Here is a 283,983-nt window from a genome sequence, read left to right as displayed (position 1 = left end):
GTCTATGGAAGAATAAAAATGATAGAAACTAGTGCGTAAAATTCGCTAAAATATCAATAAAAATACTGTCCTTTAATATTCTTGTAATTTCCATTTCCTTAAATACATTTTCATTACTCTTGTAAAATCCTGAAATTCTAAAACTAATGTAAGCAAAATCATTGCCTTTGATGCACCCTGTGGTTATTTCTGGAATCTGCGCGACGCTAAAATTACCAATTTGCTAATTAGTACTAGGCAAACATAAACTGCAGTATGTAAATGCTTATTATGTTAAACGAGCACTGTAACTAACATAGCTGCATGCTGTTAAGTAACATAACAGCAGTGATTCATTCACAGAGGGTGTCGCTGTGTTACTAATGTTTGCATAGTGTGCATTGTTGTAGCCTACGCAAATGTTATGTGCGCCTAGTCATTCGGCTCATTTACTCATACATTTCGTTCAGCCGACGCACCCAAACAAACTAGCATATAGAGACAATTCATTTGCACCAGGCGCGCAAAATTAACGCAAGATTAGCATTAAATATAGGGTCTCCAAAAATTTACATAAGCTGAGAATTAAATATAGGGTGTCCCAAAATTAATGCAAGATTTATATTTGTCGCGATTTATGTAGTAAAGTGTAGCAAAATATGATCGGAATAGCATTTTAAATTCGTCAACTGTGAAGAGATTTTATTTAGCAAAAATTTAAATCTTGCGTTCATTTTGATATACCCTGTATATAAGATAGAGACAACCAAAAGAAAATAAAAAGTCGATTTATTGTTGACAGAAGTTAAGGAGTGCGAGAACAGTTAGTTTTAGTAAAAATTTACAGAAGTTATGTTATTGTTGTGTTGAAGATTCATATGGCACCAGCGTCAACGCTGCTGTTGTTAATTTTGCTAAAATTGTTGCTCTTTGTATAGTGTGTAAATTTCGCATGCCATTTTTATGTTCGCCTTGTAGCTAAAAAAAAAAAAATCATAGTAGAATGTTAATTTTAATTTTGGCTTTTCATGGTATTTGGTATTTGTTCCAGGCGATCATATAATGTGAGTCGGTCGATTGCAGAATTTCTAAAGTTGCACTGTCTTCACTATCAGACGATATTTATGATCGTATCAAATTTTATATTGTTGGCTTCAGATCTCTGTTGTTGTTTGTTTTACTTCTGTGGTATGCTTTTCGTCACAGAAATTTCTACGTTGCTGAAATGATAAGGAATAGCCATGTACTAAATTATAAGCTGATTTGCCATCTGTTTTTGTTGTACACAAATGATTATTACATGTGCGCAGCGACTCCTCTTCATTCTTCTTCCTTCATCTTCCTTCATCTGGGTTTCCTGATCGTATGATAATAAATAGGTCTGAAAAAATTGAATAAATTGAGTAAAATTATCATGTGAATTTATAGCATATATACATATATGTACAAAGAACAGCAACTTTAACAAAACAAACAACACTACTCCCTGCGCTGGCGACACTCCCACAGCACAATATATTACTTTATTGCACTTTACTGTCTCTCAATTCGTACTAAAACTAACAGTTCTTGCATTCCTTAGCTTGTGACAACAATAAATCACATTTTCATTTTTGCTTTATCTCTTCCTTATTTGTATAGTAAAATCAGCGTAGGTTACAACAATGCACAAAATGAATCACGGCTGTTAAGTATGTTGCTTAACAGCACGAAATGTTAATGAGTAGCAATAACATTTACATATTCTGGCAGTTACCTACTGCTTTTTATATTCACCTGGTACAGTGGTCATCCGACAGAGTATAATTGGATACATTTATACTAAAGAAGAAGAAGACCCAAATCCGAAATTGTTTAATGCCAATATGTATGTATGCGAGTCTCTCTATAGACTAGTTGCCGGTCACAGGGTCAGCTAAAACACTATTATCGCAGTCAGCGCGACGTTTTGGTGACTCATATAAATTCGTCCAAGTTCATTATTCAAATTTTTAGCTTTAACGAAAAGGTTTTTCATACTTTTGCGCCATCCTCTCTTGCTGGAAATATCTCCGTTAATAGCTTTTCAAAAAAATTACGACATTAGGCGACACAAAAATTTCCCTCTAACACTATCAGAGAATGCATTTTCTGTTCCGCTATAAATTGGCCGATTTTCAATTTCCTGATGTCTCAGTTCTTCTTTTGATGTAGCTCCTAGATCCATTTCAGTAAATATGCAGAAAATTGATCGAAAATCTAAAGTTTTCTTCCCCAGCTATGATTCTTTCTTACAAAATTACCCGAAAATAAAGGTCTCTATAAAGATTCTTCAGTCGATACGATTCTCAATCAGAGGAAAATAGTTTGCGAAAGCTCTAGCCAAAGTAAAAAATACATAAATGCCGGGTCAAAGCGTTGGCAGAAACTTAGAAGAGAAGACAAAACGAAATTTAGCGCTGTAAGACTTAGTAATTGAGTCAAACATGCCAGGTAATGACATAGGCGATTCCAGCTGTCACGACGCACTGCTTCATATGCAATGTAACGTATATACTCGTGTCTGCACATATCACGTTTCAATGGCGGACAAGGCTCAACTCTCTGACTATTTCGTTTGTGGAAGATAAACGCCGTTTCCACAATCAAGTCATCACAGCTCAAACGGGCTAAAGTAACAACAGTGAGGGGTCAAAGGAAAAGTTAAGCGAAAAGCGGTTAAATCAAATGTGCACTTGATTCGATCGTTGTTGTTGTGAACAACCTCAAAGAGTTGAAACAGCGAACTAGAAATTGGAAACTAGGAAAGCAAAGCATTGAATTGCAAGCATACATTTCAACAGACAAACTTTAGCGGAAACATTTCACAAGCATGTAAAGATACAGATATAGTTTCGTCCGCGATGGGGTCGAAGCGCACGGAAAAAGGCCACGCGGGCGACAGCACGTGATAATTAAAATTGTGATGAACTCACGCCTCGCATTCCCACCAGCAACACCGTCAACAATCCGACACATAACGGTGTATCTTCAGCAGGTGAAGTCACGACAATTACGAATCCATCAGCGACAAATTAACAAGCAGGCAACAGCCAGCAGCACAGGCCAGTGTGGGAAACGCGCTCCTAACCACTACGGCGGCATGATGAAAGCGTCGAAGCGTTGAGGCGTGAAGTCAAAAGTAGCTAAGCGCATAAAAACGCATTAGCGTAGCATACTTTCGAGCGCGGGCATGCATTGGCGGTTGTGAAATTAGCTATGTGCTCGCCAGCGCGCGGAGTGCATATGCCCCGCAAGCATAAAGCATTCAACGGCGCACACACACATACACACTCGCACGTTGGGAACTCGGCTTTGTGGTCTGGCGTTCACCGCACAAGGGCGACACTGTCAATTGTGGCACCCATCCAGCATTGGTAATGATGAGCATACGAGCGCGCTTACACAGGCATCTCTATGGCAACGCTAAAGGCAAAAAGCACATACTCTGATGATGAAACTAGGTCACAAACGAATTTTCCAACGGAGCTGAAGCTACATGAAAGTTGACAGTTTGATTTGAAGTGTTTGTCTGAGCGAAAGCGTTCCTTCTATTGACACAAACAGTGCGACACTTATGTGGACGATTTCGTATTGGCCGAATTCGATCTTCTCTCTCGTTTTTTTACTCTAAAAAAACGGATGAATCACATTTTATTCGGAAGAATTATGAGAGTTGTTGATCGCTTAAAATTTACGTTGAATTGACCACGTTGAACCCTCTGAGCAGCGATAGCAATGCAAATACAAAAGACCCGCTAAAGAGAGAAAAATATAGGAAAAAATTCATAAGCATTACGCTCAAATGTGAGAAGAATCTTTAAGTTCATAAGTTCCACCAGAGCTAAAAGAAGATCAATCGATTTGAGATATTCGAGCTCAATGTAAAAATGCTCTGAATATTTGTCTGTGAAGAAAAGTCAAAAAGCGGCGGTCTTCAAAACTGAGCCCAAAGCCTTCTCTTATTGGGCATAGATATTTTATGAATTCGCTTTATTTTTACAATAAATTGATAAAGCTGGCTAAACATTATCTAAAATATTAGAAATATTAAGCTAAAGCTTTATTCTTTAAGTGAGGTATAGATCTGAAGGTAGCTCAAAAAAGTATAGGTCCTCAAGAGCACCTAAGGAGATTCTCGAAGGATTTTTTTTTTGCCAGCGAACAGATGTCTTTCTCCGCGCTTCGCTCAACTTATGGTCATGGTCAACATAATCGGCCTACTGAGTGTACTGTTCGCCACACCATCACCCATCTTAAGACTAGGTATTTATTATTGGATAATATTCAACCGAATGGACTATGTAGGTGCAGTGTGCAGTGAGGAAAATATAGCAGCCGTAGCTGAGAGTACACTAAGGCCGTGGAGAGTCGATTCGGCATCGTTCGTCGCAACTTGGACTGACGTATGGAACTTTGCATTTTACGTCGAGATCTTGAATTAAAAACGTACAAAATACAGCTTGTGGAAGAACTGAGGCCCCTCGACCTTCCCAAACGACATCACATCGCCCCTTGGCCTCTTAAAAAGTGCAGGAAGATCCGACGTTTTTGAGCCAAATTTTGTTCACCGGTGAGGATCGTTCTAGGCTCAATGGCCATGTAAACAAACCAAATTATCGCATTTGGAACGAACAGCATCTGAATAGATTCAAGAGCTGACATTTCACTTAGAATAAACCACGGTTTGGTATGGTTTTTGGGCCGGTGGTTTCAGCAAGACAGTGCCACTGCCAACAAATCGCATCAGTCAATGGATTTATTGAGAGAACACTTCGGTGAATAGATAATTTCAAATTTGGGGTCGGTCGATTGGACACCAAAATCGTGTGATATCAACCGTTAGACTTTTTCTTGTGGGAATATGTAAAGTCAAAAGTCTATGCGGAGAACCCCGCTTCGATTTAGGCCTTGGAGCAAAACATCACGCGTGTTATTCACCAGTTACCAGTCAAAATGCTCGAACCAGTCATAGAAAATTGGACTCAACAGATGGACCATCTGAGACGTAGCGGCGGCCAATACTTGAAGGAGATAATTAAAAAAATAAGTGCCAAAGAATGATCTTTGAAGTGATAATAAACATTATCCATTAAATTTGATGTTTCTGTGTTTTTTCTTAAAAAAGTAGGGAAGCTAAATAGATCACCCTTTATAATTGGTAGTAGTTTATAAAGTAGTATAGAAGAGATTAAAGTGTTGACCCCTTCATCTATATTATATGTTAATAATTTATCTAATATACCATATATAACAAAAGTTATTAATAAATATAATATAAAGCCAATACATACCAATGTGTGTTTAATTATTAACTCCATTAGAATGTTTGAGTGAAGCGAATTCCATGTTCAAATGAATGTCTTCAGAAGTGTTATATAAGAACCAGCTGTGCTGACGATCTAAAAATTGATAAAAATGGAAAATCATATCAATATTTAACATAATTAAAATTAAAAAAAAAACTTTTGTTTGTATTACTTACCGAACGAAAAGCTGGCAGCGATGGCGTAAAAAACGGCACCTGTATGGTTTTCGCCTTCTGTGCGCGACAGATCATCAGCAACAACATGCGACGCGTGCGCACATCACACTTATACCAGTCAGTGTCATATATGACCTCAGCAACTTTCAGGCTCTGAAAAAAATATAGAAATATGAGGGTATTTTCAGTTTTACTACTTGCAGGTCCAGGCTTACGCTTTCGCTGACATATGTGCCGCCAATGCAGTAGAGAACCAGTTGAGTTAAAGCGGCGATGCTGTAGAATATGTAAGTCAACACGCCTACAGAAGAGGAGTTCTGGAATGGAAAACATTATGTGCCAAAAAGAGAAAATATTTTCTAACTTATGTATCTTCATTTCGAAATTAATATTTTTTCAATACATAAAACAATAATGATTTTAATTATAAAGGAATAGTGATTCTATAGGAGGTAATGTTAAAAGTAATTGAAACCGGTATTTGTTAATAAAGTAAAAGATGAGTAATCTTAAAAAAATGCTTATGATAATTATGGTAATTTTTTTTTATAATTTAATGTACTGGTAATGGTATTTATACTTATTGCATTGTTTAGTCTAATTTAAATATTATTTAATAACAATTCAAGGAAATTTTTGTAATGCAAATACCATTATTAATTATTTTAAAGTTAATAATAATGTAATGTAATTGAGAAAATTTAAGTAATGAAAATGGTAATGATTATGTAATTTAAATGTATTGGTAATGGTAATTATGTATAATGTAATGATTCGACTAATGTAATTACCAATATTAATAAAAATTAATTTTAACAAATACTAACTAAATTATAACAAAGTAATTATCATTTCAATGTACTGGTAATGGTAATTATGCATACTGTATTCATTTAGCAAATTAAATTACTAATTAATATTAATGGAAAGATGTTTTAGCAATGAAAATACTAACTAAATTACAGCAAAGTATTTATGAAAGTAATTTTATTGCCACTAACTGGAATTAGCGACGACTATAGCACTAGTAGTTATTTTAATGTAATTGTTAATACAGTTAGTAATTTTGGGAGTATGGTAATTATGACGTAATGCTAACATTTCATGATTGGTAATGGTAGTTATATATGGTAATGGTAAGTTATTTCAGTAATGATAATATTAACATCATTAAATCCTATCTAAGTATTTTTCAAGGTAATTAGAATAACATTGGTAATGCTGATGTAATCAAAATTAATTTCATTAGTAATAGGAATGAGAAGTGATTCAGAAATAATGGCCATTGTTTTATTGTTAAGCCTCAAGGCACACAATTCTAGTTGGAAGGGAATTACAGTAGAAATAAGGTTAAAACCAAAGGGTAAGTATAAATTTATTTTTTAAATTTATAGCAGAAAATACTCTCATCTATAAATTTGCAGATTTAGACAGGATAATGTTTCACCATCTACATTTTGGTCTTCCTTTCCTATGTCGGTACATATTGCGGTTGGTCTCTCCTATAAAAAACTGGGTAAAGAATCATTTTCAGGGTTTGTAGTTTTAATAATAAATTAGTTCTGAGATGGCTTTGTTAGTATAGAGATAAACTTGTCCAAAATCGGTACTTTGTCACAAATAAAAACTAAAACAATACCGAAGAGCAAAAACAATTTTATGAGAAGCTCTTTCAGAGTCGGAATATGCTTGCAGCGTTGACATTGCTTGTCCGGTAACGACCGCAATTGAAAACAATTTTTTGCTGTTAATCGCAACAGAACTCGTGAACCAGTATTGGGTGTTTTATAACCACTAAGAATGAGATCATTTCTTACAGCCTTAACAATTTTCTACCAAGGTTGAACAGTCCGATATTTTCTTGAGGTATCTAACAACAATAGATCAGACAACTTCGATCCGTTCTAGAAATATTTTCCATTTCTCCCAACTCTTGAAATGCGAAAGAACGGAAGTTTCATGAAACTGTTTGTCAATTTCATCATCCTCAAAAAAATTCAAATAATTGCCTTTCTCGAGAGCTCCTCACCAGCGGCATATGCATCTATAAGAGTGAATGCAAAATGCAGCAACATTGAAAATAATTATAGAATATTGATGCACTGGTAAAAGTTATACAAAAGGAAGTTACTTTCTTGATAACAAAAGTTATGACGGTACTCCAACAACAACAACAAAGCACCAATGGAAAGCATAATTCACAACACTTGAAAAGCACGTCAGCAACCAAGTGGCTGCCACACATGCAAACTCACCAACAGCAAATCCAAAATGCTGAAGCACAACACCAGCGATGCCGAAAGGAAATGCATCAGGATGATGAGTGAAAATTCCGAAGCGAAATCGCTGCACAGATCGATGATTTTGTTGTGGCGCTCAACGAGCACCGTCAATCGATGCTGTATCCGCATATTTTGCGCCAACGTTGAGTGCTCCACTGGCAGCAGCAGCAACATCAAAAACAACACGAGGCACACGGCCAACGACCGAGGATACAACGAGGACATGCAAGTAAGAAAGGCAAAAGTTATAAGTGAGATGTGAGATGGGAGAAGAGTGGATAATAGGTGGTGAGTGGGGTGTGTGAGGTGTGTGGCGGCAGGGCAGTTTGTATAAATTTTGTAAATTGAATCAATCACTATTTGGCGTTGACTTAGATGAGTGCAAGTCCAGTTAGTAAATTGTAAATTGTAGCACGCTTTGGACAACATATGCTGTGGTGCTGCATATATGTGTGCCGGTGTTTGCGTATGTATATCGGTATGTAGGGGAATATGTGGCTTAGAGATCGTGTATGTGTGAAGCATATATCACAGATATATTTATGTTCACATATCTTTTGAATGTATATTAGGGTGGTCTTATTGGAAACTAATAAAAAAATTAAAAAAATATTGTATCAACAATTTTTCTAGTCTTTCTCATAGATCATGAAAACACGAGTTTAAAACTCTTCTGGACATGACAATGAAAGCTAAAAGAAGACGTCCGGCCTTTCAAGTCAGGTCTGATTGACTAATTTTATTTGCAAGTTGTCGATAGTACGAGATATGTATGTACTAACCATAGAAATAATTCAGTTGAAGAAATGTTAAACAAATAAAATCAGGTTATGCCGAGGCTTAAAAATCTTACCCTACAGTGCTCAATACAGGGTTCGTCCGAAAAGTAATAGAACTGATTTTCTTCCGCCGCGTCTGTTCTTTGGAGCGTGCGCGCACCGACCTTTCCTATGACACTCGAATCTCCAAAGATCCTGAGACCAACCACAAAATGAACTAGACCGAGCTGTTTTAGCCATAATTTACTTCGTCTTCCAAGCCAATATGAGACCGTAATACAAATTTGAAGTAGTCTTAGATGACAGCAAATAGTTGGAACGGACTCAAGGCATTAATTTCATTAATTTTAATAATGTTGGTTGATAGACACTGAAGCCATCAGAAGACCCATAGCCTTTCAATTAAAGGAGATTATAGGCATTCTGCAGACCTTGCAGAAGAAGTGATCATATTTTTTTGGAGGATCTTATCTGTCGGAAAGCATCACTGTGTGGACAGTTTCTTGATTTGATTGATGAAAATCGTTCGGAAAATCACACTAAAGTTCATTTGACATGGGTCGGGCATCACCAATTTCACTTTATATTTGGTGGTACGGTCGCTTTTCAGGTAAAGTCAGTCAAAACCATAGCGTTAGTAAAAAAGCTAAATTGTCGAGAAACCTACAGCTTTAGTCTTTTTGGTTTCCTTTCAATGTTCGATTTACAAGTTATAATGTTACGGTCTGTTCGGACGACCACAAAAAATTCGACAGCATGATATAGAAAATATTTTACGGTGATTTTAGTACTGAGAATGTACGAGAGTTGGTCATATCGTCCGCCTTTTCCCATTAATAATTTATTTGCACCAAAAACTAAAAAGTATCGAACCACCTTAATGTGTTTGCGGCTAAATATGTGCACTGCGGCGGATAAGCAATATTATCTGGGTGCATACTCATATGTGTGTCTGTATGTATATGTGAGCATTTTATTACACCGTTTGTTACTCACGTTCTTGCAATTCAGCGAATGCGTTACGTATGTCATGTTGCAACATGCGAAACAACGCACTCGTGTACACACAGGCGCAGAGGAAGAAACCATCGACTGCGCTGAAAGTGAAAACCGTCATGGCGCCGGAGAGCGTCAGCACCAGGTATGTAGCAGGGTAATATGGCCAATTGACGAACATTTCCGGCAAACTGCAAATACATATGTACATATTTGTGGCAAGCATGAAAAGCAAAAAAAAAACATAACGGTACAGAAAATACGCACAATCAAATAGCACGGAGCAAGCACAAATTTAGAGAATAGTTTGCATGTGTGTGTGTCGGTGAGTGTGAGCGGTTGTGGGTGTGTTCGCAAATGTTCACATGTGTGTGTGGAAAAAATCGTAACTTTATGGGAGATTTATTGCATTTGTTGTTGCAATAACAGCTGGTTGTCATAAGTGATGACTTTTCATTTTATAAATTACTGGAAGCAGATTGTGCACAAAATTATACAAAGAAGAAACGCTGCAATAAATACAAAAATTTAGAAAAATGTTGCTTTTTCAATGTTGCATTTCTTTTTTAAGTTTATTGGATATTGGAGGGGATATATTGGTAAGGCATTAAAGCTGAAATTTTATACATTTTTTAAATGGTTTTATGTATATGTAAATATGTAAAATTTCTCAAAACGAGCTTCCACAATATTCGTCTAGAGATCAAACAAACAGCGGTTAATATTCGGGATAGCTCGAATCCAATCAACTGTTGGAAGAGTCATAAATGAACGAGGGATCCAGGACTGGAGTTCTTTTCCTAGATGTTCACAAACTTATATATCAGCTTCGGTTAACAGTTTACTTGAAATAATGGAATCACGGCTACAGAATCGTTGAGAATATTGCAAACGTTTTTCGGGTAATCTACTTTATCGCGAACACAACTATTTGAGTGCCATAAAGCATTTAGTAAAGGTCGTGAAGTCATCGTAAATTTGGTTCGTGTGAGTCGTCCATCCAACTCTGGTAAAGCCGATAGCTTCGACAAATTTAAAAAAAAACGTTGCTTGAAAATGGTAGTGTTGGCATCATGGAGATAACAGAGGATCTCAACGCTTATTAAGGACCAACTCATCGTATTCTGGTTAATGTTTTGGGTATGAAGTGTGTCAAATCTGGATTCCTATCAAAATCCCTAAATCTCTTGAAAAATAAACAAAAATATGTGAAAATGTAGTTTCTGTTGAAAGTTTGGGTAAAATTTTATGGCATTTTCATATACTCTCAAGACAGCTAGCTAATCTTCTGAAACTAATTGCTACTAATCTAGCTTTTAATTAGTCATTGAGCCACAGGTATATTTTTCATAAACAAACTATGAAGTCTATAGCGGATCTAGAGTGATAAAGAAGGCTTTGAAGAGAACTCATGCTCTTGGTGCTCTTTCTATCAAGAACGGTCGAAATTCGGTGACTTCCTTCTGTCGGTAAAGTTCCTTCCATTTCTGAAGCGAATGGTAACAGGAGACGAAAAGTGGATCAAATCGATAATAATGTGCGAAAAAGATCACGGTTCAAGCTTGGTCAAGCTCAACGAATGGTCGCAAAGCCAGGATTGACGCCTCGAAAGGTTAAGCTGATTGTTTGATGGGATTGGAAAGAATAATCCACTATAAGCTGATCTACCTGGTCGAACGATTGATTATACAATTTACTGTCAACAACTGATGAGATTGAGGCAAACAATCGAAAAAAAATGGTCGTAACTGATCAACAGAAAGGACTTCGTCTTCCATCAGAGCAACGCTAGACTTCACACATCTTTGGTGACTCTTCAAACTGGCCGACCTGGACTGGGAAGTTTTGATGCATCCACCATATAGTCCTGACCTTGCACCAACGGACTAACATTTGTGTCGGTCAATGCAGAACTCCCTTAATGGAGTAAAGTTGGCTTCAAAAGAAGTCTGTGAAAATTACTTGTCGCAGTTTTTCGCCGATAAATCAGAAAAGTTTTACACTGATGGAATAATGTCTCTAGCGGAAAAATGGCAAAAAGTGGTCGACCAAAATGGTACATATGTCGTTCATTAAAGTTCATTATAAATATAAAAAAAAAAAATAAAAAGTTTGATTTGAAATACGAAAAGACTTTTTCGACTACCCAATACTTTCAGGCGATGTATTTCGCTTAAAGATCATTAAATTTATTTATCTTTATGGTTTTTAGCAAATGAGTTCGTCGAAGGTGTGAAGAGTATAACGATAATAGAACTCGATATCTGTCTCGTTAATATTTAAATTAAAAAAGAGCTTCTTACTAGCTGTGAATCCTCAGCGGATATCATGTATTGAATACCGAGCTTACGTCCTTGAACAAAATAGGCACTTCAACTGGGCAGAACGCCTCAAAATTACTTTGCGATGTTTACGACAGCAGTAATTATAAGTGCGGTGTAGTGCAATAATGAAAAACCTGCTAAGGACTCCTCTCCATGGACAGCGTTTCATGGAAATGTGTATCTTTTTTGTGATTGTAAAATAAACTAAATTCCAGAATTCATTATTTTCTGTAGTTTTCACAGAATCAAAAATTATTCCGAACCCGCGATCGGCACTACCAACTTAAACCTCTGCTGGCATGGTCATTCCAAGTCACTAATTGGTCAGCCCAACATTTTTCTATAACAAGCAAGTAGTGATATTTCCATCTGTAGTATAAAAAATTTACGCTAATGCCACAACTTCTCAACTCTTCGCACTATGCGGCCCGCATTGTACTGGCTGCGGTCAAGGATAAGCCCTTAAGCTAAAAGAACTCTCACTTTTCTATATTCCTACAGCTTTATAAGCCTGAAAATAACTTTGCAATTAAGATTTAATGCTCAGCGCGAGTTGCAACAGAAACGGAGTGCGAAAAATACTACCAAAATAATGCATAAGCTCACTTACATAACATTGAAGGGCAATAACAGCTCGACTTCCAGCGACTGCCACTTGTAGTAGCCCATTTTCAGCAGCGGCAAAATGTTGAAAAATGTATTCGTTAGCGAACCAGATAAGAGCAGCACAAAGGACAACGCGGAACCAAACGAGGCCAGTGGCTCCACGATGCGGCGCTTTTCGGCGCTGGTGTCTGCGGTAGTGCGAAGTAACAAATGTGGAATAGAAAAGTTACACAAAAACAACAATTGCTGCGGAGGCACTACGCCAAAATTAGGGCACATATGCACACGAATATTTGGATTTTACGACAAAACTTGCAGGCTGCGATGTGCATATGTAAAGGGTGGTTCATAAGGTGAGTTTTATCATTTCGGAACTCAAGCGAAAGAATTGGTCGCTCTTGGTATCCCTCAAATAAAAATCTTCAGCCGAATCAGTGGTATAACACCATATTTTACTGAAATTTAAGATGGTCCGAGTCCATGTTTTCGATTTCCGACCAAGAAACATATATTAAGCCTCTATCAACCATGGAACTGAACCTAACCTATAGGTTATTAAATTTTGGCCGAGGATACCACGACTCCAATCCTTTTCATTCAGAGTCCACGTTTTCGATTTCCATCAAATAAACATATATCAAACGTCTATGAGCCATGGAACTCAACCTCACTTAAGGGTTAGGCTCAGGTCAAAGGCTAAGCTACGGCAGAAACATTCGCACAAAGACGGAGACCGAAAATGTGCTTGACTCACTTAACAGTCTCGCTAACTTACTGCCCAAACCAGCACCCACAGTCGGAACCTCGTTTCGACAAAAAAACTCACTTTAATGGAAGCACATTCCTTATGAATCTTTTAAAAAGTTGTTCAGCTTCGCCGTTGAATTTTTATCAATATTCTCAGAGCCCGTAAAAATCAAATGATTAAAACACACATTAAGAACCACCCTTTACGCGTTAGGGCATTACGGCCCGCAGCACTTACCTAGCAACAACAATTGGTGCATACTATTAATCACATATTGCCAACGCTTGTGGCGCCCAAAAAATATGGTCATCTTCAATAGTGAAATGACCTTGGTAATTCCCGGACAGAAAGCCTCGAGCGCGCTAAAAAGATCGTACAAATAAACGAAACCGTAGGAAACCTCACCGAAACCGCCGACGGCCACGGCAAAGGTATTCACGTAGAAACGCAACGCAGTTAGCCATGAACGATGCCGATTAGTTGATTGTGGCCAAAAACCGGCGACGCGAGCCGAAAAGCGCGGAATGCGAAAGAAGCTGCGTTCGATGGGCACCTGTGGACCCAACAGACGGCGCATCTTATGACAGCTGAACAGCTAACGGCGGCGTACAAAGTGGTATGCTAATTTCAAGGCAACAACGAGTGTGTGTCAGCAGCAATGCGTAGCTTTTAACGCTCGAAATGCGTGGACACGAATGTTGCTAACCGAATTGGCGCCATTTATTTTATAGCATCGTACCGTAATTAGGTGAAAGCAGCATTAGCTGATGTTACATGCATGGGTTACGCCCACAGGCTATAATTACTAAACACATCTACATGCTATTTATAACTATATAACTACGCACATGCGCGTGTGTTTATGTGGCTAATAATCATAGTGCATGCCAGAAAGTTGTGTAACTTCTAATGTAGTTGGCCACCCGAATTTTAAATTCATAACAATGCATTCAAAATCATAAAAATATTTAATTCAAAATTCGTAATTTCCATTTAGCGGTGAAACTTTTAATTACAAAAACTGAGAAAAAGTTCATAAACATTTACAGGGTTCAGAGGGGGCAGCTTTTAGGTTGTATGTGATAGTCGTGTGTGGTGGTCGCGAAGGCTACGATTAGGAGGGCTACTTATAACCCTAAAAGAAGTGAGAGAAACTCACAGCGCTACACCAACTGAACAGTTTAGAGCTTAACTAAATACGAGTTGCTCTAATTGAATACACATTTTCATAGGAGATCTGATTTAGTAGACGGATTCTAGCGTCCACGAACATTTTATTTCGTTAGAAGACGAAAAACTCAATAAAGTTAAGAAACTTTTCATGAGAACATATTGATGGCCGATATTGTAGAAAATCCGGAATTCTAAGTATGCCGGACTTTCCTGTGTTTTTGAATAAAATGTAATAGGCTTCTACGAGTATAGTTTTTCAGTCTTAGATCAAATTTTCATACGCATTCTGTAACTCTGTACATAAAGAAGAATGCTGCATTCAAGCAAAATTTTAATTTTTGAAAATTTTTTTTTGCTTTCGGTAATATTTTCCCTTCATGCCCGTTTTCGATCCTTTGGAGAATGTATATCGCGCGTTTTGCTCAACTCAAGGCCAACATAATCGGTATACTCGGTATACTGAGCGAACTATTCAACCGAATATACCACAGTGAAGAAAATATAGTAATCATAGTTGAGAGTGTACACGAAGACTGTGGAGAATTGGTTTGGTGCCGTTCTTACCAGATCGTACTAACGTTATTCACGGTTGTGGCCAATCGATTGGTCCCCAAGATCATAAGATACCACACCGTTAGACTTTTTCTTATGGGGATTTGTAAAATCGAAATCCTATGCAGACAATCCCGCTTCGATTCAGGCTTTGGAATTGAATCGAAAATTGGGCTCAACGGATGGACCATCTGAGACGTAGCCGCGGCCAATATTTGAAAAAGATTATCTTCAAAAAATAAATGCTAAAGAATGTTCTTTCGAATTATGATAAGCATTCTCCATTAAATTTGAAGTCTCTGTGTTGTTCCTTTAAAAAAGTAAGGAACCTCGAAAAGTATTTCCTTTATAAAATCAAGTAGAAAGAAGTCCAATAAATGGCTTTAGTAATAGGTATCTGGCGCGAGCAGGCAAATATTTCGTATTTGAACTTCACAGACAGTTTTGAAATGCTTGACCCAGTTTTGTTGGGGCAGATGTCAAAGATGAACACCAGCAAATTATAGTTTTTTTTTCGAAAACGCAACAGACGGCTAAAAATATAGTGTTTATGGTCCTGAGACAGCAGGCCAATTGTCGAATATATCGATAAAATAATGGAAATCGTCTGACCGTCATTTAAATCTTACTGGTGATAAGAAGTAGATCACTTACGACAAATTCAAGCGAAAACTGTCGAAAACGTTGGCCGAGTCAGGATTGACGACCAGGAAGGTTTTCTTATGTTTTTGGTGCAATTGGTAAGGAATCGTCTATTATGAGCAGCTCTCGTAGGCTCAAAATCGTAATTTGGACCTATGTTTGTATACTGTCGATTATTCGACCGTCTGTCAAAAGCTCCGTCAGGATCAATAAGGATCTCTTCGTGGCGTTCGATACCAAACTAGGTTTCAAACAAGGCAACTCTCTTTCAAGCGACTTCTTCAATCTACTCTTGGAGAAAATAATTCCAGCTGCAGAACTAAATAGAGAAGGTACAATCTTCTATAAGAACAAATCAATCCTCCAGAAGCGCCCAGCTTCAGCCAACAGGAAAGGAATTGTTTTTCATTGTTACAGTGATTCGCCAACAGCTCCGAGAGTTTTGTATAAACACATATGTACAAGTATGTCACCAAGTGATTACTGTCCATTCTTGTCTATGGCATATGATTGTGGTGGTAAAAAATTCGTCTCAAGAGAAGCTTGAGAGAAATCGACTGTCCCAATTTTGTTAGTGGTAGAGTATCTATGAGTGTAGGATTAGGAAATTATCCTCAAAATGGGAACAAGCTCTCGAGCAAAAAAGTGCATATTTCGGCTAAATTGGACCTTTCTAACTAAGCTATATAAAATCTGCAGTTTAATACAAAAATAATGGATTTATTTTGTCGGACTATATAGACCATATAGTATATCTAGGTAAAAATATTAAATAATATAGGAAATGTGGTATGAGATCTAAAGTTATAAAATAATCGTTGGCTAGGTGACGTCACGATCCAATTAATACAAAAAAAAAATATTGGTCAATGATCCGATTTTCCTTATATTAAATTTGATAATTGATGTATTGAATAAGCACAAAAATAGTTAGAAATTGAGTGTAGGAAATCATCAGATCTCAATTCAATATCGTCAATAATTTTTTTACTAATATACCTTATATTTTTGTGAATTCTCGAGTGCGATAAAATGCATACAATATAATATGAATGCGCATTTATATAACATATATATATATATGACAGAAGACAGCTTTGTAAAAACACCACACGCCCACCTTTTCCATTATTTGTTGCCACAACAATGCTAAATTGAATTGAAAATGTTAAACTATAAATTTTTCTTGTGACTTGTACATTTTAATTATTGTTTTCACAAAATAATTGTTTACTTGTGTAATTTGTTCTTTGTTTGCCTATAAACTTATTAAATATTTAATTATTGTGTGCGTGTGTGTTGCTGTCTATGCGCTTATGTCATAAGTACAAATGTGTGCATGTAGGTGTAAGTGTGTGGTAAATATGGTTGGCTTAATTAAATTTTCCTTTGTACTAATGCAAACACAAAGACAGGCGTGTTTGTGTGGGCAAAGTTTTCTCAAGTGCGCCCACTATTTGTACTTACTATTTAACTACCGAGGTTTGTCTGCAAAGTATGTGCTGTAGTTGGGAAAAGCTACTTTAGTTGAGAAAGAGCTCACATGTGGATGCCGACATGTGTGAGTATGTGGGAAAAGTATGACAACAGACGAATGTATTTTCCTTTTAAACTAACAATTTGTTATATAATTATATAATACTTTGAAAGAAAAGTTATTTTTGGTACGAGGTATGCCTCGAAAGTTTCCAGATTAAAGTTCGGGAAGTAGGGATCATCAAAGCAATGGTTATTGTTTCTTCTCATGTGATGAATATTCAAAGAAATCGTGTTAGCTAAATATCCTGACTGAAATGTGAAATTTCATATCAGCAGCTGGTAAATTCCCGAAGTCTATCAGAAGGAAGAAAAGAAAATCGGAAAACATATTGTACCGCTTGTCCGTCAGTAAAACAAATTTATCATTATTCTATTAGAGCTACTTTGCCAAGTCCGTCAGACAACATCGGCATTTTCTTTGTTTTTAGAAACTTCAAAGGGACATGATTTCAACTTCTTCCTTTCGACAAGAGAGTAATAACAAATAAGTTTTACATCGAAATCTTCAATTGAAAGTGTACAAAATAAAGCTTGCGCAAGAACTGAAGCCTGCTCGACCCTCCCAAGAAACATCGCTTCGATCTATGAGCTCTGTAAAAATTCGAGCCAAATTTGGGAATTGGAGAACCATTTCTGGCTCAATGGGGATGTAAACAAGAAAATTGCTACATTTGGCATTAAGAGCAACCTGAAGAGATTCAAGAGCGGCCATATAATTCAGATAAAACACCGGTTTGTTGTGGTTTGTGGGTCAGTGGAACTACCAGTCCATATTTCTTCAAAAATCATGCCGGTGAGAACATAACCGTCAATGTTGACCGTTATCGCGCCATGATAACCGACTATCTGAAATTGAAGCTCGTGATCTCGGCGACATTTGGTTTCAACATGACCGTCCTCCTTCTCACACATAGCATCAATCAATTTGGGCTGGTTGATTGGCCACCAAGATCATATGATATCACTTTTTCCTGTGGAGATATATAAAGTCTAAAGCCTTGGAGCAAAACATCACGTGTGTCATTCGACAGTTACCAGTTAAAATGCTCGAACGAGTCATCGAAAATTGGACTCAACGGATGAACCATCTGAGATGTAGCCGCCGCCGAGATATTTTTAAAAAAATAAATTCCAAAAAAAGTTCTTTCGAATGATAATAAACATTCCCCATTTGATTTGAATTTCCTCTGTTTTTATCTTTAAAAAAGTAGGGAACCTTAAAATGGATTACCTTATATAAGTTTATAAATTTTTAGCGATTAAACTATCATTTATTCTTTGTTTTCTTTGACAAAGTTGTTTGTCACAGAGCTAGAGTTATATCAGCATCGTTACCATGAAAAGTTAAAATGGACTTGGAAATAAGGTAAACCACAGTAGAAGAGTGAGAACAACACCTCAGGTCTCGGAACACCCCGAACGGCGGGTGTTAGAAAATTATTTTTGTGATAGTGTGGATCTCATATATACACATATGTATGCATGTATTTGAAAGACTTCTACTTCCAACAATAATAGAACTCATGTCTATTGTAAAAGTTAAATCATTTGCCACTGACCACAAGAAACTAAATAGAGATATCGATTCGAATCGAGATATCTCTGAATAACACGAAACTGCCAAAAACTCTCGGAGCTCACGGTAATGACACACAACATTCGTATAAAACTGTCATCCATGCTATTTCGAAAATGTTTTATGTTCTTACAAATCTAACACCGAATGAATGTCGACTCGTTGCAACCAAAAAGCATAAACTGTCAATAGCACCCTAGTATTTCAATATTTCCAGTGGAACACATTATTAATTTGCATGCAATTAAAATTTGATGCGCACAAGATAAGTCGAAAAGAGATTAAACATAAATGTAGTCACATTTAATTGGCTTATTGACTTAATATTGACATAATTGAATCAAACTAAAGAAAGTACGATATTTAAATACTTTTTTTTATGCATTACGCAACAGTGTATCTGCATTTGTTGCTGTGTTTGTGAGTAAAGTAACGGTGATTATGCATTAATTTAAATAAATAATCCTGTAATCAGATAAAAGTCACTTCGTTTTTCTCATTAAATATTTGGCTAAACGATGTACTCAACTTTATATAATAGTTACATAAGGCGGATTATTTCTATATTTAGTTATGTTTATGGGAGTTTTGTGTGTTTGAGAAAGTAGGCTAACGATGGAGGCTTTCAACGGGCCTTCAAAAACATATTTATTAAACATTTTTGCTTTAATATTCAAGTGAAGTAAGAGCTTAAGATGCGGCTTAGGCAATCAAGTGAAGAATTCTGGCACATCAGCGCATTTATCTTTTGCTGTTTACTTTTGAGGTTAACGCATTGATTGGAATAAGTTTTCAGCGAATTTTAGCCATGATTCTATCTGTAAATACAGCGTAAATCAGTGTTTCAGAAAAGTGTGCTGCGAAATGTAAAAATTTTCAATTACGTGTATATTAAGAAATTCGTATCAGTTTTACTAACTCTAAATTAACCACAAGTAGAAATATTTAAATGAAATTCCTTTGAATAAAAAATTTCGATTTCGAATTTAGAGTCACTGTAAAATTTTAATACGAATAGCAAAATGCAAGCCTTCGGCAAAAGGAGAGAGAGAGAGAGTTTCAAGTAGCATTGCTCTGTAAATTGGTCGAATTTGACAAGAGAAGAGAGGTCGACAGATTCACATAACGGCCGAATTCCTCAGACAGTCTCTCACACCACGTTCTTAAACGTTGGACATCTCTGTGACGTCATTGTGGCGAATTTTGCGAAAAGAGCTTGGCCTACATCCTTACAAGATCAAATTGCCTCAAGAACTGAAGCCGCTTCACCACCAGAATCGTCATATGTTCGTGAATTGGTCTGAGCAACAACTTGAAAATGTTCCGAATTTTCATGGAAAAATCATCTTCAGCGATATAGCTCATTGGTTCTTGAGGCTGAATGGCTTCATCAAAAAGCAAAATATGTTATTGGTCAGGCAGCAATCCACACATACTCCATGAGTCATCATTGCATCCACAAAATAATTACGGTTTGGTGCGGTTTATTGGCTTGCGGCATCATTGTGCCGTACTTCTTCCGCGATGTTCAAGACCGGAACCTCTACAGCTCAATGATAACCAAATACATTTGGTCCAAATTAGATGATACGAACTTGAACAGTATGTGATTCCAACAGGTCGATGCCACAAGCCACACAGCGAATGTCACAATCGATTTATTGAAAACCAAGTTTGGTGAACGTGTTATCTCACGAAATGGCCCAGTCAATTGGCCGCCTTGGTCGTGCGATTTGACGCCGTTAGACTATTTCCTGTGGGGCTACGTCAAGTCTATGGTCTATGCCAACAAGCCAGCGACGATTGATGAGCTTCGTACGAATATCGAACGTGAAATTGCAGCAGTATCGGCCGATTTATGCTTGAAAACCGTCGAAAATTGGGTTCAGCGTATGAACTTCTGCAAGCGTGTCCATTCAAAAAAAATGGTGTTACCAAGTCTCAAGTTAAGGAAAAAATAATAATAATTATTCATACTGTTCATATGAGCGGCAAATGCGAAGAGCCAAGTGGGCGTTCAAAGGACCGTAAAATCAAGTTGATAGCGATGTTTCACATAGTCAAAGATAGCATAAAGATATAATGGACATATCGTTCATGAATATTAGCAAAATGGGTGCCAGATGAGCTCATAACAGTTCTGGTCACGGGGATCTAAACCAATGAAGTTGATGACAAATTTGCCTGATTCGAGTTCCATTTTGATTCGGCACCTGAAAGTTGGCCACAGTGATTGTTTACATACAGTCGTCAAGAGAAGACTTGGAAAGAAATTTAGCATCATTAAAAAGGCGAAGCCCGAGACTGAGGACTGTTTGGAAGCAAGAGACAAGTCTTACTCCACAGTGTTATCGACAAATTGGAAGACCGCTGTAAACGACGTGTCAATGAAAATAAATGTACTGAACGGGAATGTAGACGCAGTTTGCTATAAAAGTTTAAAATAGATCAAAAATGTGTAACAGTGCAAGTATCTTTCCATCATCTCCCTAAATTTCCATTGAAGGAGCACTCTATATATAACCTCCACTAAGACCATAAGCAGCTCAATAGATACCAATAAGTGCGCACTGAATAGGTATAAGATCACATTCAATTCAAATGAATGCTGCACTTGTTGCATACAACTCGACTATAACAACTGCCCCCACCATACTAAATGTTGCAATCATAACGGCATTTTCTCTGAGATTATCGGCCACCTAAGAATTTTGGCAAAAGCTATGCCAAAGCAATTTAGAAAGCAATGAAATCTCCGTTTCCCAAACAGCCGGAAGACAACAATTTCATAGCTTTCTCCCCAACAATCGGCTACGAAAAAGAGTCTAAGGATATAAAGTATCTGTGCCAAGCCGGCTCTTATGCATACTTCATAGGAAAATTGACAAAATTAGCTAGTCAAAGGAATGGCCTGACACACAACGCTAGCAGCCGGTTGACCGATTAAACGTTGCCACACGCAAGCTCGTGCTTGTGTTTGTGTGCGTGCATTGGTGAAAGTGCCTTCGAAAACAAGTACTTCGAACAATTTTGACCCCAAAAATCATGCATTGATGTCAAGTGAAATTTAATGGGGAATTGGTGTCAAATGGAATGACATGGCCTGAAAAGTGCCTTTGGAGAGCTTTAAAATGCCCTGTGTGTGTGTGTGTGCACAGAGACGCGTGCTGTCTTTCACAAATCAAAGACCAAAATATCGAATGCTGCACCCTCGCCCTCTCGGTCACTCTGGCATTCAGTCACTTTCATCAAGTTATCGCCAAGACGTAGGAGAACAATATTGATGCACAGCAGATTGCGGGTAGCCAAACGAGTCGGCTGTAAACAAAACATGCCGTTATGCATGAGAATCAAACCTATAGGTATATTATGCTCGTGTATGTGAGTATGTGTGTGGTATGGGTAATAATCATGGCAGACCGTTAACAACACATCATTGTAGGGCGACACTTTTTTAGTTTTCCTATACACTCGCAGCACGCTGCACAGAGATTATGCCGTCATAGGGCTATTCATGTCGAACTAGTTAGTTTCTTAAGACCCAATGAATTAATGAGGCCTAAAACCCATAAAACTCGTTAACTATAGAAGCTAAGTTAGCAAAGCTCCATAAATAGGCGAACATGGCTAAATCAACTCAGCTCTGATCAATTATATATTTGTATATATACTTTATAGGGCCTCCGATGTACGCTTCTGAGCATTACAAACTTCGTAAATACACACTGTTCAAGGTATAAAAATGGTTGAAATTGGGGATTGATTGCTTATATGCTTTCAAGAGGTACCGACCGAACTTTGTCTTTCCTTTATGGTTTCTTCAACTGAGAAAAAGTAAACAATATCCCAGCAAGCCATAATGTTTGCATTCGTGAGGTATTTATAAGGCATGATATCTGATTCACTGTATTCTGTGAGAATTGATCGCAACGAGATGGTAGAAACATAAAGAGTTATGAACCATGATATAAAATTTCTCATAGGTAGAGGTCCTCTATGGCCACAGGCTTTCATACAATCCTGCTTAAACAAAAATCAACCTTAACAGCTCGGTTTTTAAAAAAAAATTCCTCACAGTAATGCTGAACAAGTATGTGATAGTAAGACTATTAATGTTAGTTGGGCAGCACCATGGTCTATATTCATTACCTACCCTAAAAATAGGCTCAATGCATACAGCTCATCATCAATACGCAATATGGCCACAAGCTATTAATACAGTCAACCTGATAGTGTTGCCGCAATAAGAAAGGCAGAAACGAAATGAGGGTATAGAGTATACTTATCTGCGTTAGTAAAAGGGGTGAGCTAGTTGTGGTCACTAAGCAAAAGCAGTGCGAGTAACAAGAATTTTCATATTTATGAGTAGGAGTTGGTCTTCGTTGGGGAAAGTCCAGTAAAACTGAGTTTTTCATGAACGAATACGGGTAAAGTGGGATTGTGCAAAGATTGACTGACCTTCAGTGAACATTTTAACACTAAAAATTAAAGAAAGATTCTCAAGTACTCGTTGTTAGTGAAGCTGTACTGGATATGGTTCTTTCTGCGTTATGATCCTAGATGACTCGAAAGTGAAGAAAGAAAAATACTAAAAGCTCTGAAAAAATTCAAATATTTCTAATAAAAAGTTTAGAAAGTAATGCCGGAAGCAAAAGGTTCGGACGGTTAAAGGCTGGGCATTCGCCAAGATGGTGTTCCAGCGCCTTGTCATTGTTCGCATTTGCTCTGAGTTCCGTTGAATCCACTTTTACAATTTTTTGAAAGTGAGGTCTTAAAGGTAGGTGCCCTGGGAAAGTCCTTAGAATGTTAAAAGTTTCCTTTTGCCTAGAAGCAGAAACTTTTTGTTAACTGTGGACTATAAAACTACTCCAAAGTAATTTTGTGTTATGTCCTGTGCTGCTAGTTTTCTAGTCCGAGATGTTTCTCCTGGGTATAATGAAGGGGCTGAATGGTCTAGGGGAGCTTAGGAGAATTGTGTTTCTCACTACTCCTTACAGGCCAACTCGTACTCTTTTTCGTTTTCTATAAGACTGCAGGAAATGTCCAGAGCAAGGGTGAATAGAAACGTTGGAGCATCTCTTGTGCACTTGTCCGCATTGACAAGACTATGCTCTAAGCATCATAGTATGATACACTGGAGGATACACTGGAGGATACACTGGAGAACGTATCGATAGAGTCTGTTAAGATTCGCGTCAAGCGCAGGCATCCTAAAGCATGACTACTCCTCTTGGTCTTAGCAACTGAGCTCCATCTGATAACGCAAAGGACCAAAACTAGTCTATGCGTGGTAATCTAACCTAACCTATAGTATAATATATGGCTGGGTATCCAGAGGAAATTAAAGTCATCCTTTGATCCGTAGGTGAATATGTAGATTTTTGACAGCAAATAAGCCCGTTGTATCGGTTAACGAACCTTATGTTAGTATGGGGCCGATGACACTTGTGTAGAACCAATACCAAATGTGGAGTCGTAAACCACATCTTGGAGCAATAGCTCTTCTGCAGGCGTTCATGACTCGAAGAGCCCTGAAGTCCAACTCCCAATGTGTTCTCCTCGACTTAGTTTTTTGTTTTGGATAATCTCGAAATATTTGGTAGAGCTCGATAATGCAATAGCTCTGTCCTTAAAAAAAGGGGATTTAATTGTGAAATGTTTGTTTTTTCTTGTGAAAAAACAGATTTCTGTTTTCTCCGAATTAACAGTAAGGCCGTGCCCCACCGTTCAGTTGGCGAAAAGCACCAATAAAGCATTGTATGATGTCTTAAAAATGGAAATTTCCAAAGTGAAGAGTCTCCATTGCATCGGGAGCAATTCTGATAACATTAACAGAGAAAACAGCATCTTTGAACGATCGTGCATGAAAGAAGAGTTGCCGAAAACATTCTCGAAACTACGCTGATAGATGGTGCTACCGATTCAAGATAAGCTTTCTACCAACAAAAGTTGTCAAATAAGTTTTCGCATAACAAAACAAAATCAACAACAACAAAAGTAAGTATTTTCAGAAATTGCACATTATGGTCACAAAACTTTTGATGAAAATTCTAGCCCATAATTTCGAGAAGAGTATCCTAAATGCCAACTTTCACAAATTGAATCAAATGAGTTGCGAATGCCAGTGCAACTCTGTTGCATGCTTACGTACTACAAATTTCAACGAAAAGAATTTTCAACCAAAAACATGTCTGCTTTTCATTCACTGTCGGTTACAAGTGGCAAATGGAGGCATGCGTTGTTGTTGTTGCTGTGTTTGTTGCCACTTATTTGTTACTTGTTAGTGGTGTCACAACAACACGCACCATTCAAGTAGCTGTAGCTGTAGCTGTTGGTGTATATTTTCGAAATTGCCGCTGCTGCAGCAGCAATTGCCACTCTTGTCGATGGCGCTCGTTAATGGCGGGGTCAGTTGGGGGCGGCTGGCTGGCTTGGTGGGAGTGGAGTCGGCAGGCAAACAGCAAAAACATACAATTTGCATATTACATAATTTCGCCATTGGCACACGACAATGTTGTCCTCAAAAGGACAACACGCACTGTGCGCAATTTCAAATTCACTCTTCCTCACAACCACCCACCTCCGCTGCACACGCACACTTCTAGCACTCTTTCGGCATTTCCAGCCAAAAGTGCCACATACATATACATACACAAGCGCACGTGTGTATGTGTTTGCGTGCAAATGAATGTGAAAATGCTTTATGTCCACTTGATGGGGTTAAGAGGTGTTTACTCGCTTTTGCCGCAACTTCCGTAGCCACGTCACCACTGCCCTGCTGGCAAAGATGTTACAAATATACACGCGTACATTCACACACACGCTTGTTTTTTACTTTTCACATAGTTTGCCGGCCATATTGGCATTTGCACGCACCAAAAATTGCGAAAAAATGCGTTTCACGGTTGTCTGTTGCCTGCAGCAGAGAAATGTTGCGTATACGGCATGTGCACCCGCCATTCAGGCTGAGGAAATGGTGCAGTGCAATATACGCGTATGAACAATATATAAAACTCATTAATTAATTGCCTAAGTGAAATAAAAGGAAATTAAATTAAATTTTTTAATAATATTTAATTCAAGTAATTTAATTTAAACCAAATTAAGGGACAAAAAAAATCCATTTTTTTTCATTTTTTGGACAGCAGATTACTATGGAAGAACAATGTGGAAGAAAGGTGAGAAAAGCTAGAAACTATCTTCCTCTGTCATGTACTGGTATTACTCAGCTATTGTAAGACCAATTCTGCTCTACGTTGCAGTAGTATGGTGTACAGGGGTACGGAAATCCACCTACCGGAATGGAACGTGTTCAGTGACTCATCGCGCTATAAATAACAGGAGATTTAAGAACAACTCCAAGGGCGGCTCTTGAACTGGTGCTAAATCTGCCACCTATAGACCTCTTCGCTGAAAACTGCGGAGCAAAATCGGTGGGACGGCTGCAGGATAATTTACTTATAGAACCTTCAGGCATAGCTCGGTGGGTAATGGTGGCAAGCACCGACTAAGTACAAGACCGAAATTTTAAACTGGGAAATAATGTTCAAAGTAAACATAATAAAAGATGGCTGGCGTAAAGGTATGTTAGCTACACGCATCACTCTAAATATCTATATTGTTGGCTCAAAAATGGACGATGAAGTTGGTGTTGAAATAGACTGTCCAGAGTTAGGCAAAAGGCAATCTTTTAAGTTGCCGGACCACTGCAGTATATTTCAAGATGAGGTCTTTGCTATCGAGAAAGCCGCGGAGCTGGCTTCTAATGCACCTGCAGACAATTCCAGAGTCAACACCTATGTAGACAGCCAGGAAGTAATCAAGGCAGTAGGCTTGGGAAGCAGGGTAGCAGTGAAGTGTTGCCAGAAGCAAGCAACTTCACTTTTACTGGGTGCCACAAAGGCATCGAGAGCAATGAAAAAGTGGACGAGATTGCCAAGAATAGTTTAAGGCCAACATCCGAAAACGTGATCAACGTTGGGAAACATTGTCTATACGACGGTCTTGATAGGAGCATGGCAAAGAAAATTAAAACCCGATGGAACGAGCTATCTAATCGTTAAAAGTGTTCTACTTTAGCTAATGTCAATATATCCTCCTTCTCGTCAGCTTCCAAACTCTTTTCAACCTTTTTCTGTCTAAATCTTCTATAATAAATGTCATTAAGAGGAAAATAGAAAATAAATAAATAATATAGAAGGAAAATATACAATATAGTTAAAAAAAGTGGACATAAAAAAAAACCTAGCAAAATTATAGAAAACGCAACTTCCGTTAGGGAAAATAAAGTCTATATATTTAAACGTAGCGCTACAACAATTTTCCTAATTAAAAGAAGGAAATTTCCTTCACACCACAAAACCCACAACAAATTGCTTGCTGTCAAGCTAATAAATCAAATCTCAAAGCCAGCTGCCAATTCCCAAATCGACCTCCGCCAACTCCGAAACAATTGCCCCTGCACTTAACACACACACTGCCATATAAATTTTAACTGTGTCATAAGTTGTTTCACCACTTTATTCATTTGTGCTCTCACGACTTTTTAGTACATAAATTATGCTTATGGCCTTTGTCTTCGCCCCGAAAAGATCTATTGTAAATAAATTGAGTACTAAATTTGCATTTTAATCGGTTTTCATGTTTTATTTTTGCCAAAACTCACAAGCGTATGTAAATAAGCCAATACAGGCATATTTACGCAATACTTTCTACAAGCATACGCGTTACGTTCACATAAAGTGAGAGCAGCTCCTAAGAGACTCTTCACAATATTGAAAAACTCTCGAATTTCTTAAATAATTAACATATTTCAATTAAGTTGACAACTTTTAAAATTTATTTCAACTAAGATGATGAAGCTGTGTTGCAGCTAAAGCTAAGGAGTCAAAGCAATTTAAGCGCTACAAATTGCAATTGCATAAGAGTTTAAGTACAGTGTGTGATGAAAATATTCGAGGAGTTTAGAGAGCAAGGTCATTTCTGTTGAAATGGACAAAGAGTCAGTGGACTCGTCTTTTTCTCTATGAATCGAGAAGACTGCTGGAAATGTCTAAAGCAAGGCACCAAGGAAACAATGGTGCACTTGTCCTGCTTTGGCAAGACTACGCTGTAAGCATTTGGAGTCCTCACGGTAGGATACACTGGAGAAGGTATCGATAGTAATACCACAGACTCTGTTAAAATTCCCGTCATGCGCAGGCATCCCAAAGGATGACTACTCCTGTTGGTCCTAGCAACTGAACTCCATCTTTTATCGCAAAGGACCAAACTGGTATATGCGTGGCTTATTACCTACCTACCAGATTAGCCTAACCTAACCTAATATCGACTTTTTACGCCATTAAAGAAAAAAACATAAAAACTTAAAGTTAAGTAAATGTTTGGAAAACACACTTAGCTTAAGGAAAACTTACAATTGCAAAACCAAAGTTTAGAAGGGTTGCCACATGTTTCATTAAATAAAATAATACAAAAAATTACAATAAAATGGGTATTGAATTATAAAGTGTTATAAAAAACAAAAGTTAGAAACATTTATGTGTAATGTTGCCATATGTTTTAATAATTTGGACCAATAAATTTTAAAATAAAATTATTAATAATAGTATGAGTATTGAACTAAAAATCGGGTAGGAAAGCAAGACGATTAAAGTATTTTTTAGAAGAGTTGCCACCTGTTTCTTTTTTCAAAATTTAATTCAATTAATAGAATTATCCACAATATTATGATGTTGAACTAAAATGGGCTAAGAAAGTAAAAGGTTGAAAGTAATTTTTGAAAAGAGTTGCCACCTGTTTTTTTATCATTTAATTCACTTAATAGAATTATCAATAGCATGAGTATTGAACTAAAAATGGGCTAAGACAGCAAAAGTTTCAAAGAAATTTTTCAGAAGAGTTGCCACATGTTTTTTAAATTAATTAATTAAACTAATAGAATTACTGCTAATAGTAATATTAGTGAACTAAAAATGGGCTAAGAAAGCAAAAGTTTTAAAGTAATTTTTGGGAAGAGTTGTCACCTGTTTTTTTTAGTTTTTTCAATATAAATGAAATTTAAAAAATGTTCGAACTAAAATATACTGCAATAAAAAATACTATGTATGTAGTTGACTTCAAAAAACTAAAAGCTAGAAATTTGTTTTGTAAAAGGTTTGAAAATATTTTTGAAGGGAGCCAATAACTGTTTAAAAAAAATATTCAATAAAATTATTAAAATTAAAAGCTACCCAGCATTAATGATAGAAACTGAAATGGTTTAAAATAGTTAATAATGCAAAATATTTTGGAGTAGCATTGCCACCTGTTTCAGTTATTTTATGGCATGAAATTATATTATTACTTTGAAAGCCTGAAAATTTTCAATTCGCACTGTATGTAGACATACTCGCACATATGAAAGTGTATGAAAATCTGCTTATGTAGTTTTGCATTTGTATAACTGTACACCTACACCTTCACATGCAATATGTTAAAAGAACTGCTTAACTTAGAAGATGCTAAAATTCCATACGGTTTTCCTTCTCATATATTCCTTTGTAGCATTTCATAAGAAGCTAAGCAGCGTAGAGCCACTTTAACCAGAAAATCTCAACAAAACAAATAACCAGAAATTTATATTATTTTTGTCATGCAAATTGCTTGCGTGTATGTGTGTACGTTTATTTGTGTGTAGTTAGTTAATTAAAATAACGAGCATTTTTGTTGTTGTTGTTAGCTACGTTGAAGATGGACAGTTGACCTAAAGCGTAGTTAAGACACAAGTGACAAGACGAGCGCTTGACTGCTGATGCAACTATGTAATATTGTATTCATGTAGACTATATGTATGTATGTGTATATACAGGGTGGCAAATAATGCAATAAAAAATAATTTAATTAACAATTGAAATAATATTTTTTTTTTGCAAATCCGAAAATCTTTATTAAAAATAGTTTGCGAATATCTCATCCCAAATACCAGATTAAAAGGTTTAATTACCTAAATTTATGTAATGTTTTGAATTGAACATTAAGAAAATATTTTTAATGAAAAATTTTAATAAAAAATAACAAAAAAAATATTTCTCAAAAATCTTGAATTGAAAATTTCAACAATTAAATTAGAATTTTTCAATTCGAAAATCATACTTAAAAATTTTAAATCTAATTTTTCATCAAAAATTTTAGAGTTCAAGACTTCGCAGCCCTGTATGTGTACTACGTATAAAGATTTAAGTGTATTAATGAATTAAAAACAAGATTCAATCTTGTCTATGAGTAAACATATTTAGATAGATATAACAAATAGCACATAAGTTAAGGTTAGCATCTCAAGTATTTAAACAATTTCCAGACTTTGACTTTAAGCAACAACTATGCCATTCAAACTCAAATGCAGCCACACAATTTGGTGTGGAATCCTAGCTTTATTCATATATTCACCACAAATACGTGGATATATACTCATATATGTACATATGTATATGAAAATATTTATTCCGTTATGCAGCCTTTGAACACTTCGGCATGCTTGTAATGCTTTAAATATTTCCGAATATTAAAATATTAACATCAACTTGCTTAACGCCATCATTAATATCAACGGAAGTGCAGTGAAATTAAATTTACAGCTCATCTCTTAAATAAATAATAGTTTCATAGAAATAACTAAGCGTTAATAACCGCAAGTAACATGGCCAACTGTGCGACAAAGCGAGAAGCGCACTGATAATTGATGACCTTAGGCTGAGCGCAGAGTGAAGCGAAGCGCCAACAAACAAAGAGAGCAAAGGCAATACTTCAAAGCAAAATAGGTATAGAAAAGTTCTTTCTATTTATGAAAATCGTTTTGGATTTTAAAGTTAGCAAAGAAAAGCAAAAGCCAAGTTATCAAGCCTTTCCCAATTAATATCGTAAGACATAGTGAGATAAACCTCTTTTACCAACGTTGATGAAGCTCTGGGAAAAGCAAATAAGCACAATATTTTAATACCAAGCTCCAACCGAAAATTTTAAGTGATCAGGTTAAATTTAATCTACTTACTAATCTGTACTATACGTATTTCCTCACTATTGTTGTGCGCCAACTACCGTGGGATACGCTTTCTCAATATCGCATACAAGGTCACAACTGACCAGATATTCACCATGCGTCAAGTCTTGGAAAGGAAGCGTGAAAAAAGAAGTGAGACGTACCACCTCTTCGCCGATTTCCGCAAAACTAATACCCGTCAGGGTCGAGAATGGCCTCTCTGAGCCGTTCGATCACAAACGAGGTCAGGGCGACGCCGGTTTGTGGGACTTCTGCAATCTACTCATGGAGGATATAATTCGAGCTGCAGAACTGAATAGCGAAGGTACTATCTACTACAGGTATAAGAGTGTACAACTACTGGCATACGCCGGTGACATTAATATCATTGACATCAAGCAAACAGTCGTCGCACTCGCAACTTGGCTCTCACGTCACTGTTGACAGTCATAACTTTGAAGTTGTAGATAATTATGTCTATTTAAAAACCAGTATAAACACCACCAACAATGTCAGCCTGGAAATCCAACGCAGGATAACTCTTGCCACTGAGTAGGCAAAGTAAAGTCCTCTCTGGACGAAGAAAAACCAAACTCTATAAATCACACATTATTCCCGCCCTGCTATATGGTGCAGAGGCATGGATGATCAAAACATCTACTGAGTCGACGTTACGAAGATTTATGGACCTTTGCGCATTGGCCATGGCGAATATCAGATCCGATGGAACGATGAGCTATATGAGATATACGACGCATTGACAGCGGCTACGCTGGCTAGGTCATGCCGTCTGAACGGATAAAAACACTCCTGAAAGTACTCATCAACACAAATGAAGAGAAAGACCTCCACTCCGTTGAAAAGACCAGGTGGAGAAGGACCTAGCTTCGCTTGGAATCAAATTGCGAACAACTATAGCCGGATAAACGGTGTATATGCCAAAAAAAAGAAGAAGAAGTCGATTTCCAAATAAAATCAGATGCATTATTTATAGTATGTCGTTCGGAACATGGTGTAAGGGTATTTAAAGTTAGCTTCTCAAGAAATGATTAATAAGTGCTAAGTATTAAGTAGGACTAATCAATTGAAATAGTTAATTATGGATGTCTGTGATAAGCAAATGCCAACAAAGCAGGATTAGCATAAATGGGTTTAATGCCTATGCGTCCAGTTTCTATCGATATTTGATACTTATATACTTAACACACACTTTTTAGATGCGATGATAATCAAAAAAATGTCGAACTGCCTGGTATTATGTATTCGCTGGCCCAAATATTCGGAAAAATATACCAAGCCCTTCTAGATAATTTATTAATATTCATTATTCCTTCAATTTGTGTAACCTTGAGTTTCTTCTTTGGGTACTAGTTAACCCAACATTAAGAAAGAAATTGTATATTAGCTTATATATTATCTTAAAAAACAACTGAAGCATTTCTTAGCCATCAGTGGCCTTGAAAATGTCTCCTATAATGATTTTATGCTATAAAGAATTTTTTGTAAATTAATATTCCATGTACTCTTCCTTTGATATCCTTACAGTGGCAAAGTTTATCCACTCATCCATTTCACCACTAAATATTCAATTTTTTTTATTTTTATAAAGAATTTTTGAGGCGTGCAAAATCTTTTAGATTACTCACAGCATCGAATATTTAGTGAATGTAAATTTGAGTGAATTTGAGATTTCTCTCATTGTCATTGCAATTTTATTTTAATCAATCAGGAGAAATATTTTTTATCTTTTTCACATGTGTGCGTATGTGTATGTGTGAGTAAGTATGGCATTTGTATTTTTCTGATTTGAGAAAGCGTTTCATTTGAGCGTTGAGATATTTCTAAATAAATTTTTATGAATAAGATATTTTTGTATATATAGTATGTATTTATTAGGGTGGGTCGATTTGGTTAAAATTTTCATTCAGCTGTATAATGGAAAGGCAGTTAGGGACAGTGAAAAATCAGAATGATAAAAGAAGTAGCTGAAGCTAAAAGTATTATTGATGTATGTTGCTGCTAATAAATTTTTGAAGATTTTCGAGAGGCTTTACGAAGATAACCTAAAATAAATTTCAGGAACTTTTCTTTATCTGTCAAAAAAAGCGAGCTATATTAGGTGAAGTTCTCTTTTGGAGACTTACTATTAAATAAAAAATAACTCGAAATGATCCAGCAGAAAGTAAGCGATATGAGCCTCCAAAGGAATTGGAAATAAAAAACAAGAGGGGGTTACTTAGAAGATTTCTATACTTTCTAATACTTCAAAAACTGACGAAAAATTTTGCATAACTCCTTAAAAATTGCTGGTTCGGAACCCGTTTTGGACCAATAGTCTCTTAAGCAAAGTTGTTCAGAATAATGATAAAACTCTAAACGGAATGGCTAGAGGCACCTTTGGGCCAAAAATTTTGAAAAAGTATACATGGCCACGCCCTCTAATAGATTTCATGTACATATATCCTTGACCACTAAAGCCACAATAGCCGAATTCACTCAGGATAAATCCCTTAAGGACCCTTACCGACACTGTAAAAATAGTTGAAATCGGACGGTACTTTTAAAACCTACTAAAAGTACGATAAATCAATAAGTAAATACGACATAGAAATAAGATTTTATTTCCGAGATGGGCGTGGCAGAACCCACATTTAGGTAAAATTAAATATCTCAGCACACGACCAACCAAAATTTGGTAAATTTGGTACGCGACATTTTCCTCTTATTCTTAAGGCATAGTGCGAAAAAGAGCAAAATCGGACTACAACAACGCCTACTTCCCATATAACACAACTTCGAACTTCTTTAGATCCTTTCACTTTCCAGTAAACAAATCAAGAAGCAATTGCATTTGCTCTAATAACTCTTTAAAGTATACCATCTTATGACCGAAAAATGTTCAAATCGAACCAAAACTGTTCAAACGTCCAAATACCGGAAATGTGGACTCCAGTTTTTATAGTTGACTTTTGACCGAAAATGTCGCTCTGGGTATGATATATACAAATAATATTCAGAGAAAATTCTCTCCTGACAATAGTACCTCTGCATATTAAAAATGGGTCGAATCGGGTCAATACCTCCCAGAGTCCCCATATACGTAATATAAAGGTTTTCGAACTTCCGGGTGACTTTATACTGCATATATCGCCCAATATGTGAGTTATCTCAATGAAAGCGAGAGTACGGGTTTCACTCATAACGGTGTATCTCGTGCCTAAAATAGATAAAATTTGCGAATACTCGATTTTGGCACTTCCTGGCTTATTTAAATTTTTAATTTACGAAAAATCGAAGTTGGAATACGGAAAAGAAAAAGTTGGTTAACGTTTCGAGCTGAGCCAACTGAGCCAACTGAACCATGCCCATCTGTCTATCTCTCTGTATTTAGTATACGCGACTTGGTCCCGCAGTTTTTTTTAATATCGATCTCAAACAGACGTCTTTTCCTTCATAAGAAGTCGCTTACTTTCGAAACCGCCATTAACGGACCACTATGTGACATAGCTGAAATACTGACAGATAAAAATTAAGTTCTTGTGTTGTTTATTTTTATTTCAAAAGCCTATACCACAGTCTCCGAATATTTTGTTCTGTTCAGTCCCAGTATGGAAAACTCTTCCAATGGCTCAACTATTTTCAAAAAACTTGGCATAGACAATAGTCCAAGTTAAGACTACAATCTCCTAACAAATTCTTCAAAACGAACCGCAATAGCTTATTGCTGGCATACAAAACTGACCAATCCAAATTTCCGAAAAGACATCATGTTATAAAAGATACGATTTCATTTTAGCATATTGCCGATAAGTAATTTTTCTTTATTTACACCATAAATTTCCTCAACACTTCGCCGCACCTTAATGCCGCAACATTTGTGTACAAATATGTAGCCAGATGCCCTTCTATGCGTTTATTTGCATGTTTGAATATTATTTTATTTATTTACATATGAATTTATATTTTATTAACTCATTGGAGCGCGCACTGCTATCATTGGCATTGGCAGGAGTAAAAGCACAACAAAGCGCACAAACATGCATACAAGTGCAGGAGTGCATAAGAGATTGCGTATACGCCTCGCTGGTCCCACAAAATGCACTCTCAACTTGCATGTCGAAGTTCGTAGTGCGCAAAGACTCTTCTGCCTCAAATATGTTGCATGCATTGGGAATGAAAGATTTTGAGTATATATAGGTATGTATTTATATATATATATATGTATATTCATATTTATATTTGTGAATATGATAGCTCTAGAAACATGAAAGCAGCGGCACAACATCTGTGAATGCGTGTGTAAGGATATATCTATATGATATATGTATGTATATATTTTACTCGCTAACAAGCGTGTGCATCTTCAGCTGGTTGCTGTTCGACTTTGGCGAGCAAATCATATGCTCGTGCTTCATTGGAAATTTTCACGAACATCAAAGCGTTATCTATCGCTATGCATTTGCTGCATGTGTATTTGTGTGTTCAATGAATGGTGCACTGCGATTCGCATCTAATTTTCATTGTGGCACACCACAGGAATCATAGCGAGAAGACGCACATTTGTAATTTGCTTGTGTATGTGTATGTTGATGCGAGTTCAGTTAAGTGAGGCGCTCATTTGCCTGGCATGGGATGCGCTCAGCTAGAAAGTTTATATTGATTATGGCAGCGCAGCGCATTGAATTGCTTCCACCTGAATTTGTAGTGGTGATAGGCAATTATTACGCTGATAAGCTCAACTATTATTTTGGATTGCATATATTGCGAAATTTTCAACTATTCGCCAAGCTAAAGAGTGATTGCGCAGCTTTATCAAGCGATAGTTTGATAACGATGTTTTTTGGAGGGATAATTAACTTAATAAATGCACTTTATTACGAAACTCATCGATGAGTGAAATTCGATATTAATTACAGGGTGCAAACCGCTGAAAAAATAAAGGAGAAAGATGAAGAATGGAAATAAGAGCGAATAATATATACGATATTAGTTGAAAATGTGGCGAAATGTTCAGGAATAACCAATGCAGTATGAGATGGTGCATTATCGCACTTCTTATTTCGATAAATTCATAGTAAAAATCGAAATTCGCTTTTAGAGCCTCACAAAAGGACGCATATCTCAAATACTAATGAATATTTTGACGTGAAATTTACCATAGACGTCACTAGCAGTACTACAGGAAAAGAATTTACTGATACGAAAAACACGCGAAGTGTTCACCTTTCAATTTGATCAATGCATGGAAACCGCGGTAGAGATCTAGGGAACAACCAAAGCAAGAAGAACGCCACAGCGGACAAACTGGGGTCTAGATCCCGAAACTAATTATCACGAAACCACAACAACAACCTTGACATAATAATCGATTCCAAAGGTAAAGACCACCGCAAAATTTGAAGGCCAACGATAAGAGATTTTCGGTATGGAGTATAAGGACAATGTTACAAGCCGGAGAAATGATCCACCCAAGACAGTATTGCTAAGGAAGAAGAGGAAGAAAGAATATCTAGTTTGTGCGGACATCCCGTTATTCAGGCCTAAGGAAGCAAAACATCACGCAGCCAACATTTGAAAGAGGTAATCTTCAAAAAATAAATGCCAAGGAAGGTTCTTTCGAGTGATAATTAACATTCCCCGTTAAATTTGATCAATTTGGCTTGTAATTTGATACCTAATCTTTCAAATTACTTCATTGGCATCAATATATATCTAAATATCTGAACTCAAGTTTAAACTTAAACACCGGAAAATGGAAAGTAAGAAAAAACAATACCATAAGCCCAATACTTTGCCTTAAACTTTGTTTAAAAGCACATAAGTTAAAATTAAAAAATATGTGTGTTTCGACTTAGCCATTAAATATGACCGAGAACTCGACTTAAGCTTAGATTTTTATTAAAACAAAGCTTTCGGAATCTTTTGCTAACACAAGTCCCCTTTGCAACCGAAACAATAAGTATGATCATCCGATTAATACTTGTTTGTGAAAACATATCTAAGGAATAATACGCGTATTTTCTGTTCATTTGCGCAACAAAGCGCGAGCGCAACAATAACAACAATATTAAGGCCAACTTGGCGCATGCATACATACATGAGTATTAGTGAAAAACACGTAAATATGTGCTTTTGGGTGCGCTATGTGTGGTAATGGTGATAAGCTGCTAAACAGTCAACGCATTTTCACGTTGAATGCGCGCTGGCACACCTGGGCGTATACGCAACAGTGCAATTTAATGCCGCTCTATTATTTATGGGTTGAAAATTGCAAAACGGCCATACAAAAAACGCGCAGGCAACGGAAATTACGTAGCGCAGAAGCTGAAGCATTGGACGTGGCAACAGCAACAACAACAACAACACCAACGACAGCGACACCGGCGGAAAAAGGCAACTAAACGGTGTGTGTTGTTGATATTGTTTCGGCTTTTGTTACTCAATTTTTCTCTGTTTGTTGCTGTTGCAGCATTTTTACTTTTTTGTTAGGCTTAACCCTTGCGGCTTTGGCGCAGCCAACAGGGAGTTGCAGCAGTCGCGTGCTAAGCTTAAGCGTCACTTTTGTTGCGACCGCATTCGCAATTGTGGTGCATTGCTTTGTAATTATTTACACCTTTTGTTTGCGTGCATGTAACGGTTTGCATGCATACATATTTATAAGCATACATACATATTTTGTGAATAAGTAACCTGCATTGGAACTTACTGATTTAAAATTGTATAAGTTCTGGTGCAACAAACACTAGTGTCAGTTCGCTTTCACGCTTTTTTTATAAGTGTGAAAAATTCAGAACAACGGCCCAAGGTCCAGGAAATGTTCCGAAAATTTCGGAAAGTTTGAAATCAAAAATAAGAAAAATTCTTAACTTACCGTCAAAAATAAAAGAGTTTCAATACAAAAATTTGATAGTGATCGGCCAGTTTGTATGGCAGCTATATACGATAGTGGTCCGATGTAAGAAAATGTATTCGGAGATTGTACCATTGTATGTAAAAATAATCCATGCAAAATTACGTGAAGATATGTTGCCAAATAAAAAACTTTTCCAAACAAACACCGGATATAGATCGATCACTTTGTTGGCAGCTATATCTCAAAGAGGTGCGATATCGGTGGATCCGACAAATGAGCAGTTTTTCAGAGAGAAAAATACGTGTGCAATATTTGAGATCCATATCTCTAATATAGAGGGGGTAATTCGTATATATGGAGACGTGCCTAAATCAACTCAGCTCTTCACCCTGATATATTTATATGCATGCTTTATACTAAAAATCCGAGCACACGCCTCCGTAATTTCCTGCCAAACACATTAAATTATTAAATAAAAGAATAGTCGCTTAAAATAATCGTTATAAAAAAATTATTGCGTCCAGTGTCCCTCCTATTTGGCTAGCATACCATACTTGTTCGAACATTTCAGCACTACATGTGGTTGCAACAACAACAAAAACAAGTAATTATAGGCACATACACTTTCGTATTCTTACATGCATATACCGTTACATATGTATATACGAGCAAGCGGCCTCAAACTCATTAACGCGATACCAACTTGCTGTAACAAAACTGTCAATTTCATTTTCACACCATCATTTCGTCGCTATGGGAGTTTGCACCACAATTTTTGCAATCTTTTTTATTGTTGTTGTAATTTTTATTTTCATTTTCAGTTTCGTTTTGCCGGCCTGAGGCGGCCGCAGCTTGATTTTTCATATGAAATCGTTAATTATTGAGCGGGTGAGAGTGTGTGAAAGCATGTATGTGTTGGTGTTAGCGTTAGTGCATGTGTGTGTGGATGTATGTTTGGAAAATATAAATTTAATAGACATTTCAATATTAATCAACCACAGCATAATGTTAATTAAGTGCCAGGAAAGCGATTTAAAATACCATAAAATATCTGAATAATAGAACGAGCTGCGGCAGCTGAGCGTGTGTGTGCCACATGGCGTATGAGCGATATCGCATGTTGTAATATTGATGCGATGAAATGAATATTAACTTTGGGGAACGACGGCGATATTTTATTTGGTGCTCTCAATATATTATATATTGACGAATATGCATATGTCCGTACTTCATAGGTAGGGAAACTGAGATCGGGCGTGGACAAGGGCATTTAATATTTCGGAATATCCAGTAAAATGTTAGATATTTTGTGATGAAAGTTGAAAAATCGAAGCTACGTTTTCTTGTTTAAAGTATTGCAGATGGACGCAGAGTCGGACTGAAGTTCTATTACTGTTAGTCAAGGGTATAAAAAATATTATGATATATGAGTAAAAGCTCTGAAATTAATAAGTTTGATACAATAGGCTTAAATCAATGGAGAATATCAATATCAATGGAGAGTTTTGAGCGATTTAGATTTTTCTCAGCTGATTGCTCTCTCTCTCGCTTTCTTATTCCTCTAGCAGGGTTGCCAACTAATCAAGAGACCAAAGAGACCAGTTTACACTATTTTCTTTTTTTGTTTAACTAGCTTTATCCGGACGATTTGAGGAAGAACGGGGCACCTTTTCACAACGTCACAATGTATGAGAATGTGCTAAAACTACTTCTTCTTAGAAGGTTAGGTTGCTAAAGCTTTTTGAGTGAGCTATTTATATTAACCATATTAGAAGGAATCATTTTTCCAAAAGCTTTTAACCGCAGCGCTTCCCTCCACTCTGTTTCCTGTACCAAATTATAGATTTTAGGTTGATATGTGTCTTAGTTCTAGCTTTTTATAGCATTCGCTTAAGGGCAGTTTTGGGTACGACAATAGTCCAAATTAAACCATCTGTAATACCAGCTTCCAACTAACACTTGAACGGACTTTAAACTTTGTCATCAGCAATGTTAACACGCTCTCTCTTTTTCATAGAGATAACTCACTGGTTGGCCGATATATGGGATATAAAGTCACTTGAAATTTGAGAGTTGGAGATGTGATTAAAAAATCAAGTGAATGAGCGGCGACTTCAGTGGAAGCTGGCTGCCAGCTTGCTCTATATAAGAAACGCAAGCAACGTGCCTGGCCAGTGCTTAGGTGACTCTTGCGCCACGATGACTTAACGTTATGTTCAACTGTTCTGGCAGCAAACAGCTTGAACACATATTAAGTACTACTTATTCAAGAACGATTATTTATAAGCCGGTTGGTATGCTTGTATGCATGAATGTGTGATGCGCATCATTAAATTTCTAGCCTAACATTTTAATTAGCAAAATCTAAATAGAAATTGTTTCATTCAGTTATGTGCTTAAACTTGTATGTATGGATGTGCGTAAAACACCTAAATCACTGTAAATAAATAATAGATATTTATTGACACAATCAATTTGCCACTACAATTCCAACACAATCGACGCCGCAGCGCTAAAGCTCACAGATATGCAGATATTTGTATGCACAATGTTGTTCATATATGTGCTTATGGTATGTATATGTATATTGTATATAAATAAACATTTCAATTTTCAAATAATACATAATTTTACAAATAACAGTTTCAAACACTTAATTTGCCTCATAAGACACTTGTGGAGTGTGTCACCAGTTTAATTGAAAATGCTTATTTAAATGAAGGGACATATGTAGATGTATAGTATACTCATACTCATACTCATACATATGTATATATAAATTGGTTTAACAGTTGAGTTAATAAAATAAATAAATAATATACATATATTTTATAGGTTTGTAGAATCGAGATTTACTTCAGTTGTGGCTGGTGGAAAATATTATGTAGTCGAAAAAGTTCTTTCGTATTTTGGCAATAGATGTCGTTGACGTCGTATATCTTCAGTGTTACGAATCACATTGTGTCATTACATATAGTGTTGGAAAGGTAAGATTTTAAGCTTCATTTAACTTAAAAAATTAAATTCGGGGAGTTGAATAAAAGTTACAGCTGTTCAAAAATGAGTGAAAATAATGAAGAAATTCGCTATATTTTGAAATTTTTGTATAAAAAAGGGAGGAATGCCGCGCAAGCCACCAATAACATTTGTGAAGTTTACGGAGACGATGCTATATCAGTTCGTGTAGCACAACAATGGTTCGCTCGCTTCCGTTCTGGAAATTCCGATTTACACTGATGCAAGTTTTACACCGATGGAATAATATTTGATTCATTAAAGTTCATTATAAATAAAAAAAAAGTTGAAGTTTGATTAGAAATACGAAAAGACTTTTTCGACTATCCAATATATGAATTATGCAAGGTGGCGAAAACCTTATCTACTCTTTTATAAAGAAGCATAATAAAACATCTCCTTCATATAGTAGGAAAAAATGTTCTCTTTGAGGAAGAAACTGAGGAAGAATACAGAAGTGTAATCTCTTCCACACCGAAACTTCTGTGGAATGAACGGTAAAGATAGTGTGTTGGTGTTGTTGCTGTTTTTTTTTTTTGTGGAAATATACTGTAGTAGCTGAAGCCTACTTAAGCTAAAGAATGTACTTGGGTAGGTTTTAAAAACTTGGTTGGGATTTCTAGACATTTTTAAAGATATGTCATTTACACATAGTAATTGGTCAGAAGCATTCAAATTACTCTCATTAACTCAAGTTGAGTTAAGCTATTTTAATAAATCGCCACGGATATACTCATATAATGCTTTGCAACGTCATTGACTGCAGTGTACGCCTTGATCTAAACCCACAAATGTAGTTAGCGACTTTTATAACATTTTTTTTTTTATTTTACTTCAACCATTATTACAAAAAAACTCTCTCATTATAAGCAACCCACCAAGAAGTACAAAGACTGGATCAACCTTTTCTAATAATATAGTTCTTTATTCATTAATTTATAAATTTTAAATAGAATTTATTAAAAACAGCACGCTCTCTCGCTCTCTCTCATTGAAATGATTCGTAAATCATACACACTATTCTAGCTAACTCTTTCACGCTCTAATTCGTTATTTCTTCTCTCTGGCACACAACATGTGCCGTTAAGCATTAGCTGTTACTATTTAAATTTATATAATACAGTTATGTTTCATTGAACTAAATAAAAAAGCATTTTAAGTTAACATAAATTATTAGTTTGAAAATATTTTTGTATTATTCTTTTAATTTTCTATACTATGTATTATAAATATATATTTATGTAGTGAACGCAAATAACGGAAATTTTAAATTTTACTGTTATGTCTTCTTTGATTATATTTTTTTTTTTTAATTTTTTATATTTTCATTTTCGCACACACGCTACATATTTTTTTATATTTTATATGTACTTCGTTAAGTAGTTTTATTGTTGTTGTAACTAATAGTTTATACACATATAACTACATTTGTATACATATATTTCTATCCTTTATCGTTTATCTGTTTTTGCTATGCACTTTCAACAACACTACTACATACATATGTAGGTATTTATATATACATATCTAATCCCAAATATTCTCTATATATTATATATGCCTGTATGTATTTCTGCTATTTGCTACATTTACTCATTTTACTCTTAATTTTAGTTTTGCCGGTGTATCAATTTCCTCACGATCATGACATATGTATATGTGTATTAGGGTGGGTCAAAAAAAATTTAATATTTTGTTTAGCTTGATACTGGGAAAAAATAGTACTAGGAAATTTACTGCTCTACAAAATTCGGCTATTGGAATATTTTTAAATTTTTTACCCACCCTTATATGTACATATATCCTCTTTTTTGCCGTTTTTCTCTAACACAATTTGCTAAATTTCTTTGAAATGATTTGTGTGTCAATTGATATTTATTTATTTTAAATACATATTTTGCAGTTTAATGATATAAAATTGCTTTATTATTTATCGTCATTTCAGTAGCTTTAGGAGCATGGCATGCTCTCACTGGATGTGGTGTCTTTATATAGTATTTATTTTTGGGCACTAACTGTTGTTTCCGGATTGTCAAAATTATAACACGTTTTCCCGTTGGAACCAAGATAAAAATGTGTGGGTCAAAATGAAATAGAGATGGAAATTGATAACAATATAATTTTGAAAAATCAAATTTTCAACAGAAGTAAAATAATTTTCAAAAACAAATTAAGAAACAGTAAATTACAAAAAAAATGAAATATTTGAATGAAATAAAATATTAAAAAAATATATCCAGATAAAAATAATAAAAATAAATATAAATAAATAAAAAATTAAAAAATTAAAAAAAAATTGAAAAATATAAGAAATTGAAAAAAATATCTGAAAAAATATAAAATATTCAAAATAAAACATTTGAAAAAAAATTAAATATTAAAAAAGATTTAAAAAACTATTAAAACATACAAAAGTAAATATTTTATAATCCACAATCAACATAGCTACATACGTATGTATGTTTTTTCAAAATTTATTTACGTATTGGCAAGTAAAAAATAAATATAAAGGGGAAAAATTGTCACAAAATTGTCAAATTGTCAATATACCTTTCAACAAAATTTTAGTAACTGATTATTTTTTGTTTTAAAATAAAAAAAAAATACCAGATATAGTATGATTAAAATAAAATATTTAAAAAATTATAAAAATCTTAAAAAAAAATAATAAAAATATTAAAAAAATATATTTAAAAAAAATATTTAAAAAAAAACATATGTATTTGGAAAAAAAATTAATATAAAACATTTGATTTGATTAGTAACTCATAATTTTAAAAAAATATATGAATAGATTTCTGTAAAAATTAAAAAAATTAATTTAAATAAATTAGCAGAAAAAATCTGATTAGAATAAAATAATAAAAAAATTAAAAAAAATATATAAACAAAATATTTGAGGAAATATAAAAAAAATAAATTAATAAATATTTTATAAATCACAATAATAAGAAAAAAAATTTTAGTATTGAAAAATGTATAAAAAATACTATTTAAATTTTATTTATTAACTAAATATAATAAAAAATACTAAATAACTAAAACTACTAAGTGAAAACCATGAAAATTACAAAAACAAAAAAGGAAAATATTTTTCATAATTTAAAAAAATAAAAATATGAAAAATTAACTATAAATTAAATTAAATACAAAAAAAATAAATAAAAATATGAAAAATAAATTATAAATTAAATAAAATACAAATACAAGCAAGCAAAAAATAAAAAAAAAATAGTTATTATGACATTTCCTTCCCAAAATCTTAATTTAAAAACATGTGGAAAATTAAAAAAAACGAATACATAGTCAAAAAGTAGAATATAATAAAATCCGGGAAGTTCTCACAGAGATTGCGTATGGCAACTTGACAAAACATTCCAAGATTAAAAAAAAAACAAAAAAAAAGAATAAAAAATAAAGAAAAATATAAAAAATAAATAAAAATAAAAAAAAATTAAAATTAAAATTAAAAAAAAATTAAAATTAAAAAAAATTAAAAATTAAAAAAATAAAAATGCAAATGCAAATAAAAAATTAAAAACATTAAAAATTCAAAAAAATTAGAAAAGCAAAATTAAAAAAAAAAAAATAAAAATAAAAAATAAAATAGAAATAATAAATAAACGAAATATAAAATAAATAATAAAAATTAATAAATTAAAATAAATGAAAATGAATACATAAGAAAAAATAAGTTTGCAAAAACAAAAATATTAAAACATTAAAAAAAATATTTAAAAAAAGTATGTATTAAAAAAAAATATTAAAAAAATAAAAAAAAAATATTTAAAAAAATATTAAGAAAAAGTATTAAAAAAAAAAATATTAAAAAAAATAAAAAAAAATATATTAAAAAGAAAATTAAAAATAAACAATTTTTTTTTATTAAAATGATTTAAAGTGTAATAAAAAAATCTGTTTTTAAAATAAATATTTTATTACGTAGTTAAAATAGATATACTCAGTTAACGAGCGTAAAAATAGCTATATATAAATTATTAACCCAAAGTAAGACAATTTATACGAAAAAATACCTAAACAAGCCTACACCCGTTCCTATTTAATTATTAACAAACACAAAACATTTTCGGTAAAATATTTTAAAGGAAATAAAAATAATAAAACCAGTTAAGCATTTCGTATATTCAATTTAATATAAGCACTGCAGTAAACCATTATAACAACAATTTTATACACCCCAGAAACCAATACACACCCGTTTTTGTTTTTGTGATATATTTTTCATTATATTTTTAAAATAAATGTTCGTTAACGCAGATTGTTTTCGAATGTCTTTTGCCAATAATTATACATATGCATTTTTACTTAAGTAATTTCAACAGCTTAGCTTACATAACTTGCTAAGATGCCACCACATATACATACATACACGCATACACGCGTACACGTCTGTATGTATGCATAATAACAAACTATCAAATGTAAATTAACATTAATATATGCCATTAACGTGCGCTATATACAAATTTAAAATTAAATTATGCCAATTTAATAAAATATGCACAAATATATTAATATATAGTATGTATATGTATATATGTATGCTAAAAAATGATATTAAATTAAAGTTAGGTTAGGAAGGAGCATGTGCTTACTGTAAGACGGCAACGTTACTATGTGGTAGTTGAGACACACACACACACACACACAAGCACATGAAATATGCGCGGAAATATATTTTTTGACCGTATCTGTGTATATGTGTGTGTATGTGCAACTACATACACACAAATGTGTTTTACATTTCATACGGTAAATGTATAACTGATTAAAAACTCCCTACATTTGCATACATATGTATATACATATATAAGTATATAATGTTATATATTATAAATTCCTAAAAAATGAATAATAAGTCTAATATATTTCTAATACAATTAAACAAGCGCTTATAGTTTTTTGTTTGTTTGTTTCGTTTCAATTTTTTTATGTTTGTTTTCTGTTTCCCTTGCACAAAAACAACAACGAAATGATATGCGTTTGAAAATAAGCTTAGCAACAACAACTGCGCGCCAATAAGACAAATATATATATAAAGAATGCAAAACAAAAAATCACCACAGATTTGTTTATACACACAAGGAGCACATGTGTATGTGTGTATGTATGTACATGAAAAATGGAACTCATACTATCTAGTGTACATGAATATAATAATGACAGCGCGCGCATTTCGTTGCATAACAATTGTGATTATATAACGTTGCAAAAATATTGTTTGTTTTGATTACAACAACGCACCGGCGGCGTCGTTTGTCAAACCACATTCAGCCGCTTAGCCGTTTAGGCGCTCTACTCTTGGCAGAAGCCCTCAGTCTCTTCAATGGCAAATGTCAACTTCTCCACCAGCTGATCGTAGCTCTTGTAGGGCGGTAAGTCCAGCCGATTGAAGCAGGTATGCGAACGCGGCAGCCACGTCTCCTTGCCCACCTTCTCAATGCAGAAGCGCTGCGGTCCGTTGGAGCCCATAAGTTCCGCGAAGCCGCCGACTGGCACACGACACGTGCCCGTGACGAATTGCAGCAGGCGCGCACGTTTCTCATTGTCCGTATCGCGCACGAACTGTTTGTGTGGGAGCGAGAAAGAGAGATTTATGAAATACATAGTTACTTATACAAGAACAAATTGTCTACGTACCTGCCAGAACCACATGACTTGTTTGGAGCCGCGATTGTAATGCCGGTAAATTGTGTTGCGCTGCCAATCGTCCACGTCCACATCCTGCATGCCGCACAGTATGAGCTCTAGTTCGCGTTCATCGAAGTATTTGAGCCACTCTAACGGCACGACCTCATTGAAGCCTTCAAGGAACGTTTTCGTCTGCTGTTCGATACCTCTGAAAAGCGTTTATTTTTTGGTAAGTTTTTTTTGTTATGTCACATCGGCGGTGAGTCGTTTGTAGAGATTCATTCTCGCTCATTCGTGTCTCATTCTCTTGTTACACTTGTTGTATTTGAGTTGTGTTACTGTTGCTGTCTCACTCATACTATCACACATTTTCATTGCTTGCAATTGCAAATTTCATTAATTCTCAACCAGTTTATAACAAACAATAAAATTGAGTTCTTATAGACTTTAATTAGTGACTATGAACTCTTGTTGAGAGAACTCTGTTTTTACGGAAATTGAACATATTTTAAATCAACGGCACATATCTCAATCTGGATCAGTTAATTTAATAGAGGATTCCAAAAGTTTGTCGGATATTAAAATTGGTTCAAACTAAATTTAAACTCCAATTTATTATAAATAATATTTCCTTGTTTTGCGCTGAGGAGCTTGAGGAACTCGAAAGCAACCTTTAAAAGACCTCACACAGCTTGTTTTTCGAATTTAAAAATTTCAGGAAGGAGTCGCCATACGTCGTACTCGACGATTTGAGATCTCTATTAGGTGAATCTCAATTCATCAAATACTCAACGAATGAGCTCACGGCTTGATCTGCCGAAATTTATATAGAGACACTTACGTAGTTTCAATTTTGGGACAACATCAAATCGCACAAAGAGAGAGCGAAGCTAATGTCGTTCCCACGTCAGTCGGGTCTAAGTAACCGGAACGTAGCCGGCCAAGGACTGCCAACTCGGCACCATTCGTCGAAATTGCTTCAGAAATGTTTTCGACCGCTACAGCAACAACAACATAAGAGAAGCTGAATTCAGCCCTAATAAATTTGTGTAAGGGTTTCTTTTGCAATTTTGTGGAAGCTTCTTTGATCACCCAGAATTTGGTTTTAGGAACATATCATCTTCTGTTAGTTCTTAATACAGGAATCCAATCATTTTCATAGACTTAGTTAACAAGTGTGCGGTCTAAAACATTTTATGCCGCAGCAACCACCCTAGTGACTATGATTTCACTAAATAAACAATCAATACACTTTTCAATCCCCAACTACGCTCACCACATACAGGTTCATACAATTAGCGAAGGGCACTTACCTCGTCATGCGCCATTCCGTCATTAATGTTATATATTCCTCTTTATTCTCTTCGGTGACGCGCTCTTTCTCGCCATTCTCCTTCAATTCGTGGTGTATTATCTGGCCGAGCACCTCAAAGTCCACGCTGAACCACAACTCCAAACCACACTCGTCAATATTATTATCACGCACCCAAATTAATGAATTATAAAACTCCGGATCGATGGTCTCAATGTCTTTTATGGTTAGTTTCTTGTTCAGCATACGCTTGTAGAAAGGCATTGTAAAACCGGAGTAAATGAAGCGACCGTGATACAGCGCCATCGCAATGAAACGGCCGATAAATTTGAAATATTGCAAGTGATCGGGATTCACATACGAAGCCGGATTAATTTGTAGACTGTAGTTGTTTTTGTTTGCATACTCGAAGAGGCAATACATGGGGTTGAGCACTTCGTGTGATAGTAAAAAGAACCATTCACGCGACACGCCACCATAGTCGAGGCCCTCTTCGCCGCGGAATATAATATAGAGGCGACGGCGCAGTTCGTAGGCAGGCAAACGCATGATTTGGTGGTATGAATCCTCGAAGAGCGTTTGACGTGTCACCGTGATCTTAATGTGCGACGGCAATGCATTGCTCTGGCACAGGTAGCGGAATTGTGAGAGCTTCCAGCGAAAGGAGCGCTCATAAGCGCGCGGCACACCGTACACACCTTTAGCGCCCTTCGGTGCACCCGGTCGCGGATCATCGAATGTGGTGCGACGCGTATTGTGGTCGACAAAGAAACGTTCACCGGTTGTGGTGTAGCGTATCTCCCAACCGGGCGGTAATGGACCCTCATTCATCAGGCTGACTTCTTGGCCTATTTTTACAAGGGAGAGAATGTATAAAAAATTATTTGCAGCTATTTTAAGAACTCACCTTGCGTGCGCGGATCCTCCCACTGTGTGGTGCGGTTCTTGTGATTCACAAAGTACACGCGATTATCTGATTGCACCTTTTTCTCCCAGCCGTCGGGCAGCGGACCCAGCGCATCCTCATCATCTTGCGTCACAGCGGCTGTTACCGCTGTTGGTTGTTGTTGCTGCTGAGAGTAGAGGAAACGTTGATTGCCCTGTGCCACCACATGCGCACGCTGCCCCTGCCAGTGCTGGAAATGCATGAGCCTTTCGCTGTTCGGTCGCTGCCAGGTAGTTGTGCGCGTATTGTGATCCACATAGTAGACGCGCCCGCGTGGATCTTTGCGTATCTCCCAACCGGGCGGTAGAGGCGTCGGTTTTTCCCAATATGTAGAGCGTGTATTGTGATCTACGTAGTAACGGCGACCATATTGATCGAAGCGTATCTCCCAACCGGCTGGCAGCGGCTCATCGTCCGCTTGAGCAGCCTGCCGTTACAAAAAAGAAACAATATTAAAATTTTATAACTGTTTGTATGTAATAACTGTTTCTACTACACACCTGCAACTGCTGATCGGCCACATTGGACACAGGCATTGCACCTTGCGCCAGCAGCGCGCCCTGATCGCCCGCCGAGCTCAACAGCGCGCTATCCATCAGTTGCTGTTGCGTTTGCGGTGGTTGTGGTTGTGACGGCAGCGGTAAGGGCGCCAAGCTGCTAGCGCCACCACCGTTCGCATACATTTGCGACATGGGACGCACTTGCACACCGGCAGCGTTAACCGCCACGGCGCCGCCATTCATCGATGGCATGCGTTGTACTTGCATTTGTGATTGATGTGGCTGCTGCTGTGCCTGCAACTGTTGCTGTTGTAGTGCAACATGCTGTTGTTGTTGTTGCGTTTGTGGCATTGGCTGTTGCTGTTCCCAGACGGGCGGCGGCAGCGGTGGCGCGGCACGCCGCACGGCTCCACTCTGCACATTACCACCACTGCCGCAGCGCTCCAAATTGCCATTGGCAACAGGTGAGCGTGAGCCGCCGCCGACCGTCAAGTGCGCCATATTGCCACCACTGCCCGCCGCCGCTGACGTAGCCATAAGCGCGCCATTCTCAACATTGCGCATGCGTATGCGTCCACGTACGCCTGCGGCAGGCGTGAATATCGAGCCGTCACCGCTGATCGTGGGCGGCAGCATTTGCATGCCATTGCCGTTTTGCTGCTGTACGCCGTTGGGCATTTCCAGCTTAAGTCCATTTAGCACTGCGACGAGTTCGCCGATTTTCGTTTGCCGGTTATCGGATTTGGAAGTAGCCAGCAAATCCATAGTCAGCTCGAGGTACTCGAACCGACCGTTTAACTGTTGTAGCACATGCGCTAAATTGATGATGCGCTCGCCTAGTAGAGTGTCTTTCCGAAAGCTTGAGTGATCGAGTACTTTGATGTGTAACACGGAGTTCGGTGTTACCTGAAAAGAGGGAAGAATGCTTGGTTATTTGTATGTATATTTATCTATTTTGAATTTGGTTTTAGCGCTGTCGGTCCATCTGTCTTTTGTTTAGGTATAATAATATGGACTCGTGCCATCGAAGACTTTCCTGAGACCTAAAGCTCATGATATCCTACTTTACTCTCACGGCCTGATCGATAAAGTAGCAAAATGCTTCTGTTTAATGATATTTTGCATATTTATAAAGATATTCTGAACTTTAGAGACCACTAATACAGTTAAAACTTGTCGGGCTAAACGTTCATCGCGTTCATCTGGTTTCACTGAAGGAGTTTTTTGCTTCTGCTGAAGTCAAAACGGTTTCCATGTATTCCAGTTATTATGATTTCGATTCTAGTTTTAGCAGAGGAGAAGCAATGCTTCGGAGAGACCAATAGGATATTTTGAAGCTAAACCTAAGCACAAGCCGTTTCCACTATAGTGGGGTCCACATAGCTGGAACAGATTTCGACTTATATCCAACCAGGGCCTCTCAACTCGACAGCATTTTTCAATTCCTTCTAGGAAATATTTTCTGGCACTACAACAACTGTAATTATAGCCAAAAGAGTCACACTTCCAACCCAAGCCGATTCAAAACTCTAGTTCTAGTATAACCCAGAAACAATCCTGGTAGTTTACAATATAACCTCACTTACGCAGTTCAAGACCCTCTCTTTCTATGTGTTTTAAAAATAAACTTTATAAGCCACGATAATTATACAAAGGAGCTAAGTTGTGGATCGGCAAGGTAAGAACGGAGTAAGGAGCATTCGGACCAAAAAAATGATGTCTTTGTTACTTTTTTCTGTAACACACATACTTTTCGTACTTTTAAGTATAATATAGCATATACGCACGCACAACAAAAACAACAATGTGCAATCAGATCTTGGCATTCAAGCAATTATTGTCGCACTTCGCCGATAAAATTACAAAACAAACAACACAAGTGTATAATGGCATATCTTCAAAACAAATACATCAAAAAAAATAATAATAAAAAAACAAAAAAAATAAAAAGGAGAAACCATAAAACCAAGGTGTGGTGGGTCTGAAGTGTGCGCAGCTCGTTGAGAGAATAAGGAGTGGGCACGCGTTCATATTTACCTGCCCATCAAAAAGCACATAAAAATCAGAAGTTATCAAAAATATGATTTTTCTAAGAGCTACTCACTTTCAATAGATGCTCTAGTGAACAGACAATCAATGTGAAGTGAGTTGAATAGCAATTATTTTGAAATCAATAAAAAAAAGTTGAAGTAGCGGAAAATAGCTGAAATGACTGAATGTGTGTGTGTATGTGTAGAATATAAGTATTTGAGTTTATTTATGCGCTTACAAACATATATACATATGTACAAACGTACGCATATACTCGTATCTACAATGGCAACAACGGATAAAAGAGCGCCCTTTATACATTTTAATAATAACAAGCTATTTGTATGTAATTACAGCAATATCTACTTCTAATAACGGCACAGAATGACAGCTGTCGAAGTTGACTTTTAAAATTCTCAACAATTATCTAAAATTCAATGAGTAACTACAAATTATATGTACATATATGTGTACAAATGTATGTATATGTGGGTGATTTTGATTGGACAGTTCATTTGAAAGCTATATCCTATAGCAGTTCGATCTGAACAATTTGTTTAGAGATTATAGCGCTGCCTTGGATAGGAATCTGCTTTCTGAAATTTTCTCAAACAATTGGTTTATACCATCTAAAATATTTGTTTTAATATTTTCCATATTATCTGCATTGTTTTCCGTTTCCTGTTTGTCCGTCTCCCGTTAATAGGAATTACATTTTTTATTGCTAAACATACTACTCATCAACATACCAGCACTGTGAATTCCTCATTCCATTTCGGTAGATAAGTATTCTTTACCACATCAGTTTTACGTTTACTTTTATTATCGATTACTAGTTCCACGTAAGGATTAGGCTTTAGAAATCCATTATTGCGCAGTGAAGCTTCCTCAACTGAAACAAGTATACAAAAGAAAGTAGTCAATAAATTATTTAGTGCAAATATGTATCTGCGTATGTGTTGATATTTGGTTCTACTTTTAACTTACTAGTTACACTCAACTGGTGATAACCTTGATTGTTGGCAATGCTGCCACTGGCCGTTGTGCCCGCTGCCACCGCTGCAGCTGTCCCTGTCGCCATTGAGGGTGCATTCAAATTAATATTGCTACCACCCATATTGCCACCAATGCCACCGCTGCCATTGCCGCCACCAATACCAGCAATGCTACTACCACTGTTATTAATACTGCTGCCCACTGTTGAAACGGTAACGCCACTGCTGGTCTGCATGACGCCACCTACACCGGCATTCCCAGCCATGTTGGCTGCCTGTGTTGCTGTTGCTATTGCTGTTGGTATGGGTGTTGGTGTTGATGACACTGTCGCTGTTGCTGGTGCTACTGTATAGTAGTCAGCAGCTGCATGCCCTATGGAAGCTGCTGACATAACATTTCCATCGGCCATTAACGTCTGGCACTAACTCTATTTTAGCACTTTAGCACTTGTGCGTGCAGCAATTACTGCGTGCTAATACTCACTTCCACACCACCGTATGGTAGTAAGTGAATTGAGGCTTTTAACAGCAACAAAAATGAAATAATAACAACAAAACACGTTGAGTTGAAACACTGCCAAATTTTTGTCACAATTTACGTGCTAATTGCGCCAACTGCTATTATCGCTTTACTATTTTCTTTTTTATGTTGTTGTCGTTGTTGTTGTTTTTGCAATTACGTACTATTACCACGTTAAATTTATTGCGTATATTTATTATGCAGTTGACACAATTTTTTTTCTCACTCACTTATATTTATTTCTACACGTTTCGCTGAAGCAAAAAAAACACTCCACAATTCAGCTGTTGAGCACCGTCGTCTGGCCACCACCGCTGCCAGCAAACAGAAAACAACCTGTAAAGAAAAGTGAGCTGAGGTTAGTTCACATTCAGTGGAATTACTAGCATATAGTGCATCGTTATGTCTATGACGCCAGTAGGTAATAAATATTATCACGACATATTATTTGTTATTATAGTAAATGTACATACTAAAGAAAACAAAAAGCTTGAATAAAATAAGAAGATTCTTTACAGTGATATATGTATGTATAAAGCTTTTTTATGTTAATTTTTAAGCACTTTGGCGCACACCACTTTAACCGTTAGGAAAGAAAGAGTAAACATTTTATTAAGGGCGATTGCGTCTAAATAGGAAAGTTAGGATTATACATTTCTTATTCCCCGAAAAGCTTTTAAAATTTCAAGCGTCGAATATCGTATAGCCTACCTTCCTTCATATTGCTTTCTACCTTCATATTGCTAGTTAGAGGAGCCCTTATGCCCACCAATATTACAACCAACTAGCTTCGGTCGAAAACGTATTCTAACTGCAACTGCAATAAAAACACAACTATTTTCAGAAGGAAAACTTTACGGAACACTTGGCGACGAATATCACCACAGGAACGGAACAAACATATGTTTTTACTTAAAGTTCATTCCTATCGTTTAGGTTTAGTAAACCAATTTCAACTGGACTACCAACGACCGACAAAAGCACGATAAAGACCACAATAATTATCCAAGAACTTGGTTAATTTATGGTTTGTTATACTTTTGAAACACACTGTAAATAGTTGTTCGTTATTTCGGTTACCAAAATACATACTTTCGCCGGCATAAGTTCGTGCGTCATACTAGATAATTTGCAATATGAAAACAACAAAAAAATTTGCTTATTATTTATTAAAATATTAGTTGCTATTTTTTGATAAACACGTTAATTTTCGACTTTATGACAATTTAGTTATATGATAAGCCACGCGTTGGCGTTTAACATTACTTCATAATCATAATCGTGCGCTTAGATAAGCATAGCGAATGTGGCACATTTGATGAGAGCTTGGGAACAGAAAGTAATTATGTAGGCAAATTAAAGTCAAATTTTACTTATATGATGATGAAATAACACAAGGGGTAATAAAGTGGTATAACAAAGAGTTGAGTGCGTGAAAGTAAGAAATCTGATATGTAGAACTGCGGCCATGGAGAAACCTTTTAATATGAATAAAAATATTTATAGAAGCTTATCTGAGAGGTTTAAAATTTATAACACTGACCAAATAAGTTTTATATATAGGTATGTGTGTACATGCATACATATTTAAAAAAAATATATTTATTTTTAGACAGCTGCCTTACCAATAATTAATCTTAAATATATATATCAAGGAAATGTAGTAAGGTGTCTGCTATTTTGCGAAAAAACAAGAAAAAATTCGCGAATGCACTGAATTTGCTGGTTATGGGAGTTCTAATTTAAACGGAATCTTATCAATAAGTTTTCCAGAACAATCGCAACTGCATTTGCAATTTGATTTGTGATTATTGTGGTATCAGCTTTTGTAAAATCAGAATGGCAACCATTATATTTATTGTAAGATAATAGAAAATCAAACCGTCATTTGACTGACGAAACTGTTTTTTTGGACGATTAATCCACCTGTGCCTATAAACTTTAGCGCTTTTTTCCAGAAGCAGCTCGATTTCACCCAATTTTATCACATACAAGAACACATTAACAACTCTTATCAGGCCTTATCAATGGAAGAAAGCTAAACAATGCAAAAGTAGATTCTATTAAAGTCAGAAAGTAAAGAAAGTATAATCTATGAAAATGTAAAGTCCATGATAAAAATTAACGGATATTGATAAGTGCGCATAAATAAGTATTTATGTAAGTGCATGCAAGGATCATTATGCCAGCAACACGCAAATCGAGTGAACAACTCATCAAAGTCATAAAGTCGATAGTGTCGGTATTTTTTGTGAAATGGTTTCGTAAGCAGTTTATATACATATGATTATAAGCGTACATACATATATACAATTGTACTTATTTATATCAGTTTCATGCCGCCGAAAGCCTTTACAAACATTATAAATACATACATATAGACAAAGGCAAAGGCGGAGTCATGTAGGCGGCAGGAAGGCAAGTTATAAGTATATTACCGACGAGTCATTGATAGCGTACACTTTTTGTTGGCAAAACGAAAGCAATATAGTCACGCAGAAACAAAGTCCCCGCCACCCCGCCGCCATAGTCAATGCACTTTACTCAGCAGTATTTTTAAGCTCAGACAGGAGATAAGCTGCCGAAACAAAGTATGTGCAGGCAAATGAAGCGCTACAAAAGTAGCAAAAAGACAACCAGCAAGTAATCAAAATAGTGAATAGTACATATGTACGTTCCATTACAGCTACAAAGGAATCTTGGTTCCTAAAACAGTATAGTAGGTATATAAAATGTATAGGTATTTGTGTAGATTACATTTGTACATTGTCCAAAGAATTGCCTTAGAAAGCTGTCGTTAGTGCGTATGTTGTACATATTTTCAAGTAAATATTGCAAAGGCGTAACCACAAATGTTCTCTTGGCCAGTAAGGCTAACAAGTGAATAGCAACACCTGGCCACTTTCAACCCCAGCCAAACTTAAAGATTATATGTAACTATGAAACTTGGCTGCCAAACCATGCGAAACGTTTCCGACCAACTGACCAACTAAGTAAGACAACATCATGTCAAGCTAAATACCATACCACCTTAGCTGCATTTACATTCCAATGAGAGGGGTACCTCACCCTTTATTTTGTTTGCCAAGTCTATGCGCGACATTTATATACACTTTGCAATAAAATGAAGGCAAAGGTCATACCAAACCATCTAAATTGACCAATGTATACTGGCTAAACAACAATATGGTCCTAATAGAAAACTTTATGGTATTGTAGATGGAAAATTTATACGCTTAACAATCCAATTGCACGAATACTTACACATCAAATTTTCGTTGTATATTGTAACCAAGCAATTTCTACCACTTCGGGCGTTAATAAATTAAAGAGATTATTAGTTATTGCTGATTTATAGTTAAGGCTTTTTGGGGCCTTTTTTTTGTTTTTTCTTCGATTAACAATTAAAAATGTGAAAGGTTTTTTGCATTTATGATTTGATTACAAGCAAAAAGTTTTATAAGATTTCAAGTAGCACTTTTCACTAAACATAAACAAGTCACCACGTCACTAACTGTTTCCTATTTTAAATATGTAATATTAATATTATTTTTGTTTTTAAGCCCAAAAGTTATTATTTTTCACAAAAAATTTTCAGCTTTTCGACCCGTGAACACCACAAAAATTCTTTCATTTCAACGTCTGTTCTCTATCTGACATTCGCAGCCTTTTTATTTTCCTATTGTCATAGATTCGCTAAAGTCAACGAATATGACGATGACTCGTTCAAATTTAACATGGTTGCATTTTGAAAAAAATTTTAATTGCAGTATAAAAAATTAATAATTAGTATATTTTTATATAAATATTTAAAAAATAACCCACTTCATACATATGTTCTCATCCACTATCCAATTAGATATTAGTAATATGTAGAATACCAAGCACGAAATAAGTATATAAGATACTTAACCTAAAAACAGAAAAAGATAATATATAACATTTTCTTAAGCCAAGAGACAAATAAGATAAATATGTTTTGCAGCAAATAATTTTATTAACTATAATTTAAATTTTAAGATATATTCATACATTTTCTTATTATTTGTAAGATTTTGTCCACTTCTGCCCACCGTGCAAGCCTTGATCAGCCGTTCGGCCGAACATACTATGCTTTCAGTAGCGGTAGTATTTGTATATATATACTTTCATTGAAGAAATGCCGTGTTTTTGTTTACATTCAGTAAAATGACTGAATTGATAAATTTATTTAAGAAATTAAGTGAGTTTTTTGATCGTAAATTACTTTGGGAAAATATTGAAGAGGCTTACGAGGATGACGCTGAAAAAGAGCAAAACAAGAATAAATCGAATGCGGAAGAGCAGCCTTCAACTACTTCTCAGCAAGCTAAATCCACGGTACCTGAATTGCCATTTGTCCAGCGTGCACTCAACGATCCGCAGGTGTTGTCCACCCTACTAGAGCTGTGCTCTGCCATACGTATTTTGCGCAGTGAATCAAGTGCTAGCTATGATAATACCTATGATTGCTGGGATGAGGTGGTTAAAGTATCACCGCGTGACTCCTACCTCAGCTTCGTGTATGCTTTAGCGGGTCTACCAACATTGGATGCTGCTTGTGCCGCATATACAAAGCTTGCACTTGCTGCCGTGAATACATATTTTCTTTCGCTAACTATTCCCGGTGCAAAAGGATTTCATATCTTTGAGCCTGAAGTAATAGCGCATTGTCTTCAGGTATTCGGTTTGATAGAACGCATACAACATCCTGACATTCTACGTCGAATGTCGAAACAGCAACCTATCGAGATATGGGTACGGTTTTCAACATTCTGCGATGACTTCAAATTGCTGCTAAGGTATGTGCATTTCAATGATCACAAAGCCACACGAGACATCTTGCTGAAGAAACTAGTGAACATATTGTACATGAATCATGAGCGGGGTTATGCCAATATGTGTAAGTGAAATTTCGTCTTATTTTCCACAAATCGTATTAATTTCGTGTTTTATTTATAACCAAAGTAGCAGAACATTTCTATATATCTAAAATACAAAAACTGACATATCATTGTTATTGATATTTATACGAGTAATTTAATTGGTAAAACGATAAAGTGTTTAGCCAATAGCACGTTTCATAAACAAATTTTTTATGGGCGAAATAGTGTCTGTGAGCTGTAAACCTAGGCTGCGCAGTAAAACCACCGGTGTGAATGTAGTCGAGTAGAGTGTGTGCAAACCGTGCACACCCACCATTATAGGCACGTTCTTAGACAAGCTACGTTGTTCGTATTTAATAAGGTAGTGATTGTCACCGAGTTTTGCACCAGCGTACGCCGCCTCAGAAAGCACTTTAACAAGTTCACGCACATCACTGAACCCTAAATTCACACCTTGACCTGCGAGTGGATGTACTCGATGAGCGGCGTCTCCAATCAACGCCGCACCGGTGCATACATATGATGAGGCATGTAAAAAGCCTAAAGGAAATGATGCACGTGATTTTTCTATAACTCCATTTACGGCAGGCGGATATTGTCGCAGCATATCGGGATTACGTCCAATAATCGAATTTAATGTATTCATTGCATTGACAACAACCCCATTCTTGGGGTATTCCTTGAAAAAAGCTTCATTTAATGCTTTGGTGAAATCCGCATCAGACAATTCCAACAAATGTTTAGCATGTGGAATAGTTGTACTCCACACCACCGAACTGAGTGTGTCGCTTAATGGTAGTAAGGCTACCGGGCCGGTAGGTAAGAAACGTTGCCAGGCCACCGTATTATCACAAGCGTCTTCTAATTGCACGGTGGCTACCACTCCACGACGTTGATACTCCAAACTAAATACATCGATATTCATTTGTTTACGCACCAACGAATTGGCGCCATCAGCGCCTATCAGTAGTTCACATGTTAATGTTTTGCCGTCTTTAAGGTGCACTTGCGAGTATTTATCGCCAGTGTCTACAGAAAGTTGTACGCCTTCAATGCGCGCATTGTTACGCACCTCCACATTCTGCGCATTTGTGTTATCGGCCAGTTGTGCATACAGCGCATCCAACATCAGATCATTTTCAATAATGCAAGCCACATCAGCGGCGAAATGTTCGTCTTGAAATTTGATTAAGGCATCACTGCATGCATCCCACACTTGCATCTGTTTAACATGTTTTACTCTACGTTCTTCCATGTAATCCCAAGCGCCGATCGATTGGAATAGTTCTACACTATTATTATTAATAGCGGAGACACGGTTGCCATATTGCGCTTCGATATTGAAGCCTTTGAAAGGCGGTGCGCCCTCAAGCAATAGTATCCGTTTGTCATTTAAAACTTTATTTTTGCCCAAAGCAACTGCGAGTGCTGTGCCGACGAGTCCACCACCACCAATTATGATGTCATAGTGTTCTGCAGTGGATTTCGGTTTTTGTGCATGGTCATCTGCGTAGCACTTCGAACTGACGCAAATTGCACGCACAGCATGAAGTTGCTTGAAAAGCAGACGCAAATTACGTGTGCCAGGTGGTTTTATTAAAGCAGACATTGTTTTGATACCGCGGCTAAAATTTAAAAATATTTGAAATTGAATTGTGAAAGCTTTATTTTGATTTTCTACCTTTCCAAAATTATGCGGCACTATGATTATTTTCGGTCTCTTTTCGGTTCTCTTTTGATTTGTTTGAATGCTTTGATTTCTTAATTCTATGAAACAGCTGATGCGAAACACAGTGTTGCATTTTGTGCAGGAAATGATTTCTTTAATTATTTCTTACACTGTTTTTATTTCCAGTTTCCCTTTAACCATATCCGTTGTAGCAAAATTAATTATATTTTTCTTAACGCTTTTAAACAATTATGTTTTTAGATGCTGCCAATCTACACGCTAAATGCTTTGAAATATTTGACGAAGTAGTAAACGCCCATAACGGCGAACCGGAGGATACACTAAAGAAGCTAATGAATATGACAGTTTTCCTACACACTTACCCGCCAAAACCGAAAAGTACAAGCGGAACTGTCATTAGCGGTGATTGCGAACATATCTCCGATTGGTTTATCAAATGTATTTCAAAATATCCGCGTCTGCTTGTAAAAGCTCTAAATTTCTACATCGAATGCATAGTCACCAATCCAATAAAATCTTGGAAAACAGAGCAGACACAACGCGCGCTAGAATACGCCGCAAAGTATGATGCTGCACTTTATACCACCTGTAATGAGTCATCAGTGGAGTTCTTGTGCGAAGCCATCTATGCCGATGAGGTAATGATACGCGCACGTGCCATAGAATTAATTTCACGCATTTTGCAACTGGAGGCACATGTTAATTGGCAAATGTTTCGACACGAAGTATCGGACATACCACGCGAGGTATATCTTATTAATGAACTCATAAAGAGTTTGCAGGATTTTAACAACACTGTTAAACTGAAAGCAGTACAAGCGCTGCATCTTGCGCTCACCAAAGGGTCACCAAACACTGTGAAAATACTAAACGAAGGTATACGCTATACACGTTACCTCGATCTTGGTGTAAAGCTGCCAGATGAACCACGTGTACGTAAGAATGAAATACGCTACGAGAAGCCCTCTGCGTTGGAGCCGCAATACAGTTTCGAAGGACATGGTTTGGTGGAATTGTCATTCTTGCATTTGCCAGAATATGTTTATGAAAATCTCTTTCAAAGCCCCCAATCATATATTAGACGTGCGGGTGTAATGTTTATGGAGCAACTAATCAAACTAAATCCACTTATTATTTTCAATACAAATTTTGTAACAGAAACAACGCGTCTCGTTGATGAACCCACTGCCTTAGTGCGGAAACAAACGTTAATAAGCATTGATAGCATTCTCGGCTGCTATCCGAACTGTTATCCAGTCGTGTGGGTGTGGTGTAAGGTTGTGGCGCCTATGTTGCGCGATGGCGATCCAAAGAATATTGAATTGGCTATGGATGTAAGTGTGTAATATTGTGTGAATTCATTTAATTCAAATTTTGTTTGATGACAGTGTTTTCGCGCACGCGTATTAGCAAATATGCGCGGTATCGATCAATCGAATCAAGCGGAACACTTTATGCCCTGGGTTATTATACGCACAATGCTGTCCACGCAGCCGCGACTCTATCTGCAAGAATGCTTTCACATGGCTTTACAGCAACGCTTGCTAAAGTAAGTGTTTAGAATTAATAATTTATTCAAATTATATCAGAAAGTTAAATTTAAATCACTTAACCTCAACATGTATCTAATTTTTATAAAATCTTGCAGTCCACAAATACTCAGCATAATCGAATCACATTTACTCACCTCGAATTCCACAGAAGCTTGGATCGTGCTCAACTTCGTTTCTGGAAAGTTGAAGAGTAAAGAACCCGACGCACTTATACATCTTTTCATATCACTGAAATCGGTATTACACAATATGTTCCCAAAACTACACATACTTAACAAACATTTTACTCTTTCTTCTCCACAGTGGAACAAAGAACAAAATATGCTTATTGCTCTGGAAGTGCTCGCCAATTGCATACAAGACTTCTCGCATACAGCACTCAATCAAGCTTTCAATCACATACTCACGCAAATACGCGAAGGTCAAATCTTACCTGTACTCATTGGCAAAGCATTCGATCTGCTCATACACATCGATAATTGCTCGCAATCTCAGGCCGCGAAAGGCAAAAACCTCAAAAGCAATCCACTTGAATTAACCGAAAAAGCTTGGTTGCTCGAATTGCATGATTTGCTGGAACTTCGCATACTCACGGGCATAGCAGACTTTCCTGATAATCGCGCCACATTTATGTCTCACCTTTACTCCTACTCCGAAGTGAACTTGCAGACGCGTTTGCGCCCACATCACACTCTTGTCTCGTTTGTGCACAAATACATGAGCGTGTGCTTGAAATTGCCGGAGTCAGAGTTGGATTTGGAAAATGAGCGCCTCTTCAATTCGATGATATTGATTGCTGGTCGTCTATCTCTACGTGATGCCGTTACGGCCAGCACTACTTGTAAACTTTATGGTGCCATATTGAAAATGATCGATCGTCCACCGATCGTGAACACAATAATCGTTTCATTAACGGATCTTTGTAAGAAGCATACGCAAATTGTGGAACGTATCATTGAGCACGTGTTGGCGAAGTTGTCATCGCCTTATGTCATGAATCGTGTGGAGACATTTAAATGCTTCGAGAAATTGGTCTTGCAGGATCAGTTGAAATTGCGTGGTTCCTTGTTGTTGGCACTTATGTCTACTATTTTAGATGAGAATAGAGAATTGGCTACGCGTGCTTGTGATTTTTTTGGAGAATTTCTCAGTAAGAAGAATTCAACGCTGTTTCAGAAGTGTTTAATCGAATGTCCATTCGTCTTCAATGAATACGAGGTGTGTCCGGGCGCTTGTAACTGCTTTTGGAATATAATATTATCAAGTTTGTATTTTTTTCTTTTACAGAATTTCGACGGTTTGGATAGCTTTTCGGATACAAGCATTAAGTCGCCTTTGAAAGGAGAGGCAAAGCGTAAGAGTCGTCAATTGCTTTATAATCACATGCTGGCGACGGTGGATGAAGTGAATTTGGTGCTCTATTTTGGGCAACTCAAACTGATTTCAGGTAAGACGGAGTAGCAAAACTTTGAATTCAAGATGAAGTTCTTTTTATACACTTTTATGCTATAAGAAATGGCTATTATAGGTTCGGTGCAGATGAAGTTACAATTTTTCTTGCTTAATTTATTTTTTATAGAAAAATCACTACGTGACGCCTGCATGAAAAGTCCTGAAGGCATCGCTTTGCTCAAGGATGTACTATTCATTTTAAAACGCGTCTGCCAATTGACCAAGGAACAAAAGCCCAACACCGACAACAAAGAGGGCGACGGCGAGGATAATGCTATGGATGATGCAATAGCGCAAGCAAACGAAGCAGGTGCAACAGATGAGGCAGGCACAGCAAAAACTACAGCTGCTACCGCCGTTAGCAGTGCGGGCCGTGGACGCGGGCGAAGACGTGAAATAATAACAATGCCGGATGCTGTAAGAAAGAAAATACCAATTTTTTAACAAAATCTATAAAATTTGTTGCTATTTTTAGCTGAATCTACTCGAAAAGTCCTTGATATTTATACCGACCATTCACGGTTGCTTCACTGCACACCCCGATGACACGTTACAAAAAACTTTCGACGATTTGGGCTTTGCATTGGTAAAGCGCTTTCCAAATCTGGTGCAATATGCGCAGCCAGCAAAGTTTTGGTGCAAGTATCGTGAGAAAATAGTCACGGATTCGCCGTCGAAGCAAAAGAAAAAATCGAAACGAAAAGGCAAAGTTGCCAAAACACCCGAGAAGCCCAAAGCGAATTCAACGCAAGTCGAAGGAGATCTGGTTATGGCTGAGGAAATCGACGAGATCGACGAAAATTTAGAATGTGACTCAGCGGGTGAAAGTGATTTTTGTTCGGACGATGACATGCCACTGGCGAGCACGATGTGTGCCGGCGCTTCACCACAGAAACGTGTGCGTTTGAGCGATGCCGAAATACCGATGGAATATTTATTTAATCCGAATATTTGAAAGTTAGAGTGCTCCTCTAGCGCATGTGTTGACACGTAGAGGAGCAATTGGTAATAACACTTGCAATATAACTACTATGTTATATAAAATGATTTAAGGTTATGCAGAGTGGTTCGCTGCTGCTATATGATTGCCTTAGTTTAATGCATTTATTTTTTTTACTTTATTTTAAGTAATAGAAAATACTCGAATAGTTGGTATAAATATTTTTATATTTAATTAGTTATTTTAATTTTAAATACTGACATAGGAATGGAATGGAATAAATATTATGTATAATATAAAGAAAGTTAAGTTTCTTATAAAATGTATTATATAAATATTATATAATAAGAATTTATTTCAAAATAATACACTAATTCTCGAATTAGTACTTATATACTTGAGATACACTTACATATATATATGCATGCCATTATATAAATTATATATTGAATATTTATAGCTCAGTAATATATTGTACGCAGCATATTTCATATAATAAAATATTATATTAGGAAAATTTTAAGTTTCATGCATCTTTTTATAAGAAAAACTCGACGAATTTAAATAAAAATAATAAAAATTTATTAGAAATAGTATAATAAAAATAAAATATATATTTTCAGTTTAAAAAAAAGAACCCAAAATTCGAAAGTCTTCAAGAAACATTAACGCCGAAACAGTGATATGAATACAAGAAATTTAACACAAAAATATATTTGAAACCAAATACGGTTCTGGGATCAAGACCCTATGAAATAATAAGACCAAAATGGAATAACAAGGTAAGAATTCAACGTAAAACATTTATATACAGTTTATGGAGGTAATATTTTTATGGTGACCAGAAGAAGCTTAAATTTTTGTTATTGGAGAGCTTGCTGTGATGTTTGTGTATTAAATTCCACATCAAAATTGTGACGCTTCACCAAAAAGCTCAAGAGAAAGCCATGTCTATACCCAAATTTGTTGAGGCTGTTAATATAAATAACTTTTTTGTTGTTTTTGTATCCGCAAAAAGCATTCCTGAAGCAATTTAGTGGAGCCGAGTACAGTCTACTCGTAGTCCTTGTTCAAATTCCCAACTCTCAGTAGTCTCCAACCGGAAAAAAATGTTTCAATTTCACCAACTCCGCAGTCTCAACAGTAGAGTCCAGGTAACGTTTGCAAAAATTCACTGAATTAATATTATGTCAATATAGACATATTACTGAAACGAAATTCTGTAGAAAGAATATGTATTTGAAATAAAAAATGAGCTTTTTACGTACCTAATGACTTCGGAACCTGATTATTATATTCATTCATCTTATCTTGAACTCCTTTAAGACGCGAGGATAATCGCTCAACCATATACGAGTAGTTCTATACGCACCAAACGCTACACCCTATACGAGTTATTGTGGCGGTTGTTCTAACCTCTATGATTTCCAATCGAAAAGTGGTTCGCGCTTAATTTCACGTGACTCAATTCACCGACTTCGACACACTTCCAATTGACCAGTATTTACCTTTTCACAGCTCCTCTTTCCGCACAGATTCGTGCAAACACCCCGAGGTGATAGCCAGAAAACCGTTGCCGGCTTGTAATACAATACGAGTTGCAAGTAGCATGCTGCAATGGCGAAGGCGTACGAAAACAAAACTAGAAATACCAGACTAATTAGATTAAATGCTATTTTCATGTCAAGTTCTACAAAACAGAAATTATTTGAATGCATCGCAAAGCGAATTCGTTTCAGTACGAGATGGACTTTACTTAGCGACGCGCGCGTTCAAACTACACACACTGCTCAGACTAATTATTAATGAGCTCCAGTTAGTTGTTATATAAATATCCAATAAATTTGGAAAAACGCTAAATTATAATGAATAATAACGAATATTGCTTCGATGTGCAACGGAAATCCTACGAATACGAACAGAGTTACGAAAACGATGCGAAACTAAGTCCGGACACTTACGAAAGCGCGAGTGAAAATTTACTCACCGATTATGAAGTTGTGAGCAACGAGGAGGCGGACGACGACGACACCGTTGAGGTCGCATATCGAAAGTTACGACGCGAAAAGACGAAAAGTGCGGTTTTAACCAAAAACTCCCCGCGTCACGCTAGTGGCGAACGCGCTGAACTCTGTAAATTGCACCTGAGTTTGAGCGCAGAAAAAATATCGTTGAAATCACAGTCGGAGAAAATCGATAAATCGAACGCGTCGCTGGCAACGGAAATTGCGCAGCATAAAGAAAGCGCAAGCGGTCGCGAGCGTTGTGGACGTGTGGCGAAATCGACAAGCGCAAGTGGGTTCTGTCCGCGGCACAGACGCCAACAACCACAGACGCAGCAACAGTTGGAGAAGAATAAGCCCAAACAATATGCGCCTATTAATTTCACCATAGTGCCGATTAATGTGGCGACGCAGAGGCGTGTTAACGAGCGCAAGCAATACGAAAATGGGCGTGATTTGCCGGAAATTGTGCTGACATCCTTCGAGCAGCAACAGCAACAACCGCCAAAGCAGCAAAGCTTCACAACTGGTAAAGTGCCAACGTCACCCGGTTTCGAAGCGCCTGCTACGTCTAAGCGTGGCACCACGCCGAAAGCCGGCAATACAACGTATTTGCAACAAAAAGAGCCGCAACAACAATTCCCGCAATCACAACAATATCGTAGTGTAATGTTATCAAAAGCGGAAATAGCAACCCCACCACCATTACCGCCACCACCGCCATCGCCTGCACCCTCCCCAAAAACCTCCACAACAGCAACCAAAACAAAGAAAGTCACCAGATTTTCGCGTGCGCCCGAATTCGCCAACAATCACTTTGAGCTGCTACCAGCTGCAAAGGTCACCCCCACCGCCGACGCGGCGGCTGTTGCTCCCGCGTTGTCAGCGAAAAAGCTGCCGGATGCCGAGGATACGAGCATAAGCGAAATTAATTCGCAGCCTGGCAGCTCTACTTCACCGGAATCCCTAATGGATAATGTGCTAAGCGCTGCGTCATCGGTCTCCGTGCGCAGCAGTAGTCTGAGCAGCGCCGGCGGCGGCAGCGGTAGCGGAGGCAGTGAAATTCTAAAATTTCTCAATGTCACTCAAAGCGAAAGCTTAACGCGTAATGTGCCACATGTTGCTGTGGCAGCCGTGGCCATAGAACAACAGCAACAACCACAGTCACATCAGCAACATGTCGTTGCAGAGACAAAGGAATTGTACGATAATCGCTCATTGAACTTAAAATCGCCCGTTACGAGAGGCTTGTCGCCGTTAATGACAATAACGGCGGTAAAGCAAGCCACAACAGCGGCACTCACACCCGTGCCACCAACGCCAACCGCAACAACACCGTTACAACTGTTGTCGCCGGCGCGCACTCTGACACCCTCTCCCTCCACGGTGTTGGCATTGGGTGGAGGAGCGTCGTCAACGCGTTCAGGTGAGACGCGTGCGCTGCAGCCAACCGAACTAATCGAGGCATCAGCAAATCGTTCAAGGTGCGTTAGACCGTATACACTTCAGTGGGTTTTCGTATGCGTGCGGTCAGGGTCGCAAGGAAATAGGGAAATTAGAATTATACTACATAAGTATGTTAGACACGAGTATCATAGCATGAAACGGACGTAGAACAAATAGAAAATAAACAAAAGAGAACAGTGTTTTGCTTGGAAACACTAAAAGAATCTTTAGCGGCGATACTGAGCCGAAGATCCAGTTAGTCTCACTGCGCTTTTAATCGTACCAATACAGTTATTTTTAGTGCTATAAAAAATTAGTATCTTAAAGTCCTCCATTTCCTTTGTTCTATCCAGAAGTCCATCGCCAAGTTCCAGCATCTTGATCCGCGTTACCCCGGATGCCTCGTTATTTCCCGATGATTTGAAATGCCGCATCTGCAGTGAAATATTTCGTGATCCACGCACCTTGAATTGTTTGCATTCCTTTTGTTTCCAATGTTTGGTTGATGAAAATTTCAAACAAGACTCCAGCATACCATTTTGGTCGCAACCTGGCGCCGAGGACCATGATTGGAAGGGTAAGTGGAATATAATTTTGTTAGTTCTTGTCGGAGATACCACATAGAATCCCGCTAGACTTCTTAGCTAAATACTACCAGTGGACTCTTGAACTTGCACAGTAAATAACTCCAATCCAAGAGTTTAAATCCATCGTCACGTGTATTTCCTAGTTAAAACTATGATTCCATCGGTGCCTACACTTTCGGCCAGCTTAAAATTAAGACCTGCACAAATTTATAAACCGAGTTCCTTTGAAATGAACCGGATGTACCTCTCATGCCAAGCTCTTCAAATAGCCTGAGCGCAAGAACAATGTAGGGCTAAAGAAATTGGGTAATTTTTACTTCGAGATCTCCCTTATCCAGCACACCAATGATGTTGCGGTTTCGGGCCACATCAGCAAACGATTTATCGGGTGGTGACTTCGGCATTCTGACCGGCAGCTTAGCCTCTTCAGCTGGCTACTTGACTGCCAGTGCTGGAGCTTTAACCTTAAAATAGGGTAGTACCGCTTTTGCGCAATCAATAGAATCCTGAAGCTCCTTTGTAAACATCTCGTTGTTTGGCGGTTGCAGCCAAACCCTTCTTAGCAGGTAGGCAGCCCGACGTACGTGGCTTTTTCTTGATCATTGTCCTTAAAAGTAAGCCATTCTTTAGCAGATACACTACTAGTAGCTCCACCTTTGGCACCACCATCTCTTCCCGTCTTTGTAACCATACTTTGACTACGGGGTTTGGAGCTACACTTATTTTGAGCTCCAGTGTTAATCCCATCCCTTACACCTAAACCAAGCTCAGCTCCTGTCTTTGTAATGGCTACTTCCGAGCTCGTTAAGAACGCAGCTCTCTCCTAGAAACAACTAGTTTCCATCAGCACACCAGGTATCCGTAAGGTCCGTTCGAGTCTGAGCTAGGTAGACTAATCCTCCGCACGGGTCACATGAAAGCTTGATCCCGCTTTTTTTATGCCTACAACCGAAGTAAGATTTTTTATTTGAATGCTGTGCTATTGAGGAAGTAAGAAGTCAAACTTTGGCTAGATACATCTCAACTGCAACTGAGGCCAGTTCGGTCCCGCCATCGTCGAGATGTGGTATCTGTTACCAGACGGCGGCACTCTCGCGAAGGGTTCAGTGGAAATTTTTCGTCGACCACTAAATATTCTTTAAAAATTTCTGTTAGTTAGGAAAAATTTAATGAATAAAATTTTGAGACCTGATAATCGCGTCGTGCTTCTCTGGGCAGTAGGGCACTAACAGCTGTTTTTGTAACGTTATTGTAGTGAGTATTATTATTTTATCAATAACTATCCTCTCAAAGAATTTTCTTTTTCATAAGAAGGAAAGGATTCGAAATCAGATCCTTTCTCTTCTCTCTTCCTCCTTGGAGCCTCCCTGGAGCCAGCAAGAAACTCACTAAATTTTATAATTTTTTTTTGTTATTTTATTATTTAAATTTATTTATTTTTAGTCGCGCTACACTATTTAAAGCTATTGATATATGCTTGTATTTTCATGGTATATAGTAAAGTACTTATGTATGTATATGTATATAAGAGTATAAACGAAGTTATTAGTATTTAAGTTTATAGAGTAATAAAATTTGAAACTCTACGTTGTTTTTTATTTCTCGTAGATATAATGATAGTGCATGTTATATGCTTAACAGCAGAGTAGCTTAAGATTTCCTTAAATAATTGATTGAATTTGGAAAGGGTCCACTTTGTGGGACAAACTTTCTTATAACAAGTGATTTTACTAAACTAACAATTGCTTTTGAATGGTTTCTGACTTTTAAATATTATCTTAGTTGTATTGCGATTTTATTTAGAATATTAGAAGAATTTAGTTTTCATATATATGTAATATCTATTATGTAATATAAGAGTAAGAGCTAATACAATTGGCAATTATTGGAGTTATTTAACACATTTCATCTCATCTAAATTCATGAGTATTTAAGTGTAGTTGTAAAGTATGTTATAGCTTTATATATCTGTCTTCGAAACGCCAAAATATGGAGAGTGGCGAATCGAATAAACAGCTGACTTACTTATAGATTGTTTGAAAAATCCGCGTACCAACTTCATTTAATTACCAATATTTACCGTATCTTAACACGAGCGCATTATGAGCAGTGTAGTGGCGAATCGAAGATGGCTATCACAAGTGTGTGCTAGAGTAGGTGAATTGCAGAAAATTGTATTATGTAAAAATGTAAATGTCTAAATCCTTTCTAATGGTTTGTTCTCTTATGTGCCGACGTTTAGTAATATTTATATTCAACTATGGACCTCAACATAGTCGGAAATTTGGGAGAAACAAAATTGCTGGGTTGGTTTTATCACAATTTTTATATACTATATTACAAAGACAACTAACAAAAGTCCTCTTTGAAAACCCGGTTTAAATTGATGGACTCGGGAGAGCTGATCTTAAACTCTCTATAAACCTCTATATATCTGAATAAACATTCCAACTTTGTTTGGCTCACTTCTACTTCGGTTTTTTCTCTATATATAAGTAGAAGCTATCAAAAAGAGCTTAACATGATCAAATATAGTTCAAAGGTTAGTGGGAATTTCTGAGTTCAATCATATTTGACGGAAAATAAGGAATGTGAGAACCCAAGCTCGCTGTGGCTAAATTTGGCTTTAAGATGACAAGCAAGCTCATTTCAGTTACGAACAGTTTAGATCCCTACAATTTATATTTTTTTATATCGAGATTAAAAAAAAAATCGCGAGTACGTGTTGGAAAGTATAGCCTTTGTAGACGTGGACATATACCTAAGAATACGGTTAGTTCTACTATTACTTTCTACATAAAGATATAGATTTTTAAAGTAATAATAAAGCCTCATAGTTCATAAGGCTAAATGGTAGAAGATCTCATTATGAATGAAGTAGGTTTGTCATAAACCTTACTTAGAAGAAGCGGCTGTGTCGTTTTTAACGACTTAGTAAAGCGCGAGGGGACGATCATAATGGAAATAAAGAAATTCTTGCTTACAGGGTTCCTTGAGAAGTTTATTGTTACGCCACAGGACGTACTGGAGATTGGATGTTACGTGGAAGTCTCATATTTTCAAAAAGCATGATTTAAAAGAGCGATGTTCTGAGTGAAGTTAAGGAAGTTTTTCAGCAAATTATATTTTCATCCGACATTGCCCTCTCCTAAAGCATAAAGACTCATCGAGCCCCAGCATATTGATAAAGTCCAAAATACTGCTGGATGTTAGCGAAGCGATGTGATCCCTATTTTAAGAAATAGGGCCTTCTCAGCTGGCATTGAAAGAAGGTTGATACTATATATATTGATTCAATATACGTATGTATATACCAGTTATATGGAAAGGGGTCAGTAGAAAAGGAAGCATAATAATTTGTCACTGTCACTACAGTCTGTACAGTCACTCCTTCAAGAGCTTAAAATTGGAAAAAATATTATTAACACGTTTTCTAGGAAACCTCCTCCTTGAGGTCTACTTAAGGCTCCCTAGCACACTTACTCAAACTCCCTACTATTATTAATAATTTTTTTAAGTACATATGTAATGTAGAGTATATAAATGTTTAGTATACTAGTTATTAATATATTTAATATGCATATTTTAGTATAAATATAAAGTTTCTAATGCACAGCAAAATGTTTAATGGCGTCGGCCAATTTAATATGACTTCATTATATAAAGTTATTGTTTATATATATTTTATATATGTATATATCTCAATTAATTTCGAAGAAAGTAATATGATCATTGAACTTTTGTTGTTGTTGCCATAATTGCAGATAGTTTACAGAGCTCACTTTTAAGCAAAGTTTTAATTTTTGTAATTAATTTTAGATTTTTAAAATGTTTTAATTATTTTATTGTTATTTTTAAAACTTCTGATATTTTATTTTAATAATTTTATTACTTAAATTGATTTTAAATTTACTTGTATATTTAATTAAATTTTTTATTTAATTTTTTTACTTTTATTTTTTAATATTATTTAATAATTATTAATTAATTAGTTACTATGCTTTCAAACTTTTTTATCGTTTTTTTTTTATTTTTTCCACTTTCCGTTTTTTTTTAACCCAACTGGCATTCAACAAATCGTATTATTCAAGAATTCATAACAACTTGGCTGACCGAGAACAGCAACAGCGGCCGCCTCATGACGCGTCTTTAAGAAATTACCCACCCAATGTGTGGTCAAATCGATATACTTAGTTTTCGCCCCCGGATTATAGTCCAGAAATCCTGCTTTCGGTATGACCTCCTCGATTTGACTGCCATCCGGCCAATTATTGTAGCTGGCGATATTAATGAAACCCACGTGGTTGAGTATGGCCGTGCGCCATGCGACGCCATAGTACTGTAAGCATGATTAAGAGAAGCAGCGTTATTCAGTATTAATAATTTTTCTAGAATCTTTTTAATTATACCACATATATCCCTACTTACCCTGCCATTGCTGCGATGCCTTTGTATATCGCCGTGTCGTGGGAATTTATTGCGTTCCGCGAAGCCTGGTCCCACTGTTGGCACAAATAACATTTTGTATGTTAATGCGAAGGACTTCAAATACGACCAATTCTTCCAGGTGCTCGCAAATGTGGCGCCATTACTTGGTAATTTATTGTAGAAGCCCTCGAAGCAGAGGCGTCGCATGATATCCACATGGTTTTTGAGGCTGTCGGGGTAGGAAAAAATATTTGAACTTACTTATTGTTTTAACAGTTGAATGGTACAAGTAAGATGACCCTTAACTATACGTCGAGCTAGCCATTTAAAATTTTTATGCTGCCTTTGGAACCTAAATTATATTGGGTTGTCAAAAACTCTTTTCGTATTTTGTCAATAGATGTCGTTGCAGTCGCACATTTCCAGTGCTACCTCGTGGTCCAAGCGTGGTGAAGCTCAACAAATGGTCGCAAAGCCAGGTTTGACGCCTCGAAAGGTTATGTTGAGTGTTTGGTGGGATTGGAAAGGAATCCTACAATATGAGTTGCTGCATCCACCCTGGGCGAACGATTTATTCTACATTTTACTGTCAAAAACTGATGAGATTAAAGCAAGCAATTGGAAAAAAGCGACCAGAACTGATCAACAAAAAGAGTTTCGTTTTCCATCAGGACAACGCTGGACCACAACCATCTTTGAAGACTCGGCAAAAACTGGGAGAGCTTTGCTGGGAAGTTTTGATACATCCACCATAAGCCCTGACCTTGCACCATTTGTTTCGATTCATGCAGAGCTTCCTTAATAGAGTAAAATTATCTTCAATAGGAGCCTGTGAAAAATTACTTGTCGCAGCTTTCGCCGAGAAACCAGAAAAGTTTTACACTGATTGAATAATGTCTCTAGCGAAAAAATGTCAAAAAGTGGTCGACCAAAAAGGTGCATATTTGGTCCATATATCTCATTCAAAATATAAAAAAAAGTTGAAGTTTGATTAGAAATACGAAAAGACTTTTTCGACTACCCAATATATAGGTCAAACTTTGCCATTACCAAATAGTATTTAGTGCATAACTGAACCGAAATTCATGGGTTCTAAACTTACTCGGAAAAATTTAAAATTTATTAAGAAAGTGTCAATTTTCATCATAGTTAGACAAGAGCTACACGGCTATACCAAAAAATCTATATAGTCACTGATAAGGTCTTAAAATTTATGAGATCGAAAAACTTTTGTTAATGTTGGGAGTTACAAATATGAAAGAGATGCTCCCAAAATTCTAGCAGAGTTCGAAACCCTTATTAGTAATTTGACTGTCAAGAAGTGTCGTCTCTAACATTTTCTTATTGTCTCCAAATGACTTTTCGTTCAAAAATATCCCAAACTTACCGAATATGCCCAATAAAGTAGGCATCGAAAATGCGCCTCAACGTCTCCGGATGCGTTTGACACAAAGCACGACCAGCCGGCGTTTCACTCAACTTATAAGCGTTGCTTACGTAAATCACTGGCACCAAGCGTTTACGCGCCAACGAATAAACACGATAGAAACTCTCTGCAGTGGCGTAGCGACGCACCGCCTCCAATTGCTGCTGCAAAAACTCCACGCTCTGATTGCCCGCCACACTGATCTCAAAGGTAATGCTCAAATTGTAGCTGGGCGCCAGTTCCAACAGCTGACGATAGAGCTCCACCTCGCCCGCTTTGCCGCTGCAGCTGAGTATGAGCACACCAATGCCGCAATTGTGTATGTTATCGAAATGCTTCTGCAGCAAACTGGTTGTGGGCTTGTACAACCCCAAAGCCGGATAGAATGCGGTGTTAAGTATACGCACTGGTTTCACCGTCGTGGTCGTAGTTGTTGGCGATGTTATACCTGAAGTTGGTGATGATGATGCTGATGATAGGACGGCGTCGGAAACATCGTTCAGCAACTCTTTGGCGGCGCCACGCAGCTGCAACTGTGGTGCGACCAGCTGCGGCTTCTTCGTCTTGTACCAGGCGACAGGCGCGCTGTAGAAAATATGCACACCCGTCGTGACGGCATCCAGCTTCGTGCGTTCCTCACCCGCATCAACGGCGTTACGCTGCTGTTCCTGACGTAGTTGCTGCACACGCTCCTGTGCTATGCGTGCCTTCACTTTGTGCTCGTCATACTTCTCGGGCACAATAACGCCATTTTGGCGCGGCGATTTCAGTGGTGGCTGCTCCAAGCGGCCGTCTTGACTGCCCACAACACCGCCGCCACCGCCATAGATGCGCGCTATGAAGCGCTCGTCGAGCACGCGTTCAGTGGAGCTCACATTGGGCGAGATGTTCAGTATGACCACGGTAATCACAATCAGCGCTATGACCATGAGCAGAAAGAGTATTTTCAACTTTCGTCGATTTTTGACATATTTTTTCAGTAGCATTTTGTAGCTGCGTTTGCAATTGATGCAGCATTTTACAAACGTTTCAGTTGGTGGCAACAGCAGCGCTGGCCGTCCCGCGCGTGGACCGTGTGAGCGACTGACAAAGACTGCGTTTGTGCCGTCGCCGACGTCCTTGCGGAGGACTATAAAATCACTAGATTGCGACGTTGAGTGCGTCGCGTGTATGCGTGTGTGTGTGTGTATGTGTGCCCAAGTGCTTTTGTGTTCTTATCCGTGGAAGTGTGTGTGAAGCACTCGAGCGTTTTATTTTTAATGCACAGCGTTCTGTTTTGCCTTTCAACTTGTTTTTTACCTTTTTACCTTTTCGTACACATAATTATGCTTGCTTGCTTCCTCTTCTTTGTGTGCTACTTCTATTTTCGTATTTTAATGATTGCCTTTTTTTACTGCATTCCTTTTTAGCGCAAACACCCCTGCTAGGCTTAATATCTATAGCTCTGTGTGTATGTCTGTGTGCTTCTGTGGCTGTGTTGGTGTGTACCATGTGCTTCCTGTTTACGCTTTTGCCGTGAGTGAATGCTTCCATTCCACTGCCGGTGGACCATTGTTTACATGCAGTGCGCATGCGCGCTTCCAGTCATGAAAATAAGTTGAAGAGAACAGCATAAAGAGAGAAAATAATCACTTAACTGTCATAAGCATTTTAGAGGAAAATGACAAGCGGTAACTGTTATAAAATGCTGTTCAATAAGTTCCGGGTCCAAAAAAAATCTTCAGCCAACAACAACGGTATATTTGTTTGCTCAGACCATTTCAACCATCCAGTGAAGTTTCGTTCTTTAGACCCTAAAATGATATTTTCGTTAGATAGAGTTTTGGTAATTGTATATGGGAGTTATAGCTCAGATCCGCCCTGTTTCTAATTTTCATATATTCCGTTATAAAATCCTTTCCTCAGGTCATTATCCACTCTCTCACCGATAAAAATGTCTTTCTGACGAAATCTCACAAGAAAGAACAAGAATATGAGAGATTCATATATCGGTTCAACAACGTGAACGAAGTCTTATTCATTATTGTCACCGCAACAGTCTAAAGTCTAAAAGAAGTGGCTTTATAAAGGTGACATTGGTGTTTTGTCTTTCAAGCCGTCCTTGTTTTAGTCTAATCAACACTTTGCGACCGCGATCTAAGATCTATTGCGTCAGAGTAATACTAGGTTGGATATTAGAGCCATCAATTCGATCGATACTTAAACTGATTTTTCGACAGATGTCATTGCTTTCGAAGACTCAACGCATAAAGTCATCTCTCATCGTCGCCTCCATGAATATGATCATCAAAATATGCTTTGAACGCTGTTTTAAGATTAGAAACTGCTTGTTTCCAGATGGACGTTCTTTAAAGACGATACTGGGCCCTTGTTTCTGAATTTAGATTTCAGTGAAACCTTGTACAGAATAATTCTTCTTAATCTTCACTGGGGTGGAAACCGCTTACGCAGTTATAGCCGAGTTAACAACAGCGCGCCAGTCGTTTCTTCATTTTGCAATGTGGCGCCAAGGCTGTAGTTTAGTTTTCATGGGGGGGTTTTTTACATAGCAGGTCTCAAACCCAGCGCACAACTCGGGGAAGAGATGGGTCGCCTTCTCCCTTTATGTCGCCTTCAAACGGATGTTTTATGGTTACCCAGAGGATACTTGGTCTAAGACCGGAAGTCGTGAGTTGCTTGAGCCTCGTTTCGGGCCATTCCCAAGTGAATGGCGATCAGAGAACTTTCCTCACTTGCGTCAACTTCTACACATGACTACATCCTCCTATATACATCGTATTGGTTTCTCTAAAACTCTCTCTATTCCAGTCCTGATCTTTGGGTACCGACAAGTTGACAACCAAATCTTCTTATTGAGTTGAGACATTCTTCTTTCGAATAACCGAACTTTTCTATGACTATTTAATCATTCCTTATTGAGAACAGGCATCTGACATATACTGGCACGAGCTCTAACATATGTATATAGCAATCTCTAATTGTCTTTGTGGAGCTGTATTGTTACATATAGTGTAGAATATAATGACAGGAGTAAAAAATTGGGTCTGAATCCAAATTTTTAGTCGCTCACTGCTTTTTACAACTACGCAGGCAAAGGAAGCCATCAATACATCCATTGCTTTAATACCACCCGAACTAGCCTTAATTCATAAAATGGACACCCTTACATTTATCAGGTTTAAAAACTACTTCCTAATCCAACGTTCAGTTCCGAGTCCTTCGTTCAGTTTATGAAAGGACTACTAAAAAACTGTTACATTTATTGCCTTAATTACTACTTAATTCATATAACACTTTCTTAAAGCCACCACCAAGTCTAACTGTAGCGCGCAATCGTCTTCACCGGAGATGTCTGTGCGTAGCGGTTCCACTTCACCTTCGCGAACACGACAGTCGTCATTCAGCTTTCGGCGTAAAAAATCGCTCGAACGAATTTTGCTGAAAGTAAGGGTGGGTAAAGCAACAATAGCAATAAATTGAAAAAAATATAAAAATATCCACACCAACAGTCAAAATCGGATGGCAAGAGTTCGGAAAGCTCCACATCGCTGCGTTTGAGCGCTCCGCCCGAAGAGCGTCTACGCTACATCAGCTGTAAGATTTGCAAATATGCAACCGTAATACCGTTAGGTGGCATACGTCAATTACCACAGAATTTTCTGCTCGTACGCAAGATCGAGACCATACAACAGCAGCTGGGCGATGAGGTGATAACAAAGGTTTGGTGCAGTCTCTGCTTCGAGGAAACCAATGTGAGTGGAAGAGTGTGTATTAAACGGTATTTTTAGTTTTAGAAAAGTCCACTTGCAGGCGATCTACCACTGTGTAAGCTGCACGCTGAATCTCTGCTCGCTCTGCCGGGATTCACATGAACGGCAGCGCAACACAGCCAACCATAGTATACGGAATATAATGGAGTTGAGGCGCGCGCGTAAAAAGCAACAAGCTCTACTGGATGATAAAACGAAATTTACGCTGAAATGTGGCATGCATCCGGGTTTTGAGATGAAGGCCTTCTGCAACAGCTGTTTGCAGGTGAGTGTGAGAAGCTTAAATGCGCCTAGACTTTTTCTTATACACGCCCTTTCTTCCTCTGAAGATCGCTTGCGCCGATTGCCTGGTGCTCCTACACAAAGGTCACAAACATGAGCCGATACCAAAAGCTTTTGTAAATTACTCTAAATTGCTACACGACGCTGTGGATCATACGCGTCCGCTCTGCAGCTATGCCGAGCATTCGGCCGAGCGCATGAGCGATATATCCAAGCATATAAATAAGAAATGTGATGACATACAAGCGCAGATAGAGGTCTTCATGCGGCAATACCTCGAAGCGATCGAAGTGCATCGGAAGACTTTGTTACAGCAGGTGCATCGTGCACGCGAGACCAAAGTGGAAATGATACTCGAGCAGCAGTTGGATTTAGGTGAACGCTGAGAGCTATTTCTTTTCTTACTTAATGCTTTAATGGAGTTTTTTTGTTGTAGAAAAACGCAATAACGAGTCCAAGGAGGCTTTGCTCTTCGCTCAGGAACTCACTGAATGCGGTTCTCATGTTGAAGTGCTTTCTTTTCTCAATATTTTGCTTAAGCGTTTCGAATACTGTCAGCAATTCAAAATGCCCACAGAACCAAAGGTAAGGGATGTCTCATACATATTGACAAATACTATATTTATAACGAGGTAAGCAATGAGCTTCGATGTGTGCCTCTTTATTTTTCGACTATCACTGTTATTTAGTGAATCATAAGACTGGATCGTCTCGCCAGCGCAAATTGGACTATCTAAAGTTTGAAAAAAATATTTTCCGGACGAAAAGCTGGTTCGAATTTGATTGTCTTCTTGTAGCTTTCTGGATCGTCTCGGCAGCGCAGTTTCGACTGTTGAAATTTTGAGAAAAAGATTTTCCGTGGTGAAAGCTAGTGGAAATTCGCTTGTCTTCTTGTATCTGTCTGTTCAAAAGCTGAATTATGTCAGCTCAGCAATTGAATTATAGTTATTTTAGTAGCAGAAAATATTACAAAAATATTAAAAAAAAAACTCCCGAGTTTACGAACCGTCGTCCGTTATAAATCCGGGTCCATTCGGGTTCCGAAAATCCGGCCCTGGGCGGATTGAACTCAAATCTCAGTATCCTCCTATTCCGACGTGAAGAGTCGCTAGTTATGTATTAACTGAAAGATAGACTCGCTTTTGTGAGACAAACGTTAAAGCACAGAGTCTTGGACTTTCTTAACGACATTTTATCAATATATGAAGGATTACTCCGTCATCATGATACTGTCAACCGTAGTCACCCTTCCCTCATTTGCTGCGTTAGTCCTCGGCACCAAATATGATCTCGAAATCGCGATTTCGCTTTAGTATACAAGTAAGATTTTTTGACCTTCTCTCTTCCCATTACAGTTCACGGATACTCTACAATTTTTACCACATATCCGCGCACCTCCGATGAAGGCCCAAAACGACATACCACTCTTCGGCATTATTACAATGCAAACTGTTGAGCCTTCATTGTGCACGCTGCAATGGGAGGGTGAGCAAACGCGATATCAAAAACTTGTACTTCATAACCCTGTTACGACTTTCAGGCTTCACCCAATTACGTCTACATAAACGTGTAGAACTTCTGCTGCAGTCACGTGACACTGATGGTGCGGGTCTATGCCATGGTGGCTTACAAATACAGACTTTACTTAAGTACAAAGAAACGAGTTCAAAATTTTTACCAGTGGAGGTAAGAGCAAGTGAAAAAGTGACCTTGTGAATTTTTAATTACTTTTCTTTCACAGATCGCCGACAATCGCGACGGCACTTATGGCATCGGCTTTACACCCGACGCTGAAGGGACACTAGTGCTGCATATAACTATTAATGATAAGCCCATCAAGGTAATTATGTTTATGTGATTTTCAAAATCAAACTTTGAGTCTTCTAAACTTATTTAAGTACTTCCGCTAACTCAACTCTTTCGTTTTCAGGGCAGTCCCTTCACATTCCTTGCACGCAATGCACGCCCGCACAGTGGCATCTATCATTGCTGCACCTTCTGCTCCAGTAAGGGTAATAAGATGGTGAAATGTTCCTGTGAAGGGCGTATGCCTGGTTATAATGGCTGTGGGCATGGTCATGCCGGTCACCCAGGTAGTCGCCATTGGTCGTGTTGTGGTAACATTATAGAGATTTCCGAATGTAATATGGCAAATAAGTTGATGAATTCATGAGTCTATTTTAAAGTAAGCAAGTACCATAAACATTTAAAAGCGGCATTGAAATAAATTCAAGAAATGGATTCCAAAAAACTGCGTGGTAAAGTATATATTCAATAAAATTATTTCGCTTATACGATCTACGCAAAAAGTATCCGAAACCCCCAAAGGTACAAAATTAGGTATTACTAACTACAAATTTCCATGAGCTTCGTTTTCTACTAAATCGTAGCTGTGTTCTTAATACACTGAGTTTCGAAACGATGGTTTGAGCAGTGAAAATGTCCCCATGAAATTTCAACTAAAGGGAAGTATATAATGATTAAATTTGGGGTTAGTATAGTCGAGCAGTTCATAGAATGAATACCCATACATAGACGAACTAAAGAAACTTGGACTTTTGTATTTATTAAAACTCTCAAAGAATTTAGCACTTATTACTACACTAACAATATTATTCGCAATAAGAAACTTTAAATTAAGGTTAAGTTTATGGCTGAGATTGGACATGAAAACTTTATTCAAATATTTTTAAGGAATGCGGTCGAGTTCATAGTTCTTGATCGGATATAAAACCGACCTCTTATACATACCATAATGATTAATTAATCTACTGTTAACCTATATTATAGGCCTTATAACGACTGATTATTTCCTTGTTTTTATCAAATTTTTCTAAAATACGAGGAACGTTATATCTTCGTCTAAAATTTCTTTCAACGATTAACAGCAAAATAAGTAACTGACATACCTAAATAAAGCGTTGAGCGACGTGTTTTTTTTTGCCGCTCAGCGCTAATGCCGACGCGGCATCCCTAAATGGAAAATGATTTATATTATTAATAATTCTTATATCAATTTGTACAAACATTAAAAATCGCGCGACAAGAAATTTTTCAGTAAAATGACAATTTTTTGTTTTCTGCAGCCAACTTTTAGTTTTTAAGGCGCTGTCAAAATCGCATTTTCCAACACTCAGCTTTGCCGTCATTATCATTATTTAGGTATGAACCATAAAAAATCTATGGCCATAAGAAATATTTGTCAGTATTTTGCGGCTGCCGCGTTTATTAAAGGACGGCACACATATAAAACTTTCCTCGCTTTGCTTTGAGTGACGGTTCATATTGAAACAACGAAGCGCTGAAAACAAATGTTATGCAATAAACGCTTTGCTTTCAGTGAATTTCTCTATAAAAAAAATGGTAACTGTTGCTTGACAAGGCGTATAAAAATGGGAGTTGCTCAATATTTTGCTTACTTTTGAACTTTTCTGTCAAAACAAATGTCTGACGTAAAGTGAAGCAATAGTTCTATGTGCATTGGTCATAAGTGAGTATATTATTAATACTCTGAGAGTTGGATAATAAAAGAGAGAATATCATAGGTATCTTAAAATTGAGCGTATTTCGAAATGCAAATGAGGTACTCGTAATAAATATTCTCAATACCACACACTACCCAAAATAATTTTACCTACAAAACTATACTCGTACATGTGTATTTATGTACATTTGTAGGTAAATATTGTTTATACTCAAAACAAAAGAGGCAGGTACTGCTGTTAGTAGAGTACAAGCAGCGGAAGTGAGCGGTTGTGTGTAACGCGTAAGAGTGTGAGTTCACGTGCCTACCTACGGAAACTGTTTACGAAATACAAGAAAGCACTGCAGAATTATTCCTTTTATTGATTTTTAACTCGAAACTCATAAATTATAACAAATTAAGTGCAGAAAAATCTTCAATTTATGTGTTGGTGATTATGTAAACGTCAAGTAAGCGAACAAAACAAAGAAAAAGTGTGGAAAACCACTTTGAGTGGGAAAAACAGAAAAACAATTGTGTCAAAAGACGCCAAATTCTCTTTACATGCAAGCATATGTGTGTACACAGTTGTGTTCGAAGTGACAGCGCTGGTATTTTAGTAATGTGACAGTAACAATCACTACTATCAGTTCTCGAATTTAGCAATACCTTAAAAGAACCATAGATAGTTTTATCTTGAGGCGTGTTGATAATACTGTGTCTATTTAAATTCAATAGATTTTTGTTACAGTAAGCGCTTGATTTCTAAAAATAGTGAGCAAAAGTGGCGATTGGTTTCTTTCAGTGCTGTTTTTATTCTTTATGTGTCACTCACTTCATTAATTTTAACTCAAAGTGCTTAAGAAGTTTTTTTAAAGATGGATCTCTTACTTTCAATTTTGCTTGTATATTTAATGTTTTTCTTTTTGTGTTTGTTTTTGTTCGATTCCATTCTTGTCTATTTGTTTATTAGGGCAGTGATTCGTTCTAATGGTTTTGAAGACTATCTTTTATAGTGGTTTGCCTAACCTGCCAAGAATATGAAAAAAAACTAAAGTGTTATATATTTAAATATGAGAAATTACCAGGCGATTTTTAGAACTGCAGTTATGTAAACAAATCTCCGTATCCACTCACTTCCGTATCTGCTCACTTCCGTTTAGATAGATGACTATAGAATTTATAAAATTTCAAAAGATCGCAAATCTCCATAAAAGCCACTACTATAGTATATGTACTTTAGTTCTTCGTTCACATAATATTTATCTAAGGATTACATGGTCAAACTTTGGCTCGATAAATCGTCTGAGCTTTGCTTATTGCCCGATCGTTAGCGACATCTTGGTGTCCATTGCTAAATTTTAATGTTTGGCAGTGAAGCCTCTTAAGATCTGATATCTAGGATCTCTTATGTTTGATTGTGGGCTAAATCCGAGCACACACAGAAGAGGGAGCGGTATATAAGCCTTCCAATGCTCAAAAACATTATGGAACTCATAGAAACTATAATTAAATGCTTGTCAAAGGAGAGATAGGGTAATATTTTTCTCTTCAGCACTTATGTGTGTATCGCAGCTATAATCTATTTTTGATCCAACAGAAAACATTTAGAGGACGATCTCACCTACAGACCCTCATAGAGCATTTTTGGAACTAACGTAGGTTATTTGGTATCCCAAAATTGAGAGCAAAGTTGTTAGAAGAGAATGACCGTGTGTAGGACAAGTAACGTTTTTACAGAACGGACTCAAGCATCAAATCATGAATCTCTCTTTTCATACCGTGAACAGCGTGTATTAAGTTTCCCAAGATGTTTGTTAGACCCAAAAGCAAGCATCGAAAACCCTATAAAAAGGGATATATAGTACATAATATACCGAAGTTCAAAAAGTCGACCCATCAAAATACCGACAATTCAAAACACCGACAAACCAAAAATGCCGACATATCCAAAATATTTTATCGTGTCCGTATTTTAACTTTGTGTGGCGAGCCCTCATTTCTGCCGAAGCAAAGAAAGAGAATTATTCTGATTAAAGATTATGATCCTGAGCGTGTTCGACCGTTCAACGCCACCATTTATAAATTATAATTTTTTTGTTTTTAATTAGGTTAGGTTAGGTAAACTGGTAGGCAGTAAGCTCAGCATACACAAGTTTTGGTCCTTGCGATACCAGATGGAGTTCAGTTCCTAGGTTCAAGAGATGTAGTAATCCTTAAAGATTTTTTTTAATTACTCAACTAAAATCCAGATATTTAATATTCGGTTAATGGTATTTTCCTCTTTGGGATCTAAGAACCATATTAACCACTTTTTTCATAAGAGTAGTACCTTATTTTAAAATTTATTCTGTCCATATCGGGGTGTCTATCGGTCTGTGTATACCCGAACTAGTCTCTAAGTATTTAAAATATCGATCACCTCGCCAAGAAGCTGCTTATTTGTCGGAGTACCCAAAATCGGACAAGTATAACAGATAGCTGCCGTAAAAACTGACAGATCAACCTCAAGTCCTTGAATGGAAAATGTTCAAATGGACAAGAAATCAACACAAAATTTAATTTAAGAAAAAGCTAGATTCTCCGAACATATTGTTCAGCTCGGACCACAGTAGCATATAGCTGTCTTTTCAACCGACCGATCAAGATAAAGATGCTATAAAAATTCACCTGTGAAGGGTATTTTGTTTACTTATACTTTCACTTCAATTTGAAAGGTATGTCGACCGGCGTACCTTTAACACAAAGCCAATGAGCTGCCGCAAAGAATTTACGCATATCTGAGCTTAATCGCCACGAGAGCATCAGGGCTTGTTAAAATTTAATTAAAAAAAGCCCAATTAAAGAGAAAGCCTGTTGGCGATTACAGATCTGTCACGTTTCAATTAATTTAAAAGCACAGAGGCCTACAACAACAACACAAGTTATGTGTATTAAGTTGCAATTAATGTTTGCAGGCAAACCGCGAGCGCCACGCCATTCCCTAAAAGCACTAACAACAATTGGCAACGTGTTTAACATGTGTAATGTTGAAAACTGATCTGTAATCTCAATTAAACTGCGAAAAAAACTTAAAAAATGCGATAACAATTTAGACACGTTCGTTGCCTGCCCAGCAATTCAACAGCTTTGGCGACGCTGTAGCTTTTTTTCACGGTAGGCATATAGCACGTCCGTGCATTTGCTGTTTAAAGTCGCCAAATGTTGCTTTACACTTTACTCGTCATATTTCCCTTGCTTTCTGCTTTTATTTTTGATTTTTGTTTTGGTTTATAATCGAAAAGGTCTCGTCAAAATAGTTATCCACCATCAATCACAGCCACGAAAAAACTCTCACTTACGCATGCGCGCGCATTCCGCTTACGCTCGACTCATTTGAATGAATGCAATATGCCGCTAAACGCTTACCCACTGGCCATTTGCGTGCGTTGCGTACCGAAGTGGTAACGCGAATTTCACTCCCGCGCTTAAGCGAAGCTTCCGTTTTTGTTTTGTTTGGCCAATTGCATAAGAAAGAAGAATAAGACATAAAAAGTTGGAAATAGGATGACCATAGTCGCTAGTATTTGGATACCAAACTCCCCTGACGATTGTTCCAACCTACATTACATATTCGAAAAATGAATTTTTTAAACTTTATTTTTGGTATAAAAAAGAGTGTAAGTTAGTCCTTGGGAGCTTTTGATCACATGTCAGTCGTTGAATATTTACTTCCGCATATATGTATACCTTATACCCGTACACAAGAGATCCTTTCTTCTACTGTCACCACCAGCTGGGAAAAGTAAATCCCTGTCCACGTTCGCCGGCTATAGTAAACCACCATCAGAAGTCGGAGGAACTACTATTGCCTGCATTTATTGCAGATTATTCGATGAGTTGTAGTTCGTAAAAACGTATTTTCTTTGGAAGACTTCAAGAACCAGCTCGTCAAGTTAACCATTGTTCGAATTCCTAAACAATATATAGATATAAGGTAAGGATTTAAGAGACTTATCTTTAGAACTTCACTTTTGTTAGACGAGAAAAAATTGTAACTCGCAATTGCCAAGACCTTTACATTCAGACTCGTGAAGTTTTATCGAATTTAGTAAGACAAAATGTCATTCTTTTTTACGATCTTATAAAAGATTTACTTGTGCCATCTTGAACTTTTTTTAGAGGCTCGACACTTCTCATACATACAAAGAACCTTCCGAAAAATATCAACAACGCATTAAACCTCGCAACTATTGGTCTTTTTTGGTCGAATGCAAGCCTAACCTTCCATTCACTCTAAAAAAAAGAGAACTCAATCTTCCTTCAAACACTTTTTCACAACTCACTTTAAGACACGAAGGTATAATCATGCTTTAAGACACTTTTTTTCATTATCCACTCAAAGCAATCGAGATCACAATCTTCCATCAAACACTTTTCACTATCCAGTCTAAGAAATCGAGGTCCCAATCTTCCCTCAAGAAACTATTCACTCTAAAATATCGCGATCTTCATCTGATTGGGAATGCCAGAAATCGCGTAGGAATAATATAAACCTCAAATTGAGAAAACCTCGCATGCCTTCTTTTAGTAAATTATATCGAGGAAGGCCTGGTGTGTCAAAAGATGGATGCAATCTTATAGTATTCCGAAAATAAAGCATAGTTACATAGCTTTAAGTGAATCAATTGTGATAATAAAAAGATATTAAGTAGAATAGCATAAAATGTGTACAACAACGACGCAACAATATACAAGAGTCGTTCCAAGCTTCCTCAGGACCATTTCGATTATAGGTAAGCAACCAAGTCTGGCTAATATTGGACTTCCTCAAAACCAGAGTTTATGCTTTATTTCGTAGTTATATATTCACTAGTCAACTGCCATGCCAAATCATTTCTCAATCAACTTACGGCGGTGCCAACGACGACAACCCCAGCGCCGACCACCACACCCGCACCAACAATGCGCGATATAGTAATTGGACCCTGTCGTTGGGTGATCGGACGCAAGTGCCCCGATAAAGATGTGCGCTTCTACTTGTACACTCGGCGCAATCCACAGCAGCCACAATACTTGAACATCGACGAAACATTCGACAAGTCCAATTTGACCAACTCGAACTTTAATCCGCGTTATCAGACAAAGATCATCATACATGGCTATAATGCGGATATGTATATGAACACCTTGCAGCGCATGAAATATGGTGAGTGCGCCTTACTGGCAGAGTCTCAATACCTTACTTCGCTGGAATGCTTAACCGGCTTTGCCTCTGTTCTGTATTTTTTCAGAGTATTTAATGCGCGGTGAGTACAACATCATCTTTGTGGACTGGGCTGTGCTGGCGCCCGGTCCATGTTACGTCAACGTCGCACACAATATCAAGCATGTGGGTGCTTGTGTAGCCCAACTTGTGGAACGTATTTTGGAGACGGGCACCACCGATATGCATGTCATCGGCTTCTCGTTGGGCGCACAGTTGACGAATTATGTTGCGCGAAATTTGGGCTCATTTCAGTTGCCGAGAATAACAGGTGGGTACTAAACTCAAAGACTCATTGAACCTGAAGGTCGTCCCTGACCCATCTTCTGCTTCCTTAAATGTTCATTTCTCGAAACTTTCACATGTCAAGATACTTTTGAACAATGGCTGTAAAATTTTCAGGTCTTGATCCGGCCATGCCGTTTTTCATCACCTCCGGCATCGATGATAAATTGGACCCCACTGATGCTGCTTTCGTCGATGTAATACATACGAATGCCTTCGTACAGGGCAAAATAGAGCGTTGTGGACATGCGGACTTCTATATGAATGGTGGCATACTACAGCCCGGTTGCAATAAGGGAAACACAAGTGAGTACGCCGAGAAATTATTTTCAGACCATTACAATTACAAACCTATGCATTTTTCCACGCAGATCCATTTGCTTGCAGCCATCAGCGCGCTGTCGAATATTTTTCGGAATCGATACGTTCACGTAAAGGTTTCTGGGGTTGGGCTTGCAGCTCATATATCTCATATTTGCTCAACATGTGTCCGCCCACAAATTATCTACTCGAAGCAGGCGAAGATATAAAGCTCAGCACAAAGGGCATGTTTCTAGCCGAGACTAATGATACAGCGCCATACGCCTTAGGCAAATGGACCGACTTACCTACATTGGGTAAACAAAAGCCTACCATTAACAATGGGCGCATCACGATAACGCTACCACAACCGTCGGCCTTCCGTGATCCCTTGTTACAGCAGGTGGATCAATGGAATAAATTGGACTCACATTTTAATGGCATTGAACCCGAACCGACGCCGTTTTCACAAGATCCCAACGGCGATAATTGGACTTACTTTAGTGGCGTTGGCACTGGTGACATAACCGATACTTCGAAGACCGGTAACGAGCTTGCCGGCTCGGTGGAAGAGCAAAGTTTGGAGGATGCGCAGAAAGTGCATGAAACGCAAATTGACTGGCTGGAATATCGACGAAATCTGACCAATGGCCATATAGAAAATAGTATTTTTAAAGTGCCTCATATTGAAGGTGCAGAGTTGACTAGCAAGAAGCTAAGCAGGCAGCCACGTGGAAATGAAATAAACTGATAAGTTATAAAAGTGATTAAATGTTTAAAAATATAAATTATTCGAAAACACTATTGGATTTATGGAAGGTTTAATGTGTGAGGGTAGTAAGCCAGATCCAGCCGCTCTGGTTTTTTGGAAATTTTGAGAGGGGGTTGGGCAAGATTTTTCGAAGGCTTAGAGTTCCGTACGTGAATCTGAGATACTGTGGCATTCGTAAAGTTTGAACCACACATTGAAGAATACTTAGGTGTAACCAAGTTGGTACTGAACGAACTAATCAAACTTTGATTCTGATTGAGAACAGAACAGAAATACTCGACAGTGCTTTCGAATTTTGCTCGAAAGCGGCGGGTGTCTGAATACAATTCCCACTACAGCCGCTACCACGCTGCCGGAATGCACCCGGATTTCATCCGGCCAAGGACTGTAATCTGGATCTGATAACTACTTGATTTCATTTAGTTTATTTCAGTCCGACCATTTTGAACGAAAACAGAGTAGGGTGCTCCCATCTCCTCCGACAACTATATGGGGAATGTTTTCTACTGCTACAACTACAACAATAAAGATGTTTTCCAAATTACAATACTCTGACCATTTTTCACTTATAATTCCCACTCTTAAAACTTTCCAAAAATTAAAAAAAATTTCAAAAAATTAAAAAAAAAAATTAAAAAAAAATTAAAAAAAAAATTAAAAAAAAAATTTAAAAAAAAGATTTAAAAAAAAAAAAAAATTAAAAAAAAACATTAATAAAATTAACCAAAAAATTAAGAAAATTAAAAAAAAAAAATTAAGAAAATTAAAAAAAAAATTCAAAAATTAAAAAAAAAAATTAAAAAAATTTAAAAAAAATTAAAAAAACGAAAAAACTTAAAAAAAAAAATTAAAAAAAAAAATAAAAAAAAAATAAAAAAAAATTTAAAAAAAATTAAAAAAAAAAAATTAAAAAAAAAATAAAAAAAATTAAAAAAAAAAATATAAAAAAAATAAAAAAAAAATTTTAAAAATTAAAAAAAAAAAATTTTAAAATTAAAAAAAAAAATAAAAAAAAAATAAAAAAAAATTTAAAAAAAATTTAAAAAAAAAAATTTAAAAAAAAAATAACAAAAAAATTAAAAGAAATTACCAAAATAAATTTAAAAAAATTAACAAAAAAAATAAACAGAAAATTAAGAACAATTAAAAAAAAATTAACAAAAAAACATTAAATAATTTAAAAACAAATAAAAAATTTAAACAACAAAAATTAAAAAAAAATAAAAAGAAAAAAATTAAAAAAAAGAAAAAAAATTAAAAACAAACAATTAAAAATAAAAAAAAACCCAGGCGCTTTCGTTTTTGGAGTACTTTCTTTATTGGCGTTCCTTTTCTTAATTTCAAACGAATTTTTGTTCAGTAAATCAATTAAATATGAAATTACAGTTTTATGTGAAATGTCAATAAATGTAAACAAATAGTCAAATACGCTCCTGCAATATGGGTAAAATTCTTAATAGGTATACATACAGATATATTGTGAAATATTAAGCTTCCAATGACTTTGCTTCTTTTTAAAGGGTAATATAGCAGGAGGTTATTTTTGTTTTTAGTATACAATCAGTATATATATATATAAATAATGTGTAGATAAAACTATGCATAACGGCATGATGCACGCTAGAGAAACTTACACATATGTATGCATGTGTATCTTTGTGTTAGTTAAAAATAAGCAGTTTACTTTCTTATTGCGGCGGCAACGCCTCGCTTAGACTTTGCGGCGGCTTTGGGAGTTGCTGTGGGTGTGGGAACAGCAGGAGCAGGAGATTCGGAAGTCTCTTTTTTAATCGCCTTTTGTGCCGGCACGCTCTCTTCGTCATTCATCGAATCGACAGCAGTTACTTCGTCTTCAACCGGCTCCGGCTTCACATCTTCATTATCGACTAACATAGCTTCTCTGGAAGGTTCCGGTGACGGTGTGCTGCGTGCGGCGTCCGGATCATCATCCTCCATTGCATGCTCGGTCGATTTGTTTGTACTCTCTAATACGGCTAAATGATAGAGCGCCTTCTCTTCATCTGAAATGGGCACGGGCGCATTCGAGAGCGGATCACGTCCGTTCAACGATTTCGGGAATGCAATAACATCACGCATTGAACGCGCTCGACATATAATGGCAATTAGACGATCAAGCCCCAGTGCGATGCCACCATGTGGTGGACAACCAGACTCTAATGCGTTCAATAGATGATTCAAATGCTCATGTGGAATCTTAAGGATTTGTTCAAGTACGAAATGTTGCATATCACGATCGTGTATACGTATTGAACCGCCACCGATTTCCTGCCCATTCAGTACTAAATCGTACGCTTGCGAACGCACCTTCTCCAATTGATCATCTTTGGCATTCATGAAGACTTCCATATCGTCCGGGTGTGGTGCAGTGAACGGGTGATGTACACTCTCCAATTGATTCGTTTCTGGATTACGCTCAAACATTGGAAAATCTATTACCCAAAGGAATTTGTTCTCTTTACGCACACGCTTAACATTTTCGGCATTGAAATTGTGATAGTCGAGGCGTATGCGTCCCATTAGGGCTTGCTGTAAATAGAGAGGCGAATACAGAATCAAAATGAGTAACCAATTTATACTTAATTTCAATGCAAGACTCACAGTTTCACGCTTTTCACCGATACCGAGGAACAACAGATCATTTTCTTCCAAATCGAATTTCTCAATCAATTCGTGCGCCACTTCATCGCCCAATAATTTGTTCAAACGATCGAGCACGTCCTTATATTGCTGTTGGTAGAAAGCAAGAAGTTGATTTAGGAGAACGGAGTGGATAACGTCAGCGGCCTACTTACCAAAAATTTGCGTACAAATAATGTGCCGTTAAATTGTCTGCTGATGCTCTCGTAATGTTTGCGTGCCGTGGAGTTCCAAATGGCCTCAGAGCCACGTATAACGATGGCATAAGCACCCAAATTCGTAAATTTCTCAGCGAATTTCTCATTTTTCTCAATTATATCGGTGACATTTTGCAACTAGAATTTTGAGTACAGAAATTTTTTTTAAGCAAATTTTATGGGTAAAAAAGCACATTATGACACTCACTGTGAAGCCGAAGCGTATATCTGGCTTGTCGGTGCCATACTTCTCCATGGCCTCCTCATATGTGATGCGTCGGAAGGGCGTCTGAATGGCGTGGAATTGTTTCGGCCACGAATAACGCAATAATTCCTCAATCAATTTCATGACGTCCTCACGTGATGTGAATGACAACTCAATATCGAGCTGTGTGAACTCCGGCTGGCGATCCGGACGCGTGGCCTCGTCACGATAGCAACGTGCCACTTGGAAGTAACGATCAATTGCGCCGGCCATCAACATTTGCTTGAACTGTTGAGGACTCTGCACGAGTGAATAGAAGTGACCCGGCTTGCGGGTGGGCACAACGAACTCCTGTGCGCCGCCTGGAGTACGACGGAAGAGTGTGGGTGTCTCCACTTCGACGAAACCCAAAAAGTTAATCAGATACTCACGCATGCTCATTATGACGGCGGAACGCATGCGAAGATTTTGCTGCATATCAGTGAATCTACGAGAAAAAGTATATACATATATATAAATATACCAATTCCAAATAACACGTGCAACGCACCTCAAATCTATGTAGCGATGTGTTAAGCGTAAACGCTCACCAGCGCGATTATAACGCCGCACTTCAAATGGCAAATTCTTCTTAGCCGCATTGAGCACTTCCACATTTTCAGCCTCGACCTCAATGTGCCCGGTTCCCATATTTGCGTTTATAGTGGCGGCTGGTCGTGGTATAACCGTGCCTTCGACACGTATAATGGACTCCAGCGAGAAGCCATTTGGATAATTCTCTAAACCCTTAGCTTTGCTTGTAAGCAGCACTTGCGTTTCTCCGTAACCATCGCGCAATATGAAGAATTTGCCCATACGTTGAAACTCCAGCCAGCCACAAATTGTCACCTTCTCGTTGACATTATCTATTGTCAATTCACCGCATGTATGCGTACGTCCAGCAAATTTATTCAAATCGGCTACTTTCTTTTCACCAGCACCTCCTCGACTGCCGGCGCCGTTTTTAGCTGTATTGCCATTATTAGTTGCATCTTCAGCTTCTAAATCATCGATTGACATCTTTTGCACCTTCTCTTTGTTTTTAATGGGACCTTCATAAGGATCATCGGGGTTCAAGATCCTTATAGTATCCACCAATATCTCTACTTCGCCCGTGTCGTATTTCTAAATTGAAATAAAATAATGATATAAATTTTCGAAAAGTTAAAATATTGCACTTACCAAATTTATATTGGCACGCGGCCGTCCCAAAACTTTGCCTGAAACTAACACAACGGTGCCTTCGGGTGCGCTGAGACAAGTTTCTTGCAACTGTTATGAAAAAGAGTTAGCAAAATATATAAATTATTTTTTAAAAACATATCTTTAAAATGGTCTACCGTTTGGTCCTCTACTATGATTTGCGTCTGTCCATAGCCATCTTTCAACTGTAAAAATTTGGCTGTTTTGGATTGTGGTATCCATCCGACTAGCGTGGCATTCTTGCCTATATCTTCACGTCGCAAATCATTGCATGTAAAATCACGATTTTCAAAATACTTCAGTATATTTTCGCTCTCTGCAATTTAAAAAATCTATTTAGTACATACACGCGTATAAATTAATATTTTTCACTCACTGGCTATCTTATATTCTGTGCTGGTGATGCCACAGTTATTTTGTTTTGCCATTGTGCTGTAAGTGCGCTTATTGCCCATGCTTTTAACACCAGCAGGAAATTCAATATTTACAATTTCTTGAACTTCCACTTCGATTTCACCGGTCGGCATAGTTTGATTGCAAGAATTTTGTGGTCGTCGGTGTACTACGCCGGTTATGGTTAAAGTGGTATTTTCCGGCATATTCTGCATCCGACGTGCTATACGTGGATACTATAGAGTATAGAAATAACATTTGCATACAAAATGGTACTTCAATGTGTTTTTTACGCGAGTGTACCTTATCTTCCAAAATAACCAATTGCGATGCACCACCATGTCGATCACGTAATTCTACAAAGCGCGAAACACGCTTTTTAATAAGCCGTCCCGTTAACTCAACCAACATGCCCATATGGTTGGCGCGCAGCTCTCCGCATGACATGCGCGCTGGTGGTGGAGGTGGCGGATTCATATTGAAATTGTTCGCCATTGCACTCATCAATTGCATGAGATCGTTAGGTACTTGCCCTATGGAAAAATATAATTTCATGCAGAACATTTGAAGTAATTACATCATAATCATACTCACTATTGAAGGGATTGATATCGTTGGAGCCGCTATAATTGTTATAACCGTTATTGAAACCACCGTTTCCACCATAACTACCACCTCCATAACCGCCGCCACTATTTCCATAACCACCTCCACCGCCACCCCCTCCATAACCGCCGCCATAGCCACCACCTCCATATCGGCCACCGCCACTTCCAGTACCAGCACGATTTCGACCGCTCATTGACTGTAGTTAAATAGAGTGTCCAGTTTTCAATGTTAAAATGCGAATACTACCACCCTTAAATCGAAGCAAGTACTTACGTGATTTACCGGTACTGCTGCTGCTGCCGCTTCACAGGTTTTTATGAGCGCAGTCTGCCTTGCTGCTATTGTCTCGACTGTTTTAAGTCTGTTCAAGTAACTGAATTGCTGACTACGCCACAAACTCCTAGAAATTAAGAGCATTGTTCTTACATAAACAAAATTTATAACAAAATAATAGAAATATATTTAGTAATACGTTCCCCAATCACATGGGGAGTAACTAAATATCAGTTCAGCGATAAAAATGTATCCCCCTCGTAAGCGCTGCACAACGAAAAAGCGATACAAAAGGAAAATAAAAATTTAAGCAGAATAATACAAACGTTGACGTCGGCGTCGACGTACCTTTCTTAAAATTTAAACACTAATTTAGCGCAAGTTTATCTTCTTTTTATTATCACTAAACGTTTATTACGTTTGTAACTTCACTAATGTATGAAATTATTACTAAATTGCACAATAAAAGCAATTACTATCAGCAAATATCGAATAAATTAAGGGCACAAGAGCGGATACCGAAAAATCGCACAGACAGACCAAACGACGAATCACGAAACGAAACAGAAACAGAAACATAGTGAACGACGTTTACTTAAACAGAGTTGCTAAGTTCCCTTAAATTCATCATAATTTGCCCAGCAATAAACTAATCTATGAAATTATGAGGGTTATTTCGGTATCTTAATTGTTAAAACATATCCGTATAACTGTGGTGTTGTTCTTTAGGAGTGTATCCATCTCTTAAGAATTAGGGAGTTGTTTCTTTTGTACTTGTCCTTGTAAATATATATTTTCTATTCCATCACCAAACAGAAGTAAGGTATTTATTTCATGAAGCATCAGAAATATTGTCTCGTTAGCAAAGCTTTTTGAGACAAACAATATTTTATGGACTAGTTTTTCAGCTATGAAAGCATTAATTATGCAAAAAATGTAAATAAAACACCTAAAGCTTCATTGTAATTGTTTTACTGATGCCTTGAACAAAATTATCCAATTAGTCTTCCATGGTTCTGACAGAGGTTTTCACTTCGATTTTTTTTTTACATAGTAATCTTTAAAAAATGTCATCACTAGTACCGAAAATCGTTTTTTTCATCACTAACAACTGTCAAAAATCTGATCAGTCATTAAAGCTATACACTGTTTCCTGTTTTTATAATTGGATTAAATTTGTATGTATAATCATAAATCTATAAGTTATTCACTAAATATATGATATCGCAGCTTTGCAAAGTGTTAGAATATTCATTAAAAGTGGTTTTGAAAGACGTCTATTAATAATTTTGTACGTGAATCGACACATTTGTAGTTGTGTCATAAAACAGCCATTACGAAAAGCGATAGAATTGCTATAAAATGATAAAATGAAACAAAATGTTTTAATTATACATATATTTGTACGTGTATGTACGCTATATGCATATTTATCACTTTTCAATTTTATATTTTCTCTTTTAATGTGTGTGTGTTTTTTTTTTATTTACAAAACTTAATTCAACACTATTACATATGTATGTACTTTAGTTTAAAGCATGCAGTTTAACTTAACAATCAAAAATTTCTTTAAATGCAAAACAATTCATTTTATGTCTAAAAGTCTATCAAGTAACGCTAAAATGTGCTTCAAAGTCATTGCCATTATCAAATTTCTTACTTTCTTTGTTGAGTGGCAAAAATATAACAGCTTAAATTAACATGCATTATTTTTTTATAAAAACAGCAAATAATAATAACAATTTGCCGACAAATATTTTAGCCTTTTGCTTATTAAAGCAAAGTCTGTCATTCACATGTGCTACCGCTCTCACAAAGTTTACTTGCATTACATTCTAAGTACTCGTTTCTAATCGCTTTCCAATGTGGTATAAAACGTATTAAATTATAAAATCTAGCCTTCAGTGTAAACGGTGCTATTCAACGCATCGTGATAATGCGTCACAACGTAGTCATGGTAGTACATCATTATACATAACGGTTGTCCCAATATTATCGATGCCCAAACAATAATGTTGCCCATGCGTGGACCCATTTTACGTTCAATCGATTTTGAAATCGCCGATAAGGGTATCTGACCCATCATACCGAGGAAGGCCCATATTTTGTGAGTTTGCAATGGTATGGATACCTGAGGCAGGAGAAATAGGCAAATAAATATAAACATTAAATAAGAAAAAAATTCGCTAAAATATTTTCATACCAAGTATTCATGGAAGAAGGCGCTTATTAGGAAAACGATAGTAGACGCCTGAGCGGACGAGTATCCCATCTTCACAACTGGTACGTATAAATGTCTAACACACCATCTAAACGATATATACAAAAATTTTGAAATTATATACATATGTACATATGTAAACATGAATATGCGCTTGGAGTTACCTGTGGACTGGCATGTTCCATGTGCGCCAGAACGTATCAATATTGTTTGCATTCCACCAATCGCAATAGAAGTTGCGATCAGCGAAATGTAATAATTCACCAACGGCATTCAAAAATGAATGGAAGAGCAAGTAAAAGAAACACAACCAAACCAGGTGATTAGGTAGCTGTAAAACAACAAAATATTATAAGTAAATCGTATAAATATTTAAAAATATTCCAGCTTACCGCCAACTTAAGCAGCCTTTCAGTGGCCAACCCAATTTCCATGTTGGAGAAGGGTATAAGTGAATTGCGTACCGACGGTATAATCCATTGTTGAAATAGAGCCATAATAACATTGAAACCGAATAGCACTTCCAGTAGACGCTTCAACAGGAAACGCTTGCGTACACGTGTGGTTCTGGGGAAGTTTAGCTCATAACACAATGTGGGTGCAAGTAGAAAGTAGAATAAGTCTTTATAGCAGAGATTGTCAGGATACTGCACCAGTTTTGGTATATCCTCATCAATTTCATCGCCCAAGTAACCATTTCCTGCAACATTAAAAAAGAGAAATGAGTTAACTGACTTTCAAAGCGGTTCATGTATACAAATAGTGGGGACTTACGCAGTTCTGCCACTGTTATACTTGGTCGCCTCTCACGAGGATTGTACTGCTTAAGGTAGTAGGTCTGCCGACACCACATATTCGTCTGCACGTAACTCCATAGCTTCAGAAATAGTAAGGAATAAATAAAGCATACAGTAGAAGCGCCCACTAGGAATAAGATATACTTTTAGTGATTACTTTTAAAAAGTTTTACAATTATTTTATTACTTAAACTGAAAGCTTCACCCTTCAGGTGAATTATGATCACCGGGAAGAAAACGACCAATATTATATTGGTTACTTGCACGAACATTCCAAAGGTTTCTGAAAGGATTTCCTGCAAGAAGAATTTGTTTTGTATATTATTTAATAAGATTATATATTTTTATTATTACTACTATTGTAAATCTAGTGAAGTTGATTTTTAATTATTTAAAATATGTCCATATGATTTAACATCCATTTCCTGTAAACTGTTTTCTAGAGATGAGTTTATATTTGGAACGTATTCCATAATTGTTTGAATGTAGTGTAATTCCTCTACATATATACAATATACATTCTAGCGCAACTACGGCAGCTGCTTTTACTGTATAGAGATACCACATATATATTATAAAAAAAAATACCTATATATTGAAATAAAATGCATAATTATTAAAAAAATTAAAACTATTTCCAATACAAAGCACACTCTAATGCTAACGGCTGCCAGTTATCGCAGGCATCTGAATCGCAGCCAAGTTCATATGCGGTCGCGCACAAAGGCGAATATGCGTGTAAAGTAAAATCGCAGAGCAACGGTTTTCGCTACACATTTTATAGCGCGTTTCACATTTCTGATCATTCGTTTGCGATTCGTTTCTGATTGTGTGATTGGCAAATTTCGTCACTCGTATATTTTCTAATTGTGTGTAACTAAGTGAAATCATCTAAAGGAATTTATATAAAATATAAAGTTTAATAAGTATACTTATAGTTTTGTGCAGTGTATTCTGTAAATAATAAAGAAAAGATATGGAAATTAATGAGACGAATTTGCAACAGTTAGGCGGCTATTTGCAGCAGACGCTCAGTCCTGATCCCAATGTGCGGCGACCAGGTGCGGAAATTTTTAATAAAATAAAATTGAAATCGAAATATTTATTGCATATTTTCGGTTACAGCGGAAAAGTTATTGGAATCAATTGAAGTGCAGCGTAATTATGCCGTACTATTGTTGAATCTCATCGACAAGCAAGAGGTGGATATGACAATACGTATTGCCGGTGCCATTGCATTCAAGAACTACGTGAAACGTAATTGGGCAGCGCATGAAGTAAGTGCTGCAACACAAAATACGTTACGCATTTAAAATTTCAATTTTTTTCGTAATTTATTTTAGGATACAGATGGCCCCGACAAAATACATCAAGACGATCGTAACACGATTAAAACACTGATTGTTACGCTTATGTTACGCTCGCCTACGGCATTGCAGAAACAACTAAGCGATGCCGTGAGCATAATTGGCAAACATGATTTTCCAAAGAAATGGCCACAGCTTATCGACGAGATGGTGGAAAAATTTGCTACTGGCGATTTTAATGTGATTAACGGAGTTTTGCAAACAGCACATTCACTCTTTAAACGCTATCGTTACGAGTTCAAATCACAAAGTTTATGGGAAGAAATCAAATTGGTTTTGGACCGCATGGCCAAACCTTTGACTGATTTATTGCTTGCCACAATGCAATTGACTAAAGTGCACGAGAATAATACAGCAGCGCTGAAAGTTATTTATGGTTCTTTGGTGTTGGTTTGTAAAGTATTTTTCTCACTTAACTCCCAAGACTTACCAGAGTTCTTTGAGGATAATATGCAAACATGGATGAAATCATTCCATGAGTTGCTCACAGTCGATGTACCTTGTTTGCATACGGGTGATGATGAGGATGCAGGTGTTTTAGAACACTTGCGTTCACAAATCTGTGAGAATATTGGTTTATATGCACAGAAATACGATGAAGAGTTCGGTTCGTACATGGAGACCTTCGTGACAGCCGTTTGGGAATTGCTTGTAAAGACCGGCAATCAAACCAAATATGATGCGGTAGATACATAAAATAATACATACTTCGAATTGTAAACTTTGAATTACTCCAATTTCATTTTAGCTCGTTTCTAATGCATTGCAATTTTTATCGGTTGTGGCTGAGCGTAATCATTATCGCAAAATATTTGAGAACCCAGAAATACTCGCCAATATTTGTGAGAAAGTGGTCATACCAAATTTGGATTTCCGTCAATCCGACGAAGAGTTATTTGAGGACAGCCCTGAAGAGTATATACGCCGTGATATTGAAGGTTCCGATATCGATACACGCCGTCGTGCAGCCTGTGACCTCGTCAAGACTTTGAGTCAGAATTTTGAAGCGAAAATATTCGCCATCTTCGGCCAATATTTAGAAATACTCTTGGCTAAATATAAAGAGAATCCTTCAGCAAATTGGCGCGCCAAGGACACAGCCATTTACTTAGTCACTTCGTTGGCATCACGTGGCGGCACACAAAAACATGGCATTACACATATTTCCGAATTGGTGCCACTACCACAATTTTGCGCTCAACATATTGTGCCCGAACTGGAGCGTCCCAATAGTAAGTATAAAATTAGTTTTTAAAGTGAAAATGAGTCTAATATACATTCTAATTTTATTACAGTTAATGAGTTGCCGGTTTTAAAATCTGCCGCCATTAAATTCATCATGGTATTCCGCAGTATTTTAGGCCCGCAAACTCTACTAGCTTGCATTCCACACTTGATACGTCATCTGCCGGCAGAGAGCGTTGTAGTGCACAGTTATGCGGCCTGCGCTATAGAAAAAATACTGGTGATGCGCGACAGCAATCAGCAACCGTTGATTACGGCACAGCATTTAGCGCCATTTACAAATGATTTGCTTACCGGACTTTTCGGTACATTGTCGCTACCCGGTTCCAATGAAAATGAATATGTGATGAAAGGTTTGTATACGAGGCTATATTTTTGTGTGTCAACTAAGTGAGTTCTTGACATCTTTTGCAGCCATTATGCGCAGTTTTTCCACACTGCAGGAGGCCACTATGCCATATATGGCCGTTGCATTGCCGCGCCTAACGGAGATTCTCACTTTGGTTGCGAAGAATCCATCGCGTCCACATTTCAACCATTATCTCTTCGAAACGCTCTCTTTGGCCGTGAAGTGAGTGCGATTGAATTTGTTTCATTTCGTTTTTGTATTTTAAATATTTTTTTCCCCATTTTTCAAGAATTGTTTGCAAAACGGAGCCCGCTGCCGTGAGCTCCTTTGAAGAGGCACTATTTCCCGTCTTTCAGGGCATATTACAGCAAGATATTTTGGAATTTATGCCTTATGTTTTCCAAATGCTTTCTTTGTTATTGGAAATACGCGAGGGTAGCGGCTCCATACCCGAACCGTATTGGGCGCTCTTCCCTTGTTTGTTGGTGCCTGCACTGTGGGATCGCCCAGGCAACGTTACGCCACTTATACGTTTAATAACGGCATTTATCAAGCAAGGCTCCGCACAAATTGTAGCCTTGGGCAAACTGGTAATATTTTACAGCAACATTGATATTTTAAATCGGAAACTGTTTCAACACCCTTTTTTTATTTACAGAATGCCGTTTTGGGTGTATTCCAGAAAATGATTGCCTCCAAATCGAACGATCACGAGGGTTTCTATCTCATGCAGAATTTACTCGCCTACTATCCCACCGAACAGCTGCAGCCCAATATGCGTCAGATATTCGCCTTGCTCTTCCAGCGCTTATCACTCTCGAAGACCACCAAATATTTGCGCGGCATTATAGTTTTCCTCTGCTACTACACGGCCAAAATGAGCGCAGTCGCTTTGGTGGAACTCATCGATCAAATACAAGCGAATATGTTCGGTATGGTAATTGATCGTGTCTTCATACCGGACATGGCGAAGGTCTCATCGGAGATGGATCGTAAGATCGTTGCCGTGGGTATTGCCAAAATACTCACAGAATGCCCGGCAATGCTGGCACCACCCTATGTGCAACGCTGGTCGCCACTGCTGCAGGCATTAGTTGAACTCTTCGAGCTGCCACCCGATCAGACTACTTTGGATGGCGATCATTTCGTCGAGGTCGATGATGCGCCCGGCTACCAGGCCGCCTTCTCACAACTAAGCTATGCACAGCCGAAATCACAAGATTTTCTCGCTGACATAACGGACGGCCGCAAGTACTTGGCCGAGTCATTGGCCAAGCTGGCGCAAACACGCCCAGGCGAAGTACCCACCCTGGTGGCCGCCATCGGCGAAAATCACAAGCAGGCTTTGCAAAAGTACTGCGACCAGGCTGGTGTGCGCATAGCTTAAAGGCGTACATTGTTAACAATTTTAATAATAACGAATATATAAATAAATCCTAATAAAGTTAAGCTGTAGACGGCACTAAATTGGCCAGTTAAAAATTATTAACCTTTTTATACACACACACGCGCATTTGTATGCATTTATTGTTATAATTATTTGTTGTAAGCGTGTGAAATTCTATATATTATCACATTTATTGTCGTAATTTGTCCGTTACTTCAAATATAATTATTGCGTTAATTTTTAAAATTTAATTTAAATCAAAATTAAGAGAATAATGACTGTTGGCGAGCAAATTCGTGTGAAGCCGAGTACGATCCGGTTATGCGGTTTTGCCGTGATTCAATCATGAATTATGGTTATTCGTTTTCCAATTTTTATTTTGTTGCTTTCAATAATTGATTTTTTCAAAAATCACTGAAATAAACTTCAGTGCTCTCACTTGCTTTCAACCAAAATTGCAAAAGCAAAAAACAATAAATTTTCCCAAAAGTTTTTCAAAAACGCATTCAAAAAATCATAAAAATTTTCAAAAAGTCATAAACATTTTCAAAAATTTATTATAACTTTCTAAAATAATAATAAATTTCCAAAATATCAAAATTTTGAAACATAAAAATTTTGGAAAAATCAACAATTTCGAAAAATTATTATGAATTTTCGTGTTACAACAATTTTCAAAAACCCATAAACATTTTCAAAACATCAAAAATTTTCGTATTATAACAATTTTCAAAGAACCGTAAGAATTTTCAAAAAATAATAAAAAGTTTCGAAATATAACAATTTTGAAACATCATCAAAATTCAAAAAAACTAAAAATTTTCTAAAACATTTTCAAAAAATCATAAATTTTATCATAACAGTTTTCAAAAGCCCATAAAAATTTCCGTACAATCATAATAAATATTCAAAATTTAAAAGTTTTCGCTCAAAAACAAAACAAAACCACAAATTAGAAAATAATCAAAAAACCGAAACAAAAAAATAGCAAGTTTATTTCAAATCAACAAATACCAAAACTCAATGCAAGTCTAGAAAAAGCCGAAATCTTCAGTTAATCGTCATTTTCTAACTAGCAATGCATAAATTTTGGATACAAATTCTATACAAGTCAAGAAATATTCTCAACCGCCAACTATCGTGCATGCAAGGTGGCAAAGGTAAGTGGCAACTTAACCTTTCATTGCATTTATTGTAAGGTAGGCCAGGAGATTGAAGCAACAACTAATTATGTACTGTTATTTCTTCTAAAATATATTTTTCTGGTGGGATTATTAGTGTCATAAAACTATTTTTATATGCGCATGTTTCAAAGGAACATATGCCTTGGTTTTTTTTTTTTTTGTTGAAATGCGCCGCCGTGAAGTTATCGCAAAAAACTGCGACTACTAATTTTCACAGGCTTCCCTTGAAGCCAACTTTACTCCTTTAAGAGAGTTCTGCATTGACCGAAACAAATGGTAGTCCGATGGTGCAAGGTCAGGGCTATATGGTGGATGTATCAAAACTTCCCAACCAAGCTCTCCCAGTTTTTGTCGAATCATCAAAGATGTGTGTGGTCTAGCGTTGTCCTGATGGAAGATGAAGCTCTTTCCGTTGATCAGTTCTGGTCATTTTTTCGATTGCTTGCTTTAATCTCATCAGTTGTTGCCTGCTACCATTCACTTCAGAAGTGGTTCGATTTCATTTAATTTCAGCAAAGAATCGCAGATGTTAAATCGGTCCATTAAGTTTTTCAGAGACAATTCATGTGGTTCCCATACATCGAGCTTCTTTTTGTAGCCAGCATTTGTTGAACTTCACCACGCTTAGGCCACGATCTTTTTTTCACATTATTGTCGTATTTGATCTGCTTATGTGACCGTCCTGGTCAATCTTTTCCATAATTTGATTTCATTTCAGCAAAGAATCGCAGATGTTAATTCGGTCCATTAAATTTTTCACAGGAAATTTCATGTGGTACCCAAACATCGATTTTCTTCGTAAACTTCAAAAATTTCATTGGTGGCTTGCGTGGCATTCTTCCGTTTTTTTATACAAAAATTTCAAAATATAGCGAATTTCTTCATTATTTTCACTCATTTTTGGACAGCTGTAAGTTTTTTTCAACTTCCCCGAATTAAATTTATTTTGGTTAAATAAAGTTAGAAATCTCATCTTTCCAACACTAGATAGTATGACACTGCAACGACATTCTTAACAAAGTACGAAAAGACTTTTCCGACTACCAATATCTGATAATAAATTACTCGAACTTGAGTATGGATGTTAGATATTCTTATTTCTCATACCGTTGATATGTTAGGCGACTAGACTCAGGGTTCTGAATTTATAACATAGCTTATTAATCCCTTCAGAAACAAAGCCCAAGTTCGCAAAATGTTTGGAGACAATGCTGCCGATTTGACAGTCATTGGCCACATAAGAATCCAAACCAGCTCGGGTGTATTACAGATTGACAAGAGTGAGGTCTGCCATCAGGCCCGTAGCCAGCTTTTCATTTCGGAGGGGGCTGAAGTAAAAACATATATAAACTTTGAATTTTCTGTTTATTAAAAAAAAAAACAATATAAATTCATATACGTATTACTTAAATTATTTGGTAGTTGTAACTTAAATAAGTAATATTTTTCTTTTCTTCTTGTTTGCCATATCATTAATTACTTCATCTGGATCTATTTTAATATCCCAGTGCACTGCAATAACAGCAAGTGCACTCAGCCGCTCATTGCCCATCACACTGCGTGGTAAAGTTTTTATTCTTTTTAAGGTTGAAGAAGTTCTTTCGAAGGAAGCGGTCCTCACTGGAAGAGTTGGTAAAATTGTAAGCAGGTAGTGAATATTTTTAAAATACGTTGCATCGCAATGTTGCAGTAATTTCAACACTTCTATGGTTGGATCTATTGTTGATAAGCTGGCACACCACAATCGATACTCTGATTTTAATGCTGTCATTGATATTTGCTCCTCGAAGTAAATAGTTAAATTTTTTAATCGGCATTATCAATTGCAGCAAAACCTGGGAGTAGAATTTGAAATGACGAGAGTATATCCTCATTCACTAATAAACGTTCTGTCATGTTTTGAATCAGAGCATCAACGCATGGAATAAATATTGTAACTCTGAAGTGGCTTTCAGGGGTTGTGCAAGGTGGATTAGCACTAGTAGTTTGACGCGAAGTCACTCTAGGCACTACAAGATCTATGTCATAAAGATCTTTAGACATTTGTGATGCTGTTTGGAAAATATCGTTGAAAAAACCATCCGCTGTTTCTCTTATCTGGTGCAGAGTTCTTATTAATTCTTTGGCTCGGTTCATTGCTGATACAAAATCCATAGATTTTTCTTGGAGTTACACAGACAGTGGCAGCGTTAAGCTGAACAATTGCTCACAGACGAATAGACTAAGCAAAAAATCGCTTTTCTCTACCGCTGCTAAGAAGGCTGATGCTTTAGACGAAATGGACCATGTCTTACTCGAAATTATTTCCAAACTTAGTACAATGAATTTGAAAAGCTCCACAAAGCTTATAATGCTTTCATGCCTTTCTATAAACCTTGCTTTCTGGTGCGTGCTTCTGTATGACGTAATGGAAAGTTGTGTTTGCATTTGAATGGTTTCTAAATAAATTTGCTATTTCACTGACAATACCAAGGCAGTTCCGTATTGAAGGTAATGACATAGTATTAGAAAGCGCAAGGTTCAATCGGTGACTAGCGCAATGAACATATCGTGCTTTTGGATACAGTTGTCTTATCCTGGTTTGCACTCCACTTAAATGCCCTGATATGTTTCCTGCTCCGTCATATCCCTGGCCAACCAACTTCGCCATATCAAGATGGAGATCTGTACAACGCTTAAGTATGACTTTTGATAAGTTTTCAGTCACCGTCTAGTGTAGTTGCGTACGACTGTTATAGGTTTGAGCTGAGTTGTGTATAAGGGTTTCAAAAGATTCAGTCAGTGATAAATCTTTTTTATTTGCGATTTATTTAAAAAATTTCCTTATTTCGGGGGGGGCTTCAGCCCTCTAGCCCTCCCCCTGGCTACGTGCCTGTCTGCCATGCTTATATTGAACAATAAGTTCAAATTTTTGCCAAAAAAAGATATTATTTCTTTTAAACGATACAATATTTTCAGCCTGTTTGCTATAATCAGTGATTATCTTTGATTAAAGATCACATTGCTTATATTTTAAAGCATTTATTTTTACTTTTTACCATATTCTGCGCATAGTGGTTCCTACGAGGGCTGTCCGATAAATAGCCGACCTAACCATGATGCACGCGACTTTTTCAAATTTTTTTTTTTATTTTTCTACATAGTCTCCTTGTAACTCCACACACTTCTCCCAGCGATGCTCCCATCTCTGCAACCCTTCCAAATAGTACTTGGCGTCTTTGTCTGCAAAATACGAGTTCACGAAAGAGATTGCCTCCTCATTTGACGAAAATCTCTGGCCGCCGAGTGCAGTTTTAAGTTGAGGAAACAAAAAAAAGTCGCTTGGTGCTAGATCCGGTGAATAAGGTGGATGGTCAAGCAGTTCGAACCGCAATTCGTGGATTTTCGCCATGGCGACTGTTGAGGTGTGAGATGGTGCGTTGTCTTGATGGAAAAAGACTTTCTTTTTTTGCAAATGTGTCCGATTTTTCGAAATTTCTTCCTTTAGCTTATCCAATAATGATGCGTAGAATGCTCCTGTTATAGTTTTTCCTTTTTCACGACAGTCGATAAAAATAATTCCATGGCTGTCCCAAAAAACACTCGCCATCACTTTCCCAGCCGAATACACAGCTTTAGGTTTTTTTGGGGCTGGTTCCCCCTTTTCAATCCACTGTTTAGATTGGTTTTTTATTTCGGGCGTATAATGATGAATCCAAGTTTCGTCTACAGTTATCAATCGGCGCCAAAACTCGGTCTTATTGCCTCTAAACTGAGCCAACAGAGCGCTGGAAATGTTCATGCGCGCACGTTTGTGGTCTAGCGTAAGCAAACGCGGCACCCAACGCGCGGACAGCTTTCTCATGCCCAAATCTTGGTTTAATATGTGACAAACAGTTTCTTTTGACATCTTCATAATCTCAACTATTTCCCTAACTTTAATCCGGCGGTCGTCTAGTACCAATTGATGAACTTTAGCGATGTTATCGTTAGTGGTTACAGTTTTTGGACGCCCAGGACGTTCATCATCTTCCAAGCTCCTGCGACCACGTTTAAATTCAGCTGCCCAAAATTTTACGGTGGTAAACGATGGTGCAGAGTCACCATACACAGAGTCCAACTCATCTTTGATTTGTGAAGGCGTATTGCCTTTCAAAAATAAAAATTTAATTACAGATAATTGCGCAAGATAAATTTCTGAAATTTTGGCGAGTAGCTATTATAATATGCACAATTTGAAGTAGAAACTTTTTTTTCAGATGTGCCGCTAGCTTCACGTTGAGGTCGGTTATTTATCGGACAGCCCTCGTATACATATGTATGAGTACAAAAAATGCCTGTAAAAAATGTATGTGTACGTGTATAAATTCTAAACATGCTGAGTAAGTCTAGCTTATCTCATAATACTCTGCCCAATTTATTCTTAAATAGATAAGCATTCAAATATAAGAATTCAAAGAAAAATGCTAACTCACCATGGCTAGACCCTTTTCCACCATTAGGCATATTGAGATGTGTACGAAAGAGTCTGTAAATAAATATTTTGTTTTTTTACAAAGTCAATATGTAGGTATTAGAGTAAAACCCCTTTATTAGTAATATTAAGTACTCGACCAAGACATGTAAAGATTTTCCATTGAAAGTACACGAAAATTGTGATTTTTTATTTTTAAATTTTTATAGTTCAGAGGCATTTTATGGCATCCCTTTGACCTTAAACACATATTCCTCAGAGCTGAACATTCTATTCTAAAAAAAAAAAAAAACAAGTGCGCAGTGCCAGCAAAGTCGTAACTCACACCGACGAGGTAGTAGGAGCCTCTAAATCTGATTTTTCCTTGAAATTATCGTTTTTTTTTTGTATTTATCTCGTAACTGTTTGTCGTTACTGTAAACTTATTGACTCATTTAAATGATCATTGAAATATTTAACATTTATTTTTAATAATTTATTTTCTCTCCCTTATAAAATGTATTTACTACAATCGTAGAACTTGCTTCCGAGCTTCTGAACGTTGGTCTCGTAAATATAATCAATATTGACCTCTTTCGCTGTAAGAGCTGATATTGGTCTTAGAATTTAAGATTTACTGCCTTCTAGCTCACACTAAACGCAACAACACTTACGAATTTTTGTTAAAATTGATTGAAGTTATGTTTCTTCTTGGCAAGATCAGTAAACTTTGTACCACTACTTTAGTGTCACAGTGTAATTTATACATTTCTTCTATAGTTGTTCTTTCGCACTTTCATACTTACATAAAATCAATAAAAGCGAAGCGTGACCTTCTTGTCCCTGATCTTTACCACTCATAAAATAATACCAATCCAAGGGATTTATTCTGATGCCATATCTGCAAGATTAAATGAAAAAAAGGGTATTTTACGATGTGCATTTTCGATGATTATTAACACTTTATGAACATATTATTCATTCTTCTACTATTCTAACAGAAAACTATTTTTTGTGTTAATAAAATTTGTCGGGCGAACTTATTTATTTACTTATTTATTCTTCAAATCCATTATTTGTATACTTACTTGAGCAGGTTTTCTAAGCACAGTCGGAATCCCCCAATTGTTAAAAGCAGGAAACCCCAATTAACGAGACCTGTGAAATTACTAAATCCCGAACTCCATGAAAATAGTGAATCACGTGGTCGGTGGCAACTGAAAAGAACAAATGCATTGTTTTAATAGAAGCAGAAAACACAATATTATGAATATTTCGAAAAAGCTCAGGTAAGTTCAGCTTCGTCCTTTTTTAATTTGGAGTTGATCTCTGTAAGAATTCCACTTCAAACTCTGCCAATGTTTCCAATTTCCAATGTTTCCAATGTTTCTAATTTCGACAAAGAAACGAACGGTTAAAACACGAAAGCTTTGGGTAAACTTTCAAAAAAAAACTTTTTCTCATAAGCTTTGGATAAACTTTCACTCAAAGTTTACTTAGCCTTATCCCACTTCTAAGGTTCCATAATCAAATTCAAAGCTCATATGTTTGTACTTTCAAAGCTTTTAGCGCTTTAATTAACCATTATAGACACTTATAGCAGCAAAGTTTAATGCATACTTATTTCAGTCAAGCTTTTAGTAATATAAACATTTTAAAAATATTGAAATATTTGTAAGTTTTCGTGGCCAGAAATAGATATCTTTATAGATGTTCACTAAAAAACTTTCAATGGCTTAAACTTAAAGCCTTGCTTTATCAGCTTTCGCCTAATTAAGCTTTCTATACCATCCACGCTTTTTCACACAAACTATAATTTTTATTCTCGGCAACTTACGGTTTATCTGGCTGTTCTTTACGTTGTTTCTCCTCTTTACTTTGTATCTCCTCGGCACGTGTCACACTCTGCGTCCGCCGATATCTCTGCTTCTTTTCACCATTTCCATTTCCATTGCCATTGTCGTCTTTGTCCAAGACTTTTCGATATTTATTCAGATCTATGGGTATGCCATTTTGGTCTAACAATGCCGAACTGGATCGTCGTTTGCGCAATTCACTGAGATTGTGTTCGGTGGCGGAGGCAGAACGTCGCAGTTTTTTTATGATGCCCATACCGCCATTTTGCTCACGCTGCGGCATGTTTTGGCTGTTGTGGGGGAGAGGGTGGTGAACAGTTGTGGTATTTTTTCAGTCTGGAAATAATGAAAAGGGGGGGAAAAATTGTACTTCACACTAAACAAAAAACATTTGAAAAGATTACGAGTATATATAAACGATTCGAGTTATTTTTCCGAGATATTATTGCAAAATTGCAGTTAAAAATTTTATGAGCGCTTCTGGAATGTCACATTTAATAATCATGTTGTTTTGCTATTTTTAGCTAGTGGCAGATTAGCCAAAAAATAATTATCGGTCTATTTATCAACACTTGAAAAAATTATGAACTCTGAGTATTGTGTTAAAATTGTATAAAAAGTAAAACTAAAAAAAATATTTGTATTTTTAATTGTTCTTATAAATCACCGATAAAATTCCATTCCTATTGATAATACCTGTTGAAACCCGAAATTATATTGATTTTAATTTTTTTTTTGAAATTTACTTCCTTGCATTTGTATTTTTCTTCTTTAAATTACATTGATGAACCGACTACATTCGATATAACGGTAAACATGCATATAAAAATCGTTTTCGATGTTTACTATGATTTTTTTTACTTCGTTTTACCACAAATTATTGCCAAATAATGAAGGAATCAATACCTCACGACCATAATATCTTATTATATCAATGTTGTGGCTTTTTATTAGATTGCATTTAACCACAAATGGTTGTGTCAGCTTCGTTTCATATCGCATTTCACTTGAAAATTTGCAGTTTTGAATGGAATTCTCCTATGACGTCATCATTAAGCGATACTCTGTATTGTTTGAGAGGTCTCTGCCAGTGTGTAAGACCCTCAAATACCCCACATACCTTTTATCGCATCAGTCGCAAATTTTTCCTTCATATTTGTTGAGTAGTGTAACCGGTTCATGCGCCAATTATATTATTATTTACTAACGCATATATTTATAATGAATTTGGAGAGTAAATGTATATAAATATTTTAGAAAAACGCAATAAAATGTCTGCTTTCGAACCACGATTCCATTGCCTACATATTCATCAGAAGTAATTAAATATTATTACTATTATTAATATGTTATCAACGGAGTCCCTAGAGTTGCAAGTCATTTTCTTATTTAACGCGAAGTTGCGTGCGTCATCCGGCGGGGCTATACCGGAGGCTTTGCCTTCGTGAAACGTCTCTTTATAAACTGAGAGCAATACGTACACAAAACATATATTATATAATAGTATATACATAAGTATGTACACATATGTATGTATGTTTAGGCGTATGACAATATTTCTGTATATATGGAACAAATATATATTCGTATTTATATACTGTTCATATGCATATATCTTATGTTTTTGTTTAAAGGTCACTGCACTTGGATTTATATTTAACTTCAGATTCCCGTGTGCTTTCAGTATCTTAATATTTTTAATCAATGTTTGCATTTTTGAGATAAATTTAAGTAAGTGGGTATTTAATTATCATTTATTTGTTTGACCACAATACGTTACAAATTTAAAGTGGTAGCGTGCTCTCGGCACGTACACGAGTGTGTAGTTATCCATACACGATTTCATACAAATAAGTTCAAGTCATTGGCTTATTATCTCTGTGACGTCACACAAAAGCGACCATGTAAAGATCATGAATCATTGACGAGGCTCTTTCAACAAGGCAAAGAACTGTGACGTTTTTAGAGCAATAAACTATTTAGTTAGGCTTGCCATGAGACGTTTGTACTTGAGATGTCTTTTTTTTATTTAAATTTTCTTGTTATAAATTTTTAAATATATTTGGTAACGAAATAGTTAAAAAAATACTCAAATAAGTTAGAATTTTGAAGAAGAAATTGGTACCCTAAAAGTGTAATATAACGGAAGCTACGATGAATGTTTCCAGGTTATGATCGGAGTTGTATTCTTAGTAGCGGTATTGGAAATACTACAAACTAAGTAATTTTGTTATAGTAATACAAAAACCGTTATTCATATCGAATATATTTTTATCTACGTCACTTATAGACCAGGGTAGATAATTTTTTAAGACAAAAAAATTATAATAGGATGAATCCCATCGGAAATGAGAGATAAAATAACAAGCATTAAGAAAAAAATAATTCACGGACGATCTGGGGTCGGGAAAAGAAGGCTAAATTTTTAATATTATTTTGAATTTATCACATCAATTTTGAATTTTAAGTCTTTATGCAAAAATTATAGATATTTTCATTATCTACGACATTGCCTTATAAGCTTTTTCCATACTTAACCTTTAAAATTCAGCCACGCCCACACTTGGTTTTTCCAACCTCAAATACTCGTATATTATTTTACCCTTTATTTTTGTTATTTTTTTACCCAATGGATATTCTTTAACAGGTGGCAACCCTTCTCAAAATTTATTTTTTATTAACTTTACTTTTATTTTATCAGTTTAAGCGAATGAAATTTTTTAAACAGGTGGCAACTCTTCCCAAAATTTATTTTTTATGAACTTTACCCACAATTTATCAGTTTAAGCGAATGGAATTTTTTGAAACAGGTGGCAACCCCTCAAAATTTATTTTCTTATGAATGAAATTTTTTTAATAGGTGGCAACTCTTTTCAAAACTTATTTTTTATGAACTTTACCCACATTTATCAGTTTAAGCGATTGGAAATTTTTTAACAGGTGGCAACACTTCTCAAATTTTACTTTTTATGAACTTTCCTAAACACCTTTTTTATTCGTTTCTCTTATCAGTTTAACCGAATTAAAAATTTCTGGAAAGTGAGATCAAAATATGTTTTCAGCTTTAAGTTTTTTTAAATCTCGTCAAGGCTTCTTAATCTTATAAATTTTTTTGCTTGAAATTTTACCTTTAATTTTCCTAGAAACAGGGGGCAACACATTTTTGAGGAATATCCTAGCAGATCTTCTTTATAAAAATAACCTACCCTTTATATTTAGCTCTACTGTTACGCAGTGAGAGATTCAGTAAAAAATAATGATATTTCTTAAAAATATGTTTGAACTAAAAAACGGAATTTTCTTCATACTTTAACTCTTGTTCCTATCCTTTTTAGCGAATAAATTATTTTATCGCAATTTTCTACATACTTTTTGCTGCCACAGTGCTAATAAATGTGTTCATATGTAGCCAGAAGAAAGAATTTGAAAAACATCCTAATTTGGAGTTAATAGCTCTGGAATATCTTTCTGGATGGCTTAGTTTGGTTCCCTAATGATTTGAGTACACACCGCTTGTCTAACATGTCTATATATAGAAACGTGTACCTGCACATGCCAAATAAAAGAAACCATAGCAAATGATGCGAATTTGCCGGCTGTCTGCTGCCCGCCCCATTTCATTACCACTTCAACCCCGACTGCATAATTTCGTGAATCCAGCCATAGCAGCAATGCAGCGAAGCGACACGGCTTCTGCGCGGTTTGTTGAACCATCGCTGCCTTTCAAGGGCACTTCTTCTCATATTTGGCGCCGTGCCTGTACGCAAGTGCGCAAAAGCAAAAGTATTAAAATAAAAAGGAAATCAACATTAACATTGGCGAAAACGAAAACAAGCGACACCTCGCTTTCTCAGCTGTCGGTGTTTTTATTATTATTTTTTGGTTTTTATTCTAATTTTGATGTTTGCATTATCCATTAAATGGTAAATTTGAGGCGCATAAATTGAAGAGTTTTGCATTTTTTCAAATTTAATTGAGTATAAATTATTTTGAGGAAAAAGAGCAAAAAGAGCTACCTCAATATATTCTGTTTATATACTTTTTACAAAGTGGATCGACTTTCTATCGCATAAAATACGTATTTTTCAGTTCTTCAACTTCAACTCGAATTAATTCTAATGCGCTGTCTTTTGGCAAATTACCTACAGAGCTCATATATGTGAATGGATAATGAGCGAAAGAAGCTCACCATAAACTTTGAGATCCACTCAGATTTTCCAACATAAACCGCAAGAGGATTAGAGAACTTCCACGTTTTCTGCGCTTTCAGAAGGCGCAAAGGTCTTTATTTAAAAGCGTAAATTATTTAAGAAATTCTCTCGGAAGCGCGGAGATCCTTATTTACAAGCTCAACTCCCGTGTCCATAAATTTTAAATTTTTGTATATTTTCTTCATATTTTGTTCACATTCTTATATTTTTCTAATTCGATCCAAGAACTTAAATGTTTTGTTAGAGCTACTTTAACCATATTTCATACCCATAAGCTTTTGTCGAAGGTAACTTGGAAGCCTTCTTTGTAAGAAATTCTTATGCGCTTGCATTTGTGTCTTACAAAAACTTAATTACATTTTTATATGTTGTGAAATCTGTACAGGAAAAGAGAGATCATTTTATGAGAAATAGGTCAGCAAAACAAGCGAAGCAAAAGCCCATGGGCATTTAGACATCTTGTCTGCCTCCTTGCTAATTACTACTTTGATTTGTAAGAGAGCTGGTTATAGTTGTATTCCATACATGGTGGTGGTCCTTTCGCGGCGAGGTTAGTTTGATAAATCAATGATTTCTTTACTATGTACAATTTTTTTCCTTCCAAAAATATGGTTTTATTTTTCGTCATAGTTTTATTTTATATTGCTTAAGGACATTTTTTTTAATTATATATTATTCATTTGACACAAATCTACTAAGAATTCTCATAATAATATTTCCATGTTGCTGTTGGCCTGATAAACTATTTGATTCCGAAGTATCAACTTTTTGAATATCTTTTCGAAAATTGTCTCTGTTTCAAAAGGTTTCATCTTTTTTATTGGCGTAGACATAGCTTCCGCGGTTCAGAGGGTTTACATCTTAAAGTTTAAAGTTCCTAACAAATAAATCGGATTATGAATGTTAAGATATTATAGTCACCGACTTTGATATCTGGCATATTGATAGCTCTTCTGTGGATATAAATCCCCGTATGCTTCGCCTAGGCATGCCAAGTGTCTTGCGATAGATGAATTGATGTCTCATGAGCGGTTTTGTAATTTTATAATGATCGCAAGCTATTGCCTCTGTAAAATTTACAAATCTGGTTTACTCTATGCTAATTCTCTGTCGTGTAGTAAGCCGATCATTAAAATGTAAATATTTATAAAACAAGTGGCTATTATCTAAAGTGCTCACATCATAAAGTATTGTTTAAACAACGCAGTAACAACAAGTGATCATTAATATTTGTAGCTATCAGTGAGAACGCCGGCATCTGTTATGGTCGCATAATACTTGGTTTAACAACCCACCAAAGCTTGAGTAGTTCAAAGCTATAATAGAACCAGTATTTTTCTGAAGAATATATAGGTTTCTATCGTTTATCTGCTGTCGAGAGCTTTGCTGGGGTTCTATCTTAAACAGTGGGTTCTATCCTAAACAGTAGCAGATGAAAGAGCTGTACGAATCGGATATCACAGAAATAAGTTCAATATTAATCCAAACAACACAAAATTGCACATATTACCCAATGACCAATGATTTTTCAGTCAAAAGCCTAAGACTTTCGGTAATAATGTCTTAAATTTTATTTGTGATTTGTATACCGAATTTTATCATGAAGCTTTTAACAGCCACAAAAGAAACGATGAAGACCCTATAAAGAAAATGACCAGCATGTTGACTGATTTATCCAAGTTCTTCTGACTGCATACACACGAACTCGTCCCTAAGTTATTGAGATATCGATCTGAAATTTTGTACACTCCTTTTCTCTCCGAGAAACTGCGAAGAAGAAGACGATATGGGACCACTCTAACGTATAGCTACCATAAAAACAACGCTCAAAATCTAGTTCTTGTGTGGTATATTTTGTATTAATGAAAGCTATTATAGCTTCGATGAATCGCGAATTATAGTCCAGTGCGTGACTATTAGCCGCTCGTGGATTCAGAAATTAAAGAAGCCGTTTCATTGCTTTGCTTAGCCACTTCTATGTTGTTCTCTTCTCTTTTATCGGCTTCGCTATTCAATTTCTATTTGATTATGCCAGTATATTTTTATACCAGTTGTTTGTTCGATTTGCCATTCTCCAAGTTTTGGCCGTGTCTTTGGTATTTTCAAAGTAATCTCACATTTATCACTGGGTTTGTTCATATGTACGAAGTATCTGATTGATCTTACATGTGGAGACGAGCACATGTTGTAGATTATAAAGAAGCTGTGCATGTATAAATGAATATATAATATATGGACGAATGTGCATATAAATATGTATAAGATATGAATAAGTGCATATAAAGATGTGCTTACATAAACAGAACATGCTGCGATAAGAGAAAAATGAATGAGCAAAGACTTTGCTAGTGTTGTTTTTACTATGTCGACCATAAAAGTGAGTACACCATTAGGTGTATTACCTTGTTCATCTTGACAAGTCCGTATAGGATTGCTTTTCGGTAATAATTAGGGATTCTTTTGCTATTTTGTGGGTAAGAAGTTACTGCTCGGGCCTCAATTAGACGTTTGGTCGAGCTTATAATTTTTACTTGATGATTTTGAACCATTAAATTCCTTACAAGTTTAAATAATATTCGAGTTTATGATTTATTGATACCAATATTGATTTTAATCAGATCCCGCGTGTTGTTTTTTTATAAATATATATTCACTGTCATACCTTTGCTCACTTTCTCGATCATTTATTCAAAAAATTGGTATAAACCTCACCATTTTCTGAGCAGTCCGCTTTAAGTCAGGAGATACTGGTTGTAAACTGGTAATTTTCCTGATTACTTCATACTTTTACTTATAGTACATTTGGATACATACATATCTATATACCTAGGTCTTACGCATTTATCTGATAGCTACTTATTTCTGTTTGTTCAACTCTTTAAAATCATATCTACCTTTCAAATATTGTTTACACTAAATTAATAATGATGCACTTAGCTCACTCAATCAGCACAGACAATCAGGGAACTTATGTACATATATACTCTGTTAATGGAATAAATTCCAAAGTGTAATAATAGTATTTACTTGTTGCACAAGCTGGGTGGCAGAATTGGCTCACGTAATGTCGTGGAACTTGTTGCAATAAGATTGTATGTATGTATGTATGTTTGCAAGTAAGCAATGAGTGATCCGAAAATGCGCGGAAGTTCCATAATGCTAAAGAGTTCTAATTACCATACTTCTGCCACAGAATCAATTATTGTCGTATTTGTGGAGTGGAACTGGTGGCGACTTGTGAGTTCTAAGTGGTTTCGAGAGGAATATGCTATCAGTGAGATAGGAATAGTTAAAGAGAAATGACAGTTCTTTGACAGTTGACAAGGCAATTCAAGTCACACATTTTTACCATGCTCTGTCCTTACTGACAAGTTGATTTTTCTTATAAAACATCTGTGGAGAAATCAATTTTTTTAAAACTGTATATCACTATGCACTTATGCTGATAAACTTTTATGTCACACTGTTATCAACATTGGCTTTATCAAATTTTCAAGTGTTATATCCATTATCGACTCTTGTTTTTAAAGCCAGTGACCTTTGTATACTCATATTCGTTGTTTATGTTGATATATCGATTTCTTATCTTTATTTTTTATCATTATAAATACAGAGTAAGTATGCTTGTATGGTATTTATGACCATTTCAATGTTGTGCCTTTAACTGTTTACTTACTTGCATATTTTCAAGTACAATAAATTTCAAACAACAAAGATAAGCTTAATATTCTTTGCGTTTAAAGAAATGAGATTAGTGTGAAATAAATTTGGGTTTATCAAGAAAAAGATCGGCACAGCAAGTTGGAGACTAAGACAATGTGCTGTTTATGAAATAATGTGTTCCCAAAACAGGTTTGCCTTAAGGGGTTTCATGGGCTTATGGGTTTCAAAAAATTTAATTTGTTTATTATCTTATTAAAATCTCTAACACCTCTAGAGTATTGTCCTACATTTTCAAGTTGATCCGAGTAATAGTTTTGGAGATATAGCCTTAATAACTTCTGTGCTCGCTGACTAGGCTAAGTGCGGCATCTTTAACGCTTTTTTCTCGAAACTGTGTTTTCGAAGTCGGTTGGCAAGATTTCTTCATGAAATTTTACACTGATCTTTGAGATACAATTCTTAAAGACTTCGGCGAAGGATTTTTTTCGATTATAACTATTATAAAATGTCGCGAAATTTTCACTGAAATTTTAATTTTTTTTAAATGTCTGCCAAAAATCAAACTTTTTAGTTTTTTCCCTTCGTCCAAGTTCTAAGTTAAGGTTTTAACTAAAACACATAGTTTTTCACTTTAGATGATACTGTAAGGAGTTATCCAGCCAACGCAGGGGCATCTTTTTCCGAGGGCTCACCGGGCAATGGCCGAGTATAAAATATTTCTTTCCAAACATTTCCGAATTTCTTTGTTAAAAGTGTATGTTTGTAACAATAAAAATTTCTAAAAAAATATTGAAATTTTTATATGAGAAAAAAGGCTGTTTTTTACGCGAGGAAACCCATGTAACACCCCAAAACAAGCTGATACTTAAAATACGCCAACCATCTAATAACGATCACTAATTTCCGACGCCACATTTTTGTAGACATTTTCAAATATCTGATGTCTCTTAAAATCTCATAATTTAGGGAAGCATTTAGTTTTCTGTTTCGCCCAAAGTTAGCCACTCTTTACTTTTTACATCGTGAGTACGATATATTAAGTTTGCCACGGTATTTGTAAGACAGAAAGAAGAAACGTCTGAGACGGTCAACAGGATAACTTGAGTTCATTTAGCCATGTCCGTCTGACGTTTGTCTGTCTGTCTAGTTTCTCAGTTTGTAGAAATCGCCGATGTCGCATCACTGTAGCATATAGCTGTCATACAAACTGAACGATCTGAATCAAGTTCTTCACAAATTATTTATGGCAATTTGATGTCTTAAAATTAGGAACTAAGCACCAATAAGTCTTGAGATTATGTAAAAACATTCCATTTTTTTTTTTAAATAAAAATATTTGTTTCATGTTGCTGTCCACATATTCTTACAACACACTGTGGAAGTAATACACTTGTTAAGTTTCTAATATAAAATCTTTGAAAATTCCAAAACGAATTCTTTTATTTTTTTCCCGACAAACCGCTGTAGTGTCGCTTAAACATTACGACAACGACAAAAATATATGCTCACTTTTTTATAACATACTGTAAGAGCTATACACTTGCTAGTTAAATTTTGAATTTAAATAATTTCAGGTCTCGCGCAACTGATTATTTTCTGTTTGCCAGACAATCCTGCGCAGTGGTGATTAATCATTACAACAACGTAAAAAGAAACTAAATTTTTTATTAAACTTATTATTGATCCATATAAACAAACTATATGTATTAACACAACAACCAAACTAACGATTTAATTAGGCAAAATGAGCCTTATCAAGTGTCCGCCGCCACTGTCTGGGTCGTTCAGTTCCGTTTGTAACAGAAACCTTTGTTATTCGCGCTTACATTTTTTAATGGTGCGTCCAACAATTGCTGATTACATGTATGTGTATATAGCTGTGTGTGTGGATGCGTGATGTATTTGAGGAAAATTTCTACGACGATGAATTATCGCACTTCTGCGCAAGTCTATGGCGTCGTGCCGAAACTGAAACTATGCGGCTGCTGATAGCCGCCTCTGGCTACCTTATCAACACTCGTCTGACTAGCCGGCCGGCCGGCGTGTGCACGAGGTTTTTATGTCCACGCCGTTGCTACCACATACCGTAAGTGTGTATGTTGGGGCAGGGCTATCTATTGACCGATAACCGCGCATTGATAAGCGGTAGCTCTAGTTGATTAGGTATGATTATAAACAAAAAAGCGACAGTGTGAAAACAAAGCAGCAGTGGAAATCAATAGTAGAAAGTAAATATTGGGAATTAAATTGAGCACTCGCGGATGCTTTAAATACTCTATTGAATGACCGTTTTGTAGGTCAAGCTGTTGTACAATTAAATAAAAAGCAGAACGAAGCAATGCAACGAATAGAAAATGATATACTTACTATGTACAACTGATCAGAAAAATTTAGTCAGCATGGGAAGAGCTTTTGGCACGAGGCGGAGCTTTTATGCAATTTTAGTTAGAGGTTTTGGGTATTAAAAAAAACAGTTGCCATATTTGGTACCAGGGTATCCTAAAACACTCTGATGTCTTTTAGATATTAATTAGCCACGCTAATTTGACGCGATTATTCGGCCTCAAGTAGAAGGGTGGTGTTTTGCGGAATAATATGTGTTATTTTTCGAATGCATAAGGCATCAGAAGCCATTAATTGTGTTAAAAACGCAGGCCTCAGAAGACTTCCAAAGAAGGCCTACATGTAAAAAATTCCACTGTTTGGTATTGAATTTCGTTCGAAATTTATTCGAAAGGTCGAGGTCGAGTTGAAGAACTTGAGTTAAGGCTTATATCTCATAGATCCGATATGTCCTTAGATTCCTCGCGCTTTTTTAATCGCACAAATGAATTCTATCTTCGAGAAAATTTTTTAAAAATATATTTTGTTGTTCTATATTTCTATCGGCAGACATTGTCAAACCTTCGAGTTTTTCCTAAACTCAAAATCTGACAAAATTTCAATTAGTTAAGAATAAATATGACATATGTATACAGTCATGTGATTTTAAATGCACTCCAAAGAAATTCGTCTATTCTATTTTTAATTTAATAATTTTAATTGATTAGAATTTCAATTTAAAAATTTCATTCATAATCTTGATTTTCTACGAAGGTCACTCTGCAAGTTTAGTGGCTTTATGTTTGGGGATTTCAAATATTATTCAAATTAGCTATATGCTATAGTGATATCTCAAAAACTGATGACTAGACAGACAGGCTTGTACCAACGTTTTTTTCCAATTCTCAAAACAGTTGTAGCGATTTACGTTTAATGTCTTCAATTGACTCAAAACGGTTTACCCGGAGCGGTCTTGTTGACAGTTTGGCCGGTAGGAAGGAATTCGGTGCGCACCACATCTTGATAATCGAAGAAAACTGTCAACATAACCTTGATTTTTTGCATGCTCTGGCATGGGCTTTTCGGCTTTGGTTCAACTTTGCCACGATATTCGGCCGAATGATCGTCTCCTCCGGGTCGTAAGCATAGATCCAAGACTCATCGCCAGTAATAGTAGTAGTAGTTTCACCGACGTTAACGCGACACTTTTTTTCGAACAAATTAAGTGATTTTGAACCAATCCTGCTTTCTTTTCCTTAGGCCCAAATGGTCTCTCAAAATTGTTTTATGTGATAATCGATAATACAACGATGCCAGTAAGATCTCTAACTGTTAATCGCCGATTCTAAAAAACCATTTGCTTTATTTTATTGACGTGTTCATCATCAATTGACATTGATGGCCGTCCTCGACGTGGTTCGTCGTCAACGCGTTCTAGGCCCTCTTTGAATAATTTGTATCAATCAAAAACACTTGCTTGCATTAAATAATTATCATCGAAGGCTTCTTCCAACATTCTGAACGTTTCGGTACCAGAAATTTGATTCTACACTCAAAATTTAATGGAACCTTTTTGTTCCTTTCACTCATCATAAAAATCGCCGAAAGCACTTTATGTATTTCAGAAAGACAAGCATATACCAAACACTTTGATTTTTTTATTTGAGATTTAATTGATTTGACACGGATGTCTCTGACAGTCATTCCAGAAAGAAAAAAGTAGTAGAAAAAAATATTTCGATGAATGGGTCGTGGGTGGCCGACGTTTCTTTGTGAATGTTACAAATTTCGTGAAAAAGTTAATATACACTGTTCAGGGTATAATTATGTGTTCAAAAATGAATTCTTTCACGTACTATTATTTGAAGGAATATTTGTACACTTATTTAAAAATAGCTTAATCAATTTTCGTTGATCTCTCACATAATTTCATACCATATTCTAAAAGCTTAGAGAGTGACCCTAGCATTTTTAATTTTCTAATGCTTGCGCTAAACATTTTTTGGTGCTTATCAAATTGAAATAAATATAAATAAATGTGATTATACCTATGCTTTTATTATTGCATAAGAATTCTGCATCCGGGATGCTCGTTTATGCGCAAGGTCGCAAGGCCAATTGCAGATTGTTATTGGCAAATGCGTTCACTAACCTTTATGCTATTTGCTTTAACACTGAATTTAGTTAGCAACTGAATTTCATTCACACATTTCATTCCACATTGGTGATGCATGTTCAATGATTGTTTACTAGGACAGTACAAGCTTATACATCGAAATAAACCCTTTTGTAGGTAAAACTGCTAAGTGGCTTACATATATGACACTTCCAGAAATTCTTTATGTGTGACTATTACGATCAGAATATCAAGTAGCTTTACTTTTAAGATACGTATCGATCGATCCTCGTAAAGTTAGTAATTATTTAGTACATATAGTATAAATATGTTCTGGTATGTGTGTTCCTACTGAAAATACCGGTATTTATGACTTTGCAGAAAAGCTGCTGTTCTTTGTCCGTTTGTTTTTGCGCTGTTCATCATCGTTAAGTACACGTGCAGCAGACAGGTTTTACAACTGACCAACTGACTACAAAAACATTTTGGATTGACCGTATTCTACATTTTTTATTTGCCGCTTTCAATTACGTATACGAGTACTCAAAAGAAACCACCAAATCGAGCAGACGCAGAAAAAAGAACCAAAATCATTTTTTGGTTTACGTGCTTTTTGTTTGGTACGCAGAAGCGTATATGAATACGTAATATTATTGTATATATGTACATATGTATATTTAATAAACTTTTCATTTTCTTGTTTAACTTCCTAATCAGACATACTAGTACATATCTTGAGATACGTACGGTATGTAGATATGTATGTATGAGCAGTTATAATAAATGTTTGTTGTTTTTCATGTTTCTGCTTTTAACACTCCTCGTTTCTTGTTTATGATTTTAATATTTGCTCAATGAATGAAATAAGTTTATTGTAGTTTTATACTTTTTTAGATGTATCTATAGATATATTTTCTTCAAGTTAAATTTTATTGTTTAATTTTCTCATAAATTCGGTAATTTATTTTCGTATATTTATTGGCTTAACTTATCTTCTTTCTGCATTTATAATGCAAAAGGTGTTATTATTTTCTCAAATTTATTTTGTTATGGTTTTTGTTTAAACATATTTTGTTTAAATTTTTAAAACTATTTTTATTAATTTTTTTGTGTTAGTTGATTTACACTATTGCGTCAGAAACATAAATATTGTGTTCATAGTAACTGAAATTTTTCATTTATTAAATATTACATACATACATACATACATATATATTTTTGTTTATTTATTTTACATTATTTTTGTTTATTTCAATTTTGCATTTTTAATTTTAAGATTTATGCATTTTTATTTGTTAAATTTTTTTACATTTCTTTTCGTCTCAGATTTAATTTTTATATATTTTTTTATTTTTTTATTTTATTTTTTTATTTTTTATCTTTATACTTTTATTCTCTTTAATTTCTCTTTGTTTCACTTTCAAATTTTATTTATTTTTATGTTTATTTTTTTTTTTGCATTTGTATTTTTTTACTTTTAAATATATTTTTTTATTTTAAAATTTGTGGTAACATTTTACAATTTTTTATTAAATTAATAATTTATTTTTAGGTATTAACTAAATTATCATACTCCGTTTAATTTTGCAAATAAAATAAAAATAAAAAAAGTTGTATATCATCTTTTTTTAACTTTTATTGTTAATTAGTCGTAATACATGTTTCTTTTGTTTGAAAAATATAAAGGTATTGAATTTTTTTATTTAATAAATATATAAATATGTTTTGATTTATTCTATTTTATTTATTTTTGAGATTTTCTTAATATTTTTTTTTGTAGTTTTTCAGTTCCTATTAGTTTTTTCAAGTTTTTTATTTATATTTTATGTTAAATTATCTACTTTTGTTATTTTTGTATTTTATTTCTTGTTTTTATTTTTTTATATTAAATTATTGTTAATGTCTCTTAATTAATTTTTAAAGTTGAATAATTTTTTTACATTTTAAAATATTTTTAGTTCTTTTCATGTTTTTATTAATATATTTTGTTAAGTTGTTTATTTTATTCTAAATTTCTACTAATATTTAGTTTTTTTTAGTGTTTCTTTATAAAAATTTAATTTTATTTCTATTTATTTAATTATTATTTAATTTTTATTTTTCTATGTTTATTACTATTTTTACTTATTTATTTATTTACTATTTTTTCTCCTGTAAAATGAACACTGTTATCTGCTGTATATTCTACACATTATCTAATTTATTTCTAAATTATTCTTCATAATTTTTGCCAACCACCATTTTCGCATCAAATCGCAATCTACATTCGGTTTTATACCAATTTATTTTATCGTCACTTTGGTGGCACCTCTTTGTTTAAGCATTCAATTTTGCATATTTACTTGTTTACCATGTCATCATTGTTGTGGTTTGTCATAATTTATAAGCACACAGCATGCGATATATACAATGGTGTCAAAGTAGTAAATAAACATTTCCTTGCTGTCTGTTAGTGTTCTCGCTCTTCTCATGATCGCCTAAATTGTCAATTACACTTAACACAATCGCATAAAAACTAATCGTTCATTAAAAAATCGCTTAATCTTCTCCAGCGCAAGCTTAATCCGGTCGCTACCAATTATATGTAATTTACATTTTATTTCTACCTTTCATTTTGTGCATTTTCCCAGATTTTGTTTGCTGTTAGCTCTTTTATTGCGTTAGAGAGTCTCATTTAACTGTCAAATCTGCTCAAACAACTACAGTGCGGAAGTGAGGCAATGCCAAAGTTCGTTGATACCAGCAACATAAACAAACGTTAAATTGCTCGTTTGTTGAGTGTCAAAGGCCGTGCAAATAGCGGCTTTGAGATCAGTTAGTAGAAATGTAAGTTGAGCTTTGTACGGGCGGAATAAATATTGACACGAATCAAGGGTATTTAAGCAGTTAAAAGTGCTACAGTTGTATGTGTGTGGCTATGTATGTACGTATATCCAAAGGTTATATTAAAAAGGTATCGAGAGAGTGCGTAAAAAATGTAGAGGATCAGTCCTAACCTGTTGACTTTGGCGTTATTATTTGTCATTCAATTTCTATTGATTGGCAACGTCACATATTTGAGATCTTCCGTGTTAATTTTCCTATCGGGTATCTTTAGTATTATTGCAAAAAGTTTGAGAACATTATCATTAATAACTGTGCGATAAATAGAGTCATTACTGATAATTATCACTGCAAACATCGACTACCGAGCTTAATTTGCATAACACCTGCTGTGCTTTACCTTTGTATATACTTTTTTCCGCTTTTTTGCTTATTCTCTGGAGGCAAAAATAAATAAATGAGAAAAAATCCTAACAAAATGAAAATAAAAGTAAATGGGTGGGCAACACATCAAGAAAAACTGTGCTATAGATTGTGATTTATTGAATGTTTTCAGACTTAGTGAGTGAAATTAGTTATTACTTTACTTAATTGTATACAAATCTTGCAAACAAAATTGGTTGATGGAAGGGTTTTATTTTTTTGCCGAAAATTGTTTAAAAAAATCCATCAGCTTATAGAGTTAATAGCTTTTAAGATCCAGTAGCTTCGATAAAAAACCGAAAAGTTTTGTTATGTGAATTTTTCACATACATTTTGAGGTTATGGAAAAAAATTGTCAAAAATTATAGACCTTTTTATTACCTACAACTTTGTCAAATAACTTTTTTCAATAAGAAAGCAAGATAAACCATTCCTAACCCTTAAAATTTCAGCCAAACCGCCCTCCTTCCTTTTCCAGACTTCAGATCGCCCGGAAATTACTTATTATTATTATAATGTTTGGTAGTTATGTTTCCTTTCCGATGGGTTCAATCTAATATAAATTAATTGTTTTTGTCATTTTTAAAGGCTTCTGCACCAGTCTTTCTAATTTAAGAAAGCTGAACCGAACTTTTGTTTCCGATATCTCGAAACCAGTTTTGAAAAGTAATTCTGCTTGAGACGGATGTTTTTTGAAGAGCTAGTACGGTTCGGAAAATATTTTTTCCGAACATTCCTGAAGTAATTTCGAGTAATGGTGTTGAGTCGTCATTCCTTAGCTGGATAAAAATCCGGGTCCGTTCCGGTTACTTAGATCCGACTATCGTGGGAAAAGCTTATTGTTGTTATTGTTATAGCGGAATAAAATATTCATTCCTAAAGCAATTTCGAGGAATGGTCTCGAGTCGACAGTCTTTGGCCGGGTAGAAATCCACGTCAGTTCCGCTTATTTTGACCCGACTGTCGTGCTAACGGTGCTTACTATTGGTAAAACATTTTTACTTTTCTTTAGAATGTGCTGTTAAACAGCAACTATAACTGTATAAACCAATTGTGGAAAAATACAATACAATAAAAATAATCTAATAATAAAAGCACAACAAAAAGCTTTTTTTGCAAAATCATAAAAATGTAAATACCGGTATCCAAAAATACCTCAGCTTGCTACGTGTGTAAGCACAAATGTAAACAACAAGGCAGTATGTCTGTCGGACAGGCTTGCTTGCTTGTCAAAGCTCAATCAAGTTTATATGGGTAAGGCGTCCAATTATTAGTGCAAATAGTTCAAAGTACCACAGAACGTTAGATAAATTATTGTTTGTTGTTGTTGGTGTTGTTTGACATGTGTTTTGTTGTCATAAATGTCAGGGTAACGCACGCACGTGAATAAAGGCACACGCAACGTAGACGCGATCACGCAACAGCTGAGTGGCTCCCAAAGCAGAAAAAATATGTAGTAAGAGAGGGAGAGAAAAAAGAGTGAAGGCAATGTGGGTGGGTGGGAATTTCTTGTTTTACTTTTTTAATATTTATTCTTTTCCATATGACGAGTTTATTTTAGGGTTTATTCCAGCGCATATATACAAACATTTATTTCTGTTCATGCTTTCTTCAATACATTTCATATTTACCGCTTTTCTCTATACTCTTCACAACATGCGAAATGAGCACAATCGAGCAAGTTACTTGTGCACGCGGTAAAATTAACACAAACGAAGACGACAAAAATATAGATATATAGTTAAATAAACAGTAAAGTAAAAATAACAAAATAACTGTGTCAATTGATCGACGAAAGACGGCAATCACCGCGAACAAAACATATATAACACATGAAATCAAGTAAATTTTATTTTTCGTTTTCGCGTTTTCGCTTTTTGGGTTTATCACCAACAAAGAGGTGGCAGATATCGCGCTAAAAGATACCTACTTCTCTTGCGTCGCTTTTATTATTTTGTTTTATAATTGTTTTATTCACAAATTTAATGCGCGAACACAAACGCCAGCTGCCGCGTAACCGTGCACAAAGAACCGAAATACAGGGAAATACTGCAATGCAAGTGGACTGTGTGCGGCCGTGGGACGGGGGCGTCTAAACGAGAAGTCGACTTGTTGTGGATGTGTACCGGACTGTGTGTCCCGCGAGCGAACTGCTATCGACAACGCTTTGAAAGCAACTGAACTAAACGTGGGGCGAAGCGGCCAAAAGCGGTATGCGTCTCCCGGTATGGAGCCCATAAAGCGACGAGAATGAAAATGCCGACAGCGTAGCAGACGAAACAAGTTGGCTGCGCGCGATCGGCAAGATCAACTGGCAGACGCAAATGCTGTGGTGCATACAATCAGGCATGGAGCAGTTTTTAAGCTGTTGCGTTCCTCATTCTTCATTCTGCATTCTTCTGTATTATTTATATTTTATATGCCATATATCTCAATTTCTGTATATACCGTGCATATTTATACACGTTTCTCCCCAATCTGTCTCGCTATCAGTTACGAAGCCGCGTGTGAATGCGTGCAGACGCCGAGAAATGTTCGGAGGTAGTCACGTAGAGCGCGACCGGTCGTCGTTTCCGTTTTGTGTTTCTTATTCGTTATACTGTTTGCATGCTGCTGCTGCAGCGGTGATCGCAGTGAGCGCGTCGTCAGCAAACTGATACGGAGGTCAGAAGGCAGTGAGATGGGTGAGAGATTGAGGCTTTTGATATCAATTTCTTTCGTTTTTTGTCGAAAAGAACGGAAATAAGATGCTCGCAGGAGTGAATGCAATAAAATTTAGTAATATAAGTGATACTTTTGTTTAAAAATCGGAATAAATTCTTCCGTTCCGTCCTTCATTTTGCAGCGATTTTTTCCGTAGGATTTAAAGTGATAAAATTATAAATTACTAAAATACCGTTAGAGTTGTAATATGGGAGAATATAAAACAGCAAACTTAAATGCTAATGTACAGTGCTAGCCAAAGAAATAGAGCGACATAAAAATAATGGAATCAATCAGAGATTTCTTCAGAACTCACTTTCAAAAATTGTGTGTTTCATTAAATATTATTCTAGAAGGTTGACAAATCTAATCTCAAAAGATTTCTTGATACCATAGCCGAGTTCTTTCTCTTCCGAGGCGTGTTTTACGTGGCGGTTCCCAAACCCAGCGCACAACCCTGGGACGATTCGCCTTCTCACTTTAGCTTGCCTTCAAACGTATGTTCTTTGGTTACCCAGAGGATACTTGGTCTAAGACCGGAAGTCGGGAGCTGCTTGAGCCATATGTAAAAGAATCATTTCTGGGCACTCCCAAGGCAATGGCAATCAGAAGACTTTTCTCACTTGCGTGAACTTCTACACATGACTCTATCCTTCATCGAGTTCTTGCTTTATAGAGTATAACCAAGCACCGATTTATTTCTTGGACAATTTTTGTGAATTCAAATCTAGTTTTTCATTTTATATTATATCTTCCTGGGTTAATACTTTGAATACTTTTGAAATCCAGTGAAGTAAATATAATTATTAACTATTCTGCATATGTGCAAATAGTTTTATATTTATTTATCAATAATGTTAAAATGCGCTGTCATCACATACTGTCTAATAGACCTTTGGAATCTTTCGCTATCGCTTGATGTGGTTCGTAATGTTCTATTCCGCTTAATTTGCTACGTCATTTTATTTATTTCTGCTTAACACATTTTATGTAATTATTAATATGCCATGTATAAGCTTTCACTCTTATCTGCGTTTCCCATGATTCATCAAAAGAATATACCTACATATCCACATACGTCTGTACGTGTTGTAAATTACGTATGTGCAAATAGGAAGAGCGCGTAAACCGATCACTCTGTTTCTGATAGTGTTGACAGCGCAATGCAAATCACTTCTGCCCTGAAGTATGCAATGATTTTAACATTTGGTGCGCATGAGGGATGTTAATCCCGAAATTACATCTTTTTATATTGTGGCGATACCGAAAACCAGTGGTAATATATGTTATTATAAATAACTGTAATAACTATAGAGTTCAGCGATGTAAATAATGTGATAAATTTATAAAATCTACTAAAGCAGCACCCCTCATCTGTGACAATTTTTGATCTGAAGGCGGTCTATGCCTTTTATTTTCCTAATATATCGTATATGAGTAGTTTTTTCCCTTTGAAACAGGTTTATGCTTTCCTGCAGCCCTTATATACCAAATGTAGTAATATACGATGCTTTGGTCAATTTTGGGGTCAGTATGCTGACAATGTTTTGCTTAGGTAATAGCCATTATGTACCAAAAAGGAAGGAATCCGTTTATATCTCACCTGAGATTTGCCCATTAATTTTTGCTGTTATCCTAGTTCTATTTACATATATCGGTTGACATCTACCTCTAATCTTTATTTTGATAGTCGAGAATAAACAACACATGGAAAAGTTTCAGTTCTGATAGGCAGGTGTATCCTGGAACTCCTCCCAATATAACTTATACAACTAAGTCTTTTACTTTCGCGGAAATCAATTCAGAAGACACCTGCTGGAAGTACTTTCTTCAGTCACACATATCAAGTGAGTTTTATTACATGATATTTATAGATTTTTTTTTTGGAGAAATTCATGCGTGGCACCCACTTTGCACAGAGCTTTCTCATACCCAAATATTCGTGAATGACATGTGGGATACGTTCGGTTGACATCTTTAAAGTGCCTGCTACCTCGAACAACTTCACTTTCCTGGCATCCAAAATTATTTTGTGGACTTTTTTGGTGTTTCCGTTGGGAAAAAATCTTTTGGGCGTCCACTGCGATTACCGTTTTAAGTGCTCATTTCACCACGTCTAAACTTAACTTACCTCAGATCCGCAGCCCATCTTTTTTCTTCTTTACTGGACAACGCTTACGCGATTATAGCCGAGCTACAGCTCTTGGCCGGATAACATCCGGGTCAACTCCAGTAACGTAGAACCAATCCTTGATGGTGAATTTGCCTGGGGCAGTGTTCGGCAACTCGTCATCAAGCCCAGTTTTTGCTTCATCTGTATTTTTTTCTTTCAAAAAATAATATTTTATCAAATGCGAAATTTCTGTTTATCCATTTCATAAAAACACAGGTTAGGTCTAACTAAAAATCATATGGATTTCATTTTAGTGCCGCCATCTATGTGTTAGGCCGGAGACTTTTGGTTCTTTATAGAACAAGACCTAGAGCTATTAAACTCTTGCGAACAGTGTGGTTCAGGCTGATACCATTTTGCTGCTTTTCTCTCAAATCTGCTCTCTCTTTTGTTGAACCCTGTTCAATTATATTTTTTTCTAGATCTATTGCAAGATCGGTTTTAGTATATGAATAATTATTCCTTGCCAGATCCTAGGTAAACTCTGGACATAGCATATGTATGATCTCAGCGAATGAAAATCCATCTGCTAAATTTTTTGACACATCTCTTTAGAATAGGTGCTTACTAAGGGCGATAGATGAAGAGTGCATGGTATTGTAAGAACTAAAAGGAAGGATGTTTGATATGTAACAATATATTTTTTTTTCAGACGCATAGACTCTATTCGACATCGAATCGATGTTAAATCCTAAAAAAGCAGTGATCCGCTTAGACTAATCATATTCAGTTCGTATGGTATTACATCTTCGTTCTCTCCACTATGTTCTCAGCCTTAGACGAAACTAACGATACTGCATTTATTGGTTTAAATAATTTAGTTTCATTTCGTTTTTGAAAACCTTAAAAATAAAGATGACAGCACAGAATACAAAATAAATAAGCTTAAAATCTAAACAGACATTTAAATAAATATTGAGTCACAAAATAATCGCGACGAAACTTAAGCGTAGTAAGTGAGTAAATCTTTGCCATAAATAAATAAATACAATACAAAATACATAAATACATAAATAAAGCTGTGTTATGTACATACACTAAAATTTACTCGGAGAAAAGCAAACGAAGACGCTTAGTAAAAAAGTTGTGTCTAAAATACAAGTTTAAAAAATAGATTTGGTGTAGACCAGTACGTAGAGTGTAAAAATTCCTAAATGCAACTGAATTTTCCATATTACATACATATTGAAATGGTTTGACTGTACGTCTGAATGACTGAAATGCTGCGCCGAACAGCGGCAACGGCCTCCACAAAGATGCGCGAATGCAAGCGATTAGTCTTGGTCTCATCGAAAGGTTAAGAGTTCAGCATTTTCGCATTAGCCGTAGCGGCGTGTATTTAAGCGCCCTTGGCGTCTGGCGCGCACGTCTACGCCATTTTCGCTTGTGTGCGCACAAGTATTGACGATGGCGCCACATCACTCATACCCAACTCCTCCAAATCCACATCCTCGTAATCGCCCACAAACTCACCCTCTTCGCCATCGACAAATCGATCCATGCGCTTAATTGGCAGATCGCCATTTGCACTATTGTTTGCCTCTTCTTCGTACTCCTCGAATTCATCATCGTAGAAAGCTGACGACGCGCCCTCATCATCGGCTGCGTCGCCATCGAAACGCTCAATTACGAAATCCTTAAGACGTGATTCCGGGCGCTGATCATAATCGAATACTTGGCGCACCTCACGCGGCGGCATATCTGTGGTGAAGCTAAACTCTGCCGACCCCGAAGCAAAGGTGTCGGCGGCGTTAGTGCCAATGCGTGCATCTGGTGCGACAGGTACTACCGCAGATTGTGCGGCAATTGTCGCGGGAGTGGCGGTGTTGACTGCCTTCAAAACGGTGCTGGGTGAGCTCATCACCGCAAGTTTCGTGGTTGCCGTTTGTTTTGCTTGAGTTTGTGACGCGGGCATTTCAATTGAATCTAATGGCTGCTCGGCAAAGAGTCCGCCTAGCGAGGAGTCAAGTAGGCTGAGTAATCCCGACATGCCAGTTGGTGGCTCATTAGGCAGCTCGAGCTTTAGCAGTGGCTGGCTTTGTGTAGGTTTTGCAACAGCTGGCGTTGATGTTGGCTTCAAGCCTTCATACCTAACAGTACTTTTTGTAGTTGCTTTTGTTGTTACAGCAGCAGCTGTTGTGCTGATGATCTTAGAAGATACTGTTGTTGCCGTAGGTCGTGCTGTTGTTGTCGTTGATGTCACGGGTTTCGTTGTTGATTTAGCGGTTGTATTAAGTTTTGTGGTCACTACAGACTTTGAAGTAGTTGGCGTGGCTTTCATGGTTGGCGCAGCCTTCGTAGGTTTCGCTGTTGTGGTCGTCGAAGGCTTGGCTGTCGTCACAGATTTCGGTGTCGTTGAAGGCTTTGCTGTTGTTGTCGTCGTCGTGGTCGAGGTCTTCACATGCAGATGTTCTACATGGAAGGTTTCGGGCGTGCCACGCTTCTCCTCTCCCGGTTCCGCTACACGCACGACGGGTTCACGTTTCGGTATGACGGGCACTATTTTCGGTAGATTCAAGTTGATACCATTCTTGCCATATTTCTTCACTTTCGAGTGACCTTCAATAATTAGGTACATAGGGCCTCTGAGTGGCGCTTCGGGTTGTTTGTAGTGTGAGAATAAGGAGTCGGTAGTCATTTGCATTGGTGCCACAGTCGGCCGGGATGCCAAATTGCTGGTGGTTGGTATCAGCAGGCGTGAAGAAGTAGTCGACGTAGTAGTGCGCGGTGTCGTCGTCGTTGTTGGTGTAGTGTAAATGACATGCGTGGTGGTGCTTGGGGTATGTGGGGTCAGTGTAGGGCTAATAGTTGGATAGAAAACGCTGGGTGTGATAGCAATTGGTGATGCTGTTGATGGCACACGTGGTGTAGTTGTTGTTGTGGTCGTCCTGGTAGCTACAGTCGGAGGCGCCGAGACGTGCGTAATCGGTGTTATTGGTGTGAAACCACCGCTTACTGCATTGGTGGATGGCATGCGCTCATAAATGGGCTTTGTAGTCTCGTAAGCATACTTATTGGCGGACGTTGAATAATTAGGCTTGGCTGATGTTTTTACGACCTCCTTTTGTAAGAGTTCATGCAACCATGGCTTGCGTCCCGCACCGCTTTGCTTTAGACTGTTCGGACTATGGCGTACCGAATTGGCTGTGTAAGACTCTTGTGGAGGATGCGAAGTGATGCTATTCGAGCTGGGACGTGCGTAGCTGAAGTAGTGATGGGAATCCTGCGGATGTGAGTCGTAAATGTGTGATATTGGCATGCGCGATGACTGTGCCGACGTTGAAATGGCAGCTGCTGAACCACTGGGCATAGCATATTGATGATGTTGCGGCTGCTGCTGATGGTGATGCATGGTAGGCGGCGCATGATACATCCACGACGAGGACGAAGCCGTTGTAGACATGCTTGGATGGTGCTGCATCTTCATATGTTGCATTGCGAGCGGCGACAACGATGACGAGGATGGTCCCATGCTTGACATTGTGGAAGCATGCGGTGGTGGCGCCGCCGACATGCTATGCCGATACTCCGTATGCGCTTGTGAGGGTTTCATGGGCACATTGAAAGTGTTGATTGGCGGTGAGTTCATCTGCATGGGTGGTGGCATTAGACGTGTCGGCGGTTGTTGTGCATAATAGCTGCGACGCACTGAGGTGTATTTCGGTTGGACTAGTGGTATTTCACCTTTTGCATTTTTAACGGCACCCGGATGGTGGGATTGATGGTAGTGCTGGTGTGGCACAACAACATGTTGGTTCATATGTGCGTGTTGTTGTGGTGCATGCGACGATGCATGTATGACACCGTTATTGCCCCGTAAGTGTTCATTCGGCATGCCGTATTTTGGAATGTCCTGTTGGCCGGGGTGGGCAGCAAAGCGCACGCTATTTATATCCTGCTTGGCGCTGTCACTCTCCTCTTTGCTGTTGCCACCATCTTTTGTGGTTGTCTCCGCCCAGTAGCGTACATGCTCCAGCGTTGGCGGGCTGTAATCGAATGTTGGATCGTTTTTCAGTGGATCTCCACGGCCCACAGGTCGCCATTCGTTGCTGTAATCCAAGCGCGGGCTAAATGCGTGCGCTGTGTGTGCGCATCGTACGTAATGATTGTATGCCATGAGTTGCGTGAGCGTAATATAGAAAAGAGAAAAGAAAAGATAAGCGAATTATTAAAAATATACTTCAACCAGTATAACTAGCATAAGATTCTCTGTGCTATTTTAGAATGTTAGTTAATGTATACCCAACATAGTTGCTTGTTATCGGGATTTTATTTTTCCGAAAGTGTCAGAAATTTTTGGTCCAACTCTCATTCAATGGATTATTGATTCAAAGTCTTACAGCTATTAATTTAAAATTGTAAACAATAAAATCACTGCTAAAGTATAAAACAAGCAGAGACACTAGAGTCCCAATTATTATCTTGTCTCTATTGTAGACCTTTTTTCATATTCTTCATAGATCCCATGGATTTTGTAGGCTTTTTTTAAAACTGGTTCTAATCTATAGCTAATCTTGTGACAAGGCGACTTTGTGCCACGTATCGTTCGTGAGTTGTTCCTACGTTGAGATCTCTAATACTAACCTTTTGGCTCTTTTTGGGGCTATATAGTGTATCTATTTTCATTCGAATTGAAATTAGTCTATCTTCTTTCGAACCAAAGACAAGGCAGGTTAACAATAGACCTGAGGAAGAAGTACTGAGATCATTTCGTTCCATTTTATGAGTTTCCTCAATTTTTCCGTCTCTATTTCGTTAAGATTCATAGAGTTTTGTTCTTAATCACACTTTGTCAATTTTTATAAAACCCTGTTCTGTTTACCATGTTAAATAGTTTTCTAAAGTTAGGATATACGATAACATTTTTTTGTTTAAATCTTTAAGACTTCATTATAAAAGAATAAAATTAAAAAAAAACTCATAAAAACCTAATCCTAGTTCGTTTAGCTGATAATCCGTTAACATTCATTCTTGAATATATGAAAAATTAAAAGATCTTATCTTTGTCTGTTTTGGTTCGTGTCTCGGCTGCAACTTCTACCCACGTTCTAAAGGCTACTGAAGTTTCACTAGTTTTATGAGCAGCTTTAACATTTCAAAAATACTAGAAGTATAATCTTGACGTAATGGGAAACAACACTGGTCATCGGTAGATTTTAAATAATTTAGAATTTACGGTATGTGTCCTAGCTATAATTTAGAATTTATGGTATGTGTCCCTGCTAAAACTTTTAAACTGACCGAATGCTGAAAGCTGGTATATACGCTTGATATTTCTTAAGCCAGAACACTAAATAAATCCCATCGACTACTACTCGATTATTAAAAGTGAATATTGAAAATTTAGGTTAGGCCCGTTATGTGATTACCGGTGCCTGTGAATTCCATAAAGACTTTTGGAAAAGTGGCTTTAAAAAATATTCTACAATCAGTTGGGGAGGTTAGGTTAGATGACTGATGTAGAAAGATCACATGCAGACTACTACTACTCAAAAAGAAAGTGCTGAGTTGTTTCCACTTCATCTTTTTCCATACATTCTTTTTGCATACATCTTTGCAGATGGCGTCTAGTAAGATTCCCAGTATTACAGCACGGGCGCCAGTTGGGCAATGACCTGTTAAAACCCCCAGAGCTAGGAAGAGGCTAGCCTTTCTGAGGGCAAAGAGATCACTAAATCTCTTGCGATCAATCTTGTGCCAAAAGCTCAGCGCTGGTCAAACTCCTACGAAGCCCAACTGTCCAGTAGTAAAACATGAGAAAATACGGAAGCACCAACCCGCTCCCATTCTACTAATAGCTTGCTAGCCCATAAGCCTACTTGAGGATTCTATGAGATAATATTGCTTGCGTTTCTCTATCATCTTTCAAAAAGAAATAGAGTCCGTCTTCGAATATCTAAAATTAATTAAAATTTATGTATTGGGTATCAACTAGGTCCGGCTGGTCCATTAATATACTTGTGTGCATGCAACTTACTCGCTCTCCGTCCTTTTTTTCCAAACTCTACACATGCATATCTACATTTTCAATGCTCCATTTAATTATTATATATTTTTTTATTTATATTTTCCATATGTTTATTGATGATTTTTTATTACATGAGTGTTATAATTGCCCATGCTAATGCGTACAACGTTGAAAACATTGAAAAACATCAACGCCGTCAACGGTGCTGGTTTGAAAAGTAGCCGGGCGGGCTTGTGTGGGCCACATCAATGCCACAATGGCGCGCTGAAGTTGCTACTCGACTTAACATTAACTCGCCTGGCCGACGGTCGCTCACGGCACCGCCACAGCCACAGCCACCACCACGGCCATGGGCAAGTGGTTCGCCTGGCTTGCGCCATGTGCTCCATCACCCCAACTGCTGGCCGCCAGAGTTGACTTGCTGCAGAGCATCACACCACTGTTTATACGATGCTGTCTGTCGGTCTGTCTGCCTGCCAAATGGTGCATTGGTTTGAATGGCGTGGCTGTGGCTGTAGCCGTTGCCGTCGCCGGTTAAGCGTTCGCCTACTACGCAATAATAGATATTCGCTGCGGTATAATCATAACTTGTTAAAGTGTTAACAAATGTTTCTGCTACCACCTCACCTTGCAGCAGCAGCAACTATGCCCCAGCCGGCTTCACTAACGCCACGACCACCACCGCCGGTCCCCAGCCATCAGCACCGTCTTGTTGGCTGGCCACCTTTCCGCCGCCTTCCGCCAAGCTCTATGGTTTCACTGTTTGTTTGTCTGTCGTCGTTCGGCCTGTCAGTTTGTAGTCTGTGCTCTGTCGTCCGTCCGTCTGTCCGCCTGCCCACTTGCCAGCCTGCCTATTAGTGCAGCCCAGTTATTGCCGCTGCTGCATTTAACAGCTCTACTAACTACCTGTGGTATCAAATGTCGTCTTCGTTTTCAACGTGGCCGTGGCATCGCGTCGCGGGCAATCAGCTCTGCGCTGCACCGTCCGTCCGGTTCGTCGTTTCGTTTGAGGCGTCGAAGCGAAAAAATTGTGCAAATTATTTTATGATGTATCTACAATTGCCACAACAATGTTGATTACCACTTTTAGTGCGTTAATAATGCCAGTCAATGAAATTACTGGTTGCTGTGTTAGTTGATTGTTCAGTTTGCTCGTCTCTTTTTGCTCTTATGTGTGTGTGTTATTGTTGCTGTTGCTGTTGTTGTTTGATTTGATTTTTGTTTTCATTTTCGCCGATAGCTTGAATGTCTTCTTTATTGCTGCTTTTGACTCTCTTGACTGTGTTGATTAGTATTGGCTTGGCGCATACATATGTGACGTTTGTTGGTTTTCCGAGAGTTGGACTTTGAGAAATGTTAATGGTTGTCTCTATTGAATTTCTTCCATGAATTAATTTATATGTGTGTGCATGCAATAATTGTGGAAAATATCATGGTTCACAATAATTATATTAATTTTCACAATTGGTTTATGCCTGTGTGTTAATCAGGGTCGATTCAAATTATAATTAATACTTTAACTTGTAGCGTGGGATCTTTATGTTTATTGAAATCGCTTTATTTTTGTCGAATATAGATGATAATTGACAAAAAAAGTAAATTGTTACATTTTTTTTTGTCGTGGATTCGCCTTTGTGTTGTGATCTTCCTTCCTTGCCATAAATCACACAACAAAGAAGATTTCGTACCTCAGAACCATATCAAAAACATAGATGCACTACAGACTCTACTCATTAATATCTTAGCAATGACTTTTATAAACTTAATTCTTATTTGATGAAATAGTTTGCCTTTCTTTTTTATATTCTTTTATATAAAGTTTTCCAAAAAGAGTGATATGATTTCTTTAAAAGAAAAGCACACTAAATGTTAAGGAAATATATCAAATATTTTTGTTCAATGTGAAGTACAATTGATACAATTGAGTTCTGAATATAACATCATTCAAATGGCCACCACGACTTCTTTTGCAGGAATGAATGCGATGAACTCGAGTTTCGAGTACTTTTTCCACTAAATCAAGTCGTACGACATGAATAACAAGTTCAATACTGACTTCTGGTCTGGTTTATTGCTAAAGACCAATGACTTCCAATAACCCCACAAGAAGTAGTCTAATAATTTTAAATCACGACTTCTTAGAGGCCATTCAATGTCAAAGTTTCTTAAAATAATCGAAAATGCAAACTTTTCTCGCCATAATTCGGTTGTTGCACGTGCTATCCGGCACGTAGCCTCGTGTTGTTGGAACCAGATGTTGTCAAGATCAATTTCTTCCAATTGCGGCCATAAAAATTTGGGTATTATCCATCTATACCGCTCTCCATTAGCATTAATAGTGTTACAAGCTTCATTTCGAAAGAAGTATGCGCAGGTTCACCAGACCAAAAACCACACAAACTGTCAACTTAAGTAAATATAATGGTTAATCATGAATAATTTATGGATTTTCTTTGCACCAGAATCGACAGTTTTTTTAGTGGGGCGGCACTCAGATGAAAGTAAATCTCATCGGAGATGATTTTCTTAATAAAATCGTTACCATATTCAAGTTTTTCCAAGGCAAAATCAGCAAATTCACGACATATGTACTTCTATAGTGGTTCAATGGCTTCAGTTCCTGAGTGAGAACAATTTTAACTGAATACAATAAAAAAAATTACACATCATGGCATATTAAAAATGGCCAAAACGGCACTTAGAAATCATAGCATCCCTATTGGAAAACCTGGAATAATATTCTAATTATCCGAGAATATTAGCTCATGCTAACAATCGAAATTGTTATGCTCCAACGTTTTATCATTGTATACATGTATGCATTCCCACTTTCTGTCACTCATACTTAAGCAGTTTTTTTAGAGTGGGAGCTTGTGATGAGGTCGCTCTTGACTTTTGGTTTATCCACAAACCGTAACACTAAAATCGATACATTGTGTAGAAACTGTACTGACTGAACTGAGGATTTAACATGACCGTGCTGCTGTCTGAATCTGAGCAGGCTAACTTGTCCACTTTACCTTCTAAGCATAGGTCATGTTTACAGAGTTCTTCTGTCTGTTGAGCTTCTTCTGTCTCTTGCAAAACCTTACGCTGTGAAACTTTATGTTGACACGAGTTATCGTCTTAATTTATGCCTATACAATAGAAATTAATGGACCTGATAAATAAGGCCACTTAAAAATATATTGGCTTTGATTTGATTATTCTGTGTTGCATAGACTACTACTCAAAAATATTGAGTTTATCTTAAAATAGTTTAATTCACTTAAATACCAGTTTGGGGTATTTTTGGAGATATAACTCTGCTTTGCAAAAAAACGTCGGTTTTTGTCTCTATACGCAATTAAGTCACTCAGTTTTCGAGGTATTAGGCTGAAATTCTGCAAACATCCTTTTCTTTCCAAGAAGCTGCTCATTTGTCGGAACCGCCGATATCGGACCACTATACGATGTGGCTGCCGTACAACCCGAAAACCAAAATCAAGTTTTTGTATGGAAATTTTATTTATTTATTTGACAAGGTAACTTCACGAAGCTTGGCAAACATTAATCTCCAAAACCACGCTATAATTTCTGAGCACATTGTACAGATCGGGCTACTATAACATATAGCTGTCATGGAAACTGATCGATGAATATCAAGTCCTCGTATGAAAAATTATTTTATTTGCCGTCATATCTTCACGAAATTTGGCATAGATTGTCTTCAAAGACAATTCTACAGTCTGCGAACATATTGTATAGATCGGACCACTATAACATATAGCTGTCACATAAACTGATCGCTCAAAATAAACAATCCAATAATATGTCTTCAAAGAAAATGAAGAGTTACACATGTAAACACTGCTGAAAAGCGCAGAAAATACGCGAAGAAAAATTGTAAATACAACAAAATATAAACAGTAAAGCAAATCATAACAGAAACTAGGTAAACAAGCTCCTGCCGAGCGACTTGACTTGAACTTGAACTAACAATGGCCACAAATGACGCGGCGACAACAACACCCGTGCCACAGCAGGTACAGGTGGTGCAAGTACTTGTGGCGAATGCAACATAGATATTGTATACACAGTTATATGCACAATATATATGTGTGTGTTGCATGTATCTATGTATGTGTATCAGTGCAAATATATCTGTATAATTTTTGCTATGATAAATGTTTTGACAACAAAGACGAAAGATCAGCAACAAAACTGGCAACAAAGATTGTGTATTTATGACTGTATTTGCGTATGTGTGTGTGTGTGTGATTTATGTAAGTATGTATTTGGCGAAGATCAGTGCATCAAAAACCATATTGGCCAATCACGCTAATGGCTAAATGGCTGTGGCTATGTGGTTATGCGGTTATATGGTGGCTGGCATTGCAACATTTGTGGCATTTGTGTTGTTGGAATTGTGGCAATGCAGTGCTAAGCAAAAAGCCGAAACGTCGAAACGCATAAAAGCGAAATAAAAACAAAAGTAGAAATGCGCAGCAATGTTCAATGGTCGTTTGATGGTCAATCACTCATTCACTCGTACACTTGTACGAAAACAAACACACACACACAAACATTCATGCATGAAAATTCGAAGCAAGCTGGTTGGAGCTCAGAAAGGATGCGTTGCAAGTAAGCGCGCCTTGTGGCGGTTGGAGCGGGCGAGAGTGGCGGCGCGGTCTGTGGTGAGCGACGGATGAGCAAATGGTTAGATGATTTAGAAATAACAGCAACACTAAAGAAAAGAAACACAACAACAAGTAAAAGAAGTTGTTGGCAAAGCGGCTTTTTATTGGCAAGCGGCATAAAAAGCGGAAAGTGAACGCGCGGAGGGTTTATGTGCGGTTGCACTTGCTTTGACCATCAAAGTACTTTACAAATATACACACATATACATGTGCACTCACACACATATATGCACGTATGTATAGTTTATGGCGAAGAAGAAAACAAGCGCTGCTGCGCTGGCTGATAAATTATTTGCTAAAACCTGACAAATCGCTTTCCATTTTAATACGACAAATACACGGAGATCGACGCACGCACACACACACACACACACACGTACACACATTCGCTCAAATGAAATATGCCACAAACACACACATAAATCATTACATATTTACGCCAAACTGCCAGTGTTTTGACGAGCAAACGAGTCAACTGGCACGAAGCAAACAAAAGACTTAAGACACGAACTCGCTTTTGGTGCCTTCGAACGCGCCGAAGCATGCAAAACAGACGCAGTGCAGTTGTCGAAGACCCGCTGCCCCAATCACGGCGGCAAATTTGTCATTACAGCAAGAAGGCTTCATAACAGTCAATCGCTGGCGATTTAATAGACTTCAAGCGTGGCAACTGCGGCGCGCGCAAACAAGGATCTGCTGCACTTGCAGCAATGTGAACTGGTAGCTGGCGCAACTGCCGGCAATGACGGACAAATCAGTATGCAAATAGTGCCAGTGCCGCAGCATGTGCTTTTACTGAATATGTGAAGAAGCATGTATTGTCGACGCGACGACGAAAACAAACAACAGCTGTTGCAGCGGCAACAGAAAATTAAAAAAAAGAAATCAAAATCAAAATAAAAACAAAAACAAAAAAGCCGCCACATTCACATCATAACAACGTAAACAATGCATTTTATTGTGCGGCGCAACAAATTTGCAGTTTACTCGTGCGCATGCGCATGCGCGGAGTCTGTGTCAAATTCGATTAACGTCACACACCGACGGAAAACGAGCTACAAACACATATGCATACAGCATTAAACAACAGCTAAGCTGGCACAGCTCGTTTCGTGGAGACACACTGCGACCGCTGACGTTGCCACCGCCACCAATAACGCCACCCCGTCACAGCTAGCGCGCTGTGTGCCTCTGGGACAGCACTGTTTGTTATGACTCTCGGCGGCTGTTGCGCACGGTCATTGCTGCCACTTTGTCAGCATCACTTTCAATTTTTTCGCAGCGCGCCGCCATTCAAATTGTTGCTACTTTGATTTTTTGCCAACTTTTTTTGGTTTGTTGAAAAATGCGCCGCACCGCCGATTGTCTCTGAAAATTTCGTCATAATTATATTTTGGTGTTGGCATTTCTACTTGTTCGCTATTTATATACAAACAATGCTAACCTCTATAATAGTTGTCAGCGCTATTGGTGTTGTTGTCATTTCTTATTTTTGTTGTAGTAGTTGCTGTCAATGCAGTGCCCCTGTTTGTTGTATTTTTTGTTGCGACTAAGTTGGAGTTTGCATTTATTTTTTGCATTTCTATTGCGACTTTTTCGTATTACGTAATTTGGGTATTTTAAAGCAGCGTCGAGAAAATGAAATTTAAAATTTTTGGGACTGCTTGAATTTTTTGAATGTGTTATATCCCTTTTTTTTTGTTACCGCTTATCGCTTATCGCTTTAGGTGCGGTTGAAGCGAGGACACAATTTCTTTTCTATGTGAATCGCGAAGAAATCATCCTTCTTTGGAGCTGAAGATTTTGCATTGCCGTCACTTTCGTATTTGCTCCACTAAATTTGATTTATGCTATCAGAAAGTTCAAGCAGGTCGAAATTCTACAAAGCCTTCTTTATTTCTCTCTCCCTCTCTCTCTCTCTCTCTCTGTTTCAAGAACTTCGTAAGAGACGTGGCGTCGAATATTCCCTTGTGCCGCTACGTCGCACAGAAATCGCCTTAAATTAAATTTACTTAATAAGGGAAAAAGATCTTTAATGGAGATATTTATCTAGATTTAAGCTAGCAAAGTTTTATAAGCGTTTAGGTAGATGCTCGGCATAACCTGGTAGCCCTCTCTTTCTCTCTTGTACTGGTGCTAACACAGCTATTGTAAGACCAATTCTGCTCCACGGTGCAGTAGTATAGTGGATAGGGGTACGGAAATCGACCTATCAGAAGCCAATGAAAACTGGTTAAGAGGCTCGCTGGGCTATGCATAGCAGGGACTTTAAAAACAATTCCAACAGCGGCTCTTGAACTGGTTCTAAATCTGCCACCTACAAACCTCTTCGCTGAATACTGCGCGGCAAAATTGGTGGAACAACTACTGGCTGCTGCAGAATTTACATAAAGAAGCTTCGGGCCTAGCTCGGTGGGTAACGGCGCCTGGGCAAACACCGACTACATGATCCCACTCGTATCAAAAATGGACGATGGAGTTGGTGCGAGAATATACTGTCCAGAATTAGGCATAAGACAGCCTTTTAAGTTGGCGGACCACTGCAGTATTATTCAAGCTCGGTCTTTGCTAGCGAGAGACGCAGAGCTGGCCTCTAATGCACATGCAGGCAATTCCAGAGCTAACTTCAATGCAATCAGCCAGCAGCAATCAAGGCAGTAATCTCGTATTACATATCGGTCAGAAGTGTCTTGGGAAGCAGGGCTGCAGTGGAAAGTGTTGCCTGAAGCAAGAAACTTCACTTCTTCTGCCAGGCCACAAAGGCATTGAGGACAATGAAATAAAGGACGAGATTGTCAAGAATGTTTAGAGCAAACATTAACTGTCGACGATCTCGATAAAAATCAAAACTCGATGTTACCAGCTACCTGGCTGCAAGACTGCAAAAGTCATGTGCACAACGGTAGATCGGAAGAAACGCAAAATTTCTATTGGCACTCGATAGAAGAGAATACTAACAGTCTGGTGGCGACACTCGCACGCAGGATAAGGCTGACAGAACGAGAAGACTGCAGGAAATGTCTACAATGGAGCATCTCTTGTGCACTTGTCTTCATAGGAAAGTCTTTGCTGTAAGCGTCTGGGGTTCCCATGGTATGATACACTGGAGGAAGCCGCAGAATCTGTTAAAATTCGCGTCAAGCGCAGGCATCCTAATTTTAATCAGTCAGTTTGTATGAGAGCTATATGTCATAGTGGACCGATACCGGCGGTTAAACACCTCCTCGCTAACTTAACATAGTCTGTTCTGCGTATAATACTGTTACGTTCGTTGACATTTGAGGATGCCTTTTATATTTCAGGAATTTTATCACAAAGTTTGACATTTTTGATGTATGATTACTCAAAATGTTTTGACATACGAGCTCTAGTATTTATTTTGTTTACAGTAACTTGAAATGTTCATCTCGATCAAAAAATGGAAATCAATCACGAACAATTTAAAATTTAATATAATCCTCCACAGTTTTCGATAAATATTTACTCAAAAAACATTTTAGAATGGAACATTTGACAAAGTTGTGCCTTTTCTTGGAGGTCGAAAATATTCGTCAATATTTTTCGTTTTTAAATTCATCATTAAATTATTTTTTTTTACTCATTCGTACTGCTATTACATAATTCTATTATATTTGTAATACCCTTTGTGTACATACCCACGTCGTTTATTGGCTCATTTAAAATCGCATTAGTCTTCTCATCTTTGTTGTTGTCCACCACTGTTATAGTTGCGATAGCCGCCTGGTTTTGCTCAGGCGTTTGCAGCTGCTGCTGTTGATTTGTCTCCTGCTGCGCATTGCTCGTTGCTTGCGCGGACGCCACGCTTGCGCTGGTGAGCAGGAAGCTTAAACCAATGCATATCGTAACAAAATTGAATTTGTTGCGATCGGTAATCATTGCTGTCAGGGGATCTGTAATGGAGAAAATTGAAAAATTATTACCATTTACTATTTGTGGCAAGATCAAAGATTATGCTAGTGAATTTCTTAAGTAAATATATACATTTTTCTGTACGCTATATGGCTAAGAAGCTAATGAAAATCGTAAAAAGATAATTTAGATAGTTTTAGAAAAAGCTTTTCGTGAGAACTTAATGGGACTGTAAATAAACTTATAACACTTTAGTCAGAATAAAGTAAATTTAAAACACTTTGGTTACAAAGCGCTCGATTCCAGGGTAACTCAGAAGGAAAATAAGGCCCGTACGATTAAGGTCAGTATATAAAATGTACTGGTACACATTAAAAGAAGGACTCGAGCCTTAAATGGATTTTGCTAAAACCGTTCTGCCTGTTGTTGATTCGTACAGTTCGCTTCCAATTTGCTTTCTTAATGACTTAAGATCCACAAAGAAACCGAACATAACTGATGCAGCTTCGCAAGCCTCGAGCTATCGGATCCTCTGATCTTTCTTTTCAAAAGCCGGAGGCAGGAATAAACCCAGGAAGCCACAATTGGTCTGTGAATGTTTCTCTGCTTCTTCACTACATATTTCTTCTTTGGAGGATTCTAAGGAAGGAGACTAATACCCACCTTAGTCATCTTAACGTCGGCTCTTATGTACGAGGTCTTTTCATCAATTTGAAATGAAGGGAAGCGTATAACGTAGGAATATGAAAACTCTTACAGTGTGTGGATCTTCACTGTTGTCCTCGAAGAATATGTACTACATATACCTGCATGATCTTGAAGAGTCCTCGAAGTGAATATTTATTTTCGTGGGCTTGAAGATCAGTTCCACTTTTTGTCTCGAACAAAATTTTCAAAATCTGTGAGGTGCCAAAGAAGATGGAAAATATAAAGCCTCTTTCCCCATATTAGCTTCCGATGTGAAAAGTCGTATTCTTTTAACTTCTGGTTAGAATTTTGGCCACAATTTACCGTTCTTCCTAAGCCCCATAATCCATTCATACCGTATTATTCGCTGGGCTTGGCGCCATACCCACACAACGAGATTGCGCAATTTCTTTTGACACTCATGTAAAAAGCGCGTATTTTAAATTGATTACATCTTTATAACTTTGCCGACCGTGCGCACTCGGCTGGCAAAAGCGCCGCATAATATAGCAACGCTCGGCATGATACAGCACAAACCGTCGCGCATGCGCACAAAGGGAACAGCCCACTTTTTTTCAGTCCAAACGGACAAACACACAATGCGAGCATGAGCTCTGGTGCGCGAGTACCCTCCTACCGCATAAGTTCGTTCGTCCCCTATTTACGAGTATGTTGTTGTCTGGCTTATCGGTAAAGTATATTTTTCTGCAATTCTTGTCAGGACCAACATGTATGACAACTTTATTAAAATTTATTGCGTTATCGAGAGTTGGCAACCGCAGAGGAAGAGAAGTATTAAGTGAGAGGAACATGAAAGGGCAGGCAAGCGCAACTAAAGAAGAAGGTTGGCCGGCATGGCGGTCGGAACATGCAGTGTTGGCTGGTCAGACAGCGCGTCGGACGCCGGAGTTGCAGTCCCACGTTGTGGTGGGCAGCCACAGACTCGTGGTGTGCCACACACGCTTAACGAAGATGCGTATCTCATTTTGATTTTCTCGTTTATTGCGATAAATTGCAAGTAAATATTATAATCAGTTGTGCGCAAGGCAGGTACTGTTAAGATATTGTTGATTTAGAGGCGGCGGAGCAATTGTGAGACTGAAAATAAATGAAAGATGCGGCATACAAAGCTGCAACGATGCGGGAAATATTGCTGTTTCTTTGAAGAATATCGTCAGTGGTGGTGGCGCTTGCATCATGGTCCAGCATATTAGTACCCAACATACAAAATACATAAAAATTATGGCTACATATGCCCAACAGATCCGTGCAAAAGGTTATGACACCAATCGAACAGTTTTGAAAGTTTATTTGAACTCTAAGACTTTTTCTCTTCTCTTGACTGGATCTAAAATCGCCAATTCTAGAAGCTTGTTAGACAAGTCCTTCTCCAAATAGTCACTCAAACGTAGACGATGCCTTTGTTCTTGTTGTTGTAGCTTTAAAACCCTTTCTGAAGCACGTTATAGGAATGATGCCGAATTAATATGTCTTGCTCAGACAAAAATCCGGGTTCAGGCGTTACTGTCGCGGGAACGGAAAGATGATACTCTCTCATCCTCTGTTGCCACAAGTCGTTTTCTTAATAAACACTTTTAGAAATTATGCCCTTATCCAGCTTAAATGTTGGCCAAGTATCTCTTCGTTCTACTCCAACAGTTGTCTCATCTGCTGAACTACTTTTTGCTCCCTTTTGGGATCGCCGCTGGCAACACCTAATCCATCTAATCGACCTACTTTTCCTCTCTTTAGAAACCTATTTCGTTGATACTTGTTAATTATTCTAATAATCTGCTCTTTGTCAGAGAAATGATACCTGTGTTGGACTCAAGAGTGCATAAATTATGTTTTCGGTTCTATGGCTGTCATCATGATGCATATTTTAAGTCACGTCCCATATCATGAGGCCTCGTCGTCACAGCCACAACTGAGCATATAGTTGCCAATAGCAGATATAACTGACTGAAGGTGAAAGATCTTAATTTCAGAGCCGAAGCTTTGCTGGGTATTCACACCATGCCCCGCATTCATTGGTGCTCATTGTCCATAAGAAATTCGTGCACGTCATTTTTAATACACCCAGGTGAGCTGCTCACTGTGCTGTCAAGTCATTTCAGCGCACAATTCATTCTGTTTCCTGTTATATGCGCTTCTTTCTCCGACTTCTTCTTTTTCTTCTTTGTATTCCTGTATGCAGGCTGAAAGTATACATTTCATTGCTTGTTGCATTTTCGATTTTTTCACCCACATTCTGTATGGCTCTGTGCGAACTTGCGGTGTTGCTTTAGAAATTCACTTTTCAATTTTTCAACCTATTTATTTTTTGGTGTCCTCCTTTGCTTGAATTTTTAATCAAGATCAATTGTGGCCAACGCATGTCCTTAGGGGCAGCGTGCATGTCGACTGACGTGGCGCCACTCAGTAAGACAAATGTAATTTTGCATAAATGTCATGCCCTCTAGGAAATCCGTGGGGTTTTTAAAGAATTCTCCGGTAAATATTCATTAACTGTTTCTGAGAGTGTTAGCCCTAACGATCGGGTGACTTACGAGTACATCCGGAACTTTGGGTTTGTTGAATGTAACCCAAACTCAGACAGACTTTTTTGCTTACGGATCATGGGCCTCTAAATGAATTTTTGCATCAGAGGCACCTAACTGATGGGTCGGTAGGTCGGTGTTTGTGTGGGGTTCGGTCTGAAGACTGAAGTTTTGTCCTCGGACACTAGAGGTTTGATGGACATTTACATAGATGTTAGCGAGGTGATCTCCACTAGTCGAAATGGCGAACAGTTAGGATCGTTTGCGCAATTGTTTGGATGGCGAAGTCGTTTACTGGGAATTAGGGTTAGCTTTTGTATGAGTGGTGTGTGTATGGGGTCCAACCCTTGACCACCAGTATAGAGCAGTATTAAGGCTCAACTGGTAGTAATTTCGGCTACGAAGTCTAACCGGAGACTTAATTCTGGTACAATGGGGAGCAGGAGCCCTTTCAGTTCGCTCCAACCTACTAATGCGGACCGGCCTCTCAGGGAGCTTCGTGGTGGTTGTGGTTAAAACCCGCATGCGGGAAGAACTGACACCTTCTCAGTTGAAAGTGGCCGGACCCAAAGTACGGTAGAGGTTTTAGATGAGCCACGAACCCTACCAAGATGTTTAGTGGGTCCATTCCACACTGCCAATTGGTACTGAAAATTGCTTGGCATTTTCAGGGCGCTATGTGCAACTCTGAGGGTGTTTTATATCATTTAATTATATGTGCCGAAATTCCAACAGGGCTCACATGCATTAATCTCCAGTTTGGGTTGGCGTATGTAAGCGCCACACGCATAATTCTTTCTTCTTGTGCCGCATTGCTGTTGTAATTTTTTTCTTCTGCACTGAAAGTGAAAATGACCACACAACAGCGGCTAGCATTTCGTTTTCAACCGATCATTTAACCGAAAATTCGTTGTACCGGTACTTTGAACACATGAAAATGTTGCATCCCATCGCCAGCGCGGCCAGCTTTGTCCCGCTATAAGCGCAGGCGCGGCTTGACAGCGCAAACCCTGTGAATTGGCACATTTTGTATGTGTATGTGTGTGTTCGGGTTAGTTGTCAGTTGGCGCGCAGCATGCGCCCGTCTTAAAGGCAAATAGCGAAATATAAATATGTATGTTCATGTCTCTGAATGGGTGCTTTATGATTTATTTTCGCTTTTGTTCGCTGGCGCTCGGCACAATGTTGCTCATTCGGCGATTTTCCCTATCTTTTCCCACAATTTTGATTGCAGGCGTCACAAATTCTCGCCGACGGCATGAAAAAAGTGAAATTAAATTAAAAATTTGATATTTTAAATATATTTTATATGCTTCTACTTATTCACTTGGGTGTTCTCTTTCTGGCAGCCAAGCAATTAAGCAGATCTTGCGTTGCGTTAACACTTAATTAGCTACGCGTTGTGTAGGAAATCCCTTTGATTTTCGACCGTGTGCTGTGTGGTGCCGAAATAATTTTGCTTTACTGACACTCCACACTTTCTAACTGTCATAGAGGTACATGCAAATTTATTTATTACCCGAACATGTAGTAAGTCCAAAATGATATATTTTAACTGCTTAATTATGATACTCGTATATGGCTATTTTACAATGACAATTTTCATCCAACTAAAAGTGAGAAGTTTGTCATGACAAATGAGAAAAATAATAATAATTTATTCTCCGTGATTCAAGTGATCCGGTATGAAATCAAAGTGTGTGAGGATATCCGAGTCTTTTAAGAACCCAGCTTCTCTGAGTCTGATAGCAACTTTCGCAGCCACATACTCTCCGACGACGTCTTCGGGCACTACGCGCAATATGGTGTTAAGTGCCATTGTTGGAATGGACCTTAGTACTCCACACATGCTGATGAGTGTAGAGTGAGGTCTTTTCTGGAGCCATCCAACACATGAAGACTCCATAGAACATAATGGGCTTGACTATGAGCACTTTCGGTGAGAGACCCCACCTTTTGACAATAGCTCATGTAAAGCAGTATATCGATGCCTTTTTTTGTCTCCCTCCGATATTCGCTTTACATGAAAGCTTCCTATCCTGTATGAGCCCTGAATATTTTATTGTTACCGCCAGTTGCAGACGGATGTCTCCCATTTGCGGCAGCTGTGATACAGGGATCTTATGTCGTCTATGATATTAAACTCACTCAAGCAGATGAGACCACTTCCGACTGCCCAATTTGTTAACGCGCTACCCTTGCTTCAACTTGTACGCGGTACTTAGAAACGTTCCTTTTAACCATAACTGCTACATCGTCTGACTAGCATCTATATAAAAGGAGAGAGAACTTCATCTGTGGGATTTCTGTCGCACAGAATACTGAGAATGAGGTGTTTGATTCAACCCTAAGATCGTCCAGAGCAATAATGACTGCTTCCGGCAGGACGTTATTGAAAGCTTCCTCAATATCAAGGAAGGTCCCAACCGAGAATTCTTTAACCCTAATGGTTTACTCAAGCCAAGACATGATAGTATGCAGGGCAGCATCCACTGACTTGCCTTTACAATAAGCATATTGCGTTTCTGAAAGATAGTCCATCGGAATGCGCCTCATCAACTCTCGTAATATCTCCCTAGGTCCACATATGTCAATATGTCTGGTTAATTTTGCATTTTATATATAGTTGTATTGGGTCCAAAAAAAAATTGTTACAGTACTAAAAACGAACCCTTATATCTTAGAACTCATCTCTGTAATCAATAATAATCATTAAAAGAGAGAGTGAGAACGAGAGATTACCTATTTACAACATCGTAGTCATTTATTTTTATTGAATAGCTTTTAACCATAATAATTTAATATTAATGGCACAAATAAACTTTTCAATAGTTTCTAAAGCGAAGAAACTGAAAAAGCCGAGCGGAACCGTTTAACACGGAGCAAAGTGGCCTGTGCCTAAATCAATAACTATGAAAATTAATATTAAAAAAACTATAAAAATAAATTAAGAGCAAACAAAAACAAATGGGGAAAATAGAAAAATCAACCACACACATATGCGGACGCACACGATTCGAATTGAAAGCAAAATGTAATAAATGACAAAAATCAATAAAAGCAATGGAAAACCACACGAGCCACATTAGCTTTTCAACGACTGCAATTCAAATAAAGTGCAAGTGCAATGCTGGTTCAGCCATAATAACAGCGTTTAAAGTAACAATAAAAACAAACACACATATATATGTGTATACATATATATAAACATACATATATATGCGAGTACATAAAGTAAGCAGCAGCGTTTAACTGCAATTGACCAAACGCTGGCGGTAGCTAATTTCATTTGAAGAATGTCATCTTCACTTTAAGTGAAAGAAGTTAACACATAACACTTGTCGCCACCGTAAAGGGAGTGGCTGTTGGTGTTGGTGTTACTGAAGCTGAAGCTGTTGCGCTCTGCTTCGATGTGGTGCTGATAGCTGCAGTGCTGATTGTGTGGTAAAGACGTAAACGCAGTGGGAAATACTTATACATGTGTATATAAAGGGTGCTATTTTAGAGGTATGGCAGTTCTTTCTGGAATAATTATCGAATCAGTTGTCAAAGAAAGCACATTCGTTTGAGATAAAAGGGCTTGCAGCTGTTTAAATTTTAAAAATCTTCGAAATTCTGTGATGAAAATTTACAAATTTTACAAATTTGAATTTGCTATATTTTGAGCCGAAGGATCATGAAGAGACTCTCCCGGGCTTTAATACAAAAAAAAATGTGAATTTTTATTTATAATTTTTTATTAGTCCTTAAAGGAAATGTTGTTCCCTATAAAGAAGTGATATCCTACTTCTTTCTTCCCGACGTCAGTATCAATCTATGGTGCATGGGAAGGCCTCAGGAGTTCTATAATCGAAATAAGATCGGCTATACTGGAAAAGCGGTGTACGATTTCACTTTCAATATACAAATTCAATATTTAGTCTTCATTGGACACATACACGTTTCCCATATGGTCGAAAATCAGTTCAGTGTCCAGATATTGGTCATTCTATTAACTTTTCTGGTTTTCCTTTTTATATCCTGAAAAGGGTATATAACAAAGTTTTAACACCCAGAAAGAAAAATGGCAAACCTTATAAAATATTATATATGAACGATCGGCGTGATGAGCTGAGCCGATTTAGTCATGTCAGTCTGTTTGTCTGTCTGTATATACGCGAACTTTACTATCATTTTTTGACACATGAATCTGACATTTTGTACACGTACTTTTTGCAAGAGGAAGCAACCACAGTTAACGTTTATTCTTGTATAACTTAAAAAATATTTATTAATTTTTTTAAATAAATTTTTTTTTAATAAATTTTAATTTTTTTGCGCTTCATTCGAAAAATAGCTTCATATCTCCAAAAGAAACACCCTTTAAACGCAGAAGCACACATACACCCCGCCACACTTAAGTACATTTGTTGCACTGCACTTAAGAGGCATTAGTGTTGCGGCTGCCATTGTGCTATTGAAGTGGCCACCTAGCGTCTTACGTCCAACGGCAATTGCCAATTGCCATTTGTTCGATTGTTGTTATTATTGTCGATATTAATGGTGCTTAAAGCGTTGGGCTGCCTACATGCCGCTACTAATGTTACTGTTATTGTCGCTTCTGCACTTACGCCTGCACTTGCTGTTGTTATTTTTGTCTATGTGGTTTATGTTGTTGTTGCCAGTGTGCACCAGCGCTTCCTCCATTCAATAAAAATGCATAAAATAGCCACTAAACGCCGCGCTGCGTGCTTTTGCTTTGCTTTTCAGCTTAGTTGGTGGTAAAAACCCACCTACTTGACCGTCTATCTGTTCGTCTGTTTGTCCCTCTGTCTGTCCATCAGTCAGCCAATCCATCTATCTGTTAATTTGCCTCTCAGTTGGTCGCCAAAGCTTTCGGTGGCTAAGTGAAACTAATGTTAATCACATTGGCGACGGCATGCCAAGTCAACTGAGTGACAATCAATGGACGTGCGTGCGATAAGATTTTTGCAGAGACTTGAGATTAGATAAAAAAGATTAAGGTATACTCTCTGGAGATGTAATTTCGCGCTTAATAAGGTCGTTCACTGCCTTAGGGAGTTTTTTTCTGGAAGTATTCGTAACTATTTTTGTTTTTAGAAAGGGTGTTGTTTACTTAGAGGCAACTATGGTAATGGCAAAAACCATATATGAAGCTCTGGTATGACCGAGATGGCAATGTGGTTCTACGTAACTCTCTTTCCTATCCCTTAATAAATACCAATGAACACCACCTTTTCCTTCCGGGTTATAAGTATTTCTTCTCTATGATGCTCTACTGTCAGGTAGTACCGCTTCGAATAAAGTTTTAAACCAAAGCAGTAGTTGTGTTTCGATCGCCCACCTTAAATTTGAAATGCCAATTTCGACATGACCAATATACCGGGGTTTTCAATAAGAGCGTCACAAAAACAAAAACGGTCTCTGGCTTGTTGGCATAGACCATAGACTTGATGTAGCCCCACAGGAAATAGCCTAACTGCGTCAATTTGAAGGACTGAGACGGCCAGTTATCTGGACCATTTTGTGAAATAACACGTTCACCAAACTTGGTTTTCAATAAATCGATTGTGACATTCGCTGTGTCGCTTGTGACGCCGTCCTGTTGAAACCATATATTTTCCAAGCCCTTGTCATCCAATTCGGACCAAAAATACTCGGTTGTCATTGAGCGGTAGCGATTTCCATTCACAGTAACGAGCCGGTCTTGATCATCACGGAAGAAGTACGGCCCGATGACACCACCAGCCCACAAACCCCACCAAACCGTAATTTTTTCGTGATGCAATAGTGACTCATGGAGTACGTGTGGATTGCTGCCTGACCAATAACGCATATTTTTTTCTTACGGACGAAGCCATCCAGCCAGAAATGAGCCTGAAGATGATTTTTCGATGAAAATCCGGATCATTTTCAAGCTGTTGTTGAGCCCAAATACAAACATACTACGATTTTGTTGGTCAAGCGACTTCAGTTTTTGGGTCCATTTGATCTTGTAAGGATGTAGGCCAAGCTCTTTTCGCAAAATTCGCCACAATGACGCCACATAGATGTCCAACGCTTGAGAACGACGTGTGAGAGACTGATTTGGGTCTTCCTCAATTGATGCGCTAGCGGCAGCAATATTCTCGACACTACGGACACTTCTTTGTCTCACTGTGTTCTTGTACTTTTCTAGCTATATGTAGTCTCTATTGATATCTAATTTCTCTGATTTATATACCTGATCGTTATTATACTCTACAACCATATATAATATATTAATCAAAAAGCGCACTTATGGTAAAGCATGCCAAACTTTGCAAAGGAAATGTCGGATGTGCGCTGACAGTACTAGCATTACTCTATACAAGGTTAATAGATAGCAATCCTAAACCTAAAAATATTTTTTGTGCACGCCAACATTTGTTTTTTGGAGTGGAATTCAAAAATATTTCCAGCAATATATTTTGTGATATGAACGATTGCTCGACACCAACCGCATTTAGCTCCTCCTTCTTTGTTAATCATATACTTATTTATTTATTTATTTATGACTTGTAATATTACTTATTTTATAGTTTTCTTGTTATTTAGTCAGATAATGCCACTTACCATAAACTATACAAATATCCAAACAATTTTCCTTCGCTTATCGCCGTTTTATTGTCCTGTTTTACAAAGCAATTTCGCACTTTTACACTTCGTAAAGACTTTTTGCCAACAAATTTCAAATTTCTTTATTTACTTTGCACTTTTTTCGCACTTGTTTTTCTTTATGCATGTATTTTCACACTCAATTAAGCGAGCAAGCACTTACTTATGCACACACACACACAGGCATACCTGCCTACAAACATGCAAGCACACGCTTGGTGGTGGATCCTTTTGGCTCGCTATCAGTTTGAAATTAATTTTTTTTGCTGAAATTTACTTATTTGTTTATATGCGCGGATGGATATTATTTATATGTATTTGATGCACTCAAATGCGTGAAATTATTGCCGCTGTTTAAGTGGACTTTTTGCCGTTGCGGTAGTCGTTGTTGTTGTTTTGCCTAGTTGACAATTCATTGAGTAAAATTTCACTTTTGTTGTGTTGTTTTTTATGCACAAACGCACCTAACAAGTGTCCGTCGACACGACAGAGCCTGTCTCTGGCGTACTACGTAGCCGCAGGTGCAGGAGGAGGGCGCGGGGCGTTGCGGAGAAGCGCAACTGGCCGTCTGTCTGTCGGTTGGTGATGTCTGTTTTGTTAGGCGCTGATTATCAGATTGAGCGTGAGCTCTTCGAGTATTTTGTTGTGTGCGCGTGTCGGACTAGTCCGCGTTTGCGCTTCTATTTGGTTTGCGGAGTTTGATGGTCTTCCTGCGCGGCTGCAGTTTTATTGATTTTTATGTTAGTTTTTCACCGAAATATTTTCTGTTTAGTTTGTAACGAGATTTAGTTGTTGTTTTAGTGCGCTTAAATTCGCGTTATCAGTTTATAAATATATATGTGTACTGTTAAGCGATTTTCGATTTTCAACACCAGAGGATTTCCGTTAGAGCAGCCGTTTCGGACGGCGTTCGGTCGATAACTGAATGCGCGGTGTTTCCCCACGCGGCCAACAACTTGTCACGCGAATTTCAACCGAAAGAAGAAGCAACCAGCGCGCAGGCGCAGCGGCAGCAGTGCCGGTAACAGCGCATCATCGCAACAGCAGCAGCAACAACCGCGAGTCATCACAACAGCAGCAGCAACAACCGAGCGCGTCGCAGCAACAGCAACACAGCACGCGAAGCAGCAATTGGCAGTGACAACAAATGCGGCGGTTTGTGGAAAAAAGATGATTTGCAGCGCGGCGCGCAAACGCGTGAACAGCATAGTCCAACAACATAATAACGGTAAGGTAGTGAAGAAAGAAGCTTCGGCAAATAAACAACTACATAGGCTTCAATATTGCTTTGACTGGCTGAGCGTGCGCGTTCGCGATAACGAGCGCTTTGCCGGCAGGCGCGCAAATAGCCAAAGCCAATCGATAGTCGGCTGTGCGCAGGCAGACAAAATCGCCAGCTTTGGCACGCGCAACGACAAACGTCGTAAGCATGAAAAAGCGCAGCGCAATAAACGCTAACTCGCGCTCACACGTTGCGTTCGACGAAGCCGCTGCCGCGCCGCTAATGACAGTGACAGTGAATCGCGCGAAGCAGTGATTGTGGCAGCGCCCGTGTTGTTCGCTTTTGGCTGTTGTTATTGTTGTGTTTGCGTGTTGTTGCCTGCCTTTTTGGTGTAGTTTTGATTTCTGTTTGACTACTCTCCTGCGCGCTGTTATCGCTTGTTGTGTTTTCGGCGCTTATTGATTGAGCGACTCGTGCGTGTCGCTATTTCTGCCGAGACTTCGCGCTTGTGAACTCTCTTACCAACTGCAACTCGCTAACATCACCGATAATATGAGCGCATGCAATGGCAATGCGTGTTGTGCAATTTCGTTTTTCCAAAAGAATGTTTGAAGAAATTTGTGTGGTTCCTGAATGAATTCTACTAGTTTGTATATGCTTTAGCATAGATTTCCACATTGGTTTCCTAATACATTCAGTATGATTTGGATTTTCTAAAGTTAAGGTGTGAGTAGAAGTTCTTTACTATTAAAAGTGTTTACTCTGAGGGCTTAACTAATTTTAGAAAGCATTTAAATTGGCATTGAATTAGTATTGGAAGTCCTTTCGTACAGAAAATTCACTCGTCTTCGCCATTATCTATTTCTTAACGAATCATAAAATGCCTTAAGTTCACATTATTAAATCTATGTCAGTTTTAAATCGCTTTCGAGTAGATATCTGCTCCCTTTGTACGAAAATGAATGAATGATGGGCTGGCTTTACGAGTAGTTTGATCACGCCTGGAAAATTTTTACTTCTTCTGTTATCAGATCGAAGAACCAGTGATAAATCCAATACAAAACAGAGCAAAATCATCTGTAAGGTTTATCGAAGTAACAGACACACTCCTCCTACACTTTTCGAGCAATATTCAGTAACTTTTCATTTATTGTTTTAATACAAAGGATTCCACTCAATAGAACTAAGTTTGTAGTAATCTTCAATATATAACAAATTTCCTCAAAAATGTCAAAGAAAATCTGCCAATATTTAAAAGATTTATAGAGAGAATGCTTCTCTAAATTTAGTGAAAATGTCAACTACCATACCGTTATCCCAAAATTGTGTATATATTAGTACGGCTTCAGATCAATTCTCCACTTAGAACAATATAGGGAAAAGCGTGCCTAAACCTACCGACTATTTATTTTGACATGAAAAAGAACACTCTTTATATGACATTGAAATGTGAATATTAATGAGCCAGACCGAAATGAGTCATATATAAGGAAGAATTATAATCCAAGACCGAATACAGTCAATGATAGGGGTTCTTACAGAGACAGATGGAAACCAGTGAGAACTAATGAAAACTGGGGATAGTCAGTGAGAGCTCCTGAAAACCAATGGTAACTTAAAAGGGCGAGTGAGAACCACAAAGAGCTAATGAGGACCAGGGAGAATCGAGATTAGTCGGCGTGACCCAATGAAAACCAATGAGAAAGATGAGAGCCAGTAAGAACCCGCAGAAAGCATTGATAGCCAATGAGACCTTGGAGAGAGCCAGTGAGAACCATAAAGTGCAAATTAGTGCCAGTCAGAATGACCCAATGAGGACCCTTGAGAAAGGATGAGAGCAAGGAGACTCAGTGAGAAGCGAAAAAGTCAATGACAAGATAGTTAGCAAGAGAGGATCGATGAGAATAACCCAATGAGAACCTGTGAGAAATAATGAAAGACAGGAAACCCAGTGGAAATGGAAAAAGTCAGTAGGAAGAAGATCGCTGAGAATCACCGAGGGCCGATGAGAACCTGTAAGAGCTAAGAGAACCGGGTACAGCAAGTGAGAATCTGGAAGAGCCATTACGCCTTGATAACTAACGAAAGCCTCTAAGAACCAGTGAAGTCAGTGAAAACCAGGGAAAGTCAATGAGAATCAGTTAGAATCGTGTTGAGCCACGGATAATCTTAAAAAATAAATATCATTGCTGTTTATTGAATCTCAAAGTATTTTTCAAACCTCAAATGATCGCTTGATTGCACAAATCTATAATACCTTAAATCAATACCTTGTGCTCGGGTACAAATATCACAAATCTAATGACAGTTGAAGCAAAACTTTAAGACAAATAAAAAAATCGCAGCTAGTTGAAATAGAAATTACTTTTTTGGGCATACATAAATATTTATACATAAAACTTTTAAGCAAAAAATATTTGTTTTGTTTTCGTTTTCATTACTTTACTGCATTACAACATTCCAGTAAAAACACACCTCAAAGCATATTCTTCCTTTCTTCATAACAGCATACAAAGTCCGCTTGTACACATTCACACACATCCATACATACATATATTTATGAGTGTCTATAAGCAGAGATGTGTTCATACATATTGTCACCTGTCACTTGTCAAGCGAACATTATAACATCGCCTTTCGGCATACATGAAAATAAAATCAGCTAATGAAAAAATCATTACCCACAGACACACGCGCATACACACGAACGTTGTGACTGAAGCTGAGGCTGAGGCTGAGGCTGACGATGATGGCGCTCACTTGCTTATTGCATATATTGATGTTGCTGTTATTGTTTGTGTTGTGCCACTCAAAATGTTACTGAGCTACTGGCAACAAATGTCATGTACCGATATATATATACTTTTCTGTATGTTTGTTTGTTTCGCGATTGCTCGCTTACGTTGTACCATTGCAAACATTTTATTAACTTTCGTTTTCTTTTGTTTCGCTTCGACGTGATTCGACTTACTTCGGTTTCGTTTGACTCGCCTGGGAAGGCATGGGAATTATTGTTAAGTCTGCACAGAGGTCAATCATTGATTTTGCACGTTTCGTAGCTGCCAATAGTCAAAGCCAAATACAACAACAAACACAAATATAACGTAATTTTTTTTCGTAACAATTTGTAAGACTTCTCAAAGTATATGTATGAGTGTATGTCAGTGCAAAGGCAGCCAGCCAAAGAGCTGTGTTATGAGCAATGATAGGCAGGCCGGCGGGCAGACGATGGGAAGTTTACAAATTTTATGAAATTTCCAGAAAAAAGTTGCGAAAGGTAGCTTTTTTTTGGAAAATTATAGCAACCTGTATTTTCTGGTATGAAGATAGGAAGGCCGATAATAATTCTTTAGTTTTATATAGTTTTTTATAAACTATCGGAATGGTTATAGTATGTTAGAGCAAGAATAAGTGAAAATACACATACTTTTCATAACATCTCTATTTACTCTTTAAAACCATATCTTACTTCTGTTGCTTCTTCTTTACATCACATTATGGCTACTTAAACTAAAGACTTAAGCAACAAACTTCATTTAACCATATTTGGCTTATTGACAAAGCCATTCAGCCAGGAATGAGCCTCATCGCTGAAGATGATTTGGAATAAAAACCCGGACCCTTTCAAGTTGTTGTTCAGCCCAACATAACGACGATTCTGGTGGTCAAAGGCTTCAGTTCTTGCGTCAATTTGATCTTGTAAGGATCTAGACTAAGGCCTTTTCGCAAAATTCGCCACAACGACGTCGCAGAGATGCTCAACGCTTTAGAACGACATGTGAGAGACTGATTTTGGTCTTCCTCAATTGATACACTAGCGGGCACTATTATGAACTGTGACTGTGGATTCAAATTTTTCCACTAGACGTTCAATTGTTGATCTGACAGGACGATTACGATGACCATAAATTGGACCTAGCGCTCTTAAAGTTGAGGCCTCTGACTCCGAAGTTCGGTAGTAAATTTCAATAATTTCGACTGGTTGTTGGATCGTATGTCTTTCCATAATAAATGGCAAACCTAATTACAAAGAAATGTCAAAAGAGTGGAAATATTATGTTGTCATTTGCTGTCCCTCTCGGTCAACTTTTGTAGCGTCGCTATTGAAAAGTCGATATTTACCATACATATATTTTTGCCCTACTTCAGGTAATTGCTGAAGATCACACCCAGAAATAAAAAGTAGATTCGCTGTGTGGACTTCACATTTTCCTTGTCTGACTGTCCCTTGGTCTGTGGTGTCTACCTACTACGTCGACGATTAAGATAAGTAGCTGAAACGTGACTCACTGTACGGAGTGGCATATACATTATAGGTCATATTTCATGCAGGATATGACGCTTGGGATCCATCCTTGGGATGCCTACTGTCTTAGCAATTGGCGGTCTGTCAATACGAAATTCTGCAGTTTTTTCATGTCCGCTCCAATTTCATTCTCATCCAAGTTTAGCGGAACTTCATAATCGGCAGTATAAGAGTAATATCCATAAAATGTCACTTTACCATATCTCAAAAACTAATCGTCGGCCATTGCAATAACAACTATAACAAACATTTCTATATTGAGTGAAAGTAAGACGGACAATAGCTGCGAAATTCAGTGAAACTCGACTTCTAAGCGAAAATTAGCTGTGTCAATCGATAAACGCGTCCATTGGGTGCATTCTAAAACAGCAACAACAGAGAAATTATAAGTTTAAACAAGTGTTTTCTTGGCCGTTGCTGTTGTTGTTTTGCACATTGCAAATGCACACTTCCTTCACAAAGGCAATAAGAGAGCATAACAAAACCAATAAAGACGCGTTGAACAAATAAACAAATAAACAATGTGTCAAGCGAACTAGTAGTTATTAGGTTTACATGCTTGTGCTGCTGCTGCTAAAAGAAAACAACACTTTCGACCAAAACAAAAGTGTGACAAACTCTACACCCAAACCAAGCCACACCCCGCGCATAAAAGCACGTTCTCCCGCGTTTAGTGGGCTCGCATAAAACTCAATTATGACTGCAACAGCACACACACATCTATACACATATGTGTGAGTTTGTGTTTGTCTGCTGCTGCCAGCCAACTACTGGCTGTCCGTTATTCATTATGCAAATTCGTATAATTGTAGTTCGCACTAAAATGCGTGCATTTCACAAATTCTGCCGATCCATCAGTTTGTCAATCGGTCAATCGGTTGTCATAAAGCGCATTTCTATATTTATGGACATCGTGCACTAAGACTAAGTTACCAGCTAATGACTGCCCTGTAGGACTGTGAGTGAGTTATTTTGCAATGCATTTATATTTAAATTTATCTTCATTCGGTTGATCACGGAGCGATTGGAAATGATAACCAAACTTTATAAAATAACATACCGAATTTTGTAAAATTTTTGGAATCTTTAACTCTGATTATTCAATTTATTTCATATAGCTTTTAGTGGCCTTGCTCTCTGCTGTTCTAAATTTTCGAGGAGGAATTTTCTTAGGTGGTTCGAAGCTCAAGTGAAAGTTAAGATCACGAACTTTATATCAACTTTAGTTTTAAGTTTCCAGAACTTTCCATATACATAGATATGGTAGTGTATAGAGAGCAGAAGTGGCTAGCTCCAGAGAAATCTGTCGTTTAGAAGCCCCTGTCAGAGAAATAAGCACCGATAGCAAGACAGCTATGTTGACCCATTACTCGTCTCACTAAAACCAGTTAAGAATTGCTTGTGTTCACTTTCGATTGAATCATAAAATACATTTCTGGGCTAATCCCTTTATTGCTGAAACCTTTAATGTTAAGCAGATTGCAAGGAAAGGACACTCACGAATCGTGATTGTAGGAGCGGATGAGAGTTGTCTTGCCTTTTGCAATCTGCTATGAAATAGCTAGGTCTCACGTAAACTCAGTAAACGAATATCTCTTGCCATCTTAAGAGGCTTTAGCAGTTTTTTATTTAGACTATTATTTAATTGAATTATACGGTACCAAAAGCATTTGTAGATAATTTCGAAACCAATATTAATACCAACAACAATGTCAACCTCAAAATCCAACACAGAATAACGCTTGCCAACAGGGGGTACTTCGGACTAAGTAAGCGATTAAAAAGTAAAGTTCTTTCTCGACAAACAAAGGCCAAACTCCACAAGTTCCTCATTATTCCCGTCCTCCTATATGGTGCAAAGGCATGAGCAATGACATAAACTGGTGAGTCGGCCTTAGGAGTGTTCGAGAAAAAGGTTTTGCGTGAGATTTATGGTTCTCTGAACATTGGCGACACCGAATACAGCTGTCGATGGAACGACGATCAGCGAATTAAGGAACAATGGCCACAAGTTCAGGTCATGTTGCCCGAATGGATGAAAACACTCCATTTCTGAGAGTACTTGGCGCAGTACCCGACGGGGGAAGCAGCGAAAAATGGGCACCACTCCGTTGAAAAGACCAGGTGGAGAAGGACCTGGCTACAATTGGAATATCCAAGGCATATATCCGAGCCAGAAATAAAAGTTGAGCTTTGTGTGGTTCCCTAAGGGATTTGGAACTCCTCCTATTAGGTTTAGATGATATGACGGAGTCTAAGAGATATCGCTGAGTTTTTTTACATGCTCTTTAGATCTCTATATTCTCTTTCCAAAGGCACTTTCATAGTATTCTTCTTTGTAATATTGTCCATTAGGTTATGATTGATTACCCTGGTACCCATGTGAGTAGATCAAGTTTAGAATTATTTATTTAAAAGTTTTTAATAGTGAAGGTTTAGTTATCACCCTCAAGCTCCCTTTTAACGCTGTAAAGACTTTTTTGATGCTAAACTGTCAAACTTCCCCTGCAAGAAAGAATATCCTTGATGTATTTTATAAGAACTAACTTACTCTGAAAACTCTACAATAAGCTGAAAGAAGTCTAAAATCAACAACGATGAATATCTCTATGTAGAAGCATCTTTGCTATCATTTTACTATACTTAAGTGAGCTTAGCCGACCAACTGATGTTTTTTATACGGTTATCTAGGTTTACCGTATATAACATGCTAGAATTATATACGATCTATTCTAGATAGTTAAACTAGTTATAAATAATGTTTTCAATTAGTTGTACGAAAAACCAAAACCCACACTACGCAACTTGCTCACTAGCTCCTACCGACAATCGACCATACTCCGCTATGAAACTAAAAAAGTAATTCTGCATATGTGTCTGTGCGCTACCAATTGTTGTTATCACAGCCCCCGCTACTCGCTCGATTTGTATTTGTCGCGTAGACGTCCGTCAACAACTCGAAAATGATTTGCTTTTTAATTTTATTGCTTTTGCCGCAAACGCACTAGCTTCTTCGTTTAGCCGAAGGCTTAAAATGCGTAGTTGTGATAGTGATCGAAGTTGCTGTTTTTGTTATTTTTGTTGTGACTAACGACAATAGCACATTACTACTTTGTACGCAAATTTGGTCGAAAAGGAAAGTGTGAGGCGTAAATGGATTAGCACTTATACATATATATATTTTTGTTTGTATGTATGTACGTGTGTATGAGCGTGTTTTTGAACCAAATATACATTTGTATGTGTCTTGCATGATCGATGGTATCAGATATGCTTGCCAACCTGTGATTTTTTTAGTTTACAAGTACTTTAAGACGTCTGCTACTTACAACTAAACTTTACAGGAGGAACAAAAGACTTAAGCAACGAACCCGGAAACTTTTATGAACTTGTGAAACAGAGTATATTTGTACATAAATGTGTATATATATATGAAATGTGTGATATTCTATATAAATTGGTTAGGTTTTTTTTAACCAAAAATTTTTTTCCCCAACATTCGATTTTATGTATTATCCAACATAGTTGCCATCGAAAGAAGTATGCCGATTAATCCGATCTTCCGGTTTTCGATAACTTTTTAGTAGAAGCTACAAATAAGCTTTTACTTCCAAGTAGACTTCCTTCTCGGCCTTTTTCTCTTCATTGCCTCCAAATTTATTTCTAACGAGTAATTTTATGAGGTCTTAGAAGCATTAAAAATCGCTGGGAGCTAGATTTGTAGAACAAGGAACAGTTCGAAACTCGGTTCACAAAATTTTGTTATCGTATTCATGGAGTTGAGGCACGATGCATCGGTCTTTTTTTTAAGCTGTTGTGTTTTTTGCAAAGATCTTTCTTATACCCACATCTTCATGAACGATATGACCAACGCCTTCAACTTTTTTTGACGGTCTTCAAATGTAGATTGTTTTGTTAGAATCTCTTATAGCATATACGGAATACGAGTTGTTTCTTCGCCGAGCACAGAGACTGGATAACACTTATCACTGAAGATTTTATCCGCATACAGTACCTTCCAGTCAAAAAAAATCTTACATAAAATTTCGAAAACTGTCCAGAACTCTGTCCAGAAAACTGCCTGTTTTGTAAATTGATGCCTATGTACAATCAGCTTATTTGACATCCATCCTAATTCCATAAGTACCAACTTCCTTCACCTCCTTCCAAATATTCTTCATAAGTCTCGCACTAATTCATCCACTCTTTCAAGTTGTACATTTTGCATACGTGGCAAAGTAAAACCGTGTACGCATGCGCAGTTTCAACAATTTTCCTGGAAACGGCGAAATTGCGGGTGTTGCTGCCAACAACAACAGCAGCAGCAGTAGCAACGAATTCAACAGCAGGCACGGAGTAATTGCTGCTATTAGCAGCGACGTAATGATATATGGTGGTAATGAGTACGAGTGTCAAATACACGTTTTGCAGGTGTGTATGTGTGTGTGCAACCGTCGTAGTGATGAATGAAATGGAAAACCACGCGTGCGAGTTAAGCAAGCAAACAGTAAAGAAAATAGGCGAAAACAGGTACATCACGCTTCTGGATACAATATACAGGCTTCCGTTGTTGCCTAAAGCCACGCATCAATATTATTTTATTATGTGATTGTCGAAATAATTCTTTTTATCAGCGTATAATCTCACTTCGATTAGAAATATTGAGAGAAGACGAGTCTATTTTCATGCAGTTTGTTAAGGAGGGGTCTATGCGTTGTCCCCACTGTTTCTGAGCATGCTTTTTTTATTTTTTTATAAAGCATGTAGGTCACGTGATATATTTCTGCTTAAGTTATTTCACATTAAAACAGTTTTCTTCGAATGCGATCTAAGTAGATCAGTTCTTGATTCCCAGCTTGTCTTATAGCATCAAGCTCTGGTTAGCTCTCATAAGAGTCTTGAAATGTACGTAGATTCGACGAATTATATTCGAAAACCAATTTCTACCACAGCGATGAGCTTTAAGCCATAGCTAAAGCCAGCCAAAGACTTAGATTCCACATCAGTATCATGTTCTCTCAACCCTCTAAAGCTCCCTATTCGTTTTCATAAGCTTGAGCTTTCTTGTCTTGTTTGGAACCACCAACTCAGATCTAATGTATCTAAGCTCAATAAATATCCCCGACCTGCTATATGGTGCAGAGGCATGGACGATGACAACATCTGATGAGTCGACGGCGGTGAATACCGTGGTCGATAGAACAATGAGTTGTACCAGATATACGCCATATTGGTTTAGTTCAGCGAATTAAAAGACAGAGCCTAGGTCTTGTCTTCAGAAAGGACGAGTAAACTCCAGCTCATAAAGTATTCGACGCAGTACCCGCCGAGGAAAGCAGAGGAAGAGAAAGATCTCCTCTCCGTTGGAAAGACCAGGTGAAGAAGAACCTGGCTTCGCTTGGAATCTCCAAATTGGTGCCAAGCAGCGAAAAGGAGGAACGACTGTTGTAAACTCGGCTGCAACCGCGTAAGCGGTGTCTACTCCAATCGAGAAGAAGAATCTTTGTGATAATATTTCATCTGTTTTCTAGCGTTTTCGTCAAAGTTCTGTAAGGAGGGTGGGTCCGGGATCATATGGAAACTCGCACAAAGCTCTGTCTAACATTTCCAAAATGCCTCAGCGCTTCTTGAATCTGCAATATAGCGGATAAATGTTTTATTATGGTTTTTCAACTCACAAAATCTCTCATAACTTACATCCTTCTGCACGCTCCTTTGAGTTTTGGAAAGCATAACAGCATATTGCAAGTCCAAATCTTTCCGTTTCCATGCCGCTCGAATCTATGTAATCGAAACGGACCTGAGTTTCAGCCGTCCGTGGGCTGTTAACTCGGCAACAATCCTCAAAATTATTTCGGAAATGTTTGCTAACGCTACAACAACAACAATTACCGAAAACAAGGACAATGTTAATAGACCCGGTCAGAGTTGCATCTGCTGGGCATAGATTTTGCGTAACTGCATCAGCTCTGTGACTGACAAAGCGAATATATAATATATATTTCTTTGAATGGATTGGTTTATAAGTTTGTATAAGTGAGATGCAAGTATGTAGATGTTGGGTATGTGTAAGTTAAAGAGCTGCACTATCTATATATTTCTAGATGTACATATATGTGTATGTGTATAAGCATCTTCGACGACATTAACGTGCATTTGCAGCGGCTCCCACCTACTGCCCGCTGGCCACTGCAACTGCTGCATTGTCGTGTGTAGCCAGCAATTGAACGCCTGCATTGCTGCTGCCGACTGCTTCCCCCATAATTAGTCATATTTGCTTAGCTGCGTTGCATGCAACGAATGACTGCGCGTATTTGGTGTGGCAAAGTGGCAACTGCGACATGGCGCACTTATGGCTTTGAACGCTGCAGCCAGTTGGTCCACCAGCTGTTGCATACAAGCACATACGCATACAAATACATGCAGACAAAGACAAACACATTGAGGAGCAGCTCGAAAGAAGCCAACGCAGATGGAATTCTTCGCCGTAAAATGCGCTTCTTCAATGACCATTGACCAATGCCAAAGCGCAAGCAAGCCGTGCAATACCGCGCCGCCTTATGTATACATATGTATGTATATGTATAGAGTTATTAATCGTTAATGCAATGCGGAAAGCGGCTGAAAGCGTCGCGTTCACGGTCGTGGCCGCCTGGCTTCTTGCGCTTATAAATCTAACTTTCACTTTCAATTAGCAAATTTGTCATTAGCAGCGGCATGTTCTTTTTGGCATGTACCCACACACACACACTCACATACACACGGTCGCTTCTGCGCATGCGCACGCACATTTGCATAGTACGTGTCGACTTTCATAACACTCTCTGCGCTGGCACCCTAGTGCTTGCTGTTTCCTTTGTATTTTTCCACTTTTCAAAATTTTCTAAATATTGGCGAAATAAATTTCTAACAACAGTATTTGTTGTTGTTTTTGCGTTTTTGGTCGGTCACTTTCGTTGTCCGTTGCCAAAAGCGCTACAAATTGTTTTGTTACCTTTGAGACGTGTCTTCGATTTTTTTTCCTATTTTTGTTTCAAAATTTATTTTCGTTCAAATATTTCACCCAAGAAAGAAGTGGTGAATTACGCATTCTTGTCAGCTAAATTGTGGCGCGTATTTTCACTTGTCGTCGTCGTTGTCGTCCGTGTTGTGTGCGGCACTTCGCTTTGCTGGCCTAACGGTTTCGCTCATTTTGTATGCATTTTGCGCAGCGGATTAATGAGTCAAAACGCGCGTTGTTGTTTGAAAATGGTAGCAGCGCTTAACGCCGAGGGGGGGAGAGTTCGGTGGCGTGCTGACGAATGGTCAACAACTTGCGTACATTATCAATTCAAATGCACAAAAGCTGCCTGTGCCGGTGGAAATTCAATGGCAATAAAATTAATTTCTAATTGCGCAGAAACTATATGGGTCCGAAGAGCCAATGGAATGTTGGCCGACAATGCGAAAATTCTATGCAGCGATATTGAAATCACACTAATGAAGTCTTTACAGCCAACAACAACGACTCGGCAGAATTCTGCAACAACAAGGAAACTGCATTCCAATTGAAGCTGGAGGCCGCCATTGCAAAAGGGATGTTCCAACGAAAGAACTACACCCCTGATACCCCGGTGTAGAACCGACCAGGGTTATGGTCCTCCAAAGAAATTAGGACATTAAAACCTTTGAATTGACGGCAGCTGGAAAGCTGCGCTGTTTCCAATTTCAACTATTGGAATAAGTTCTCTTTAGGTTTTTTCCATAGAATGTTCATGAGCCGATGGGACTTTGAGATATACTGAGGTTGAAACCATACAGCAAGTTTAGACCGGATATATGTATACTACTTAGGCGCCAATGTTTTTGAAAGTACCCGTAAAAACTCATCTAACTGAAGGAGTTAGTTAATAGCTGCTGAGTGAGGACCTTCAATGATAGATTTTAAAAAGAGTTAGGAAAAATGCGTGTTCCGCTGACGTTAAAGGAAAGGCAAAAAATTTGTATACAATATTTGAATCTCGCTTCTAGACGTTTAATGTTGTTACTAGTGGTCAAAACTTTCGAGACCTTCAAGGAACGAGCTTATCGTATATAAAATGGGTTTCAGTTAACAAAGGTATTGTGAGAAATATAGACATGTAGTCACCTAAAATATTCCCCAAACAGTTCTGAAAGTATTCTGTTGAGTTGAGAGGCCTCTCTCGGATATATTATATTCGGCGAACGACGAGTTCTACAAGATTAAAACGTCTTCGTTCTCGAAATACGCTCGGGTTGCAGAACTGACTGCTGTTAAGGCGGCAGCTTCTTCTTGTTCTTTATTGACGTAGACGTTTGTAGTCGAGTTTACAATAGCGCGCTAGGTGTTCTTCCTTTTGGCTACTTGGAGCCAATTGGAGATTCCAAGCGAAGCCATGTCCTGTTGTTTGCTTTACATTCGGGGCGTTTTTACATGGCGGGTCCCAAACCCAGCACACAAACCTGGGAAAGGGATGATTTGCCTTCTCACTTCAGCTCGCATTCAAACGGATGTTCTTTGGCTCCCCAGAGGATACTTGGTCTAAGACCGGAAGTCGTAAGCTGTTTGAGCTACATGTAAAAAAATCGCTTCTGGCCACTCCCAAGTGAATGGCGCTGAGAGAACTTTCCTCACTTGCGTGAACCTCTACACATGACTCCATCCTCCAAGTTTTCAGTGTAATAAAAATAAGAAAGATTTATATGGTCAAGAGGCTGTTGTTATTGTTGTAGCTGCAGAAATAATCCTTGAAGTAATTTGTAGGAATGCTGCCGAGTTGACAGTCGTTGGACGGAAATAAATCTGGATCCATTCCGGTTTCGTAGACCCGACTGTCTGAGGAAGGGTTGATCAGGAAGTCTCTGTCCTTCCCTCGCTTTACCAGAAACGTAAAAATCGATGATGAAGCTGATATAGTGAGTCAAATAAAAATCAATGGAACAATGAGTTATGTATATAGCTCCTAATGTTTCTCAGCATTCATTAATATTTCTGTTGGGCTAATTTTAAAGAAGATACTTCTTATAATAAACAAGATATCTTAATAACACTAACTGTCAACAGGTTGGAACATTATTCAAATTTTCTTATACAAATTTGGAAATATTTTGAGGTGCCAGTTCTCTGGCAAACCGGGATCTAGTTTTAGTTCATTTTGATAACACAAAAAAACATATACTGGCTTTAATCTCTCTAATTACAAACTTCGTCTGTGCCTTTTAGTATGTCCTTGTCGCGACGCCAAACCAAACGCCGAAAATTCTGCCGAAACTGCCAAACCGTTACGTTGGGGCATGGCGCCGGTGAGCCTGATTGCGGATGATTTTGTGACCGCACTGAAAGTGCTGCCATACCAGCATCACGTGGTCACCGCTTGCACCTCCACCTATCACTCAGTGGCGCAAGCATTCGCCGCCAAACACAACATACCGCACGTTTACAATAGTTTTCAAGAATTGGCGCGCAGTCCAAATGTTGGTAAGTAACAAAGGTTGATAGAATTCGATATCAGAACTAAAGTGCATATTATACCGACACCCACAGATGTTGTCTACATCTCGTCCCTTAATCCCTTTCACCTGGAGATCTGTCGCATGATGCTGGACCACGGCAAGCACGTCCTCTGTGAGAAGCCACTTTGTATGAATGAGGACCAGACGCTGCAGCTAATTGGACACTCGCATAGCAAAGGTTGCTTCCTCATGGAGGGCATTTGGTCACGTTGCGTGCCCGCCTACCAATATATACGCAAACAGATTGAGGCGGACGCCTTGGGTGATGTGCTCAACGTGAAGTGTACACTTGGCTTGCCAATGCAGAAGGTGGGGCGTGTAATGTGAGTTTCTGTAAACTATTTAGTTGTTCGTATGAAGGCATTAGCCACATGTAACGATTTTTTTTTAATTTTTTTCAAAGGCGTCGCAGTCTCGGCGGTGGCGTAACACTGGAACTGGGCGTCTACGCGCTGCAGTTCGCATTGTGGGTCTTTGGGGATGCGCCGTCCAACGTCGCTGCCAATGGCAAGCTAAATGAGGATGGTGTCGATGAAGAGGCGAATATATGCATGAAATTCGGCTTGGGACGCGCAGCAGAGATTATGTTGAGTAGTACGAAACGTTTTGACAATAAGGCGGTGATACAAGGCACCAAAGGCAGTATAACTGTGAGCTAGCTGTTGTTTGTTTTTATACAAATTAAGGTATGTAAATTTAATTTTGTATTTCTTTTTCACAACAACTCTATAGGTGCCGGACTATTGGTGTCCGGTGAAGATTTTGGACGTTAACGGTACGGAAAAAACATTTCCCTTGCCTAAAAGCGGTTTGTCTACGTATTTTCCCAATCGCTTGGCGCTAAGTTTTGAAGCAGAAGAGGTGCGTCGCTGCATAACGGAGCACAAGTCACAAAGTGATTTGTTCACGCATAAGGAAAGCTTGGAATTATCATATATTGAGGATCAAATACGTCGCCAATTGGGCGTCATTTATACAGAGGATGCAGTGGCGAATTTCTTTAAATAGTTCATAAACAAATTAAAAAATTAACTGAAAGTCTATTAAAACGACAAGTTGTATGTTCAACATTTCAATGTATTTCACTTTTTGTATCCCCTTTTCCCCTCCCTTGCTTCATCTTCATCAGCATCATCTTCTGCTCGTTGCAATTCACGCTCGTATAGCTCTTTAAATGCCTCGTATTCTATCAGCGTGACATGACAAACCTTGGTGGCGAAAGTCTTCTCCGATGTGTTGGTTATTTGGTATAAACGTGGATTTTTCGAAGGCTCATCTGGATTTGCTTTTTTCGGTCGTGGCACAAACAAACCCAATCGCTCCAGAAAAACATGTCGACAACGTATCTCTTCCAATGGTTTCGACAACGCTTCCGATTTAATAATTTCGGGTATTTCAATACGCATTACCTCTTTTAAATATTTTACTTTCTCTTCTATACGATGTTCTGACTGTTCCATAAGATCGGGGCTGTTCATGAGCAACTTCCAAACGTTCTTATCTGTGCCCGCAAATGTTTTCAAGTAACTTATGTGTTTGCGTAAGCGTAAACCGTCACTTACGTTCAGTAATTCTGGATATTTCGTTAGCAGCAAGAAAAGCAGCTTCTCACCGAATTGACAGCTACGCCAGTTTTCAAACGCATCGATTATACGTTGTTTTGGCCGTGCAAGCACATCCGGATTGCCAACGGCAATGCGCAAAAAGTTGCTTGTATTTAAGCCATGATTCAAGAAAGTTTCATACGCTTTCTGCCATTGCGCTTCAGGTACTCGGGACAGCAGTGGATTCAAACGCACCGCTTCATCAATATGTGACTGTTCCAATTGAGTCTGCTCCTCAGGTGCTGCAGCGACGTACCGCAATGGTGTCAACTGCCGTTGTATAAACTAATGTGCAAAATGATAATTACCAAATAATAGGAATTAGTTGTCATATAGTTTACCTGTTGGTTTCTGTGAATAATTTGCACATTTTGCTTGAAATTAATTAAGTATCTTCGAAACATTCCGTCTATTTATATTGTTGAGTGCCGGCGAACATATGTAACAACCCGGCGAATTCAACAGCTGACCAAGAGGAATGCCCAATCGCATTAAATGTAAATCAACTGATTAGAAATTAATTAATAGTTTATTTATTAATTAATACATAAAAATTTATTAAGATATAATCAGGGTAGCACGTTCTTTTCTTGATACCGTGAGAAAAATTAAAAATAAATCTTTTATATAGGATTAAATATTTAAAAATAATTTTTCATAAATGGTTTCGCGATATAATGCACTAAAAAATGGATTCCTAATTCATTATTTCTCCAAGGCAAGATCTTCAAGCAAAATCTTATGGCATCTCTTTGCCACATACTATTGTGAAGCTGGAATTCTTCACACGTTAGAAGAAGCAAAATAAATATCAAATTTGTACAAAATACATATTAATTGTGCATAAAATAAGCATAAATGTAAGTTGAGTAAGAAATTATATTTTAAAAGTGTAATTTTTATAAATTAATCTATTATGATAGTTTAAGTATAGCAATGTTCAATTTTATTAGTTGTTAGTGTAGTTGTTTTATATTATATGCTTTCAATGACCTTGAAAAGAAGTTGTACGCTATACCGGTTGAAGTTGTGATAATATTATACAGCTGTTTTTGTTGTTTTAATAATTAATGACGTTTTTTTATACAAATTGTTTTTTGTGATATTAAATTATCTAGGGGGACTTTCCACTCAGATGTTTTGACGTTAATGTTTATGGAAGGTGTTGTGAAATTCATTGAATTCATTGATCTATGCTTGTACAAATATTTAATATGAAAATTTGCTACATCGTATGCAATTGCACGTATCGTAGTTTATAACATTTTTTATTAGATTGTGCTGTTCGGAAGGGGTCACTTCAAAAACACATATCATTAGTTGGCATACTATATCAGTGAGCGCAGCGCTCCTTATCTCAAAACAACAAAACCCAATAGCAAAGAAAATAGCAATAAAATGCTACGTGTGCGTTATTATCTTACCAATTGGTGCAGATTACTTTGCTATTTAATAAACTTACTCGAGTAAATTCATTCAGTTTTAACTTTATTCTCTAACAGCTTACAGCTTTCTACACCGCTTTAATATATAATAAATTATAATGGCTTTGCGTTGGGGTATTGCATCTGCTGGTAAAATTAGCCACGATTTTGCTGTTGGTTTAAGCACACTGCCAGCGAGTGATCACAAACTCGTCGCCATAGCGGCACGTCAAAAGGATCGTGCGGAAGAATTTGCCAAGACACATGGCATCCCAAATGCATTTGGTAGTTACAAGGAATTGGCCCAATTTGCTGATGTTGGTGAGTATAAAAAATTGCATAGGAATTGCTGCCAAGAAACAAAATATAAAATTAGTGAAGTGAATTGTTGCAAGAAATATTTTTAATACTTTATAAGTGCATATTATTTTCATATTTCGAACACTTGAAATGTTGTTTGATTAGTACTTTTCAATTAAAATTCAATGCACACTCAACTTAAAATGGCGTAATCACCACTTTTTAAGTTTTCAGTGCAGATTTTCATCAAAAAACTGGTAGGTCATTAGAACGTATACAAAGCTAAAAACAAATCGTTAATGATTGGCTAATTTGTCTGTGAGTAACGTTGCAGTACTTTCAAAAAATGTTCGTGACAAAAATTTAAAAATAATTCAAAATTATAAGATGCTAGTAAATCCAATTATGCAAAAATATTAAAATAATTGTTTTCAAAATTTCACGCTGTGTGCACGCACTTTAAGGAAGTTTTATGATTCATACATCAATAATTTGAAGTAATTATATTTTTAAATATAAATAATGCTCGAACTTGCGACTAAGCTAAGTTTTAGACTATTAATGTTTTTAATTTCATCTCCTTCCCATTCATAGATATTGTCTATGTTGGTGCCTTGAATCCACAGCATTTGGAAATTGCTTCGCTCTTTCTCGAACATGGCAAGCATGTTTTGTGCGAGAAACCGTTATGCATGAATTACAAGCAATCCAAGCAACTGACCGATCTTGCCAAAAGCAAAAATCTTTTCCTCATGGAAGCAATCTGGTCGCGTTTCTTCCCTGCCTACCAGTACACACGTCAGCAAATCAAAAACGGCGCTTTGGGTGAAATCAAAGAAGTGGAAGTTGCATTCGGCTTCGACTTGAGTGGTGTTGACCGTTTAACGTAAGTGTTATTATATGAAATATTTATATATATAAATAGCTTTCTTTTATAATTGCGCTTTCTTTTTATAGTAAGAAAGATTTGGGTGGTGGTGTCGTGCTGGATTTGGGTGTTTATACCATACAAGCATCGCAATGGGGCTTCCAAGAAGCACCAGAAAAGGTCATTGCCAAGGGAGAACTCAACGAAGAGGGCGTGGATAAATATGTTGAAGCCGAATTACATTATTCTGGTGGACGCGTTGGCAAACTGACTTTCGGCGCTAAGGAAGAGCTGGCGAACAGAGCGATCTTCAAGGGCACTAAAGGCCAAATTACGGTAAATTGTGGTTTGAATTCAAATTTTTACAATTTTTAACATTTACTTTTAACTTACACAACAGATCCACAATTTCTGGTCTCCCACCAAAATTACTGACGTTGATGGTCAAGAGAAGGAATGGCCACTACCAAAGGCTAAACTTGAGACAAAATATAAAAATTCAGAAGGTTTAAGCTACGAAGCCGAGGCCACACGTAAAACCATCCTAAGCGGTAAAACCGAAAACGAGTTTGTTACACATAACGAGAGTTTGATTATTGCCAAAATACAGGATGAAATCAGACGTCAAATCGGTGTAGTCTTCCCCGAAGATCAATAATGACGTAAATGAATTTATTTTATACTTATGTACATATGTACATTTTTATATAACCAATGTCTTTAAGACAAACAAAAAAAATGTAAAGTGCTTTAATTAGTTTACCGTTTTTGCACGTAATAAACAAAGATGCTTGGCATCCAATTACCTGCTGCTAAAAACAGTTCAAATGATAACCTTAATTATACTATATACAATATATATATATTTTTTTTACTTTGTATTGACAGCGCAATTTGTTGTTGGTGCATAATCAATAATACTAAAATAAATTTAAATCAAATTTTCATACATACATACACTGATTGAAGTGCTAATGCATACATTAATGCAGTACTCAAGATTATTTGCATTGATAACGGCACCACCGACCGTTGCATCACATTAGCCCAACGCCTCTAATTTGCAGCGTGTAAAATGGTGTTGTTTAGTTTTTCAAAGGCCGTCTAACGTATAACTGCGAAAGATATAACAAAAAATACATACAAACATTATGCCAGTGCTTAAGTGGGGCATCGCCGCAGCGACTCGCATAACGCACGACTTCGTCAACGCCTTGTCCACCATCGAGGACAGCCAGCATACCGTGTTGGCTGTGGCTGATGTGGAAATGGCACGTGCGCGTGAGTTCGCCACACGTCACGAAATACCAAAGTGCTATGATGGCTTCGACGCTTTGTCACTGGACACGGACGTCGATGTGGTCTTTGTGGGCACATTGAATGCCTATCGCTATCGTGTGGTGCGCCTAATGTTGGAGCGCGCCAAGCATGTGTTGTGTGAGAAACCGTTATGTTTGAGTGTGCCACAAGCCGAAGAGCTCTATCGTGTGGCAAAGGAGCGCAATGTGTTCCTGATGGAAGGTGCGTTCGAGTGTGTCTAGTGTGTTTGAGCGAAAACTGACTTTTTTCTTTATTTTTTTTTTTTTATTTTGTTTTTGTGCTGCAGGCATGTGGTCGCGCTGTTTTCCCAGCTATGCACGCCTCCATGAACTGCTGCAGTCCGATTGTATTGGCGAGATAACACACATACAAGTGCAGCACGGCTGTCAAGCGTATGTGGAGCGCTCACTGGGCAGTTCCATCACGCTAGAACTTGGCTTGTATGCGCTGCAATTGGGACAGCTCATCTACGGCTGTCCGCCGCTGCATGTTAAGTGCAATGCTCAGCTAAATAATGTCGGTGTCGATGTGGAATGTGAATTCATTTTGGATTATGGTCAAAATCGCAAACTGGCTGCTTGCATTTCCGGTTTGGAGAACTTGGAAAACTGTGCCAAGTTGTTGGGCAGCAAGGGTGAAATCAAGGTTGGTGCTTGCATGCTTTTATCATCCACTTTAATTGTGATTTTTTGTTTTTGTTCGCAATTGATTGATAAATGGAAAGTTTACCGGCTCGCCACTTATAGTAAATACATAGATACATACACCACTTATGTGGGGTAATAGCTTTCAACTGTTTAGATAAGTGCTGTGACGAAATCGGCCTTATCTCTTTGTGTTACTTAATGGATGGGATTGTTGTTGTTGCTCAACAAGTATGTTATTATTGCACTACTATTTGCTAAATATAGATGAGACTTGAGATAAGTAGCAGCTCAAGACTTCATGACCTCCAAATGTGACACATTGGGCATAATGTAGGATTAAGGTTTTTAGGTTATATGAAATTGAACTTAAAAGCTAAAACTTTCTATTGGAAATTATTATTCTTGTAACAACCCAAAATACGCCGAATTTGTGGAGCAGAGACCTACAGCAAACAGATCGGATCCAGGTTAATTCCTTCACAAGGCGGTTCTGTAAATGTTTTGAGTCTCATCCTACAATAGTCGGATCAGCTTAACCTGTAAACGGATTTTCATCCGTCCAAGTACCGTTAACTCGATAGTATTAAGCACAATTATTTGTGGAATATTTAATATCGTAACACAACCATCAGCAACAAGCTAAAATTTATATCCGGCGAAGTAATATTATTCTTTCTCCATACAATTTGGTGAACGCTGCTGTTTTTGTAGCGGCAGAAAACATTCCTGGAGTAATTTTGATGCAAGGTGCCGAGTTGAGAGTCCTTAGCCGGATATAAATCCGAGTCCGTTCCGGTTACTTAGATCCGACGATCATGCGAAATGCCGTTACAACAACAACTATCACTTCACTGATCCTACAACAATTACAAAAACTATATTTACAATAATTACCATGGATTGGTCTTCTTTAATATGAAATTACCCTTTCTGTTTATGTTTTCCACTTTTAGAAGCATACTTTCAGGCGTTGGAAATCGATTTTTTATAAATTCTTACCAAAACTTACTATTAAATTCATAAAAATATACAAATCCAGGGTTGCCATGACTTTATAAAAAAAATGGTAATAACAGCTGCTGCTTTTATGTAAATAATTTAATTATTTTCAAAATTCTTAGAGCTCATGATATTTTGCTTCCACTTTTCACCCTCTCTGCCCCCATATTTCCTCTCACATTTCTAAAACTTTCATTTACGAATTTTGTACTCTCTTTGATTCAAAACTTTTGCACTCTTTTTCCTCTCGTTTACAGCTCAACAACTACTGGTGCTTAACATCGTTAGCGAAACCCAATAATGTCAACGAAAATTGGCCATTGCCCAGCGCAAAATATGAATTCAACCACACAAACGCCTGTGGCCTGCGCTACGAGGCCGAAGAAGTGCGCAGATGCATAGAGAAACGCCTACTCGAGTGTCCTTTATATACGCATGCGCAAAGTCTCGAGTTGCTACAAATCGCCGAGGAGATGCGCAGACAAATCGGTGTCAAGTATGATGATATTGTTTGTTTGAGTTTGTAAGTGAAAGTGCTTTGAAATTAGTTTTTGAGATTTTTTGCTCACAATTCTCGCCGATAATTGATTTTAGTTCTGTGTTAGCTTTTCGTGAATCTCATTACATAAATATATAAGTAGATGTTGTTGTAGTAAATATATACACACTGAGTAGCTAGATAAAGTGCTTTGTTTGCTCTTGTTGCTCTTGAAATTGTTGTTGTACCTATTAACGTTTACCGTTATACGTACACGCTTTTTGTAGTAACTTCGATTATTTAACGCTAATATTTAGTAACTTTTAAGATTTTGTATGCTTTTTATTTTATTATTATTTAAGTTTTTGTTTAATTTTGATTCTCCAAAGACTTAGTTTAACTACGTAAATGACTAATTGTTATCGGTAATCGTTTGCTACATAATCCTAGTTAGTTTTTAATTATATATTTACACAGCTTATAGTGTATGTATTTATGTATTTTTGTAGTTGCGTTGATTTGAAATTATTTTTTGTAAAAAGTAGCCAATTTCGTAAAGTAAAAACAAATTTTTTAAAGTGTATTTTATTTGCTTTTATTGGTAATTGTTTCCCACTTCTTTTGGGATTTACCTTTATGTGTGTTGGTGTGTATATACAAATTGCTGTTTGTCTGTGTGCCTATATGAATCATTTTCAAGTTCACAGGTGTGTCCTTACGGTATTTTTTCGCTTTAAATACAGCTTGCTTAGCACAATTTAAAGACTTTAGTATTTACTTTAGCATGTGTGTGTGGGGTTTTTAAAGATTTAAATAAAAAAATATTGATTTATACAAATAATTGTTGAGCAAATAATAATTTGAATTAATTTTTTTTTTTAATTTAATTTGTAGGGTAGAAGATAATATACATATATACATATAAATGCATATAATAACAGTAAAAACACCAAAATAAAATAATTTCACATTCAATCAACAGTCTGCAAAGTTTAATGATAATATAAATATGTATGTTAGAGTGCTTCAAAAAAATTTTTAATTTTTTTTTTCAACTCTTACCCCCTCAAATGTTAGTGATTGACAAACAAAAAATCCTCCCTCAAGCCAGGAGCTGTAGCTTAACTCTAAGGGGTCGCTATTTTTTTATTTAAATTTATGTTTTCTTTTATAATTTGTTTATATCCGATTTTTATTTATTTTTTTTTAATTATTTTTTTATTATGTTCGGTCAACACATCTTTTCCATACACATCTCATAATTTTCGCCTTACTTTGACTTTTTTGATAATCAAATAGTAAAAAATGCCGCAAAGCAAACATCAAGCCAAAATTATTCGTTTTTTTTGTCAAAGAAGCTCAGCTGTTCAAATATATAACGGTAAATCGGTTAAGTTAGAGTTGGCTGCAAAAAATCAGTAAGATCTGCTGTTGTCACCCTACGAAATTAGTTAGTGAACGACCCAATACATTTCTGATTCAAGTTATTTTGTTACTGAAATTTTAAAATATTAAATTAAAAAATATAATAATCCAAATATATTTTTTAATTTAATATTTTAAAAATTTTAAATTATATATTTAAATTTTTTAATTAATATTATGTTGTTTTTTTTTTATAAAAAATTATAATTATATATAACCAGTAGGAACAAAAACTAAAAACAAAAAAAAAATGCTAATATTGCGTAAATCAAAGAAAGAAAAAATAAACACAATAATTTTAGCAGAAGTCTTATTTTATTAATTTCAAAAATCGTTTCATTTCGCCGATTACCCCAATCAGCAAAAAATAATTTTATAATAATAATAATAGTAGTAATTAATTATCAGTTAACTCATTTATACCAGCTTATGCTAATAATCTGAAACAAAAATGTATAATTACCGTTAGGCTAATTAGTTGGAAGCAATAGTACTTACATACAATAAAGTAAAGACGTGTGTTGAGGCAGCGAAACAGCGAAGTTTTAAAATAATAATTTAATTTAAAATGACAAATTTTAAAATGAAAATTAAATAAAAAAAAAAATAATAATAATAAATAATAATAATAAATAATAATAAATAATAATAATAATAAATAATAATAATAATAAATAATAATAATAATAAATAATAATAATAATAAATTATAATAATTTTTAAAATGAAAAATAAATTTAATAAAAAAATAATTATTATTATAAAAAATAAGATTTATTAGAAAAAAAATAATTAAAAAAACTAATAATTTAATAAAAAAAAATAATAAAAACTTATAATTTTTAAAATGAAAATTAATTAAAATTTAAAGAATAAAATAATTTTTAAGATTTGGAGGTAGATTTAAAAAGTAACAAATACACTGGGAAGCAGAGTTCAGAGATTTTTTTGTTTGTTTGTGTTGAAGATATTCAAATGTTCAGCTTTTTTTCTTTTTCAATTCATTTTAGATATATGTATGTACATATGTATTTATTTTAATTAATAGTGGATTTTTGTATTAACAGAAAAATAAATAAAAATAGTATAGAGGTTATTTACACTGTAAAAACCTGTGTCTTTAAAAATAAATAAATTATATTAAATATCAAAATAAAATAAAAATTAAGACAAAATAGAAAATTATAAAAAATAGAATAAAGTAAAAAAAAAAATAAATAAATAAATAAAAACAGAATAAAAAATAATAAGAAATGAAAAAAAGATAAATAAAATAAAATGAAAAAAAAATAAAATAAAAAAACAATAAAATAAAAAAACAATAAAATAAAAAAAAACAATAAAATAAAAAATAATAATATGAAAAAGTAAAAAATATTAATAAAAAATTTAAAGTGAATATCATTATAGTTAATTGAGATATTTAACCTTGCTTGCTGTGAATGAAGATATTACAAAACAAATTTGTGTTTTTTTTTTAATGTTTGCTACTAAATGCGCCATTAAAATTTTAAAATTTTCAAAAAAAAATGGAAAACAAATATATCGGTTAAACAAAGCTGCCTTATGATGAGTTCAAATAAGGTGAAGCTGAAACCTTATAAAGTGTGGTTACTCTAATTCCGTTATTTTTTCCATAAAATGAAAAATATTTTTAAATTCGCCGTCTTCAATAATTTTCCGAGCTTCAAATGCTTCCACAGCTATGTATATTTGCTTGCTGCTAGTCTAGCTAAAAATGGAATTAACTGCCAACACACACAAAATTAAAAACAAAAAATATTAAATAAGCATAAAAAAAATCTTAAAATAAAAGCCAACAAAATTTGAGGGAGGTTATATAACCACACACACATTGCTTTAACACACATATGCATAATAGTATAGATAGTAGTATTTTCATTTATTAGCCATAATTTAAAAAGGAATATGAACTTGTTTATATAATTATATGTATATTATATATGATACATTAATTAACACTATAGTATATATTATATAGGTATGTATGTATGTACATACTACAAGTATAATTCAAACTGTTAATGCTGTGGTGGAAATTACTAATTGCGTGTATGTGATAGTGTGTGTGTCTCTTGTTGTTTTTTATACAAATTCTATACATAAGTTATCTCGTGAGTAGTGAGTGCAACAAAGAAGAAAAACTTAACATTACTTATCGAAGCAGATTGCTGCTTGGCTACAAAAAATTCATTCATTCATTTCGGCTGCTAGTCAGCTTAGCTTATAAGTATAATTGTTTCTTGCTTTTACTTTTTTTTGTAATTATTTTTCATATATATATGTGTGATTTCAATTTTAACGTTCGATAGCGACATAATTCACTTGCGAAAATCCGCTTACATTTTTTTTATTTTATATTATTTTCTTTTGCTTTCGTTTCATACGCTGCCAATGTACTTTTCCTCATACCGTTTTACGCTTACCACAACTAGAGGCTAATAGAAATCAAGTCTTGTCTTAAAAATTGCTAAGAGTGACGCGGAAAGCGCGGCGCTGGCGCGGGTGTACGCAGGGATGTGATTGTGAGTTGTGAGTGCCTGCAAAGCATCTGATTGCTGAGTGTCTTTATGTTTGTGTTGACACCGCCTTCCGCCGCTTCTTAATTGCTGACCAAATGAAGTTCGCCTGCAATCGTCACAGCAGCTCAGACTGTAGTTGCAGTCACAATAGTGCCGTTCTCTGATTGCCCAGCGTCGCTATCTGCGCTACCAATGCCGTTCGAAGCAACCGCTTGACTAAGCGTTTTAGTAACCTCGTCCGTGTTGTGGCTTGTTGCAGCAGTGCTATCGGCACCAACACCTATCGGTATGTCTGTGTCTTCTACGACATTATGGCTTGCGTTTGCTGCGTTTTGTGGTGCTTCCAACGTTTCCGGTTTATCGGGCTCCACGCTTGGTTTGGGTGTTGCATTTGTGGCGTCACTTTTCGTCGATTCGACTGAGTTTGTGGCTTGCGTTGTTTTTGTTTGTATTGCGACTTCCAACTTTTCGGCCTTCACCTCGACTAATGTCTCGCTTTTTAACGCGTCTTGACTATTGCCGTCGCTGTAATCACAATCGGTAGTGACGGTGCGGCTGCTGACGACGGTGTTGGTGCCACCGTTTGCGCTCAAACACCTTGTGTGTGAGACGGACACCAGTGTGGCGGTTGTATGGCGATTGTGTTGTAATAGATCATTGATTTGTGATAGACGTGTTGCACTGGAAATCGGTGTGCTGAGTTGTATGAAATTGCTGTCGCTGTCTGCGCTAATGTCGCTTTTGCTGGCGCTTTCGCAATCCTCAGCACCTGGGATGTGCGTATTCGTGGCGCTTTTGCTGCAGGAAGTATTATTGTTGTTGTTGGTTGTAGCGATTGTGATTGTGCTGTTGGTGCTGATGATGCTGGTGCTGCCTTTCGTGGCGTTGCTGATGTGGTTGGCGCCGCGCACGACTTCTGCGTCGCTACCCATTTCGCTGCCGCCGCTGTCCTCCATGCTAATGCAGCTGGGCGCTGTGGTATCGACAAGCGCATAGGTGCTCGTGTCTTGATACTGCGCTGCTGCTGCGGTTGTGGTAGCGGTGCCGTAGGGTGGCAACGATGGTACGGCGCAAGAGCTGTAGGTCGTGGGTGGTGACGCTAGCGTTGATTGTGCTGGCGCTGGAGCTGCCACGGTGGCGCTTTGCTGGTTGTGCTGCGGTAGGTAGCCGCCAGCGCTTGTAGTTTGCTGATAGGCAGTGTAGGTGGAGACCTGTAATGGTAAATATTTAATCGTCCGATAATAAAAAAAAAGTATTATTACAGTTTTGAAGAATTCAGATTTACGAAAGGTTTAAGGTTATTTTTAAGCATCAAGGCTAATATACTATACATCAAAAATAATTTTAGTTTAATTATTAACAGATATCGGATTTCACGACAGTCGGGTCTAAGTAACCGGTACGGACTCGGATTTTTCAAAAAGGATTCAGAAGTTCGTTCATAAAAAATGTGGGAATAAACCCAATTTTGACAATTGCATGCCACAGTACTTACCTGTGTTGAATAGTTCACATTCTGGTGATAAGCGCTCACTGTGGCGGTGCTGGCCGACACACCAACCGCACTGCTGTAAGCTGGCATCATTTCGCCATACGCTGTGGCGGTCGACGCGCTGCCCGCGAATAGACCCGCATCCAACGTGTCTAATTGAAAACTTTGTTGTTGTTGTTGTTGTTCTGCGGTCGTTTGCAAATCGCTAGAGCTTACTGCGCTGTAATGGGTGGCTGTAGCGGTGCTTTGTTGCTGATAGTAATTGGCAGCCGGTTCACTTGGATATGCGGGCGATGCGTAACCCGAACTATAATTTGATTGTGTTTGCATGGCATAATAGCTGCCCGGTAGCGTATTGGCGTACGATGGCGTCGGCGGTAGGGCGTTGGTGTGTGGACCCACAACGGTGGCGGTGGTAGCGCAGGCGGCTGACAAGCTGTAACTGCTCATCGTGCTGCAGAGTGGTGGATTCTGTTGTTGGCGATTCTCCATTTCCAAACGCATAATGGTGTGTATGAAGTGTGTGCGTACGCGCGTCGGATTGAATTCAACACGGCCCACTGTGTTGAGGCAAGCGTCACGCGTGCAACCGCAGGGAAACATGGCGCGATCAACCTGAAGTGAGAGCAAATCATTTCCAACATTAATGTGAGCATTAGCAATGATAATTTTTAAATGTAAAAAAAAAAAATCTATACAGTTCACTCACCTGACATTTGATGCCCGCTTGACTGCAGGCACAAGTCTCCGGATCACAGAATTCCACACAAGCGCAGCCGCACACTTCACGCGAGTTGCGTATGTCGCGGCATTCGATTTTCTCGGCAGCATCGATTTTGCGCACACCAGCCGCTTTGAGTAATGCGCGCCGCTGCTTCGGCGATACCGGTTGCAGAAAACCATTCGACTCGGCATCCAAATCGGAGCCGCTACCCTCACTTAAGTAATCCTCTTCGGACTCTTCGCTGTCATCGCTCGATGAACCGCGTGGATTGATCTCCTGCAGCTGCAAGCGATGTGCACGTCGCAATTCGGCGGCATGTTCGGCCAATGTAAGCGTTTTGAAGCCGATGTGACGTGCGCCCATGCCCAGCGTACAACCGCCCGCCGAGGGCACACAACCGAAACCCTGTTGCCGTGGAAAGTAGTAAACTTGCACATTTTCGAAATTAATCGAGCGCTTCAGCTTTTTAACTTGGGTACCGACGCTGGTGGTAGCCAACTGGGTTTCGTGTGCCGCGTCGATGAGTGCATCGTCCTCCTCGAGTCGTCGTTTCAAATTCGAACGCAGTGGTTTCGCTAACGCTAGTGGTGGCATGGCGGCGCTAACAGCAACAGGCACAATAGCGCTGGAGTTGGATCTCGCACCGTCTACGAATGTTACATTGGCAGCATCAATGCCACTGTTGCCGCTACTGTTGCAAGCATTATTCGTAATTACTTTTGATCTGTTAACTGTGGGCGTATTGACGGCACTGCTGTCGTTGGGCGCCGTCAACTGGCTGGTGTCGGCCAGACTGTTCAGCGTTGTCTGCAGCGTCGATGTTTCACTGCCCAGCCCCGAGTCGGAGCCGTCGCTACGCAACTCTTCGGCATTTTCATCACGTTGGTTGTTTAGCTTTGCCGTACCAGTACTACTACTGGCAGCGAGTGCGCTATTGCATTTCTCTTTGTCCAGCGTCGTAGTGGGCAGCAGGCGCTGTGGTGTGCTTGTAGGCGTAATTATACGTGCATCACTTGGTAAGTCTTTTTCTGCATTTGGCGTTATAGTATTTGTCTTTAGGTCGTCTATAGTAATCCATAGTAAATCGGCGCTGGTGGAGGCCTCATCATTAGTGGAGGAATCCAAAGGATTCGACATATCCTTAATGCCCGAATTCGATGGTTGTGTGAAGTCATCGATGGCTAATGGATCTTCTGAGTTCACATCGGACACAGTTGAAGAGTTTATGTCGCCATCGTTTAGCACGATTATTTCGCTGTCTGAAATATTCAAAAATTTTTAAAACTTAATATTAGATTCGGAAACATTTTCAGCACATTAATATTAAATTTAATTTAGTATTTGAACTATGAAAATAATAATCGTAGGGGTAAAGATTTAGGACAGTAAATATGGTTTGCGGTGATTAAGTTTTAATGCGAAGAACACAAAATTCTACACAATTTCAGTTTTCAAAACTTAGGTCCTGCATTCAGTCTCGATTTTCAAAAAATATGTATATCGATAAAACGAATATCATTCCCTTCATTAATTTCTACTATAGCTTACCTTCGAAACGTTGCTCTTGATCACTTGGTAATTCTAGAAATATGTCTCCAGCGTCCTCTTCTTCAGTGTTAAATTCTTCGTCAGCTGTATCCTCTCCCCCAATGGTTGCTCTATCCTCGCTGAGCAGTGAAACTGCCACTGAACCTTCTTGTTGATACTCCTCATATTCATCTTGTGAATCAATACCGATGGCATCATTGTATTCATGTAAGGAACCTTGCGATTGCACGTCCTCCAACTCACCATCAACTTCATCCGTTAGATTTTCCACCAAAGAACCGGCACGTTTTAATGGTGGCCGCAGCATAACGCTGCTCTTTATCTGCATTTCAATGTCATCGTCGGCATCACAATCGTCACCATCATAAACTGCAATACCCTTCGGCTCATTACCGTTAATCACTTCTACGGTTGCATTTTTACAATTAATAACACTTAATTTATTCACTTCTATACGCTTCATGTTTTTGTTCTCTATTTGTTCATTCAAAAGTTTAGAAACCACTGATGTCTCCACTACACGACCGTCTTTCGCACTCGCACTTTGCTCTCGTGTCGCTTCACTTTCGACACGAATATTTTTTGTTGATTCGGTGACAATCTCTTCGGCACCTGGTTCGGTTTTGCTGTCGGCTATTGACGTAGTGCTGCCAAATATCGCACTGCCATTTGCATTCTTCTGAATATAATTGATGAAATTCTTGATTGGTTTAAACATTATCTCTGTGCGAATAACGTTTAGCGTAGTAAGGCCCGTCTAACGTACTGTGCTGCTTTAGCAGCTGCAGCTGCAGAAATCCTTCTGGACTTCGGCACTAAGTTCTTGACGTGGTTAATAATATATTGAAAATTTCACGTAACTCAGCCGATCGCATCTGCAAAATAAAAGGAGAAAGTTTACATTTAACTGGAATATATATATGTACATATATTTAAAAACTAATTTTCGAATATTTTTAATTAAGGAATTTTGGTTAGTTTTAAATAACGTAAACAACTCGCAAAGCATATTTGTTTATAAAGCGTCTTAAAATGAAAAAGGTTAATTCATTTCCACGACAATCGGAACGGCCCCGGATTTTTATTCGCTTAAGAATTGTCCACTCGCAGCAATCCTCCAAATTGTTTTAGGAATGTTTTATGTCATTGCATTCAAAATATTCAGATGCGGGAACAATCGAGACGATCGAACATAATATTCAGGCCTGCGTAACGGTAATGAACCTGTATTTATACTGGGTTGGTTTTGTCAATTGGGCCACTCAAATTTATTTTGTGATTTTTATTGGGCTAATAATTTTCAACGTACATTGGAAATAATTTATGCTCCTGGACACTAAAATGTCGTTTCTATGATTAACATGAGGGAAAAACTCTCGAATTTATATCTGTTCAATGATTGCCACATCACCATCATATCCGTGTTAATTTAGCTTGTTAAGCTCTTTTGCTACAATCGAATTGGAGTAATTTGGAGACAGTCCAATTTTATCCGGCCAGCAAAATTTTCCTATTAATACATAAAGAAAGCTGCTGAAAGTCCAAGTATTACATAACATTAAATAGCGTGTAAAATGTCTGGATTCTATAATACCTATACAGCATTTGAATAAATACGGTATAATGAAGTTTTTGAAAACCGTAATAACAATATAGCGCATCCTTGCAACCTTTTTCGCTGACAAACAATTTTTTCCAAATTATCCATAGTTATGAACTAATTAATTTGAAATCATAAGAACTTTTGACAGCCCAGCTAGACCTACTTACGTCATTAATTACGCAGCGTTTTTCAATTCATTATAAATATGCATGTATGTATATTAAATAAAAATTAATTATCCTTGCTGATAGCAGTGTAGAAAGTAATTCGGTAGAAATGCTGCAGTCTGATGTACTTTGCAATAACAACAAGTCGTATAAATGTAAGTATATCAACACATTTGCAAATAACAAAAAGAAAAGGTAGATGCCACTTGTGTGTAAACACACACATTTATAGAATACGTATAGATGTGCACTCTCCGTTAGAAACCTTTTAAATAAGAATATATGAATGCTACTTGCTATGGCAGACTGACGATGATAGTTGTAGTCTAGTGATAACTGCAATGATTGCACGGATAAATAAAAAAAGAGTGGGTGATGCATTTCTATGTGCGGATACAAATAATAATGTGCTTGTGTGTAGTGCGCGCCAATGCAGGCGTCCCAGCGGCGTACGTGCGCTGGGGAGTGTGTTTGTACACAACTTACAAGCAAGAGTATTGGGGCGGACGAAGTTACTATAGGTATGAATATTGGAAAAAACTATAATAGCTTGAGCAATAAGAAAACATTTAATGTGCATATGTATACTACATCGAAGTTCTATATACAGGTACTTTCTTTAAATTTCAAAGCTCAACATAAAACTAATGAAGGTTTTTGCTACCTGTCATTGAGATCAATTTATGATGGGCATTGCAAGAAGTCGCTGACAGGTAGGCTTAGATACTGGTATGTACATATGTACGTATGTAAATTAAATTTCTATACAAAGTGCTTTCGGCTTGGTTGATGTGCCATTCATTTGCATGAGATGCCATGAAAAGTTTATACTAATTAGTATTGATTGCTGTAGAAATATACAAATTAAGTACATTAGTTTTAATAGCAAGAGCAATGTTATTTGAAGCTAATATTTTTTTTAAATAATTGATTGCTTTTAAATCTCGTAAACTTCTAAATTGTTGAAAAGCTTAAAAAGTGAGGATGAGCAGACTTATTTGACAAAAGTTATAAAAAAATTAAACCATTCAATTAATGTGCGGATAAATTCAAAATAATTTGGAAATTTACCTACCAACCGAGAACTTGGTGTGTGGTTGTGATGGGGTAATACTAAAATAAGAAGTGCTGGGATGTAGTACTAGAATTTTTTAGAGTAAAACTAATTACATTAATTTTATATGTATGTACATACCTTCGCAGAAAATATTTAATCCTCTTGCCGATAAAATATGTAAAGTTTTTACTATTTAAATCACCATCTGGGATTGAAATTCATTTATGGCTTTTGCCAAAATATTTGATTAAATTTAAGAACAGCTGTCTTATATTTGCGTCGCTTGTGAACTTTGCTTGCGGTGCTGCTTGATTTTGATTTATCAGCGGCTGTTAACTCATTTCGTGAAATTCCTTTAATTTAGCGTTTTAATATTTACATAAATTATCAATCCAGCTAGGCATACTATAATTGATTCAATATTTTTGCAATGATTTAGACTATCCTGCAAAAAAGCGTAAGTGTCGCACTATTTGTCGAGCTTCCCTTAGACCGATTTTTCACTTCACATACGCTCTGACGTTTCACTTTTTTAAACCGCACGTCTTTTTTCTGACACTTTTTTCGACCTTTTGCTGGAAAAGTATATTTTGTCACTTTTCAATTGATTATTTCATTTAAATTTGATACGACTTTTTTATATTTTTCTGCTCAGGTGTTGCAGTTTCATTGGAATAAATCTTTGAATTTTCTTACTGTAGTTTGTGCGACTCACAGCTTCTTCATTGTCGCAATTTTCGGCCAACGAAAATTTTGCTGCGGCTCGACTTTTTGGTTATATGCTGCATTTAATTTGCTATTTTTTTCAAACAACTTGTATTTTTTAAAGTTTTTCGCATTTCTAGAATTTATTCAATAATTTTTTTTTGCATGAAAATTCGCAGGATTTGAATTTTCACAAATTTTCTTACGACTTCTCATTTCCACTCAGTACGTTTTCTATCACAATTTGCCTCCTCTGCTTCTACGGTTGCCTTTTTGGCGTTCATGTCATTCTACGCATATTCGTTCTATGGTTTTTCGGAGATGTAGCGTTGCATTTGGTAAAGTTTCGGAGCAGTCGTCTAAAAATTATATGAAAAATTAAAAAAAAATATATTCATGAGAACGTTACTTAATTTTTAAGCATCAGTTAAAAAGTACAACAGCATAAAGTGGGTATTAGCAATTAAAAAGTGGATATTAGTTTAAAAAGTAACATTTCCACATAGAGCGTAAATTACTTATAGAGAACGTATATCAAAGAACGTACGTCATGAAATACGTTCTCTGTTATCTAGTTTTTTAACCAAGTGAATATATTTCAAATTAATATTTTGCTACTGTACGATAGATGTCGCACTAGCCGGAAAACGTCATAGTTTGTGCGGAAATTATTTGTCATAAGCGGAAATGTTGAAGAAAGTGAAATAAAAAGTTTTCTGAGCTTTGTGAAAAGTGCTTGTAATTAGTTGTTAAGTGTATAAAAAGTGATAAACATGTGGTTGTTGTAGTTGATTGTGCTTAAAAATGCGGTTTCTATGAAAAGAAACGCATGTGAAGTGTTTTGCATTAGGAAATCAGCAAGTGTGCTTCATACGGCCTACCGGCTACATTGCTCGTCTGCTGCGCTTCTCAACTGCGGTTTTCTTGTTCCAGAACAAACACGCCATCATTGCAATGACGTCGATGAACAGGCAAATTAATTTTAACAACAAGTATGCTGCTCCGCCACAGTAACTCCATTGATCAAATTGCTTACGTAAATCTGTAAATTTTTGCGCAGCAGCTTTCAGCGAAGCGCACGTAGCAGTGCCAAGTGCTACCCTTGTTTTTCAAGGCGAACGCGCGAAATTTCGTATTCATTTTGGCAAGGAATCATTGATCTTCTTGGAATTTTCTCAGTAACTACTTAATCCACAGCAGTACACAATCGCCTACGCACATGCCGCCAAAGCGTTGTTCAGAAAACTACATACATACGTAATAAATACAAATCGAATGTAAATAAACTTACCCCTGCATAATGCGTAGCTAAACATGTTTATATGTATGTGCATATATGTATGGTTGTGTGAATATTGTAAATGTGCGCCCCCAAAGAAGGAACACCTCATGGCAGCATAGGCAGCGCTTCAAGCTAGACGCGCGTTCCAACGCTGAGATCACTTTACGCACAAGGTGCGTGAGCTTTGTATATGGCGATGCTTTTACATACATACATATGTACATACGTACATTCCACTTATGTATTGTTTTTCTTTATGCCGTAAGCGCTATTGTGGTGCGAAGACGCCACGGAATCATTGATTTTTGCCAAATTCAAATGAGCACCTACGGCCGCTGCGCAAAAGGCATTGATCTCGGCGGCGTTGCTATGGCGGCGACAGTGGTGCTGAGTGCGTAAGGCGTCGTGAAACATGTGCTCAGGTATGCGGCAGTAACGCTGAAACGCAGCTTCCAAAGGTACGTTGACACTTTTGGCAATTTCCCTTAACCCCACTGCGTTTCCCCAGCACCAATGTGTGCGCTTGGGGATTGTTTTCGTCCGTGTTATTTATTGTGTTTGGTGTTTTTGTAGTGCTCTAGCTGAAAGAATTTTACGCGCGCTTTTCGATTTGCTAAATTTTGTTGTTGTATTTGCATAATTCATTACCACTAGGCTTGCTTATAAAATTAGCTTTTTTTCACGCCCTCAAAGGCTATTGACATCTTTCAAGGATTTTTGTTTTATTTTTAAAGTGTAGCAAATTGTATGAGCAAATTTTTTGTGTTGTTTGACTTTGTAAGTTTACGCATAAAATACGCAATTCGGTAAATATTTTAATTGGCGTGGAAAAATACGTATTTTCGCATTGTTTTTGCATTTCAAATTTACTTACATAAGCACGTAAGCATACGAGTATGTTAAGCAGCGGTGGGCTGTTCTGTATATAAGTATGTATATTATGTATAAGTATATATACTATACGTAAGCGAGGAAAAAACAGTTTTTATTACTTCAAGTATAACTACTTTTTTTAAATTTAAGAAAATGAAATGAAAATTTTTTTTCGAGCCAAAGAAAAGTTGTGTTTTTTGTAAAGAATAGCCATCATCTGTAAATAACCATATAATTCACTCTAAAACTATTAGGCTGGCTGAAAAATCGTATCGTTTTAGCTTAGCTAAAGTCATAGTGTTAGTCCACAAGTCGGTGGATCTCATTTTACAGATATTTGAGCATTGTGTTACCCAAAAACTCCTTCCAGTACATCACCTCATAAATACACGAAACGTTTTGAGCGTTCCACAAATTTTTTAAAGTGGTATATATCATTCTGAGGCACTCGCTGGGTTCTCCAAAGGTGTGTCTACTGAGTTAAATCAATCAAATGTCGGAGAAATTGACAAGATGATTCCTCCTCGCCTTACTCAATACAGCTTTGGCAAAAAGCGTCTGATAAAATCGACAAAGTCGCAGAAGTTCTGGTTGTTGACCAGTGATTGTCGAGCTTACTCCTTTGAAGATAAAATAAAACCCGAGAAGGTTTATTTTTATGCAGTTAATTGAGATTAATGCTCCCCCGTTCACATCTGGGCTTTAGGGCGGCAGCAGAAGCCTTGAGATGCCGACCTTGGTTAGGTAGCTGTGTGAGGCGGTGAGCGTTGTCATGGTGCAATTTCCAATCGGCTTCGATGACTTGTCGGACCCGATTGACCCTTCGTGTGAGTCTCTTGAGGACTTCCATGTAAAACTTGGCGTTGACGGTTTGTACAGGAAGAATTCATGGTGGACAATGCCTTTGATGCCAAAAATGGCAATGAGCATCGTTTTCACTTTGGATTTGCTCATTCTTCCGGTCTTCATCACCGACCTCTTCCTGGTCCTCCAAAAATGCCAGGTGCCACCGAAAAGCACCACTTCTTGCTAAAGCAACATCTGGGTAAACCTGCTTGATTAAACGTCTCTGTCGCAGATTAGCCGAGTTTCACACAAAATTTAATCGCGTACCTCTGCTCTAACGAACGCTGTATTTTCGGCTTTCACCACTCATAGAAACACGCCGCGCGAAAATGATTATCCTGACTCTCCAGGTGCTTGGAGACAACTGACCAGCCGCTCGTTCGTTAGCTAGGAACGCCTTCTACTGAATAAAGTCGTCGGGCACACGCTCTGAAGTACAGTCGCGGCGAAAGAAAATCGGTCCTATTACTTTCCGGACTAATTCTGTAAGACATACTGCAAATGAAGTCAGAAGCCTTAGATCTTTTTTTAGATTAAACTTTTGGCCTGTGAAGCTTGTAATTGAAATCAATATTTTTCTCTTAAAGTCCCTCTGGACTCTACGATTGTCGACTGCGTACAAACGGTTGCCATTCTTTGACAAGAAACCCCTCACAACGGCTATGGATCGTTCATGCAAAAATATTTGACTTTATTTCCGTATTCAGCGCTTACGTAACGGTGCCTCATTCTTGACAATCCACGCCAAACAATTAAGCTCTCGAAATTATTACCCAATCAAGGAAGCTATTTTTGTGTAGGCATTCAAATTACTCAAGTATGTATGTATGTATGTGTCTCGTAATTTGCGAATGCAAGCCCAGAACCAAACCTTCGTGGCGCTGTCATAAACAAATATTTGACAATTGACAAATTTTGACTTGCATAATTACGAAGCAGGCAATCAGCGCCAACGAATCGGCGTATTTTCTCAAATTATGCAAAATGTCAATGCGTTCCCGAAAGAATCAATCAATTTGCCTACTCCGAGCGGTGCGAGCAACTTATGATCGTCAAATGTTGATTAGTCACCTACTGTGGCGTCAATTATGCCGCAATTGTCGCGCAATGTTGCAAGTTGCCAGTTGAAGAGCTGAGTACTCACAAGACACAGACAAAATGTGGGCTGGTGGGGGAGAAGAAGTGTCAAAAAAGGCAGCTACTGTTGGCAACTCGTTTGCTATGTATGTGTGAGACTGTGCCTCAATGTGCTACGTGCCCTAACATTGCACGAAGTCGGTAGTATACAAACATACATACAGACCTACATACATATACAGTTAGGGCAAAAACAGAGCGGGCCAACTGCAAATCAAACCCTAATATGCACCTTCCATCCGCAGCCAACGTTTATGCAGCGCGGCTACCGTAGCGCTACTGTTGCCAAAAAACCCAACCTCAAATCGAAATTTTTTTGTTGTTTTTTCCAATTTTTTTCGAACTAAAGGTGTCTTGCAAAAAAGTTTTTTTCGCACTGTCGAAATTTCGTTTGAGGAAAAAAAACCAAAAAAAAAGTCCACAAAAAACGAAGTGCAAGCAGCGGCGCGCTTAGACAAATATTGCCAGCGCATTAGATATACTTAAGGCATATTAGGCGGCCTGCGGCTGACGCAATTTCCTTCAACATTATACCCGAACCCAGTTATCGGCGCGCTTGAATCTTCTTAATCAGCTAAAAAGTAAAGCAAAACCATTGTCAACAATGCAAAGGGTGCTACTAAGCTGAGCTTAAGTGTTGTTAGCGTTGTCAACGAAGTCATTGATATAAACTCAAGTAAGGTAGCGCTAAGTTCGGACGCAAATAAATATTAGATATTCAGGTTTTTAACTTTGTATTTCTCTTATGTTTTGGAAAGATCTCCATTTAGTACGGAGAACAATTCTTCACCCTTAGTGTTTAGATGTTTCCACCTCAACTTCTTAATTGCAAATTTGACAAGTTGCTTCCTCCAAAATCTTTAGCCTCCGTGCCAATGGGACAGTGCCCAACTACTTAGAACGACTATCATTGCGCCGATGTGAGCCTTGCTAAGAACTAGCAGTTCAATGGACTTTTTACGTTCTTTCGCAACTCTGATCAAAGTTTGCTGAGCTCGCGTGAAGCTCAGTGATCCAACGCCCGAGTACACGAAAACAGAGGAACCCCAGTTCGTTCCTATCTTGATGGAATTCGGGTATACAAGTATGCGATTCCTCTGTGGCCAGGCACCCAGCCAAATTTAATATGGAAGTACAATGATGCCACGGCTTGTAAGGTTATGCACTCCTTTACTCAAGGCGTTTAAAGCAGCTTTACTATCGAAGTGGATGCATACTTCTCTGAACGAAGATAAACTTCGGAAAAGTAGATCTGTTTTCTCGACGGATGATACTTCAGCTTGAAAGACACTGGCTGATCTGACATTCTATAACAAGAGTTGATCAAGAGCTCTCAACAGAAGACTTCCCAAGTTTCCCCTTGAGTTTTGATTCATTTGTGAAAAAGCTCACTGCGCCGCTCCTCCAGCGACTCCGCCTCATCCACATATCTTTCTAAGACTAGATTCCAAGTTATCAGGGATTCAGTCGAATTGTGAGAGGATTTCGGAATGTCCCTCTCTGCTGTTGGTTAGTGAGGCAGTTTACAATATTTTGGCTGGAAACAAGAAGTCTGTATATAGAGTGTATCTATGTCCCAAAACGTTCCTACATACCGAATTAAGCCGAGTTAATTTACTCCCAGTCTCTACAGCAGCTCTGCAGCCAAGAATACGCAGTCTCTCAGGCCAGAATATATCTAAGTATTATGACTATTACAAAAACCTTGTAAAGCACACTGTGTCCGGGTATAACGAGCACAACCCAGCTAAATTTAATATTGAACTTTTCAATGCAGTACGAAGTGGCAAGCGGAGGCTTGTCGCCAACTGCCACTGCCGAAAATGTACGATCAATGTTAAGTAAATGTTCTTGCTACACACTATTTGCCATTGCTGATAGCTGTTCCTTCACATTTAACATATACATACATATGTATATAGCATATAAATACTTCTGTATGAATATTTTAACTTTGAAATTTTCGACTTGTTGCGCTTGTCAACGCTTATCATTAACGCTTTTGTTGACTTAACCTGTACTTGAACCCTTTTTCGTTGAAGTGCAGACTTATTCATGCACTTTTTGTGGCGGAGCAGCAACAAAGCAATCGTATATGTATATACATAAATAAAATAAAATAAAATATTTAATGTGGTGGTAGTATATATTTGTATGCAGAAAGGGCATGGCTCAGGTTAAACGTGTGACAACATTGAAAAATTCTGCGAAATATTTTTGAAAGCCTTGCAAAATATCCAAAAATAGCAATCTACTATGCACATGTTTTTGTAATTTTTGTTTTATTTTTTTAATAAACATTCTCAAAATATTCGTGATAACCTATTGGCAATGACTTTTGAATCCCATTTGGTTGCTACTACCATATTATTGTATTATGAGAGGAGTGAAAGAGCTAGTAGATCTATATCTTCGATATAGTATGTGCGAATACATCTTTGCCAAGGCGAAAAACATCATAAATACTCATCCTCAAAGAAATACTTGCGGACCTTCGTGGAACCCAGACACGAAGACGTGTTTTGAGAACTAGCTGTTGAGTGTCGTGATCAATACGTCAATAAAATAAAGGAACTCGTGCTTGAGAATCGCCATTAACAGTCAGAGATCTTACTGCCATCGTTGGAATATCAGAAGGATCAGTGAAAACCATTTTGAAAGATAATTTGGACCTAAGAGAAGTAAAAGTATGATTAGTTCCAAAATCAATAAATTTTTTCGAAAAACGGTGTCGCGTTAACGTCTATGAAACAATGCTTTCCAACTATCAGAATGTCAAGAAACGTATTATTACTAGCGATGTGTCCTGTATCGATGCTTACGACCCGGAAACAGACGATCAATCGGCCAAATATCGTGGCAAAGGTGATCCGAAGCCAAAAAAAAACACGTCAAAGTAAGTCAAAAATCAAGGTTATGTTGACAGTTTTCTTCGATTATCGAGGTGTGGTGCATTCCGAATTCCTTCCGACCGGCCAAACTATCAACAAGGAATACTATTTGAGTGTTATGCGTCGTTTGTGCGAAGCTATTCGTAAAAAGAGGCCGGAATTATGGGCCGACAACTCTTGGTTTTTGTATAATGATAATTCACCGTCGCCCACTGCTTTGATTCTTCGTGAGTTTTTCGTCAACATTTTTAAACAATATGGTGCCGCAACCACCATATTTGTGTGACTTCTGGCTATTCAGCAAACTCAAACGACGGCTTCGTTGTTTTGAGTCAATTGAAGACCGGCTATTCCGGAAGTTTACCGCTTGTGTATCTCTAGTTGAAGCGTTGGGAACCGTGGAATGTGTCCAGTATTATGCAGCTGAAGGCTAGGCACAAGGTAATCATCTCATCATCCTCCGCGCATGCTTTGCATTCCGCTGTGTCCACTTTTCATTTTCGGAAGCAGGGATCTTAAGGGTTGGTGTGATGACCTCTATAATATTACTAAACTTCCGTTTTGCTTTGTGTACCATCAACAGTACCCCCAAGTAACGATCTAAGGTATTCCTCCAGGGTCCCTTGCTTCAAACAACTCTTGAAGGAGCTGAATGGTCTGGAGCAGAAATTGTGTCTTCAGCTGTCCCTGAGCGGGCAAGTTTGTCTGCCTTTTCATTTCCTTTTATTCCCATATGACTCGGTATCCAGATAATGTTAATCGAGTTACCTACCGTGAGTCTTGTTACTGCCTGCTTGCATAATCTAACGCAGTGAGACTTATTATTGGCGCTACGGATATCATTAAATGCCGTTTGACTAACCACTAGAAGGTTTATGGACTTGTTGGTAGGGGCAGAAGGATAAAAGTGTTGTCATATAGCATGAAGCTACCTTCAGAAGAAGCCCGCTCCTGTTTCTATGTATTACTATTACCACCATTTACTAAAATGACGAAAATTGCTGTTTTGATAGAAAATTTTGAATTCATATTCATAATGAGGACACATCAAATACCACATAAACCTCTTAGCATATCGTCCGTCAAAATTTTTCCTTCAGTTTTGTTGAGTAGTGTTCTCTTATAAACATGAATTTTAAGTGAGATACACTCGATAAGGAGTCTCACTGTCTGTGAAAGCCATACGGCTTTACTGGGCTCGCTTGCGATATATAGTGTTCCATATATTTATACGATTTTGTGTATAAATACATACATACATATTGTATTTACTCATAGCTTTATATGCAAATGTGGCTTTTGGCGTTGCCACTAAGTGAAATTTGACGCGCTAATCCCATTTTTGATTGATTTGTATACCAAAATCACGCTGAGTAATTAAATATGCGAAAATCCGGGCATATTATGTAACACAAGCACACGAAGCAATGCCATTTTTTCTTGGTTGCACAGAATATGAATATCAGTTTCCCAGGCAGCAGAAACGCTCGGCATTCAAGTGGGCGCGCAAATTCTAAACAATCATTCTTTTTTACATAACACAAAATCACAAAAAGCAAAATAATCAATTTATCAACTAAATACAAATGCAAATACCGTTAAACGTTTTTATGGATTAACGAAATGAGTGGAAATCGATTTGAAATCGAAGCGGAATCAAAACATAATCACTGTGATTCATACAGTCGATATTAATGACCCTAAAACAACAACAACGATATTGAAAACAACAATAGTAGCAACAACAACCTAAATATAGTAACAACAACAGTAATAATAATATTAACAACAACAACAATAACAACAAGTCAAAGCACAAACACGCTGCCATTTGCGCCATTGAATGCAAATCATTGTGTCAATATGCCAATATGCCGTTGCATTCACCAACATTTATCACCATCGATTTGCATATGTGTGTATATGCGTGTGTGTGACTAGAGAGATACCCGTATCTGTATCCATATCTATATCTATGCCATAAGATCTCTAATGCCTTAATTAATTCAGTTCATAAATCGCGCAGTAATAATTTCTTGTGGCGAAGCGGAGGTGTTGAGGTGTTGCCAACTGGTGGTGGCAAGAATGACGGCGACGGCGATGGCGCTGCTGATGGCGGTGGTGGTGGTGGTGACGGCGGCGGTGTTGTTGATGGTGCTTACTCAAGCCAAACAACCGTAAGAATATAAAAGTGTCACTTGTATGCGCATGCTAAATTCATTGAATGAAAATTATAATGGCAAATAAGAAACAATCATGTAAAATTACAATGTCTGCATATGCATTTCGTTTACTTAATAACATAAATTAATAACATGTGAATGCACTGGGCGAAACAAGTATAGCAATTCAGTTTATACTATAATCTAACAGTTCAGGCTTGGCCAATACGATCGATTGATTATATGGAGGCCGAGCATTCTTGAAGTATTAGCAACAGCTTATTGATTTCCGGAAAAGACCGAAGAATTGAATTATTTCGAAAGTTTTGTTATTGTGGCCTTAAATATTCCCCAAACTATTTTGAAAAATCTTTCCGGGTTTACATTACTTACTGGTTATAAACCTAGGTGTATTCCAATAACGAAAATCCAATAGACGGGTGAACGGACGATGTTTAAATATTTACGAACGCTTTCAGTTCGTCCAAAGAACAGAAAAATCATTACAATCAACGAAAGTTCGACTGAATCATTCAAATTTGCTGCTTATTTGATATACTTAGGAGACTACCGTTAGGAATTTCTATATGGTTTTCTCCATATGCGGCAAAAGTGAGTCTATAAATTAAATTGAAAACTTGGCGGATCCAATTTTCTTGGGTGATTGTTTGGTTGAAAGGGAGGAGCAGACTCGCCAGTACGTAAGGGACGGGTCTTAAGCTATTATTAGGCCAATTTTCTTTCATTTGACAATGTGTCTGATTTTTCCCACCCTAACAGCCCAATGTTTAGCGTCTCTTCATCCTCCGCACATGCATCTTAGAGGTAGATGTTCTCTGATGACCCCCATAAGTTTGTTTACTTTCCTCTAACCTAAAAGTGGTCCGTCCACCATCAACACTGCCTACTTTTGTGGTATCGCTTGCGTTGCTAGTGTTCCAAGATTTGAAGAGGTCCTTTAAAGCCCATTGCTTAAAGCAGCCCTTGAAGGAGTGAAATTGTTCCTCAGCGATCGAACTCGTCTACCTTTTCAACGTCTTCTATCCACATATCCTGGCCCAGAACCTGTATAGTAACAATATAGAGCTCTACCGATCTTATTATGCAGCTTTTACTCTCTCTATTCGTGTACTAATTGGGTATTACATGAAACTTCTAATCTAATTAATATATCATCGTTCATGAATTACTATACCTTGAACTACCTGGTAGTTGCTTCTTGTTTCTTTCTTGATGATAAAGCCCGTCTCAATTGCTGAGGAATTTTCAACACTGAATACGGTATTGATATTAAAGAGAACAAAGGAAAGGAACGCATCATTAATCTACCGTTGCGTATTTCATCCAAGTTTCGAACCCATATAATAATCTGTCATTCAATGCCAAGTTTCAAACCTTGTTCGGATAAAGTGTAGAAATATCGTACAGTTGTCCAGCTCGCTATAAAAGATTCATCCTAAAGGTGGAGTAATGAGATGCAATAGATCCATATGAATCCTAAAAAATTATGAAACGTTGTACAGAGCCTTGAGTTCCTAAATGACATAGGAATGTATCCTTGAATCCAAAGTGAGGAAGATAATGCTGGAATTAATGTACTCCACAGCCCAGACTAAAGTGGATCTAAGTCTCAATTATCGCTTGTTGTTCGGGACTACGAGGACATATCTTCTTCTTAATTGGCGTAGGCACCGCTTGGTTATAGCTAAGTTTACAATAACGCGCCAGTCGTTCTGCCTTTTCGCGGTTTGGTGCCAATTAGAGATTTCAAGTGTAGGCAGGTTCTTCCGCACTTGGTCTTTTCAACGGAGTAGAGGTCTTCCTTTTCTTCTGATTCCTTTGATGGGTACTGAATCTAAAACCTCCAAAGCTTTTCTATCCGGACAACATGTCAATGGCTTGTTTCTTTTTCGATGAAAATGGTTTCTAGGTGCGGGTCCCGAACCCAACGCACAACCTCGTCGATGCTGACATTAGACTTCAGCGAACCCTTAAGTCGCATATGTCGGAGCAGCTTCGCTAAAGCTTCCTCTCTTTCATCAGTGACCCCAGGCTCCACACGAGTTGGCTACCGCATCTCACACAACTAAATCCAACAATTTTCCAATATAAAAATGCTTTGAAATTCTCCCAAAAAGGTTTACGGTGTATCTCCATCAGCGGGCGCACGCCTTACAGCCACTTACGCCCACTTCAAAAAGCGCAAAGCACAAAGCGCCAAATCGAAAAATTGAATAATGATGTTGCATGTGGCAAAATATTGCATTTTGCATAATTACCGTTGCACTTGGCATGTCAAACAGTCAATACACATGTGGCTATTATGAAGAAAATACAGCAGCAACAACAAACATTACGTTTTCCGCACACACCGGTATATGGTCGTTAAAACAAAAGCAAAAGCGACAAACTATTGTTGTTGTACATAAAACATTGTTGTCTCTGCAAATAGCGGTTTATAAATAAATCGCGTGAATATGTAAATTGGCAGGCGAGTATTTGCTTAGCGCTGAGGTGGAGAAGCAAAAAACGGCCGGCAAACCCAGCAACAGCTGCCCCCAGCAGCCTACACACGCAACTCGCGTCTGGCTGTGGGGCGCTGCGCATGCGCCGCGAGTATTTAAGCGGCAAATCTATCTTGGTGAATAAGTGTGTGTGTGTTTGTGGTGGTGGTGGTGGGCGCAAAGCGTTCGCTATTTATCGGCGCAAATTTTTTTACACTTCTTTTCAGTGGTTGTTGTTGTTGCATTGGTTAGTGTTGCTACGGCGATGACTCATGCGCTTGCAACTCAGCGCGGCAGCTGGACTTTGTACACTCGTTGCATTGATTGCCATTGATTTGTTGTTCCCACTATTGTTGTATTTGATTTTGTTCATTTTGTTGTTGCATTTGTTGCTATTGTCTATCGCAAAGGTATGCAATTCTATGACCAGGGGTGCAGCCACAATTGTTGGCGCCAAACTCGCATTGTTGTTGTGCCGATATTTAGCTTTATGCACCCATAAGCTGTACAGTTTTGAGCGCAAGAGAGAGTGAGAGAGCAGTTGATGCTTGAATCGGTATTTTATGCCACTGATTAAACAGCAAAAGTAAGCTTCTGGGGCTATGCTGGCTATAGCTTCAAGAAGCTCGGATCTTCTTGGGTTCTTAGGAATAAAATTTATGCTAGTCGGTCACAGGGAGCGAACCTGGTTTCGGACTATCGTTTTCTCGAATTTCTACAACATCAGTAATGCCATTACTCCTTTCTAGTCAACTTAGTTAGAATAGATTCGACTTAACGAATTTCCTCATGCATAATTATCAGTCAGATCATTGCGTCTCAGAGCGTCTGAAAGAGCAAATTTTAATATTAATTGAAGCCTACTTTCACGTTCCATTGAAGCTTTTTTTATGGAAGAAAATAATACCACCGTTGACGGTAATGAAGCTGAACGAAAGTTCTAAATGTTTGAATGAATTCAGCTCCGTTTGCGCTATAGACTTACTATAAAGGAGAGATTCATAAGAGATCTTCATACTCTCAGCTTTCTCTCTGATGTCAAGATAACGATTTTCATGCAGTGCTTCTTTAAGTTTTTCTATATCGTCCTTGGCAGAGATGGATGGATGACTCACAACTTTCTGATAATTTCACGTCTTTGTCTGTAGCGGTACCGTAGCCGTGCTTGCATTGGAAATACAATATTTTGAGCAAGCTCGGTATTAATTTTTTCCAAAAATCGACAAAAAATAGTAATACATTTTATCGCTTCTGTTCGCGTGCGCATTTTACAGGAATCAGTCCGAGTTAAATTTGATCAGATGGTAGTTCTACTGATGTATCTGAAACTTATGTACATATTTATGATGCGATCGTTGAAAAAATCAATGAAGATAATTGGGAGATTTCTCCAAAGAGCGCTGAGAAGACATATGAAAAGAGACTACATGGCAATATAAAGCCTTCTCTGTCACTTTCAGGTTGAATAGGTTTAAAGTCATCTACTCCTTCACGATCTTTTCGTTCCATAAATAATACCATTCTATTTGTAGATCCATAACGGTATTTGTAGATCGTGGCCGAAAACTGCAACGTCCTTAGATATTTTTGTAGAAAATAAGTACTATATAATTCCAATTTTCATTTCGATTTGTTGTTGTTTCTCTTGAATTTAGAATTGAATTTGTTGTTGGCGCTGCGAACGCCAGCTCGGTTGCTGTGAGGGAGTTTTCCGCTTGACAATTGCTTGTCAAATGCTGCCTTGTCTGCGATTTTATGGCAGCCAGACATGTCAGGCGCTGTTGTTGTTGTTTTTACTGTCATTGCAACTCAACTTTGTATGCAAACACTGGGTCACACACACACACACGCGCGCACAGACATGTCGCTCAACTGTCCGTCGCGACTTCGGTGTGGCATTTTGCACTTTGCGCGCTTTAAAACCTCGCAGTTTTATTGCAGCTGTTTTTGTTGTAGCTAACTTTTTATTACAGAGATTTCCTACTTCTTCTTATGTTTTTTTCTCGCATTTGTTCGATTACTTGCTGGTCAACGCGACGTTTTAAGCTGGGCTTGGTGACAACATTTTTATTGGCTTAATTAAGCCGGTGACGGCGGTTCGCGAGCTCTGTCGACGTAATGATCGGTCGGTTGGTTGGGCGGTTTGATGGTAACAGATCGGTTGCTGCAACTAGAGTATATGTATGTGTGAGGCTTAACTTGTGGAAGATGGCAAAATGTCTAGACTTGAGAAGACTTTCGCAATGCCTGACATTATAATTCATATTTTCTCACCTCCGCAACTTTGTGATGGGTTTCGCGATTTACCCACACGCAGTCTAATCGTATGATTACATCAAATATAAATTTGACAAAGTTCGTCAAATACAGCCTGGACGTCGGTCACTAGATTTCCTTGTTATTCTTTTTGAAATTTCCCTCGATCTTAAATTCTCTTTGAATCGTGTTGCCTAATGGAATTGTTCGCATTCCGAGCTCTTTCGATAAATACTTTAATTGTTAAACCGTTCGCCGAGACGACGATCATATTTGGACAGCTTAAGACTGATCCTTTGCATCTGATCTGGTCTAGGGTATAATTAATTCTGAGTCTATCTTATGCCAACCTTATTTTATCCACATTAGCCTTAAATTTTTACTGTCCAATTGCTTTCCTATGAATTTGAAATTTCCTGGTAATATGTTACCCGCGCCACCATGTCTAAATATGTGGAGCTTTGGACCGTTTTCCTGCCGCTCATTGATTGTTGCCACACCATTGTTGCGGACTTGTTATTTTCGCTGTTGCTGTTTTCGTTGCTCTTGCCGCTGCTCCCAGCACCTGGTTGCAATATTTTCTACTCACGTCGTGGCGTCCCTTGTAACTGCCTTCTTGTGCCTCGTAACATTTTATTTCTAATATTTTTATTAAGTTTAATTTGGTTTTCTTCCAAAAAACGCTTTATCTCACAGATTTCATGTTCAACATAAGTGTCCTGTACGTTGCTTGTGATATATCTGGCTTTTTTGTTGTTGTTGTTTACCATTTGGTGTTAAACAATTCATTCCTGTTGGCGCATGATGCAATTACGAGTGTCTATATAGGCACTTACATATGTACAATGAAATGCAAAGCAATCGTTTGACCCATTTTTTGTGGTTAACATTTCACCAACTTGAGATTACAACTGATTTTGCATTACAAGCATGTCATCGTATTATTTATCTATCAGCTATTTGTATTTTGTCGAACATTTTTTAGTTAAAAATGGGTGTTCGTGAGATAGCTTTGAAACTACTTTTATTTATTCCTTAGTATCATCTTTTCACTATTCTCTCATTGTCACATCAACGCTTTCTAAAATAGTTAGGTTATAAGTATTAGATATACTGGTCGATCCGTTCCCACGACAGTTACGTCTAAGTATTCAGAACGGAGCCGGATTTTTATCCGGCCAAAAACTGATAACTTGGTACCATCCGACATTACTTCAGGAATGTTTTTTGCCGCAATCAACTCCGGTCGATTCGTCTAGTTTCCAGAAGATGTGGCTACCGAGCTGTTTCAATCTCCGACTAGCAAAAGTTGGACAGTAGAGAAAGTAGACTCACCGGATATATGTATACCTATAGGATATACGTGCTCACAACTGATTCGAACTAAAACTTGCCAAGAGCGTGAAATTCACTAGACCTCTTACGTTTTCCTATGGATCTGAAGAGTTTTGCAACTGCAAATGTCATGATCCAATCTTCATAAAATCATTTTTCTTTACATACAAACCTTCAAAGGACTAAAGTCTTAGATTTAATGAAGATTTTTATATCGTTGAAGTGTTTAACAAGAAACCTTGTTTTACAACCATACGAAATGACAGTAAACTTTGTCTTAGCCTAGAGTTCGTATGCCCTCTTCTCACTTCAACAGACTTTTAAACCCGAAATCGTATTAGTTAAGAACCGAACCGTGCGTAATTTCTGTACAGTGTTTTCGGCATCGTACAATAATTTCGAATTTATCAAACCATGACTGGAGCAGACCTGTGAAAATCCACAAGGAGTCTCAATTTCGTAACTGACTTTTCAAAGGTATTCTACCTAGGATCATGGGTATAACATTCATATTTCTATAATGTTTTATTGCAAGCATATTCACAGAAGTACCCATTTACATATTACTAGAGCCTAAGAGTTCTTAAATATCTTTTGTCGAACTTATTATTAAATACACATACATACTTCTACATTATTATAATAAGACCCCTCATTTACAGCTTAGGAATTCACATGGAGCCAATTCTGGTGAATAAGATGGTTGATCCATGATATTAATTAAAGTCAATGAACAGTTTCTCCACAATTCCGGCCGTTTTGAGCTTAAGCAAATGCCTTAATACAGCCAAATAGAACTCCTTATTGACCGTCTGTTCCTTCAGAACAAATTCATGATGCACCAAACCACGAATATCGAAAAAACAATGAGCATCACCTTGATTTTTGAGCGGCTGCGGTGTGGCTTTTTTTGGTTTCGGCTAGTTATAGTATCAATCTCATAAGCCCATGTATCATCGGCTGTTATAATGCTATCCATGAATGAATGATCAAGCATGTCCAAAGAGTCATGTCTACGGTACTATTTTTGAAAAAAGTCAGCTTAATCGGGACGAATCGAACAGGAACCCATTTCATACCCAAAACATCCACGAAAATCAATCGAACGAACTCGCGAGAGATGTCGATGTTGCCATCTTTCTATCATTTGCCAAATGAGTTTTAAACAACATAACCTTCATTTTTTTTGATATCTTCATCAGCTGAAGAGGTCGAAGGTCGTCCAGAATGATTGCTCGACCGATTTTGAAGGCTTTGTTCACTCGTAGGCCTGAACTGAATCACCGTAAGCTTTCTCCAACATTCACACCGACTCCGCACACGAAATTAGAGAAAATTTTTTGGTACGACTTTTGTATCCATTGTAAAAATCGCAACCCACTACCGAGGTGTACCAACTTAAGCATCTGTAAACAAACTGGTGGACATATCCGCGCTCATATTTGTCATAGTAATTAAGGACAGTTCTACCAAACCTGAACATCATTTGCCCGGGGAATTTATATGACAATTTCGTGGTACTTTTTCGTTACATTGTATATCTTGATTTATCGTCGTGTATCTCATACAGCTCATCATTCTTTCGATTGCCAATGCCTAAAGGACCATAAATCTTTCGGAGAATCTTTCTCTTGAAAACTCATAACGTCGACTCTTTCTCCAGCGAACTCTACTCCTCAACCAATCCACCAAACTCCTGCAAAGTAAATTTGGTTCTATTTTGGAATTTATAATTTCTTTTTCATGCTTGAGAGATTTTATCGACTTTACCAACTTGCATGCCACCTCCAGAGATTGAATATTTTGCACAAAAATCTGGTGTGGCAAATGTCTTTAGCGCATTGTTTTAAAGCATTTTATTTGGGTTTCCGGAAGAAACGACTATCCATGTGGGGATAAAGTGTAAACTGGGCCAATTAAAGCGAAATAGTGTTGCCAGATTTTCAATAATTGGCTAGCGTTATGATTGTTCATAAGCATAACCAGGTGTTACTGCAACAAGATATTATATTATGCGATTACAATTAGTCAAAAATAGCCACGGCAACAACAACAACAGCAATGCTTACAAATATTTTTTCGGGTGAGTGAAAGAATAGCCAAGTGTTGACTCGGCACGATCTGTATAACTAACGATAGCAATGGCTCAGAACAGCGGTAGCAACAATGATAAAGGCAACAGCAACAAAAACAACAAGTACAACAACAAAAACATGCATGAAAGCCACGGTGTGATTTTGATGTATGGATCCAGTACAGCCGTCTGCCACAAGCGGACCCCGGTAGAGTAACACGAGGCCATAAAAGCGCCGGTGGCACCGGCAAGGCAGCAACAACAAATGTAACAATAACACCGGTCGACTGCTAACAGCGAAAAGCCTTTATTCCCCCAGCGATTTGCCAGCTACTTGAGACGACTTGAAGGCGCTCGCTATCGGCGTGTTGCAACACTGGCTGCCACAAGCGAAAAAAATCACACACACATCCACAAGCATGTTTTCGGCAGCCGCAGTAGTTGTTGTTCACGTTAAACGCGTTTAAATGATTGGGTGCTGCTGGTTTTTGCTTAAATAAATTTGACTGGACTGCCATAATTTACACCAAAAACACCAACAACAAAGGCAAAAAACCGTAACAACATGGACACAAAGCCTGCCTGCCACAATTGGCTGCAAGAAACTTGAAACAAAAAGCTTTGTTTTTCTTTTCTTGCAACGCCTTTGCCTTTTTTGTTGTGCAACACGTTAACGGTTGCACTTGTGCACCTCCAAAAACTACAAAAACAACTGCAATAAAACAAAGAATGGAATTACACAAAAATTAGCAACAGTCAATATTAATACTCGCACGGTGCATGTCACGCTTCAAGTGGCAAACGAAGTTGAAAAAGTGAATTTGGCGCGTGCGCACAAATTAGCAGCAAGTTGCAAGAAAAAAAAACAGAAAACAACAGCGAAAAGCCAAACAAAAATGTGTCGAGAAATAACACGCAACACTTCAGTAACATGTTGCGGCATGTTGACAATACGCGCGGCATGCTCGTGTGGCATGTGTCGCTTTGAGGCTACACATGACTAACACATACGAGCACATAATTATGTGGGGTGTTCGAAAAGAACTCACAAAATCAGTTACGGCACCTGAGGCTTCGAAATCTACCGAGAACCGAGTATTATTTTGTATGAATGTTCTGTACCGATCATGAATACTATTAGGCCCTTCGGTTAGGTTAGGTTAGGTTAGCTAAATAGGCTAACTAATCGTAAGAAATCGAATAAGCCCTATTGGAGCTCCTAACTTCTCTTAAATTGGTCTAGGTGGAATACTCGATAAGTTTCCCGAAAACACCTTAATTTGGTTACATTATTTTGGTCATCACCAAACCCATACTTAAGTTTTAAAACAATTCTTGACCGTCCCACGTTTGGGAGGGAAATTCAGCGCCTTTGGAAATTTCCCAATCTGTAATTCCGAACACAGGAGTTCTTATTTTCAATGGCTTCACAAAGGACTACATTTATCAGTCCACGTACGACCTCTGAACCATCTAGCCTAACCTATCCTTTGAAGACTCCTTCAAGGTATTGGTCGAATTAGACCCGTAACTCGGGGACTGAGATTACGTCGAAAACTATTTGTTAGAAATTGGTATAATAGGCTAAGCCGAAAGCAGGAGTATTCCTCCTTTGTTAATAAGTTTTATGACAATAAATGAATAATTTTTTATAAGAGAGAAAGAGAGCGGAATGAGATGAGAGAGTTAATAGATTGGTTACGAAACTATAAGCCCGATTCGAAATAGTTACGGATTATTTTCTATCAGATCTTTCGCAATGATCTACATCTTTTCTTTTATTGGTTGAGAGATCGACTCAATTTAAATAGTTCAAGGTCTTCTACGTATATATTTCCGGCGATCAGCCCATTTAATCTGCAATGGATCCGCGATGGTTGACGTAGTCGAAACGCATTACATTCAGCGGGACAATAAAAGACACATTTCCAATAAATTTTGACTTTGCCGATTTTCCTGTAATAATTCCTAGAACAATTTTATACTTTTCTGAATCAACTTTGATCTCCCCTCACTCATGTTTATATCGACTTTTGCAACTCACACTCACTGGTCAATAAAAATATATCGCTGTAATACATTGGTACACGAATACTTGTACATATTTGTAGCATCATGTTGCCCCATGGGTGTTAAGCGCCTGCGTTGTGGTAGCCTCTCCCCCACTGACTCACGAGTGTTGTAGTTGTAGTTGTAGTGGTATTTGGTATTTTTGGCATATTCGATGTGCCAAACATAAAATTTCAATTAACCACTGCCCATAAAATAGTACACTTACAAACAACAACAGCAAAAACGACGATGAAATGAGCAGCAACAACACGCATGGGTGGCATAAATGACACCGATTAAAGGTATCAAAAACCAGTTGCCATAGAGAGCGTGAAGGGCGACCGTGCATGGCAAGTGTTGTTGGGTGTGATAGTGATGATACACCAATGTTCGGGCTTAAAGTTTAGGGATTATAGAAGTCAGACAGTAAATACTTTGAACAACGAAGTATCTTTAAATAAAGCTGGGAGAGGTTTAGCCAGATTCAAGTAACTTTAGGACGAGTAGTAGTTCTACCATGAGCGACTTAAAGATATCAAAGTTCATAAAGACATTCTTCTGTCAGTTGAAGTGCGAAGCTTTTTGGAGGCTTTAAATTCAAAAATTGAACCATGTTTGCTTTGGACTAAGTAGGTAGTTGATGAGTAGAGTTCGCTGTCAACAGAGTCGGCGTTATGAGTTTTCAAGAGAATTCTCTGCAAGATTTATGGTCCCTTGCGCATTGGCAAACGAAGGAACGATGAGCTGTATGAGATATACGATGACATTGACATAGTTCTGCTTAAGAGACGCTAGCTAGATCATGTGTCACTCTAGCTCTGTGAGTATTCTACGCAGTACCCAACGGGGGAAATAGAGGAAGACCTGCACTCCGTTGGAAAGACCAATTGGAGAATGACCAGGCTACAATTGGGATCTCCAATTAGCGTCAAAGAAAAAGAAATAGTGGCGAATAACGCTTAAGATGGTGTAACGTGCTCAACAAGGAGTGCTCGTGAAAAGTTCTTTGGTTAAGCTAAAATAACCTGGCATTCAAACAGCGGCCCAACACCCGATGGGTCTTGAATATTCGTAAGAATTCTAAAAGCTTTCCACTTTTTCTTTTGAGAAGGGTACTCAAGGAACTTTATTTTACGTTTCAGGATTTCAAACCCAAAGATACCAGTTTCCAGTATTAAGATTAAACCTCATCACGTCAGGTTTTCTTGCAATCTGTTTGCCAGATCAGATTTGGTCTATGGCTCGGAGTCGGGGTCAAACGATATTGAAAACCGTCCTTTAGGTATGGGGTTTTAGGGATATTGAAGAAAATTTCTCCTGGAGGGTTTTAGCGTCACAGTGGGAACTTATCGGCTGGTGATTCTTCGAAAGATACTCGAAGTTCTAAAGACCCTATTTAGGAATATTGTCTATCCAAAACATTTACTGCTAATTAAGGCTACTAATAATAATGTTGCATTGCACATATGTTACTCATTGCAACATTCTGTCTTTGCAAGTGATCCACATACGAGTATATATACATATATATGTATTCAAGTGCCAAAATCACGCGTGCGTTGCCGTTGCAATCCTTCTACATAGAGTTATAACCACGTTGCAACCTCTCCACTACAGCAATGGAAGCCATTGGCAACAACCCATCAGCGATTGCCGCAGCTGCTGCAGAAGCAACTAAATCGGCAGCAGCACTAAATGCGATGTTGTTGCAACATCTAGCTATTACTCCTGCCGCTGCCACTGATGCCTCTACTAACTGGCGATATTATTGCCACACTTTAGCTGCGTTAGCATTTGCTTGCACCATTTAGGCGCGCGCATGTGGCATGAACAGAAAAATGGTGTTTAGTTGTGGCACATTGACGCCGCCAGTTAAGCAAACGCACCGTGCTTTGTTCGTGTGTGTTGAAGAGTGTTAAAAGCTCATGTGTTGCAACTTACAACACATGCACTCACTCACTTTGTGGCACGAATTGCCGGATCAAATGATCTAACTAAATTGTTATGTGGCAAATGTTGCGCAAATGTTATTGAAATTGGGTTTTTATGTTGTTATAAACAAAACTACTAACACACATTAACACATATTAACATGTATTTATATGGTTGTGTATGTATGTATGCACGGAATGACTTTAGAGTTGATACTTGAGTAGCGAAAAAGAGTTCGGGAGCAGTTTGCGATGCTAAGTTGAACTCTTCAGTGAGCTTGCTATCCTCATATCCATTTTATTTGACTTGAAGACAGCATATTTTAGTACAATCACCCCCTTTACTGTTAATAAGTACATTATGAAGTTGAACTCTGGATTTTCCTAGCTTTGGAGATCGTGAAGATACATGAACCATTAGATTATAGATCAACTATCGACTATAGTTATTCCGTTTAAGAGTCATTGAATGTGTTAAAAAGTAGATTATTTCTAATATTATTTAGAAAATTTTTTAAGTTAGACTTAAATGTAAGAGAAACCCATAAAACAGGGAATCCTTACTAAAGAATACCAGCAATCCTCAGAAGTAGGCAAAACACTACAGTCTTTCTTCCTTTATATAGTGTATTCTCGACTGTTATAGCCGAGTTTACAACAGCGCGTCAGTCGCTCTTACTTTTTGCGTGTTTGGCGCCAATTGAAGATTCCAAGTGTAGCCAGGTCCTTCTCCACCTGGTCTTTTCAACGGAGTGGAGGAATTTCTCTTCCTCTACTGCCACCGGCGGGTACTGGGTCGAACACTCTCAGAGCCGGAGTTAGTTACACAGTGGTTAGTGTAGGTTTTGGGATCCTTTATTATGGATTGAGCAGAGCACACTAAAATTCCAATTGTCGGGCATGCTTTCGTCCAACTCTTTATCAGTTCTTTGAATAGCTCAGCCATTCAGCAGGTTTGAAAAGTGTTCCCTCATAATTTCAGTATGCTCTGGGCATCATTCACTAGATCACTTCTGGGGGTTATACAAGAGTGTGCTCCGGTCTTGAAACCTTTTGTTAATCGCCGCATCTTTCCATAGAATTTTCGAGCATTTCCCCTGTCGGCCAGCTTGTCGAGCTTTTCGTACTCACGCAATTCAGCTCCTCTCTTGTTTTTTGTCTGAAAATGCGTCTCTCTATGCAGGAATCTAGTACTACAGATAACCATATTTTGGACCCACCGAAGTCGATCAGCCTCAACCCATTTGGGAATATTTCATCATGGAGGCTGAATTTATCGACCGTTGTGTACCTTCTTTGCCCAGCCTGGCGTTAAAGTCGCCAAGCACGATTTTGACGTCACAGAAGTCATTTTTAGTCACGTCGTCACTCTTTTCCGTCGTTGCAAATCAGCGATATGTTGAAGAACTTCGCTTTGATGCGGATTGTGGCTAGAAGCTCATTCACCGGAGTGAATGCCAGGACTCCGCGACGGAGTCTCTTTCCTACCACGAATCCCACACTGAATTTGCTCTCCTATTCTTCTCAGTCCTTGTCCCGTCCATCGCAGTTCAGCCTTTACTCTTAGGAGGGTCTCTCGTCCGAGGCTGATGTTCACTTTAATGGGGGACATTTTTTAGGTGGAGGGTCCTAAACCCAGCGCACAACCCTGGAGGTGAATGTTGCTCAGAGAACTTTTCTCAAATATCTAAGATATCATGAAGCTTTTATGTAATAAAACGACATGAAAACGATTAAATCAAGAGCTTGGTAAAGATGGAACGTATAAAGAGACAGTGGAATAAAGAAGATCTTAAAATTCCTCGGGGAATTCAACTACAGAAACGGAAGAGTCAATAAGAAGTATTACAGCTTCTGTGGTATGCATATCAATTGCATCCTGGAAACCAAAACCATATTCTGCACAGCTTCCACCATTTTTTCCTCCCATGTGCCTCTTTTCTCATTCACCGCCTTTTCCTTTAACTTGTTATCCCAGCGAGCACCCTCAATTTTAACTCGAAATCTCAGACACAAATGGAAAATATTAACACGTAGCCACTGCCAGACCTTGAGAACCATAACAATCGATTAAATGTGAAGCAATTTGTGCAACATCAATTACCCATAATAATAATTGTGTCCATTAACAGCACATTCACACCAGCAACACCACCCAAAGCACCAGCACTTTTACGCCAATCACTCTGCACTGTACTGTTGGACTGCCGCCGCCGCTAGTTACGGCTAGAGAGTGGCGATAATATTCTCACAATTATCCATAAAGATTTCTGTGGAAAAAATGCAACGAAATTGCACAGAAGTCACTTAGCGGGCCAACACTGGGTCGAGCAGGCGCAGAGTTGCTGCCGCTGAGCAGGTGGGGGAGGAGCTGCTGATCGAAGGTGGGTTGAAGGAATGATAATTACATAGAACAGTAGTGTCTATGAATGCGGAAATATGGGCGTAAAGAGAGGTTGCTGGTGGAGCGGCAGCGCAGCAATAAAAGCGGGGCTTCAGTGGCTACTGCTCGTGGAGCACTGCGATCAAGGTTACCATGGAGCTGTGGAGTGGTAATTTGTGGGCGATAGGGCTGCTTTAAATTAACCAACCAGCAATGCACCTACAATAGAGCCAGCCAGCAAGTTAAAGAGCAAAAACAATTGCTCTGTTGCAACATGAACAGCGCTGATTTGCACTTCGTGTCCTTTACACTCGCGTAATTTTACGAATTTCAAACAAATTGTTTTGATTTTCTGTTTTAAAGCTTTTTGTTTTTATTGTTGTTGTTTTCGGAATGCAGCTGCAAGGTGTGAGTTGCATCAGCAGCAATAATCAGCCGCGAGAACAATGCGCAATGTGCCAGGCAAGTGAATGAGTCTGCTGAGTGAGTGATTGCTGCATGCAACAGGTTAACAGCAAGCGCGCAACCTGTTGTCTAGCCAACTAACCGTTGGCTAACTAAGTAAGCGCAAATTGAGTGTAGTGTTGTTGTTTGTTGCTGTTGCCGGTCGATCGACCAACTGCCTGGGAATCTAGGCGCGCAAATTGCTTGGCTGCCGCTGCCGCCGCCGCTGATTTTGATTTTGAAATTTGAACTTGAGGCTAAAGGTAAAAATTGTTTGTCGAATAATTGCCAGCAAACGAGCTGCTATAATATGGAGTATACTGGCTTGTGACAACAACAATAATATGTACAAAATACGCCTGCAACTGCAAGTGTTGGATATTAAATAAAATAAGAAGGTGTTTTAAGGCATTTGCTGGTAAGGTTGCAACACGTAAGCGAGTACGAGTAGAAGATTTGTGTAGTTAGCAATCTTATATAAATTTGGAGAAGAAAAGGGTCTTTCGGAAGTATTTTTAGGCGAATATTGCTGAAGGTTAAGTTCCAGCTTTATGTCTCGAAGGAGTGCCGGCCGAAGATTGGTAAAGTAGGTTAGACTTTGTGGACAGCTCAAACTCCGTTAACGAAACTGTATCATGTCATTCAGGATGACAGTGTTTTATTGCTCTTAACGGCGATGGATTCCTTAGAACAATCGCTTGGCCTTTACGTTGAACCTTAATCAAACTTCACTGGGACCATCAATTGACGAACTGTTCCAATATAGCATCAAGTGGTCACATCTCAGACTTCGACTTCACTTTCCATATGGGATACTGCTTTCAAATAAGCACTGAAAAATAGGCTCGAGTTTGTTGGAGTTGAGTTTTGTTTGGAGAAATGTCTGATTTTTGTCACTATGGAAAGATGTTTATATAATTCTTAAGGGTTTGACTAGTCCGTCAAGCTCCAATCTTTTAGGCTTTTGAGTTTTTTCTTACACCATTGCAAGAAGAGGATATCCTATCTACCTTGATGGACTTTGAAATCACCACAGAAAAAAAATCTACAAAAGTTTAAATTATTAATAAAATAGACTATATTAGTCGACTTTACAATCTTCAATTATCCATACCTATTGAGAACTTTTAGACAGAGAGAGAGAGAGTCAGTCTTATTCTCAAAGAAAATCTGCGTTCTCGGGAGGAGCTAGTCACTTTTTTGCGGTCTGTCATAACGCCGAGAGCATTCTCGTGTATTCTCAGGTCATATACTTCCAGCGATCTGCAGAAGTTAAATGTAGCTGAACGTGCAAGGTACCCAAGTTTGAAATGGTCATCAAGGAAGCCATTCTATCTAAAAAAAACTCGCGAGAAAAGGTCTTGGGTTGAAGAGAAAATAATATGAAGTTATTTGGCTGTTGTCCTTAGTAAAAGTTACTTCGGCATGAAAGGTCTCATAACTCGTTGTCCACTCGTATCTCATCTTCACCTCGGCTGTTCTAAGTTACGATGCTCCTATTCGATAACCCTGTATCTTAAATATACTTAGTACTTATTTGTCCGCGTGCAACAATTTTGCACTTATTTGTTGCTACTTAGTTAGTTATGTTTTATATAAATCGTTGCCAACAGTCAAATTACGGTAACAATTTGCGGCTTAACTGCATCAAAAAGCTATTGCCCTGGTACTTGTAAACGATATGGCTGCCGCGGGAAGAATATACATATGTATGCAGTTGAAGCATAAAAAAAGATGAAAATTCTTAAAAGGTATTAAACTACCCAAAACAAATTTTGAAGTATTTCTAGATATATCAAGATGTAAGGGTTTGATTGTTAAAAAAAATGTTTAAATAATAGAGTTGCCAACGCTATGCCAATTCGAATGGAAAACTATTTACAAGAAAAAGAGACCAAACGCGTTGGAAGATTTGAGTCACGAAAAATTAGAGTATTGAAATTGATGGTAAGTTAGGTTATGATAGGCAAATCGACCGATTCCACTTGGACTGCTAGAGACGTTTGTGATGTTCAGAACTCCTATACCCGACATTAGAGAGGGACAAAAGGCACCAGGTGGTGTCGAGCATATGCTTACACGCATATAAAGCCTAATCTTTCATCTACATTGTGTTTTCGCAGCAGTTTGCTGTCCAAACCTATCCCAAGGTATTTGGTGCGGTCCTTGAGAGAGAGTTATATTCCACAAGCAAGCCGTTGAATTTTTATATAGTATAATCCGCTTAATTTTATGAGATTTACATATCTTTTTCAGTTTTAATGGGGCTTACCAACATCTAGCCCTTATCTTGTAGCAGAGTTTTAAAATCAGGCCATGCGTAAAAACTTTTATTTTATGGTACTGAATATCATATTGGAATCAATAAACATTGCTCTTGATGTGGATATGACTTCGAAATTTAAATAATTTAGCACCACTAAAAATGTTCCATAATTTTCAAACTAGTTACTTTTCAACCAATTACTTTGCTCTTTTAAACTATTTACTTTCGGTTCAGTTACTTTCGAACTAGTTATTTGTGGACCAGTTACTTTGCAACTAGTTACTTTCGGACCAGTTGCTTTTGGACTAGTTACTCTTGGACTACTTACTTTCGGACCAGTTATTTTTGGTACAAGTCCGAGAGGACCACATCTGGGCAGTAAGTCGGCTGTAGAAGCGTTGGGATGCCGGCCTTGGGTAGGTAACTGTTCACAAGAAAGGCGGCGTTAGCCGTGGCGTTGTCGTGATGCATCTTCCAATCAGCTGCGATGTCTTGTCGGACTCGATTCACTTTTCGTTTCAGACTCTCGAGGACTTCTACGTAAAACTGGAGGAACAGGAGGAACAAACTCATGGTGGACGATACGAAACTTGTCGCGCGAAAATGTTTGCCCTGACTCTCCAGGTGCTCGAAGACAACGGACCTAGTTAAGATCTAGTACTTCCTTGAATCTTTTGCATTCCAATCTGGGCTAGAAGGCTTTTGCAACCCCAGAAGTGCTAGTTGCTAACAAACGCTTACTGAGCCCGTGAGCCCATAGATCCAGCATTCGAGTGCAGACGACAGGATAACATCTGCTCGTTCCCATTCTAATGGGGTTTAGGTATGGGTGCCTTTTCTTGTAAGCTCATCGGTTTTATAATTTCCGCCGATTTCGCCGTGTGTTTTATATGGAAATAGCTTGATGCCACAGTTAGTGTGTGAGGATCATGAACCCCTTAACTAGCTTTGATTTCATTGTCTACGAGCTCAAGGCCTGAATAGCAGTTCGGCTATCGGAGTGGATGCATAGCACCCTAAAGCAGCCACAATTTGTTGAACTGCAGTGGTCTGGCAGTCTGAAAGAAGAGTTGATTGAAAGCCCACGATAGAAGACCTCCGATTCATCCGCGAAAAAGTTCATTCCGCCCCACCCACGTATCCACCGGAGGTATGTGCGCGGAGAAGACTCCGCTGAGAGTGAGCTCCACGGCGCAGTGGTACAAATTATCAGGGCTGCAATCGAAATGCGAGAGGATTTAGGAATGCTCCACTTTGGAACCCTTAATATATCCGGCTTCCCGCAGTTTGATAGCAACGTTCGCAGCAATGCATTTGCCAGCTATATAGTATTGGCTTAGGCAAAGCCAAAGCACAACTCTCGACGAGGGTCCCCACCGCTTCCAGGAATATAATGCAACCAATGCATTCCTGACCTTCTCAACATTGTAATTCACCTTCTCGACAGGGTGAAGCCGAGAGCCGCCTAATGAGGGAAGGGTGGAACGCGGATTTTATACCTTCTGGTAATTAAAACCAGTTCAGTTTTATTTGGATTGACAGATGAGCCGCCGCTTCTCACCCCGACCCTTCGAGAAGTATCTAAATAAGTGTATAGTCGCAAGTCTTGGACAGCACCGAAAGTCAAACTGATATTTGGCAACTCTGGTGGTCACACAAAATAACTGTTTCCATAAAGAAAATTGTGAATTCGGCCGAAAACTCGCCTAACAAGCGAATATTTTTACTCGCCAACTTACTAAGTTACTCGCCATTTCATGCGCATTTGCGAATCGTGCAAATACCAGCAGAGTCAGGTGCATTTCCATCAAGATAATAGAATTGCGTCGCCAACCCTCGCTGTAGTGGCGGTAATTGGCAACACTGGCCGACGACTGGCGGAGTTGGCTAATCCAAAGTCAGCTTAGCTTGATGGTGATATTGGTAGTGAAGTTGCAGTTATGTATGTGAGGGTGAGTGTGTGGCCAACAGTTGCACATATACATCTGTTGTTGCAACTTATTGTGCGCTGTAATCTTGCGCACTCCTATCAAGTGCATAAAATCGCGCTGAGACAAGACAATTGGCCGGAATAAGTGCGCAAATTGCTCGCGCTAACAACTGACGGCCAACAACACACAGACCGATCCGCTATATTACTGTTAATGTGCATAGACCATGCATATATACAAACATAGATCGCGGCGTGAACTTAGATACGCGAGATGTGCGCGTATGGGTGTATGACGTGGCGAAGTGGCAACGCCAGTCCACTTGTTGCGCGCAACTGCCAGTCGGCAAAGTCTATTTCGGACGCGCTATATTATTTGCACTTTATTATCACGTTAGTAAAATTAAGGAAACGTGCAACAATAATCAACCGACAAATGGCAAAGCCAAAGCCAAAAGCCAAAACTATTTTTTCCCCGTTTTTGTTGTAGTCAAAAAATAGCTGTGAATATGCTGTTTGGAATGTGAGGGAGTATTTTTTTTGCTGCAAATAATATTTGCATTTTTTTATTTTATCTCTTAAAAAAAATCGAAAAAATGTTCAAAGCCACTGGGCAACTCAGGCGCTATGTTGCAACGTAGCGCTTGTGGCCATACACATGTAAGCATACAAGCATTGTATAACGTTGCATATGTATATTTATTTTCAAATAACATTTTAAGCACACAAATACATATACGCTGCGGGTTACACCCAAATTATCGGTTGGACATAACTAGTTCAACCTTGATGATGGCTGCTCACTGAGACCTAGTGAGGTCCACTATATGAGACGGCTTGCAAGCTCATTAAGTTGGCCGAAAGTGTATGCATGTATGTGTAGTAAACAGTTATGTATTACTAATATGACTTGCTTACTAAATAAAATTATAATACAAAATTGCGACCTTTGATCTTGCCACAAAAGTTCTTTATGGGATTTGTGTTACTAATGACAGATTTTTGGGTGTACTTTAGTTTTAGAAAAAGTCAACTTAAGGCTGTATGATTTTTTATAAGCAATTGTGTACCGTTACTAATTTTTAACTTGAAAATTCAAATGGTTTGATTTTTTCAGAAAATAAGAGTAACTGAACTGATGAGTTTAAAAATCGAGACTATTCTTTTGAGTCGAATTAAAAATCTTTATGACAGGAATTAGAACAGCTTCAAATAAGTTGGAACTTTCTCGTCTTCTGTGACATCCTTGAAAATCCCTCTAGGCATTTGACTACTTCCGTATTCTCCATATGGAAATAACGTTTTATTTAGTAGCATCTGCCATTCTCTGCAAAATGAGGAGTTAGTTGTCTTTGTTTCGCCCACCATTGAATAGTGGCGAGTCGATCAAACAACTAGCTCGCCCGGTAATTTATCGGCCTCCGCGACTTTATAGTTCTTCAGACGGGTAATTGCTATTCGGATTTCATCATGGTCAGGCAATGGAACATCCGCTCCATCGTCATCGATTGGAGAATCGGGTTCCCCATCTCCTGATGTTTCGCTTTCACCTGACCAAGGCCGGCGTCCCAACGCTTCCGCAGCTGCCCTACAGCCCAGATGTGGTCCTCGGACTTTTTTTGTTTCCTTACCAGAAAAGGCCGATGAAAGGAGAGCATTTTGAGACGAAAGAGGGGATCCAAGCAGCATGCACCTCGGCTCTCAATGTTATTCCGGAGAATGCCTTTCGAGGCGCCTTCAATGCTTGGAAATCGCGCTGGCAGCGCTGCAAAGACTCAGAACGAGACTATTTTGAAATATTTTAAAGAATTTTAACGATTGGTTCAATAAATAAACCAAACCCTGTATAACACATTTTGTTTTGAAGGTCTTTCATGCTTGGAATGGCTTCATGGCTTTATAACCGATTTTCCTTAATCTCATCGAAACTTTTCAGTCCTTGCCGGTTCTGCATGGCTCTCAGCGGTTTTAACTGGATCTTAACAGCTTTTAGCTTTCTTTTAGGGTTATACCCGGCACTAAAAGGCTTTCTTTTTCGGACCTTAAGGACCTGTCACCTTTCAATGACTCTGAGCCTACCTATGCTCTCAAGGCTTTTCAAGCGTTGCACTAACTAATATTGTAATGTTTCGATTTTGCTCGTCTGTAAAATTCTTTGTCAAAATATCCCTCAGTTTTTGAGAAATTGATGTGAAATTTCTCACACGTAGTTTTCTCTCCAAAATGCTGCGAATTTCTTAGAGCAATGCCGGATAGAGAAGGAGGTAGGAGCCATGTGTAGAAGTTCACGTAAGGAATGAAAGTTCAATGGCCATACATATTGCTCAAGCAGCTCACGACTTCAGGTCTTAGGCCAAGTATCGTCTGGTGCCCAAAAAACATCCGTTTGAAGGAAAGATAAAGTGAGAAGGCGAAACAAAAAAGATTATAGATTATGCTTCGGTGTAACGGAAGTTTTATTCTTTTTTTTTTCAAATTAAAGATTCCATGGTCAGGCAGACATCAGATATTAGTTCGTCCCTTCATCCTATGTACTTTATATCGTTCTTGAGTAGCTGTAGGTATTAGAAAGACACGTTAGGTGAGTATACCTCCAATACCACTTCTTACTCTACCACAATAATATTTCACATGTCTACTTTAACGGTTCTCATTTCAGCTTTTTTCTCAGTGCCAGTGCACTCGTTCTGTGTTCCTGTGAGCACTGATGCCAAAACTGTGATTAGCCAACAATTCTTCGAGCGTGCTCCACCTTGATTTCAGCTGAAAACTGCTCGCTGCTTTGGTTTTTGGGATCAAATGGCAGGTAATTTTTTAAATTTAATACGCTGCATTAATTTAGTTAGAAAAAAATAGCGAAATTCAAATCATATTCATATTCATGACTTTGCTTATAGCTTTATCACATGTGAGCTCATAAAAGCTCATATGCAAGGAGATACGTATGCGTGTGTGTCGGGATATTTTCATGCATAAATTTGCCAAATGCAATGCTGATAATTTCCATAAACGCTGCACTTGAGCACTTGTGTGTTGTTATATTTATATATGTGTCTTTAAGTCGCTCTAAATTCGCTTTGCGACTTAATGCGATTTGCTGGCGTCCGATTATGCGCCAGGGACAAGCTTAGTACAAAGGCGCACTTGCACACACACAAATTCACACATATGACTCTTATATGCGGTCAGTTGCAAGTTGTAAGTAAATGTTATGATTGTAATTGACCGATTAAATAGCCACCAAACTATTATAAACGCTTGTAAAGTATTATTGCATTGTTTTGTGGCAAGTTGTGATTGCCAGTGGTCTTTTCAAGTTTCGTTGCTATGTTTTGCGAGTTAATTTTTCTAGCTTTTGTGGGTTAATTTTCCCGCTGCCTAATTGTGAAATTATGCGCTCGATTACATTTCGGTTTCGTTTGGGTAGCAGCAAATGTGGCAGGCAATTACTAATGTGCAACATGTTCACCGCTGTGTGTGTGTGTGTGCGAAAACGGTTGCTAGTTGTTATTTCCTCGTTACGTTGATTATGGGCTGTCCGGTGGGTGTACCTGTTGGCCAAATTTACAACTTGTCTTGCTCGCTGCTAAATTGTGGGTCAGTGAATGTGCCACTTTTTGTGGGTTTTCGAATTTTCGGTAATACAACACTTGAGCTTGCATTAATAGTTTTAGATTTTAGGAGAGAAAAATAAAAATTTATTAACCTTGAGGCTTAAAAATGATAATGAGTTTCTTTAATGTTTACTTTAAATATTCAAATCTTTATACTTAAGACCTTGATGTTTTTGAGTGCTATCACGAAGGAGAGAGCTTTTTGACCTCTTGTCAAGTTAAGTAAACTTATATGAGTTGTAGCTAAAGATTCTAGAATTGGGATCAAGATATCAAATTTTTAAGACTTCGAGATTTTAAATACTATATAACTCACAGAATTAAATCTATAATGCAGAACAAACTGATACGTACCGCTAATCTGAATCGCAGTGGCACTGTCTACTCTAAAAGTACAATGCTACTGAAGTACTCAAATGATATTGACATCGCGGGCTTTAACAACAGCGCCGTCTGCGCAGCCTTCTCAAGCCTAGAAAAAGAAGCGAAAGAATTTGGTCTTGTGGTGAACGAAGGCAAGACAAAGTACCTGAAGGGCACATGCAAAGATTCTTCCCGCCTTGAAAACTATGTCACTGTTTTTAAAATTTTACGGACTTTTTAAGATCTTTGGATACGTTCGCGTGAGCGATGAGTAACGAAGAGTAACGAAGAAGATGGAACCACGAACTTTAAGAGCTATATGGCAACATGGATATAAAGGGTGATTTTTTAAGAGCTTGATAACTTTTTTTTAAAAAAAAAAACGCATAAAATTTGCAAAATCTCATCGGTTCTTTATTTGAAACGTTAGATTGGTTCATGACATTTACTTTTTGAAGATAATTTCATTTAAATGTTGACCGCGGCTGCGTCTTAGGTGGTCCATTCGGAAAGTCCAATTTTGGGCAACTTTTTCGAGCATTTCGGCCGGAATAGCCCGAATTTCTTCGGAAATGTTGTCTTCCAAAGCTGGAATAGTTGCTGGCTTATTTCTGTAGACTTTAGACTTGACGTAGCCCCACAAAAAATAGTCTAAAGGCGTTAAATCGCATGATCTTGGTGGCCAACTTACGGGTCCATTTCTTGAGATGAATTGTTGTCCGAAGTTTTCCCTCAAAATGGCCATAGAATCGCGAGCTGTGTGGCATGTAGCGCCATCTTGTTGAAACCACATGTCAACCAAGTTCAGTTCTTCCATTTTTGGCAACAAAAAGTTTGTTAGCATCGAACGATAGCGATCGCCATTCACCGTAACGTTGCGTCCAACAGCATCTCTGAAAAAATACGGTCCAATGATTCCACCAGCGTACAAACCACACCAAACAGTGCATTTTTCGGGATGCATGGGCTGTTCTTGAACGGCTTCTGGTTGCTCTTCACCCCAAATGCGGCAATTTTGCTTATTTACGTAGCCATTCAACCAGAAATGAGCCTCATCGCTGAACAAAATTTGTCGATAAAACACATTTCGAACCGAACACTGATTTTGGTAATAAAATTCAATGATTTGCAAGCGTTGCTCGTTAGTAAGTCTATTCATGATGAAATGTCAAAGCATACTGAGCATCTTTCTCTTTGACACCATGTCTGAAATCCCACGTGATCTGTCAAATACTAATGCATGAAAATCCTAACCTCAAAAAAATCACCCGTTAGTTAAGCGAATAAAAACTCATCGATTGCGCTGGCTAGGGCATGACTGACTCACGGTTGTAGTGCCAAAGAAGAAGAAGAAGTTGTTGAAAATGATGACAGCATTTTTTGAAAGTTTTTCGCAGAGGAAGTTTTCATTTTTGGGACAAGAAATCGTAATTAACCAATCATTCATAATAATAAGTTTAAAGACATAACATAGTACTGTATCTCTGCAACCAACCTTTGAACTAAATGCGAACTAGTTCACAACTAATCACAATAGGCTCACATCAGCTGAAAATATATATGTGTATATATTATGTATATTATACAATACTACATACAAATATGAGTAAACTTGTAAGAACTTCCTCGCAGCTGATGATTGGCTTCCTCCAAAAATTCTCTCATATATAAATCATTCCTGAAGGACCTAAAAAAGTATACATGTGCGTGTGCATACTTTGCCTAACGACAACGGCCATCAATCATTATATTTGTCCCTGAAATCAAAAACAAAAAGCATCCGGGCGCTTAGGCAAACAGCAAAAGTAGCAAAGTGCAAAGCCGACAAAATGTGGTATTTCCGTGAAATAACTTCAAAGCAACAACAAAACCAAAAAATTAGAGCAACGAAGAAAAAGGAGTTGAATAAATGCGGCCATGACATAGAAATAGCGGCGTATAAGGTCAGGGCTGAAAGAATTTTGGCAACGAGCCAAAAAATGATGCGGCGCCAAGAGGACGCATAAACAACACCAAAGCGCGTTTGAAAGCGAACGAAGCACCAAATACTGGTATACACACCTAATTACTGAAAGGGTTAGGCAGCAAGAGAAGAGAAAAAGAAGGCAAATATAAAGTTTCTCTATACAAAATGCATACAGCGCCCGAGCAAGGAAGGAACGCCAGTAAAATATTCTGTATACGCCATGGCGGGGCCCACTGAATGTATCTATTTATGGTATATGCGCCTTTATTAGGGATGCTTTGGCATAGCGTATATAGAGGGTTGCTGGGCGGCTGCTGGTTGCCGTGCAGAGGCATGACGTGTGTGGTGTGGCAAGTTACTGCGCAGTAACAGCCAATTGTCAACCCCCAAAAAATAGAGATACATACGTGGATACGACTTTTGTTTTCCATTCATGCGCAGCGCTCAGCTGAGCCGAATACCATATGTAGATGTACATAGATGTGCAGTTGCGATAGAAAACATTCCCGAACCACCTAAACATGTGACACGCTACCGCTGCTTCATGCAACTAAACTCCGGCGAACGCTTTGCTTTGCCTACGCGAGCGCTTGTGCGCCTGGTAGCCGAAGGCGCCAAAATTCAACATTTTTGCCTGCGTTTCGGTCACGAATGGCATTCGTGAGTGGTTGAAGGCGATGCGCATACGAAAAGGCAATGTGAGGTAAAAGCCAGAGATAGCTAGGAAGGGCGGGTGCTGTTTGTGTGTTGAGAGGAAAAAACTGTTTCCCTGTAAGAAAACTTTGTCGGATAGTCGATTATTTATCACAAATCTCTGGTAAAAACTGGATTCTAATATATATTTTCTCGCAAGTAACGGGAATTAATGTAGAATTAAAAAACACAGCGGACTTACAAATAAATGTTAAAGAAAGCCAATAGCTTTAGTTCTGAAAATGTTAAAATTATTTCGAAAGTAATACTTTCCAGGAGATAAAATATGGAGAGGGCTCGATGCTTCAGTTTTTAGAGGTGAGATTGACGTTCCTGTACTCTCCTGAGAGCATTTTCGAACGGAGATTAAGCATAAAAAAGATGAGGCTGAGTGGGTACTGAACTCAGTCGGCCCGAATTATATTTTCTTAAATATAATCTAACCTAAAATGTTTTGTACAAAGGTAGGAAACCGATCAATTGAACGTGGGGCACATTCCGAACGTGGACTCTATCAAAGATGGAGTTTTGAGTACGAGAGATAAGCTAAACTAACGTGAATGCGGCAAAAAATATAGGTTAGAAGATACCTAAAAGCTCGAGTTGGAGAACATAGTTAGACGGTGTCTTAAGTTTTTCCAGAAAAAGATTTCCAATATTGAATTTGGTTAAATGGTCGTACCGTACCGTAATACCAGAGGAAGAAGAACGTCCGCTGTTGAATAATGTCCTTCATCAAGAAAATACAAAGAGAAATAGCCAATCATTAAGAGAGAAAAGAGAAAAAACAACAAGGCTATGACCTTAAGGCAGCGATACTCTCAGTCTTCCTACAGGGATGGTTCCATATTTAAGTGTGTCTGTGGATATTATACGCATACAACAATATAGAACTCATTTTTCCCGCAAAAAGTTTAATGCGCTTAAGAGTTTATTAACCCATACTACACTCAAAATATAATATAATTAAATTGTATGTATATGTGTGTGTGTTTACAGTTATCCTTGAAAGTATTTATGCTGTATGAATGTATTTCCGAAGAGCTTTCGAGATAATATCAAGTTGATTTCAATGTTCCACATTACTTAATCATTTGCGTCTGGCTGCAGCGGGCCTTGGCTTTGTAAGTTGCGGATTATCTCTTGTTTACACGATTTAGCTCAATTTGCGGCTTATACAGCAGCCATTTTGCCTTTGCTCCAGTTTTTTCACGTCACTCAAGTGGCTCAACGTAGATTTCTCTTCTCAATTGTAGCAGGCGACCAGCATGCAGCCGCTAGTGGCCGGCATAGTTGTAGGGAGTAGAGAGTAGGTCAGATGCTCGTGGAAAATCCAGCCATTGACAACGGTTTTAAAAGGCGCGAGAAAATATTTTTGCGCGCGAGAGTGCCATGGAAATGGGGATAAAATGCGCAAAAGTGGGGAGTAGGGGGGTGGTCTTTTAGTTTGCTGTTTCCGAGGCAGTCTGCATGTAATATTATAACATACTTATGTAAGTATGTATATAAACTTGTACAAATATATTTTAGTTTTAGTTAGGTACACCGATTTGTTGATTTTGATTTTCTATGTTTTTTATTCAGGCTCTCAGAGTTAGAATGCTGGAGGAAATAAATTATTATTGAACATTGGAAAAAATTATGAGAGAATCGCTGATAGAAGAAATTTTTTGTCGCATACATAACATGAAAGCGAGAAGCTCTTAGTAGAGAGAATAGCAATACATAATCCATCTTTTTTATAGATATCAAAGCTATACGACCGTGGAGTCAAACATTTTCGAAAATTCTAAATACGTCTCATTGTACAGTCTTCTAAGTCCATTAATATTTTTTTTGAGTAAAACCACTTTCATCCCTTATTTTTTCTAATGCTTTCAATCAAGTTTACCTTAGTAATATCTTTAGTCGGTTAAATACAGCATACACCCAGTAAAATTATTGACAACCTCTTAATCATATTTCAGGATTTCATCTTCTTTTCGGTCAATATAATTACTATGAAATATATGATTACTGAAATTAAGGTGGATGAAGCCGGATCTTAGGTCTAGATGTTCGAGAATATTGGAAAGATTTGACGGAAGTTTTGACCTCAGAACCAAGTTTTTATGTATTTATTAATTGGGTAGTTGGGTCCAAAGGACTAATGCACTAATTGTGTTGCCAACATATCGGGACCCTATTTAATACTATGCCTCAAAAAATTAAGTTTTAAGAAGTTTCGTTGAGGAAAACAACGTTAATCCTTGTAAATATAAGCTGTAAACTAGATTGAATCTCTATAATTTTACCTAGAATATCACAAACTCTATAAGTTTATCCGGCAATACATGATAAACAATATACGCTCAACAAGACGTTCCATATTGTCTAAAATTTAGACTGAAGGTTCGGACGAAATGTATTTACATACATATATCTTCTGAACTTTAGCTAGACTGGTTTGAGTGCTTGGCTAGAGCGGAATTGCAGGAGACCTCAAGGCTGATGAGCTTGCTAGCTCAGTCATTTCAGACTATATAGCTGCATAATAGGAACGATGAGCTCCGATGGTTTCCTGCGGTTTACTACTAAACAGTTGTAAGGTCCTTTTGGAACAGCGTAAAACGTAAGAGATCTAATGAGCTCTAGTATCTGCCAACAGTGATGTAGTTCCCAAGACGGGAGGAATCTTTGTATGAGACCTTCAGGTACTTTGTCTTGCCTCTTTCGCTTCTTTTTTTAGGCTTAAAAAGGCCACGCGGACGGCGGTGTTGTTAAGGCTTACGATGTCAATATCATCTGTGTACTTCAGTAGCATTGTACTTTTAGAGTAGACAGTACCTCTGCGGTTCAGATTAGCGGAGCGTATCGTACTTTGTCCAGCATTACATAGAAGAAGACGCTCGAGAGTTAAACATCACTCTAAAACCTCGTTTAGTAACGATCAGCTCAGAGAAGTTCTTCCCGATTTTAACGCAGTTGATGGTTGCGCCCAACTTCACCCGTGGTGAATAGCTGTATTAGTTTGCAGGGATACCAAATTTAGACATGACGTCCGGACACTGTCCGATCGAAATTCATTGGGTAATATTGAAAATTTACGGGATGCCAGTTGCACAAGTTGCTTGGAAGACAAATACTTCCTTCCGAACGTACCGACTTTGCAAATCATGGTAGTTTTGTGATAGGTTCAAGGTCGAGAGTTAAAGACCAACTACAGATGTTTCCATCTGACTTCGCCAAGAAACAAGCTCTCCTAAAGAGCAAAATGTCAAATTTAATAATTTTTTTTAACATTTCCGACTCACTAAACTAAGTAGAGCAAGCATTCGTTAAAAAAATTAAATTGCCCGCTCCAGCCTCTGAAATTTCATATTAGTTTTCTTGTCCTTTTGCATTTACTTCCATCACTTGTTGCCTGCAATCACCCGCCACTTTTCCTGTTGCTCCATTATTTTGTATTGTTGTTAAATGCTTGTTGTGTACCGCGGTTTTTTCTGTTATCAATGACCTCCGAGTTTGTTTTTTGAACTCCCTTTCCCTCCCTCCTCTTCGCGTTTGCGTACAACATGCTGATTTGTTGTGTATCGTTAGTATGCGCGGCACACACAATGACGCGTTTATCACACTGACACGCATTCATTAGGCACAGGCTAGCAAAATTGCCGGGAAGTGCCGCGGTTAGAAAAAGAAAAAGTGTGCCAAGGAAAAATATTCGCTGTTCCCTAGTTTTCCAGTCGCGTCACATCTCTGCGGCGTTGTATGTATGCGATAAAAAGAAAACAACTGCACAGTAGTAACAATCACAAAACTTAGTAGAGGAATGCAACTAGGACAGGGTAGCAAATAAAAAACGAGATTTGCCCGGAAATATTTCTATAAAATATGTACTATGTATCCAGAACAGCATTTTAGCAATGAAAAATAACAATAGCAACCATGAAGAATCTTCTTTTTAACCACCTTCATTTACATCTTCCATTAAGAGGTTTTTCTTTTCGGGAGGAGTTAGAAATATTGCTTATTCCAAAAGCTTGATAATGCGGAACTTTGAGTTGGAACTTTTATCTTTTGTTTAAGATAAGTTCCCCAAAAGATGTTATCTAACATTAGACGAAAGAAGTGATCATATAGATCGATTGCACAAACGTGCTTTAGATACCAAAAGAATCATGCTAATTTTATTGAGAAACTGCTTGGGATAAAATGGGCATCTATTGGTAGTCGACAAAGTCTTTCCTATTTCTAATCAAATTTCAACTTATGTTTTTTTTATATTTATAATGAACTTTAATGAACCAAATATGTACCACTTTGGTCGACCATTTTTCCTTGAGACATAATCCCGCATAGACACATAATCCCATCAGTGTAAAACGTTTTTGTTTTCTCGGCGGAAAACTGCGACAAGTAATTTTAACAGGCTTTTCTTGAAGACAACTTTACTCCAAGAAGGGAGTTCTGCATTGACCAAAACAAATGGTAATCCAATGGTGTAAGGTAGGGCTATGTGGTGGATGCATCAAAACTTCCCAGCCAAGCTCTTCCAGTTTTTGCCGAGTCATCAAAGATGTGTGTAGTCTAGCGATGTCCTGGTGGAACACAAAATCATTTCTGTTGATCAGTTCTGGCCGTTTTTTTCGATCATCAGTTGCTGACAGTAAAATGCAGAATGAATCGTTCGACCAGTCTGTAGCAGCTTATAGTGGATGATTCCAAACCCACCAAGCAATCAGCATAAACTTTCGAGGCAGCTATCCTGGCTTTGCGACCATTTGTTGAGCTTCATCACTCTTAGACCATGACCTTTTTCGCACATTATTGTCGTATTTGATCCGCGTTTCGTCTCCTGTTACCACTCGCTTCAGAAATGGTTCGATTTCATACCTTTGTTCTTGCGAGTATTATATTGAGGGCCCCTTACACTGGATTTTGGCAAAATTCTTCAAATAAGTTTATGCATTCATATTTTTGTCAAGTGTTCCATGGATGTTGATGTTAGATGTTCCTCACAAGATCTGAGATGCTTTTAGTGGATCACAAACAAAGGAATGGTGGGGTAACTTTTGTATTTGATGAGATATCTTCAACCGATCAAATTCAAGTTCCTGTAAGGAATGTATTTGTGAAGGATATTTGAGCTTCGGTGTAAGTGAAGCTAACATTTTTTTTGTTTTTAAAACTTTTTGGCGTCCTTTGAGGCGTTTTTCATCATACTAAGGCATTTTCGATTTTTTTGGTATTCCTCTTCTTCTTTTTCAGTTTTTCACTTTTTCAGTATTCTTATTTACACATTTTTCTATTGGTTTTTGCGTCACGTTATCACATACAATTTGTATGCATAGCTGTGCCCTTGCGCATCATGCCCGTGGCAACTATAACGGCACACTAGTCAGCAGGACCCGTGCGACATTGAAATGCTTGCATGAAAAATGATAAGAATGCTGAACGTTTCAGGCTGGCATAATTTCAGAGAAGCTGTGTGTTTTTCATATCCCAGTGGCGGAACGCCCGAGAGATTGCAAAATATGCTATAAGTATATGGGTATCCACACATGTATATAGGATGGTATATATGTATGTGTGCAGAAAACAGACCTATTGACACAGAAATAAACAAGTAGTCGGCAAGTTACGCTTTCTTTTCGTCACGTCGCCTTATGGAGAAAATCAATAAAAAATTCTTTACCCAAAAAATGATAAGAAATGCTAACTGTTTTTGTGCATGTGTTTGGGTTATACAAGTACATGGCAGTATATACAGACACGTTGTTTAGAAGTTGCGATAGAGTCAGTTTTCAGTTATAATCACGGCGGATGATGTGTAGCATAAGGAAAAAACTTACACGCATGCATATATTATGCACATACATATGTATGTATGTTTGTGTGAGTGCTGATACATATGTACATATTTGTGTCTTTATGTCCTGAAAAAGTATTGAAATATATTGATTAGCTAAATATGTACATACATACATATATTCGAAAGCCACATTTGCCATGGTTTACTTGCTAATGATGGGAATACGCCCATTTTTCTTCCTCTTTAAAGAAATTTAAAAAGTGATAACAACTATTGTGATAGCCACTGCCATGGGAATAGGGAAACAAGGAACAGAAGAGGATACTCTACAAATTTTTCTTTTCAAAAATATCGAAATAGTGAACTCGCACGCAAGTGGATGTAACGCATATGATAAGCGTAGAATTATAAAAATAGAATCTTACTTAAAACTAAAGGGTTGTGTATTGATAAGAGGAGAGCTTTGGCATTTCAGTTCTCATTTAAAGTCAATATACTTTGGTAGACATATATTTGAGTTAACAAGAGCGCGCCAGTGGTTTCTTTTTACCGCTTTTTGGCGCCTAGGTCCTTCTCCATCTGATGTGTACAATATTGTGGAGATCTTCATCTTTTTCTGCTTCCCCCGGCGGATTGTATTGAATACTTTCAGAACTGGATTGTTTTCGTCCATTCGGCGGACAAGACCTAACCAGCGCAGCCGCAGTCTCTTAATTCGCTGAACTATGTCAATGTCAATGTACATACAGCTCATAGCTCCACGGACAGAGAACCATAGATCTTCCGCAAAGCCTTACTCTCGATCACTCCTAGGGCCGACTCATCAGATGATGTTATTGTCTAAGCCGCCGCACCATATAGTAGGACGGGAATAATGAGGCGAGTCTGGTCTTTGATCGTCGAGAGATGATTTTACTTTTCAATTCCTACTCAGTCCGAAGTAGCACCTGTTGGCAAGAGTGATTCTGCTTTGCATTAATTTTTTGCTTTTAATTTTTATATGTGAAAAGATAATTTTTTGTTCTATTTTTATACATAATTTTTTTAATTATATTTTTTATATAATTTTTTTTTAATCTCATTTTTTTAAATTTTAATTTACCTACCTGTTGGCAAGAGTGATTCTGCTTTGCATTTTGGTGCTGGTCTTGAAACTGATTCCAAGATAGACAAAATTACCTACGACCTCGAAGTTATGGCTGTCAACAGTGACGTGGGAGCCAAGTCGCTAATGCGATGACTGTTTGTTTGATGACAAGAGATATTTGGTCTTGGCCCCATTTGCCTCGCTTCCTTATCCATTCTGGAGAGAACAGAACTAACGGTGCGGTTGTTAAGGCCAATGACATCGATGTCATCGGCGTACGCCAACAGTAAAAGATTGTACTTCTAAAGATTGCACTTTTCTATTTAATCCTGCAACTCGTATTATTTTCTCAAGAAAATATATTGAAAAAGTCATAAGATCCTCACATATCCTTGTCTGAAACCTATCTTCGTATCGAACTGCTCGGAAACGTGCTTCGATCCCGACGGAGCTTTTGATGCTGCTCAACCGTAATAGCTTTGCGGAGATACCACGTACAGAATAACATCATAGAGGTAGTTCCTTTTCGTGCTGTCGAAGGCGGCTTTAAAATCGACGAAGAGGTGGACTGAGTCGATCTTCCTTTCACGAGTCTTTTCCAAGATTTGTCGCATAGTGAAAATCTGGTCGATAGTCGATGTTCCAAGTCTAAAGCCACGCTGATAAGGTCCAAGCAGTTTGTTGACAGTTGGCTTCATTCTTTCACACTCAGGTTCCAATTGTCGGGTATGCTTGCATCCGACCATATTTTGCAAAGAAGCTGAGACATGCACCTTGTCAGTTCCTCGCCACCTCATTTGAATAGCTCGGCCGGTAATGCATCGATACCTGTCATTTTGTTATTCTTCAGGCTCATAGTAGACGGAAAAAAGAAAAATCTATTAATACGTGTGAGATTCTATCATATGAGAGATAAATAACCGTATAATTATAGGAATACTGGACTTGAAGTCAATTGCTAACAACCACACCAAGCCAATCTTACAAAAGATACTCCAATTTCGCTTTGCAACTACACAGAATTCCACAGTCTATTGGACGCTCAGTGCCTTCCACCCGCACGTACATACTCATGTCCAACTCGGTGCAATGCCCTTAAAAACATGAATACCTGTGCTTGTATAAATACAAAAACATACAAACAAAATTTAATGCAAATGCTGATAGTTTGGGACTTGCAACAGGCACCTCCAGCCAAAGCCAGTCACTTGAGCCTTTGCCGGTCGCAAACATGCTTTGCTTCCTCTTCATTGTTGCTGCTCTTGTGGAATATTGCCGCCGCCTCAGTTCATACGCTTGCTGCTCTTGTATCTACACCTCGGAGTCGTGACAACCCATCAAGAGTTTGTCATTAAAAATTTCGACAATAAACTGTGCATTTGTTGTTATTATTGTTATTATTATGCGGATATTGTTCGTTAATATTAATATGGTTAATGTTATGCTCATTGTTATTTGAGTTGTTATTGTTGCATTTTTAACTGTAACCGGAGACTCCCTTGCAGTAGCAACTTGCTACAATGAGCAGTCATGTTTCTTTTATTTTTTTCTGTTTTTTTTTTTTGAAATACTTGTATATAAACATGCAAAAAAAAATTATATCGTATTAAAAACAGTAATTTTTGGCTTTGAGGATATCCGTAGACAGAAAAGAGATTTACACTGAAAGAAAAGTTTTAGCTGTTGGTTTATTAAATTATATGCTTAACAGTGTATTATCTATCTGTTGTGTCAGAACACGGATCGAAGGCAAGACTTTTTCTGTTTAATAACTGTTCTTCATATTTTGATTTCCTCTTTCGAATCATTAATTGCTTCATTTATTTACATTTATTTACTCCATTTTTCTTTTGGTTTCACTAAAACATTTCTTTAGAACTTTGATATCAAAGAGACTAAATCCCCGATGAAAGAATCAGCATGCTACTCGTTTCGAACGACTCTTAACCTGACTTTTAATAAAATCAAGCTTATGAACCTAAAATATGTCGTCTGATATTTGAAGAAAAATCAGATTTTTTTAGACCATTTCTTCTGTTCTGTTTTTGTAGAAAATATTAATAATTTGATTACTCGCGATCCCTGAGGCACTTCGAGACGGCGGCATATTCGGACTGTCGCCTTGTACCTAACTTTTGCCTTCAACCCCTCCTTGCTTGGCTATTTCCGAGGCCCTCTCATGTTGTCAGAGTTGGAGTCCTCGGTCGTCTGCTCAGGACAGCGAAGAAGTTCTTATTCCTTTAAGCTAATGCTTACAGCGTTTTTTTGGACCGCGTCTTCATGAACTGTGGCACCCGAGCACTGTATAGTTGGTTTGGGAGTAGTACTACAACCACCGTAACCTGCTCCCGTTACAATAGAGGTGTGGCCTCTGTTGACACACGCTCATAAGGTCGCTGTGAACGCCGGTGATAGCAGCCTCGTTTGCCATCGACTTTTGTATTGACAACCCAGTCTGCTTCATTTCTTTGTTGACCTCCATGTTGAGTTTTTGATTCGGAGGTCTCTACCCCCACCGTTTTATACCTACTTCTGAGGATGCATATAAAGCAGTTCATCATAAGGGGAAGATTGACAGGAGCCCATTGCCCAGTCGCCAGCCGTGATGCAGCTAAGAAGATTTTTTGCCAACCCAGTAGTAAATTTAACACCTTCAAATATTATTGAGTCGTACCGTCTGCCACTTTTCGGCCACACTCATAAAATTTTTAATTCTTGTAGGCACAAAACTGGTTCAAGTGGGTTTTGACGTCCTGATTTGAGATGAAGGTATCCCCATTCAAAATTTTGTGCAGAGACCGGAATAAGTAATGGTTCGAATGAACCATGTCTGGAGAATATGGAAAGCACATCCCATTCACGCTGCAAAAGCCTTTGAGAAGTCTTCAATCTTGTATGAGAACATTATCCTGGTGAACCCATACACCTTTATTATCGATAAACTTTGGCATCTTCTGTTTGAGTGCATCACTCAGTTTGTCCAGCTGATAAAAATACACTTCATAATGAATTATGGCATTGTCCAGCAAATGCTCAAAATAAACTATTACTTTGAAATCTCAGACAAGATAACCTCTTTTTGGTGACTTTCGGCCCTCGAAGTGGTTAGCACCTGGTTCATTTTTTTTTTGTTCATGAAGTCTTGCGCTTTACCATACATTGTTTGAAGCAACTCATTTGTCGTCGCCGGTAATAATGCACTTCATCAGAGATTATTCTTTTGGCGTTTGATAAGCAAATCACTGTCGTTAATGCCTCATAGCAAATTTCGTTCTGTAAGAACATGAGAACCAATATGCCATGCTTTGATATTAATTCTAGATGTTTCATGTGCTTGTGAATGGTGGCGTTAGAAAAATTTAATCTCTAAAAAAGCTCTCAAGTTATTCGAAGATTTGTATTCACTTTATTTTATCTACTCTACTTATCATCTCCGATTAAGGCTCCAGGGTACCCTAATTCTGCTCGAACTAAGATTCTAAGACAGCATCCCGACTATTCCTGCTCCGGCCCGAAGATAAAAGGTAAAATTTCAATGTGGCCATTTAATAGCGACAATGCATCCTCAAGTTCGAAACTGACGGAACGAAATTTTATAAATCAATTTTTACGTTGATGTTGGGTTAACGCATCTTCTTCGTACACATCAAATAATTTTTGTTTTACTTGGGTTTAACCCTTTTCATAATAAAACAGTAAAATACGCCGAAAATGCTGTTTTCGATCTTCCAGACACCAAACAAAAATTATTCCAAAAAATTAAAAAATCCTTGCTATATTAGCTAAGTCGGTTAAGTGTGCGAAAAAATCAATGAGATCAGCTGTTGTCTTCAAACGAAATTACTTGTGAACGATTTTCACACCCTAGCATTGCAACATATCAATTTCAATTATGAATACTTATGTGTGTACATACTAATGTTAATAACGCAAATATAAACTGAGCTTTGCAAAAACAACACAGCTTGCGAATGCGTGGAAAACGACACCTGTTACATGTGCGTCGCTTCAGTTGTCGGCTTTTCATCGGTTGTAGTGCATCGCCTCGTCTGTGTTTGCTAAAATTGTTTGTGGAGTGTAAGTGAATAATCAAAAGAAAATGAAAATAAAATATGGAAATAGTGCGTGAACTTCGTTGTTGTTGTGTGCAGTGTGTGTTGTGCAATGAAAATATATTATAAAAAGCATTAAATGTGTGAATAAAATGTGATTAAAAGGTGTTTAAAATACCTCAATGTGAAATGAAGCTAAAATGTAATTAGTGCTCATAGTAAAAGTGTCGCTTTTGGTTCGGCTCCGTGCAGTTCGCGTTTTCAGTGCTCGTTTTCATTCAAATGCTAGCAACTGTTTGTGATACAGACTCACATTAGGGTGGTGTTTATTGAAATTAATTGTGTGTGATTTTTACGAAAACTGCGCAATATGCAAAATGTGATGATTGGTAAGTTATTTCAATTATTATAAAATATATCTTATATTGCTGCCCCTTTTACAATACTTTTATTGGGGATCACAGAAAATGTACTACTTTTTATTTTCATAACCCAAACTGCAGCCGAAAAAAGAATACAAAAACGTCTTATCACTGCACAAACATCAGATGCTGATCTTCTCCAGCGTGGCTACTAACCCTGACCCGCTTACGATACGCCGCAGTGACGTCGGCTCATCAGTCAGCCGTTTAGTTTGAGTCCAATCTGGCGGCAGTCAGTTAAAAGTCAAGCCTGGCAAATAAAAAACATTACCGCCACAATTGTTCGGTTAGCTTAAACAACAAACATTTATGTAGGTAAAAATCTATAGGAAAAGTACAAAAATAATACAAAAGTTAAACGCCAGTATTTAGGTATGAGAAACAGTTAGCAAAATGCGGGCCACTTAGACGAACACCCACCGTTGCAACCGTCGAGGATGCAATCTACCCAACTAAGCCATCAGCCAAACTGCCAAGCCATCACAGCCCTCCGAGACAGCGGCGGCGCAATCGCTTTCAGTAAGCATCAAAGCTTTGCCACTTGGCCGCCTTATCAGCAACCATCATCGGTGGCCATCAGACGCTGGCAACAATAATACTCGTAGTATTTGAACAATTGACTTTGTTGCAGCGAGGAAGCTGTCGAAATGAGGCAAATATTATTGCCGCCGGTGTTTTTGGTGGCGCAGGCAGCTGTTGCTTGTTGCAGCAACTGTTGCTTCGAAAATGGCTTTGGTTGTGCGGCATTTTGCGTCTCTATTAGCCTGACAGTGAGTAATTTGCTATTTGGCCCGATTTCGCTGCGATTGACGATTGGCGTCTGACAATTGCATGACTCAGGCAATCACATTGATGATTATGATTTGTGGAGGGAAAATTTGTAAAAATCGTTTTGAGACTTTTTAGTGAATTTTAGTAGATTTTTGAATATTATTTCGTGTTGGTCTCATAAGCAAGTTTTATTAGACAGAAAATTGTGTATTGGAATCATATCTTCTAAAAGAATATATTTCTTCTCGTACTTGTTATCGGTTAACCAATCGCAAAATGAAGCAATAGATGGCTTGAAGAAGCAGCTTAAATTTTCATAGCGACTTCTTATTTATGCTATGTAAGTTATTTACATAGTTTGTTATCTTTCAATCACGTCCTGATTGTAATTTTATTGCATACCATTTTTAGTGACTTTGATAATTCCTGTACTGGTTCGGTAGCCAGACGGATAGCACTTTTGGCGATCTCATCAGCTATTTCATTTCCCGGAATACCTTTATGGTCTGGAACCCCGTATATAAGCAGACGATTTCCAACAGCCGCTACATCTATTGTCTCTCTGCCTTTAAGGACATTCTCTGACTTAATGCGATGTGAGATTATTGCCTTAATTACCACCTGGCTATTGACATATATCGATCTTCTTTATGATGTTTCCTGCGTATTAAGTTATCTTCTTATGTTAAAATACTGCTGATTTTTTTTTTAATAAAAACTCTATAACCAAAGAGTTTTTCAAAATTGGTTGTTTCTTGCGATACATTCCTCCAGCTTTTAATAATCTGAGACCAAAGAACATAGCTGTCTCCTTGAAATCAGCACACGACATATTAGAAGTCGGTTTGCTTCAGTTTTAGGCGATCCACATAACCTTTGGGATGCTCTCCCATGAAGTCCTTCCTGCCTTTTAAATATTTTTAATAATTTTTAAGACCGGATCCGGGCGTTTTAATAATAATCAAGTTTTTATTAATAAAAAATTCTACTGTAATATATGTATATACATATGTATATATATTTTTTCCGGATTTTAAATTGTTACTACTGATATTTTGCTTTTTTAATACTTTTTATCGAGAAATTACTGTCTACAGGTAGTTCTTAGCGAAGTTCCAAACCCAATTTCATTACCATTAATTGCATTTTTTACACCGTTTTTTATTAGCTTGTTACTATTATATTTTCTATCATTATTTTATAGTTTTTCATTATAAATAAATAAATAAAAGGTCAGTGAAGACAAATATGCATCAGGCGTTGCCTACATTCAGGCGTGGTTTAGCAAAGAAACACACCCAATATAATGAATTTATTGTTAGAGACTTCAAAAAAAGCAATTTTAACTCTATTCCTATAACAAAAATTTAAGAACATTAAGCTTCTTTAACAATGAGATGAAAAACTCAGGCTTAAAGCAATTTAATGCCTCAACATATATGTACATACATATGTATGTAAGTAAAGAAAACCACTAAATCCGAAGCGTTTTCTGCGCAACAATAAACTAAGTATTGAAAAAACAAAGCAAATTATTTGCATTAATCCCAAGCAAAGTACACATTGACTTCTCAATCCGCCTTTCAGTCGAGAAAGGCTCAAAGCCAAGACGAAAAAGGCTCGTGCTGGATTCTCAACTAGAGTTAGCACTAAAACACACTTACTTAGGCTTAGAGTACACTACAGTCAAGAAACTAACTGTTTGCGTTCTCACAGCTTCACGCACATGACAAATAAATATTTCCACAGTCAGTACCAACAAACAACAATTACAATAACCGAGGGATTTTCGTTGCTTGAGGGCTGGTCAGCATTAATGCAATTTAGTCAGCGAAAACAAACAACAAACACAGTAAAACAAACTAGGAAATGCATATACCCACATATGTGTGCGTAGTTGTTGTTGTTCATTGTTATTACAACATTTTTGCTTCAAAAAATACATGTGATTTTGACATTTGGTCAAATGGAAAAATCCTGCTTAGCGCCATGTGTTCGTGATATGACGATGGTCTTCGTGTTAGCAAGCCGATAATGTTATCAGCATTCGTTGCCATATGTAGCTATTGTTGTTGTTGACTAATTGGGGAAATGCTATTTGCACGTTGAAGGCGCACTGTGGGAAAATTCATTAAGTCTAAGGCGCGTTGGCTGTGAAGTACTTGCCACATATGAAGTAAGTTGCATGGAGTGCCTTTTTAAACGCATGCACATGCATGAAATCTAGTGAATGTGCCTCAATGTCCTTATATCACATACATATGTACATTTATGTATGTGAGCCGTTACGCATGCGTGCATGTGTTTTTGGCAATCTTGTGGACACGTGCTTAACAATGTACCATCGCAAAGTGGGAAATATTGACACGTTCGTCAAAGTTGTTAGAGTGTGCTAAGCAGAAGGTGCGAAAAGTGGCAAAATACCAACGGAATCGGTGTGAAATGCTCAGTTGCAGTTGGTGCGAAATAATGTTGGGAACTCTAAAAAATCGGATCCAAGTGGTGATTGAGTTCTTTTGATATTGATAGTGTAATAAAGCCCCATTCTATAAGATGTGATATTGAACCTTTTTTTTTGGGATTTCGTTTCCTCAGATATATAATCTGTATGGTCGACAGAAAATTTCAAATTTCTCTAGAAGCCTCTATAACCAATCCTGACTATGAGAATCATGATCTCACCCCTCTGCAATATATGTAACCTTGCGCGAATTCCATTCACTGTTGAGGAATTTATGATTACAACTTAGAGAGAGAAGGAATACAATTCAATTCAAAAAGTGTGGTTCTTTTTTAAAACAATAGAACAGATTAGATGTTATTTTGACCAAAGATCTATCGTCTCCTCTATTCTGTAACATATATTTACAAAGTCTCAGCTTTGTGATGAACTCCAGAGACTTGATGAGCGCATTGGTGGTGATCCCTGTCTTTATAAATGGATTCAAGGATCATAAACTTGCGTTTACAGATTACTACGCAATCTAGAACCAGGTGATGAGGAGTTCCCAGTTCTATAACGCAAAACCTGACAGTTTGCACAAGAAGTTATGTCCATGAAGGACATATTTTTCTTGAGCCTGCAATATCCAGTATAGAGTGCGATTAGTAAACGGAACTTATCTCTGGGAAAGTTAATCTTGACTTTAAAGCTTGACAGGGTGTAAAAAGGTTTTTATCTATAATCTGCAATTATGTTTCGAAGGTCATTTCATTTATCGTCCAGTTTTCCCGTATTTATTTTCTTTATTGTATGATATGTTCTCGAGTAGAATTGAAGCAGAACGGACAAACATTTTTATCCGGTCAAGTCAGAATTTTTGGAGAATATTTCTTCCTGCTACAATAACAATAACGACTTCGAGGTCTCTTTTATTTTATGAAAATTATTCACTGCTAATGCAGTTCTGGTTCCCTTCTCAGCTTCAAAATGCAAATGTGGTTATATATTTTTAAAGCTAACACAATCACCTGACTAGCCGCAATATGCATTCCTGGAAGCAGAAAAGGAAAAAAATACACTTCTTCTGAGAAATCAAATAAATTCATGCAATTTTCAAATCTTTGGAATATTTTACAATTTCCAATCACATGAACTCGCTTTGGTGCATAATGCATAGTGATGAAAAATCGCCAGCAAATAGACGCCACAAAAGCGCAAGTGTCAATGTCAAGCGTTGAACCCACAACACGTGCCTTGAGAACAAGCCGGCTTCATACATATATTTGGGAGTTTCGCCGGCACAGTGGCACCTCCCACCGTCGTCATTTGCCAGTGGACGATGCGACAACCACTTATGGGCGCTTAACTTCTAATGAAATTCAAATACTGTATGTGTGCATGTGTGGGTGCGTGCAAATGTTGATATGCATTTATTTACTTCAACTCCGGTCATTTGCAAATATTTGCGAGAATTTGGCTCCAAAATATTTTTTTCGCCAACACGCTGGCGTCGAATTGCAAACATACGTACTCGCTGGGCATGCGCATCATCTCAATATTATTGCAACTTTGTTTCTGCCGTCTACTATACAGAATAAAATAAGCGCGGCTTCTTCCCAACAACTTATTTATGCACCAAATACTACTTATACATATATATGTATATATATGTACATATAAGTATTTGAATAAATTCTCATTGTGCATGGCAGAGATCAATCACATTGCATTCGTTAGAATCTGCTAAATTCATAGAATATTTTGCTTATTGCTTATTTACCCGCTCGTCTACTCACTCCTTAGAATTTTTTGTTATCGAATATTTGCATCTACATATGCATGTTTGTATGTATGCATGAGAGTATACTGCGCCTCGGTGCGCCCGCCCGAGTTTACATTTCTAATCATTTTGTTCTACCAGCAAATTAAAACTTTTTCACATAGGTTCAAGGTTAGATATTGGTAGTGATCTTACGATGTCTTGTTGTTTGGAAATTATGCTAAATTCAAATACAGAGTGTGTTTTGGAAATTTTTTAAAAATAGTAGAAATATATCTATAATTTTTCCTATGGGTGGTTCAGTAATCTGTACCATGTGTTGAAGAGACGATCGAATTACGCTGTATAATGTCAGGTTAGGGTTAGGTTAGACAGGCGTTTAATTTTCATTTCCGCCAGCTCGTTGAGATGTCTGAAGGGATGCGCTCCCAAGTGTTTAAGTCTTGACCTCCCAAACGCGGCATAGTCAAGAAGAAAGTGTTGAGTTGTTTCCACCTCATTTCCTTTCATACAGCTTCTGCAGATGGCGTCTGGTAAGATTCGAAGCCTTACAGCGTGGACGCCAATAGAGCATGGTAAAAGTCCGACAATTAGGGAGACGCTAGCCTTATTGTGGGCTAGATCTCTTGCCATTGATCTTGGGCCAAAAGACTTTTACGACAGCGCATGTACCGATAGTACATTCATCAGCTATCTAGTAGTAGAATACAAGAGGAAATAGGAGCACCGACCTCTATCGATAGCGGTTCTACGGTGCCTTTTCTTCTAAGCTCATCAATTTCCTGCGATTCCGCTGTGGCTTGGTACCCATACCAGTGTTATTTATACCAAAGTTAGGCACTCCTTGACCAGTCCTAAAAGCACTGTTAATGAGTTCAGGGCTAGTATCGCCGCTATCTGAGTGAATGGTAACTTCTTTAAAGGAGGCTGCAGTCCGGAGTTGATAGAGACCTCTAGACAGTAAACTCTATTTTATAGTTTCTATTCGATAAAGTCGATTCCGATCATACTAGCACTGTTTCGATTGCCCAATTACCTTCGAAATGGCAACAAGTTAGCTAACAAAATGATGCCTATTTGAAACTGGAGCATGCTAACTATTGTAAACAAAACCTCCATTAACCAAAAAGGAAGTATTTCTTTATAGTAGTCCCTATATAAAAAAGGAGTATATTGGTTATACCGATATGACCGCTATTAGAATAAAAAGGAATTTTGTCTCAGCCAAGACTCAAGCCCATTCTTCCTTTCTTTCTTAAGTACATTAACTAAACTCAAACCATTCTTCTTTACTTTCTTGACTCCATTGACTTTTTGTTTCTTTATATTTTCTCAAAGTCCTTAGAATATTTCACTATAACAATGTTTTTTTATTCAAAGCAATTTCGATTTAGCGATACAGTACTTCAGCCTTAAAAGTCTTTGTTTACTTATATTAATTAACGAATAATGGGTACTGAAACCAACTCTGAAATAATTACGCAGTTCCATACTATCGTGAAATTAGACTTGTGGAATGTTAAAGGAATTATCTATAATTTCATCTTCCCGACATTGTGCCTTAGCGTATGCTACAATTATTGAAAAACTTTAGAAATTTATATTGATTCTTAATTTATTTTACATATGTAGAACATAAATGTTCCCAATAACCTAAAAAGCGTTGCTATTCTCAACACTCCTTAGAAAAATTCAAAATATTTCCCTGATAAAATTGTAGCCGTTAATTTTAGTCGGAAAATATTTAGAATTTTTGTAAGGTGTCTCCCTGTTTTAATTGTTCTGGAATGACCGTGAAATAACTATATGGTCATTGCACCGAAGAGTCAACTGTAGCATGGAGTAGTAGAAAATATCACAACAATAATAAAAACTATTTCAAACTGCATTTGATTAGCATGAATTGTACGCTTCTTTGAAATTTACGTTCTGCCAGATTTGCATTTCGCATAGTAAAAATGCATGACGCAATGACTTGCATGTTGTTTTAACAAAATATTCACATATGTATGAAAATAATATAAATATGCGCTTATATTATAAATAGAACATATTTTTTTATAAGAGCTATCTGCTTATTTGCATTTTATAATTTTTTTAAAGAAAATAAATCGTAATAGACTCACCACTTCTCTCTTCGTATGTTTGAGTTCTATTTTTGTCAAAAAACATAAATTCGGTGCTAGAGAGTATGCAGTTACTTCAGTTCAGTCGGAGTTTTACCAATTGTTCTCGATCATCAAATAGTAGATGTTTTACAGTCTCTCTCCTTTTAAATATCCTGACAGCTTCTACAATAGGCGTTACATGGTCGAGTCCTCTAGCATGTCTGAATAGTAGATAGTAACCTGTTAGTACTTCTACTAGAGTTCTTATATGATTCCTTTTATATTTTGATAGTCGGCAAGAGCGGCCCATATTCTAATGATACCACGTTTGCCTACTTGTTGAGATAGTCAGGGATTGATTCCACCAATACTTAGTTAAATTTATAACATACATACTTATCAATTAGATATCTGAAAGCTGACAGAAGCATAAAAATTCCCGTTTTGTACTGGAACTCAATTCAGGTATATAGTGAAATAGGACATTAGATCCACGAAGGGGTCAAGGAAAATTCAGTAATAACCTTGACTAACTTTTATGTTGTGGTTGTAACGGGTACCAAATCCCCGTTAAAATGCCAAGGGTTAGATAAGCTGTCATTGACGTCATCCAACGGTAGGACATACATTTAATATGTCAGGGTCTATTCTGGATATGTAGAAGTTTAACCTGCTACAGTATCCAGAACGAAGCTACATAAGGGGCACTCTCGTTTCTCGCGGCAACTCAAACTTTTCGTCTGCAATGGATGATATGGTTTGAGGTGGTTTGACTCCAAGTACGCCATTTACTGAGAGGGAGTCGGTGAAAGTGTTAATGGCTAATTTGTGGTTTTTGCGAAGAAATTAGACGGCAAAAGTATTTACCAAAGCAATTAAGGTTTGACCACTGTTGAGCAGTTTCGCGCAGTATGAAACCTCAATTCGCAGTAGATTATGACCCGAGGCTGAATTCTGAACTCAACTTTAGTGTTTAGCTAAGTCGAAGAGGTCGCCACCCATATCGTCGTATTCTTCTGACTCCGATTCCTCCTTTTTGGTTTCTGCTTTATTTTCAGAGCAGTGTCTCTTAGAATTCGCTTTAATCATCGTGGTGTTTGTGATTTAATATTCGATTGGGGGAAGTGTTAAGTTTGAGTTATGGTTTGAGAAGGTAGTTAGTGTGTTCATTCTACAATTATCATTTATACCAAAATACGTCTTGCATTTTTTAAAACTATTTGAGTTTGCTTGCCTAAAATCTGAAAGCTATTCTGGCGTTGCATTTATTTCGTACATCAAACTTTACGAATTTTTCACGAATTTCACTTTCAAACATGATTTCATTAAATACTGACCTGCTTTCAGCGTGGAATATATGTATAAAGAGTTGCTTGGATTAAAATTTTACATGTATTTTTTTGTATCTGTTGTGGCAAGTCATCTCCATAGGCTCCATTGGCATCGGCAGATGGGCTGTGACGTCGCTTACTTTGCATTTGAGTTTTGTGGCCGTGTATGTGTGTATGTTGTTTTTAAACCACTTTATGTAGTGTTGTAAACTAGCATTTACATATGACGAGAAATGCGTATACACCGACAAACATATATATCTTATATGTATGTATGCATGTGGCTGCGTGAGTTTCGAAAATCAATCGAATCTTACAAAAACTGGGCCACAACTTCCCATTTAACTACACAGATGCACATACTAATGTATGCAACACACCGACATACATATATGCACTTTTAATTTAGCATATAGTATATACATATCTCTAGTATACATACATATGTAAGTATATACATTCACTGATTTGGTATGCAATTTGCTTGTGAATAAAAAGCTTTGCAACTTTAAGTGTAGCTGAAGATGCGGCAGCTGTGTAGTTATTTATGAGCATCATCGATTGCACACCTTCATTCCTATATCTGCATATCCCCCTGACACTAAATAGCTTACATCCAACAGGGTTGAATAACCCCGGTCCTCTCTAGGTCATTCGATTTTATGTTAGGGTCTTAGAAGCACTTGCATGTTTGAAGCCCTACCGCGTCATATACATATTGATATATGCAGATACCGTTATGTGAATCCATTTTATGGATTGCTTTATTAACAAAGTTGACTTCTGTTTCATTTACATTCGATCATTAACGATCGTTGAACTGTATCTTCATTAAATATAAATATTTTCAACTATATATGCGTACAGATATAAAAATGTATGTATGTAGATAGATAGAATCTCATTTCTCACTGCCCTAGGTGGATGTAGTTTAAAATTGTACAGATGTATATATAGCTTATATGTACAGTTGAGTGCCTTATAGTAAAATTTTAGGTCGTTCAACAGCAAATATGCTAGGCTAGGTTTCGGTTAGGACAGAAACAACATGCTGGATTGAAACTGCAATTGAAGTCCGATAAGCATGTCCAGAAGGTCTAATAGAAACTAATCCAAATAAATTTGTGTAAAGTTTTAAATTGAAGATTTCATTTAGAATAGTTGGCATGATCCGATTTAGGCCAAATGCGCACCTTTTTGTTCGAAGACTTGGCGTTTTCGGAACCGATTATGCCATTCTTCATTCACTGGACAGGGTCGATTTTCACAAGCTTACATACCGAAATAGTTGAAAAGTCGAGCGGTTTCATGCAAGGTCTAGGTATAAGCTAGATGGATAAGAACATCTAGACAAGCTCTTAAAGCTTTGGATAACAATCTATGTGGTTGGACTGTCATCCAAGGACATAGAACCTTTCATATTGATCACAGCTAATCACTTCTGAGCATAGCTTTCTGGTGTCCGGTCCAATTGATAAGAAAATAGGTCCGAAATAAGATATTTGAGAGTTAGAGAGCAGCTCATTATTGACGATTATCTGCCAGTTCCACGAAAAATATAATAAAACCTTCTTGACCGTAAAACTTAACTTGGAGACTGTTTGCGCTCATCCTGATTCGTCACATCTGCTTCGGAAATGAATTGATTTTGCTGTGATTCAACATGAATTCGAAAATATTCATACATGCGAGCTTCCTATGTGCCAAATTTCGACTTTAACGGTAGTGTTGATCTATGGCTTAGTCGAAGAGACTTTAAAAAGGTTTTCGGTCTTCCGCCATTTTGTGGGCTCCGACTCCTCCTTTTTGGATTCTTCCATCTTTTCGACAGCAGCCAATGTTTAATCTGTCAATGACTTGCCAGGTCGTGGTTTAGCTTTTAAATCAATGCTACTTGGACGGAATCGCCGAAACCAAAATTTCGCATGATTGGCTGATTTCACTCTATGTCAAAAGGGTGATATTTTTTAAGACTCTTTTAGTTTAGGACTTACAAAAAAAAAAAAACGCATAAAATTTGAACAAACTATAATCGGTTCTTTATTGAAACGTTAGATTGGTTCATGACATGTATGTTTTGAAGATAATTTCATTTAAATGTTGCCATAGGCTGCGTCTTAGGTGGTCCATTCGGAAAGTCCAATTTTGGGCAACTTATTTCGAGCATTTGAGTGCCGGAATAGTAAAATTTCTTCGGAAATGTTGTCTTCCAATAGCAAATAAGTTGCTAGGTCTTATTTCTGTAGACTTTAGACTAGACGTAGCCCCACAAAAAATAGTCTAGAGGCGTTAAAGCTCGCTAAAGATCTTGGTGGCCAACTTACGGGTTCCATGTCTTGAGATGAATTGTTGTCCGAAGTTGATCCCTCAAAATGGCCATAGAATCGCGAGCTGTGTGGCATGTAGCGCCATCTTGATAAGAACCACATGTCCAAATAAGTTCAGTTCTTCCATTTTTGGAAACCTCAAAAAGTTTGTTAGCATCGAACGATAGCGATCGCCAGTTCACGTAACGTTGCGTCCAACAGCATCTTTGACCGTAAAAATACGGTCCAATGATTGCCACCAGATTCGTACAAACCACATCTGCTTCGGAAATGAGTGCATTTTTCGGGATTCCATGGGCAGTTCTTGAACGGCTTCTGGTTGCTCTTCACCCCATAATGCGGCAATTTTGCTTATTTACGTAGCCATTCAACCAGAAATGAGCCTCATCGCTGAACAAATTTGTCGATAAAAAAGCGCGAAACACATTTCGAACCGAACACTGATTTTGGTAATAAAATTCAATGATTTGCAAAGCGTTGCTCGTTAGTAAGTCTATTCATGATGAAATCTGTCAAAGCATACTGCCAGCATCGTGGTTCTCTTTTAAATCAATGCTGAAATCCCACGTGATCTGCCGAAACCAAAATTTCGCATGAAAATCCTAACCTGTCAAAAAAATCACCCGTATGTATTATTCTCAAAAAATAATGGATCAAGCAATTACAAAACTGTCGATGGGGTGAAGTTTGCGTAGTAACTCCACATACTGCTCTAATAATTTTGTACGCTGATCTTCCGTAAGAGGCTTTTGAGGATAGAAAAAGTTGGGAAGATTTTTTCCATTTTTAGTAGATCTGTAAAGGCCGAGGTCGGGGGTATACATGTCGGTTAAAAAAATGTTTCTCTATCCTCTAAAATTCTTTTCCAATAAGTACTAAGCAAAATACGAAAATATAGAAAAGACCTGTCTTTATGAGACTAAGTTAACAAAGAGATCAAACAGTATTATTTGCTTCACTCCGAGATCTAATCCAGTCAGCTCTACTACTGCAGATGAACGCTTTAGCTATGAACAGTGATTTTGCAGTCTCGTGACGTTCAGTTCTGTTATACCAACCAGTTTTTCCACTCTTTGAAGCAAGAAGGGACGTACTGTTTGAAACTTCTTTTGCGGGCTAAAAGCTTGACGAAGCTATACTGCGTTCTGATGGAATCCTCGGATCTACTTTTATGGTGAGGATGCCGAATTGAGGGATATATCTTGATATAACTTATTTTTGGGCAATATGGTAAATGTGTACATATATATTTGACCACAAAATGCTTGATCAAAGTCATGTGAAAGGGTTTATTGGCCAAAAACTCTATTTTCCTAAGAATCACACATATGAACTTGAACTGCAGCCTGTATATGCACATATGCACATATGTACATTATATATGTATTATTTACTTATATAGAAGTATATGAGATTTCTCGCTGCTGCACACATTTTATACAGATGACGTGGCCTAATGGAAATTTCGAGTAGTGCCGCGCCATACGTGCAACAGCAACTGCACTCCTATACCACTGTTTATCTGTATGTCTGTGAGTACTTGCCGCGAGAAATTTTCGCTCACCTTCATTCAGTGTGAAGTGTACTTTAGAAAATTGCGGGAAGCAAAAAACATAACAAATAAATAGATGAAATGAGATTTTCACACACGTGTTATAGGCGTACGTGCTACAATCAACGGTGAGGTCCGTTAGTCGAAGGTATGATACAACACGTGTGTGCCAATTGAGGGCTGACTCCATGTACATACTTGTATTCATCTACATATGGGTCCACACGTGCTGGCATACATTTAAAAATGCATGTGAGTATATAAATATGTATGTTTGTTGGTATTTATGTGTGTGTGTGTCACTTTCTCATATGCATTCTACATATGTAGGCATTTTTCGGTGCATTAATATGCCACATACTAATTGCAATGCATTTGTTGCACCTCAAAGCATCACCTGAACACACACACGTACATATATATAAGAATCAGTGTACACTTACATACACTAACATAGCTCAGCAGCAGGCGTGCTAAAGGCGTCCGGTAGGCGCTGTTGTATGTGCGGAAAAAACGACGTTTCCCGCCGAAAGCATGAATGGTCGGCTGATTTGTACATACATATGTATGTCCGATTGCGGAAAGTGAGCAGCGCTGATTTTTGGCCATTTTCTCACACAGTCATTTAGCTGAATAAACAACAAATAACAATAGCAATAACAAATAAGCAATTGGCATGCTGTGCTTTTGGCGCGTTCTACTTCTCACAGTCTTTCTTATATAGATACATACAGTCCTCTGCAGCACCAAAACGAATCTTTAGATTTTCAGTAATACGATTGATGATTTTTTCTCAAATTTTTTCAGTTCATATATTTAGAGTCCTGCCTTCAATTGTCCTTTGCAGTTTATTCAACATTAAGGTCCATAGAAGCTGAGATAGCAGTCCTCCCTGAGGAGTACCTCTATAGACTTCCTTGGTAATTTTAGCAACTCCATTCTGCTTCAGTCTCTACTGATCTGGAAGATTTGTATGGGTCAAATGAGCGGATTGCGCATACTATTTTATTCTCAGTAAAGATGTGTTCGAGAACGTTTACCGCACTACTCCCTTTGTAGCTGGGACTTACCGCATCTTTACAGTCCTGAAAGTGCACATTGACTAGGTTTCCAATGAGTCTTGGCAGTTGTCCGTCCACACTCCGCTACTTTTGCGAATAAGATCAGGCGAGGCGGTGCTTTTGGATAATAGTTTCCTAAGTCTCGCCACGTACTTGGTCTTTTCAAACCCATCACAAAAGTTTTTCCACGATTCTCGCTTAGTCCTGGGCACGAACTTCTTGCAATCTCTTAGAAGACCTTTACATTCATTCCAACAGTCCTCGCTTTCTGCTAGCTTGGTCCGGTTGAAGCATTCTCAGGGGAGGGCTTTCTATTGTGCTTGAATCGCAGAGTAAGGAATGCGCAGTGAAGAGCTGTATTTAGGGCATTCGTAAATACAGTAACGCCCAAGTCTCTGCCTGTAGAGATCCCAGTTTGTATTCCTGGGATTTCTTCTAACCTCGTTTCTGATTTTTGCTTCCGATCTAATGGAATCCCACTTATTTTTCTAATTTTGTGAATATTTTTTAGATAAAATATTATTTCAGAAAAATAATTTTAAATTGTAGGTATAATATATGGTATACTTACATATGTACTTACGTACTTATATACATACATACATACATAAATATATTAATATCCACATACACATATGCATATATCAAATATTTACAACAGCAGTGTATATGTGTGTACTTCTTTAATGACTTTTCGCAGCGCCGAGTTTTGCTCCTTGAACGGACTCGCGCTTCATCATCTTCGCTCCTCGAGTGCTATCTCAGGCACTCATGTGCAATGAGCCATGCCAAATGCACCTTAGGCGCCTGCGCCGCTGGCAGCCTCACATAGTTACATGTGTGAAGTCCTTGCGCCGCCGCTGCTGTTGAAGAATTTCCAGCATACCGCTGGCGTCATGCTGTCTGACCGCTGACTGCGTTGCAACGCTACGTGTGAATCTATGCACAGACACACATGCGACGGAATTCCAAATTTCGTTTTCCAAGTTTTGAATGAAATTTTAGAAATTTTCCAAAATGCATAATTTCAATGCAGTCACTGGCGGTCGAATGTGATGCACACGTGAGGTGATCGAGCATGTTTGCTCATACATATTTATGCATTTTTTCAGTGAACAGATTTCTGCGCATGCTTATGCATACGCGACGAGAATTAGCGTTTCAATTTACAATTTTCGGCATTCTAGGCCCTCATGCATACATATGCATCTAAACCTTATCATACTTTCAGATCTGCTTCAATAGTTCTCATGACTTTCTCGTTAAGTTTTCATAGCGCGTTGGCTTCATTAATCTTTTCATCCATCGCCTTACATGGAGGTATTTACTGCCTTCGACTTTTCGCGGCTCAGCGCTCAATCAATTTCCAATTCACTTAGTCAGAAATCCTGCTGTGTTAGTCCCTGCGGCTTCTGATTGCTCAAATTGTGAGAAGAAAGCGCAAATATTAATAAATAGCGATACTCTAAGCTATTGTATTACTTGAGAAAATCCAATCATTTGAAATATATCGCCTTACAATCAAAATCGTTTTTAGAGGAAAATTCCTTGAAAGAAACAGACGATAGAAAACAAGTAAAATTCTGAAAAATTGTAATTTAGCAGTCAGTTAGTATTTTTAGTGAATTTTTTTTAAATAAAATTGAATACATTTCCTTTTTTCCTAAAATATTTTCTGTTTCAAATTCATAAAAAAATATTTAATACTCGAAATACTATATGCTACTTATCTCGAAAAACGAAACATATGATTTCTATAGTAAAAGTTATTAAAATATAATATTTAATAGGTTGTGGATAAAACTGAGCTAGACCAGAATATAATTTATAGGGTAAATGGTGATCCATTCGAGCATTTCCACTGGTAACTGGTGAATGACACGCGTAATGTTTTGTTCCAAGGCCTGAATGGAGGCAGGAATGTCCGCATTGATTTTAGATTTTACATACCCTCACAGGAAAAAGTCGAACGGTGTGATATGAGACGATCTTGGCGGCGTATCGACTTGCCAAAAACGTGAAATTATCTGCTCATTGAAGTGTTCTCGCAATAAATCCATTGATTAGTGCGATGTGTGGGAAGAGGCGTCGTTTTATTGAAACCTAATGTCACCGGGATCGCGAGCTTCAATTTCACGTATCAAATAGTCGGTTATGTTCCTACTGGTATCATTTTTTTCTGGATGAAGTGGCAGCGCTTGATTCCCTTCAGGTTGCTATTTGTCCCAAATGCGACAACTTTGCAGGTATACATACTAATTGAGCCAGAAATAGGCCTCATCTCTGAACCAAATATGGCTCGAAAACTTCGGATCTTCTTGGAACTTTTCAAGAGCTTATGAAGCGAATCGATGTCGCTTGGGAAGGCCGAAGAAGTTCCTGTACAAGCTGTATTTTGTACTCTTCCAATTTAAGATCTCGACGTAAAGTACGCCAAGTCGTCCGATACGTCAGTTCGAGTTGCAACGAATGGCACCGAATCGACTCTCCACGCTCAGTGTACACTCTCAGCTATGGCTGCTGCAGGGTCCGGAAAGCAATTGGACTGATTTTCTTTGGCGGCGACTGTACTTCGGAGCGTGCGCGTACCGACTGGATTCGGAAGAGATTCCTTGCTACCTAACGAACGAGCGGCTGGTCAGTTGTCTCCGAGCACTTGGAGAGTCTGGACAAACATTTTCGCGCGACGTGTTTATGTGAAAGTGATCCTCAATTTTTGAACAATGTACTCACAGGCGATAGCCATGGATCTTGGATTATGATCCCGAGACAAAGAGTAAATCTTGTCAAGGAATATGTAATATGAAGATGTTTTGAACGGCCAAGTTTCGGATTTCGGTAAGAAGCTAGGACTTTTATGCGAACTTTCAACGATGAAGTTCATCTGATAGCAGTTTCGGAGCTTCTTCAAATACGTACAAAATGTGTTGCTTTAGATGATTTTTAGGAAAGACCTTTTCTGTTGAAAATACTTCATACAGAAAGCTGGAAGGAGCTGTGTCCTTAGGAAAACGCTAGGTTACACACTCATAAAGTGAGCCACCAGAAGCTTCAAGACTTTGGTTGTGAGTCTTATATATCCACCTTATAGTCCAAGTCTAGCACCAAGTGAGTGCAACCTGTTCTGGTCTAAGGTGCGTCATTTTGTTGGTAAATAATTCACATTAAGAGAAGCTGGTAGAAAATGACTGTTTACTTATAACTGGAGGCTCAAATCAATTAAATGCACAAACACACCAACGACTGTCATCGCAAGCGATATTAATACAATAAATTTTAGTAAATAATGCATTTTACACTTTGTAATTACCAATAATTACCTACAATTATCAACAATTACCATACAAATTAGCAAGAGCTCGCAAAAAACCACTTGATAAATACACACACACCCAACCTAATTACATATGCTCGTACTACGTCACAGTTGGGCGAATCGCAAGACAATGCAAGTACTCGACCGGACAAGCAAGCGATCTCACATGCGCAGTGGAGATTTGCGCAGGCGCGCGGACTGCTGAGTCAAATAATAACAGGTAGCAGCGCACAGCAAGTGCCCGAGTTGTTGGAGTGCAAAAACAACGACCACAATGGCCGAACACAAGTGTTAAGACAAAACGGCAAACACTTGACACGCGCAACGACGCTAACAGAGACATCACGCACCGGCCGACAAGCCGATGCTACAGCAGCGCTGGTTGCGCCGCACAAGTGGCAGTTAGAATTGGCAAATATTTACCTGTCAACATGCCATAATGACGCGGTGTGTGTGTATGCAGTGTGGCTAACTACGTGCACAACACCAACAACAAAAACAAAAGCAAATATGAGTAGAGCTACGCATGCGCAGTTGAGACTCAGCAAACTGACTTGGTCACATCACGAGCGAGCGCTCAGGTTGTTGTTATGCAGACAACAATGGTGTTGACGCTGCCGGCTACTTGCCGCTGATGGGCACAAATTGTGGCAGGTAGCTTGGGTAGCCGAGTAGTGGCAGTCACTTGACTTTAGGCTGCTTGTTAGCCACTAAGTAGGCGTTAAAAGCCGACTAAACGTCCGCTTCTCAAGTACCTGTTTCACATCAAATTACCACAATTCCCAAACAAATTTCCTCGTCTTAAGGGACATTAGTGCCGGTGTTTAGCTAATGCGAGTCTTGCACTGTTGTTTTTGTTGTTTGTGTGCGTGAAATGTGCATGGCGTACATTAGAACTGTGAATATGTTGTTAGAGATTTGAATAGACGCAAGTGGTCTTGCGGTTTGGACGGACGGTGGCTCGTCGTAGATGGCGGCCACAGTCACGTGTTGTCATGTTGTGCGGCTCAAGTGCGTTTTGCGTGCTTCCCGTCGCTTGCAGCGTTCGGCTGCTTGCGAATATTATTGAGTTGTGGTTTGTAAGTGTGCGCAGGCGCGTTGACGGGTGGTAGCTATTGCTTGAAATTTGGTTGGCTGTGGTGGGAAAATTCTGAGCCAGCAAATTATTTAATATTTTCTGGTGCGTTATGCAAACTCAAGTGCTGCAACAAATACAGTCTTGCTGAGATGATAACATAATTGCGATTTTGAGTGCCCCGAAATAATATAAGCACTTACATACTATAACAATTCTGAGTTGAGAATTATATATTATAAGAGACTCCCGCAGTTAGGAAGTGGTTTGAACGCATGGTGCCACTTGGTCGAGTGCGAGCTGGAAATCTAAATTATTTTATAGATCATTTTTTTTGCAAAATATAAAGCCCATCATATAGAGGTGAACATATTTGAAATAGATTCTCATGAAAGGGAACATATGAACCCTCATTTGTGGTATAACTTTGACAGAAGGCGATAAGTTCTACGTATATCTTCTCGTATTTTATGTGTCATAGTAAAAAATTATTTTCATTAACCTCGTTTTTAAATCGCTGTATGAAGCTGGGTCTCGGAACTTGAAGCTATCCAAGTAACTAAGATTAAATTTTTGAATTGATTTTTTGTTCGAATTAATGTGTTTCTCTAGAAAAGTAAAGTTTTTCGAGACCACTAATCATATTTGATTACCGTTTATCTGACCTCTAGTTTGAGCTCTTGTCTCTTATCAAAAACTCGTTACAACTTCTTCTTCGTTTTCGTGGCGTAGATACCGCTTAATCCGAGTTAACAACAGCACGCCAGTCGTTTCTTCTTTTCGCTATTTGGCGCTAATTCGAGATACCAAGGGCAGCCAGGTCCTTCTCCACCTAATCTCTCCAACAGAGTGGAGGCTTTGCTGTGATTCCACCGGCGGATACTGTATCGAAAACCTTCAAAGCTGGAGCAATAGGTTGAATAAGTCACTCGAGAGAGGGAGCCCTTGTCTGAAACCGTCGCTTGATATCGAACGGCTCGAAGAGGATCCTTTCGATTCCGACGGAGATTTTGTTGTTGCTGTTAGCTTACACCCGTATTAGTTTTGCGGGGATATAAAGTTCAGATATAGCATATAGAGGCAGTTCCTTTTCGTGCTGTCGAAGGCGGCTTTGAAATCGATAAAGAGATGGTGTTTGTCGATCTTCCTTTCACGGGTATCTCCCAAGGTTTGGCGCATGATGATTGTTCAGGTTTAAAGCCACACTGATAAGGTCCAATCAGTTTATTGACGGTGAGCTTCAGTCTTTCACGCACTACGCTCGATACGATCTTATGTGCGATGTTAAGGAGGCTTATTCCACGGAAATTGGTGCAGATGGGGTTTCCTTTTTGTGGATTGGGCAGAGTACACTTAGGTTCGGGGTTCGTCGGGTATGTTTTCATCCAAATATAACGGGTGATTTTTTTGAGGTTAGGATTTTCATGCATTAGTATTTGACAGATCACGTGGGATTTCAGACATGGTGTCAAAGAGAAAGATGCTCAGTATGCTTTGACATTTCATCATGAATAGACTTACTAACGAGCAACGCTTGCAAATCATTGAATTTTATTACCAAAATCAGTGTTCGGTTCGAAATGTGTTTATCGACAAATTTTGTTCAGCGATGAGGCTCATTTCTGGTTGAATGGCTACGTAAATAAGCAAAATTGCCGCATTTGGGGTGAAGAGCAACCAGAAGCCGTTCAAGAACTGCCCATGCATCCCGAAAAATGCACTGTTTGGTGTGGTTTGTACGCTGGTGGAATCATTGGACCGTATTTTTTCAAAGATGCTGTTGGACGCAACGTTACGGTGAATGGCGATCGCTATCGTTCGATGCTAACAAACTTTTTGTTGCCAAAAATGGAAGAACTGAACTTGGTTGACATGTGGTTTCAACAAGATGGCGCTACATGCCACACAGCTCGCGATTCTATGGCCATTTTGAGGGAAAACTTCGGACAACAATTCATCTCAAGAAATGGACCCGTAAGTTGGCCACCAAGATCATGCGATTTAACGCCTTTAGACTATTTTTTGTGGGGCTACGTCAAGTCTAAAGTCTACAGAAATAAGCCAGCAACTATTCCAGCTTTGGAAGACAACATTTCCGAAGAAATTCGGGCTATTCCGGCCGAAATGCTCGAAAAAGTTGCCCAAAATTGGACTTTCCGAATGGACCACCTAAGACGCAGCCGCGGTCAACATTTAAATGAAATTATCTTCAAAAAGTAAATGTCATGAACCAATCTAACGTTTCAAATAAAGAACCGATGAGATTTTGCAAATTTTATGCGTTTTTTTTTTAAAAAAAAAAGTTATCAAGCTCTTAAAAAATCACCCTATATCTTGCAAAGAAGCTAAAGAATGCACCTTGTGAGTTCTTCGCCGCCGTATTGGAATAGCTCGGCCGGCATTCCATCGGCCCCTGCCGCTTTATTGTTTTCTAGGCGGGAAATTGTATTCATAGTCAACCAATGGAACAGCTATTCCAGCGTTATCGATTATCGGAACAACTACCCATTTGAATTTAATAAAAAGAGTGCCTCGATACGCTTTTATACGCATCTCTTGCTACACTGTTTATGTTTTATACCAGACTGCTAAATTTATACTAGTTGGTTGTTCGATTCATTATTCCATAATATTTTTAGGTTCCCTTGTTTGACGGAGCATTAAGTAGGGTTTGCATGAAAACACATTGTGATTCTTTGTGAAACTCTTCAGACCTATAATACCTAACCTAATTCCATAATTCTCTGATCATTTTTATGAACTCCAGTGTGTTACTGGTTTTGCCTATCTCTGCATTAACTCATCGTGTGACATAATTTTGGTCCTTTTTGTTCTTTGATTTTGATTTTGATCTTTTTATCGATATATAGGTTTCTAATAGAAAATGTATACTCCAAATTATGTACTAATTTAATATTGTACTTTTCCACTGAATGCATGTCATTTGAATATTTCTCAAAAATTCGTACGAAGTACTGTGAGAAACCGAAAAATTAGATGCAATAATTAATTACAAATAATTTACATATAAATTGTTCCAAAATTCCTTGGGAGGCGTGTGGTCCTCACACCACGTCAAAAAGGATAATCCGCGCGTAAACATTTGTTCTGTCGATTTTGACAAATTTACAGGCAATCAATGAGTAATGAATTGTCACAACAAAAAAAAACAACAAACAAAAGATAACAACAATGACAACAGTAGAATAGTATAATTGCGGTAGACCAAGCAGCGTGTGTGGGAACGGCGCATTAATGTACGCACATTAACAACTAATTTTAACGCCCGCTTGAACGGCGCTTCACGCTCCCGATTCTCCATTGTAGATGCTCCCATTTTCACTTTCAAGATAGAAAAGTTTTCTGAGAAAATGAAGATTTCACGCGAAATCATTAACCCACAATGAAATGGAAAACATTTTCATGTGAAATAAAGCGAAAAGCGAAAAACATTTGCCGAATCACCAAAATCTCCTACAATTACAAAATCTGTATTGAATAATTTGTAAATGAAACAATCAAAATAACAAATTGATATTCACAAGTCAGAAGCGAATTTCTGTGAGTCCAAGCGCCATGACAAATGACCAGCATCAAAGAATGGTCACGAGCTGTTGTGCCCTGTAGGGCAAGAGTGCAGTGAGTTACCTCAAAGTGAAGATAGAAATCTAATAATTGAAATTTTCACTTTAACACGTAACTTGAGCCGAGTACTTTCCCTACTTTTTCTTTTTAAAGAGAAGTAAAGTTTCTTTACCTCCAGTTACTTTGAAAAACATATATTGTATATTAATCATTAGTTTTCTGAGTGTTCTTTATCCTACCCTATAGATGAAAAGCTATCAACTCAATCTCGGCACAAATAATGCAAGAAGCTCCATTTGTATGGAAAAAAATCCCAACTAACGAATAGAGGGTTTCTTTACGAGATATTTCAGAGAAGAGTGAAGTGATTTTAGTCCCGGTGGTTTCAAAATGGATCTCCTAAAGGCCTAGATGTGTCGTCAAATAGCCACTGTACTTGGCTACCTATCCCAGGCAGCCTAATTACTCCTTGTTCTTCAACCTATATTTGGTTATACCAGTTTATAGTATTTATACCAGTTGTCTGTTCGATTCGCTATTCTCCAAGATTTGAGCAATCGGAAAAAGCAATTGTGGTTAAAGCCGCGACATAAGGATAGAGAAAATTACTAGAGGATCAACTCCAATATTCTTATACATAACGGTTTTAAGTCTTCATCATTAAGTCCACCCTGGGAGGAAGAAGAACTTAAATTCCAATTCGGTATCCCCATGGAAGTTGTCAGGTGTTCTCAAACCCTTCAGATATGAGATCAGGGTCCCGTGTTATCAAATAGTTTCGGAGAAAGTGCGATTAAAGAATGTATTTATAAAGAAGCTTACGCAAACCGGGTATAAACTGCTCTAAATGTAACTAGTATGCAACTAGTTTGTTCTAAAAAAATTATATTGGCTTCTTCGTTACATTATTCCTACGAGGCCCCTAACAGAGTGGGTGCGAATGCAGGAAAACGCCTGAACTGTCACATTGTTTATTTGATTGTCAGCTATCCATCAATAAATATCAAAGCGTGGAAAACAATCAATCGAAAGCAAGAGTGGCGCATACGCGCAACAACAATTTACATATTCAATTTCAAAGCGTTGAGGTGTTGACTATTGTGTGTAACTCCAACGAGTACGTGAATGTGTGTGTGTGTGCTTAGCTCAACGGATATTCACGCATTGTGTCACCATCGAGCAACCAGCAGCGTTGGACATGCTAAACTGTTGTCTATTTGATAACGCTGGTGGTGCTAATGTTGTTGGTATTATTGTTGTATCTACTGATCATCACAACTTGATAATGTTGATTATAAATGTGACAATGTTTCTCCACGCCGTGGTGAACGGTCTGTGTGTGTGTGCGTGTAATCGAGTGACAGTTTTAGTGTTCTAAGCTCAACGTCCCGGCACCTCATTGTTATTTGTTTGTATGTCGGTTATACAAAGTAATCAATTTCACTTTCGTTTGTCACATTTGACACCTGGTTTTACACAAACATACACACACATATGCATACAATTTCTTTGCTCATATTTATTTATGTTGTGTTCGTCACGCCTTGCTTTCACTTTCCTTCAACCCAGTTGATATTAATTGCGCAATTGGATGGATATAACTTGGAATGGTTTTGAGAGAAGTGTCTTTGAGATCATTAAAATTCTTATTTTCGATATTCGAGGAATTAGAAGACTTTTGTTGTTTGATTTTTATCTGTAAATATGCGATTTACGAAATATTTATAGATATTTACCTTAGATTTTAGAATTTGCCCTTTCAAAGTTCAAAAGTTTAGTTGTCTGACCAAAAAACTAATTTTTGTCATTTCATAAGTTAGAGGTTTTATAATGAATTTTCGTTTCATTCGTTTTATAAGTAAAATTTGAAAAAAATCCGTTCAATTTAAAAATTGCCTAGCAGTTTTGTTTTTCTTATTTCTTTCTGTGATTTTGGTCAGATGAGCCACTTAAACCAGACCTAAGATGACATTGTGTTAGTCTTCAAACAATATTGAATTGTTTAGAGATGGCGGTAGAAAGTCGTAACTTAAATTGACTCTAAACGACTTCCCTTCGCCAAAAGTGGTTGTCTTTTGACAATTCGGCACTAAATCGGCCTAATAATTTGGTAGAGCAGAGCTCAATAACCTTTCTGCCTCAAGTTTTCGCCTTTTTGGAAGCAAGTTCGTCGCGCGAAGTCCAATGTTTCGTCTCTTACTTGGTCTATGGTGTATACCAGTAGATCTATTATGCGCCGACGGTTACGACTCGACATAGAAACTCCTTCAGATCGCGCTGGAACAGCCTCGAAACTGCTGTAAAGTGGTCTAAAGCGAGTAGTGCTTGATTCTGGATGAGATCGCGTGGAACTCATCGCACATACTACTTCCTCATATCTGACACTTCGCTCAGTATACGACCAGACTAGTCTTTTAAGATGCATCAGCTACCTGGACATCTACCTTAGCTCTACCAATAAGAGGTTGTTGACTTTTGTCAGGTTCTCTGTCGTAGTAGTCTTTACAAACCTTTACAAACTGACTATCCCAAAACGAGGTAAAGCAGTTTTTGACTTTCACCATCGAAGGATGGAAGAATGTCGTACAATCTAACCTCATATCATGTGAATCAGTTAGCGATTTTTGTCGACAGAAAAAAAACGAAACCCCCATGTTTCAGTTGCCTCCAAACAGTCATTCTTAAACAACTTTCTAAATGATAACATCTCCTGTGAACTACAGTCATACTATTTTTTATGTTTTCGGTAAAATCAAAGCTTCAGATCGATTTTTGAAAATAATACTGGGAATCTTTGGACAAAACGGCTGAAGGGCAAAAAGAAAATAAGTTCGACCGTTAAAGTTGTACACACACACCATCACAAACGATATAGAAATCGAAAATTCCATATCTTTTGACGACAATCAGTCTCATTGTTTTCTTTCCCACCGCAACTACAACCACTGCGTGCCAAGGACCGCGCTCAACCCAGGCAGAGCTGGTTCTAAAGCCACACTTTTGCTTTTTTGTTGTTTTCGCCGTACTCAATCAATAACGGTTTGCTTATCAGCGCACTAGAGACTAAGTCTTTGTAGCATATATTGAATGTTCTTATTTACAAGCTCTTCGTTTTTGTTGTTTTACTTGCCAAGAACAAAATCGCATCCAGGTGTGTGCATTCACCACTCACACACCAACAAATACTCATATGCACCAGTACAGTTGTAAACCATAACACGTGAGACCTGTGGGGGGGAAAATAATAACTTTCAAGTACTTCAAATTCAGGAAAAAAGTTTATGAAGAGGGAAACGCTTAGCATTACAAATAAAATCAAGCGTGGTAAAAGAATTATAAGATTAAATGCAAGTACGTTTTCAAAAGCGTTTATTTTTATTAATTTCTGTGTAAGCATTTGTTGTGGCAATTAGAGCTGAGCTTCCTTCCTACGACTTTAAGTAGGGGTGATGATTAGGTTTTCTTGACTACTTTACATATGCACGCGTGTGTATGCGTCAAGTGTGGGTTGAACCTTATAAAATGCAGTGACTTGTTGGTTTTCTGAAACGCCAAGTGTTTTATGAAGAAATGCAATATACAGATAAGAAATGTGTAAATTTTAGGGTTGGTAGGGTAGTTTTTAAGAAAAAAAGCTGAAATATTACGATTTTCTGGAGATTTAAAGATTTCAAGGGTTCACTAGGCCCGAAATTGGAAAGAAATTATAGCCTCTTTCTTCCAAATGTCGGACTAAGCTTCACGTGGTTAGCCTTACTCATTAAGAGTGAGAATATGGTGACCACGTAAAAGTGGTAAAATCTTACTATCAGCAAGGAGGAAACTCTTACGTCCCTACCAGTCTAAAGGCAATACCGGAAGCCCTGAAATAAGACTTAAAATATGTTAAACCTTTTGATTATCGATGCTTACACTTACTTACAAATGCCGTGAAATACTCTTGTAGCTTCTACAGAATCTTCGAAAAGTTTGTTTATGAGTTGAAGGATCCTTCGAGGTATTTGTGTATCGTTCAATTTTGTTACAAATTTTCACGTTCTGTAAAGAACTTACGGTCTATATAATCGGCCTATTGAGCGTACTATTCGCAACACCATCGCCCATCTTAAGAACCATCATTCAATATAATGAATTATTGGATAGTATTCGACCGAAGAGACCACGCACGCTATAAAGAAAATATAGCAGAGCTGAGAGTGTACACGAAGATCGTGGGGAGTCCATTCGGCGCCGATCGCAGCAACTCGGACTGACGTAGAAACAGTTCGGCGCATTTTACGTCGAGATCTTAAATTGAATATATACTGAAGCTGCTCGACCTTCCCAAGCTACTTGGCTTCGCTTTATGGGCTCCAAGAAGATCCGACGTTTTCGAACCAAATCTTGTGTAGTGACGAGGCCCATTTCTGACTCAATGGGGATGTAAACAATCAATATATCAATATGCCGCATTTGGGGTGAAGAGCAATTTGAAGAGATTCGAAAGTCAGCAGATCCATGATGTTGATTGATTTTACTAATTCTTGTCACCACACCATTTTATGGGTACTAAACGGAGGTGCGCATGGTTGTTACCGCATTTTTATAGAGTGGTTGACTATTTTTGTATATGAAGATTTCTTTATCCACATCGGGAAGGTTTGGTATCACATAAGATTGGTGTTTCAACTGTACAGAGAAGATTTACATACATATATGATTTTCCTTACAGGAATCAGTCTCAAAAGTAAGCTAGCTTTAACCTTGACTGAACTATATTTGGTTAGGACTAACTAAAAATTATGTGAACTTATTTCTTGTAGCGCCATTTATTTGTTATGCCGGGGACTTTTTTACTGATCAGTTTGTAATTTGTACACTTTCAAGCTCCTATAGGGATGGTCTTAGGTTAGGTAAGGTCAATAGTTCGATCGTAGTATAACAAGGATGTCACTTGGGCAACTTAAAAGTGACCCCGTCGTGTAGCGTCTTGCAGTCAATTTCAGTTTTTCGTCTATTCATGAAAATTACAAAATTCCTAGTTCAGACATTTTCCAGATTTCAATACAAATATATAAAATTTTATTAGACAATTTTTCAAAGTTAAAAAAAATTTGAAAATTAAAAAAAAATATTTTAAACCCAAAATTATTTACATAGTACATCAAGTGAATTTCACCTAGTGATTTATAAGTTTTCTGCCAGTTATGGGATTCATATTTTCCTACGAGTCCCATCGACCGCCGCCTACAGATCCTTTGGGGTAGATAAGGGAACGACAATTCAATATCAATTTAAATTGCTTCTTCCTGTTCTGCTGCATATTTGTTGACATACCGTTATAATCGACATTATTTGCATTTCACTGGCATTCACAATAACACAAACATGTGCAATTCACAAGCACTTTTCAGACAAAGCCCCTCACAAGCATTCACTTCACCTTCGCAGCACTCGAGTTGTACTTGTCGTTCATATCTAAATCATATTATTATTATTTTTATTATTTCTGCTCTTATTAATACAGTGGTTGTTGTTGCGCGTGTATGTGGCAGCGTATGTTGCATCCTTGAGCAGTACAATTGCATGCATTTGTATGGCCCGACGTCCGCCAGGTGATTGACGTTTTGATTAATCGTTGTGCTTAATACGAAAGCCGTGCATATGTGTGAGTGTGCGTATGTGTAGTGTGGGTATTTGTGCTTAGTGCTCACGCGCATGCGCGACTCGCCGTTGCGTTTTTGTTGTCACTGAGGGGTTGCTTTGCACTGCATTGCAATGCGGGGTCTCACTACCGTTTAGTTGTTGACATGGAAATGAATAGGCACTCTTTGTTGTTGGCGATTGCAGTTGCTTGTTTGTGTATGTATGTATGCATGTAGTTTATGTCTATTTAGTTGATTGCTTACTTACTTGTATTTGCATTTCATTTTATTTACGAATTTGATTAGGAGTTTTTTGCCACTAAATTGCAATGAAAATAATTTGCCATGTTTTGAAAATATATGTATGTGTATATGTGTGTGTAAATAAGCAAAGCTTATTAGCTTGCTTTTCGAGTGGAGTTTTGTGAAATTAATTTCAGCTTTGATTTGGAAATAATTATCTGCCCTCCCATCCACAGTGATACACATACACACATACACATATGGCGCTTTTTTAAATTTAGGTGATCAATTATAAGGGATTGCATTAAGACTGGACAGTATTAAGACACAGTGTATGCGATTGTTCCTAAGTTTTGGCAAAAAAAAATTAATTTCGCTTGCAAAGTGCCAGCGCAATTTGAGTAAAAATAACAAAAATAATAAGGAAAGTATAGTTCTTCTACACCGAAGACTACCCTTTACAGTTCTTAATGGCTTTCTCCCGGTTTTCACTGCCTTTCCCGCTTCTTATTGGGTATTGTGTTTCTCACTGGTCTCGTTGCCTCTCCTCGATTCTCCCCAGTTCTCACTAGATCTATTGATTCTCAAAGTTTCCCCAAAGTTTTCATTGGATCTCTCTAGTTTCCTTGGTACTTTTTTCAGTGGCTATCGCTAGCCCTCAGGATCTTCAGCTACAGTTGTATCCAATGGAAAATATTTTACTAGATATTTCTCACCCTTTTACTAGATTGGCTCACACCAGTTCTCATTGGTTCTAACTTCTCTCTCCGGTACTCAATAGCTCTCCCCGGTTCTCACTGACTATACCTGTTTCTCCCTCGTTGTCAGTGCCTTTTTCATCTTCTTATTGGGTATTATGGTTCTGAGTTGCTCTCGTTGCCTCCTTTCGGTGCTCCCTGGTTCCACTGGATTTATTTGATTTTCAGTTGCTCACCTTGGCTCCCATTAAATCTCTAAGTTTCCCCAAACCTTTCATTGGGTTTCTTCAGTTTCCCAGGTACTTCCCAGTTCTACTTTCTTTTAACTTCTCATTATCAACGGAAAATATTTTGCCGGATCTTTCTCTTTTGGTTCTCCCCAGTTTTCATTGGTTCTAACTTTTCTCTCCGGTACTCATTGGCTCTCCCCGGTTCTCACTGGCTATACCTGTTTCTCCCTCGCATTCATTGCCTTTCCCCGCTTCTAATTGGATATCAAGGTTCTCTCTGCCTCTCGTTGCCTCTATTAGGTTCTCCGTAGTTTTCAAGGATCTACTTGATTCTCAGTTGTTTGCACTGGCTCCCTCTGATCCTCAAAGTTTCCCCAAAGCTTTCATTGGTTCTCCACAGTTTCCATTGTAATTTCCAGTTCTACTTTCTTTTAACTGGCTCTCAGTGGCTCTCGCTGACTCTCATTATCTTTACCCGGTTCTCAATGGCTCTTTCTGGAACTCATTGCCTCATGCCGGTTCTTACTGGCTCCCCCTGATTCTCACAAAGTCCTCCCTAGACTTTCTCTTGTTATCATTCCAGTTCTAAGTAGCTCTGATTGCTTCTTCCTGATTATGAGTGGATCTTTCCCTAGTTCACATTGACTTTTACTGGCTCTCCCGATTCTCACTAGTTCTCTTTGCCTCTCCCCGCTTTTCATTGGTTATTATGGCTCTCATAGCTTGCCGTTGGCTTTCACTGCCAACGCAGCCTCCATTGCCAATTTTGAACCGATTCACATATGGTATACGTAACCAAGTGATCTAGAAAAGCTACAAGACCAAAAAGGGGTAGTCCGTTAAGTGGAATATAGGATATTGTAAGTAGAGGATTTATGGACCCAAAATTCTATTTTGACGTCAGATATTATTATGCTAGGAGTCATGGCGATCTTTAAAATATGAGCTCTTGAGGCAAAAAAGCCAACTGCCTATGATATTTGATAGAGAAGCGTCCCAGAGGCTACACTTCTTTTGAAGTGGTTTAGATTGTCTTCAAGTTTAGATTTACGAAAGCTGAGGTATTAAATTCTCTATGAAATTTTCTTATCTATTAGAAACTAGACTTTCTTTGCTGAGTTGGAAAGCATTGCATACGTGAAATTTCTGGTCTACTGTGAAGTTTTTGTTGACCAAATATTTTGTAAAGTCTACGCAGTACAGACAAGTGTCTTTAAGTAAAGTCCTCTTGTAATGTCCTCGCAAATTATAATTACAGAATTATACGCTTGAAGTAGAATACAAGAACTCAGCTGCTCTTCGGCGGGAAATCCTTATATTTACTTCAGAGGCTGTGGTAATTTACATACCTGTCTGCGATTCTTTTCATCAGCAATCTGCGATATATGTGTTATGTAATATTCTTCATTGTCGAAGCAGCTGCCGCAGTCTGACGTAGGAGGGAATCTAGGGGTGCTAATGGACAGGGAGTTACATCGGCCGCTGAGCAAGGCACATGCGTATAATTCTGTCTGTATGTATGTCCGCATATGATCGTTACATCAAGCAAATAGGCCGAAACTCATAATCAGATGTTATGCCACACCCGAACCGGAACCATGTTGCACGTGAAGCATGCGTCAGCGCAAACAAAAAAACGCATAATTGAAAATGCAAAATTTGCAAGGATAAACAAGGAAATCATTGCACATGCCAAGACAGCGCGCCAAGTAGCATAAATAATCCCAACAACAACAATGCTAAATATAATGAAATGCATAACAATTGCGGTTGCATTACCCAAGCGTGGATGCAGTGAAAAGATGGCAAAGTAGTAGAGAATAAAAGGAAATAGAGCATGCAAAAAATGGGTGCGCTACGCAAAAGGAGACGTTGCACATGCGCGTGGCAGCATTGGATTGCATGAAGGAGCCGCAGAGCCACACGCTGTCCATTAAGTGTGGCGAAATTTGAAGGAATCTTTGCTGCCTGCATTGTTTATTGTAACATTTTTTCTTGTTGTTGTTGTCATTTGTTGTTTTAGTCACAAAAATATAACAAAATTGATTGCAAAGAAAAGTAAACGCAGATGCAAGTCAACGGCCGAGACGGCATAAATTTTGTTTGCAGAGTACAAAAGGCGTAAGTGTCTATGTGTGTGTGTATGTATGCATGTATGTGTGGATATATTCATGCATAGAAGTGGCGCACCGGCAGTCAGCAGCCAGCTGGCAGACGCTCACATACACACAGGCATGGTGAGGACATCAACGTGGTGGCAAGAAATCAAAATCAGCATCAACATCAACAACAACAACAACAACATTTGCAATTGCAATAAAAGGACATCTTCGCCTGCATCATCGGTGCAGCCGAGCGCCTAGCAACTGAACTCAAGTCTAAGGCTTGAAAAAATCGCACTTAAGGGATGAAGGGTGCATGGCTGGTTGCTAGTGTTGTTGTGGTGCATATTCAAGTTGCCACCGGCACAGCTGCGCCAAGTAGAAGAATAGTAGCGAAAAAAATCAAAAAATCTTAAGAAATCAAAGTGCAGCCAGCGTTGTCTGCTGCCAAGCGGGTAGCGGGGCTGCAATTATTAGCAGTTTTGAGAGTGTGTGTGTGTTGTTGCTGGAGGCAGTTGTAATTAGCACCACCAGCGTCACCAACACCAGCAAGCAGCAGCCGATCAGCTGTATGCGCCACTTATTTGGCTACACGGTAACACTGCGCGCCTTAAACACAGCCACAGACATTTGGCACACACACACATACACTCACGCATGCGTTCCTTATTACTTACAATCATTTTTATACGCTTTGTTAATAATTTTGTTTTTTGCTTCTCGGAAATGTTCTTTCAGCTCATAAGTAAGTTGATTGCGTAAAGTGCGTTTGCGTTTGTTCAACGCCTCAGCAGCTGTGGCTGCGCCGGCGCAGCGGAAGTATTTGCTACAGCATGTGTGCATACAAGTATATGGTTATTTGTGGCACATTGCAACGAGTTTTCCTTCAACACCATTTTTTGTTGCAAGCAGAAAGGTGACAAATTTTTATTTTTTATTGCTTTGTATTTTTTATGATCATCTTTGGCGTTCGTCACGGAAGTGTTTTTTAATCGACGGATTCTATTGCGTTTACCAGTGCTAGATAATCCGATCGAATTTGATCCGCATTGATAAAAAATTAAGTTTCAGTTGTTTTTACTTCAAATCTCTTATATTGCCTACAAAAGAGACTATGAAGTCAACAAAATATAAATTTGGGATATGTACCTTCATATCCTTCAGCGATTAAATGTCCACAAACAGAGAAAGGAAATTGAGAAAATACCACTAAGAACAAAATTTGACCAAAAATGATTGACTTTTGTAATTTTTTCTACCTTCGCAGACAGTTTTACAAGAAAATTAGAATTTCGAAAAAATTTGTTTCAAATAGTTGGTATCGAAAAAAATTCTTCGTCTAAATCTTTAAGAATTGTATCTCAAAGACCTGTGTAAAATTTCAAGTAGATCGGTGGAGTAGTTCTCGAGAAATCTTGCCAACCGACTTCAAAAATACTGTTTCGAGAAAAACGCATTTAATGATTTGGGTAACAATAAAAGCTATCCTCCAGCACATAAGTTCTCAGCCCTGTATCTCCGAAACTATTACTTGGATCAACTTGTAAATTTAAGGCAATATTTTAGAGGTGCTGTAGAATTTAATAAGACAATAAAAAGTCCATTTTTTGAAACTCGTAAACCCCAGCCAGTTCTGGGAGAAGAAACAAGTACAAAGGTTAACTTTAGAGCTAAAGAGCTCTGCATTTCCATTGCATGAATTGGTATAAAAATACCTTTATTGTAATTTTAATCGGCGGATTTGAATGACGGCTGTACCTGTATATACCTTGCAGTTGTACGACCTGAACAATATGTTTGGAGATTTTAGAGATGCCTTGGATAATAATCTGTGCCATACAAGGACTTGTTCGTTCAGTTTGTATCCAGCTATATATTATACTTGGCCGATATCCGCGGTTCAGATGAATAGATTCTCATTGAAAAAACTCTGAAGACCTGTACTAAGTAATTTTAAAGTGATTACTTTCGTTCAGTATTATTACATGGTTTTGAGTCATACCGACATTTGATGAGAGCTCCTCAGGTTTCTGTAGAGACTGACACAGAGGAAAATTATGTAGTGTAAAAGTTTTGTAAGGCAGGCAGTAAAGTGACTGTCTGACGACACACCTAGGCCTTAACGAGACTATTTAAGAAGCCACCGGTACTACAATCACTTCACTCCATTGTCTCCCCTCTGAACCACAACGAGATCTGATGAAAAGCTTTATCTGTTTCTTAAACAGAGGTGCATAAAAAAATTTCAAATCGACCTTTTAATTCTACTAAATTGAATAAAAACTTCTTGAAAATGTATAATGCTGTAGTCAGTACTTGTATTGAACAGAAAAATTTCACAAAACAAAACGACGTATGCAAAGTTGTAAGAATCTTTCGAGAACTTCTTCTGCAGTGGTTTCAATGTTGTGATGCGTTTGCATCAATTCCAGGCCGATCAATCTATCTTGAAGCATATTCGTCCTCAGCCACGTTTTATGCGGCGAAGCGAATACGTGAATGTGGGAAGATAACTATGAATTATAGATTATAGGTCTACATCACAGTTTTTCAACGTATCCAATGCAATTGTCGGTAACTTGTTGTCTTTTGACTTTTGCTTCTGCCCCAATGGCGCTGCCAGTGATGAAGTTCGCTTTTAAGCTTCAAACGTCGCATGACGTTGTATTATCCAAAATACCTTTGTTTCTATCTATCAAGCAGTTAATACGATTACCATTTCTTTGGTTTTAAAAGCACATACTTTTTCCTTGGAAGCAGAAAACTCAGTTGAAATCCATCCAATACTTTTCTAGAAAGGCGCGTATTCAAATCTTCGTCGATTGTATCCAACAGAGGCATGTATACTGAGAAACTGTAGTATTCTTCGCAAGTTCTGACGCAGAAATTTTTACTCTCGTTTGTCGGCCGCAGAATTTTGGTTTTTCTTTGTCAACTTTCAGTTCTGGCGCCAATTTTTTAGAGCCTGAATAAATGGATCGAAAATGTTCCTCAGCTTTTTGTCTTCGATTTCGGAAAGTCACAAGTAGCGTATATATCATATTTGATGTCTTTGGCAGGTCGATGGATTCTTTCTAAAGTGTGATCTGGTGCTTTGCTGTTACCCTGAATATCACAAGACCTGGAACCCTTTGCAGGTTTACCATGAAATAGTTCGATAGAAGAAAGAGATCAAGGCATTCGATCCTGCTTCGTTAAGAGACTTTAGTGGTTTTAAAGCCGCTTGGCTATCTGAACATATGAATATACTATATTACTTGTTGTGAACACTCTCTTTGTCAGAACAACAATGCTTTCTTTAATTGCTGAGATCTTTAATTGACACTGCACTGCACTACAGATACTGCAGTAGCATAGTAGTCGGAAGGCGATTTTGGTGTCTAGCTTTCATGAAAAAACACCACCTTCCCCTCGATTATGTAGTTTGGACCCATCCGTGTAGATGTCTGTTGGCAGTAAATGTAAGATGATGTTTAATTCCTGGCTGCGTTGTCTTAAGAGCCGTTCTGATGCCTTACCACGTGAAATGTCTAAAATAAGCTCCAAGTAGCTTTCCTTGTTCCTTATAGTTAACGATGGTGGCATAACTTCTGTGGTTCTGTGTTTTCTAGTGGACAATACCAGCTCTGTCAAGCTAGAATTTAGGGGTGTTGATTTATCAAATATTAAATAACCTTATTCAAACTCTAAAAACTGAAACCTATGGCTAAAATGAGCAAAAATAATGTAGATTAAATTACAACAACAATCGGGTAAATCTCCTATTATATACATATATAAAACAGAAACGCGTGTCCAAGTCGAATTCTATGATAATCAGCGTTGATGACAACAATAATTGCAACGCATTGCGCGGCTAACGCGGCATGCAAAGGCTAGCCACCGACATCAAAGACTTTAACGAATTTTTATTCAAAATGATTTGATTCAAAGAACAAAAACAAACTAGCTAACCGACGCAAGTCATAAACATTAACTTCTTTCCTTTATTTGCCGAATTGATAAAAACCCAAAAATGAATTGCGTGGAATCAAAGCGGCAGCTGCGCACCGGCAGACAATGGGCCAGTGTCCTTTGTGTATGGCGAGCGGCCAAATTCATCGTTAATAAATATGATATGTTGCCAAAGTGCAAAGTATGCCAGGACTACTGTTAGGGGGTCAGCGAACAATAGCGCCGAAGTCAGCCAGACAGATAGACCGCCAGCCGATGGGGGAACCAGACACAGGTAGCTGCGCAGAGCTGATGTTGGCGCGCATGCGCAGTCAAGCATCAAATAATTCACCGCGCAAGTCAGTTTGTCAGTCAACGAGTGTGCCCCTATACATGCACACATACATACAAGCGCGTTTCGTTGACAGACAGTTGAATTGGGATCACCAGCGCGCCACCACCTACACCAGGACAGCGTCGGCCAGGTGCGCCATTATGTAGGCAACTTTTTGGAATTCCAATTCAGCGATTTTGATTGCGCCAACACGTACACCACATACAACAACAACAACTTGGTGCATTCACTTTTCTTTTGCGGCGATCCGTTTATCTGCTGGTTGCTTTGTTGTTGACAATTCCTGGAAGCAATTCCTTTTGCTGGCTTTTCAAAACATTTACTCCACTGTTGCCTTCGACGACTTTGATTTGGCGTTCATTTTCTTATTTATTTATTTATTGCTGCGGTGGTTGTTGCTTGTTTAGAGCGTTAGCGTTATGTCATAATGTCCTGTACACTTCTTATCCTCTTCTTGTTGTTGTTGCTATTATGTTCCTTCTTTCAACTTCTTCCAATCTCCTATTGATAATGCTGCACCGGCCCGTGGCAGTGATTTTTCTTCTTTCAGTAATAAAAAGGAAGCAAAAAATTAATTGTATTGATCTGATCCTTCTGCGCATTGTTTTTGTTGTAAAGGAACCGTAGCCGGTAGGATGCTTTTGTCCTCGAGCTAAAAGGCAGCAAAGGCAAAAATAATAAAACTGAAAAAATAGCGTGATTTTATTGAATTGACATGATTGTTGGTCGAGACTCGTGCAGCTGCACAGTGGGATGAATACGGTGGAGTTGGGAAAGTGATAAAAACACAAGAAAAAATATTAACTATGTTTGAAAATATAATTTCCTTCAGAAATGTAAAAGGTGTGTTATAAGGATTTGACTCCGATCGTTGAGTTTGTATGACAGCTATATGTTATAGGGATCCGATCTGAACAATTTGTTCGAATATAGTGGCATTATTGTGATTTCGTGAAGATGTCTCGTCAAAATAAAAAGTATTTCCATATATTCATTTGATTCCGATCCTTTAGTTTGTATGGCAGCTACATATATGCCATAGTGATCCGATACCGCCAGTTCCGACTAAGGAGCAACTTCATTTGGGAAAAGGACGTGTTTCAGATCAATATTTCAGTGATATTTCTAAAATGATGGACTATTTCGCAAATTTAACGGGGTTTTCAATAAGAGCACTACAAAAGTTTAAAATATGAACTTCTTTATTTCTGCGAAACTACAATTGATGTCATTATGTCTGGAACTGGATTTCTTTTTGCTTATTCGTACGAAGTTCATCAATCGTCGCTGGCTTGTTGGCATAGACCTTAGACTTGGCGTAGCCCCACAGGAAAGAGACTAACGGCGTCAAATCGCTCAACCGAAGCAGCCAATTGACTGGGCTATTTCGTGAGATAACACGTTCACCAAACTTGGTATTCAATAAATCGATTGTGACATTCGCTGTGTGGCTTGTGGTGCCGTCCTGTTGGAACCACATATTGTCCAAGTCCATATCATCCAATTCGGGCCAAAAATATTCGATTATCATTGAGCGGTAGCGATTCCTATTTCCAGTAATGTGCCGGTCTTGCTCATTACGGAAGAAGTACGACCCAATAACGCCGTAACCGCAATTTTTTCGGTATGCAATATTGATTCATGGTGTACGTGTGGATTGCTACCTGAGCATTAATGCATATTTTGCTTGTTGACGAAGCCATTCGGCCAGAAATGAGCCTAATCGATGAAAATCCGGATCCTTTTCAAGTTGTTGCTAAGCCCAATTGAAGAACATACGACAATTCTGGTAGTCAAGTGGCTTCAGTTCTTGCGTCAATTTGATCTTGTAAAGATGCAGCCTAAGATTTTTTCAAAAAATTCGCCACAACGACGTCACAGAGCTGCCCAACACTTGAGAACGACGTCTGAGAGACTGATTTGGGTCTTCTTCAATTGATGCGCTAGCGGCAGCAATCTTCTCGACAATACGGGCACTTCTTTATCTCACTGGCAAGGGATTATTTTGTACTGCGCCTGTGGATACAAATTTTTGCACTAGACGATCAGTTGGACGTAACGAGTTGAAGCCACTGACTCCGAATTTCGATAATAAATTTTTAATAATTTCCACTCGTTGTTGGATCGTAAATCTTTTCATGATCAAAGGGCAAACCGTACTGAAGAGAAATGTTTAAAGAGCGGGAAAAATATGGCGTCGTTTGCTATCTTTATCAGTCTACTTTTGTAGCGTTCTATTGTAAAACCCTTTACATACAGATTTATTGACAGAGAGACATACATATCTAAATTTACTCAGTTCGCCATACAGATCATTTATATATATTATCCTCTCGCTTCTCTCCCATGCGGAGAACCCGTTACTCAATGTAATTATCTCGCTTTTCTTTGCATCCATATGCAGAAATCATAAACAAGTTCTGTTGATCTTGTGCCATAAAACTCCCAGGAATCTCTTAACTTTAAACTATATTCGAATGCACTTTAAAATATACCAAAAGAAAAGTATGGTTTTAGTAAGAAAATGTAGGCGATACTTGTAAAATTATCTCCGCGCTAAAAAGTATGCTAAGATTTTAGAATTTCGTAAACATTAAACGGCGTGGACCAATATTTAAATTTACTGTATCTCCTCTATCATTACCACTTAGTAATATAGTTTATGTCCGAAATTTTAGATTAGAAATATTTTCTATATTTTATATTCCTTTCTACAAAATTTTTAATGTCTTGCGCCCACTGTGCAGCTGCATAAACGGCTTGTTAACATGCGAGAAAGGTGGGGCAGCATAATCAGAATCGCCCATTGTCAACGACATCACACATCGTATATAATAATATGTGCTGGTATTGTGCCTCGAGCGGCTGATGGCTGGCGGCTGATCGATTTCGTACGTTGCCGATGATGATGGCGTAGAACTATATACATATGTATGTATGCTTCTATGAGTTTAGCAAAGAAGTCGAAAAAGGGCCGTTACTCGAGCGCATGTGCGAGCAAGAAGATACTGATGTTGGTGTTAGTGTTGGTGATGGTGGTGCCTTAGCTGTTGGCAAGGTGCGGTGGTTACGGCGCAATGTCTCGAAACTATTGAAAACGGTATGCGCCCGAAGCAAAGACGAAATATTTGCAAAAACAACATACCTCATGTATGTGTGTGTGTGAGTGTATTTGTTTTGTGTCGAGCGTTTGCCCTCAAGCCGCTTGTGGAACACCGGTGAGTGTGTGCAATTTATATTTTAGATCTTATTTTTTATGCTACCGCACGTACGATCAGGAACGCTTACAGACATACATATACATATGTATATGCATATCGAAATTCATAAGACGCATACTTGTTTTTGTAATGCTGCGCACATTTCGGCTGCAACAATGGCATGAGGCAAGGTGCAAAAATAGGACGAACCCTATTGTTTGGCACAGTCAGCGCTGCTGTCAGTCACTATTCAAGTGTCAAATACCGTAAACGCTGGCAAAAAAGTGTGCGCTGACTGGGTCAATGGTGCGCGCGCAGACGCATACACACCAACACAGTGATATATTTTTTTGTTTATGTATGTATGTATGTGCAAAAATATGAGTGGCACACCTGCCGCAATCACTGCTACAACAGCATCAGCAACAACAACAATGTGTGCAAAAATTTCTACTCAACATTCACTCAGTTACGCACGCTGCCGCACTCATGATTCAGCAGAAATTCTTTTTTGTTTTTGTAAGAACCAAATGCCTCATGCTCCGCGCTCATCCGCGAAAATCCCAGCGCTCTAACGTTAATGACAGCCATTAAAGCAGGTAAGGCAGACGCGTCTTCGCAGCTAATATTCCGTCGTCTCACACTTGTCGCCGCGCTGCGCGCTCTACTGATCTTTTTTCCTGAGCGCGTTCGAACAAAAGGACACGCAGGCGTCCGCCCTTATTAATTTGCTTAATATCCATATAAATATTAGCTTAAGCGCCTTGTCTGCCGCGCTAGACTATGTTATGACTAGCGCGCAAGGATTTTCCACACCGTCGCGACCTGCCGCTCGGCGCGGTCTGTGGGAAATTTCATTGCATGGTATTTTTCGCGTTTCATTGTCTTCTCGGGGCTTTCGCCAAGACAAGTGTTTGTTTTGTGCACATTTTGTTTCTTCTTCTTTACTGGCGGCTTTTGTTTATCTTTGTATTTATTGCGTTGACCGCGTAATTTGATTATTCCGTTAGTCGCTATTTACTTAGTCAGCGACTTGCGCTTGTTGTTGCACATGTGTGCTTGCGCGCAGTCTCGCTTCATACTTTGCTCTTCCGTGGTTTTCCCTCTTTCAAATTCGGATCTCCTAACTGCTTGCACTCGGCTCATTTCCTCAGTTTGAGAGGAAATTCCCTTGCTATTTGCAGGCTTTTAATGTTTTTGTCCGATTTGGCTGGCAGGATGGCTGGCTGGCGTTCTGTCGCATATCTGGCCGGCGGCTGGTTATTGCAATGACTTGTGTGGAAGGAATTCCGCGTTATGCCGGATTTTTGCCATTGCCCGTGTTTTTATCACAGTGCAATATGTTTGAGCAATTATGATCGTACAAACATATTTTACGCAGCTCATACATACATACATATGTATGTCTGCATCACATGTGTATGACTCACGTGTGCTGTTGCTATGTATGTACGCATGCGCGCATATTTTGAAATTTTATGGATTTCTTGGATTTTTGGTCGATTTGGAAAATCTTCATTGACATTTGGCAACTTGTGGCTTCGTTTGGCATTTGTAGGCCTGGATATGGAAATGGGAAATTTGTTTGATTATGGCACGCCCTCTAATAGAACAGTGCCTTTGTTCAATGTGGGAAAAAATTTATTGAATGAAACTAACTTTTGCTTTTGTTTTATTTTTGCAGTGAGTGTGAGCGGGTGTGTACGTCAGTGAAAATATTTTTATTATTTTTTTTTGTCGTTGGGGACGAAAATATTAAAGAATTGTGCAAACTTTGAATTTCGGAGAAATAAGTCGGGTTACTTATAGATATTATGAATTGAGAATCAAATTAAGGCCAAGTTTGCATTGTTCATAAACAAATATTAAATATTTTTCTGGCAGATTCTTCGTCTAGTGTAGACGATAATATACGAAGTTTTCAGGCTGGGCTTTCCGTTACTACTTTGTCTAAATATAGTCCCAAATTGATAGTTTTTTCTGAAACAAAACCTTGTTTCACATTTTTCTTTACATTTTTGGAAATCTTGAACGTCTCTAAAATTAAGTGAAAACTCCTTTGAAACTAACACCAAAGAGCCAATAATGTCGATATTTTCGGTTCATAACCTTAAAATAGTGAATAATTCATGGGCTGATTTTTCTGGATTCAATCTAAATTTTTAACGACATCTAAAATATAAACCATAGTGCATATTTTGTTATACTTATCCTTTGAATATAATCTCAACAATTATTGTCGTTTTGGTAAGAAAAAAATTCGCTTTTATAACAATGTAACTACTTGTATGATCTTAAGACTCAGCTCAGTTAAACTACGCGCTAAATTGCTGTATTCCATGATTATTCAAGAGTGTAGATTCTGGAACGTGATTATAGTTGCAGCAGGCCTTGAAATAGAAAAGATATAATGCATTTTTTATCTAACGATTTCGATTAATGAAGAGGTTATGATTTCAAATGGTCTTCATAATCGTAAGGAAGGTTTGAGGTTTATGAAGGTTAAGTGATCTTATTTTTCATTTAGAAATTATTTTTTTAAAGGCGATTTCTTAACTATCTTTCTTTTCTATCTATGAAAAGTGCCTTAATAATATTACTTAAAGCTTTTAAAAAAAATTTCATACAAGTGGTTTAAGCTTCATTTTCGTTTCGACATCAAAGTGATGCAGACAGTTAAATCATGTATTTGAAAAATGTACTGTCATGAATAGTAAATTTAAAGCAGGTATTCATATCTTAAAAACTCTACGAAAACACTAATACTGGGAAACTCCATAATATTATTCATTTTAAAATTTTACGGCTTGTTTTGGAAGGAGCAGAGCCTTAAATACTAATATTGAGTAGGTAGCCATTTTATCATAATAAAAAAAACAAAAGCAATTATGTAAACGATTCTATCTTACAGAAAAATTAAAAAGAGTCGAACAAAAAGTGTAATAAAATAGAACTCGATTTTTTTGAGTCAATTTATTAGGTTGTCGAAAAAGCCTTGCGGTATTTTCGCTAGTTGGCGCTGAAAGCGCGTAGTTCTAGTTTTATTCGTCGCATCGGATCATGCTATACCTTTTTGGAAAGCTCATTTCACGCGCTAACACGTGTTTGATTGATTGTCGTTTCTTTTAAGTCGTTCGGGAGTTATAGCGTCGCAAACATGGAGCAAAATAAAGAGAAAATACGGCATATTTTACAGTACTACTACGATAAAGGCAAAAATGCATCTCAAGCCGCCAATAAAATTAGTGCAGTTTATGGACCCGATACAGTTTCCATTTCCACCGCACAACGATGGTTTCAACGTTTTCGTTCTGGTGTAGAGGTGGTCGAAGATGCGCCACGCTCCGGAAGGCTTGTCGTCGAAAATTGCGATAAAATCGCTGAATTGGTCGAAAGAGACCGGCATAGTAGTCATCAAACTGTTATAAACCATTTGTAGAAGCTTGGAGTCACTAAGAAGCTCGATGTATGGGTGCCATACGAATTGATTCAAAAAAAATACCTCAAGACTTTTTTGACAACCCAATATGTGTAAAATCTGGAGTATATTTTTGTATGGATTGTTGGGTGTTTTAAGTGCGTTATTTGTGATCCAAACTTTGGATAGAAATAGCGATCATTTTCTATAATTCTTTAATATTAGTGCAATCATTGCCGGGAATTATTCAGCAAACGGAAATAAAAATAATTATAAATTTTATAATATAAAGTTGTTTTAATAAATATATCGAAAAAACAACAAAAATGATAATAGTTTTTAGGGAGTAATACAATTTATAAATGCAGATAATAATATCCTTCAAAAATACAAAAGATCTTTTACAAGAATTTGATTTCGGTCGTTCAGTTGCATTTTCTATACTATAACGATCCGTCTTTACATTTTCTTCGGAGAGTGTATAACTGTCTGAAACCATGTAAAATTTCGTAAATATATCTCGTCCAATGAAAAAGTTTGCCATGCTAACCCTTTGTTTAATACTCAAAGCGGGGTTAGATCGCCGAAAAAACAGCCCTTGGCCGGATAAAATCTGAGTCAATTCCGGTGCGAAGAACCGGCTGTCGTGGGGCCCTTCGTTGCGATTGGTTAGTTTGAATGGCAGCTGTATGCCTTAGTGATCCGATACCGGCAGTTCCCACAAACGAGTAGTTTCCTCAAGGGAAAAGAACGAGTGCAAGATTTCAGATTGATAACTCAAAAACTGAGAGACTAGTTCGCGTATGTACAGACAGACAGCCAGACGAAAATGGCTAAATCGAGGGTACTCAACTTTTTCTCCTAGGTGTTCCAAATTCCGTGTTAAAGTCTCATAATTGATAAGAATTATTTCCGAAGTTCCCGAAATATAAAGTGGAAAAAATAATAGATATAAATTCATAAACAAAAACAACGACGAGTTGATAATTCGGTGTGTTTGAAGATATTCAAGCGTAATAAGCCTGAGATTTTGCGTCGATATGTGACAATGGATGAAACATAGTTCCACAATTTCACTCCGAAATCCAAATCGACAGTCACGAAGAACCCGCTCTAAAGCGGTGAAAAACACAGTTGGCTGATAAGGTTATGACGTCTGAATTTTGGGATGAGCGTATAATAATTTTTATTCACTACCTTGAAAAAAACGACCTTCCAAAGCGACTATCTCATTGCGTTATTAGACTGTTTGAAAGATGAAATTGATGAAAAAATACCACATATGAAGAAAAGGAAAGTTCTGTTCAACCAAGAGAATGCATTAAGTCACAAGGCCGTGAAAACCATGGCGAAGGTCCAGGAATGCGATCTCGAATTGCTTTAGCATCTACTATATTCTACAGATCTGGTCACCGGCAACTACATCCTGTTCTCAGATCTCAAAAGAATGCTCGCTAGGAAGAAATTTTCGTGGAATGAGGTAAATTTTGAGGCATAGGACAAATACCACTACAAAAATGGTATAGGAAAGTTGAAGGGTCGCTGTAGTCAGTGGATTAACTTTAAAGGGAACTAAGTTGAATAAAAAAAAAACGAATTTTTTTTCACGATGAAGTAAAGTGTCTTCATTATTGAACAATATGTCAAATGTACTGGAAGCTTGGCGGCAGCAGTTCGACAATTTCATACAAAATATGTTCAGAATATAATACTTTGTATCAGTATATAACGTACATATGTATGTATAAAGGGTCTGCCGAGAAGAATGAGGTGATGTTAAAGTCAAATAAAAGTTGGTCAAAATTTGTTTTTTCTATGATTAGAACAAAATGTTGTCAAAATTGCCACCACGTCTTCGATTGCATATCTCCTTTCGTTTACGGCAATTTTCAAGATTAGAGCTTTGCTGGTTGTCTGGCGAAAACCTTTGATTTAATATACCCTCAGAAAAAATAATCTAGAGACGTTAAGTTGTATGATCATGACAGTCATTTGACTGGGTAATGTCTCGAAATTAACGAGGCGCCAAACTTTATACGCAATATGTCTATGCTGAGACGTGAAATGTGAGGCGGTGAATAGAGATATTAAGTCAGAAATGGGTCTCATCTGAGAAGTCCGTGTTTTGCGCGAAAGCCTCTTACAGTAGCCGTCGTGAGCCAAACGTGAATTTGCGCAATAATTTTGGACAATTTCCAAGCGTTTTATCAAAGTGGTACGTGGAGTCATGAAATGGCAAACTTGGCTGAACACACTTTATTATAAAACCGTAAACAGACTACGGAATAATGAATAAAATCGAATTATACTTCCTGGTTGAAGCTATTGTTGTCCAATTATTTGGGAAATTATTCTATCGAAACATCTTTCGGGAAATTGTCAAAGAAACAAGTTCCGTCTTCTAGAAAGGAAGTCAAAAGTTCCGAACACGCTAAATCATTAACTCCTCCAAAATATGAAAACAAAAAAAAACAAGTAAGGAAGGGCTAAGTTCGGGTGTAACCGAACATTTTATACTCTCGCATGATAAAGTGATAATCGAGAGTTCATTATCCGTCATTTACCTATCATCATTGGTTCCTAATGTATATATTATACAGAGAAGGCATCAGATGGAATTCAAAATAGCGTTATATTGGAAAAAGGTGTGGTTGCGAACCGATTTCACCCATATTTCGTACATGTTATCAGGGTGTTAAGAAAATATTATATACCGAATTTCATTGAAATCGGTCGAGTAGTTCCTGAGATATGGTTTTTGGTCCATAAGTGGGCGACGCCACGCCCATTTTCAATTTTTAAGAAAAATCTGAGTGCAACTTCTTTCTGCCATTTCTTCCGTAAAATTTAGTGTTTCTGACGTTTTTTTGTTAGTCGGTTAACGCACTTTTTAGTGATTTTCAACATAACCTTTGTATGGGAGGTGGGCGTGGTTTATTATCCGATTTCTTCCATTTTTGAACTGTATATGAAAATACCTGAAGGAAACGAATCTATAGAATTTGGTTGACATAGCTATAGTAGTTTCCGAGATATGTACAAAAAACTTAGTAGGGGGCGGGGCCACGCCCACTTTTCGAAAGAAATTACGTCCAAATATGCCCCTCCCTAATGCGATCCTTTGTGCTAAATTTCACTTTAATATCTTTATTTATGGCTTAGTTATGACACTTTATAGGTTTTCGGTTTCCGCCATTTTGTGGGCGTGGCAGTGGACCGATTTTGCCCATCTTCGAACTTGACCTTCTTATGGAGCCAAGAAATACGTGTACCAAGTTTCATCATGATATCTCAATTTTTACTCAAGTTACAGCTTGCACGGACGGACGGACGGACAGACGGACGGACGGACAGACAGACATCCGGATTTCAATTCTACTCGTCACCCTGATCACTTTGGTATATATAACCCTATATCTGACTCTTTTAGTTTAGGACTTACAAACAACCGTTATGTGAACAAACTATAATACTCTCTTTAGCAACTTTGTTGCGAGAGTATAAAAAAAAATACATCAGGCAGAAAGCAGGCAGAGCAGTTGATTGGCGAAAACTTCCAGAAAAACTTAACACACACACGCACACATATGCATACCACATACAAATATAGCACATTCATATTTTCCCACCAAGAATTCGGAACTTTTCCGTGGACATGAAAATACTCAGCTCATTTAAAACAGATGTTGCATGACAACACTTTTGAGGTGCAGCAACTGCAGTAAAATGACGTTCGAAATGTAATAAGGAATTGACGAGGGCAGCGCGGAATCACTCAAGTGACTGCACCGATAGTTGCATCATTGCATGAGTGCAGCATTTTGAGGCAGCAATTGGAATGAGCAGCGGCAAGCAGCGGGCATATAGCACTGGAAGCAACCCTAAAACGACGTGAAAACAGATGCAAGTGTGTGTGTGTTTCTGTAACACGTCTGTGTGTGTTTGTGCGTGTCCAGCAAATTCTTATCCGAAAGCGGTGAGTTTTGTATAAATGTTGCACGTTTAATTTGGAGCAAGGGGGAAAAACTAAAAAAACTCATTACAAGAGTATGCGGAACGCAATGGAAGCGGAACGGCTTTTTGAGTGCTTTTTTCAAGTGGGAAATTGACATACCTGCCGAGGGGGATTCTCGCCTATAAATATATTAACATGTATGTGTAGCATGCAACAACAAAAACACAATTATAGTCGCCCCCTCATAGTGACGTACATAGAAATGCATATTTTGGAGTTTGGTGGTATGAAAATTGTTGTCTCGATCACTTGGGGAGCCCCAAGTAGCTGCTGCTGGATCACTTTCTACTTTCACGCCAATCAACGCACTCGGGGGACACATTTTTGACAAGTTATTACAGCCAGCAGTCAACGTGTGTAATGGAGATGGAAATGTGTCAACGGAAAATATGAGATCAGACGATCAATCGATCGATCGGAGGCCGCTACAATACGTAAATATGTATGTGGATACTTAGTTCCTCGCATGACACACATGGGAGGCATGAACACAGGCGAACACAGATGCGAGGAAGGTGTTGCATTAATGCCTCAATTTCACACCACACAAACGATCGCAGTTCAGGTGTGCGTATGTGTGTGTAATGGTTGGGAAATGAGTGACTTCCCCTGAGTTATTGGCAGGATCAGTGATCTACATAAGTTGGCAATAAATTGGAGCCAAGTTGTGTGTATTAATTGGGTACTTGTATCGCGTGTGAGTAAGCTATGCGATCAAACGATCGATTTAGAGGACTCAAATATGTAATTTGGAGACTGTAAAGGAGATGGAATCACATGAAGTTGAGTTCTTGGGAAAGCACTGCATTTCTCATAAAACGATCGTAACTGAGCTTCTTTTGTAGCACGGAAGTTGATTCAGTTTTCGTGAGGCACGATCACTGATCTGCCAGAGCAGGCAATCATTTTGAGCCAATATGCGTGGATCCTGAATATTTTCGAATACAAGCCAGGCAATTAGCATGCCTAACGAATGCGGGTTAACCACCGCGCGATCGTTTGAGCTACTCTCAAAGGTGGTAGCGATAGTTAGAAGATTGGCAGTGTAGATCGGAGGGTTGCTTATTGGTAAACAAACGCATTTCACTCAATATTTATATGTATTAATGTGTGTGTGTGTTAAAAGTATGACTCAAACTCCGCTGACGCGTCTGTAAAATGCTCAACTTCACACACAAGCACACACACACACACAAGTTATAGAGCGTTGCACGATGCTGTCTACGCGGTGGTGGCTAGTATGCTAGCTGTCTGACGTCGTCTACGCATGCATCAAGGGATTCCGTGTGTACGTAATTTCCCAATGAATAGGCACGTGTAAACGCTTCTGTATGAGTGTTGTCGCGTAGTACGAGCTAAGGCGCTAGGTACGACTGCGGCGACATTTTCTGCAGCTGAGCGTATGGAAATACCAAATGACGGGGATAAGGCAGCGCAGAACTATTATTGTTTTGAATTGTTAATAGTAGCAGTGGCGGCGGCAGCAGCCGTGACAACAACAACAACCGATAAACCATTTGAGGAACTACCCGAGTGATTTTGGAGTTTTTATGCAGTGTGTGTTGTGTGTGCATGGTTGTGTGGCAAAATGTGTTTTCGTTTAGTATTTTCTTCGGTCAACAGAGAAGAACCACCACCACCAACAACAACCATATATGCTGGCCGTGGCCGTGGCAATCAATTGAGTTGAATCCGAAAAATTCTGAGTTCACCGAGACTGACTCTGATAATGTATAAAAGACCGTGCCCGTTGTCGAACCTGTCATAACAGCAGCAGTGCTCGCAGAGTGTAGAACACCAAAAAAAGAAGAAACGGAAAATACAATTAGAATTCAGTTCGAAACTTTGCCAAAGATCTACAACAACATCCACAGTGTTTATGTGTATGTGTTTGAGTGAACAGAAGAAGCAAGCAATAAATAAATAAGTGCGCAATAAAGTTTGTGAAAAAGACTTTAAGAAAGACAAAAGAAAACAAAAACAAAATAAACTAAAAGTTTGAGAACGATTTTAAGTTCGAAATTAATTTTGCAAAAATCCCGGAAAACCCAAAATAACAAAATAATGGCCACTACAGCAACAAAGTACAAGAGCTGCCCGCTCAAGAAACGGCCTATCGTTTACGAGGATACAACCGAAACAGACACAGAAACAGCAACAGTCACGGTCAGAGATCCCATGCAGTATTATGCCGCAGCCGCTGCTTTCGCTAAAGCCAGCATGATCAAACACGAGCCACGGCCAGTTGCTGAGTACGAGCTTTTGGCTGACGAGCAGCCGCAAGATCTTTCGCTGAAGCGCAAAGCCGCAGACAGCTTCGAGGATTATATCGTGCCAGCAAAACGCGAATATGTGCTGAACCTCTCGAAGGACGGTTACGAAGCAAATGCGTACGATGAGTCCTTCACCAAAGCCTATCAACAACGTGCCAACTCGCCAACACACTCGATCCACTCGCAACACTCCGTCGAGTTGGGTACTTGTTCGGCATTGATGTCACCCGTTGAACCCTACACCTCAGACTACGAATCGGACTATTACCAACAATTGCAACAGCAAGCCGCACCAGCGGTCGCAATACATTTGCGTGGCTTGACAGCCGCTACCAGCGGTTATACCACCACATCGACGGACTACAAATCCGCTTTCATGCTAGCCGCTGGCGGCGCTGCGCCCATGACAGCGCTTTGGAGCGCCTACCAGCCATCTAGTGGCGGCAATTTGAATGCGATCTTTCCCTCACCAGCCTCCTCGATAGCCACCTCACCACGTTCGGTGTACTCATATCAGCAAATGACACCACCATCCAGTCCCGCTTCGGAGGCAGGCTCCGAACCAGAGGATCTGAGTCTACGCAATGATATACCATTGCCGGCGCTAATGCATCATCAAAACGAACCGTTGTCCAGCTTCAGCTTGAACACCAAATCAACGAAGTGTGCAACGAGTAATGAGGCTCAATCCGCCGCAGCCGCTAACAAAGCTGCCAGTTACCGTTACAAATGCGACAAATGTAATAAAATGTACTCGACTGTCATTGGCCTGTCCAAACATCAGCAATTCCATTGCCCGGCCGCCGAGTGCAATCAGGATAAGAAGCAGCATTCCTGCCACGAATGTGGCAAGCTCTACACCACCATTGGCGCCTTGAAGATGCACATACGCACTCATACTTTGCCCTGCAAGTGCCCCATCTGCGGCAAGGCCTTCTCACGTCCATGGCTGCTGCAGGGTCATATACGCACACATACCGGCGAGAAGCCCTTCCACTGCAGCGATTGCCCGCGCTCCTTTGCCGATCGCTCCAACTTGCGCGCTCACCAGCAGACCCATGTGGAGGTGAAGAAGTACGCCTGCAAGGTGTGCCACAAGTCCTTCTCGCGCATGTCGCTGCTCAACAAGCACACTAGCTCCAATTGCACCATTACAATTGCGTAGACTAGTGTCACAGGAGCGCGGCCTTCGAGCCGATGTCAGTGAGGATTGATCAGAAACGAAAATCCAAGTGCCAGTAGCGTTGCATAAACACTGCGTTGACATATTCAGTATTTATACTTAAAGGAGTTCAGTTTACTTTTTATTATTTTTTAGTGTAAATTACAACAATTGAATGTTGCAACTATGTAAGCGGTTGTAACAGCAGGAGTTTATGTTTTCTAAGTTCTAGTCGTTTTTGTTCGCTACAAAATTTCAATGAAATCAGTTTTAGTTGAAAACGGAAGACAATTTTATGATTCAAATTAATACTTATTATACTACTGCATGAAATTTTTTTTTAATTTTTTGGAAAAATTGTATTGAAACTTTTATTTATTTTTTTGAACATAATATATTTTTAGTTTTAAGAATTTTCGTATTATTTTCGCATATTTTTTTGTTAGCTGGTGCATTTTCACCAGCCAGTGGCAGCTCTCAACCAAATTAGCTCTTATGAAAACTCTCACGGAAGCTTAGACTCTAATTATTATACAATGAATGGAAATTAATTAAGTGTTTTTGTATGGAAAAACTATAAAAACTGTTGGATTATTTTATTAAGTTACCTAGTCTTAAGTTATTTTTACGAAATGGAGGACACTAAACTTAAATACAATACTCAAAGAAACTATAAATAATATCTTTTCTTATTTTTCTATCAAAGTCGGTATGGGAATTGGGGGATTTTGAAAATTATACACAATTTTACTTCTTATAATTCTATAAAAATTAGCCAACTAAATTGTACATGATTTGTACTTGATAAAAAAACTATAACATTTACTAGAACGAACATCAGAAATGGTTCCGAGAAGTTTGCAATGTCATATACATATTTACTCTTGAAATCGCTCTTTTGGTAGCCCTGAATTTGAAACTAGTTATGTCTGTAGGGTGTGAAACATCGATGGATCTCTTATTTGGGTGCAAATCTTTAAAATTTTAGGTTCGAAACTTGGTTAAAGAGAGATCTATAATTAGAGTAGAAGGGACGAAAATGCATAGATACTAGTTTTAAATAAAGATTTCGTCCATATCATGTGTCCAAATTTAAAATATTTTACGAGTCTGTGAAGATCTTGTAATATCCACACATGTTCTTAAAAGTTTCCTCAATTCGAAACCCTACTTCGTACCGATTTATGGGAAGCCATCCCAAATGAAATGGATCTTCACTTCAAATTAATGCAAGAAAATATTAACTCCGCAGTTTCGGTTGACTTAGTTTGATCCCAATATATGTATTTGTAAATACCGAACAAGTAGTCTACTTTTGGTTGAACCTCGCCTAACCTATGGCGACAAATATGCTTTCAGCGAAGTATAGTTAGAAGCATCCGAAGTTTTTTAAGAGTCCGACAAGTAGAGCAGTTTTACAAGCCATAAGTCTTTACCTCAAAGCAAGATGGCTGTGTTCACTCATCGGATTCTACTGCCCGATAGCCAGAAGTCAGACTTCTTGCAATTGCGGCGGAGTCCGGCGTCTATGCTTTTTGGTCGTAAAAGCGATACTGATCTATGGAGCAGTACCCCAATTTGTGCAGATGGCAACGCAGCCTGCAGTGACCTGTAGAAAATCACACAAGCTGTCTTAATTAGTTTAGGAAGGAACTTGTTGTCAGTGTCGACTTCTACTAGCCTGTTCCTCTTTCAAAAACACAGCGAAGAACGGTTCCGATCCTGTTCGACTGGTCACCGTAGCTTCTTTCGCCGGTAGATTGGCTAACTCATTTATACTGATTTCTCTATGCCCAGAAGTAAGTAGGATATAGTTTTCAGTGGAAACCCTGTCAAGCACTTTTATACACTCCAGTATCATAGATGATTTGATTTCAACAAATAAAATTGACTGAACTGCTGCCTGACTACCATTGAATATGACAATACGTTCCCCTTGATAGTTTCTCTTTGGAATGACTCCTGCACATCTGCTAATGTCAGAGACTTCAGTTTAAAAAATTCTTAAAAACTTGTCGATGGGGACTGACAGTTTGGTACGTGGTCCCACGATACCAGTCTTAATTCCATTTGCCGCTTTCGAGCCGTCTGTATGTATGTATATCAATGAGACTTTGAATCTCTCTTCAAAGTAGATTTTCTTGGTAATACTGACTAAGTATTGTATATTGTAAATAAAGAAATCGAAGTAGAAATGTTAGTAGCGGCTTGTTTTTTGGGGGGTTTGGGCCCAGATGGACATAAAATACTGTATAGTCCGACTTAATGTACGATACACAAATGCGGATAAGGAAAACGCTCTGATGACAGGGCAGCGCACAAGGAAGATCAGACTTGATTCTTTTCATTCGGTTATGTTATGTCGCTTAAAGCCCTGGATGGCTTTGATAAAAATGTGTCTCCCGTGAAAGATAACAGTGGAGAGAGAGTATGGCACAGTAAGATAGGCGTCTGGTTTCGAATACTATAATTAGCGATCAAATGCCGGGCTACTTCTCCTGAAAATATTCACCTACAAATTGTAAATATGTGCTTATGTGTATGTAAGAGTATAGATGATGCCATCAAACCCACAGCACTCGCTTAAACCCCTTGCAATTAAAGCAAATATTTGAAATCACTACCGTGAGCAGCACCTGCTCTTGCGCCAATATAGAACAAGCCAGTGTGCAATATCCGTAACTAATGCCACACACTCATCTATATAGTAAATATATATTTATGATTTTTATTTAACAAATCGTCTTCTGCGGCATACCGAAGTCTTT

At 37.9% G+C, this 283,983-nt stretch overlaps 17 protein-coding genes and 2 long non-coding RNA genes across 27 annotated transcripts; 8 read left to right on the top strand and 11 right to left on the bottom strand.

The window, feature by feature from the left end:
- Positions 1-731: 731 nt before the first annotated feature.
- On the bottom strand, positions 732-1,345 carry LOC125777257 (uncharacterized). Its single transcript, XR_007422203.1, has 2 exons — positions 1,280-1,345; positions 732-1,191 (listed from the first exon to the last, which is right to left on the bottom strand). It is a non-coding gene; the product is annotated as an uncharacterized LOC125777257 (long non-coding RNA).
- A 3,930-nt stretch (positions 1,346-5,275) lies between these two features.
- Positions 5,276-13,922, bottom strand: LOC105230821 (odorant receptor 22c). The gene is made up of 7 exons (XM_049449591.1): positions 13,455-13,922; positions 12,474-12,657; positions 9,540-9,730; positions 7,738-7,919; positions 5,698-5,799; positions 5,483-5,635; positions 5,276-5,399 (listed from the first exon to the last, which is right to left on the bottom strand). Exons 1-7 carry the CDS (start codon positions 13,792-13,794, stop codon positions 5,349-5,351), a joined length of 1,203 nt encoding a protein of 400 aa, XP_049305548.1. The 5' UTR covers positions 13,795-13,922; the 3' UTR covers positions 5,276-5,348.
- A 30,880-nt stretch (positions 13,923-44,802) lies between these two features.
- On the bottom strand, positions 44,803-56,201 carry LOC105230772 (E3 ubiquitin-protein ligase Su(dx)). Its single transcript, XM_049457947.1, has 9 exons — positions 55,804-56,201; positions 52,770-52,875; positions 52,012-52,538; positions 51,774-51,916; positions 48,994-49,899; positions 48,455-48,920; positions 47,549-48,395; positions 46,245-46,443; positions 44,803-46,169 (listed from the first exon to the last, which is right to left on the bottom strand). The coding sequence occupies exons 3-9, from the start codon at positions 52,427-52,429 to the stop codon at positions 45,900-45,902; spliced, it is 3,249 nt and encodes a 1,082-aa protein (XP_049313904.1). The 5' UTR covers positions 52,430-52,538; positions 52,770-52,875; positions 55,804-56,201; the 3' UTR covers positions 44,803-45,899.
- A 397-nt stretch (positions 56,202-56,598) lies between these two features.
- LOC105230775 (uncharacterized) lies at positions 56,599-63,597 on the top strand. Its single transcript, XM_011211747.4, has 8 exons — positions 56,599-57,460; positions 59,374-60,467; positions 60,522-60,682; positions 60,782-60,923; positions 60,990-61,904; positions 61,974-62,133; positions 62,266-62,555; positions 62,614-63,597. The coding sequence occupies exons 1-8, from the start codon at positions 56,728-56,730 to the stop codon at positions 63,091-63,093; spliced, it is 3,975 nt and encodes a 1,324-aa protein (XP_011210049.2). The 5' UTR covers positions 56,599-56,727; the 3' UTR covers positions 63,094-63,597.
- On the bottom strand, positions 57,480-59,262 carry LOC105230774 (ubiquinone biosynthesis monooxygenase COQ6, mitochondrial). Its single transcript, XM_011211746.4, has 2 exons — positions 59,125-59,262; positions 57,480-59,068 (listed from the first exon to the last, which is right to left on the bottom strand). Exon 2 carries the CDS (start codon positions 59,050-59,052, stop codon positions 57,622-57,624), a length of 1,431 nt encoding a protein of 476 aa, XP_011210048.2. The 5' UTR covers positions 59,053-59,068; positions 59,125-59,262; the 3' UTR covers positions 57,480-57,621.
- Positions 63,598-64,797: 1,200 nt separating the features above from the next.
- LOC105230777 (uncharacterized) lies at positions 64,798-79,213 on the top strand. 2 transcript variants are annotated; one of them, XM_049457925.1, is made up of 11 exons: positions 64,798-66,565; positions 66,881-67,104; positions 76,273-76,412; positions 76,478-76,720; positions 76,779-77,003; positions 77,068-77,395; positions 77,457-77,605; positions 78,376-78,505; positions 78,561-78,706; positions 78,762-78,860; positions 78,951-79,213. In XM_049457925.1, exons 1-11 carry the CDS (start codon positions 64,944-64,946, stop codon positions 79,191-79,193), a joined length of 3,549 nt encoding a protein of 1,182 aa, XP_049313882.1. In that variant the 5' UTR covers positions 64,798-64,943; the 3' UTR covers positions 79,194-79,213. The 2 variants fall into 2 exon arrangements, with proteins under 2 accessions (XP_049313882.1, XP_011210052.2); XM_011211750.4 differs by having other exon boundaries at positions 64,799-66,565; positions 76,273-76,418.
- Positions 69,815-74,795, bottom strand: LOC105230776 (glycoprotein endo-alpha-1,2-mannosidase). The gene is made up of 3 exons (XM_011211748.4): positions 72,930-74,795; positions 71,543-71,771; positions 69,815-71,453 (listed from the first exon to the last, which is right to left on the bottom strand). The coding sequence occupies exons 1-3, from the start codon at positions 73,952-73,954 to the stop codon at positions 71,184-71,186; spliced, it is 1,524 nt and encodes a 507-aa protein (XP_011210050.2). The 5' UTR covers positions 73,955-74,795; the 3' UTR covers positions 69,815-71,183.
- Positions 79,214-80,749: 1,536 nt separating the features above from the next.
- Positions 80,750-87,117, top strand: LOC105230778 (pancreatic triacylglycerol lipase). Of its 4 annotated transcripts, none has more exons than XM_011211751.4 (6): positions 80,750-80,953; positions 85,054-85,258; positions 85,324-85,671; positions 85,757-85,999; positions 86,131-86,319; positions 86,385-87,117. In XM_011211751.4, exons 2-6 carry the CDS (start codon positions 85,189-85,191, stop codon positions 87,062-87,064), a joined length of 1,530 nt encoding a protein of 509 aa, XP_011210053.2. In that variant the 5' UTR covers positions 80,750-80,953; positions 85,054-85,188; the 3' UTR covers positions 87,065-87,117. The 4 variants fall into 4 exon arrangements, with proteins under 4 accessions (XP_011210053.2, XP_019847524.2, XP_049313928.1 ...); XM_019991965.3 differs by having other exon boundaries at positions 80,750-81,094; XM_049457971.1 differs by having other exon boundaries at positions 80,768-80,953; positions 84,868-85,258.
- A 1,262-nt stretch (positions 87,118-88,379) lies between these two features.
- Positions 88,380-93,223, bottom strand: LOC105230779 (aspartate--tRNA ligase, mitochondrial). Of its 2 annotated transcripts, none has more exons than XM_011211754.4 (12): positions 93,011-93,223; positions 92,663-92,929; positions 92,375-92,585; positions 92,084-92,313; positions 91,764-92,016; positions 91,525-91,703; positions 91,367-91,456; positions 90,696-91,309; positions 90,149-90,632; positions 89,899-90,078; positions 89,705-89,833; positions 88,380-89,632 (listed from the first exon to the last, which is right to left on the bottom strand). In XM_011211754.4, the coding sequence occupies exons 2-12, from the start codon at positions 92,804-92,806 to the stop codon at positions 88,766-88,768; spliced, it is 3,381 nt and encodes a 1,126-aa protein (XP_011210056.2). In that variant the 5' UTR covers positions 92,807-92,929; positions 93,011-93,223; the 3' UTR covers positions 88,380-88,765. The 2 variants fall into 2 exon arrangements, with proteins under 2 accessions (XP_011210056.2, XP_011210057.2); XM_011211755.4 differs by having other exon boundaries at positions 92,663-92,789.
- An 822-nt stretch (positions 93,224-94,045) lies between these two features.
- On the bottom strand, positions 94,046-125,245 carry LOC105230785 (diacylglycerol O-acyltransferase 1). Its single transcript, XM_049457959.1, has 11 exons — positions 124,989-125,245; positions 107,482-107,836; positions 106,733-106,861; positions 106,451-106,545; positions 105,667-105,719; positions 95,868-95,976; positions 95,658-95,807; positions 95,276-95,583; positions 95,048-95,214; positions 94,866-94,971; positions 94,046-94,793 (listed from the first exon to the last, which is right to left on the bottom strand). Exons 2-11 carry the CDS (start codon positions 107,781-107,783, stop codon positions 94,557-94,559), a joined length of 1,656 nt encoding a protein of 551 aa, XP_049313916.1. The 5' UTR covers positions 107,784-107,836; positions 124,989-125,245; the 3' UTR covers positions 94,046-94,556.
- LOC105230784 (exportin-2) lies at positions 96,370-100,274 on the top strand. Its single transcript, XM_011211759.2, has 8 exons — positions 96,370-96,741; positions 96,806-96,957; positions 97,024-97,731; positions 97,796-98,279; positions 98,343-98,645; positions 98,707-98,863; positions 98,931-99,231; positions 99,300-100,274. The coding sequence occupies exons 1-8, from the start codon at positions 96,657-96,659 to the stop codon at positions 100,026-100,028; spliced, it is 2,919 nt and encodes a 972-aa protein (XP_011210061.2). The 5' UTR covers positions 96,370-96,656; the 3' UTR covers positions 100,029-100,274.
- LOC105230783 (trans-1,2-dihydrobenzene-1,2-diol dehydrogenase) lies at positions 100,659-168,453 on the top strand. The gene is made up of 5 exons (XM_011211758.4): positions 100,659-101,188; positions 167,066-167,320; positions 167,387-167,678; positions 167,759-168,005; positions 168,088-168,453. The coding sequence occupies exons 1-5, from the start codon at positions 101,107-101,109 to the stop codon at positions 168,361-168,363; spliced, it is 1,152 nt and encodes a 383-aa protein (XP_011210060.2). The 5' UTR covers positions 100,659-101,106; the 3' UTR covers positions 168,364-168,453.
- On the bottom strand, positions 128,772-153,247 carry LOC105230781 (mucin-5AC). The gene is made up of 3 exons (XM_011211757.3): positions 152,273-153,247; positions 142,238-142,492; positions 128,772-132,014 (listed from the first exon to the last, which is right to left on the bottom strand). The coding sequence occupies exons 2-3, from the start codon at positions 142,476-142,478 to the stop codon at positions 129,304-129,306; spliced, it is 2,952 nt and encodes a 983-aa protein (XP_011210059.2). The 5' UTR covers positions 142,479-142,492; positions 152,273-153,247; the 3' UTR covers positions 128,772-129,303.
- LOC105230780 (transcription termination factor 4, mitochondrial) lies at positions 168,391-169,463 on the bottom strand. Its single transcript, XM_011211756.4, has 2 exons — positions 169,301-169,463; positions 168,391-169,244 (listed from the first exon to the last, which is right to left on the bottom strand). The coding sequence occupies exons 1-2, from the start codon at positions 169,361-169,363 to the stop codon at positions 168,438-168,440; spliced, it is 870 nt and encodes a 289-aa protein (XP_011210058.2). The 5' UTR covers positions 169,364-169,463; the 3' UTR covers positions 168,391-168,437.
- A 210-nt stretch (positions 169,464-169,673) lies between these two features.
- LOC105230786 (trans-1,2-dihydrobenzene-1,2-diol dehydrogenase) lies at positions 169,674-172,379 on the top strand. Its single transcript, XM_011211765.4, has 5 exons — positions 169,674-169,819; positions 170,462-170,704; positions 171,278-171,569; positions 171,641-171,887; positions 171,952-172,379. Exons 2-5 carry the CDS (start codon positions 170,503-170,505, stop codon positions 172,207-172,209), a joined length of 999 nt encoding a protein of 332 aa, XP_011210067.2. The 5' UTR covers positions 169,674-169,819; positions 170,462-170,502; the 3' UTR covers positions 172,210-172,379.
- Positions 172,380-172,514: 135 nt separating this feature from the next.
- On the top strand, positions 172,515-176,187 carry LOC105230788 (trans-1,2-dihydrobenzene-1,2-diol dehydrogenase). The gene is made up of 3 exons (XM_011211768.4): positions 172,515-173,072; positions 173,158-173,516; positions 174,775-176,187. Exons 1-3 carry the CDS (start codon positions 172,703-172,705, stop codon positions 175,042-175,044), a joined length of 999 nt encoding a protein of 332 aa, XP_011210070.3. The 5' UTR covers positions 172,515-172,702; the 3' UTR covers positions 175,045-176,187.
- LOC125778783 (uncharacterized) lies at positions 174,341-174,532 on the bottom strand. Its single transcript, XR_007422933.1, has 2 exons — positions 174,444-174,532; positions 174,341-174,375 (listed from the first exon to the last, which is right to left on the bottom strand). It is a non-coding gene; the product is annotated as an uncharacterized LOC125778783 (long non-coding RNA).
- Positions 176,188-178,246: 2,059 nt separating the features above from the next.
- On the bottom strand, positions 178,247-186,561 carry LOC105230787 (uncharacterized). 4 transcript variants are annotated; one of them, XM_049448027.1, is made up of 6 exons: positions 185,693-186,561; positions 185,573-185,610; positions 182,728-183,602; positions 181,165-182,438; positions 180,459-181,070; positions 178,247-180,174 (listed from the first exon to the last, which is right to left on the bottom strand). In XM_049448027.1, the coding sequence occupies exons 3-6, from the start codon at positions 183,443-183,445 to the stop codon at positions 179,089-179,091; spliced, it is 3,690 nt and encodes a 1,229-aa protein (XP_049303984.1). In that variant the 5' UTR covers positions 183,446-183,602; positions 185,573-185,610; positions 185,693-186,561; the 3' UTR covers positions 178,247-179,088. The 4 variants fall into 4 exon arrangements, with proteins under 4 accessions (XP_049303984.1, XP_011210069.2, XP_049303974.1 ...); XM_011211767.4 differs by lacking the exon at positions 185,573-185,610 and having other exon boundaries at positions 185,693-186,129; positions 186,251-186,561; XM_049448017.1 differs by lacking the exon at positions 185,573-185,610.
- Positions 186,562-279,541: 92,980 nt separating this feature from the next.
- Positions 279,542-281,886, top strand: LOC105230822 (protein snail). Its single transcript, XM_011211809.4, has one exon. It carries the CDS (start codon positions 279,845-279,847, stop codon positions 281,216-281,218), a length of 1,374 nt encoding a protein of 457 aa, XP_011210111.2. The 5' UTR covers positions 279,542-279,844; the 3' UTR covers positions 281,219-281,886.
- The last annotated feature ends 2,097 nt before the right edge of the window (positions 281,887-283,983 follow it).

This window comes from Bactrocera dorsalis, chromosome 1 (genome assembly GCF_023373825.1).
Source record: "Bactrocera dorsalis isolate Fly_Bdor chromosome 1, ASM2337382v1, whole genome shotgun sequence".
Classification (NCBI taxonomy): Eukaryota; Metazoa; Arthropoda; class Insecta; order Diptera; family Tephritidae; genus Bactrocera; species Bactrocera dorsalis.
Note: the sequence above shows the minus strand (reverse complement) of the source record. Positions and strands in the feature narration are given on the sequence as shown.

Coding starts and splice junctions, on each gene's coding strand:
- LOC105230821 (XM_049449591.1), bottom strand. CDS start 13,794: ATGCGCCGTCTGTTGGGTCCACAGGTGCCCATCGAACGCAGCTTCTTT. Junction 12,658..13,454: donor GCACCAATTGTTGTTGCTAG/GTAAGTGCTGCG, acceptor GCACTACCGCAG/ACACCAGCGCCGAAAAGCGC. Junction 5,800..7,737: donor GCATTTTGGATTTGCTGTTG/GTGAGTTTGCAT, acceptor TTTCCATTCCAG/AACTCCTCTTCTGTAGGCGT.
- LOC105230772 (XM_049457947.1), bottom strand. CDS start 52,429: ATGGCCGATGGAAATGTTATGTCAGCAGCTTCCATAGGGCATGCAGCT. Junction 49,900..51,773: donor ATGAGGAATTCACAGTGCTG/GTATGTTGATGA, acceptor CCCTCTTTTCAG/GTAACACCGAACTCCGTGTT. Junction 46,444..47,548: donor ACGGAATGGCGCATGACGAG/GTAAGTGCCCTT, acceptor AACGCTTTTCAG/AGGTATCGAACAGCAGACGA.
- LOC105230775 (XM_011211747.4), top strand. CDS start 56,728: ATGACTGAATTGATAAATTTATTTAAGAAATTAAGTGAGTTTTTTGAT. Junction 60,683..60,781: donor TTACAGCAACGCTTGCTAAA/GTAAGTGTTTAG, acceptor AAAATCTTGCAG/TCCACAAATACTCAGCATAA. Junction 62,556..62,613: donor TAATAACAATGCCGGATGCT/GTAAGAAAGAAA, acceptor TGCTATTTTTAG/CTGAATCTACTCGAAAAGTC.
- LOC105230774 (XM_011211746.4), bottom strand. CDS start 59,052: ATGTCTGCTTTAATAAAACCACCTGGCACACGTAATTTGCGTCTGCTT.
- LOC105230777 (XM_011211750.4), top strand. CDS start 64,944: ATGAATAATAACGAATATTGCTTCGATGTGCAACGGAAATCCTACGAA. Junction 78,506..78,560: donor GTGCACGCTGCAATGGGAGG/GTGAGCAAACGC, acceptor TACGACTTTCAG/GCTTCACCCAATTACGTCTA. Junction 78,861..78,950: donor TTAATGATAAGCCCATCAAG/GTAATTATGTTT, acceptor TTTCGTTTTCAG/GGCAGTCCCTTCACATTCCT.
- LOC105230776 (XM_011211748.4), bottom strand. CDS start 73,954: ATGCTACTGAAAAAATATGTCAAAAATCGACGAAAGTTGAAAATACTC. Junction 71,772..72,929: donor TACTTTATTGGGCATATTCG/GTAAGTTTGGGA, acceptor CTACCCCGACAG/CCTCAAAAACCATGTGGATA. Junction 71,454..71,542: donor GGCATCGCAGCAATGGCAGG/GTAAGTAGGGAT, acceptor TCATGCTTACAG/TACTATGGCGTCGCATGGCG.
- LOC105230778 (XM_011211751.4), top strand. CDS start 85,189: ATGTGTACAACAACGACGCAACAATATACAAGAGTCGTTCCAAGCTTC. Junction 85,259..85,323: donor CAGGACCATTTCGATTATAG/GTAAGCAACCAA, acceptor TTTATTTCGTAG/TTATATATTCACTAGTCAAC. Junction 86,000..86,130: donor TCAGTTGCCGAGAATAACAG/GTGGGTACTAAA, acceptor TAAAATTTTCAG/GTCTTGATCCGGCCATGCCG.
- LOC105230779 (XM_011211754.4), bottom strand. CDS start 92,806: ATGCTCTTAATTTCTAGGAGTTTGTGGCGTAGTCAGCAATTCAGTTAC. Junction 91,704..91,763: donor CACAGAATATAAGATAGCCA/GTGAGTGAAAAA, acceptor TTTAAATTGCAG/AGAGCGAAAATATACTGAAG. Junction 91,457..91,524: donor TCATAGTAGAGGACCAAACG/GTAGACCATTTT, acceptor TTTTCATAACAG/TTGCAAGAAACTTGTCTCAG.
- LOC105230784 (XM_011211759.2), top strand. CDS start 96,657: ATGGAAATTAATGAGACGAATTTGCAACAGTTAGGCGGCTATTTGCAG. Junction 98,646..98,706: donor AAATGAATATGTGATGAAAG/GTTTGTATACGA, acceptor CATCTTTTGCAG/CCATTATGCGCAGTTTTTCC. Junction 99,232..99,299: donor TTGTAGCCTTGGGCAAACTG/GTAATATTTTAC, acceptor TTTTATTTACAG/AATGCCGTTTTGGGTGTATT.
- LOC105230783 (XM_011211758.4), top strand. CDS start 101,107: ATGCATAAATTTTGGATACAAATTCTATACAAGTCAAGAAATATTCTC. Junction 167,321..167,386: donor GGCGCGCAGTCCAAATGTTG/GTAAGTAACAAA, acceptor CGACACCCACAG/ATGTTGTCTACATCTCGTCC. Junction 168,006..168,087: donor GCACCAAAGGCAGTATAACT/GTGAGCTAGCTG, acceptor ACAACTCTATAG/GTGCCGGACTATTGGTGTCC.
- LOC105230785 (XM_049457959.1), bottom strand. CDS start 107,783: ATGCCGCAGCGTGAGCAAAATGGCGGTATGGGCATCATAAAAAAACTG. Junction 105,720..106,450: donor TTCGCTTTTATTGATTTTAT/GTAAGTATGAAA, acceptor ATTTATTTACAG/ACTCTTTCGTACACATCTCA. Junction 95,808..95,867: donor GGGTGAAGCTTTCAGTTTAA/GTAATAAAATAA, acceptor TCTTATTCCTAG/TGGGCGCTTCTACTGTATGC.
- LOC105230781 (XM_011211757.3), bottom strand. CDS start 142,478: ATGATTACCGATCGCAACAAATTCAATTTTGTTACGATATGCATTGGT. Junction 132,015..142,237: donor TGAGCCAATAAACGACGTGG/GTATGTACACAA, acceptor GCGCACACACAG/CGCACGCATTTAGCCCGCGC.
- LOC105230780 (XM_011211756.4), bottom strand. CDS start 169,363: ATGTTTCGAAGATACTTAATTAATTTCAAGCAAAATGTGCAAATTATT. Junction 169,245..169,300: donor TTATTCACAGAAACCAACAG/GTAAACTATATG, acceptor TTTGCACATTAG/TTTATACAACGGCAGTTGAC.
- LOC105230786 (XM_011211765.4), top strand. CDS start 170,503: ATGGCTTTGCGTTGGGGTATTGCATCTGCTGGTAAAATTAGCCACGAT. Junction 170,705..171,277: donor GGCCCAATTTGCTGATGTTG/GTGAGTATAAAA, acceptor TCCCATTCATAG/ATATTGTCTATGTTGGTGCC. Junction 171,570..171,640: donor AGTGGTGTTGACCGTTTAAC/GTAAGTGTTATT, acceptor TTCTTTTTATAG/TAAGAAAGATTTGGGTGGTG.
- LOC105230788 (XM_011211768.4), top strand. CDS start 172,703: ATGCCAGTGCTTAAGTGGGGCATCGCCGCAGCGACTCGCATAACGCAC. Junction 173,073..173,157: donor CAATGTGTTCCTGATGGAAG/GTGCGTTCGAGT, acceptor TTTGTGCTGCAG/GCATGTGGTCGCGCTGTTTT. Junction 173,517..174,774: donor GCAGCAAGGGTGAAATCAAG/GTTGGTGCTTGC, acceptor TCTCGTTTACAG/CTCAACAACTACTGGTGCTT.
- LOC105230787 (XM_049448027.1), bottom strand. CDS start 183,445: ATGTTTAAACCAATCAAGAATTTCATCAATTATATTCAGAAGAATGCA. Junction 181,071..181,164: donor AAGCGGGCATCAAATGTCAG/GTGAGTGAACTG, acceptor CTCTCACTTCAG/GTTGATCGCGCCATGTTTCC. Junction 180,175..180,458: donor ATGTGAACTATTCAACACAG/GTAAGTACTGTG, acceptor TTACCATTACAG/GTCTCCACCTACACTGCCTA.
- LOC105230822 (XM_011211809.4), top strand. CDS start 279,845: ATGGCCACTACAGCAACAAAGTACAAGAGCTGCCCGCTCAAGAAACGG.